This window comes from Taudactylus pleione, unplaced genomic scaffold, assembly GCF_031769625.1.
Source record: "Taudactylus pleione unplaced genomic scaffold, aTauple2 ptg000109l, whole genome shotgun sequence".
Lineage (NCBI taxonomy): Eukaryota > Metazoa > Chordata > Amphibia > Anura > Myobatrachidae > Taudactylus > Taudactylus pleione.
Genome location: NW_028284511.1, coordinates 3,242,926 through 3,531,283, shown reverse-complemented (window position 1 = coordinate 3,531,283; position 288,358 = coordinate 3,242,926). Strand labels below are relative to the sequence as shown.

The window sequence follows — 288,358 nt, the reverse complement described above, 5'->3', positions numbered from 1 at the left end:
TACATGTGGCGATATTACTATTAGCATCATGCGATTGCATCTGTGACCATCGCCGTAAGTTACGGCGATTCATCAAAAGCCCATTTCATGACATTACGTAGTTTGGGTGCTCTGGATAAAATGTATATTATTATAATTCCCCTAAAGGATATATTTCAGAAATGGCTGTACAGTATGTCAAAATTGGATTGCATTAGCTAAACAGAGCAAATGGCCACGTGACAACTAGCCTGTGTAGACAAGCTTCCTGGACATAATGTCTGCTCTCACTCCAGGTGGCCCTGCTCGAATACAGCAAGAGGGTTGTTTGTAGAACCTTACATTAGCAGGCTTCCTACAATAAAATACCTTCAAAGCCAAGAGTGTTATCTGAGGTTTGGGTCTTGTAGCTGTGCTAATTTGCATTTACACAAGAACCTGGGAGAACAAAGGACTGTACTTTTGAGCCTGGGGTGGGGGCTGCTGAGAGAGGGGGGGCATGTGGATCTATAAGGCTCAGCATTCCACACTGCTAGGTGTTCACTTAGTTTAAATGAGATTTAAGTGCACCATTTCTCATACACATATTAATACACACAATTGCGCTGTTAACTAATCGTATATTAGCGAATGCATAAGATCCTGTATGAAAATGCTGTTTATTAGCTTCATGCGCATGCATCTGCCCCAAGTTAACTAGCGTCTTTACATCACACCCAGCATACTTACACATTACATATTCACATAAAAGGTTTAATAAGCTTTAAAGTATAAGATTTAAGTTTGTTCATTCTGAGAAATAAAGATTATTTGGTAACTAAGGTTTTATACATGATAAGTAAGCCGTGATTGGTATTGTTCTGATGCGTACTCTTTCAACAGTATTCCGTTAACCATCAGTGTGGAGATCGCATAATGCATTCTCAACTTATGGACCGCAGAGACTTCAAGCAACAAAATGTACATTATATGAACAACTGTCAGGATGTTGCATGAGGCAGGAAACCAGAGACCCCCAGTTGTTAGAGGCTGGGTTGTGTCTATTTGAATCAACCTATTAAATGCCTTGTAACATATGCCCTCTCCGTTATGACCAATGGTATTAGCAACAAACTTCTCTATTGTGTTGTTTATTTCTGGGGGGTATAAATATGTGTGCTCTGACCCTTGGTTCCTAGTCTTTGTGCTGAATGCTGATTGACGAGTGGTTTCTTGCTGATGCCTAACATCTGGACCAGAGAGCGCTGCGTATGAATAATTGTACTTGGGTCTGTATAATCTCTTTGCGCTAAGATTATATGAGGATCATAGCGTGTAACTGCTGTACTTTTACTTGAATAATACTTTGTGCTTTGGAACCACATGTTCTAAGTCTGGAGTCTTTGACTGCAAATGCAAATTAGCATCATCCTTAGAGGTTTATAGGAAGGATATTAGAAGGTGTAGGCAGGGGTATATAGAGGTTCAAAGGCAGTATCCTTAGTTGGGGGTTCATAGTGATGTCACTTACCTACTCACATGGCACATACGGTTATCGATATCTCAGCTAAGGGTGGAGTGGCCACATGCAGGGTTTACCTGCAACCGCTTTCTTCTGAAAGATCGCTATCCATTTTCATGTGAGCAAAGGAAGCTGACTAGAATCCAGGGACAAGAGAGGAAAAAGTTTGTTTTCCTTTGTTGATAGAACCTAATGTTTAAAGGGGTGCCGCAGTATTGAGCACGCGGCTGAGTCACAGTTTTGCGCACAGTAAAGATGCACTTTTGCATATGCAGCTAAAAAGTTGTCATACGGTTGTGTGGTAGTCGCATTATTGTGTATGTGAATGGTCGCACAATAGCGTATATGTACTTCCGGTTGTGCTGCCATGTGTTTAAATAAAGCCGTTGAGGTTTACATTTTTCAATTGTTATCAATATCTGGGTTAACGTGTATTTTTCTGCACAGGTAAAAGTGTGTAACAGTGAGTATTTGTTGGTAGGGGTAACTTGTTCCCTACAGTTAGAGGTACCGTATGACCTTTAAGGGCTAAGTGCTAGTCGCTCGGCAAGCAGCTTACCATTCTATACACAGTAGCAGGTGTACAAGTTGTCTTTGTTGTAGATGTCTTTGTTAGTAGCCTACTTAAACTTCCATAGGTGTGGAAGTTGCCTTACTAAATATTATCCGGGTGTGGAAGGTTCCTATTTCAAATCTTATCCAGGTGTGTGGGCGCTGCCGTTTAAATCGTCCACAGGTAAGTGAAAGTATCTTGATTTGTCTTTCACCCGTTTAAATCTTTATTGAAAAGCATAGGAGTTGTCTCAGAATGGGGGCCATGCAAACAATAGAGATGTTAGAAAATGATGTGCTGCTAAAGGAAGCGCCATTTGAATCGGCCCGTTGTATTATGCATTCTATGTACGGTGCTTAAGCGATAAGGTATTGTGATGTATGGTTTAAAATGATGATGAAGACTGTTAGACCGTTTCCCAGAATAGGTAGTTTTGATAAAAATGTACTAGATAATGTCTGGGATCATATCAGTCTGATGCGCTCCCGAGAGAAAAAGGTCAAATATTATGAATGTTTAAAGTTGTGGCAGCATGAAGGGGATGCGTGGCTTAAAAATGCGCAAGAAACGCAAACTAGCGTTGCGAGCGCATAGCCAGAGAATACATCCACGACGCTGAATTGCAATATGGGCGAGCCGCAAAATGGTGCGCACGTGCAGCAAGGTAGCATTGTGGAGAGTATTGGCAGCAGTTCACGCTCACCACCCCCACCTTATGTGGTTGGAGGTGCAAGTACAGTTACCAAAAATACCCATAAAAATGTAACAAGCAATTTGTACCCTCTCTTAAGCAACTATAAAGAAAATGTTCATGATGTGGATGATGAACCTATTGTAATGTCTGCCATTTCCCATACTGTACAGATGATAGATGCTGCATCACAACAATCATGAATGGTGCCATCATCTCCATCAGTAACAGTAAGGGAAGTGCTAACACCCTCTGTACCCGTAGAGGAAGTTGTTAATACCATATGTAGCAGCAACAGATTAAACCCCCAGCCAGGTAACAAGGTCAAAGGTAGCAACGCTACCGGTCTGCATCCCATTTGGACAATAACCATTCCAAATGGAAATGCAGATGCGAATGGTGTAGTGCCCACGAGGGAAGTAGTAATGCATTGTCCCTGGACAAGAGCAGAACTAAATTCCATCATAAATGATATCCCCAATCCCAAAAAGGAACTAGCCAAATGTCAAAGATTTTTGAGAAATTTGGGTAGTTCTCATAAGCCAACTAATAAAGATTGGCGTGTGGTGTTAAGAGCCTGTCTACCATGCAATACCAACGTGACAAAATTTATCACGGATTGTGTATTGGATGGTGACGTTCCCTTAACAGACCAAGTAAACCAAGGTAACATTTCCCGCATTGTAACTCAATTCTGTATATATTTTCAGGTAGTAGTTAACTGGAACAAAATTATCACCATTAAGCAAAAGGGGAGTGAATCTGCAGAAGATTATTGTGACCGGGCTCTGCAGGCTATCACCCAGTACACTGGGTTAGAAGATATTAAAGATAGCACTCACCACAGGGAAATGATAGTCACTGTACTCATGGATGGTCTGAAAGAGAATTTAAAGACTCGGGTTCAGACCTCACAACCTGGCTGGAGGGGAGTCACAATAGATACCCTCATAGAATCTGCAATAGAACATGATAAATACATCTCAAAGAAGAGAGAGACCCAGAGTGAAAAACTAATGGCTGTCAGTATACAAGCTCTGGAGGGAATGACGGTAACATCACAGCCAACAGACACACTCGCATCTGCACACACACTTACACCTGAACAGTTATATGCCCTCACTAACCCCATGCAACAACAAACACAGCTCTATTCCACAAACCCTATACAACCACAGGTCCCATACTACTCACAAACCTCATATCCCCCAGAATACCCTTACCCTCCCTATCCTTACCCATATCCACCACCTTTACCCTCTGCTCAAGCCTCACAACAACACGTGTCTTCACCCGATCCAAGAACATGTTTTAATTCTAAACAAACAGGACACTTAAGTAGAAACTGTACAGTAAAAAGAGTAGGAACCCCAAATCAGGGAAGACCTGGACATCCCCATAAGGGATATGCACAGAGACCAGCAAATGTCCAGCAGGCACCAGCTCCAAATTTGGCCATAAATGCTTTATTGGAGAATGGTAGCCAATGCTAGGGGTCAGGTCATACCTGTAGTCTACAGATAGTCAGGTTAACGGGAAGTACTAGGGAAGAACCAGTCATGATGGTTGATGTAGCTGGTACTGAATATTTTTTCTTGTAGACACAGGGGCGACCAGGTCAGTGATAAAATCTCCCATTAATTTACAGGTGACCAACGAGACAGTAACAACAATGGGTGTAACAGGTAAAGTGGAACATTATCCTTTAACAAAGTCCACAGAGGTTACTATTGGGCCGTTGCATACCAGGCATTCTTTCCTTCTGGCTGCTGTGACTCCTAATAACCTGTTGGGTAGAGACTTGTTATGTAATATGGGATGTGTTATATATTGCACCCCTGATGGTGTATTTTTAGAGATCCCAGAGAGAGTTGCACATGAGGTGCGGGATATGTTGGACACTCCCCAAAGGATAATGTATCACTCTACAAGTTTAAATGAAAATCCATCTCAGGTAGATGAAATGTTGTCCCAAATTCCAGATTCCCTTTGGACTAAGGATGGACAGGACACTGGATTAATGGCAAATGTAAGCTCTGTAATGGTAAAATTAAAAAGCGGTAGGCAAGCTCCAAAAATTCCCCAATACCCACTAAAGCAGGAGGTAGAATTAGGGGTTTTTCCAATAGTTGAGCGATTATTGCAACAGGGAATTTTAGTTCGTACAGCTAGTGTAGCCAACAGTCCCATCTTCCCGGTGAAGAAGAGTGGTGGGAGGGGTTATAGGCTGGTCCAAGACCTTAGAGGTGTCAATAAGGTAGTAGAGAGCCAATTCCCTGTAGTGCCAAATCAAGCTGTCATCCTGATGCAGATCCCACCAAATGCAACCCATTTCACTGTCATTGACCTCTGTTCTGCTTTCTTCTCTGTGCCTCTCAACCCTGACTGTCAGTATCTATTCGCATTTACATACAGAGGTGTACATCATCTCTCGCATACAGGACACAAGGTGGCTAAGGACAAACTACAGCCATGCCAATCCAGAGTAAAATATTTGGGACACTGACTAACCCAGGGGTTACAACATCTTACAAATGATAGAATCCATGCCATACAGAACATGACACTACCACAGAATCAACAGCAAATTCGTACCTTCTTGGGAATGCGTGGATACTGTAGAATGTGGATCCCAGGTTTATCTATTTTGGCCTTGCCTTTACAGGAATTAGTCTCTTCCTCAAAGCCCGATCGAGTCATACACACAGAGGAAACAGAGCAGGCTTTTCTTAATCTTTAGGATAGTCTGACAAAAGCTCCTGCATTGGGAATACCTGATTATGAAAAACATTTTGATTTGTATTGTATGGAAGCCGATTGCTGTGCTGCAGGTGTCCTTACACAAAAAGATGGTGATGCCAGTAGGCCCGTAGCATACTACAATGCCCAATTGGACACTGTGGCAAGATCACTCCCCACTTGTTTGAGAAGTGTAGCAGCTACCGTTGTATTGGTGAGTAAAAGTGAGGACGTAGTATTGGGTCATGATATGATTGTCTACACTCCCCATGCTGTATCTGCTCTGTTGAACTCAGCTCAAACCAGACACGTCTCTTTGGCTAGGTTTACCAAATGGGAACTAGCTCTAATCGCACCCGCAAACATCACTGTTAAACGTTGCAGCACGCTGAATCCAGCAACGTATTTACCATATATACAACATGATGTACAAAGGATGGATGGAGGCGAGTTGCTGTCGGAAGGTGAGTTCAGTGGACATAATGATACGCACAATTGTATGGAATATCTGAATCAGACCTTTACTGCTAGACCTGACATACACGACACACCTTTAGAGAATGTGGATGTGACTTTTTATACGGATGGGAGTTGTCATAGACAAACAGACACAGGTGAATTATGTACATGTTATGCTGTTGTAAATGACACAGACATCATAGAAGATAAACCTCTTGGTCCTCCTCACTCAGCCCAGGTGGCAGAGTTAGTAGCACTAACTAGAGTGTGTGAACTGGCAGCAGGCAAATCTGCTAACATTTACACTGACTCGAGGTACGCGTTCGGGGTGGTGCACGATTTTGGGGCTCTATGGCGTCTGAGAAATTTTATGACAGCAGCAGGCACACCAGTTGCACATTCCAGACACATAAAACATCTTTTAGAAGCAATCCAACTGCCCAAAGCGGTGGCAGTAATTAAATGTAAAGCCCATACATGTGAGGATGATCCAGTGTCACTGGGCAACAACAGAGCCGATGAAGCTGCAAAATGGGCAGCAGGGTTAAAAATGTTTTCTCCAACTGAAAAAATTATGTCTTTCCAAATTAATTGAGATGCAAAATTTGTGTTCAATCCAGGAAAAGTCCATTTGGAAGTCTAATGGATGTGGGCAAGAGTCCTCCGGGCTCTGGAGGGACGGACAAGGTAAACCAGTAGCCCCCAAGGCATATTACCCCAGCCTGGCTGAGGCAGCACATGGTCTGACTCATCTGGGAAAACAAGGTATGTGCAAGTTGGTGAGAGCATACTGGTGCGTACCAGGTTTTCCTTCACAAGCAGAAAAGATAGCAATGTCTGTCTGACCTGCTTGAGGAAGAATATAGGGAAAGCAATCCCTACTGAACCATCCCACATTCCACCGACTGATGGACCTTTCCAGGTGATACAAATTGATTTCATCCAATTACCACCCTGCAGGAATCTTAAGTATGTATTAGTGTGCGCTGATGTATTTTCTAATTGGGTTGAGGCCTACCCAGCGGTCACTAATACTTCTGCATTTACTGCCAAGAAAATAGTTCAGGAATTTGTATGCAGGTACGGTATCCCTAAAATCATTGAGAGTGACAGGGGTACTTATTTCACAGGTGATGTTTATCAATATATGTGTAAGCTGATGGGTATTAATAGCCGACATCACAGCCCCTACCGACTGCAAGCCAGTGCCAAGGTAGAGAGGATGAACGGGACTATTAAAAATAAGTTAAGTAAAATCATAGCAGAGACTGGACTAGGATGGCCAGAAGCATTACCTTTGGTCCTACATAGCAGTAGGACCACTCCTAGACCCCCTCTAAATCTGTCCCCATTTGAAATACTGTTTGGTAGACAACCTCATTTGATTATAAGTTCACAGGAAGACTTGAAGGGTAACAACGAGGTAACTGTAAAGTATCTTATATCAATGAGTAAGCAGTTAAAGAAACAGCAGCAGAAACTGAAATTGTTGTCCCATGATATGCCTGAAACTAACTGTCATGATGTTGAACCAGGAGAATATGTTTTGATTAGAAACTTCTTGTGTTCAGGTTGTTTGACTGATCGGTGGGAAGGTCCGTACCAGGTGCTGCTGACAAGTACTACATCTTTGAAGGTGGCTGAGAGAGATACCTGGGTCCATTCCACTCACTGCAAAAAGGTCAATCAACCAGTGGAGAAACAAGTCGGAGACAAGGCTGATAGCATGGACCTGCCACTCGCGAGCTTGTTCCGGTAGGATTGAAAAGGTCGTAGTTAGATACCTGAACTAAGAGAAATTTGCAGGTCTTGTTGTGACAATGGACGGGCCTGCTGTGTTCATTTTCATATTCTCTTTTAGAGTGTTCACCATCCTGGTCGGTTCGGGAATATCCAGTTTCTGTGATGGGAGACCGATTGAGGAAATGGGAGCTGATGGCAGTGCTGATGGAGTGGAGTCAGGAGGAGTGCAATGCCAATCAGGGGAGTGTCTGACCAATCTTAGTACTGTTATTGTTAAGAGAGCTGTCATTCCGGATACCTGGGGAAGGTGTGGAGGTTTATCATCTGAAGATTCCTGTATTTGTGAGCTTTGTGGGTCCCTAGTTGATGAGAACTGTATCCAACGGTGCCAACCTAAATATAACCCGTACTGGGGTGGGTATCCTTTAGAGGATTATCATAGCATGGTAGGCAAAGTGTTAAATCAAACTGATTGCTGGGTGTGTTCACATGTACCACAGGGACAGCATAATGTAGGGTTGGTGCCATTTCTGCTGAATATCATGGAAATTTTAGAATTATAAAAATGGAAAACATTGGATGGAAAATTTCTCTCATCCAAACCACCTCATTTCAAACTATATCAATTCCAAGTAGATAGATCACTTTTGTGTTTAAACATAACCAACTCTAATAAACCTGGGAGTTGAGAAGTGACGGGGAATTATCAGACGATGACCTTCTCACAAAGAGCTGATAATGAGCCCATAAACCATGATCTGTTATGCTCAATTAAATCTAGTGGGAAAGTGGGAAACATTTTAGATATCGGTATACATTGAGTTCCACCAAAGAAATTATTGGTAAGGTGCCAGATGGTTATTGTGCTAAAATAATACAGCCAGAAACTTGCATGTACCAGATGGAAGACCCAGAAATAGGATTGTTTGCAAGGGAAATGTGCTTAATGATAATGATGCATACCATTCCTTATGTTCTCCCTGATAATGTATATTTTATATGTGGAAGAAAGCGTATAAGTGGCTCTCCCCGAGTTCCGAAGGTTTGTGTTACCTGGGAAGAGTAGTCCCAGAAGTTATGACTCTCACACATGTTGAAATGCTTGGTATGCATAAAAACACACCGTCATCATATCTTCAGACACAATATGAACACAGAGGCAAACGAAATATGATACCTGGTGATGTGCACAAAGCCACTCAGTTAATTAGTGAGACACTGGCTTTCAAGTTTTAGTCGCATTGGATCCCACAAGGATCGCTCGGGCTACATTAAACTTTAGATATATTCAGGAACTTGCTAAATTGATAGATATTATCACCGAAATGTACGATGACACATTCAGGTATACAGGGAGAGAATTGCAAGCGTACAAGAAAGAACTGGTGCAACATATGCTAGTGTTAAATTATTTAACTGCTGTTACTGGAGGGTATTAAGTAACGTTGGCCACCCAATTTGGAGTAAAATGTTGCACCTATGTCACCAATGATACCAGCGACCCCAAGGAGGTGATAGACCAGAAGATGGATGAAATTCTGCAGCTAAAATGGGAGTTTCATAAGAACCATAATGCTTCAGTGGCTGAAGTAAGGGAGAAGATAGAAGGATGTGTTTCATGGCTGAACCCAGTGAAATGGTTCTCAGGTCTAGGGGAATGGGTCCAGGAAATGATCGCCAGTTAAGGCAAATTCTTAATCCTTATACTGATTGTCATCATAATAATTGGCATATGTGTCCAGTGTGTTCCTATTGTGTTGAAGTGTGGAAAATGTAAAAATAGAGTAAAACGAAAGAACGAAATTATGATGGTGGTCAGTATGAATACCGAGGTAAATACAGAACTGCATTACAACCCTGAACTAGGAAATACCATCATTTAATGTATTATATTTAGACATGCATAGAATGTATTATTGAAATGTTATTTTTAAAAAACACCTTAGATAATGTAAAGTATCAATTCCCCTTCAAGACTGCCTTTATAGGACTGGTGTATCCTCACATGATCTTCCAAGATCCGCGGTGTGCGTATAATAGTAGTTTTATGTCCCCACTCAGAGATACATTATTGATGGATTAAGAAACACCTTGTGCCATCCCATAATAACACTAAATAGTATATAAATGTATGCCAGAATTATATTTTAAAATCAGATTGTGATAGCATGTTGTTCGCTATCAAAGGGTGGACTGTCAAAGCTGGATTATTGGCTGAGACAAGATCAGTTTAAAATTGAATCGCAGCAACACCATCTTGCGACTGGCCGCAAGATGCCATCTTGGAAATGAGATCGCAAGACGCCATTTTGTGAATGGCCGCCTAAGCACCATTTTAGATAAACACACACTTTAGTACATGTGGCAATATTACTATTAGCATCATGCAATTGCATCTGTGACCATCGCCATAAGTTACGGCGATTCATCAAAAGCCCATTTCATGACATTACGTAGTTTGGGTGCTCTCGATAAAATGTATATTATTATAATTCCCCTAAAGGATATATTTCAGAAACGGCTGTACAGTATGTCAAAATTGGATTGCATTAGCTAAACAGAGCAAATGGCCATGTGACAACTAGCCTGTGCAGACAAGCATCCTGGACATAACGTCTGCTCTCACTCCAGGTGGCCCTGCTCGAATACAGCAAGAGGGTCATTTGTAGCACCTTACATTAGCAGGCTTCCTACAATAAAATACCTTCAAAGCCAAGAGTGTTATCTGAGGTTTGGGTCTTGTAGCTGTGCTAATTTGCATTTACACAAGAACCTGGGGGAACAAAGGACTGTACTTTTGAGCCTGGGAAGGGTGGGGGCTGCTGAGAGAGGGGGGCATGTGGAACTATAAGGCTCAGCATTCCACACTGCTAGGTGTTCACTTAGTTTAAGTGAGATTTACGTGCACCATTCCTCATACACACAATAATACGCACAATTGTGCTGTTAACTAATCGCATATTAGCAAATTCATAAGATCCTGTATGAAAATGCGCATGCATCTGCCCCAAGTTAACTAGCGTCTTTACATCACACCCCGCATACTTACACACTACATATTCACATAAAAGGTTTAATAAGCTTTAAAGTATAAGATTTAAGTTTGTTCATTCTGTGAAATAAAGATTATTTGGTAACTAAGGTTTTATACATGATAAGTAAGCCATGATTGGTATTGTACTGATGCATACTCTTTCAACAGTATTCCGTTAACCATCGGTGTGGAGATTGCATCATGCATTCTCAACTTATGGACCGCAGAGACTTCAAGCAACAAAATGTACATTATATGAACAACTGTCAGGATGTTGTATGAGGCAGGAAACCAGAGACCCCCAGTAGTCAGAGGCTGGGTTGTGTCTATTTGAATCAACCTGTTAAATGCCTTGTAACATATGCCCTCTCCATTACAACCAATTGTATTAGCAACAAACTTCTCTATTGTGTTGTTTATTTCTGGGGGGTATAAATATGTGTGCTCTGACCCTGGGTTCCTAGTCTTTGTGCTGAATGCTGATTGACGAGGGGTTTCTTGCTGATGCCTAATATCTGGACCAGAGAGCGCTGTGTATGTATAACTGTTCTTGGGTCTGTATAATCTCTTTGCGCTAAGATTATATGAGGATCATAGCGTGTAACTGCTGTACATTTACTTGAATAATACTTTGTGCTTTGGAACCACATGTTCTAAGTCTGGAGACTTTATTTACTGGATGACTGCGTACGCAAATTAGCGTCATCCTTAGAGGTTTATAGGAAGGATATTAGAAGGTATAGGCAGGGGTATATAGAGGTTCAAAGGCAGTATCCTTAGGAACAAAGCACAGCACTGGAAAAAAAAGTCATAACATGTAATGCAACTTTTTGTCCAACAGGTGTCACTTTTCCTAAACTACACAGCGCATGAGTCTGATTTCAAATGCATTTTCTGTATCACCGCCTGATGAATGAATGACAGAAGCTGTGATTTGGTACACTATAGTACAGTGTTTTCCTCATGGAATCAGAGCTGTAGAAGAATGTCTAATAAAGTTTTAAAACATTACATTGAGTGTGTGAGTCCTGTACTTTTTTTATAAAAATATTTTGCATGCATGCACAGCTCTGTATTACACATTGACTGTGCATTTGAAGCTGCACACTTGCTTCAATATTGGCACTGTCGGCGCTGTCCCAGACTAGTGATTTCATGACTTTAGAAACTAGTAGTGGCTCTGTTTGAAAGAGGTGCCTCTATATTACAAACTGAGTGTCCATTTTAAGGCGCACACTTTCGGCACTGTTGGTACGTCAGCTGTGGTGGCTGCCAGCTCCGGGGATTGCAATCAGGAATTTTTTTTCTGTGGTGGGGGAAGTGCATAGCCAGCCCTAAATTGACAAGTTACATAGCCTACATTGTACATTTGAGAAGCGCTGGGGGGAGGGTGGGGAAAGGTAAAACAATTTACCTACTGTACAGTACTGTTATTTAAAAAAAAATATTTGCATCCCTTTTACACCAATGTACATTACTACAGTATACTACAGTAGACTTGTGACGCACTAATGTGAACTAATTTGCTGCTAATGTACATATCGGTTATATTGTAATATTACCAAAGCTTTTTTTAAATATTTCATTTCAGGATTAAAAAGAAATCACTTAGTGGTGTGTGAGTTTATACAGGTATCTGTGTTGATAAAAAAGATGCAATCCAGTTCAGTATTGTTATCACACCCTACTAAACTTAATACATTGTCCACAACTTCATACAGGTGCAGCTTTCGGTATGGCAGGCATCTGTGGTCTGGAGGATATGGTGAGCGCATGACAGTGTGGGCGCCCCAGATTTGAAACCTGAAAGGGGACTATTTTTTATTTATTTATTTTTTAAAGTATTCACTACAGGATTAAACAGAAATCACTTGGTGGTGTGTGAGTTCTGTTTTTTATACAAACACATACAGCTATTTGTATACACATACAGGTATCTGTGTTCACCAAAAGATGCACACACAGCACTGCATAAATACAGAGCAATTGAAGTTCAATATTCTTAAGCAAGTCTACTCAGGTATAGTAGGCTCTCCTCAACTTCCTACCACCTGCCATTTATATGCTACTCTATTCCACCAAGCTGTCTTTTACATGAAACCGCAATGCCCTAGACATTGTATTGTACACATTACAGCGACGTCCTGCGTCATGCCATCTTGATGCTTACTCATCCCTGAGAATATGATGGCTAGATACAGGCAATACAGCAAGGGCGAGCTCCTCATTTTGGTACGTTGGCAGGACATGACGCTCGCCAACAACAGGAAGAAGCAGTGGGTGTTTATGAATGCCCACCATGACATCCTTTACAAGTGTGGATGGCACCGGACATTCCTCTTCCTGCAAAGGAGATGGAGCGATCTCGTGCGCAGGGGTCCCCAGCAGCTGCAGCGTCCCAAGGCCCAGCTTGAGTGTAGTAAGTACAGTACTGTACAGTATGCACATTACTCTCATTATGTACAGTAGCCAATCCAAATCTGTATATAGAAGTAAAAATTAAAAAAAAGTATTTAAAATTAAAAAAACTCCATGCCGTCTTCCGTCCCCCCAAAAAAAGAACAACCAGTTCCAGGCTTTGGGGATGCAGTCCTGGTTGTGCTAAATTCAGAGTTAGTTCTGGTTGCCAAAATACAGGGGTTAAAAGAATTTATTTACCAGAACCATCACTGAAATTTTTCTGGGGGAGGGGGTAATGCCACAGCCAGAGGAGCCCTTTCACTATGTCCCCCAGCCAAAGCATTACCCCAAACTGCTAGTCATCCCAGGCCGGCGATCCCTGGGGACCCCCCCAATAAAGGGGTCCCCATCTCTAGGACTTTCCAGGCCTAGGCTGATAGCCCGGGGCTATTCCGTTCTGGAGCAGTGGGTGCTGGGTTTACTACTGTATGTATAGTGTGGTGCAGGGCCGGACTGGCCATCTGGCACTTCTGGCATATGCCAGAAGGGCCGATGGCCATATGGGCCGGTCTGGCAGCCGCTGTCCACAGGACCGCCCGAACAGCACCGCCTCCCTCCCTCCCGGCAGATACATACACTCACTGTCCTCTGCTGCTCTGCCTACTTCCTGATGAGCTCCTCCTCTTTCCCAACGCTGTCCTAGGGTCTCAGCGCAGCTGCCCAAGTGCCTGCTCCACTGCCTGTGTTCTGTGCATGTGACGTCATGACGCACGCGTGTATGACATCACCCGCATGGAAAGAGGAGCCGGGACGCGCACTGAGGATATGGTGTTAAGGTACATGCGTGCTTCCTCCTGCCAGTGCCTTTGTTCTTTTCATTTTATATTTCACATGATCAGTCTGCTGGGAGGGTGGGGCAAGTAGAGAGAGCATTGTTATTTAAAATTCAGTGTCAGTAACTGCCTGATTTATGGGGGGGAGGGGGGAGGGCTTGTGGGACACACTAACTGGAAAATACTGTATATATCAATATGATAATATAATCTAAAAGTGCAGGTTATGTATATGAGATGGGACCATGTCTGGGACAATCGGGGAGGGGAGGGGCACTGATATATAATGCTGGCAGAGGGGTGTAATATTAGGTATTATAAGGGATGGGGGACCTGCTAGGCTGCTACAATCAAGGAGGGGAGAGGCACTTATATATAATGCAGACACACTAACGGTTGTAATAATAAGTATTATAACAGTCCCTTCTCCTTTCTCCCTCACTGATTGTAGCAGCCCATAAGGTCCCCCATCCCTTATAATACCCATTATTACATCCCTTAGACAGTGACTATATTCATTTTAAATGTAGTGATTGCAAATTATGCGCTATAGCACGTATATACGAGGTACAGGCAGTTGGGGACCTGGTTTTGAAAACAGAACGAGTCCTGCAGGACGCACTGTGTGTGCTGTGTCCGCAGCAGCCAAACACCGCCAGCAGCATCTCCCCAACCAATCACTACCGGCAGCGATTGGTTTAGGAGATGCTGCCGGCAGTGTTTGGTTGCTGCGGACACAGCACACACACACAGTGCGTCCTGCAGACCAGCTCTTTTAGCCAATCGCCACTGGTAGCATCTCATCCATCACTGCCATCGACTGGACCACCTCCTTCCCTCCCTGCCCGCCCTCGTACTTTGGCACCACCAGTTCCTCCTTGGATTCAGCAACGCTGCCTATGCTCCATCCCAGCTTTCCTGTCCCAGCTTATAATAAAGTGCTATTACCCCTTAAAAATTTAGTTTTCTCATAGAGCACAAAATTCCTATTCAAAGAGCATCACAATTGTGTCTAGGAAGTGCCAACCAAAGCAACAGGTAATGCCCCAGCTACTATCTATCCTTACCCCCTCCCTACCACCAGCACTGCCTGTCCCTAACCTCCTCCTTGCGCCCAGTACTGTCCCAGCTGCTATTTTCCTTTGCCCCACCCTACTCCCAGCACTGCCTGCTACTAGCTCACTCCTTGCCCCCCAGTACTTTCACAACTGCTGTCTTCACTTACCTCTCTCTAACCATGGTACTGCCTGCCCTTTCTCCACTCTATCCACAGCTCTACCCCAACTACCCCATGCCTATAGCCCCAGCTCATCCTAACTGTCTATTCCAACTGCCACCTGCCCCCAGCACTGTCCCAACTGCTGCCTGCCCTCACCTCCCATAATATATGATGGGACCCTGAAACTGTGGGGTAGAACCCCAATTTTTAAAGCGAGGGGTTCTTGGGACCCACAAAGTTTTTCACTCAGCATGATCACTGTAGTGTCAGTAACATTTAAAGCTTTAAAACGAATATAAGGAAGAAAAATGACAGATAATGTAAAGTTAGGTAAACACCAGAAATATATATATGCAGATGGTGGTTGCTCATACACACTGAACAACCATCACTGCAGTCTCGCTGGCCGGGGTTCGCGTCAACACCCCATTCCCGTTGGCTTCTGCAGCAAGTGTACGGACAGTCAGCTGACCGCCCGTACATGCAGCATGATGAACAGATATATCTGCCATTGGCTATGCTGCACAGCCGACGGAATATGTTTGTGACCAACGTCGGTCACAGACATATCGTCTGTACACATTGGCCAACATACACACTATATATCTCAGCCAGTCAATTGTTCCCTCCACCTGACAAAGCCATACCTGGATGGAATGCATATACTGTATATGATACATGAGCATTCTGAAATCTTCATTTTCTTTGCATTGTGCATACAATTATGTACATTACTGCAACTACAGTAATTTCACAGAACACACTGATCTGACTATGTCCAGTTAACTGGGAAAACAAAGCTGGGGGCTAGCCATCATGTCTCTAGGTATACACACCAGACTAAATTACAGTACACTTATGTACACCCCCTCCGTGTAACATCACACGAGAACAGGGCCACACCGCCGTCAATAACAGCAATGTCCGGAGCATCCTGAGGATGCTCTGGAGAGCTGTAAGGGCACCAATGAGACCATCTGAAGCATCCAAAGGACGCTCCAGGTGGCACTGCTGCATAAATTCTGGCTGCAGGGTGCTATTCTAGGTACCCTGCTAGCCAGATGAGGCTAACAGAAAAAAGCTCTGAAGGCCACACCAAATGATTCCACTGGCCTTATACAGCCCCCCGGCCTGAGGTTTCCCATCCCTGCTGTAGTTGAACATAGATTGAAAATTGTGTGGCATAATGTGTAAGGGGCATTACTACTGTGTGTAGCATAATATGTAAGGGGCATTACTACTGTGTGTGGCATAATGTGTAAGGGGCATTACTACTGTGTGTGGCATAATGTGTAAGAGGCATTACTACTGTGTGTGGCATAATGTGTAAGGGGCATTACTACTGTGTGTGGCATATTGTGTAAGGGGCATTACTACTGTGTGTGGCATAATGTGTAAGGGGCATTACTACTGTGTGTGGCATAATGTGTAAGAGGCATTACTACTGTGTGTGGCATAATGTGTAAGAGGCATTACTACTGTGCATGGTACCATATGTAAGGGGCATTACTACCGTGTGTGTGGCATAATGTGTAAGAGGCATTACTACTGTGTGTGGCATAATGAGTAAAGGATTTTACGACTGTATGTGGCATAATGAGCAAAGGGCATTACTGTATGTGGCATAATGAATAAGGGGCATTACTGTGTGTGGCATAATGTGTTATAAGGGGCGCTACTACTGCATGGCATAATGTGTTATAAGGGGCACTACTACTGCATGGCATAGTATGTTATACGGCACTACTAATGTATGGCACAATGTGTTATAAGGCATTACTACTGCATGGCATAATGTGTAATAAGGCACTACTATGTGGTGTAACTTGAATAAGGGGCACTACTTTGTAATGGGAATTGGTATGAAATACCGATGGATGGGATGAAATCCTGACAGGGGAATGGTGAGTAATGTTCCCCTGTCCTATTTACCCCCTAACCCTCCTTTCCTGCACTTTCATACTAACCTTCCCTATCCCTCACCCTAACCCTCCTGGTAAGTGCCTAAACCTTACCCTCCCTCTTAGTGTCTAACCCTAACTTCCCCCCGGTAGTGCCTGAACCTAACCCCCCTTGACTAGAGCCTAACCATAACCTCTCCCCTCCCACAGCCTAACCCGAAGTCCCCTCCGCAGCTGATACTCACCTTTCCCCAGTCTCCTTATGATCGGGATGCCATCTGCCATGATTTTGATGTCGGCATCCCCAGTCATGTCTGGATTCCGCTGCCGGTGTTCTCTTGGCGATTGGGATTCCAGTGTCGGGGTTCGAACAGATGGCATCCTGGTTGTTGGGATCTTAACCGCATCCCTTGTAATGTGACTAAGGTTGAATTGGCAGTACCGAAGTGTGGTCACGCCTCTACCAAATAAGACTGTCTTTGGTGCACGCTTTCTCGACTTTACAATGTGTAGAGGGACACAGGGGACCAAAATGGTTGTTAAGGCTCTACTTTGGTGGCACAGATGTGTCCTCATCTGTGTTCAGTGGCCTGTCCATAAAATTTCCTACAGTGAATACTATCTAATCCTCTACAACCACTAAGCAAGGGCTTGGTCGTTTTTAAAATGCCTTCCCTTTTTTTTGTGTGTGACCTACACCAATGAAGTGCCAGCTTTACCTAACAGAACCAACCAAATACCAAATGTTTGACTGTGGCACATGTTTGAATCCCCTGCAGGATGAGCTCTATTGTGTGTATTTTAATTTAGAGAATGATGTTCACTTGTATGGTGTTCTGATATTAATTATATTTGTAAGAGCATAGACAAAGAAGTAGGAGGAGTCAGGAATAGTAAGGGGAGGAGTCTACACTTGGGGCCAGATGCTGATGCGGGGTGAGCCTGTGTGCTTTAAATGCCAGGGCCTTTTTTTTGTCCCAGTCTGGCCCTGGTGTGGTGCATATTAAAGAGTTAAAAATATTGTCTTGCTGTCGAACTACAGGTCCCAGCAAGCCTCCACTGCATGCTGGTACTTGGAGAACCACATTATGGGCCTGCTGGTACCTGTAGTTCCACAGCAAAATAAAATATTAAAATAAACACACACCATAGAAACTAAGTAAAAGTTTATTATAGCATACAGCATATGCACATACTGTGCACATGTACACACACTATCTCACATACTATACTCACCTACAGTACAATACTGTATGTATTCCTAAAGTAATCGCGTCCTCTTCTCCATGTACTGTAGAATCCATAGGGTACCTGTAAAAAAAACATACCCACCTCCTTCTACTGCATTATGAAATGCCTCCCACATGCACTGTAGCAGTACACATCTACGTTAACGCTGTGCTCATACTGTACTGTACAGTAGGTGTTGCTTTCACAATCTCTGTGAAATGCTGTTTCACACCTTAAAGTACAGTAGTGTTCATTTTGACACCCTTGGCCTTATCAGTTACTGTACAGTATGTGGACATAACTGTATTGTTTTTCTGAAAGGCAAAATGGTAGACGTGATTTATCGCTACAGCTACTGTACTGTATTTTTACTATAATTAAATTGTTTATTAAGTACACTATGCCCTCCTCAATAATTAGGTGCAATTAAAACTGCAGTACACTATAAGGGCTCTCCTCGTGTGTCTTGTGTCTAAGGACATTACAGTCATGTGTCGCATACTGTACTGTAATGTATATAAATGCACTGCTAATGTGGGGCATGTCTATAAGGGCACTAGTAAAGTGTTGCATAATGTCTGTAAGGCTACTGTAAATTACTGTACAGTACATTACAGTGTTTTGCACAGTCAGTCTGTAATCCAGGGACCCCTCTGTGACTCAGGCCATGCTATTAGTTTCTGACATGCATTCACTACAGTATCTATCTGGAACAGTGCCCCAAGTGTGCGCCTTAAAATGCACAGTCAGTTTGTAATATAGAGACACGTCTTTCTGGGTTGACTTCTAGTTCAGTGATGGTTTTATGCACCACTGTAAAGACAACACTACAAATTGCTAAAACATGCCATTGCATATTCTGCAGTGCTGCAGTGACCGACACATTCATAGTGGCACATTAGTTGTCCTACTGTAGCAGATGGGGGATGGTGCCTTGGCAATAATTACCATTCCTTGCCTTTTCAGGACACAAGGGCAGACCTTTAGCTGACTGCTTAAATGGCTAACAAGTGTCCTTTATTATGGTAATGAAAGGCTCTTGCTTGCTTTGGTGGAAGGGACCTGATGCATTGCGTGTGACTCCCGACTGGCTCAACTTGGCATGCACAGTACTATGAGACTCCATATGCCACAACATAGCGCAACAAGCAGGGCACTATATGGTGTATGGAGTGGCTCCACTGGGCATGCACTGGAGATCCCTGCCACCGACGTGCAGACGTGCTGACAGTGCCACAAGTGTGCGTCATATAACGCACAGTTAGTTTGTAATCCAGGGACCCCTTTTTGACTCACTACTAGTTTCTAATCTAAGACATGCATTCACTACAATATCTCAGCACAACGCATGTGCGGTTTAACACGCACAGTCAGTTTGAAATACAAGAGACCCCTCTTTCAAACTGTGGGCCTAATTCAGACCCGCTCGCAAGTGCATAGTGCTCGCAAGTGGGTCGATGGTGGCCCAATGTGCATGCGCAAGCCAGAGACAACTCCAACGTGCACATGCGAGAGACCTGGCTAGCGATGGGCGCTCCATCACTCCAGGTCTCGCACCAAAAGGGGGCAGTTGTCGATTTTGATCGACAGCTCACACCGTTTTGGAGGCGTGGCTGAGGGGTGGCTTCACAAACAGAGGCGTTCCCAAGCGAATGCCTGCCATTTGTGGGTGGCCCTACTGACATCACCAGTGATGTCAGTGGGAGAGCTTCCGGCTCTATTAGAGCCAGAAGCTCTCTCGGGCTTGGGCCACAAGTGTCTCATCGCAAGCCTGATGGTCACGGTGGTCTTGACCATCGTGACCATCATCCTGGATGCTCAAAATAGCTGTGGGTGGTCACCCACAGCTATGCGAGCGGCCAGGAGGCCACTCCAAAAAAAAAATGCACTGATTCAGAGCGAGTGCTCTTTCAGAGCGTCCAGCTCTGAATCAGGCCCTAAGTCCACTACTAGTTTCTAAAGTCTAGTATCTAAGTCTGGGATGCACTGTGTTTGGCTTCTGACTGACTCTCCTGGGCATGTGCAGTACTATGAGACTCCATACTCCATAGCGTGACTGGCAGGGAGCTACGTGGGTACTGTATGGAGCGCTGTACACCATTTTCTTGAGCACACAGTGCATCAGCAGTATAGTTGCATAAAGTAGCATAGAAATGCCATGTGGTATGAAGTGGTGGACAATGTATTGAGTTTAGTAGGCTTTGATAAAAATACTGAACTTCAATTGCCCTGTCTTTATGCAATGCTGCGAGTGTGTCTTTTTGGTCAACACAGACACCTGTATAAATGACAGAATTCACACAGTACCAAGTCGTGTAGTGAAGAAAGCTGTGTATTGAAAGCTGTGGGTGCATCTTAATAATGTATAGTATCAGTTATACCATCATAAGAACACGGCAATTACACTACTGTACAGCTATGTATGTGTACTGATTTGCGTCCCGAGCTTATTGGATGTTAAAAAGATTGTTTGTGCGAACATGCAGACTTTTCTCTTGGGGGTTTTTAGAACACATAGGTAAAAACCTAGGACAAATGTATCTACCACTAACCACTTTACCAGTGATCCTATCACGTAGCCCCCTCTTTTGTTTCAACCTGTGGGGCAGAACAACTGAAGCCCCCAAGCAATGAACGCGTGACAACGCGTCTGCATTGGCCAGCTGGCTTTCTACAAAAAATTTAAAGGTTTGTAGTGCCAAGAACCATCTCGTTATTCTTTTGTTACTGCCCTAGTTTTCTGACATCCATTTCAGAGGGGCATGGTCAGTAATCAGTTTGAACTTTCTTCCCACCAAATAGTACCTGAGAGTTTCTAACGCCCATTTTATGGCCAAAGCTTCCTTCAACACTGTGGCATAGTTTCTCTCATGTATATTCAATTTCCTGCTTAGGTAAAAAATAGGGTGTTCCTCACCCTCTTTGCTTTGGGACAGGACCGCTCCGATGCCTACACCGGACGCATCGGTTTGTACCACAAACTCTTTGTCAAAGTCAGGGGTTACCAGAACAGGTTGGGTACATAAGGCTATTTTTAATTCTTGGAAAGCTTTCTCCGCTTTAGAACCCCATTCCACCATGATTTTTGCTTGCCCTTGGTAAGTCAGTAAGTGGGACTGCAATAGTGGCAAAACTGGGTATGAACCTCCTGTAGTATCCAGTGATCCCTAAGAAGGCTCTCACCTGCTTCTTATTGAGGAGTCGTGGCCAGTTCTGCATTGCCTCAATCTTATTGAGCTGTGGCTTTATCAAACCTCTGCCAATGGTGTATCCCAGATATTTTACTTTCTCCATCCCTAGACAACACTTTTTCGGGTTGGCTGTCAAACCTGCCTTAAAGATGGGGTCTAACACTGCTTGTACTCTGGGTAAATGAGACTGCCAATCAGGACTATGTATGACCACATCATCTAGATAAGGTGCAGCATATCATCTATGGGGTCTTAGAATCCTATCCATCATTCTTTAAAAGGTATCAGGTACCCCATGTAGCCCAAAGGGTAACATCTTGTAATGAAACAACCCTTCTAGTGCAGAAAAAGCTGTTTTTTCTTTCGCGTTTTTGGTTAATGGCACTTGCCAATACCCTTTGGTTAGGTCCAGAGTGGTTAAATATCTTGCTGTCCCCAGCCTTTCAATTAGTTCATCAACCCTTGGCATCAGGTAGGCATCGAAATTTAAAACACTGTTCAGCTTTCGGAAGTCATTACAAAAACACACACTCCCATCGGGCTTTGGAATCAACACAATGGGACTGGACCACTCACTATGTGATTCTTCAATTACCCCCAATTCTAACATTTTTTAAAATTTCCTTTGACACAGACTCTCTTTGGGCTTCGGGCAACCTATAGGGCTTTAGGTTAACTTTAACCCCCGGGTTAGTGACTATGTCATGTTTGATGACCATGGTTTTTCCTGGCAGGTCAGAAAACAGTACCCTATTTCTGATCAAAAATTCCTTGACCTCCTGCTGTTGACTGACTGACAGGATTTTTGCCACTGTCACTATGGGTACCACAGGACCTGGGTTTACTGAAGGGGCTTAGATGGCTGACAGTGCTGCTCTATCCTTCCAGGGTTTTATCAGGTTCACATGATATATCTGTTATAGTTTTCTTTTCCCCGGATGGTAAACTTTATAGTTGACCTGTCTCACTTTTTCTAAGATCTCAAAGGGCCCTTGCCACTTAGCCAACAGTTTACTTTCTACCGTGGGAACCAGCACCAACACTCTGTCCCCAGGAGTAACCGTGCATTGCGGTTATATACCCTCTGCTGTGCTAGTTGGGCCTGTTCCAAGTGCTCCTTAACTATCGGCACTACAGCCACAATTCTCTCTTGCATCTGGGAAACATGCTCAATCACTGTTTTATAAGGACTGGACTGCCCTTCCCATGTCTCCTTGGCAACGTCTAGTAACGTCTAGTAACCCTCTTGGATGTCTCCCATATAACAAGTCAAAAGGTGAAAACCCGGTGGAAGATTGGGGAACCTATCTTATGGCCAACAGCAGATAAGGCAACAAATAATCCCAATCTTTACCATATTTATCGACTACTTTCCTTAACATATGTTTTGAGGTCTTGTTAAACCTCTCGACCAAACCATTGGTTTGGGGGTGATAAACTGAGGTCCTCAACTGGTTAACCTTAAACAGGCGGCACAACTCCTTCAGAACTTTTGACATGAACGGGGTACCCTGGTCAGTTAGTATCTCCATAGGTATTCCCAACCTGCTAAAAACATGAACCAGCTCTCTAGCAATGGTCTTGGTTGACGTATTGCATAGTGGTATCACTTCTGGGTATCTGGTAGCATAGTCCAGAATTACCAGAATATATTGATGTCCCCGGGCAGACTTCAACAAGGGTCCCACCAAGTCCTTAGCTATTCTTTCAAATGGTAAATCTATAATTGGTAGTGGGACTAGAGTACTTTTGATATGTGGTCTGGGAGCATGATACTGGCATTCAGGGCAGGAGGTGCAAAATTCAGATACGTCTTTATGGATACCAGGCCAAAAAAACCTCTGCATGATTTGCTCAGTGGTTTTCTCTAGCCCTAGGTGGCCTGCTGTCATATGACCATGGGCCAGATCTAACACCGTTCTCCTGTAAGCTTTGCACAATCTCCTCCCCTTTCTTAGTAATCTGATACAACAGATCATGACATATTACCATGTGAGGATACGTCAAGGGACTATCTTGATCTATGGGTTTACCATTGACCACCTTGACATTCTCCCTGGCTTTCACCAGAGTAGGGTCATTTAACTGCTCTATGGCAAAGACCTCTCTTCTGACCTCTAAATCTGGCAGATGATCAATGGGCTCTACAACACTTGGTGAGCCACCATCATGCTCCACATTCTCTAGTTTGCCAATCATGACTCTGCCACTACATCAGTCACCCTTTCAGACGAGGCAGGGTGATTTACCACTGTGCAAAACTGGCTTTCCCACATCTTCCAGAAGTGAGCAAAGTCTCTTCCCAATATCACATCATACATTAAGCCCGGTACCAAACCCACAGAGACTACCACGGAACCATATGGCATCTCGATGTTTACTTCAGCAGTAATATAATACCGAGTATCCTCATGTATGCATGTCACACCAACTGTTTTCCCCTTATGCTTCAAAGGGTTCACCAGCTCAGTTCTCAAAAGTGTAACCAGGCTATCAGAGTATTGCGGCTGTAGTGCCTCTACACTCTTGCCTTCCACAGTGAGTACACACAGGTGTTTATCTGTCTCAGCCTGCCGGTCAGCAGTACAGGCTGGCTGTGCAAAGGAAGACCCCCTGCAGTTGACAGAAGCAGTATCGCATTGCATGGGCTCAGAGGTAAGTGAACAATTAGCTGCTATATGGCTGAAGCCACCACATCTAGGAACCTTCCTGGCCTGTCAGGCCTGTCTCCAGGTTTCCCACTCTCAGTCTTAGGCACATTCCTTTGCCCAGCACTCTTCTCCCCAGGAACAGTCTTACCATTGTTGATGGGAGTTCACAAGTGCGCCTTCGGGGCTTGGTGGGGCAGACTCATCAGCTCCTCAGCAGTCACATACCTCTCCACCAGTTCAACCAACTGGTCTACGGACTTAGGGAAGGCATGGCTCACCCACTTGTGCAAGGATGCAGGTAGGGATCGCAGATACCGGTCCATCACAACTCATTCAATTTGTGGTCCTGTCAGCATCTCAGGCTGTAGCCACTTGATGGATAGATGGATGAGGTCATGCATCTGTGAGCGTGCAGGTCTGTCGATTTGAACTCCCAGCAGTGGACTCATTTGGCATGAACAAAGATGGTACCTCCAAAGCGAGTTAGGATCTCCCGTTTTAATTTCACATAGTCCTTAGCATCGGCCAGGCATAAATTATAATAGGCCTTTTGTGGCTCCCCAGACAAGAAAGGTGCCAGCGGACTTGCCCATTGCTTCTTGGGCCAATTCTTCAGTTCGGCTGTTCTCTCAAATGCAGTGAGATATTCCTCCACATCATTACCCGATGTCATCTTTTGTAGGAAGTGACTGGCTCGTATGGAGTGTGTGGTGGTGGGAGGACCAGTGGGAGCATCTCCAGACCTGGCTACTAGGTGTTGTACCACCTCCTTTATGGCTTGGCTGTTTTCCGCTAAGGCCTGGCGGGTTTCCTTGATGTAGACTTGTTGATGCCTCTGGGCTGTCTTCAATGCTAACAGTTGCACCTGGGTAGACTCTTGCTGAGCTCTGGTAGCTTCCTGCTGAGCAGCCGTAGCCTGAAGCAAGGCTTTTACCTCCATTTTAACTCCAGGTGCTGGATGGAAGCTGAACCTTGCCTCTCTAAGCAGTGGCTGATGCCACTTTCAGGGATTCAGGGATTCAATAATCACGTGTCTGCCCCTTTTTATATTTTAAAGGACAAATTTTCCTTGCTGCACTTTTCAGTGTGTGCCCACATTCTCCTCCAATTGTAACACGACTGGATTAGGGGTCCCTCTCCTGGGGTAGATGGACTCCCTCTTCACACACACTGCAGCTGGAAAAATAGTACACCAGTCTGGAGTCTCGTACTAGCTGGTCGTTACCAGTCTTTATTGTGCAAAAGGAAAACAAAATATAAAAGTAAATGCTAGCCCGCCTGGGCGCTAACTAGACAAGAGGTTCCCTCTCAACAGAAATAGTGGGGCCTACTGCCTCCACCATCAACACAAGCGTATGCACAAAACTTACAGGTAGTTTTCACCAAATGTCTCTGAGCCAGCCAGACTGCTTGCTCAGGTATGAGACACTAGCTTACAATCACACACAGTCTATATTAGCCAGTTCCAGGTGCAGACCCTAATGAGCCTGCTAACAGGCCAAGAAGGCCAAAACCTGGAGTGGCCTGTGGATGGAACCCTCCCTCTCCTCACATCCACACCCCCAACACCCAAACCGGCTTTTCAAAAAGCCAACACTCAAATCTGCTTCACTGCAGACTTTTCTCCTGGGGTTTTTTAGAACACATATGTCAAAAACCTAGGACAAATGTGTCTACCACTGTCCACTCTACCAGTGTCCCTATCACTATATATATATATATATATATATATATATATATATACTGTATATAAAAGCATGTATAGAGCCTGCACACACTGAACAGAAGTGACTGCACATGCCTGGGTGAACATCATCCATAGATCCAAGGATGAACCCAGTAATATAGCACAAATAGATAGGATTCACTCACCTAGGCTTTCCATATGTTGTAGTAAAAAAGTCAGGTTTTATTCCATCATAACAACAGCATCAGGTGCATGTTAAAGTCAATGTTTGGACCGCTAGAGTGCGGTCTTCTTCCAGCAACCAGAAGTGTGTCCAAATAAGGAGTAACCAGGAATCTCAGGCTGTGGAACAATAGTTCCACTTCATAATGGTATCATGCAGTAGTATGGCAGGAAACCAAGCAGAAACACAGAAGTAGTGATGCACATAAAAAAAACACCACCACAATAGAAAATATATACCAATTACTTAAACTCAAAACTGAGCTTCTGGGTCAATATAAAGAAAAACATATAAAAATATATACATATATACATATAAAAAATGAAATTAAAAATAAAAATAAAGATGTCCAAACGTTCAAAGGTGATAATTGAATCAAAAAGTAGATAACTGAATCAAAAAGTAGTGCTACAAAGTCAAAGGCATTCTGGTTGTTGATAGGCAGGTAAAACACAAGGAAATCCAACAGAGAACTCTAATGAATAATAGGCTGATAAATCATTAAAAAATCATAAAAAATTATGCAGATGGTTGTATTCATTTAAGCCACGAGGGGCTACAGTCCCCAAGGTGTGGATCCAGCAGGACTATCTCTGTAACAGCAAACGACCTCTATCACCACCTCTCTTCAACGGAGCAACCCAATCGATCATCATATATTTCAAACAGGAGACTTGGTGTCCCAGCTTCAAAAAATGTGACACAATAGGTTTATCAGTTGATTTGTGTGCAAATGTTAGCCTAATGTCTGACCTATGCTGGGTCATGCGCTGAAGGTTCTGGTGGTCTTGCCAATGTAAACCAGCACACATGGGCAAAGTAAAATATATATCAAGAAATTCATTGTTTTAAATAAATCAGTTTCCCACTATGTGGATGAGGGAATGAGTCACCCACAATAAAAGATCTACAGGTGGTGCAGCCAGTGCAACGAAAGCAACACTTCTTAGTCATAAGCCAGTTGGTAGAAGATGCTTGCTGAGTATTTAAACCTGTCCTGTAGAGAAGTTGGCACCACATTTCACATAACAGCCAACTCTACACAATGATGTGTTGGTGCTTACGAGTGTCCAAAATTTTTTAACAGATTTCTGCAGTGTTCGCAGGCCAGTGTTGCCATGTACTGTAAACATCATACTGTACTGCTGATGAGTAGATTTCCTGGTGTTCACTGACTTATCAAATACTATTCGTGCCCTGGTGAGGCTTTTTACTATCACTTGCTTACTGTAACCACATGCCTGGAACCTCTGAGCAACCTCCGGTAGGTGAACCTCAGCAAGATCCAACTTGGAATTATTCTGCATGACTCATAAGAATTGTGGCACAGGTAAGTTGTTTTTTAAAGTGTCGGGGTGATGACTAGAGGCCAACAAGGTGGTGTTCCTATCTGTGGGTTTATGATACAGTGTATAGGCCAATCTTCCATCCTTCTTGAAAATTAGCACTTCCAAGAAGTTCATCTTGTCCTTATCTATGGAAGAAGTGAATCAAATCGGACTATCAATACCATTAACGTAACTGACCATCTGCTGAAAAGAAGCCAATTCACTCTGCCATTTTTAAAAATCATTGTCGATGAATCTTTTGATAGTATAGTATTTGCCCTTTATATCTAGAAAAGATCTGATTTTGTTCATATTCATTTATATAGATTTTAGCATAAGCGGGGGCCATATTTTCCCCCATAGCAGTCCTGGATCATTGATTACAAAATTCACCATCGTAAATGAAGTGATTATGTTCCAACACAGTACACAATAGGGTTACAACAAATTAAATAGGAGGGCCATCATGATTACCAGTGAGTAGACTTCTACGAACTGGCTCTACACTGCCATGGGATGATGGTGTAGAGGGAGCTCACATCCATCGTGCCCAAAAAATAATGTTCTGGGTTAACACCCAGAGAACTAATACCCTCCAAAAAATGACTAGTGTCTCTAACATAACTGTCAGCCCTAGTAACACATCTTTGCAGATACAAATCAATTAATTCCATCACTGGTTGCAATACTGACCCCCAGGCATATATTTTAGGGCGCCCAAGGGGATCAGCCAGTGACTTGTGTACTTTAAGGAGAGTATATATTATCGGCATAATGGGGTGTTCAGTAGTCAGATAGCCTTCCAATGTCTCATCAATTCAGTTCTCCAAAAGAGCCATTTGAACCAGGACATCAACTATGGCCTTAACCCTAGGCCTAGGGTTAAAGTCTACTTTAACTTCTGATCTCAGCATCATATTTACAAATATCTTGGAGTACTACCACTCCAACTTTGTCCGTTTTGCTAACAATCAAAGAGCGGTCCTCACGAAGGGATTTTAATGCTTTTTTTAATGCTTTTCTTTCTGCTTTATTCAAGTTGTCAAATCCACCCAGTTTATGTACTTCTTCCTTCACTCCTGCATCAACCATCCTAAGGAAGGTCTGGATGCTTGAGTTATTGGAGGGGGGGTCAAAGTTACTAGATTTTTAAAAAATATTCACAGGGGTATACAGCTCAGGGGAATTCTTAGCAGAAAAATATTATTTGAGTCTCAGCTTCCTGCCCATCTTGAATTGACCTACAGACCACCGAAACTCAGCAAATTTATATGTGGGCACAAAGCTGAGACCCCTAGAAAGCAGTGCAATATCTGCTTTGTCCAGTTGTCTACTAGAGAGATTAAAGATTAACTCCTTGCTCCCCGTCTGGTGCGAGGATGACCCCTTCTGCTTACACCTCCTTGGGTGCAGTCTACAGAAACTAGCAGACAACTGAACAAAGCAGAGATTGCACTGCTTTCTAGGGGTCTCAGCTTTGTGCCCACATATACATTTGACTAAACTATTATTGTCACGATCCTGACTAATTTTTCTCATATTCTATTAGTTTGTCTTGTGACTTACCTCTGTCACCTGTCCTGTGGGTAAGCATGAGACTGTGCTTTTCCTTCCAGGCTGATTATTCACCTAAGAGTTCTTCTGTCTGTGAAGTCTGCAGATTCCTGATTAGAACAGTGATTGCAGTCCAAAGAGTAATGCTGGATTTGAACTGCAGAGATTATGAAGATGCATTTGCTTTCATAGCCTGCCATTCTCTCTACACTTCAACAGCTTAATAGTACTCAGGCTACATACCATAGTGCCCTCTAAAACTAAGTATGGGCACAGCCTTGTTGGACACAGTCACCTGACTTTCTTCCACCACTCAGAGTGCTGCTCCCAGACCAACTGACCACAGTAGACAATTCCCTACAGTCCAGGGGTGTATAGGGTAAATTTGGTGGTGCCAGTGCTTTGTTGTCTGTATCCTGCTGCAAGCTGAAACAGCATTTCTACAGATTCTTCAGCACAGTGACTACCAGTGCAGTTTCCTTCTCCAGCACTCCTGTCTACAGCTGTTCTGGTTCAATACCAGTGTCTAATATCCATCTCAATACTGGTGTCCAGCATTCCAGTTCAAACCTGGTGTCCAGCATTCTGGTTCAATCCCGGTGTCCAACATTCCGGTTCAATCCCGGTGTCTAGTATTCCAGTTCAATTCCAGTGTCAAGAATTATGGTTCAATCCCGGTGTCCAACATTCCGGTTCAATCCCGGTGTCTAGTATTCCAGTTCAATTCCAGTGTCAAGAATTCTGGTTCAATCCCAGTGTCCAACATTCTGGTTCAATCCCAGTGTCCATCATTTGGATTCAATCCTAGAGTTGACAGGCCCAGGCAAAGGCATGACTGGAAAGCATGGTAATAATGAAAGCAACCTTTGTCTTTCTCAGATGCAAAGTCTCCAGGTAATAGCTCAGACTGAATTGAGCCCCACAAGCCTTGGGATACCCATAATATTTGTCAGAGCATTTATCAACACCTATGAAGTGACAACAGTAGCTACAGAACTGAGCAAAGCAGCTGGAATGGCCTAATTGAAGTCCAGATGCTGTGAATTGCCTGAAGAGCTTGCATAACTTGGGACTGGTTTGCTTTTAATATCCTATTTCTCAAGGTGATGGAGAAGATCCCACAGCAATGTATTAGCATCCAAATCCATAACCAGAGCTTATTGTCATAATTTGAAGTCCACATCTACAGCCAACAATGCTGGTTTAGATTCCTTACCATATACAGAACACCTTCTGATTCCTTTATCTCTGAAAGTGGGTTTTTGTGAGAAATGTTGAGATACCTCAAGACCCTACATACCAAGGCCATGCATTCTCAAATTTCATCATTGTAAAATGACCTCTCTCAGGCAGCAGACCGGCTGGTTGCATTGGCGGAGTTACGTGACTCAACTGAACATATTGATCAACTTCAAGGATTGGTCTAACAGGCAATAGAGCTTGTGGACAGTCAAAGGCACCTTGCAATCTCCAAGTGAAGGGTGTATGTTCGTCCACAGGGCAAAGTGAATGCAATTACTTAATTTTTTATTAGACTGATGATATGTTTGATAGAGCACATAGAGCTTTTAAGCCTTAAAGCCTCCAATCTGAGAAATCTGGGGACATTATGAATAAGTAATAGATCTTACAGAAAGCCAGACATCTAGAGGATATCAATTTCAATTGTAATATTTTTTTGTTTAGGACTTATTATAGGATACACATCAGCAAAGATAATTACTCACTCACTGATGCACTTAAAGATCACAACATAAAATTCTGGTGGGACTTCCAAAGTCACATACAAATGCAAGTTCCTTACACTAAGAGGTCATGACAATCCTACATCTTTCAGTGAAAATAGAATATTCTAAGCTTATAGAACCCAGATTGGTGGTCCCTCTCTTCACTTCTGTCTTTGTCCATGTCGCCTAGATAAAAGGAATGGCAAACTGTTCTTGTGTTTTGTACCCATCCTTGCAGTCTGTTCTCTCTTTTTTTGTTTTTTAGTAGCTTACCTCACCCTTTTGTCCATTTCTGGGCTTTCATATGCATCTGTTATTTAGATCTTTTTGAGTGTTACCAATATATGCTAGCATTTTATTACCCAGTTTGCATTCAGGTGAGGAGGTTGTCCTTATAGTCATATACTCACTAGGAGAACAATCTTTTACAATTTGTATTACCGAGTATGTCATACAGTCCATCTATAGGTTTAAGACCTCCTATTGCATTCAAATATCTCCCCCGGGTGGCTGCTCCTCCCCACTTTTGATGGTTTTCTTTACAGACAGATGTCTCCTCGTCTACCTACCTGTAGCCTGAATATGCCATACGGTGTGAGACAGTCAGTGCAGCAGAGCCGCTCCGAGGTGTAGCAAATTTGCATATTTTTTATCATAACAGATGCAACAAAATGCAACTTAAAATGTACTATAAAAGCTGGGCTGTGAATTTAACAACACAGGAAATAGTTTCAAACAGGTAGTAAGTCACAGATGAAGCAAAATGGAAATTAGCATGGGAAAAAGCTGCAGCTTCTGCATCGCAGTCAGTAAGTCATAAGCACTTAGACACAGTGGCAGATGTCTAATTTGGAGCACATCACGAGCTCTGATCACAATCATTTTTCTCTCCTGTTGTTCTTGGATGACCTCTCCCCACCCACCTCAGACAGTGGAGATGGAAATTAAATATACAAATTAATGAGCAGATCTCCCTCACTAATAATGGAGCGCCCTCTAAAGTGACTCTTTGGGGAAGCCTACAAAAGTTTTTGCATGGAAAATGCATCAATTGAGCATACTGCTAAAAGAAGCATAGGGATGAATGTAAGGAGGCACTTCTTTGAAAACTAGAAATCTGGAGACCCAGAATAAACTCTCCATCTGCAAGATGGACTTAAACATCCTTTTTTCAAAAAGAAAAAAATTTGCCTTTTGGCATTGTAAGAACAAATTCGTAATAGGGGGAAGTAAACTGAGGAAACTTTTGACACAAGCTCTGAGTTTACAAAGGGCTTTTACATTTATAAGAAACAGTTCAGGCAAGATACACATGTAACAGCAAACAGGCAAAATCTATTACTCTAATTTAACCTAGATGTCAATTTTCTTAGGATATGGAGAGGGATACCAAGATCTTGAACCATTCCAGTGCTCCAGTTATTGCCCCATTTCCTTACTTAATTTATACATAAAATTATTTGCTAAACTTATTGATAATCGACTGAAACTTCTACTTCCAACTCTGATCCAAATTGACTAGGTGGGATATTTCCCTGAAAGGGAAGCGATAGACAACACAAAATTCTAGACTTAATCACAAAGTGAGCTCTAAAACCCATGCTATACTCCTATTCACGGACGATGAAAAGATAGGCATCACTAAGAGGCATACCACTGACAACCTCTTAGAAAAAGATATGTAATAGCATAATAGCTTTCCGAACTTGGACTCTCCTCAGGATTTGTGACTTCTGACAATTCCACCAATATTGTGAGAGCATTACAGCTTGGTGAATTCTAACACATCCCATGTTTTGCTCACACAATTAACTTGGTACAAGGTTTTTAAAAAATGACAAGGTAGAGCAGGAGATGCTGTCTGTGGCCCCCCAAAAATTGGGACATTTTTGCAGTCAGCCATAGCATGCAGGAGATTGCAGCAGCTGCAAGAAAAATTGAATTTGCCCTGCCACTAACTGAAGCAAGAAGTGGTAACAATGTGGAATTCCACCCTTTCTTCAGCAGATGAATGAACAGCAAAAAGTCATCCACAGCTATACAACAAGCCACGACAGAGAGGAGGTGGAGTGTTCTTTAGCTCAGTGTAGTGGAAAATGATTTCCATCTTGTTCAAGGTGCTCAAACCCTTCAAAATAGCCACCTGTGAAGTAAGTTCAGAGACTGCTAGCTTGAGTCAGGTGATTCCCGTAACTAGGCTTTTGGAAAATCAACACAAGAAATTGAAGGAGGAGATTAAACAAAGTGAATATGCTGTGTATGTTGGAGTTATAGACCAAGTCCTTTGTTCACCTTTCCAGGACCAAGGGTTGCCAATATATTGAAATTGTTTCACTACATTTTGGTGACAGTACTTGATCCTAGGTTTAAGTCATAACTCGTATCTTTCTTTCCAACTGACCTGGATCTTAAGAGATGCATATAGCTCTTGGTGAGCAAGGTGGCAGCTCAAGTGTTACACGCACAACAGCATCTCCTCTTTCAGATTATCTGGCAGTTGCCAGGAAAAAAATAGCTTTCCCAAAAGACCCAGTGGTGATGCAGAGGAGTCAACACAACATTGTGACATCTGGTTGGAGCTAAAAAAATTGCTGAAAATTATTGACAACTCTACTGTGACTCCATCTGATAGGGTCACCATCCAAAGACTGGTGGATGATTATTTACATGACACCATGCACATAGGCTTGTCACATTGTCCCTTTAACTACTGGAAAGAACAAAAGGAAATTTGGAGGCCCTTGTACATACTGGCTTTGCATTACTTAAGCTACCTGCCCTCCAGTGTGTACTCAGAAAGAGTTTTCAGCACAGCTGGGAACCTTATCAGTGATCAGTATAGACGATGTTCATTAAAATTAACTGGAAATTCCAAGAGGAAGACCTTCGCCTACAATTATGTCAAAAAATACAGAGGTACCTGTAATGGTGGATTCCAGCAGGGATGAATTAATATTGTGTGAGGATGATGTAACATTAATGAGGGTGAGGAATCAGATGAGGAGAATGAGCTGTTCTAACTGTAGAGATCAACAATACTGTTAGCTGCCTTAAGCCCATTGGTAGCTTGTTTTGTTGGGGCCCAAACAAATCAATCACTTCTGCCACAAGTGCCAGTCCTTGTAGCTGAAGTGATTGGTTTATTAAACTGTGCTATAATATATACAACAGAAGGGTCAGTGGGAAGGCCTAAGGACAATTCCATCTTGCACCTCTTTTCTTTGCATTATGCGCTGATTGGGGCATTGCTGACTGTCTTTTTGTGTAGACGACAAACATTTTTATAGTTTATTAAACTGCCATCCTGTTTGCTACTGCAGTGCCATTCTCTATTCTAGAAGTGCCATGTTGGAAGTTGAACTGCCACAGCCGCTAAAATCATCTATATGCAGTTGATGAATGCCAAAAAATTGCTCTCCCCTTCTACCTCATAAATTTCCTTCAGAATCAAAACAATACAAATAAATTTACAAACTAATCAGTCAATCCTTCCTTCCTTTCCCTGCCTTCAACTACATACATACTCCATCTCCCTCAGGCCTCTTGATTAATGAAAACATTTGTTTCCTGAAATACCTTGTTGGAAGTTGAACTGCCACATGTTTGTACCACCCACTTATATCACTTAGCTTAGTTAGCCCGCTAGCTTGGTGAAACCATTTGGCCTGAACTGGATAAAAACAATATTGTGAGCAGTGAGGTGGTCAAAATGGACTGGAAATTAATGTTATTGAGGTTAATAAAGAACAATTAAAGGCTCAAATTATGTGACTTTAGCTTTTTTTGTAAATTTTTTGAAAAAAATCCAAAACCACGGCAGTTTGGCAAAATGATGTATTAGAACCATAACTAAAACCAGCAAAAATGGTCCGGTGCACATTTCTACTGTGAAGAGATACAAGAAAAAGTTCCTCTTCCAGAGCAAAAATGGTGGGGATTTTGGCAACCCACTAATTTTAGAGTGGAGACAGTTGTCTCAGGGCAAGATTTATCAGTGCACATTAATATACTGCTGAACACAGATTCCCAGTGTTCGAGAATCTGCGCAGGCACATTACCCATTTTGCTCGTGTGCAGGATGGGTCTGTGAGGCCACACGTAAACTGGCATCAGACTGTCAGTGATTGACAGTCTGCTTTCGTATGGGGGCAGGTAGGAGGTGGGGCGAAGGACTCCGTTACCTGAAACAGAGGCATGTCATCACTGTTGGGGGGAAAGGGAAGAGGCCAGGATCTCCGTCGGCTAACGTAGATTTCCTTGCCTCTTTCTCTAAACTGGGTCACCTTAGCTGGCCAATGTCATACAGTTTCTCTGATGCTGTGTTGGACAATGCAGCTCGGTTAAGTAATGCAAAGGAGGCATGATGCCTCATGCTGCATTACCATATCTGCAGGGATTGCAATTGCAAAGCTGCTTGCGTGCAGCTTTCCAATTGCGGTCCTTGCTGAATTAGGCCCTCAATTCATAATTATGTGCAAATACCAGTCTGTCTGTCCCCACCTCACACAATCTCTGGAATTTACAAAAAGTTTTTAGAGGGACTCTACAAGATTGTTCCCAATTCTTGGTGGCCTGGGAGATAGATTGGGATGGGAGGATGGGCAGATTCCATGGTCTAAAATATACCAAGTGACACATGGATGCTCTTTGACCACATCTGCAGAGAAGTTTCTTTATAAGCTTCTTGCTCATTGGTATACTTGCCTGTTCACTATCAACATATACAGTATGTCCCTTTGGTCCAGCTATATGTAGAGATGTGCAAGGACCCCCAGGTTTTGGTTTTGGTTCTAGTTCAACATTGTGTTTTGGATTAGGTGTTGGCAAAACCACCCTGAAGTGTTTTGGTTCGGATACATTCTTGGATTTATAACAAATCGATAAAAATCGATAAAACAAAATAAAAAACAGCTAAAATCACATAATTTGGACATGTTAGGACATGTTTACATGCAAACCAAAACCCAAGCTTAGTTTTTAGATCCAAGTCCCGATCTGACAGCAGACTTGAGCCGGTATTTGGTTCCACTTTGAACCCCCAAGTGAGTCCGAAGTGGGACTTGATTAGACTCTGAATCCTTAAGTTCATATTCTTATTTCAGGAAAACTAAACCGCACATCTCTAGTTATAAGATATCGCCATTAAAATATTTAAATAATGCAGCCAGCACTGTAACTAATGCTCTGGCTGCACTCTGTGGCCTGTCTCTTTGCTCTTGATATCATGACATTGCACATAGGGGCAGAGCCCCATTGGCAACCGGAACTCCAGCAGTTCTGCACGGAGATTGCTCTAGACTCTCCTGGCAGCAAACAGGGCTGGGTGCCTGCCTACAGCGTTCAACTGCTGATGCACTCATGGAGCATCTTGTGGATGCTCCAGATGGGCACCCTGTACAGTGTACGTGGCCAATTGGGCATCCTAAGGATGCACTATCAGTGCTGCAGTAACTGGAGCTGACATTTTGCACTAATGGGGTGGGGCCAGCATATGGTGCAACTGTGCCCTGTTATGGCTCTGTGAAATGTATATTGGGGCCACATGTGCCTATATCTTCTCCCTCTCATGCTACATAGTTAACTACAGTCTCACCTGCTCATTACCTATATTAAGCTGAGGAAGGCTGCAACAGATCAGTCATGATGGTGTTCTATCATATTCTCATTCAGTCCTCAACTAAATGACAATAATCTGTACTTTTCCACTGATAAAATTAATATGTTAATTAATACTGTACATTTGCACAACCACAAGTGGACAGGTCACAGTCTCTCTGAAATACATTGTTCTGCAGAAGTGTGAACAATGGAGATGGGGTATGAAAAGGAAAATGGTTCTTTACTTTTTATACTTTACAAAGCATTCTGGATCTTTACTAACAAATCATTGTTAATATGCTAGTGTACAGTGCTGTAGCTAGTTCTCCCGATGCAGGCCACGCCCCCCTCCGTATGACATTACATGGAGGGGGCATGACCTGCACCTGTCGCTGGGAGCAGGTGTTTACAGCAATCCCCAGAGCATCCTCAGGATGCTGTAAGGGCAGCATTGTGACCATCTCAAGCGTCCCAAATACGCACCAGGCAGCACTGCTGCAGAGGTTCTGGCAGCAGGGTGCCATTACAAGCACCTTGGTAGCCAGATGCAGGAGCTGTGGGTGAACAGCAGTGCCACCCACAGATCTCTGTGCTCTATTTGGCCGCACCACTCGCCCTAGGTACAGCCCTGCTAGTGCTAACATTTAAACAATGGGTTTTTTTTATACTACTTGACAGTCTTCATACTACTTACTGTAATAAAATTGCTTCAAGAAGGAAATAAATGCTTACTGAAGTAAAACATTTTTTTATTAAAATAAAGTAAGTTACTTACCTGGTGAGGCAGGGATGCCAAAATCATAGCAATAACACAGGGTTGTTGATTGTGTAGTACTTGTAGACTCTATAGAAGTTGTGGACGTTGGTGATGTGGTTGTGCAGTAATTTACACAGCAATAAAATCTGATTTCATAATCATAGCATAGACCAAAATTTGTAACTTGATCCTTATTGTAGCATATTAAACCTTCAGAGACAGAACAATGAACAATTTGCCCTAATGCCTCTATTGTTCGGTTTGGGTGCATTTTTGCTCTGCACTCAATCTTTGAGGGGTTCTCGCAGATTTCAATGTCTTCATCTATTATATTTTTATAGTTTTCAAAATCTCCTCCTGTATGTCCAAAGGAAGGGTCTGTTAAATCAAACCACTCAGTCCACTCACAAACTTTTTCACAGATTCGGGGTGTTGATGTTCTTTGTGATGTTGCCGTCATTTCAGATGTACTTGTAGGCACACTTATAAGTGTTGTATTTGTTGAAGGATATGTGGTTGTGTAGGTTGAAGCAGTGGTTGTAGTTACTGTGACACAAGAAGAAATTAATATGGTCAATATCATGTGAAAGCAAAACATGCAAAACAGACCCAATGAGACTGATTCAGAGTGACATGCTGCTTCAACCACTTTAGCGACTTTTGTCTTAGTCATGCCAGTGACTTTATGCTAATATTAGTTTCAGCTCCTCCCCTGGTGTACAAGTGAGTGTCTAAATGTGCACAGACTGTTTAGTGCATCTTTAGATGCTACCATCAGATGCACTACTGAAACTTTCACCCGCCCCATGCTGGGTTCAGGTTCTCCGTCTGAGTATGGCCTTCAGTGTAACCGATTAAGCATCAGTGTGTGCAAGAAGTTATGTGACACATCTATGACACTCCCATAACATGGCCATAAGATGGTGCATCTATGCGCATCTGAATAGCCACCTTCCCAGGAAATACCCAGCACATTTCTAATACATATAATAGACGGAATCGGTATGAAATACCGGCAGTCGGAATCCTGGCGGTTACAATCCCGATGCCGGGATACCGACAGGGTTAACATTTAGACACTTTTTGGTCGGTATGCTAACCCTTCCCCTCTCCCTACCCTAACCATAACCCTCCCTCCTTGGTGCCTAACGCTAACCTCCCCCCTAGTGTTTGAACCTAAACTTCCCCTCCCGGCAACCTAACCCTCCCATCCATCCTGATACCTTCGGCATCCCAGCGGTCGGGATGCTGGTAGTGGGATTCTGACCAGTGTTGGTATTCTGGCGCCGGTAATGTAAGTGTTGGCATCCTGACCGCCATGAGGCCGAACGCATACCTATTAGACCGGTCATCTCAAATACAATTGTGACTTACTTCTCACACACCTTAGGAGGCATGCACAGAGTGACTTTTTCCTTAGCTACTAGTTGTTAGCACAATTGAAAAACATTGCCCATTTGCATGAATATCAGCATTGCATGTAACTGAGAATCAGACCCAATATAGTCTTTGCTAACAAATATTTATAAATTTTTTTGTAAACTTTAAGCATTCTGGTATACAGGTATATTGCTTTTGCTAAGCAGATGCTTATTTTATGTATATTATTAATACAGTCTATGTAAAATATAGAATTTCTTTAGGTATTACTTTTCCTAAACTTTTGCAAAACTAAACGTGATGCACAGGTGCAAAATAAATCCTAAAATACCCTTAAAAATACAATGTCAATTTACAATGAGCAAGGTGTACGAACGCTAGAGCACCTACATACTGTAGGCACAACTTTTGTAAATGCATTGTATATATGGAAACAAAGGTGTAGGAAGGGCCCTGTTCATGAGACAACTTGCAATATAATGAGAAAAGGGTACAGTTGGGACAAAACTAGTGAGAGTGGTGATTGGGACATTGGTGAATTGGGTTTTCAGAAAGTATTTAAAAATTTGAATGTGGGGAAAGCTGACTGGGTGAATTAGGAAATTTCATAACTTGGTAGTTGAAGGGGAGGCCAGAGCTACTGTAGATAAAAGAATGAGGTACAGTATTTTGAAATGAAATTTCAGATGTACTGATATTTCCTTACTTAGCTTTGCTCTTATCATGGCATTACTTAGAAAACCATGTCACATTAAAGTTACGTTAGCCAGTAGTATTTTCTAATGGGCATTATAATTATTCAAACAATAGGTGACACTTTTATTAGACTCTCCTGCACCCAGCGAAGCATGCTCTGTACACTAAAACTAAAGGGCATACATTTGCAAACCTATAGCACATAAATAAGGCACATATATTTTCAATATACTGTACCCAACTGTCTGTTGGTCACAGTTTATAGTATCCAGAACACTAACTTAAAATATCCACCAACTGACTGAACTTGCTTTGCTTTATACTATTGTCATGGAAAAATCTTTGTTCCCACTATACAAGGTCATTATGTATCACACTTTTATTTAGAATGCTCATGCTGGCTTAAACTGTATACTATAGACATGAGACAATATAGCTAAATGATGAATATGAGATATTCTAAATATGTCAGAGGAAATTATTTTGCGTACCTGGCACTCTAAAACTGCCTCTGATGAGTGAAGTAGTTTAGGGATTTGAAAGAACCTTCTTGTTAGGATTAAGAGCTACTTTACAAAAGCAAATTTTGCATATTTTGCAAACAGGATCCCATTATTGAAAAAATTAAAAGGAAAAAATTACACCTGTACAATTAGATTGTCCAAACCAATTCAATTGTTGTAATCACCCCAAAGGTTGGATGAAGTAGGGTGATTTTTTTTTTTTTTTAACACAATGAAGGGAGTGGAGGTTTAGATTATAGATACAGTAATTAAGCCATTACATAAAACAAATTGAAGAGTGTATCTAATGGAGATAAACATGAGGTTTATATTTAAAGCAGGAAACCCATGTAAGACCAGAATGATTTCTAAATTAAATTAATAAAACAACATTTTAAAAAGAGCCAACTTGAGAATGTCAAATATTTAAAGATTTTTGATATTTTTAAATCTGTGCAGACCTATTTAGGTTATCTCTTCCTTTTTCCCAACACTTTTAGAGGAACAACAGAGAAAAAAAAGTGGTTCAGAAAGAAACAAGGAGAGGGGTGGGGCACAGGAGAGAGAGGCATTCTGGATGATGACATTATAGAATATGCATGCTGCCTGCTACACCATTGGCCAGTGGTGGCAACACTGAATGATAGGTAGGTTAGCTAGGTTTTGAACCACGAAAGGACTGAATCATAAAGGTCAATGTACAAATGTGTCCTCATACACTGGGCATCTTTACACCATACTGTATAGTGCAAAACATTCTGCATGACTGAGATGCTCCGATTGAAGTTGTGTACTGTTGTCTTCTTTACATTTTGCATCTTAGTCACATTGCAGATACAGGTAAAAGCCACCCACAGTGCACTAGAGATGCTAGTCTGTGGCTTTAACCACACAGGAATTGGTTTTAGACATGTACAAAGATGCAGATAATACACTACAGAACTTGTTGTGAGGAAAAGTTGCAGCCGCTCACATCTGAGCCCTTCTTACGTGGATTTAGAATCAGTCACACAGATATGTACAGTACAATTTCCGCATGCCCCAGTGCTCATTGTGCACTAGCAATGTAGTTTTGTCACTTGCCACTGGTTTATTTATGCTAATAAGATGCATATTTTGAACAAAAAGACACCATCAGCAGCCATAGGACAGATCTGTAACTAAGATGTACAGCAGAGATCAACAGTGTTGAAGACTGCAGTGAGGTCCAGCAGGAGTTTGGATACATTTGCTGAAAGTGCATTAGATCACTGATCACTTTTTTGAGGGTAACCACAAAGGACTGTTGGAGATGGATACCTGAATTCAAATATCTGAGAAGGGAGTGAGAGGAGAACATTTGAGATGTATCTGTACACAAGTCTATCAAGTAATTTGGAGACAAAGATGAAGAGATAAATAGTTAAGTGGTTGGAAAGAGAAGCTTGATCAAAGGAAGATTTCTTAAGGATTGGTGATATAAGCATGTTCTTAAAGGAGGAATTAAACATAACCACAAAATGAAGTCTAATAAAAATGTATTTACTTTTTCAGGACTTCATCTTTTAAATCTTTCCATCAAAATACTGTCTGGACCTTTAACTATAACAGAAAAGGCGAAAAACCCTGCACCAGGGGTAGACAGACGGTGGTGTGAGATCAACTATATATATATATATATATATCCCATAGACAGATTGGTTGATGAGGGAATACAGACTAGCACAGTTGGGAGACCACACAGCAGTAGGGATTGGGGAAGCTACAACAGCATGGAAGCGTATAGGGGAAGAAAGTGTACAAGCATAGACAGAGTATGATAGTTTTAGCAATTAGGGAGTTGAATGTGTATTCTAAATGAGATAGATGTATGGAGTGAGAAGGATGTTGCTACCCAGTGGGATTGTTGTGGTGACCGAATGGGATGATTGTGGGCACTGAGTGGGATGTGTGTGCCACATACTGTAATTGCTCAGACCTCAGTTGCATAGATTGCATGTGTGTATTCCAATGAGCACAAAATTCTGTGAATTAGCAGCTCTACCATTTTGTGAGTGACAGCAATCTCACTCTGTGAGAGTACTGAATCTGCAGTTAACCACAGGGTGTGATGGCATACCATATCTGCATTGCGCAAGACTTATGTCCATTAAGGAGTCAGCCTTAATGATTGTAATTTCATTGCTTTTTTAAGTTTGAGTGTCAGAAATTCAGTAGGTTTTGTGAAATTTCAGAAGAAGCCATAATGAGGCATGTGAAACCATAAGATTTATTTTCTATAGAATTTCATTGCTTTTTAATAATTTATTAACCATCAGGGATGGGAGCAGCCACCTGCATGGGCGAAGGGCATCAAAATGGTACACTAGCGCTGGTGTTGTAGGGGACAGCACGCAGGAGGTGGTTCGAGGGTGCAGAGGGAGAGACAGCTGTGGGGGCAGGCTGCAAGCATGCAGGGCAGTGGCAACAATGGAGCTGTGCACAGGGGCAGCAGCGGGGGACAGAGGGGCTCACTGGCACTGATAGTCCCAGCCCTTAACTGCTTCTTAAGGCCCCTACACATGAAAAGATGTGCTCACGATGTGATATTGTGAACAATTTCCCTTGAATTCTCCCTGGCACTCCAGGACACAATATGGTGCTTAAACAGCACATTTTGACATGAGAACTATTGTGCAAGATCTAAATATAGCTGACTGCATGCATTGATAAGTGAGATCCGGGACACAGGCATCTGTGTAAAAAAATGATTCAAAGATGCATGCACGAATCAGTGCAATCTGTGTGGCATGCATTTGTGAAAAAAAATCAATTTGACACAGATGCATGGACGGATCAGTGAGATCTGTCCATGCATCTGTGTTAAAAAAAATATAAACAAGTGTGATTGTTTTTTTAAATGGCGTCCCCTCCTCCCTAAAGAACAACCAGCCATGGGAATTTCACAGCCGGTCCTGGTTGTAAAAGTACAGGGGACAAATGACATAGGGGTCCACTGTATTTAGCACAACCAGCACCAGGCTTTTCAGAGCCAGTCCTGGTTGCCAAAATACAGGGACAAAAGACGTAGGGGGTCCCCTGTATTCAGCGCAAGCAGCACTGGGCTCAGCTGAGCTTATCCGGGTTTTGCAAATACAGAGGAAAAAATGCACAGGGTTTCCCTGTATTAACCAGAACCAGCACCAGACTTTTTCTAGCGGGTTTGTAATGCAAAGCCAGGGGAACCCTTTCACCGGGTCCCCCAGTGAAAACATTACCCTTGACCGCTAGTGAGTGCAGGTCAGGGAACCCTGGGGAGCTGGGAACCCCCCAATAAAGGCACCCCAGGCCTAGGCTGATAGTCCAGGACTATCCCTGTCAAATCTGGCCGGTGGGTACCGGGTTGATAGTGTAATGTAGGGCAAATGAGTAGTAAAAATATTGTCTTTTGCTGTGGAACTACAGGTCCCAGCAAGCCTCCCCCACATGCTGCTACTTGGAGAACCACAAGTAACATCATGTGGGACATTACGGGCCCTTTGGTACCTGTAGTCCCACAGCAAAAGAAATATTAAAATACACACAATCCATCCGTGCTTCTTTGTTTATTTTTTTACACACAGATGCAGGCATCATGGAACTCCCTGATTCCAGCCTGCATCAGTCTACTTTCGCACATGATCTAATGAATATGCAAACCATTAGATCGTGCGCAATAGTTCTTTTGTGAATTTCAAAAGTGGCACCTGGAAATGGGCACTGCTGCCGAACTCTGCAGAATGGCTGGCAGGGACTGGATCCAGGCCTGCTGCCAACACAGCACTGCCCGCACTGTCGCCAGGTCCCACAGCCCACTACCTCCCCTGGGTCCCGAACATGGCAAACCCCTGAGGAAGGTGGTAACACACCGAAACAGCTGTAGGGCTGGGACCTGAAACTATGTTTTCCCTACTGCCTTTGTTCTGATAAGTATTGCACTTTTCTATGCGCTATTTGCACTTTAAGGTGGAGGGCAAATTTGCTGCTTTATTAAATACATTGAGAAATTAGTCTGCAAATTTGTGGAGTGCTGGCCTACTTTTTCTCATGTCTCTTGGCTGGAGCTGGGAAAGTGAATACTATGTAATATATATTACATTCAATTAATTAGTTGATATGCTTTAAAGTAAATAGAAATAAATAAGTATCAATATGTATTTCCTCGAATAAAGGTATCAGTCATGTACCATATGTTTATTATATAGTACATAACAAATATTGAGTTTTATTTATACTATCCTATAATGAAAAGTGGAGCACTCAAGTGCATCTCAGGTGTACCTCCACCACTGAAAGATTAGGTGCAACTGGGCATTCCAATGTAGGCTAAGTGGGAGCATGCTAATGGAATTTTGGTCAATGTAGACTTTTGTTAAATATGCCTGTTTCCAGAATGATCTTTTGCTCCATAGATAGGCCCAGGTGTATTGCTGGGTATGCAATCGGGAAGCCGACTGCCTAAATACCGGCAGCCGGCTTCCCGACTGTCATATCCCGGCAAGGGTGAAATGCCGGGCGTCTAGATGTAGACTGCCGCGGAGGGGGAGGGTTAGGTTTAGGGCTCCCGGGGGGGAATTAGGGTTAGGCACCCCCCCGGGAGGGTTAGGGTTAGGCTAGGGGCTGGAAGGGTTAGGGTTAGGCACCCCGGGGGGGACTTAGGGTTAGGCACCCCCCGGGGGACTTAGGTTTAGGCAGCGGGGAAGGGGGTGGTTAGGGTTAGGCACTTAGAGGGGGGATTAGGGTTAGGCACTTGGGGGGGAGGTTAGGGTTAGGGGGGTTAGGTTAGGTTAGACAATACTTACCTATCCAAAATCTGGATTTCCAGCGCTGTCGGGCTTCCGCTGCCGGAATCTCTGCTGATGTCGGGCTGCCGCTGCCGGGAATTTCATACCAATTCCTATTGCTGTGCTATATAAGAAACTGTTAATAAATAAATGAGCACTGATAATAATGATGAAGGGTATGAAACCAAGACTACTGCTAGGGGCAGAGACATGTACAAGTAATATATGTATTCTGTGCACTGAATGCAAGAGCAATTACAGTCAAGATGCGTTCATCTCTGCATAGGCACAAATGTGTCTCACTTGTGGCATGTTTGCTGCAACACGGAGCAAAACACATAAATAATTTTCCAAAAAATGTATGTGTCTGATAAATGTCATCCCATTTTCTACTTAACTTCAAATTGCAAAGAATGCATACCCACCCACCCATCTACAAACACAACTATTTCCTGTGAAACAAACATGTGCATGATTTTCTAATTTCAGAACAGTGACTATCTTGTTGCAAGCACTACATATTCACAGAATTTAATAAAGCGAACAGCCTATAAATACTGATTCATGATGCCACAATACTATTTGTATGTCTAATGTTACACAATTCACAACTGGTCTATAAATGAGTGCCAAATGCCAATAAATGCTGTAGAGTAGGAGCTGGAGATAGAAATGGCTACTTAGTACCTACTTGTTGGTAGTGAATGTTTTTGTTTTCACCAAGTTAAATGAATCAGTTCTTGATAAGATGGATTTTAGACAACTGCAGTCTTACTATCAATTTGCCTTTGGCTAAAGGCCCCCATACATCAGCAATTGATTGCAGCAATCATGTAATTTGCAATCGATTGTGTATAAAAATCTTTCCCTTTTTCAATCGATTTTCAGAATGGCCACAATCGATTGAAAAAGGGAAGGATTTTTATACACAATCGATTGCAATTGCACGATTGCTGCAATCAATCTCTGATGTATGGGGGCCTTTAGATGTAAATGTGCTTTTGGGTGCACATTGGGGTTTAATTAATAACACAGTTTGAAGAACACAAAAGCATTGTAATGCATAGAAACTAATCAGACATTAAGGGCCAAATGTAATAGGGTGAGAGTTTAGAAAATGTGAGAGTTTAGCAGTAAAACTCTCACACTAATACATTGATCAAGTTATATTTTCAAAACAGGAAACACCTGGATGAGAGTTTAAATCTTAAAAGTTTTTTGACTCTGAAAAACATGCAAGTTCTCCTGTTCTGTGACTTTATTACATTGGCTGAGTTTAAAAATGTGAGAGTTTTCTCTCACATTTTCTAAACTCTCACCCTATTACATTTGGCCCCAGATCTCATTCTAAATCATGTTACACCACATGTTACACCAGTGTATTAAATAAACCTCCTGTGTATCATCAGGTTAATGAATTATACCTAAAGGTGCACGCACACTATGTACAGTGTATGGCCTCGACTGAGCAGCAATTATTGCTCTGTTGGGCATGATAAATCTTTCAGCGTGCCTGACAGATGGGATCATTGGTGCTCACATCTGATAGTGGATATACTCACCATCAGCAGGGCCGTATTAAGGGGGGGGCGACAGGGGCGGTCGTCCCTGGGCCCCCACACACAGAGGGGCCCCCACACAGGGTCGATGTGACCCTGCCGAGAACATGTGACCAGCGGCACCTGTTCCCGGGTAGAGGCTCTGGAGCCGCACTGTTCGACAGACTGCATGCAGCAGCACAGTCAGTGCTGCTGCATCTGCTGTCTAATGGAGAGAGAGACAGGGCCAGTTTAACTGTGATTAATCCCTCCGACCTTCGCCGATGCCTCAGGTGGCCGCATTGGGGGCGGAGCCAATATGGTAAGCCCCGCCCCTATATCGCAGCAAATTGCATCATTAATCACAGGGGGCGGCACCTAACGAATTGAGGAGGTGCAGGCCGGGTCCTTTTGCAACCTGCTGCTGTACTGTTTTAGTGTGTGTATGTATGTATGTATGTGATATTGTGCATACTGTGTATGTATGTGTTAATGTGTATATATGTGTTAGTGTGTGTGTATACTGTTTATGTGTATGTGTGAGTGGTGTCTTTGTGTGGGTTTTTTTTTGGGGGGGGAGGAAAGGTAGGCTTGGCTCTGTGTAGTTTGAAGGGGGCCCCCACAGCTAAGTTGCCCTGGGGCCCCCACGAGCCTTAATCCGGCCCTGACCATCATATAGAGAGACCAGTTATCTGTATGGCTAGTGTCTTACCTGTGGTTAATGTGGTTGCTTTAGTACTGGGACACGGGTGTTCAATTTCAATGATGGTTCCATTTTCTTTACATATAAGAGTGACACAGATGCCTGACTCTTTTTTGATGTTGTCAATAGTTCCATTATATTTATAGAGCTTCCCTTCATACTCGCACATGCAATCTATAATAAAAAGAAATAAGTAAAGTTTGTTGTTACATTTACAAGTATTTATAAAAGATACTTAAAAAAAGGGTGATTTCACGCCTATTTGCATAGTTAACATAAAGCCAGATGCATCACCTATACAATCAGGAGTAACACCAACTCCAACAAAATGAACAGTAAAGCAAGATAAGTATAGTGAATGGCGTTGAGCCTTATAAAAGTTGAAAGCTCATGAACAACCTTGTGAAAGGTCTAAAACGAAGCTGATTAATATACAAATGTTTATTCCACTAGTAATAACCACAAAATATATGGGTCAGGCCAGGTGATGGTTCTAACTGCAATCAATCCTTTGCAGTCTCAACATCATTGTTTTTGTTGGGTGTCCCAAATGGTTGACTGCAGTTGGAACCGTCACCTGGCCTGAGCGATATCTTTTGCAGTGGTGCTGAGCTGGAAGGCCCGGGACCTCCTTGCTTAAAGACAAGCTAGCCCACAGCAACACATATGCATGGTGAGAAACTGTATGTATCGGTTTGGGTATGAAATCCCGGCTGGCGGGATGCCGCTGGTCAGATAACCTACAGTAGCATCCCAAAATCCAGAATCCCAACACCCATAGGAATCAATAGTAAGTGTTTTCCTAATCACTATCCTAACCCCTACCCCAACCCTAACCCTCCCTCCCCGATGCCTAAGCCGAACCTCCCCCTCCCCAAACCCTAATCCTAACACTACCTCCTCGTGCCTAACCCTAACCCTCCCCCTAGTGCCTAACCATAACCCCACACCCTAGCCTCCCCCTAACACCCCGATACTTAACTTTGGGATGCAGACAGTCGGGAATCCTGGTGCAAGGATCCCGACCTGTTGCGATTTTGGTGCCAGTATTTAGACCGTCGGCATCTGGCACACCGGCATGCCGACTACATACCATATGGATCGTATGGTGATTTTTATATGCTGCTAAAAAAAAATTATTTTTGCTAATTATACATGCTGATACACCTTTTGTCAGGACTGCGACTATTTCAGTATATAAAGATAGACTATTTTTGCCAAAGTTCCATTGTGGTCGTTGGAGGAGCTATCCTGCTTGCTGGTATGCTTCTCATTCAGGGGATAGAGTGTTAAAGTGATCATCTGTTTCCCAGGTGTCATCAGGTTGTGGATATTGAACTCATCCTAGTTACAGTTGTCAAATGTACCATTACAGTGTCATCTCTGCATCACGAGGCTCAACCCCGCTCCGAACCCTAGCCACACCACAGGGCGCAACCCTGCTACAATCTTCTCCGCATCACAGTGCTCAACCCTGCTGGAATCTACTCTGCATCATGGGGCTCAACCCTGCTACAATCTTCTCCGCATCACAGGGCTCAACCCCTCTACAATCTTCTCCGCATCACGGGGCTCAACCCCGATACAATCCTGTCTGCATCACGGGGCTCAACCCTGCTCCGAATTCTAAACTTGCCGCAGGGCTCAACCCTGTCGTGGAATCTCATAGTCTTACAGGGCTTAACCCTGCTCCGACTTCATTACCCCACAAGACTCAAATTTGCTTCATCTCTCACTGCACCACAGGGCTCGGCCCTGTCCCGGAACTATATTATTCTGCAGGGCCCGCTCTGCTCCGGATTTCCATTACTACAGGGTTCTACCCTGGCAAAGGTCCTCAGTGTCATCCTGAGGTGTTGGCCTCATTCTGGACTCGGGGTTCCCTACAACATTAGTTCTTATATGTTAAAGACTGCATATATATTTGGGGATTCTCTCCTATACTTATTATTGCATATGTGAACCTCTGTGCTGTTTGAGACTTTATTTGAGATCTTGCTGAAGATCATTCTTTTGTGAACACATTCTATTTTACTTTTATCCTGTGCTACTGAGTTTTATTTAGATCAGTGGCTGCATCTGTGGACATTTTATGAGTAAAGCAGGGAGCAGCTCCAGTTGGTCAATACTGTATGCGGCTCGTTTTCAAACTATAGCTGCAGAACTTAAGTGGAACAATGAGGCATTAAGAGCAGCATATTGGAATGGTCTCTCTGAGAGACTTAAAGATGAGTTGGTGACTCGGGATCTTCCTGAGAGTTTGGATGAGTTAATTTCATTGACTATTAAAATTGATCTGCATATGTGAGAACGAGGGGTTCAGAGGAATCGTACTGAGCCAAATTGCCTCAAGTGGAGAAGCAACATAGAAGGTGTTCTAATCTGTGCTTGTATTGTGCATCCTCAGAACATTTTTTGGCTAAATGTCCAATAAGGCCGGGAAACGGTCATCCCTAGTTGATGGAGGGGAAGTCAAACTAGGGGTACTCTCTAAAGTTTCCCTCAAAAAAGATTGTTTAATTTCTGTGAGCAGTCCTGACTTTGGTTCTTCATGTCAAGAGTTTTCTGCATTGCTAGATTCTGGAGCAGCTGGCAATTTTATTTCATTGTCTTTGGTTCAAAAGTTGAAAATTCCTATTGTCAAATTAACCCATTCTTTTTCCCTTTCTGCAGTAAATGGGACTAGAAAATCTAATGGATATGTTACACATCAAACAAAGTCTGTGAAGTTGAGGGTAGGAGCTTTGCATGAAGAAAGTTTAGGGTTTTTGGTATTACCTATTTCTATGTATGATATAGTTCTTGGTTTACAATGGTTAACTCTTCATAACCCTCATATTGATTGGACTTGTTCTCAAATTATTTCTTGGAGTCCCAAATGCAAATTAAATTGTTTGATTCCTGTGGTACATTTGGCTGAAGTGAAAGTAGATATTCCACCTTCTTTCCCACAGCCTTATCATGAATTTGCTGATGTCTTTTCTGAATAGGCGGCAGACAAACTCCATCCGCATCGTCCCTGGGATTGTCCTATTGAAGTTATCCCTGGTTAAATGCTACCTAAAGGTCAAGTATACCCTCTGTCTGGCCCTGATTCAGAGCCAGATGCTCTGACAGAGCGCTCGCTCTGAATCAGGGCCGTCCTTCCTGATTTTTAGAGTGGCCTCCTGGCCGTTCGTATAGCTGTGGGTCAAGACCATCGTGACCATCGGGCTTGCGACGAAACCCTTGTGGTAGGGTCTTGTTGCCACAAGCCCTAGAGTGCTTTCGGCTCAAACAGAGCCGAAAGCTCTCCCACTGACATCACTTGTGATGTCAGTGGGGCCGGCCCCAGATGGTAGACGTTCCCATGGGAATGCCTCCGTCTGGGCAGCCACACCTCCAGCACGCCCACCAGAGGGGGCGTGCTGTCACTCAACATCGACAGCACACCCCCTTTGGTACGAGACCTGGAGCGACAGTTTGCCCATCGTTATCTGGGTCTCGCGTATGCGCACGATGGAGCCGGCTCCATCTTGCGTATGCGCACTGGGCCAACATCGACCAGCTTGCGTGCGCTCATAGTTCGCAAGCGGGTCTGAATCAGGCCCTCTGTTCCTGATACTCAAGCCATGTTGGAGTATGTGTGAGATAACCTATGAAAGTGGTTTATCAGGCCTTCTTCATCTCCCGCTGGAGTGGGTTTCTTTTTTGTAAAGAAAAAAGATGGCGTTCTTCGTCCATGTATCGACTTTAGAGGTCTAAATGAGATTACGGTAAAAGATAAATATCCTTTACCGCTCATTACGGAATTGTTTGATAGAGTTAAGGGTTCTCAACTATTTACTAAACTTGATCTAAAAGGAGGTTATAACTTGATCAGAGTTAAAGAGAGTGATGAGTGGAAAACCATGTTTAATATGCGAGATGGCCATTATGAGAACCTCGTCATGCCTTTTGGCTTATGTAATGCTGCTGCGGTGTTCCAGGAGTTTGTGAGTGAAATTTTTCGAGATATACTTTACCAGTTTGTTATTGTTTATCTTGATGATATTTAGATTTTTTACCAGGAATCTTTCTGATCATCGTACCCATGTTAAAGAGGTATTAAGTTGTCTTCGAGCTAATAAGCTTTATGGTAAGATCTCCAAGTATGTTTTTGAAGTTCCAGTCATAAGTCCTTTTTTTGCCAATACTGGTCGACATCCTTGAGTTCCTGAGCTTCAGTCAATCCCTACTGTGGACATCCCAGCAGCTAAAGCTACCCTCCAACATTTTTCTGGAATTTGGACCCAGGTACATAAGTGTCTTAGGAAAGCCTCTCACAATTATAAAACCTTTGCTGATAGAAAATGTTCAGCTGTTCCTAATTATTCTGTTGGGGATCATGTCTGGTTGTCTACTAGAAATCTTTGACTTAAAGTACCTACCATGAAGTTTTACTCCCCGGTATATTGGTCCTTTTTGTATTATAAAAATTATCAACCCACTGGCATGTAAGTTACAGTTACCTCCAACTACGTGTGTACCTAACTCCTTTCATGTCTCCTTGCTTAGACCATTGATTCTTAATTGATTTCATGATAGCTTGCCTAAAGTACCTCCCATAACAACTGCTCGAGGTGTGGAGTTTGAGATCAATAAGATTCTGGATTCACGTAAGCATCAAAATCAATTGCAAAATCTTGTAGACTGGAAGGGTTAACACCCGGAGGAGAGATCTTGGATTAAAGACTTTGATGTCCATGCTCCTAAATTGATACGTAATTTTCATGCTAAATTCCCTTTAAAACCTTGTGGGTGTTCCTGGAACACCCAAAAGGGGGGGGGGTACTATCAGGACTGAGACTATTTCAGTATATAAAGATAGACTACTTTTGCCAAAGTTCCATTGTGGTCGTTGGAGGAGCTATCGTGCTTTCTGTCATGCTTCTCATTCAGGGGATAGAGTGTTAAAGTGATCATCTATTTCCCAGGTGTCATCAGGTTGTGGGATTCCTAGATTGCTCATTATATCAAACCTGATTCCATTTGGGTCACGTTATGAATCTTCCTATGGATCATAGACCTCTAGTTTAAAGCCTGTTACTGTGTCTCAGTGTCTGTGCAACGTTACTTTCAGATCTTTTCTTGGACTCCTGCCAGATCCCAGCTGTGCCTGTGGATTGCTGTGGACTTTGTTATATTCCAGTTGAACTTCTGATGTCAGTCACCCATTGCCCAGCATTCCTATTGCCTAAGTATTGCTTATTGCTCCATCACTGCAGTTTCACCATTTTGCTGCACCATTTACTTTGCCTGTTGTCTTTCTGTTCCTGTGGGTATTGAACTCATCCTTGTTATAGTTGTCAACTGCACCATTACAGTGTCATCTCTGCATCACAGAGTGCTCAACCCCGCTCCGAACCCTAGCCACACCACAGAGCCCAACCCTGCTACAATCTTCTCCACATCACGGAGCTCAACCCCGCTCCGAACCCTAGCCACACCACAGGGCCCAAGCCTGCTACAATCTTCTCCACATCACGGGGCTCAACCCCGCTACAATCTTCTCTGCATCACAGGACTCAACCCCGCTACAATCTTCTCTGCATCACGGGGCTCAACCCCGCTACAATCTTCTCCGCATCACAGGGCTCAACCCCGCTACAATCCTGTCTGCATCATGGGGCTCAACCCCGCTCCGAACTCTAGCCATGCCGCAGGGCTCAACCCTGTCCTGGAATCTCATCGTCTTACAGGGCTTAACCCTGCTCCGACTTCACTACCCCACAAGGCTCAAGTTTGCTTCATCTCTCACTGCACCACAGGGCTCGGCCCTGTCCCAGAACTATATTATTCTGCAGGGCCCGCTCTGCTCCAGATTTCCATTACTGCAGGGTTCTACCCTGGCAAAGGTCCTCAGTGTCATCCTGAGGTGTTGGTCTCATTCTGGACTCGGGGTTCCCTACCACGTTAGTTAAAGACTGCATATATATATTTGGGGATTCTCTCCTATACTTATTATTACATATGTGAACCTCTGTGCTGTTTGAGACTTTATTTGAGACCTTGCTGATTATTATTCTTTTGTGAATACATTGTATTTTACTTTTATCCTGTGCTACTTTTATGGAAAGGTCATTCCTAGACCACCCCAGTTTATTGTGCCTAGTAGGCCTGCCTCCCTCCAGGAGTCTCAAGTGTCGGCAGCCGTGGCACCTTTGAATGTACCCCCACTTTGTATTACTTGATCATTGTTTTATGTTTTTATTTGTCCACATGATTGTGAGTTTTTACTAGTGGAATAAACATTTGTATATTAATCAGCTTCGTTTAAGACCTTTCACAAGGTTGTTCATGAGCTTTAAACTTTTATAAGGCTCAGCACCATTCACTATACTTATCCTTTTTACTAAGAATTTATAAAAGATTGCCTCTAGACTGTGACATTGAATGTAGTGAATGTTAATAATAGGTACAAATAGCTCAGAAACCAATCTATGCATTTATCTCAAGTATTTAACTAAACATATTACATTAAGTATACAGTATATCTTCCTGGCTCAAATGAAGGGGAGAAGTAGAGCATGAAATTAAGCTGCTAAAGCTCCTTTACATAGAACATTTAATAATAATAATAATAATAATAATAATAATAATAATAATAATAATAATAATAATCTTTATTATTTCATTTAAAAAATAAAACTTTATGTAAAACAATGTCAGACAAGATATAAAAAATAAATGTATTCATCTTATCAAAATAAATCTTTTAACAAAAACATTTTTCAGTTTTTATCAGCCACTGTTTATTACTGCCCATTTTATTCTCTTTTCAAGGTATTCAAATTCCCACTAGGGTAAGGTTGGGTATACATCTAAACGATGGCCAATCTTGCCAATGGTCAAGACAAATTCCCTTAGCCCTGGACCATTCAAGATTGCCCCTACAAACTATGAGATTTAATAAATGACGGATTGATACCTCACTCCGTCCTTCATTAAACTGCACAGCCCCACATACGATATCATCTGATTGGCCATGCAGCATGACCAACCAGAAGATCTCATATGCGACCAGCGGGAGTGCACAATTGTGGGTATTCACTAAATTATATTCACAATTTGCCAGTCAAATGTACAATTGTGAAGATATCATTCTAGTCTGTACCTGGCCTAGATGTTTTGCTTTAGAACATCTTCTACAGACTTGACTTAAAAATCCATATTCCCAACTGTCCAGATTTAATAAGGAAAATCATGGTTCTAGGGCCCTGTCCCCCATCCAGCTTGCAAAACAGTAAAATACTCAAGATAGTTTAACTTTGGGGCACTGTATCAGAAAGTGGTGGTGTTCTGATTGCAAGTTCCCCTTCTATTTATGAGCATAATACAAAAATATGAAAAGTAAATTAACTATAAACTAAATGTTACATTTCACAAATATATTCTAGAAACTAACCTTCAACATGGTCTGTGCACTGTATGCCATCCATTGTGCAATTACTGTGAGGAGAAATATAAATAAATTAACACAATTCATATATAACAAACCTCTTCTAGCAACTAAAATCTTAAGAGTATTTGAATATATGAACTGTATACAGGTTCTAACAACAGTGTGATATACAGCAGGTAAAATAAGTATTGAACACATCAACATTTTTCTCAGTAAATATATTTCTAATGGTGCTATTGTAATGACATTTTCATCAAATGTAAGCAACAACCCATGCAATCCAAGCATGCAAAGAAATCAAACCATAGATGTCCATACATTAAGTTATGTGTAATAATGTGAAATAACACAGGGAAAAAGTATTGAACATGCTTACTGAAATTTATTCACTACTTCGTACAAAAACCTTTGTTGGTAATGACAGCTTGAAGATGCCTCCTGTATGGAGAAACTGGTTGCATGCATTGCTCAGGTGTGATTTTGGCCCACTCTTCCACAGTCTTCAAATCTTGAAGACTGTGAGCGCTCGCAAGCGGGTCGATGTTGGCCCAGTGCGTATGCGCACAACAGACCCAGCTCCATCGTGCCCATGCGCGAGACCTGGATAGTGACGGCCAAGCCGTCGCTATGGGTCTCGTACCAAAGGGGGTGTGCTGTCGATGGTGAGTGACAGCACGCCTCCTTTGATGGGCATGCCGGGGGCATGGCTACAAAGACAGTGGCATTCCTATGGGAACGCCTACCATCTGGGTCCCACCCCACTGACATCACAAGTGGTGATGTCAGTGGGGTGGGATAGAGCCAAAAGCAATCCAGGGCTTGCGGCAGCGAAACCCTACCACAAGGGTCTCATCACAATCCCAATGGTCGCGATGGTCTTGACCATCACAACCATCTTTTTGGCTGCTCGCTATAGCTGTGGGTGGTCACCCACAGCTATGCGAGCGGCCAGGAGACCACTCTGAAAAAAGAGAAGGACGGCCCTGATTCAGAGCGAGCGTCCGGCTCTGAATCAGGGCCTCTGATCTTTAGTTCCTTCCATAGATTTTCAATTGGTTCAAGTCAGGTGATTGGCTGGGCCATTCCAGCAGCTTTATTTTCTTTCTCTGTAATCTATTGAGAGTGTCCTTGGCTGTGTGTTTGGGATTATTGTCTTGCTGAAATGTCCACCCCTATTTCATCTTCAGCATCCTGGTAGATGGCAGCAGATTAACATCAAGAATGTCTCGGTACATTTTTCCATTCATCCATCCTTAAATCATATGAAGTATGCCAGTACTGTATGCTGAAAAACAGTCCCACACCATGATGTTTCCACCTCCAAACTTCACTTTTGTTATGTTGTTTTTGGGGTGCTGTGCAGTGCCATTTCTCATCCAAACATGGTGAGTATTATGGCATCCAAAGAGTTAAATTTTGGTCTCATCTGACCAGACTATATTCTTCCAGTATTTCACAGGCTTGTCCAAATGTTGTGCAGCAAACTTTAAATGAGCTTCAACATGATTTTTTTCAGCAATTGAGTCTTGAGAGGGGAGCGTGCATACAGGATATGGCGGTTGAGTGCATTACTTATTGTTGTATTTGAAACAATTGTACCTAATAATAGCAGGTGTTTCGGAAGCTGTCCACAAGTGGTCCTTGGCTCTTTAGACAACTCTTCTGATAATTATTTTCACTCCTCTGTCAGAAATCTTGTGTGGAGCACCTGGTCATGGCCGGTTTATGGTGAAATTATGTTCTTTCCACTTCCAAATTATGGCCCCAACAGTGCTCACTGGAACAGTCATAAGTTTAGAAATCCTTCTGTATCCAATGCCATCAGTATGTTTTGCAACAAGAAGGTTGTGAAGGTCTTGAGAGAGCTCTTTGCTTTTACCCATCATGAGATGTTTCTTTTGTGACACCTTGGTATTGAGACACCTTTTTATAGGCCATCAGTTGTGACTGAACCAGCTTATATTAATTTTCACTTACAAGGGGCATGATTGCTTTCTAATTACTGATGGATTTCAGATGGTGTCTTGGCATTCCATGCCTTTTTGCACCTCCCTTTCTTTATTTTTTTCCATCAATAGTTTTTACTGAAGTTTTGTTCCATTGTGGGCAGCACAGACTGTGTAATGGTTAGTGTTGCTACCTCACAGCACTGAGGTCATGGGTTCAATTCTCACTATGGCCCTAACTGTGTGGAGTTTGTATATTCTCCCTGTGTTTGCGTGGGTTTCCTCCGGGTACTCTGGTTTCCTCCCACACTCTGAAAATATACTGGTAAGTTAATTGGCTCCCAACAAAATTAACCCTAGTGTGTGTGTGTGCGTGTACATGTGATATGGAATATAGATTGTAAGCTCCACTAGGGCAGGGACAGATGTGAATGGTAAGATATTCTCTGTAAAGCTCTGCGGAATATGTGTGCGCTATATAAATAATAATAAATAAATAATTAACAACATGGAAAGGGAAAGATACAGAAAAAAGAAAACAGGATGGGAGGGGGGGGAGGAATCAGTGAGTACTGTCAATATAATAAACCTCTTGATTACATTGTATTGGACAAACATTTAACATATTCACAATTCCGCAAAAAAAAAATATTATAAAATAATAGAATAATAACATAGTAAGAAGGGCATCAAAGCATCAAACCCCCAATACCAACATTTTACCCAACATAGAAATAGTTATACAAAAATAAAAATAACATTCCCATAATAAAAATAGAATCTAGCGGTAAATTTCTTCCCATTGATGGGGGGTGAGTTCAACTTGTAAATCTGTTTCCCACTGTATTTGTGCAGGGGATTTAGTAAGGGTCTTGTCTTATATATATATAGGGAATACCAAAATCTTATAGCACCTCTAACATTACCTGAGGGGGGTAAAGCCAGTGAACCCGAAGTTCAAAGCACATCAGAGACCCAGTGACTAATACGCATATAAGTAAAGAATTTGCTTGAGAGTAAATTATATTGTGTCTGTAAATGCGAAAAGGGACACATAGAATTATTACATAGTATTTCGGCTATTGTGTTTATACCTCTAGAGCTCCATGCTGGTATCTGCAAATCTTGAATTAGGTGGGAAAGGGCCAAAATAGAGAAATTATGGGTAGGTAGAATTATACAACGTGAGATTCCTATAGTAGCATCCCATGCTGTAAGGGAATCTATTATTGCTCTTTGGGAGTCTATCAAAGATGGATGAGATTGTCTAGGAGTCCAAATCATTTCTTTTAAAGAGAACTGAGGAAACAAAGCTCTCTCTAAATCAACCCAAGGTTTTGAGTTGACCGGAAGAGCCCTGTCGCTAATCTGGGCTACTTAGCATGCATTATGATAGGATAAAAGATCCGGGACATCAAGGCCACCTCGATGCCTGTGACGCGTTAAGCATCTGTAAGCTATTCATAGAGTTTTACCTTTCAAAATATACTGTAGGATAAGTCTATGTATTTGAGCTATATAGCACTGTGGTACAAAGTAAGGGATCCTGCGGAACAGACACATTAACTTGGGTAGAACCATCATCTTGAACGCTGCCAATCTACCCAGCCAAGAGACTTCAAAACTCATCCAACTCTTTAAAAGATCAGCAACATGTATTATAATGGGAGAAAAATTAATCTCTGCAAATTTAGAGACTTTATTTGGAATATGGATACCAAGGTATAAAAGGGATTCTTTCTTCCATTGATATTTATACACATTTTGAAGATGAGTAAGTGTCTCTTGTGATAAATGGAAGGGTAATGCCTCTGTCTTGATGGTATTCAATTTGTAGAAAGATGCATTGCTGTATCTATCTATAATCTCATGTAAAACAGGCAAAGAAGTCTCCGGGCAGGTAACAAATATTAAAACATCGTCGGCAAATAAACATAGTTTGTGTGACATGGAGGTTGCAAGAATTCCTGGGAAACATGAAATATCTCAGATAGAAGTGGCAAAGGGCTCGATGGCTAACACATACATTAACGGGGAAAGGGGGCAACCCTGTCTTGTACCATTAAAAATAGAAAACGGAGAAGATAAGAAACCATTACTCAATACTTTGGCAGTCTTGTTACTATATAGAGCTGATATAGAAGAGAGGAGGGCTCCCTGAAATCCGAATTTCGTTAATGTAGCTATAAGAAGTTGCCTATGCAGGCGTTCAAATGCCTTCTTGGCGTCTAATGAAAGCAAAAGGGCTTCCCGTTTTCCCTTAACTAGTACAATTACACAAATTGAGCCCATGAGTATTTAGTGAATAAAATTTAGCCATTTGGAATCAGAGAAGGCCACTCATTTGCAAAAACAGATTTTGCAGCATATCTAGATTCCTAAAGATTGACAAACAAGAACAAGGAAAGGACAAAAAAACAACAAAAAAACACTAAGGAGAACATACATTAAAAATAAATAAACTGAATTAGCCCAAAAATCGGGGCTAGAATGTTTGCCGGAAAGAAAAAATAACGTTAAAACAAAAAACATCGGGGGAAAGTGGCCCAGCATGTTTAGACACTATAATGAAAAAAGTACAGAGCTGGAATGTGAGCAGAGTTTCAGTTATACCTATCACAGGAATACCAGCTTATATAACCTTACAATAGTCACTACCTCACAAAATAGAAATAAACGTCTAGTTTAGAAAAAAAATATTTCTTAAGATTGAGAATTTCCTGCTGCCTAGTAAACCATACCAGTGGGAGCCTCATATAGTTTTGTACAAAAAAAGAAAACATGTACACCAGTATCAAAAGAAAAAAAAGAATTATGAAATATAAACAGTAATTATAATATAAGATTCACCTGAACATTTTTATTAGGCAATAAAGATAACCAATAGATGAGTTCTTAAACTTACATAGTGCAAATATTAGGAGAGCTACAACAGTTCTAGAAAAGTACAAAACTCAGCAGGGAAACCTTCAAAAGAATACACATAATCTCACGTGCATACGATCAATTTGGTGCAGCGTTTTTGAAGATCTAGATATGCCTGTTGTTATAGGTATATCCCATTCTGCCAGCAGTTTAATAACAGCTTCCACTAAAGAAATAACATACAAAGAGGATTCGTAATGAACTAGCAGCTTAACCCGGGAAACCCCAGCAGTAGGGAATCTCATAGTCCCGAAGTGCTGCCGTGATAGCATGATACGAACGTCTCTAGGCCAACGTGTGGGCCGATAGATCTGGAAATATCTGTAAACCTCCCAAGGTATCAGAGCCTTCTGCTTGTCTAGCAGCTTTCAGGATCTGTTCTTTAATATGGAAAAAGTGGATTCTCATCAGCATGTCTCAAGGGAAATTATTTGTGCTTATCTTGGCTTGGGCAGATGATGAACTCGGTCTATAAGTAAATCCTGTGCAGAAGCCGAAGGCAGGAGCTTTTGGAATAGTTTGGTCACATATTCTTGTAACTCTGCAGGAGCGACTGAATCAGGGATGCCCCTACTTTGACATTGTTCCATCTTGATCTGTCCTCTAGATCGGCCACTTTTTCATGGATGTTTGATACTTCAGTTTGCAGCTCAGCATGAGCAGTAAGCCGGTCATTATGCGAGGGAACTAATTCACCCATCTTTCCCTCCAGATGGTCCATACGGCCACCGAGACTGAGAAGCTCTGTTCTGAGTGATTGCACTGAGGATTCTACTCCAGTGAGAATATCAGTGCGAAATGCTGCAAACATCTGGAACATCAAATGAGTAGTTATAGGAGCTTAGGTATCCAAGTCCAGTCCCAAGTCAGCCGGTGACGTGAGTCCCTTACAGAGTGAAGCAACAGGCGTCAGGGTGGTCTTCAGTGATGAAGGAGTAAATGATTTCTGTTTATTCGAGGATGAGTTGGGAAATTGTACAGGAGATGGTAATCACTGTATTTTAACCTCCACATTTAGGTGACATTATAATTCTGGATATACTTAATATAAAATATTAAAGACAGGGGTAGGAGATATTTGGCACTGGGTAGTGATCTGATAAACAGTCTCGTAAGGGTTAACGCATGGGTGAAGGTGTCTCATCCCTAAAAGAGAAGCATGCTAAGGGAAAACTTTATAGCTCCAAGACAAGTTCTTGCAGAACTGACACTATAGAAGCATGGTATAGTAATAGGAAATCTTCCTCATGCGGTAATAGGCACTAGGTAGATAAACAGCGTAAACTGTAATAGGTTAATTGTCAATGATCCAGAAACAAAAACATATACAGCTCATGTATAAGAGGTGGCCGACTCTGTGCAGGGAAAGAACTGTTGAACAATAATGGTTAAAGCTGTGCAAGGTCAAAGCTGGAGCTCTCATCAGCAGTGAAAGAGAGGATACCAAGGCCCCTGGAGACAATCTATGCAGGCCAAAAGCTTGTGACAGAGTACCTTAACTTTGATCCACCATGTTCCTGCAGCACTGTAGCAGCAGGGATCACTGTCTCCCATCCAAGATGGTGGCCAGCCGGGGACGCTGTGAAGACAGGACTCCCAAGCACATGGAGCTGTCCCCTGTGGTAGCAGTGGAGTCACTCTGGTAAGCAGGATCTGGGAGTGTGGCGGCTAGTGCTCCCGAGGCTCAAGTAGCTTCCGGCGGTCTCGCGGGCACCTCCATGTACAGCCATGACAGAGGTCGTGCACTTTAGCCCGTGGCTTCTGGAAGTGTTCAGGCCCGGAGTATAGGTCTCTCAACTGAGCCGTCTGTCGAAGCTGGATGATTGGCTGAGACCAGATCTTAAAATTAATATCGAGCGACACCATTTTAAGGTTGCCTCTGACGGCGCCATCTTGCGTCGTCAGCATGAAATCATGGTGTGTGATGCTAATATGCTATTATTAGCATTGTGTGATCGCATTACCACTGCATACTGTTTAAAACCCAATCATACCCCAAATGCATGGATACACATATAAATATATATATTTAAAGACTTTATATATTCAATGATGACAGACTTGTCTTGTAGACATGTTTGTGACAAATAATCAAGAATACACAAAGATACTGTGAGTGTTTCTTCAAGTATATACACAGTATGTCTGTGGCAATTGAAATATAACCCAGACACTGATATGCACAATTGAAGTGTCCTAAATGTAGATTAATAAACAATTGCCAGACATGTAGCTATTGTTAACAAATAATCAATGCTGATGTATTTAAGTTGTATTAGAGGAGCCTTTTGTTAAAATTATCAGATTGTTTGCCTAGGTTTGCTCCATCCATGAACAAGACAAAACCCCATTTTCTGGCATTCCGTTAGTCCAGACAAAAGTAAAATAAATAATGACCGGTTTGAGGATATATGCATGTGAATGTGTGTATGTATGTATATATATATATATATATATATATATGTATGTATGTATATATGTATGTATGTGTATATGTGCAAATATATACACTTAAACAATTACATGGGTATCCGCAATGCGTGCAAACATATACAGTTGCAATTATAAAAAGAAACACACAGCACACTTTTTTCCTCTGCATGAAAACACACAACGCATACTTACATATAATCATAAATATACACACACTCATAAAAGGTTCCTGCACATTATGGTTTATATTAAAGTTATTAATTATGATATAAAATGCATGTAATTAATATTTATGATATACAATATGATAAACATGGCATGTTTGGTACTAAACTGACACACTGTTTATTTCCAGATATCTGAACCTATCAGCGAGGGAGTTGCATCTTGCGTTCGATGGTTATGGAATATAGGAAATTATTGGTTAGAATGTGTACACTGTAATGTAGTGTCTATATCTAATATAAATCAATTAAAGAATGACAATGTAATCTGGAGAATTGGGACATACCAGTAGTGAACTGCCCTATGAACTAAAGCATACTACAAAGACCAAGAGCAAGAACCAATGGAATTATGTTTGCCTGTCTACAATGTTGTTATCATGATCTGTTAGGGTATATAGCATTTGTCCCGATCCCAGTTTGTAGTCATTCTCTGGGATGACCACAGACCTCTGGCTTGATGACTGTAACTGGGACCGGTACGCTTGCGTATGTATTGACTATACCTTGTGATTGTATAATTTGTTTGTGCTAATTGTATTTAGATCACAGCGTGTAACTATCTGCTTTTTGGTGAATAATATCTTTTTGTGCTTTGGAACCACAATCAAAGTCTGGAGAGCAATTATTTCTTGTGCGACTCATAGCGCTATTTAGCGACATTTAGAGTGTATAGATAGGTAGGAATCAATACGTCCTTCGTGACAGCGGCCACACGGGAGGGAAGAGCCAGGAATGCGAGAGGGAGGTGAGCACCCCTGAAGTGGAAACAGGGGGAGAAATCTCCCGAATTAACCATCTGGAGCTGCAGTTCCACGGAGCTGGGAAAAAGCACGTCTTCCCATCATGCTGTCCAGGCCACGCCCCTGCACTTCCCTTTCATTTTGTGTTCAATACTTTTTCCCAGTGTCATTTCACAATATTAAGCATAACTTAATTTATGGACATCTATGGTTTGATTTGTTTACTTGTGTGGATTGCATGGGTTGTTACTGACATTTGGTGAAAATTTAATTACAATAGCCCCATTACAAATATATTTACTGAGAAAAATGTTGACATGTTCAATACTTATTTTACCTGCTGTGTCTATATACCTATCTAACTATCTGTCTATCTATCTTATATATATATATATATATATATATATATATATATAAATATTAGGGATGTGCAGGCTCGGTTCTACTCGGTTCCGTTCGGTTCTTTTTACCGGATCTTATTGGGTTTCAGCTGTCACGAGTTTTGGATAGCCAATAAGATTCGGTAAAAAGAACCGAACGGAACCGAGTAGAACCGAGCCTGCACATCCCTAATAAATATATATATATATTGATTCCAGCTCTCTCAATAAAAAAAAAGAAATGGGACCCGGTGCCCCCACAATCTGCTTACTTACAGAACCCCAAAGGTGCAACACTCAGGTGCAAAGAATAAAGTCCACACATGTGAAGTATGTATCAACATTTCAGTTTATATGTTAAACTGTCTTCAGAAAGTAAAGATATACAAATCAACTTACCTTAATACACATGGCAATGGCATGATATATTCCCAGAAATATCAACATAATAATGGTGCCAGTGCCCAACAAGATGGTTTGACTGGCATGTAAGTAGCTGCAATAATGGGTGTGTAGTTTGGTCCCCCCTTGACATACATATATAGACCCCCAATGGTGCAGCATTCAGGCGCAAAGAATAAAGTCCAAACATGTGGAGAATGCATCAACATTTCAGTTTACAGTATATGTCAAACTGTCTTCAGGATGTAAAGAAATACAAATTATCTTATCTTATTACACCCCACCACCTATCACCATATGCAACTCAGCAAATTCTGTGTACCGGCCAGAGCGCATGGTTGTGGCAACACCGGCACTTCCCACTGACGTCCACATGTTCCTCTGGGAGGCGAGCATGACATGACATATCATTAGAATACCCATTACCAAACAACCATATACAATAATGAACAAATTGTCCGGAAATAACAATCACAAATAAATAAACATCACAGCTGATATATAATGTATAAATGTTACCAAATATATTTATGCAGAATTAAAGGTAGGTACAGTATATGATGTATTGACAGATTCAAATGATAATTAAATTAGTTTGCTGCTCAGGTTCTTATATAGTTCACTATTCAATGCTAAAATGCCTCATATATAGCAACATATAAAATATTCACCTATATCAATATATAGTCATAGCAGTGTAGATTTAATAAAGTGCAACTGGCCGAATAAAGGTAATGTATTAACAAACTGGAACATCACCCTAGAATAAATCAGCATATCATCTCTATCAATAGCAACATAATATACAGTAGCATATACATGGTCCTATAACCAAATGAAGTGCAATATGCAAAACAGAGTTTGCTTTGTTATTATATAGTATAATGTATATTGTAAGGTATTTAAAATTACTTGACCAACAGATATTATATACTAAGGTGTCCAGTAAGAAAACCTCGTAATAATATTGAAGCAGCATATTCTCTATGAATACCTATAAGTCGCTATTCAGAGCTGCAAGTCGCTAAAGAAAGAATTGCTTTCCAGTCCAATCATGTGGTTCCAAAGCACAAAAAGTTATTTATGTAAAAAGGGGTAACACGATGTGAGATTTAACAATTAGAGTTAAAAGCAATGAAAATAGTACAGCCCTATTATTACACGTGCGCCCTGGTCCCAGTATACAGTCATCAATCCAGATGTCTGCCGTCGCAAGAAGATACCTGTACACTGAGGTCAGCACAGAGCTTATATACCTTACACGTTTCAGAGTTAACAAAGAGACAAATTTACAGGTTCTTATTGGTTCTTGCTTCTGGTCAATCTGGTCATTGGTCAGTTCATACGGTGTCATCAGGTGTATGGCTCAATCTTCCAATGGTCACATTGTGTAGTTTCCCGCCGAACAACTGGTTAAAACTGGCTACAACACTGTATACAAGTTATAACATTTTATTCACTAACTCCCTATCATCCATAAATAGCGGACGCATGATGCGACTTCTTTGCCGATAGAAACGGATGTCTGCAAATAAACAGGGATTTAGTATGATACCAAACATGACATGGCCACTGTATTCTGAACCTTAGATCTCCTTTAAGTACATATTATACCATAATTATTAGCTAACAAATACCTTTAATAACTTTGGTTATTAACTATATGTGGGAACCATTTTATATGTATGTGTTCGCATATGTGTGTCTGTGTATTGAAATAGCAAATATGTGTCAGTATGTATTTGAATATGCATATGAGCGTCTATGTGTATGTATATGAATATACATACGAACATCTATGTATATATATATATATATATATATATATGTGTGTGTGTGCGCGTTATGTGCGTCAGTTTCTGTGTATTATGGATTCGCATTTGTGCGCATTGGATTGCACCAATGCAAAGTAGCATCCTAGTAACACATCATCAGACCATAGATGACTATATCATCAGATAATAATTGTACAGCGATCATACCCAATTATTTGACTTTGACAGTCCACCCTTTGATAGCAAACATAGAACTATCACCTTCTATTCTTAACCTACTTAGTCATGCATAATAAATTATTATCTAATGTTCTATATGGTATGACACAATTTGGTAATTGAAACATCAATAATGCGCTTCAAGAAAGGGTAAAACAACCCATATATGCACTCAGCGGATTTATAGGGAACCATTGGTAGGATGTAGGACCTCATCGAACCTATAAAGGAAGTTTGGGGGATTTAAGACTACATGACCAAGCCTATTCACATGTTATTATCTGATGGTACATTCAATTTCAGGATTGTAATGCAGTTCTTCATCAACCTTAGTACCTATACCACCACCACTCACCACCATCATGATCTCATCTTCACGATTTACCTTGGTGGTACATTTTCCACACTTTAATACAGTAAGAACACATCTGACACATAAACCAATTACTAAAATGACAACAAGTAAAAGAATAAGGAGCTTACCTACACTAGCAATCGTTTCCTGGGCCCACTGCCCTAGGCCGGAGAACCATTTTATAGGGTTTAACCACGAGAACCATTTCTCAAACTCTTCCTTTCTCTTATACAAGGAAGTATTATGGCCCTTCCAAAATTCCCACTTCAGTTGTAGGATTTCATCCATTCTCCGTTCAATCACCTCTTGGTGGTCATTAGTATTATTGGTGATGTATATGCAACACTTGACACCAAATTGGGTGGCAAAAGTCACACAATATCCACCAGTAATAGCTGTTAGGTAGTTTAACACTAGCCTATGTTGTTCCAATTCCTTTTTATAAGCCTGAATCTCCTTACCTGTATACCTGAAAGTGTCATCATACATCTCGGTGATGTTGTCTATTAATTTAGCCAGGTCTTGGATGTATCTAAAATTTTAAGTTCCCTGAGTGATCCTGGTGGGATCTAATGCTACCAAAATTTGGAAGCCAGCTGTTTCACTAATCAACTGTGTGGCTATATGTTCTTCACCAGGGATCATATTTCTTTTGTCACAATGTTCATACTGTGTGTGTATGTATGGGGGTGGTGCGGTTTTATGGATACTAATCATTTCATCATGTGGTAGTACCCTTCCAAGATAACATAAACCTTCAGAGCTCGGAGAGAACCACTTGTACGCTTTCCTTCCACATATGAGTTACACATCATCCGGGAGAACATAAGGAACAGAATGCATCATTATCATTGAACACATTATTCTGACAAAGAATCCTGTCCCCATTTCCCCCATTTGATTGGTACATGTTACTGGTTGTATAATATATGCACAGTACCCTAATGATACTCTGCCAACCATTACTGTATCGTATCTATGTGTGTGCCTATACCGGTAGTATCTCCCGTTTGCAATAATTCTGCATACAAGTTCAGAATCGATAGGCTCATTATCAGCTCGGTGTGAATAGGTCATTGTCTAATTGTTACAGGTAACCTGCCAATTTCCTGGTTTCCTGAAATTTGTGATATTTAAGCATATCAGGGATCTATCTATCTGGTACTGGTGGAACTTGAGACTAGGGGGTCTAGATATATTATATTTCTTGTCTTTCCCCATGTAATTCAAGTACCTCTGCTAACTTTAATGGATATGGCACTAATCCCAAATTACTCTGTCCTTGAGGTACTTGTGAGCACACCCAACATTCAGTCTTGTTTAAGACCTTACCCACTAAGGAATAGTAACCCTCTAAAGGATGTTCGCCCAAATACAAATTACTCTTGGACTGGCATCGTTGGATGCATTTCTCAGCAACTAGGGACCCACAGTACTCACAAATACAATATTACTCAGACAATAATCCCTGTTATTGTCTCCAAGTTTCATGGCTAGCAAATCTCTTAACAATCCCTGAATTGAGTTTGACCTGATTGTTCTATTGCTCTCTCCTCCGACTCCACTCTACCGAAATCACTATCGGCCACCCTCTAAGTCATCTGTCCTCCATCACAGAAATAGGAAATCCTGAAACAAATAAGAATGAGTAGAACCCTGGAAAAAGAAGAAGACACAGAAACAGATTGCCACTCCATTGCTGGAATAGTAATCTGTACATGTCTCTGGCTTAGGTGTTTTCACTGCAGTCTCTAGTTCTCTCAGAACAAGCTCGCAATCAACAGATCCACTTTGTCTGTCTCGACTTTGCCTTGTACCTCCTTCAGGTGGCTGACCTTTCTGCAGTGAGTGGAATGGACTCAGGTATCTCTTTCTGCTACTTTCAAAGATGTGGTACTTGTCATCAACATCTGGTAAGGACCTTCCCACCGGTCTGTCAAACAACCTGAGCATAAGAAATTTCGGATCATAACATATTCTCCAGGTTCAACATCATGACAGTTTGTTTCTGGCATATCAGGTAACAGCAATTTCAGTTTCTGTTGCTGTTGTTTCAGCTGTCTACTCATTTTTACAAGATATCTCACAGTAACCTCATTATTACTCTTCAAATCGTCCTGTGAATTTATAATCAAATGAGGTTGCCTTCCAAACAGTATCTCAAAGGGGACAGATTAACAGGAGATCTGGGAGTGGTTCTGATGCTATGGAGGATGAGGGGTAAGGCTTCTGGCTATCCTAATCCAGTTTCAGCCATGATCTTACTTAGTTTATTCTTAAAGGTACCGTTCACTCTCTCCACCTTCACACTGGCCTGGGGTCGGTAGGGGGTGTGATGTCTACTATTGATTCCCATAAGCTTACACATTTTCTGGAAAACATCACCAGTAGAATGAGTACCCCTATCACTTTCTATGATTCTAGGGATACCGTATCTGCATTCAAACTCCTGAACAATCTTCTTAGCAGTAAAAACATCAGTCTTACTGGCAGCTGGATATGCCTCTACCCAATTAGGAAATACATCAGTACAAACTAATACATACTTGAGATTCCTGCAAGGTGGTAATTGAATGAAGTCAATTTGTATTACCTGAAAAGGACCATCTGTCGGAGGGATATGGGATGGCTTGGTTGGTATTGTCTTGCTGATATTTTTCCTCAAACAAGTCAGACAGGACATTGCTTTCTTTCCAGAAAAGCCTGGTGCACACCAATATGCTCTGACCAACTTGCACATACCTTCTTTTCCCAGGTGAGTCGGACTCCTGACCACATACCTTTGATCTCCAGACTGCCTTTTCTGTAGGGAATACAAATCTTGCATTTCAATTAATTTCTGTGTGCCTATTGTCTGGAAGACCATCACTTTGTTAGTTGTTATGTTTATGCGTAACCTTACTGCCCATTTGGCAGCTTCATCTGCTCTGTTATTGCCCATCGACACCCGGTCTTCTTCACATGTGTGGGCTTTGCATTTAATGACAGCTACTACTTTTTGTAACTGAATTGCTGTCAGAAGTCATTTTATGTGTTATGAATGTGCTACTGGTGTGCCTGCTGCTGTCATAAAGTTCCTAAGATGCCAAAGAGCCCCAAAATCATGTACTACAGTGAAGGCGTACCTAGAATCAGTGTATATGTTAGCTGATTTACCTTCTGCCAACTCACATGCTTTCGTTAATGCCACCAGTTCAGCCACCAGGGCTGAGGGCCTGATTCAGACCCGCTCGTGAGTGCATAGCTCTCGCAAGCAGGTCGATGGTCCTGCGTGTGCATGCACGAGACCTGGCCAGCCATGGTCCCTCCATCACTACGGGTCTCGCAACAAAGCAGGGTGGCTGTCAATTTTGATTGACAGCTTGCCCCATTTTGGAGGTGGGCAGGGGGGGTGGCTGGCCAAATGGAGGTGTTCCTGAAGGAATGTCTGCCATTTGGAGGTGGCCCCACTGACATCACGAGTGATGTCAGTAGTGAGCTTCCAGCTCTATTAGAGCCGAAAGCTTAGTGGAGCTAGCAGAAATGAGACCCTACCAAAAGGGTCTCGTTGCTAGCCCCGATGGTCGTGACCATCGTGACCATCACCTGGCCGCTCACTAAAGCTGTGGGTGGTCACCCACAGCTTAGGGAGCGGCCAGGAGGCCGTCTATAAAAAAATAGGGACGTCCTGATTCAGAGCGAGCACTCTCAAAGAGCATCCGAATCAGGCCCTGAGTGAGGTGGACCAAGTGGTTGAACTTCTACAACATCCTTGTCATTTACAATAGCATAACCTGTGCATAATTCTCCTGTGTCTGTCTGTCTATGACAACTCCCATCCATGTAAAACGTCAAATCTATATCTTCTAATGGTGTGTCACGTATGTCTGGTTTTGCAGTAAAGGTCTGATTCAAATATTCCATACAATCATGTGTATCATCATACCTGCAAAACTCACCTTCAACCAGAAACTCACCTCCTTCCACCCTTTGTGCATCTTGAGGCACATATCGTAATTACGTTGCTGGATTTAATGTATTGCACCATTTAACGGTAATATTTGCAGGTGCCATTGGAGCTAGTTCCCATTTTGTGAACCTTGCTGAAGAGACATGTCTGGTTTGGGCAGAATTTAAAAAAGCAGATACTGCATGCAGTGTATAGACAGTTGTAGTTGTGTAGTTGCAGCTACACTTCTTAAACACGTAGGGAGTGATCTTGCCACAGTGTCCAATTGTGCACTGTAGTATGCTACAGGTCTACTAGCATCACCATGTTTCTGTGTTTGGACACCTGGTGTGCAGCCATCAGCTTCCGTACAATATAACTCAAAGGGTTTTTCATAATCTAGTATTCCCAAGGCAGGTGCTCTTGTCAGACTATCCTTAAGGTTAAGGAAAGCCTGCTCTGCTTCCTCAGTGTGTATGACACGGTTGGGTTTTGAGGATGAAACTAAATCCTGCAATGGTAATGCCAAAATAGAAAACCTGGGATCCATGTCCTGCAGTATCCACACATGCCCAAGAAGGTACGGATTTGCTGCTGGTTTTGCGGTAGTGTCATGGTCTGTATGGCCTGAATTCTGTTCATTGTCAAGTGTCTTAGCCCCTGGTTTAGACAGTGTCCCAAGTATTTGACCTTAGTCTGGCATGGCTGTAATTTGTCCTTTGGAACCTTGTGCCCTGTTTGCGAGAGATGAAGCAACAACAGTTTAGTATCATTTAAACATGACTTAAACAAATCAGAACACAACAACAAATCATCTACATATTGAATGAGGACAGACCCATTGCTTGGTTGACAAGATTGCAAGCAGCCATGTAAGGCCTGAGAGAAAATACTGGCACTATCTATGAAACCCTGGGGCAATCATGTCCATGTGTATTGTACCCCTCTGTAGGAAAATGCAAATATATATTGACAGTCAGAGTGAAAAGGAACAGGGAAGAAAGCTGAATATAAATCAATGACTGTAAAATAGGTAGCAGATGGTGGAATCTGCATGAGGATGACAGTTGGATTGGGCAATATGGGGAATTGGTTTTCAACAATGTTGTTAACCCCCGTAAGATCCTGTACTAATCTATAGCCCCTCCCCCCAGTCTTCTTCACTGGAAAAATGACACTGTTGGCTGGACTAGCTGTACGATTTAAAATCCCTTGTTGCAATAACCTCGCAATTATGGGATACACCCCTAGCTCCACCTCAGGCTTTAATGGGTACTGAGGGATTTTTGGAGCCTGCCTACCACTCTTCAAGTTAACCATTACAGGGGCAACATTTTCCATCAATCCAGTGTCCTGTCCATCTTTGGTCCAGAGGGAACCTGGTATTTGCAATAACATTTCTTTTACTTGAGATGGACTTTGTTCTAGAATGGCAGAGTGCAACATTAACCTTTGTGGTGTGTCCAATATATGCTATACCTCATATGCAACCTTTTTCCAGTATATCTAGGAATATACCATCAGGGGTACAGTATATGACACATCCCATTTTACACAGCAAATCCCTTCCCAGCAGGTTAGTAGGAGCCACCGCTGCCAGGAGAAAGGAATAGTAACATCTGCAGATCGGGTTACAGGGTTATGCTGTACCCTCTCCGTTACTCCCATTGCTGGTATGGTCTTGTTGATTACCTGTAAATTAAATGGAGAAGTTATCACAGATCTGGTTGCCCCTGTATCTACAAGAAAAGTGTGTTTAGTACCAGATATATCAACTGTCATTGTAGGTTCTTCCCTAGTATTCTCAGTTAACCTGACTGGCTGTAGACTACAGGTATGACCTGACCCCCTAGCACTGACTATCATCCTCCCATAGAGCGTTTGCTGTCACTATGTGAGTGGGTAACCGTTGGAAATTTCCTGAATCTTGCGAGTGCCCTCTCTGAGTGTACCTAGGTGTTCCCTTCTTAGGTGGCCCCCATTTCTCAATTTACAATCCTTTCTTATGTGTCCCTCTTTATTACAATTAAAACACCTTACTGTATGACTTTGTTGCTGGTATGTGTTGTAGATATGTGACTGTGTAGGGAATCCCTCTAAAGCCTGAATGCTCACTGCCATTAACCTCTCACTCTGTGCCTCTTTCTTCCTGGAAATGTTCTTTTCATGTTTTATGGCAGATTCTCTAAGTGCATCTACAGTATTTCCTCTCCATTAGGTAGAGAGGTTTGCACCCTGATCTTTAGATTATCTTTGAGACCATCCATTAGTACCGTAACAGCTACCTCCTTGTGGTGTACATCATCTTTAATATCTGCTATCCCTGTGTACTGGGTTATTGTTAGCAGCACTCTGGCGAAATAATCTGCTGCAGATTCACTATCTTTTTGTTTAATAGTGAACATTTTTTATCCTCATCCATTAAGGATTCATCCTCCTCCAATACACAATCCTTAATAAACTTTTGTACATCAGTATTGGAAGGGAGACAGGCCCTTAACACCACTCACCAATCTTTATTAGTTGGCTCATGAGCATTACCTAAATCTTTAACAAATTTCAGACATTTGGCTAACTCTTTCCTAGGGTCTGGGAAGTCTGACATATTTGATAGTAATTCTGCTCTCATCCATGAACAATGCATTGCTACATTCCTGATGGGAACTATACCATCTTTGTCCGGTTTCTCTTTGGGAACTGCAATTGTACAGACAGGATGAATAGCTACCACATCACTATGTTCAGGATTATCAATTGGACTTATTGTTTCGGTACAATGGATGTTACCTCTTCTATTACGGTCTCCACTAGTCTCACCACTTTCAGCTGCTGCCCCTGCTGGTTGAATTGCTGCTTTTTCCTCTCTGTGGAACATCTAATATATTAACAGCATGTGTAATGGCTGAAATTACAGTAGGTTCATCATCTTCTACAATAACATTTTCCTTGAGGGGACTTAAATCAGGATATAAGTTACTTGTTATGATTTTTTTTATTTTTGGAATCGGCTGTACTTTCACCTGCAGCCACATATGGTGGCCAAGGTGCACATGCGCTATCTTCTTTATGCGCAGTAATGCTACCTTGCAGCGTGGGTACACTACCTGGCGGCATGTTGCTTTGCAGCATGAGTACGCTGGTTCGCGGCATGCTACTTTGTCACATGTGTATGCTATTTTGAGGCGTACCATTTTGAGGCACGCTATTTTGCCACGTGTTCCCCTCATGCAGCCACAACTTTAAACAATCATTATACTTTACTCTTTTCTTCAAAGATTTGACTAAACATACAGTATGTTGTCTCTAACATTACTTAGTACCTCTGAATCGAAACTGCCAACTTTGCGAAAGAGTTTCATACATCCTTTGGTCATCTTGACCCATATGTCGCAGTACGCTGTAGCATACTCGCCATACTTCACATTCATTATATACCTTGCCTATCCAATCGGCCCATTCATAAGCAGCTCTCTCTGGACCATCCCTAGCGACTGCTTAGCACCCATCTGGGACAGCACTTTCACTTCGACGGTAGACCAATTAAACAAGATGCGTCCACTCACTTCCACCCGTTGTTCACAACTGACCGCTAAGCGTTTCTTTTATCAGTGTTACACAACAAGGAAACAGAAAATAACCTATGCAATTATTCCGCTTTCCAGACAAATTATACCAAGCTTTGTCCGACCACTTCCTACTTTGAGTTACTCTCCACTGGTACTCCCACACAACCCAAGTCACAATCACAGTTCACACAACCATGCAGTCCGATCGCATTGCCCAGAGATGCTAACCTATCAATGATTACTATTGGGTGTGTCTGCTGAAAACCCCTTAGTTTTCGCTGAAAACAGAAATCCCCTGTTTTTGCTGCCAGTATACCTGCTGTATATATCTACTTGGTAGTAGTTGTGCCTCGTCAGACATCTACCAGGTCTCTCCTGTCTCACTCCGACTGTGCCAAGAAAAACCTTTTCCTTTTTTATTTTTCCTTTTCACATCACAAGCATACGTTCACATTCATTTCCCTTTGTTTTCTGGCCAGAAAAATGCTTTCCCTCGTGACAATGCCAATTCAGAGGTTTTAACAAGCGATACAAGTCTATCTATCAAAATGATTGCTTAAACATGTGGCAGTACTACAGGGAAGATGCATACGCTATTTGTGAATCACCTATTGCAGCGCAAAAGTGACAATAAAAGAAACAGACTTTTCTCTCTTGTCCCTGGATTCTAATCAGCACTCCTTTGATCACACAAAAATGGATATTCGGTTTCACAACACAGAGTACAAAACAGGCTTTAAACACTTTGCGTTCTTACCCATATATGATGCGTCCACCCTTTGTTGATGGATCGAAATCCGTATGATATGTATGATCTCCGGTAACGTGATATCAGTCACGAGCCCACATCTATGAATACCTATATATATATATTTACCTATATACCTGCTTTCCAGTCCAATTGTGTGGTTCCAAAGCACAAAAAGTTATTTATGTATAAAGGGGTAACACAATGTGAGATTTAACAATTTGAGTAAAAAGCAATGAAAATAGTACAGCCCGATACATACACATGCGCACTGGTCCCAGTATACAGTCATCAATCCAGACGTCTGCGGTCGCAAGAAGATACCTGTACACTGAGGTTAGCACACAGCTTATATACCTTACAGGTTTCACAGTTAACAAAGAGACAAATTGATAGGTTCTTGTTGGTTCTTTCTTCTCGTCAATCTGGTCATTGGTCAGTTCATTCTGTGTCATCAGGGGTATGGCTCAATCTTCCAATGGTCACATTGTGTAGTTTCCCGCCAAACAACTGGTTAAAACTGGCTACAACACTGCATACAAGTTATAACATTTTATTCAATAACTTCCTATCATCCATAACTAGCGGATGCATGATTTGACTTCTTTGCCGATAGAAATGGATGTCTGCAAATAAACAGGGATTTAGTATGATACAATCATGACATGTCCACTGTATTCTGAACCTTAGATCTCCTTTAAGTACATATTATACCATAATTATTAGCTAATAAATACCTTTAATAACTCTGGTTATTAACTATAATGTCTGGGAACCATTTTGTATGTATAAGTTCGCATATGTGTGTCTGTGCATTGAAATAGCAAATATGTGTCAGTATGTATGTGAATACGCATATGAGCGTCTATGTGTATGTATGTGAATATACATATGAATGCCTATATATATATATATATAAATATATATATATATATATATGAATGTGTGCGTTATGTGCATCAGTGTCTGTGTATTATGGATTCGCATTGGTGCGCATTGGGTTGCACCGACGCAACGTAGCATTCTAGTAACACATCATCAAACCATAGACAACTATATCATCAGATAACAATTGTACAGCGATCATATCCAATTATTTGACTTTGACATCTCTCAATCATCAACAAATAGCAGTATAAGGTAAATAGCAGCATAATCATTGTAACCATAACCAAATAAAGTGCAATATGCAAAAGCAATGTATCAATCATAATTATATGATACAACATTTGCTAAAAAATATCAGAATCCATCAATCAACAAATGTTAGATAGTAAGTTAACCAGTAAGAAAAAAACCCACAACAATAATAGTGATTCTGCCACCTCACCATCATATGTTATGGTTTCAAGTGGGACCTCTGATATTAACAGATAAGCACATCTAGTCCTGACCAATAATTCAACAAAGATATAAGATAGATCGTTAATACGATGTGTCCGATATATGGGCATCCAAAGGGACCTCTGGTCTGTCCTGCTGTCAGATCCAATGTGACCCATCAATCTCATAGTTGGAATTTTAAACAAAACAGGATAAGGACATATTACCATTTAATCCTTGTGGGGAAATTACATCTAATTTGAGGATCCAAAATGCTTTCCATTGTAAAAGGGCCTTATTACGGTCACCCCCAAGTGTAGATGGTGGAACATAATTAATCATCCTATATCTGAATGTAATAAGTGGATGATTAAACTCCAAGAAGTGACGGGCCACTGGTTGGTTACCAGATTTATTAGTTAGAGCAAGCCTGATAGAAGACCAATGAACAGCCATCCATTCTTTGAATTTCCTATTAGTTTTCCCCATGTACAAAAGACCACAGGGACAAATGATTTGATAGTTAGCAAAATTGCTATTGCAAGTGATGGTGGATCATACTGTAAATCTTCTACCAGAGTGAGGGTAATTTAATGACTATCCCTGAATTAAAAATGTACTTCTGTTTCGAGGTCAAAAAATGTTTGGGTGCTGATAACTCTTTTGAGCTAAAATCAATTTTCACTAACATATCACGTAGATTCCTAGTCCTAGAGTAGCATGCATGAATCCTTTCAGTGTTACCCAGTCCCAATTTGGGATCAGCTGTAACTAGGGGCCATAATTTTTTTGACACTTTATTTATTTCAGGAGAAAGAGTACTGTATTTATATATCCCTGTAAATTTGTCTTCTTTTGAATCTTATCTTTTTTACATAGTAGTTGCTCTCTACTCATGCCCAAGGCCCTTTGTTTAGTAGCTTCAATATGTTGTCTATTGTAACCATGGATCACAAAATTTTTCATTCATCTCATTGATTTGAATAATTGCATTCATGTTATCACTATTGATCCTACAGACTCAAATCATTTGGGAGTAGGGATGGCCCAATTTCAAACTCCCTCGGTGGCAACTCTGATACTGAAAAAGCAAGTTTTGGTCAGTAGGTTTAGAAAATAATGTAGTGGTTAACCTATTGGCCTCCCTGCCAATCCTAATGTCTACAAAGTTAATATATTCCTGATTCATAATATACGTAATTTTTACTGAGCAATTGGTGGTATTGTGAGCGTCCATTAATTCAATACATTTCTGTTGTGGTCCTTTCCACAGAATCAATAAGTCATCTATAAATCATATGTAAATCCATATATTATGACTGAACTCCTCCTCACCAAAAGATAATAACTCCTCAATCTGAAACATATATGCATTTGCATAAGCAAGTACTGCTGAAGAGCCCATAGCACAGCCTGTCATCTGCTGGTAGTAAATACCATCAAACATAAAAAAGTTCTTAGTATGGATGAGTTGAAGCAATTGTACATAAATCTCAACAATCTAAACCACCATATCCAATAGAAGTTTTGTAACTGCAAATAATCCATCAACATGAGGGATGACAGTATATAAGTTTGATACATCGGCAGTTATAAACCAAATATCTGCAGAACCCAACCTAATGTCCTGTAGTTTATTTAAAAGTGAGGTGGTATCCATTAAGATTTGTGTTATTTTCTGAATAAGAGGTTGTAAGATTGAGCCTAATAAAATGGAGGTAGGTTGGAAGAGAGAGCCTCTCGCCGAGATGATAGGTTGGCTGGGTGGGAGATTGATACCCTTGTGAACTTTGGGTAGGGCATAGATGATTGGTACAATTGGGAGTAAAATAGCTATCATTCCAAAATCCACCAAAGAGGCATCCTTAGCCATTAGAAGTAGCTCAGAGAGTTCTTTTTTAAAAACTTGTGTTGCATCACCACTCAGCCTATGGTAAACATTTGTGTCATCAAGTTCTCATAAAATCTCTTGTACAGTCTGATGTATCCTGTAAAACAATGCTTCCGCCTTTATCGGCAGGCCAAATAGTCAGACTCTTATTGTTTGAGAGGGAGTGCCATGCTTTTCTCTGATGATTTGTATTTCTTTAAATACTGAAGACAGTTTGACATATAAACTGAAACTTTGATGCATTCTCCACATGTTCGAACATTATTCTTTGTGCCTGAAAGCTGCACCTTTGGGAGTCTGTAAGTAAGTAGATTGTAGGGACACCAGGTCCAGTTTCTATTTTTTTTTTGAGTGCCGGACTTCTGGAATCAATATTGTTGGATGTTTTCTGTTGTGGCTATAGACTCCATGTCAAGGCACCTGATGCTCTCTTTCTGGGAGTAACTATGGATTGGATATGTTTTCATCTTTGATCACTACGGAATTTTTTTTTAATCTTGTTTTTTTGCACAATATCGGGTGATCTCTCATTTTTATTAATTGAACTGGAGGATTAGTACTAATACACTTTTGCATATTTTAATTAATTGATTTATTGATTGTGGCTATATCATGGCTGAATTCCCATTAGAGGAGACTAAATTACTTTTTAACCCCTCTAATGACCTTATAGGGGATGTGTTCACCTTTTCAGAGTCAGATGATATTTTAAATAAGGATGCCCTTGATGATCAGTCCGAATCATTATCTACTGAAGTTATTGACCGTGATTTATTATGTTTGAAGAATAAAGAAGTGGATTTTAAGTTGCATGGCATTTCTCTAAATGACTACTATAAAATGAAAAAAGATACCACAGGGTTTTAGGATTAAGAACTGTTCTAATATTGGTCATCATGATCTGGCGTTCTGTAATAAATGGATCACGATCCTTAATAAGTGTTCTTATGACCTGGTTTTGCTAGTGATTGCACAATCTAAAAAGTTTATAGTGTGTGATAAGATTGATACATTTGAAGTGTCTCATTTGCCCATATTATAAGCTGATAAAGAAACAAGTTGGTTAGATAAAATATATATATCAGATAAGTATAGACAAACAAAATCTAATAAATTTAAAAAAATAAAAACTTCAAAAGGTAGAGCTGGATTATGAGGCACCAGGTGTATCATTGGCTTTCTGGCAGTCAACCTAAGTTTAGGAGAAGGAAACCATTTTCTAGAAGAAATATCCAAACCAGAAATTATGGGAATACTGACTCTTCTTAGGGTGTTTACAGTACGAGTGACACTGATGCTCCTAAATCCATCTCGAGGAGACAACCATCTGGCCCTTTAGGGGTAACTACTCGTACCCAAAACCCCACTGCACCAGCCCCTAAACCAGATGGGGTGGACAGATTAAAAGAGGGAAAAAGTGGCAGAAAACCACCTCTGCCCCAGAAGAAGTAATATTCAATTTAGCGTCACATATCCTCACTAAAAATGAAATTAGCCTATTGAATAAGGGGCTTTCATTTTATACCCTCTAACACATTTGAAGACTTTTGATGGCAAATGAGAAATTGAATTTACACAGATGCTTAAAATTAAAAGAACATTTCAATAAGAATAAATAAAACTTTTGAATTTAAGGATACAATTCCAGAAAAAAATAAAAAAATGATGGGCTAAGTCTACTTTTGACGCCCCCTTCATCCAATGCCACCATTGAAACCTTTCCTTGCACACTGGAATTTGAAGGGCTAAGGAGAATGTGTCAACACACCGAAATCTGTTTTGGAGAGACAAGCACTACACTTCCTCTCAAACAATAAGAGTCTGACATTTTGGTCTGCTGATAAAGGTGGTAGCAGTGTTTTACATGATACATCAGACTATGTATAAGAGATTTTTCGACAACTCGGTGATCCAACACAAGTCTTTAAAAAAGACTTATCTGAGCTACTTCTAATGGCTAAGGATGCCTCTTTGGTGGGTGATGAGATGATAGCTATTTTACTCCCAGATTTTCCAATTGTGCCAATCATCTGCACCCTACCCAAAGATCATAAGGTTATCAATCTCCCACCCAGCTGACCTATAATCTCGGTGAGAGGCTCTCTCTTCCAACCTACCTCTATTTTATTAGGCTCAATCTTAAAACCTCTTATTCAGAAAAAAACACAATTCTTATTGGATACCACCTCACTTTTAAATAAGCTACAGGACATTAAGTTGGATTCTGCTTATATTTGGTTTATAACTGCTGATGTATCAAGTTTAAAAACTGTCATCCCTCATGTTGATGGATTATTTGCAGTTAGACAACTTTTATTGGAGGATAGTGGTTTAGAACTTTTTTTTAAGTTTGATGGTATTTACTACCAGCAGATGACAGGCTGTGCTATGGGCTCTTCAGTAGCTCCAGCTTATGCAAATGCGTATATGTTTCAGATCGAGGAGTTATTATCTTTTAATGAGGAGGCGTTCAGTCGTAATATATTGTTTTACGTACGATTTATAGATGACTTATTGATTCTGTGGAAAGGACCACAACAGAAATGTATAGAATTCTTGAAAGCTCACAATGCCATCAATTGCCCAGTGAAATTTACGTATATATTATGAATCAGGAATATATTGACTTTCTAGACGTTAGGATTGGCAGGGAGGACAATAGGTTAATAATACATTATTTTCTAAACCTACTGACCAAAACTCACTTTTACCATATCAGAGTTACCACTGAAGTAGTTTCAAATTGGGCTTTCCCTACTGCCAAATAATTTGAATCCGTAGGATCAATAGTGATAACATGACTGCTATTATTCAAATCAATGAGATGAATGAAAAATTTGTTATCTGTGGTTTCAATAGACAACATCTTGAAGCTACTAAACAAAGGGCATGAGCAAAGAGCAACTACTATGTAAAAAAGATGATTCAAAAGAAAGAAAAATTTACAGGGATATCTCAATACAGTACTTTCTCCTGCCATAAATAAAGTGTCAAAAAAATTATGGCCCCTAGTTACATCTGATTGGGACTGGGTAACACTGAATTGATGCATGCTACTCTAGGGCTAGGAATCTACGTGATATGTTTGTGAAAACTAATTTTAGCTCAAAAGAGTTATCAGTGCCCAAACATTTTTGACCTCGAAACAGAAGGAATGCTATAGTTGTGGTTGCGTAACAAGTAAATTTTTAATTCAGGGATACTCATTAAATCACCCTCACACTGGTAGAAGATCTACAGTATGATCCACCATCACTTACCTTGCAATAGCAATTTTGTTATCTATCAAATCATTTGTCCCTGCTTTTTTTGTATGTAAGAAAAACTAAAATGAAATTCAGAGAAAGGATGGCTGTTCATTGGTCTTCTATCAGGCTTGCTCTAACTAATAAATCTAGTAGCCAACTGGTAGCCCATCACTTCTTGGAGTTTAATCATCCACATAAGCCGTTTAGATATTGGATGATTATTTATGTTCCACCATCCACACGTGGGGGTGACTGTAATAAGGCCCTTTTACAAATGGAAGCATGTTGGATCCACAAATTAGATGTGATTTCCCCACAAGGATTAAATGATAATATACCCCTATCCTGTTTCCTTTAAAGTTCCAACTATTAGATTGATGGTTCACATTGGATCCGACAGCAGGACAGACCAGAGGTCCCTTTGGATGCCCATATATATCGGATACATTGTATTAATGATATACCTAATAACTTTGTTGAATTATTGGTGAGGATGAGATGTGGATTTGGACAATGATTTATGATCGATGGGCATAGCATCTTTGGGTGGTTTGTGCCCTCGGATTTGTCACTTTCAATATGAAGACATATTTATTATTATTACTATATTTGATCTAATGACTCTTGTGTTAATTTGTTAATATTCGACATCCTATTTGTACCCATAACGTATGATGGTGAGGTGGCAGAATCACTATTATTGTTGTGAGGTTTTTACTTACTGGATAACTTACTATCTAACATTTGTTGATCGATGGATTCTGATATTTTTTAGCAGACATTGTATCATATAATTATGATTGATACATTGTTTTTGCATATTGCACTTTATTCGGTTATGTTTACCATGATTATGCTGCTATTTACCTTATACTGCTATTTGTTGATAATTGAGAGAATATGCTGCTTCATTATTATTACAATGTTTTCTTACTGGACATCTTAGTATATAATATCTGTTGGTCAAGTAATTTGAATACCTTACAATAGACGTTGTATCATATAATAATGACGCAAACTCTGTTTTGCATATTGCACTTCATTTGGTTATAGAGCCATGTATATGCTGCTGTATACATTATGCTGCTATTGATGGAGATGATATGCTGATTTATTCTAGGGTGATGTTCCAGTTTCGTTAATACATTACCTTAATTAGGCTAGTTGCAGTTTATTAAATCTATGCTGCTATGACTATATATTGTTATAGATGAATCTTTTATATGTTGCTATATATGAGACATTTTTAGCATTGAAATGTGGACTATATAAGAACCTGAGCAGCAAATGGATTTAATTATCATTTGTATCTCTCGATGCATTATATAACTACCTTTAGTTCTGCATAACAATATTTGGTAACTTTTATACATTATATATCAGCTGTTATGTTTATTTATTTGTGATTGTTATTTCCCGATAGTTCGTCCATTATTGTATATAGTTGTTTGGTGATGGGTATTCTAATGATATGCTATGTGGTGCTCGCTGTCTGAAAGAACATGTGGATGTCAGCGGGAAGTGGCGATGATATCACAACCATGCGCTCTGGCCGGGACGCAGAATTTGCTGAGCTGCATATGGTGATAGGTGGTGGGGTGTAATAAGATAAGATAATTTGTATTTCTTTACATCCTGAAGACAGTTTGACATATACTGTAAACTGAAATGTTGATGCATTCTCCACATGTTTGGACTTTATTCTTTGCGCCTGAATGCCGCACCATTGGGGGTCTATATATGTATGTCAAGGGGGGACCAAACTACACACCCATTATTGCAGCTACTTACCTGCCAGTCAAACCATCTTGTTGGGCACTGGCACCATTATTATGTTGATATTTCTGGGAATATATCATGCCTTTGCCATATATTTGAAGCAATGACCAGAAATATAGTGCTGGAATGTAAGACATGTGCAGAAGACTCTAGCACAGTGCAAATGTCATTAAGACAAAAAAGTGTGTTATAGAAGGTACTTTTCTCCACTTTTGAAAATAAATTATAGTAAAACAATATGTTAATATATATAAAAAGGTTGTGTTTGGAAGGAAAAGGTTTTGCCGGGCGCTGTGGTATGAAGATGAAACCTATATGCAGCTCATCTAAGGGGTGGCTAGCCCCTATTGAACTAAAGAGAAAAATAGGAAAAGGGAGTGCAATAATTGCTGCTGTTCCTATATCATTTGGGCTTGATTTCCATTACTGAAAATGTTTTTATTGTAATTGTTTTATTAGTGTACACTTATGGTCATTTAATAGGTTTTTTATAATTTTTTATTATCAACCAATCATTATTATCATATTAAATATTGTTGAACTCTTATTGCACTCCCTTTTCCTATTTTTGTATATAAAAAGGGACATATTCAATATCCCGACAGAAGAGATTCTGGATCCTGAATGCCGGCATCCCGTACCTAACCCATTTAAAAATTACTTATACAGGTAGATACTCTTAAACTGTGAAATAATGTTAAAAAGTCATATTGAAATTAGAAAAGTAAGAAATTGGTGATTAAAAGGGGAGTGCAGCAGAAGGTTTTTAAATCTCTGTGTGGATGAATTAGTTCTTATACATATTAATAATGGTTATGTTGTCAATTGCTTACAGTAAAAGAGATGATTTGTTCCAAATTGTGTTTAATACATATGGAATTCCTGGGGAAAAAGGGTTCAATAGGTACATAATACATTCTACATATATATGTAAAGGTTTTACTGACGTGGTATTATACTGAAATACTTATTCTAGGTCACAGGTTCTCAAACTCGGTCCTCAGGACCCCAAACAGTGCATGTTTCGCAGGTCTCCTCACAGAATCACAAATTAAATAATTAACTCCACCTGTGGATCTTTTAAAATGTGTCAGAGGTTAATGACTACACCTGTGCACCTGCTGGGTGACCTGGAAAATGTGAACTGTGGCCCTGATTCAGAGCCGGACACTCTGACAGAGCACTCGCTCTGAATCAGGGCCGTCCTTCTGTGTTTTTAGAGCTGCCTCCAGGCCGCTCGCATAGCTGTGGGTGACTACCCACAGCTATAGTGAGCGGCCAGGATGATGGTCAAGACCATCACGACCATCGGGCTTGCGACGAGACTATTGTGGTAGGGTCTCATTGCCGCAAGCCCTAGAGAGCTTTTGGCTCTAACATCACTTGTGATGTCAGTGGGGCCGGCCCCAGACGGTAGGTGTTCCCATGGGAACGCCTCCATCTGGGCAGCCACGCCCCCAGCCCGCCCACCAAAGGGGGCGTGCTGTCACTCAACATCAACAGCACGCCCCCTTTGGTACGAGACCCGGAGCGACGGATTGCCCATCGATATCCGGGTCTCACGCATGTGCACGACGGAGCCGGCTCCGTTGTGCACATGCGCACTGGGCCACCATCGACCCGCTTGCAAGCACATAGCACTCACAAGCAGGTCTGAATCAGGCCCTGTGTGAGGTCCTGAGGAACGAGTTTGAGAACCACTGTTCTAGGTGATTCGACTATTAAATATTTGATTACTTTAAAATGACAATATATGTGCTTATCCATGCGGAATCATAGCACACCTCCAGTGTAGTGATACATTTTAATAGTGTAATGTCTTCCAGATCTGAGCAGTGAATAGGATAACTACTAATTCCAATTGTATATGTATCACTTGCACATTAAGGGGGGTATCCAATTAGCCGTGAATGGTGAAAAATAGAGATTTTTCGCTGATTGTTCCTGTTTTTTGACAATGTATTTTCCCCCTTATCCTATTGTGAACAAGCCTATCGGTGAAACACGCATCAACCACTTCCCTCCCATCATCCGCCCGGTCAGCTGACCAGCAGACATGCTGAGAAAACTTCCAGCTATATGTTGACTGCACGCTGTCTCCTTACCCGGCGCTGACTTCCAGCCGCACTCTCACGCAGTGTGTCACATGGACCTGGCAGAGAGAAGCAGCACTGCTATTCTTACTGCACTCAGGGGAGATGAATGCTCAGCAAAGCTGATGTGGGAATCGATAACCCGGCACAGTCTGGACATATGAGCAGGACTTCTAACAGGTTACAATACTTTCTGTTTATTTCTTCAAGTGGTGGTTTTGACAGGTCTCAGTGAATTTAACCCCTGCAATACCAATTGACATCAGGGATTATCTAACTCCCTCTACTAAAAGACCTTTAATGAACCACCACTGTACTATTATTTCTTTAGACACAAGCTTTTACACACTCTCATCACAGGTTCAATACATAGGAATTGGATAACAGGTGAAAGCAGAAGTGGGGAACACTCTAAGAGTCTTACTTATACTCATTCATGCTATAAATGTAAATGTATGTGACTTACCTGCTATCACATTAAAAGAGGAGATAATTATATGATGATTTACATGTTATAATTGGTAGGATTGTTTTTTCTTTTGTGAACAGTCCTATCTTCAATCACAAGATACCATTTCTGTATCTCCCATTGTGAATATTAGACACTACTAAAACATTTGGTTCTTAATGTGATACTTACTGCAAACCAGAATTGAGTAGCAAAATCTCACTAAGGAATGAGTATTAACACTGCCACATAGATTGATATTGCACACCCATATATATATTGTGCTACTATTGGGGACAAGTACAATATTGAGGACACATGTTAATTTGCCCTCTACTGCAGCCAAAAAGGATATGTGCAATATACATTGACTCTTTTCAGCAGGGATATGTGCAATATTGATTACCAAATATATGCAAATAGGGTTTGGGACAATATTTAGTACAAACATTTTCTTTACAGTCTATAGATTTGTGATTAGCGAACAGTGCAATATAGAAGATTGATATCTTGTGCAATTGATTAAACTCCACACTGCTGTTATATAGGAGATGTGCAATTAAACTGAATGCAGTGATGGTTACCTCTGCTTCTAAGGAAATGGTGCAATATTAAGTACATACGTTCATTCCAGTCTGCAGATCTATAATTAAGGAAACCGTGCAATTTAGGAGATGAATGTCTTGTGCAATTGATTAACCCTACACTGCTGTCATATAGTGTATGTTAAATTAAATTGAATGCAGTGATGATTACCTCTGCTTCTAAGGGATTGGTGCAATATTAAGTACAAACGATTTTTCCAGTCTACAGATCTATGAATAAGGGAATTGTGCAAAATAGATGATTGATATCTTGTGCAATTGATAAACCCTATTGTCACTATTTATGCTGCTACCAGATGGAATGTGGACAATTGACCATAAGCAGGGGCACTGAGAGGGGGGAGCGGGTACAAATTACCCAGGCCTGCGTTTGCTGGAGGGGCCCGGGTCCAGCACCACCCCCCCATACAACAAAGCAGCCCAGTACATGCTGCTGTGCGTTGGGCTGCACTGGGAGACTGCTCGCGGCTGCTAAGTAGCATCCACAGTAGTCTCCTATGCCTGTTGGGGGAGCGATCACACTGATCGTGCCCCCCACTGGCTATGAGCCAGGCTGAGGGGCTCAAAGCACCCTCTCCCCAGCGAGAGCATGACCACACCTCCCGTGATTAGGCCACACCCCCTTCTTCCCCCGGGCCCGTGGGACGTGGGAGTGAATATGTGAATTCTTCATTCCTTGTACCAATAATACAAACTATTTCATGGGAGATGTGCAATTGTTGAAATCTTTGATTACAGTACAGTATATGCCGCTACCTATTGGGATATGTGGAATCATTCATATGCTGTTACCATAGGGAATAATGCAATAATTTGAATAACTGTGATGTTGCTAAACAAATAAATATTATGGGGAAGCAGATATTTACACCCTTCATACTTTGTGTAATTACACAACACTACTACCGCATGGGAAGTGTACAATAATTCTTATCCTGTTTGAATACTGCATACTATTGAATGACCCCGTGCTATTGAATTACAATACTCACCATATACAATCCCTATTCGCACTGCATTCTATGTACAAGATTCTGTAAAACCATGATAGATTCCTTTTGCAGTTAAAAACCATAAAATAACCTGTATCATATCAGATTGAGTTATTACATTGGTTGTGACCGGATTTCTTGGATACATTGTATGATACATGATCTAAGAATATTGTATGTATAAATTTTTATATTTTTCACCAATATTGTCCTCTTTATTCCTTCTTTTTCAATAATATTTATTTTAGATAAGTAGGTAGAATTAAAAGTTAAGTTTTACACATTACCATTATACACTAGTTACATAAGAGTGCCCCAAAAAAGGAATTTCTATCTTTTTGCCCTTGCAGAATACCGCATTTGGTATGCAATACCGCCGGCCGCATGGCCAGCAGTTCGAATCTCGGCAGGGTGAGGCTGACAGAGGAATAGATCCCGGCAGCAGCAGGCTGACAGAGATGGAAATCCTGATCGTCCCCAGGTAAGTACTAACTAACCTAATTCTACCCCCGAACCCTAACCCTCCCTTAGGGGTGCCTAACCCTAACCTACCCCCCCAAGTGCCTAACCCTAATCCCCCCTCCAAGTGCCTAAACCTATCCCCCCCTTCCCCACTGCCTACACCTAAGTCCCCCGAGGGGGTGGCTAACCCTAACCTCCCCATGGGGGTGCCTAACCCTAACCCTCCCTCCTCCCAGCCTAACCCTAACCCTCCCAGGGGGGTGCCTAACTCTAAGTCCCACCCGGAAGCCCTAAACCTAACCCTCCCCCACCGCGGATGTCCGCTTGCGGCGCCCAGCATCCCTTTGATCGGGATGCCGGGTGCCGGTCTCCCGGCGTAGGGGTAATGACAGGTGTCTAGATTTTAAACGCCTGTCCTTTAACCCTAGCCAGGCTTGTGGAGTCCACCGACCGCCGGCTTCCTATACGTATACCGCAGAATACCATTCAAACATTTTAATAGTGTAATACCTTACAGATCTGAGCAGTGTATAGGGTAACTACTAATGCAAATTGTATAGTGTATCAATTGCACATTAAGGGGGGTATCCAATTAGCTGCGAATGGTGAAAAATGGGGATTTTTCGCTGATTGTCCCTATTTTTTGACAATGTATTTTCCCCCCTATCCTATTATTTTGGACAAAATAATAGGATATTTCTCTTGAAAACCGATGGGATAAGCTCATGGACCTATGTGTTTTCACCATTCCAGGGGTGAAAAAACTGCACTTCTCATGGATTATTTTTCGGGACACATCCAAAAAAAAAGCCCGATAAGTGCCGGCATTAGGCGGACTTTGGGTTTAATTGGATACCTACCGTTAGAAAGCTAAAGACACACATCCACTAGATGATTGAATTGAGCGATTGAACGATAACTATATCATTATCGTTCAATAATCTTTTGCAAATCGTTTGCACATCATTTAATAAAATTTCTAAAATGACCAGCGATAGGCGCTACCGCTGGTCATTTAGACATCTATCATCGGGCAAATATGTTGTACAACTTGAAGATAACATCAGGTTCATCATGTTTGCAGATGATTGATGTGCCTACACTGAACGACTGCTCGTTCAGTGTAGGCACATCACAGACTGACAAACAACTGCACGATTACAATGTCATAATTATGCAGGCGTTTTCATGTCTTTAAGTCGATGTGTGAGTTAACTCTTGTACTGTATATGTGTTGAAATCATTCGGCTATTGTATCATGTTGGATTTCACTGATTTGCCGATCGCAATCAAAATATGACCATGATTTGCAAATCTGTGAAATTTAACATGAAGAATTTAACTGATCCTCTGGCGGATTGCGGAACATTGATAGCCACCATTCGTATAGATTCCGATCCCATCACAGGATCCGGCAATCCGTCGGATAGTGTATGGGGGGCTGTGGTCATTAAAAGTTCACTGGCAGCATGGATGGTGTAATGGGTAGCATTACTGCCTCACAACACTAACCACACCATCACAGCCCAAATTGTGTGTAGTTTGTATATTCTCCCTGTGCTTGCTTGGGTTTTCTTCAGATTCACTGGTTCCTCCCACAAACCAAAAATATACTGGAGGGTTAATTGACTTCCCAAAAAATGAACCCTAGTGTGTATGTGTAGGGAATATAGGGGTCATTTCAGACCCGGACACTAAGCTGTGCTCTGTTGCAGCCAAAAGGGGTCAGTATGCAAATTCCACAATTACACTGTCTGGTTTAAGGACGCCCTCTATGACTTAGAGAGTGACGGCAGAGTGAACGCGTGCCGGTATAAAGATGCACACTTTTCTTCCTTAACACACATCATCTCCAGGAAGTGTATGAATAATCAGAACCATCGAGAGCCATCGGAGCTGCACACAGCGCTTGATGTAGACCCTAGCTTGCCGCAAGCACTGCGATCACTGCAGGCTGAAATACAACCAAGTGATGTGTACAATGACGCATCTTTGCTAAATATGCACACCCATAAAACTCAGTTTTGACACCCTGAGACGCCTGCATTCGCAGCACCACTGCCCCGTTCACAAGCACCTTCCCGTTACCACCCACAAACGGCACATTCTGTCACTCAAAGTAGCGTCCAGTCTGTGTACTATGACTGCATGATTCCTGGACGCAGTGACTGGCTCACGCATGCGTATGCATGTGCAGATGGGCAATAATCACCCATAGCGTGCGTCCACAGCTTACTGACCGGGTCTGAATTGGACCTATAGTTTTAAGCCTTACTGGGCTAGGGACTGATGTAAATTACTAAATATTCTCTGTAAATCGGTGTGGAATATGTATGCGCTATATAAATAACTGGTAATATAATAAGATTGCTTGGCTATTTTATGAATGCAGTATTTTCCTTTGTTATTAACCCAGTTGGCTATAATCAAATAGACCCTTAATGTAAATTTCTTCATAACTAAATGATTATATGATTTTTATGTTAGGTACTAACTGCAGTGGAGATTAGCCCATAGTCACATTTAGTTAAATTAACCTTTAAACTACCTATTTAGCCATTTGTATTATTTGTGGCAATGTGCTTGTTTATGCAGGGTTGTAGCACACCTCATAAATATCGCTGGTTACACACTTGCCGATGTGTGCCCGAATGATATATCGGCCTGACGGACTGACCTATCATACTGCGGGTACACATTGAGCGATGTAATGAATGACGGAACAATCCCTCATTCTGTTCTTCATTATCTGCAATGGCGCTGCATGTGATATCATGCAGTCGGCCTAGCAACATAGCCAACAAGACGATATCGCATGTGACCGCACAGATAGTCTGTTCACACTATGCGATCTGCACAATCTGTCATTCTGATCTGTGTTGGAGCGTTAGATTGTTCAATGGATTGCATAGTGTGTACCCAGATTAATGGTTAGTTTGATAATAACTTGCTGCTCTGGTTAACTTAACATAGGGCAAATGTATCATATAAGTCTATTCAGGTGACTGCTACTGTATTTCCCTATTCCTGCAGTTGCAGAGACATTAATTTAGACTAATTCAATATGGTTCCTCAAGTTAATTAAATCTTCAGTGATTCTGTGACTAATTCTTACATGGTTAATTAGCCACTATTACTGTACTTAGCAAAGTATCATGTTCTATTCAAATGTATCCATAACAACAGGCTCAGAGACTATAATGATCATGGGCAGATTTTTTTTTATATTTAATTGATATAACACTGGCATATTACATGTGTTTCTTAATATTAAACAGCTACCATACAGATATACAGTAGTTTCCTTAATTTTGATGCCTACCGACATACCAACATTAACAATAATCTTAAAGAAGAGAACTGTGAGTGGCAACTTTCAGAAGTTCCTTCTCTCTCTCTCTCTCTCTCTCTCTCTCTCTCTCTCTCTCTCTCTCTCTCTCCTGATTGTTGCACAGGTTAACTTATTTGTGACAATGTTCTGAAATTTGAATGACATCAGGTAATTCATCATTATTAACCACCATATTTCTGCTTCATACCGATATCTTCTTGCAAATTTCCTTCCTTGGGATGAGCTTCAATAGAGTTTGTCAACTGAAGCTCTTGATTTGAAAAACAAGCTACTGTATCATGATTTCAAGAGACAGCTTACATGGTCAATCTTGATACTGTTAGTAAGCTGCTGTTTAGCTAGCTTCCTTGTTGCTTTTGGCTCATCCCAGAAGGGTGGTGTCCAGTAAATCCAATGGTGGCTGTGGCACCAATTACATAATTGTCAGTCTGTCACTGGCCAACCATCTCTGTTGCTCCAGTCCACCTTGTGGCATGCCTCTCTTCTCTTATTTGGGTGACTGCTGCATGCCTATGACATGTGTAACTAAAGGACTGCTCCAGCTAGATTAGTGGCTTGCATGTCCTTCTTTTCTGGGTCACAGGATAGCCCAAAAAATTGTTATGTGTGGGACCAGCAGAGCAAAGGGGGAACTCCTGCAGGGTCGGTATCAGTAACTGCTAGTATACTAAATGGGTCCAGGTGTGGTTTGGGATTCTCCTCCTCTTCTCTATCCATGGTGTCGAATGAGTGGGATAGAGAATCTGCTTTGGTGTTCCGAGAGCCCAGCCAAAAGGTGATAGTGGGTTAAAACATGGAAAAGAACAGTGACCAGCATGCTTGTCTTGGGTTCAATCTGCTGGTACTGTATGCCAGGTTGTTGTGATCTGTAAATACAGTCACTGGATGTAAGGCAGGACTAGAAACGAGATCAGTTTAGAGTCAGTAGATCCTTTTTGCATGTGAGTAGCAGAAGATCCCTGTGTTATGAGATATGTGAGATCTTACCCCCATCCACAGAAATAAGAGTTTGGGAGGGATAGTTTGTAAAGTTGGAGACCCCTGTCTTTGGCAATGTCCACAGATATGAAGTTACCGACTGCCTGGAATCGATAAATCCTTGTACCTCAGGTTTGCCCTTGGGAGCACTGCGGGTGATGGGTATTAATAACAGTTTTTGATCAGGTAATGTTTTTTCTGCATTATAACCTAGTCCAGGATTCCTGGCCTTGACTAGGCATAGCCTTCTCCTGACTTATTGGGGTATATTTCCACCAGGGTCTGGGGTGGCACAGAATAAACATTGTATGTGCTTAAGTTGGTCCTTTCATTGCTGTTGGGTAAGGCATGCTCTAACCAGCTGCATTGGCTCCTCATATTGGTCACAAGGTGGTTGGTACTGGGTTGCCAGTTTGGGTGACAGGTCTTTGAACCCTCCTTTCTCAGCTGCCCTTTCATTCAGCCAGATGTCAAACTTGATGCAAGCAGCAATTATGTTGTCTAGTGACTGCAGAAGGTCTCTGGATGCTAAGGAATTCATGATGTGGTTTGCAAATTCCTTCCAGAAGATGGTTATGATGGCTTCTTCATTCCATGTCAGTTCAGAGGACAGAGACTGGAATTGGACCACATACTCTCCTACTGTGGAAGAAAACATTAGTGGAGAAGAATTATAGAGGTTGCTATTGATGTGACACTTACCGGTTCATCAAGAACCTCTGGAAAGCATTGATGAATGCTGTAGACTCCTGGTCTGTAGACATTCCTGCTCCTAAATGGGAGAAGCCCATGCCAGGGCCTGGCCAGATAGTAGCGAAAAAAAAAATTGTTACCCTGGTCCTCTCAGAAAAAAAAATCACTGGAGAATACTTCAAAGTGAATTGATACTTGATTGAGAAATCCTTGGCAACTGCTGGGGTTCCCTTATATACTTTTGGATTGGGGATCTGGAAGTGCCTGGACTCTGCCCTGGACAATGGAGGCATAGGGTTGGCAGGTGGAACTGTTGAATTCCCAGAGGGTGTGATAAGGAGCTGGTGGAATTCATTTAGGAAATGTGACAGCTCCTGCAGCATTATCTGCATTTGGTTGTTTGCTTGGTTGTCCACCCTTGCAGTGAGGGCTTCCAGGAAATCGATTGTGGATGGAGTTGCAGCTGTAATAATGGCCTGAGTATACTATGGCGCCTTGGAAATGTGTTTCTATGGGAGAAAACACTGAAAGGAGTATAGCTGTCATACTCAGACAGGTGGTAGTTTGATAGCATGCAATACAGTACACAGATACGTTGGCACTGTTTGTACAGCACAGGGCATGCAATAAGGTACACAGAGGTGTTGTCACTGTGAAAAAAGTGCATAGCCTTCAATGAGAGGCACAGATGTTTTGGCACTGTGGGAGTAGTGTGTAGCATGCAATGAGATGCACTAATACGTTGGCACTGTGGGAACAGCACATAACATGCAATGAGAGGCACAGATGTGTTGGCACTTTGGGAACAGCATATAGTGTCAAATGTGATGCACGTAAATGTTTGCACTCTGGAAACAGTGCATAGCATGCAATTAGGTACACAGAGTAAATACAATAACCCTGGAGTTGAAAACCAGGCAGTCAGTGCATCAGAGTACACACATTCACATAGGGCCATAGGGCCTTATTCACGGTGCACACTAGTGCACTGCTGAACGCAGATTCCTGATGATCAGGAATCTGCACAGGCATATGACCCATTCTGCGCATATGCAGAATGAGTCTCCGAACCCCACGTAAACTGGCAGCAGACTGTCAGTGATTGACAGTCTGCTGCCCTTTGTGGATTGTGTGGGGGCAGCGATGGCTTCCATTTCCCGAAATGGAGGCATATCACCGCCATTGGGGGTAGGGAAAAAGCCAGGCTCTCCAATGGCTGACAAAGATTTCCTGGCTTCTTCCTCTCATCTGAGGCAGCTGGCTGCATGACCCCTTGGGGCACCTTAGCAGGCTGATGTTCTGCAGAGTATCCAATGCTGCATTGGAATACACAGCTTGGATACATAATGCAGCATGAGGCGTGATTCCTCCTGCTGCATTACCATATCTGCACAGATGGATTTGCAAAGCTGCTTGCAAGCAGCTATGCAATACCATCCGTAGCTGAATAAGACCCATAAATTAGAATTGAAAACATTTGAAATTGGCACAACCAAATACACTGGTGCAGAATCTAAGACACTCACTGGACTTCAAAAGGAATACCCGCAAGAGAATATGGGCTACTCAATGGTGACACAGGTCATGGCCCAGCGTAGTTGGTTCTCATCATGAAAGCAACTTAGCTGGTATGAGGACTCTGCCTGGAAACACCACTGATGAAAATGTGGGTATGGATGTGCTGCTGTTGAAGAGACTGAACACCAGAGTTGAAACACTGGGAGCAAACTATACTGAAATGTATAGTTCTAAAGCAGGATCATCGATGAAAACACTTGATACTCAGGCACTGAAGAAATGCACTGAGCAGGTTTGTACAGTGGTTGGCTGATAGGTGAGTCCCTGCATGAATCATCAGTGCTGGAGGTTAGTGGTAACACCTGAGGGAGTTGTTATGTGATCCCTATCTTGTGGCTGAGTCCAGCTTGTTTCTGATGATGATTCTGATTGGGAAGGCCAGCAATTAGTGACCTGCTGAGTGTTTGGAAGCAGGCCAATCATGTCCATGACTTCTGTTACTGACAGATTATTGGGTTTGTAAACTGGACTTCTACTAGTCCACTGCTACTCATCTCTAAGGTAGACTTACCATATTACAGCTCCTTATAATATGTGGAAGTTCTACCATCTCTGCAGTACTGCACACACTGAAGGGTTCTAAGATGGTCTAATTCACAGTCATCAAATCATATTGCTTTCTGATTTCTTGACATTGTTTAGTTGATTTAATTCCTGGTTGCAGTAAACTGTGACCTTTCTATTTTTAGAATATGTGTTCCAGTATTGTCTGCCTATTGTAATTATTGCTTTCACCATTTTTGCCAGGATCTCAAAAGCTATTCACTAAGTATATTAATAGAAATCTCTTTTGCCAGCATTTACCTTCAGTCTTAAGCTATAATGAGCTATTGTGTTTACCCCAGCAATTATCAATTATTGGGCCTGATTTAGAGTTCTACAATCTGCTAATCACAGCTACAATTGTGCACACTTAGGATGGGCCAAATTATACTAAAAACATAAGCCTCCAAGAACAGCATAGAGACGCACATCAGCATGATCGCAAAGGCACAGCAACTGAGTACACATTTGCAACCAATACGCAGATCTTTTTATAATCTGCTGCTCAAGTAACACTATGGCCATGCAGCATTTCAACCTGAAATGAAACACCAGCGACATCCTTCAGAAAACGTCCGCAACATGCCTATTTTTTTGCCACCACTCCCCTTTCAACTAATGGTGCCTTACTGTCACTCACTCTGCGTGAAGGTAGGTGCTGCAAATGGCATTGCTAGTGGAGCTTGGCTCATGCGCAGTATGAGGCATATGCATACGCAGTTTACTGTTAATTGCTCAATTAAAAAAAAATCGCCATATCTCTGAATCAGGCCCATTGTCTGTTGTTCATGCCTGCTATTATATTTACAACCAGCTGGGATACCCGGCATTGCCCAGGTTGAAGACTAGAGCCTGAAGTAAACCTGCAGCCTTAATTTGTTCACATTCTCCTCACCTATGACCTAATTTCGTTGATCCTTAAAAAGGACCCCACTGTTTGCTAATTACTTCATTTCATTGATCCTTAAAAAAGACACCACTATTTGCAAACACGCATGCAAAACAGTGGTGCCACTATTGTGGGTGCAAGGGGTGTGGCTGCTATGGTGCCCGAGCTGCCTCTGTGGCACACCACTCCACCTGTACCCAGTCATGCACACAATGTGGGCAGATCCAGTCAGGGCTGTCAAGAGGGGCTGGGTGTCAGTGATGTTGGTTTGGTGCTGGCCCTTACAAACAGTGATGGAGAGATAGAGCTGCCGGTCATGAGGCACAGTGGCTCCTGATTGGCTGCCTGTCCACGAACTCCGATTGGCTCACAAAAGGTGCCAGATTCATATTGTGTCGGTGCTGTCTATCCATGTCTGCCACTGCCTACCGGTGCACAAGCTGTAATTAGCTTGTGGTCTGGCCCCAAATCCACACCTGCTGGCTGCTTATGGCACATAGGGGAAGGCAAGAGGCTGCCGGAGGGACATGGGGAGGTGAGTTGCTGGGAGGGTAATAATGTGTAACGGGCAATACTATTGTGTGGAATAATGTGTTATATGGGGCATTACTACTATGTGGCACAATCTGTAAAGGTTATAAAGTGTAAGGGGCATTACTGTGTAGTGTTAGGGGCATTACTGTGTAGCATAATGTATAAGGGGCACAACAATTGCATGGCATAATGTGTAAAAGGGATACTACTGTGTGGCATAACCTGAATGGGATCTGTGTGGCATAACCTGAATGGGATCTGGGTGGCATAACCTGAATGGGATCTGGGTGGCATAACATGAATGGTCTCTGTGTGTTAGCATGTATGTGGATTTTTTACCTCTGGGGGGGCTTTTAAGATCTTGCTATGTGGTCCACAAAGTTCTAGTTACTACACTGAATGCAAACACAGAGGCTCTGGATTTAATATGAACTTGCATGATTCATCAAGTTTTCTCAAACTGGAGTTAAAAGGATACTTTTGCAGTTTTCTAACAGGTTTTTGGCAGACTGCCAATTTCCACTGGAGTCACCCCTGGAAACTGTGTCATTTAAGAGTATGCCAATTTTTATAGATTGTGTGACAGTGTGTGGCCCTGCAAAAGTTCAAACCTAGCCAAAAACCTAATCCTGGTTAAACTACACCACCATGCCAATTTTGGTAGAGCTAGGTCCAAAACTCTGGCTATGCATAAAGGACAAACAGATGGACAGACAGACACACTTTCTTGCTTATTATATAGATGATTACTCAGCTTGATTCTTGTTCTTCCTATATGTGTGAAATACTATCACTGTGGGACTGATTCAGAGGTGGATGTAGTGGAGCAATGTTTTGCCACTGTGCACATGAAGCAATTGATTAGAGATGCCGGATGCAGTGAGTATTTATTCACAAGGTGAGTGACAGGTAATGACCATTTGAGGGAGGTAACGGGGGTAAATACAAAAATGCTGAAGCATCGCATCCATTTTTTGGATGTGCTCTAGTAAGCCACTGTAAATCTAGCTGCAGTTGGAATGCCCCTGGTGTCTTAGACACCATATGGTTGCTCATAATCTTGATGGTGCTTCCAATGTCTGACCAATGTTTTCAATGTAGCGTCATTTGTATATAAGCGACAGATCTGAGACGCCAGTGATGTATACTTATTTTTTTGTGGGCTACTTAGCCCCCAATGATTAATAGACCCCTTGTGGACTGGGACACACATTAAGAAATTAGTGTAGTGAAGGCTTTTGAAAGGACTATTATAGTGGATGTCATGAAGATAGTCAGTTACAAAAATACATGCAACAATTTTTTAAGCACATCCAACAAATGTGGATATACAAAGCAAGTACTCATATTATGTTTTATATTAGACATAGTCTATGGAGTGACACAGCCACTGTGGAGGTAATTTCTGAATCTGAGAATGCTGAGATACCATACACTCTGTAGAAGGTGTAAGCTTCAGCCAGGAGTTGGAGAGCCTTTTGTATGACATTATGCTGAATATTCCTGAGAACCTCCAAAGATAGTGGATTGCTTCCTGTTGTAGATGTTGGGTGAATTCAAGCCTTCTGTGTGATTTATCTATGAGGATCAGGTGTGTAATTAATTCCTGCAAATACACTTGAAAGTTATTCAGAACCACGTTCAACACACATATTGTATTCTTTAGTTTTTGTGTAGACTTCTTTTGTAAGGTTTTCTTACTCATCTTCAGGTTCACAAGTTCCTTCTCCATAATGCGCATGCTATTTAATGAACCTCTCACCATGCTGCATGTTCCTTCTTTTAGCCTGGACACTCTAGTGCCAATTTGATTTGTGTGATATCAACCCAGATTTCCCTTTTAAAATCTTTTAAATCAGGATAATAATAATCAGGATAATATGCTATGGATATCTTGAATTCTAGCTTAATTAATTTAAGTTTTCTTTTGAGTGTTCCAGGTGGAGGAATAAATGAGTGTCCAGGCTACTGTATCATGACCATTGGGCCTTAAGCAACAGTGTTTGTGCTGAAGTGATGGCTAGTATGAGGTGTGGGATAGTGGTAAAACTGGGGTATATTGAGAGTCATTTTAATATTCTGCATTCTAAGTTGGAACACTGTCTCAGGTCTGCCCCAGGTTATAATGTATACATACAATTATAATCTGCAGAGAGGCATTGTCACTAATTTTACCTATTAGCGCTGGAAAATTAGTGTAAATTCCATATCATAATATGCAGATTGTATTCTGCCGGACATCGTAAATATATCTTGTGGGACACTGCAACTCACAAGGTATATAAGGCCATCATCTTGTACCAAGGGGATACTGCTACTGAAGAAGGTGTGTGTGATTCCATATTGAAACACATTTGGCGTTCCCCAACATTGACTGTCCTACATTTGGATATATTTTGATCCTTTCTCCGGATGGCAACTATATCTCCACTCCAGCAGATCTCTTCCTTTGGAACCACACTGACTGCATTTCTGCTAAAACCATCCAAGGACGTGACCATCCATTGGAGGCTGGTAAACACATTATTAGCTGGACATTATTCCGAGTTATCACTTTATCAGTGACTTTTACTCCACAAACAGTCATCTAATTATTTACCAAAGAATCTATGTTCTATTATGAGACATTGATGGAACCAACCTTATATCTACCATTTACCATCATTGATACCATTCATATGCAGCTTCCCTATATGGGACTTATTTATTGTTGATCTTATTCTATTGATTTTTAATATGTATTTTTATTTTAAGATATAATTAAAATTGTCTTTGATTACTACAACCAAGCCGTATATTAAGTAATGTATTGAGTAATATATTGTGTTACACTTTTACATGTTGATATCCATGCTATATTTACACCCTATCTGATTCCAATTGGATAAGCCAACTCTCACCAATATATATATAGATATTTAGCACAGTTCATCATTTGTTTTCTATATCTTGTGGCACATGCTGTAGCAGAGAGTTGACTCACCCCCTTTGTGGATGAATAGAGTAAAAAGTGGACTTTGCTATTCGGGATGTCACACAAACAAACCTGTATTCTATGTTACATAATGTTTTCTAGCATTGAGATCAACTGCGCACTTAAATACCGAAACAAACATGAACGTTTTAATGTGAAGTCCTGGTTGTGCAAATATATATAGCTGGAGCACAATTGTTTTATACAACCAAGATATCAAGTGGCAGTTGCACAGTGTGTAGAGAAAAAAAATCATCTGTCTGACCATGCACGTTTTAGTAGATGCAAACATTAATTGTACAGAAATGCTGTAATAAAAGTTATTTTACCAAACTCTGCAATTTTGATGACTGGGAACATTTGCCCCCAACTGGTAGTGCTTTCTGTCCTTATCATAGCAGCCACATATTGCGACACACTTCATTTCATCCTCATCAAAATAAGGCTTCTGCTTTGGACAGTTGGGGTAACATCCTGTTTAAAGGATAATAATAGATTGTTTTAGCTTTAGGAGCAAAGAGATGAAGATAATAAGCATGTAAATTATAGTTAAATACAATCAGTAATATATTGTATTTACCTTCTAAGCCTCTTATCTCATACTGGCATTTCCCAAGGGGATTTCTGCAGGTCTTTATGCATGGAACACCGCAAGCTCTGTAGTGCCATTCACAAGTTTCATTGTCATTGTAGTAATCACAGAAGAGAGCTAGTGGCAAAGAAAAAAACACCACTCATTTATTTAAAATGAACCAAATATAAAGAAAGATTGGTGCAATCTATATGGCGTGTGCTAGAAAATAGCTGTTTTTGTGTATAATTAGGACTCATTAAGATAAATGGATACATAGGGCCATATTCAATTTGAGGCGAAAACGGGCTGATGACATAATTTTCGCCTGTTTCAATTATCCCATATTCAATTTCAAAGACTTTTTGCCGGTGCGAAAAGTCTTTGTTAAAAAACGAGGGTAAGTTTTCACCATGTTATACATGGCGAAAAAAAGTGCATAATTGGGGTTTAGGGGTGCAGGCTTAAAAAAATAGCATGCAGCCTTTGTAATGTCCACTTAAAGTATTCTGTATCAATTTTTTTTTTCAAGTTTCTTAGGACACCCCAAATAATGTACTTTAATTTTGGGGGACAAACTTCTCAACTAGTTAAATCGATCCTGGGGGGGTTCCCAGGTATGCGGCAGGTGTTTTCTAGAATGCAGCTGCTAGCGGCAGGTGCATTTTTGAAGAATTTTTCAAAATGGCTTTAGGGACTTAAAAATATGCTTACACCCATTTTCATGTACCCCAAATTTGATGGGCATAGTTTAAAAAAAAAAAAAGATAAGTGCTATTCTTCACCCTTTCTTCACAGGCACATTTATGCACCTGCCGCGGCTATTAAAAAACCCTGATTACCTTCAGCAGGCAAACTTGGGGGTACCCATCAGGCCGCCAACAGGGGGGACTGTTGGGACTCGAGTCCCAGGCCTGAACACTCAGGAGGCCCACCTGGCATCTGCTGCTGCCCGAGCGCCCGCCTGCCACTAGCCCCCCTGCAGAGAAAGGCCCGGTGTAGGGGTCCCGGCCGCTCCTACCAGTATGCTGCAGGCCTGCAGCTGCCTGCGCAAGAGCCCACCTCTATCCCTCCGGCTGGGCCTCCCCCCCATCTGCACAATACAGCAAGTGAGTAAGTGCTTCACTGTGAATCACTTCTCACCCAGCCCCAGCCGTGCCGCCATGCAGCCTACCTTGCCCCCAATAAAGTTTTTTTTTTAAACTGAAGCAAGCACGGCGTGATGTCATGACGTCACGCTGCGCTGCTAAATGAGAGGAGCCATGATGGGCGGGTAGTGTGATGAGTCGGTATCCGGAGCATAAAGGCTGAGACAGAAGGAGCGAGATAGGTAAGTTAAGTGTGTGTGTCTGTGTGTTTGTCTGTGTCTGTGCCTCTCTCTCTTTTCTCCCAGACCCTGGCCGGGCCATTTTGATGGATGTGTTGTCCATTTCAGACAATGGAAACAGTTGATGGGACTGAGGGAGAAGGGGTGGGGGCCCTGCCTTTTTTGATGGCAGCCCTGGTACCCATACTGATACCCCATATCAGGACATCTTTAGCGGGGTTCTAGGATGAATTCCCAAAAATTTACAGGACTTTTTGCCACTTACCTTTCCGCCAGGTCCTGATTCTGAATTGAATTCGGGGATAAGCGGGCACGCGCCGATACTTTATCCCCTGTCAAACCTCCGATGTGGCGCGAAAAGTCCAGCATGCGAAAAGCCCACACTTTTCGCACCTACTTGAATATGGCCCATAACATTTATCATACTGCATTGATTTTCACTATAAAAAATTGTGTTTCTGCATGTTTGAGGGCAGAATTGAGTAACCCTACAATGTAATAAGATAGAATACAGGAGAGATCAGAGACCGTGCAATTCAGATTAATACATTTCAATAAAAAAGAGAATACTTATTGTCACGATATACACACTGCAAATTATAAGAATTGTATCCCTTCCAGTTGAACACCAGTCCATTTTGTGGACTGATCTTAACGATTTTTAGCAACTGCTTATGCTTAGAAGCCAGGCCCACTCACACGTACACATCTCAGCCACACATCTCACCCACACTTCACTTACAGCTAAACGGGTGTAACTCAGAGTCAATCAGGGTGTTTGCATGAAGGCTAAGAATGAATTGCAATGTATTCAGAGTTTAGTGTGTGTAAAAAAAAAAACTAGAGATGTTCGGATTGGTTCTCCAGAGACCCGAATTCACCTGTAAATCTGGGTATATCTGAGTCACGTTTCTGATCTCCTGAAGAGATCTGGGTAAATCCGAGTCGCTGTTCAGATCTTTTTGTGGTTTGGAATTCAGATTTTAAATCTGAATTTTGGGTTTTGGGATTGCATAAATTACATGATTTTAGCTGTTTTTGAAAACTTATTTATTTTAAAAAAAAATACAGATCCAAAACCAAAACACGAGGGTGGTTTTGCAAAACCAAAACACTAAGATGAATCCAGATCCAAAACCAAATCCAAAACACAGGAGTCATCTCTAACAAAACGAATTTGATTTCAGACAGATTTCCTACATCATGTATAAGATATGCAAGTCTGATCTGAACATCTGAACATGATGATGAATGCAATAATTTCATAAAAAGATTAAGAGGGGCAGTGCGGATGCATAGATATGTTCAACTGTTAATAAAGGTCTATTTCCCAGCACGCAATGTGGCAGCATATTGTAAGTGGCTGACTTACACATTATGGGGCAACTCTGAATCAGTGGACTATGGTGTGTCAGTGCAGGAGACACAAGTTTCAGAAGCCCGTGCTTGGCTGCATTGCCTTGTCTGATTTCTACATGCAGCTAAAGCCTGTTTGTATTCTTGGTGCTGGCATCATCACCGGCACTAGATATGCCTTAGACACTATATTATTTACATACCTCCAAACCATTCCACTTTTGGTGAGATAGATAAGATTTGAAGGGACTGATCACCACTTTTGTCCTTGGAAAGTATTGTCATGAAATAGATAGGAAGTAAATATTAACCCTGCCCACTGTGCACCAAATATTGAGTTTATTGTGACCTGTTGTATATGCAAATTACATTACATTTTACAGGGAAATATTAATCCGATTTTAGGTGCAAATTTCCTAACACTAACTTCATTCTGGGCAATTATAATTAACAGTTACTAAAATTCAATATTATCAACCTTTCTGGGTTGCTGCACTACCACTTACTGTAACTTACTTTCTAGCTACAAGCTTCAAGACCCAATGTAACTGGGGGAATTTGGTTGTCAAACTGACTAGGGGAAATAGTTCCATAGGCCTACTGTAACTAATATGATGTTGTTTTCTGCTTTGTACAGGGAAATAAACTCTTTCTAACCCTGCATTAAAGGTAACCAGCCCAGATTGTAAGAACTGGTCTGGTTCCAATTTAGTTCTAAATCAGTGTGTTAGGAGATCATTTATAACATATAGAACAGCAGGTGCAAACTCCTGTTTGGTCACATCACATTGTTTTAAATGCAATTTGGGTAAATTATGGGTATTTAATGCTAGATGTAGTATGTGTCTGGGTTTGTGGACCAAGAATAGGTTTGCAGAATGAGATTGTTATTATTTTTAATAAAAAGGAGAAGTTATATGGGTTGAAAGACATTTCTGGGCCTTACTCGTTGTGTATGATAACGGTACTCCAGCCAATCAGCTCCTAACTATCATCTGTTTGAAAAATGACAGTTGGGAACTGATTGGCTGGAGCACTAATTATCATATGCAACAAGATTTATCACTCATTGTGAATTATAAAACATGTTGATAAATTAGGCCCTCAGTTTGAAAAAATGTTGGGAACTGAAAACTGTGAAAAGGCGAATTGTTAAAAATGGAATATCTGGATTCCAATTATCTCTAATTATTAGAATAATTCATTGGTTATACTGGCTGTCATAGACAGACAAGCTGAAATCCAAGTAAAATTTTGCTTTTGTCTTTCTATGTTTTGGGCACAAACAACACTGCATTGCCTCACAGTAACATCCATCTAGCTTTTGGTGAAAAACATTTGAGGTGTGTATGACTCAGAAACATTCGCTGTAGGGCATGGACAGTTTGCTAAAAATTGTGAGATGTGACATCATTGGGAATAGCATGCCACACAGAACATTATCTCTCTCCACTTTATCTCTCTCCAAGCTTTGATGGAGGAGCGCAGAGAGCTCGGCCGGCACAGGGTGCTATTAGCCCTGGAGCTGGCCCTGGAAGTGATACTGCTAGTGGTGGAGGGGCTGAGGAAGGGGGTATTTGCAAGAGATGTCAAAGAGAACAGGGGACTTGGGGTGAATGTGTTTAGAGCATCAGAAACAAAATGAAAAAAAATTCTAATTACAAGTGTAACAGGTCTACCGCGTAATGCACACAGAATACCATTAATGTATTGTTGTTGTCTATTGCAAAAATGCAGAAGACCACTTTAATTCAACCATACAAATATAAAATAATATAATCCAGCAATGTTTATTTTGACAAACCCTGTGTTTTTTGCAGGCTGTTAACTACTCCACTACAATTGGCTAATGTTGCATCTATCTAATGCAGTACATTCTTTTTACTAGAGATGTGTGCAGACTAGAGATGTGCACCAACCCTCGTGTTTTGGTTTTGGATCTGGATCTCCCCTGGTTTTGGATCTGAATCTGGTTTTGGATTTTTTTCCTTGGTGTTTTGTTTTCATGTTTTGGTTTTGGAACTGGATTTTTTTCTTAAAAAACCATAAAAAAAGCTAAAGTCACATAAAATGGGCCTGTTTTTGTTCCTACAGTATAACTAACCTCAATAACATTTATTTCCAGTAATTTCCAATCAATTTTGACCACCTCACAATATTATTTGCTTCATCTAGTTAAGGACACAAGGTTGCATCCAGCTAGCTGGCTGACTAAGATAAGTGACACAGTGGGCGGCACTAACATGTGGCAGTTCAGTTTCTAATTTCCAACATGGATACAGTGTGTTATACAGTGTGGGTTGGATACACCAATAGTGCACTTACTGTGAGAGCAGTGTCGGCAGAGCGGGGTTGCTGATGGTGTCCTCAGTACATGGAATGGCAGTGCTGCGGTGCTGGCAGTGTCTTCAGTTAATGGTACTGGTGATGTCGGCAGTGCGAGGTGCCAGCAGTGCATTTAGTGCAGGTTTGCTGGCTGTGTCGGCAGTGCGGGGGTGCCAGCGGTGTCTTTAGTGCAGGTTTGCTTGTTGTGTCGGCAGTGCCGGGGTGCCAATGGTGTCTTTAGTGCAGGTTTGCTGGCTGTGTCGGCAGTGCGGGGGTTGCTGGTGGTGTCCTTAGTACATGGAATGGTAGTGCGGGGGTGCCAGCGTTGTCTTTAGTGCAGGTTTACTGGCTTTGTCGGCAGAGCGGGGGTGCCAGCGGTGTCCTCAGTGCAGGTTTGCTGGCAGTGCAAGGGTGTTGCCAATGCAGGGTGCCGGTGGTGTCGGCAGAGCGAGGGTGCCAGCGGTGTCCTCAGTGCATGTCTGCTGACAGTGTGGGGCAGGCAGGGATGCTCAGTGTCGGCAGTGTGGGGGTCGCTGACGGTGTCCTCAGTACATGGGGCAGCAGTTCAGGAGTGTCGGCAGCTGTGGTGTTGGCAGCGGGGGATGCTGCCAGTGGGGATACTGGTGATGTCGGCAGTGCAGGGTGCAAGTGGTGCCTTTAGTGCAGGTTTGCAGGCTGTGTCGGCAGTGCGCGGGTGCCAGTGGTGTCTTTAGTGGTGTCTTTAGTGCAGGTTTGCTGGACCTGTCGGCAGTGCGGGGGTGCAGCAGTGTCTTCAGTGCAGGTCTGCTGTCTGTGTCGGCAGTGTGGGGGTTGTTGGTGGTGTCCTTAGTACATGGAATGGCAGTGCGGGGGTGTCTTTAGTGCAGGTTTACTGGCTGTGTCGGCAGAGCAGGGGTGCCAGCGGTGTACTCAGTGCAGGTTTGCTGGCAGTGCAAGAGTGTTGCCAATGCAGGGTGCTGGTGGTGTCGGCAGAGCGGGGGTGCCAGCGGTGCCCTCAGTGCATGTCTGCTGACAGTGCAGGGCTGCTGGTGGTGTTCTCAGTGTCGGCAGTGTGGGGGTCGCTGACGGTGTCCTCAGTACATGTGGCAGCAGTGCAGGAGTGTTGGCAGCTATGGTGTTAGCAGCGGGGGATGCTGCCAGTGGGGGTGCCGGTGGTGTCCACAGCGGGGGGTGCCGGTGGTGGCAGGCAGCGGGGGATGGCAGGCGCCGTCTTTTTCTCTCTCCTAGGACATTTTCAATGGGATTAACGCTGATTGGCTGAGAGCCGTGACAGATGGGTCTCTCAGCCAATCAGCATTAAGCCCGGTCAAAACAAAATCTCATGACCCAACAGCGGGGTCACAAGGTGTGGGATCTGGGGCAGGCAGGGAGATCCGAGCATCGCTCAGATCGCCCTGGATCCCAGAAATTCGGGTGGGTTCAGATCTCTGAGTTCTGAACACGCTCATCTCTAGTGCAGACACCCATGTTTTGGTTTTGGTTCTAAATCATAATTGTGTTTTGGTTTTGGCAAAACCATCCTCAAGTGTTTTTTTTTCAGATTTGGTTTTGGATTTGTTTGAAAATTTATAAAAACAGCTATAATCATTTAATTTGTACCTGTTTTTGTTCCTTTAGAATTATTAGCAACAATAACATTCATTTCCAGTCAATTTGACCACCTCATGGCACCTGAAATCACTACAGTGAGACTTATACGCAAGATCTCTTTTTTTAAATTCGAGGTCCAAATTGCGAGAAGACCCGAGTTAGGACACTGTTTTGGAACCCCAAAGTGATTCTGAATTGGGACTTAATTCGATTCTAATCCCCTCCAGGGAAACTGAACCTCTCATCTGTACTCTATGTATTGTAATTGTATTATAAGTTTTTTTACTTACGACAAATATCTGGACCTCTCCAGTGGATGCAGACTCTGTATTCTCCACAAGCCTGGGCATAGGCAGCAACGGCTGTACAGAAACATTCACAGTCCCCTCCGGAGTTACAAGCACATGCATCAGAAACACAAGCTTCATAGTACATGCATGGATCAACCTGCAGGTGAAGTGTAATTTTATTAGACCTGTTTAATGCATTTCTTGCAGTATATTCATGCTTTTTTTCTGTGTACTGTATATACAAAACCTGAATGATTAATGAACATGTACTGTACTGGATGCGGTCAATATCCTAGCAAATGGGATGCTGGTGCTTACAATACCGGTTCTGGAATCCCGACACTTGTCAGAATCCCAAAGGTAAGTAGCGGAGTTAGGGGGAGGCTTAGAGTTAGGGTTAGGGGTTATGATTAGGCACTAGGGGGAGGGGTAAGGTTAGGCAGTAAGGGGGAAGGGTTGGTTTAGGGTGCAAGGAGGTTAAATTTAGGCACTAGGGGAGGAGTTTAGGTTTAGGCACGGGGAGGGAGGGTTATGGTAATGGGGAGGCTTAGGATACCTACCACCAGGTGTCAGTATCCTAACTTTGTTGGGATGCCGACATTGGGATTTTGACTCCCGGGATCCTAAGTGTGGGATCCCGTACCCAACCCGTACTGTACAGTGTATCATTCTCCTCCTGATCCAATGTTCCAGCCTCCCTGCTTCATCTTTTTTGTCCCTGTCTACGTATTGCTCAGCATCTACTGTCAATTAGTGCAGATACGTAAGTGGCATGTGACAATAGCAAAAGATGGAGCAGAAGATGTTAATAGGACATTTTCATACTACAGCACAGCATCGAAAAGCAGAACTCACAAATGGAGACAACAGAAAACAGAGCAATGACGGCATATATTGCATATACTGAGAAGACTGGAATTGTAGTAAATGTAGTAAATTGTGGTACTGTACAATCATTAAGGTTACACCAATAAATAGCATTATATCTTGTATATAACCTGTAGATGTACAGTACCATTCAATTGCTCAGTACTAACTTATCCTATTGTGACTAATGAGAAAAGCATCACTTTTCACTTGAACAATTGTGTAATGAGCAGCATACTCATCAAATACAATATACTAATTTATCAGCCTATTTATGTATATGCAGTGATAAGGATGATTTTCTATACTCACTTATCACAGCCATAGATAGACTGTTTATCAATGCAACTCATGAATAAAATATCTCCAAGACAACTGAGTGATAAAATTATTAGAGGGGTGATCATTGGAAATACAAAAGATAAGTAGAAAGTGCAGGTGAAATTTGGGTGGATAAATGTGGAAAATGTCTGTGAATAGGTGCAAGATGGAGGAGCAAGAAGGGATAACAGTGGAATAAGGGTTGGAATATAGGTATAACTGTATCAGTGTGTGTATTACAATAATGATGGCAAGAGTATTTAATAGCATTCAGGGCACTCTTTTAAGAACAGCATAAGATCATCTGATGAAATTGCTTGCATTGCAAATAAATGCATCAGTTTAAACAGGGATGGCTATTATCATTAGTCGCAATGGACCATGATAATTGTCAGCTGTGAATATCCTATTACACCATCCTGGGACACCCCAATCAATGGGAAACTTGTGTGTACTGTACACTGAACTCAGAAGCCAACTGGATTTTTTAGCTATAATCTGTACAAATGTGTGAGACTTTCTTATACAAGGGCTCCATTAGTTATTTTTCTCATGACAATCCCTTATATTCACTTTCAAGATTTTTTATTGGACTTATACTATTCCTAAAAGAGTACAAAGAAAATAGTGTGCAGAGATACATTATATCTCCAAAGCAGGTCTGAATAATTTATTGTCGATTGTGAATTATATATGTGTATATATATATATATATATATATAAATATATATATATATATATATACAGTCAGGTGCATAAATATTGGGACTTTGACAGCATTTTCATATTTTGGCCTCTATTCACCACCACAATGGTTTTGAAATGAAACAAACAAGATGTGCTTTAACTGCAGACTTTCAGATTTAATTTGAGGGTAATTACATCCAAGTCGGATGAACGGTGTGGGAATTACAACAGTTTCAATATGTGCCTCCCACTTTTTAAGGGGCCAAAAGTAATGGGACTATCAACTCAAAAGCTATTTAATGGACAGATGTGGGCTATTACCTCGTTATTTCATTATCAATTAAGCAGGTAAAAGGTCTGGAGTTGATTCTAGGTGTGACATTTGCATTTGGAATCAGTTGCTGTCAACTCTCAATATGAGATCCAAAGAGCTGTCACTATCAGTGAAGCAAGCCATCATTAGGCTGAAAAATGAAAACAAACCCATCAGAGAGATTGCAAAAACATTAGGTGTGGCCAATTCAACTGTTTGGAACATTCTTAAAAAGAAAGAACTTACCGGAGAGCTCAGCAACACCAAAAGACCCGGAAGACCACGAAAAACAACTGTGGTGGATGACAAAATAATTATTTACCTGGTGAAGAAAAACCCCTTCACAACAGTTGGCCAAATCAAGAACACTCTCCAGGAGGTAGATGTATATGTGTCAAAGTCAACAATCAAGAGAAGACTTCACAAGAGTGAATATAGAGGGTTCACCACAAGATGCAAACCATTGGTGATCCACAAAAACAGGAAGACCAGATTAGAGTTTGCCAAACAACATCTAAAAAAGCCATTACAGTTCTGGAACAACATCCTATTGACAGATGAGACAAAGATCAACTTGTACCAGAGTGATAGGAAGAGAAGAGTATGGAGAAGGAAAGGAACTGCTCATGATCCAAAACATACCACCTCATCAGTGAAGCATGGTGGTGGTAGTGTCATGGTGTGGGCATGTATGGCTGCCAATGGAACTTGTTCCCTTGTATTTATTGATGATGTGACTGCTGACAAAAGCAGCAGAATGAATTCTGAAGTGTTGTGGCCAATATTATATGCTCATATTCAGTCAAATGCTTCAGAACTCATTGGACAGCGCTTCACAGTGCAGATGGACAATGACCCAAAGCATACTGTAAAAGCAACCCAAGAGTTTTTTAAGGCTAAAAAGTGGAATGTTATGCAATGGCCAAGTCAATCCCCTGACCTGAATCCGATTGAGCATGCATTTCACTTGATGAAGACAAAACTGAAGGGAAAATGCCCCAAGAACAAGCAGGAACTGAAGACATTTGCAGTAGAGGCCTGGCAGAGCAGCACCAGGGATGAAACCCAGCGTCTGGTGATGTCTATGCGTTCCAGACTTCAGGCTGTAATTGCCTGCAAAGGATTTGCAACAAAGTATTAAAAAGTGAAAGTTAGATTTAGGATTGTTTAGTTTGTCCCATTACTTTTGCCCCTTTAAAAAGTGGGAGGCACATATAGAAACCGTTGTAATTCCTACACCGTTCACCTGATTTGGATGTAATTACCCTCAAATTAAATCTGAAAGTCTACAGTTAAAGCACATCTTGTTTGTTTCATTTCAAAGCCATTGTGGTGGTGAATAGAGGACAAAATATGAAAATTCTGTCAACGTCCCAATATTTATGGACCTGACTGTATATGATTTTATTACACAAGATGATCACTTTTCCTGTGCTTTGATTATAATATTTAAATATTATCAGCCAAAAGTATTCTTATAACTTGAATCTTAGCTGCAACTCTTGAAAAAAATCCACCATGAAGAGTACTGTCTAACAATGTAAAAACCTAATTTGAATCAAAGGGGCGCTTTGGTAGACACAGTGTGATGGCTACCACTTAGTGTGTAGCATATGTGATCTAATTTACAATGTACTAGTGATGTTTTAGTCTCATGAATGTTGATATATCATTAATTCAAATGTACCCAATAGGGACATATTTTGACATATAATAAAAATATTACAAAGTGAATCAAAACAATGTTTTCATAGAAAAACATTTGACAATACAAATCGCCAATGTGGCTGTACAGTATTGCGGACACAAATTTCGAACACCCAACATGTTTCGTCATTGTCAACATCATCAGGGTTGGTACAAGATAGGAAATTATGATAACATCCAAGATGGAGAAATATGCCAACTTCAGGACAGGACAGAGCAGTAAAATAAAAAAGATATTTTGAGTCAGCACTCAGAAATACAGTTGCAGCAAATAGTTAACAGGAACCAGTATATTACCAGAGGTAATTGAGGGTCTGATTCAGAGCCGGACGCTATTTGCGCTCGCTCGTTCAGAAAAAGGGGGTGGCTATTTAAATTAACCATTCGCTCTTTGCGGTCTGTTCACGCCTCTATGTCTGAACGAGCTAACAAAACATGCGGACGTAATTTTGAAAAAAACGCCCCCTGCCCGCTCACATCATACGTCATGTCCGCTATTTATTAGATTAATCGAGTACATCGAATGGCGTATGAGCTGCTCGCTATTTTTGTGGTTGGTTTTTCCTACCACAATCATGTGAGCAGTTCTCACTATGAAACAACCAAGTGACGTGGTCGATGACGCTGCTTTATTAATTATGCACACCCTTAAAATGCTCGTTTTGACCTTTAGGCACGCCTGCGTTCAGATCTCCACCACCCGTTTTCAAGCACCTTCCCCTGTTACCACCCACATACGCCTCCTCCTGTCACTCAAAATAGCAGGCATTCGCTATTTAGCGAGCACATTATTTTCGGCCGCACTGACTGGTTCGCGCATGCGTATTACAATCCGTATGCATGCGCAGATGTGCGAACATCACTCGGAACGAACGAGCAGCCGCTTACGAGCGGCTCTGAATGAAGCCCTGAATCCACAGGATATAATAGAATGTGGTCTGGAGATCCAATGCTTTCCTTATGACAAGTAATTGCACTTGGGAAGAGAGGCTGTCCAGGTGATTGAGAAAACACTGGGCCTGATTCAGAGCTGGACGCTATTTGCGGTCGTTCGTCCAGAAAATAGGGGTGGCTATTCAAATGAACCGTTCGCTCTTTGCTGTCTGTTCACGCCTCTATGTCTGAATGAGCGAACAAAACTTGCGGTCATTTTTTGAAAAGATACGCCCCCTGGCCGCTCGCATCCTATGTCATGTCCGCTATTTATTAGATTAATCGAGTACATCGACCAGCATATGAACTGCTCGCTATTCCTGTGGTTGGTTTTTGCTACCACAATCTTGCGAGCAGTTCTGGCTATAAAATAACCCAGTGACGTGGTCAATGACGCTGCTGTATTAATTATGCACACCCTTAAAATGCCCGTTTTTACCTTTAAGCACGCCTGCTTTCAGATCTCCACTCCCCGTTTTCAAGCACCTTCCCCTGTTACCACCCACATACGCCTCATTCTGTCACTCAAAATAGCAGGCATTCGCTATTTAACGAACAAACGATTTTCGGCCGCACTGACTGGTTCGCGTATGCGAATTATGATCCGTACGCATGCGCAGTTGGGCAAACATCGCTCGGAGCGAACGAGCGGCCGCTTACGAGCGGCTCTGAATCAGGCCCACTGTCCACTGTTTGTATGGTGATTGTTCCTGAAGCCAGAAGAGCTGTGATGGCAGTGTGCAGTGAAAGATTGCTGCAATGGTGATAACTGCTGCTTCTACCATTACTCAATCCTCTTAAAAAGGGAAAGGGAAAGAGGATGAAAGTGGGCCAAGCAAATTAAAAAGAACTTCTGCAGGGGCTTGGTTTTGAGCTGCCTAAACAGGAAAGATAAGTTCCAAGTAAGTCCTGCCATATTTTTATTACACAGAATAAGTAGACTATGAAGAGGAAGATCAGGATGGCTTTTGTAAGACTGGCATCTGCTTTAAGATTTTTAGACATTTTTAGACATTGTCCTAAAGGTTACCACTAAGCTTCTTTCAGATTTAGGGCTTGATTCTGTTGTGGATGCAGTGTTCATGCTGCCGCAGTTGGCCAATGTAAGTCTGCTCATGCATTCTGATAGTTACCACATGGAGACACAGAACAATTTTGGACACAATAGCTGGAGATTTTAATGGTTGTTCTTGGGAGGTAACATGGGGGTGGCTAGCCAGATGCAGTCATATCACAGGCATGTCGCAGAGGATGACTGTATCTAAAGATGCAGTAGTGCAAAAGATGCAGCCGCATCTGCGTCCACATCAGAATCATCCCCTTAGTGCAGGGATGGGGAAGCTCAGGCCCGGGGGCCATATAAGGCCCCTGGAATAATTTGATCTGGCCTTCATAGCTTTTTTCTGCTAGTCTCAACTGGCTATCAGTGTACCTAGTATGGCTCCCTGCAGCCAGAATCTATGCAGCAGTGCCACCTGGAATGTGTTTAGGATGCTTCAGACGGTCACACCACTGCCCTTACAGCTCCCCAGAGCATCCTGGTATTGCAATAATCACTGGTGATTGTGGCCCCGCCCCATGTGACATCAAACGGAGGGGGTGTGGCCTGCACCAGGCCCTCAAATAATGTTATATATATATCAAAATGGCTCTCTGCAGAAAATTGGTTCTCCACCCCTGCCTTAGTGTATTTTTGAACCTTTGCAGTCTCAATGTACAGAATATTAATGTGGTCAGTGAAAAACTCTACACTTTGCTTCCTTCAGCCAGTTTCTCCATTCCTCAAAGGACCACCTAATAGCTAAAGGTTCTTTGTGTCCCACATTATAGTCCATCCCTGCATAGAAGAACTTTAGTGAAAAAAAGGCACAGAAATGTAATTCATTTTCATCAGATTCTCTTTTCTACAGAGTAGCTATCAGAGGTGTCACTTCAATCACAAAGAGCAGATCTAAGTAAGCATGACAGAGGACTGGTGCCTCTTCAGACAAATTAGGTGGATGCCTCTTTTCTAGTTAAATCTGAGAGCAGAGAAGCAATTATACTGAATGAGCAGATACTCACAGATTTTAAATGTTGAAGCTGATTAAACTTTGAAGGGCTTACAAATTAATGGGTGTTACCCGGTTTGAAATAACTTGAACCTTGAAAGCATCCGTTGCACAGCCTTGAACAGATATAACTTGTCCCATGGAAGGAAACTTACTACCTGTATAAGAAACCTCAAACTCACATTTTTCAACAGTTAATTTTCCTGCAATTTCTGCAGAATTTAACAGTCTTGATTTTAATGCCATGTCAGAAACAAAGGATAAATAATGATATCCAGATATACAACAACACATTTCCCAATAAATACCTAAGAACATAATTTAATAGGTCTTGAAGTATGTCAGGTGCATTAGTCAAGCCAAAAGTCAAGACAAGGTATTAATACAGTAACTGTCTGTATGAGCACTGAATGTGGTCTTTTATTCATTGCTCTCACATATTTAGATCAGGTTGTCCTGTAGGATCCCCTTAGATCAATCTTGGTGAAGAAGGTAGCCCCCCTTAGTTGATCAAACAATTCAGGAATTATAAAAAGTGGTATAGTTTTTTGTCATAATTTTATTTAGAGCCAGATAGTTTAATAAATTCTTTATTCAGATTTTCCATGATGTAATCTTCCACAACTTTTAATTTAGGACCGGACTCCATGCACCATATCAATAGCACAATTGTAAGGCCAATGACGTGGCAAGGATTCTGCTGCATGCCCTGTGTCTACAACTCCAAATTTTAAAGGCTTATTACTTCAGTGTATTGCCAGTGGATTAGAAATTGATGGAGAATTGAAGGAGGTCAACATGCTGTTAGAATGGATTCACCTGGTGCCGTACTAGTGGGATAAGCACAGCAGGACAGCATCAAATTCAGGTAACAGGCTTAAGTTAGGGTTGGCAGCAGACAAGATTAGGTCAGGAGAGAATCCCAGGTCAGGGCAGCCAGAATACAAGGGAAATGAAGAAACATGCCAATGTCAGGGCAGCAGTCTAATCTAAAAGACATTCCAGGTCAGCAAAAAAAGAGCAGTACTAAGAAATGCTGGTTAATTAAGTGAATAAGCAGGAACTACCCCCAGTACAAAAGAAACAGACTAGAAGTAATTTAAATACACAGCAGCCAATAGAATAAGGTCAGGAGAGCCTACCCCTTCCTAACAAGCAAGTAGCTGCACATGAAAAGAAAGAGACAGCCCAGGGAATATTTCAGAGCCCTGATAATCTTGGACTGGACCCCCAGCTTTTGAGCCTTTTAAGAGTCTGAAAATAATGTATGGGCTTTCTAATAAGTTTTAACCTCTTCAAAACAACTGCTGCCCAAAGAGGTCGGTGTCTAATAAGTTGAAGAAATCTAAAGACTTGACCTGATGTCTGCAAGACCAGCCTTGGATAACTGCCAAAACACCTGGTCATGGCATATAATGAAATATATGGCCTTTGGACATATCTACTCTGTAGATAGCATTAAGGAGGGCAAATCGAGAGACTCACAAAAATTCCAGGGAGCAGACTAAATTACCTTCCTTCACAGCTGTACAGAAAAATTAGCAATGGTACAGTTGTGTCTGCTGTTTTATATTGTGCTTTTCTCTGAGTCCAGTCAGTGGGTTCATCTTGCATTTTCATCTACAAGAGAGGCTAAGACAGAATCAATCTGGGTCCAAGCAAAGCTGGCACAACTGGAAACCTGTACAAATTTAGCATCTTCGAAATATGTTTTATGGCACAATGTGTGGGATATAATTTCATTGGCAGTGTCTTTCCAATCAAATTAATATCATTTTATTCACCTCATTTAGATGAAGCAGATGTTTACCCCTCTAACTGCAATACAACCATGGAAAAACTTGATGGGCATTCTTTTCCTGAGGGAAAACATTGTGATTCATTGTGTTGTGATCCTTTGTACTGGCTACGTGTTGCTTCATGCTGCCAGCTTGGGCAGAACTGTCGTACTTGTTGTAGATACTAGAAGGTTGCCATTTAATGGCAAATGCCAGATAAGGATTTGAAGTCCTGAACAGGCCTTACTATTGCAAAGTTTCTTAAAAAAATATATATATTTGGACAGTGGGCCTGCAAATTTGTAGGCAGCAGATTCCAAAAATATACCAATGTCTCAGCCGCTGTCTTGTGCACTGAAATGTCTACCTCCAGTGTCTGATATCTATCGCTCGCATACAAAAGTGAGAACATTTAACCTCCGAGTAAGCCTATGCTGTCTCAGACAAAGAGGTACTCCTACAACACCAGGGCCTCCATAGCTGCAAACAAATTTACAGAGCCTCACTAGAGCATGCCGAGAAAATGATCCAGACACCCCAGCATTTTAACCCCTTCTTTATGTCCCCCAAATTCTGACTACCTGACACTCAATTTGCAAATAAATCCTCTCTGCTCCGCCATTGCTAATCCAAAGCCATACTCGCACTGTGCAGCTCTAATGCATGTGCAGTGGCAAATAATCAATCCATTGAATCCACCATCAACAATGCATCCATCTCTGAATCAGTCCCAGTAACTTTTACTTAAAACTACTGTACAGAGATAGTTTTTTACCTCCTGCAGAATTGTGCAGGCAGAGCACTGACATATCCTTCAATTTCCCCTGCTTTCAGTGCTTTCCATGAGGCTTCATGTCTAACCTTCTGATGAACAAATACAGCTCTCTACCAACAGGACATTGAGAAACTACACTAAGCACTCCATGGTGATGAACATATACAGTATGTGTCATTATGTCTAGATTTTCTAGGTGGAAGTACCCTTTATTGATAGTGCACTCCTAGGGTGGAACTACTGTCTGTGCAGCCATTGCGATGCACTAGGGTCCCTGGGCACCAAGGGGCTCACGGCTGCTGTCTGCAAAAACAAGCAATGAGTTTTCCTCTAGACCAGTTTGATGTTTCTCAAAATAGCCGGGCTCATGGAAAAACTCATTGCTGGTTTGGGCAGTAGCAGAGATTGGTCAGCTCCACTGCTGTGGGTACAAAGTGTACAGTATTTAACAATCATATAATGGTTGCTAGCCACATTAAAAAAATGGTTTAAAATGTTTAAATAAGATATTTTTTTTTCTAAACCTGTGTTTATAAAACTTCCTTGTGCTCCTGAATTTACCTTCTTCTTGTGGTTTTGATTTTTGATAGTTTATTTACTTTATCCTATAGTATGAAAGAAGGTGAGGTGCAATTTATATTCGAATTTGACAGTAGCCTTACATGACTATTTTACTGTTGGAAGACCATGTTTCTTTCATTTCAAATATGAAATGTACCTGCTTGTCTTATTTACATATGTATCTGGTTTATTAATATGTGTATATGTTCTTTGTAAATTTTGGGTAAACTGGTTTCTCCAGTTAAAGTGAGCGGGTGTTGAAGCAGGGGTATTTGGAATCAGTAGTCCCTCAATCTCCCCTCATCTCTGCTCACTTGACAGTACCGCCCAGCTAAAATAACAATGCCGATGCCTCTCTGCAGTAATGCCACGGAGAACAAATAGTGGCTGCAAACAAACCAGCTGGCGGTTCCACTGGAGATTGTCCACAAATAGGAAATGCTGTGTAGTAAGGGGGAATCCGCTGATGTGTTTCACCCCTTTCAATGGGGACTTTTTCACACTCTTTGAAAAAGCCCCCATTGAAAGGGGCAAAACGCGTCAGCGGATTCCCCCTTACTACACAGCATTTCCTACTTGTGGACAATCTCCAGTGGAACCGCCAGCTGGTTTGTTTGCAGCCGCTATTTGTTCTCCGTGGCATCACTGCAGAGAGGCATCGCCATTGTTATTTTAGCTGGGCGGTACTGTCAAGTGAGCAGAGATGAGGGAAGATTGAGGGGCTACTGATTCCAAATACCCCTGCTTCAACACCCGCTCACTTTAACTGGAGAAACCAGCTCCCATTAAATACAGCGGTGCTGCACCACTTGGTCTGTATTAAGGACAGCTGAGTATAACATATCAGCACAGCAGGAGCCAAGGGAGACGGTATGATTGTTTGTGCCTAGCCATACTTGCTGTAGCATTAACCTATTTTACTGGAGAAATTGGCATCTTATTTTGCTCACTGCAACGCTATATTACCTGACCTGTACAACGGATAGGTACAGCGTTTTTTCAATATTCGGCTGGCAAGTCAGTACATGACATTTAACTGTTGTATGGTGGACACATGATCAATATTCTAATTGGACAGCTCTGGGCATTTCACCTTCTGTATTGATTTCAAATATTCATGCCATATCATGCACAAGTAGCAAAGTGGTTTTTAGTGTAGATATATATGCTCAATAGAGGTTTATTGTTTTGTGTATTGTATATATTGACTAATGTGAGTTGTATTTGTCTGTAGATTATGTGTAGGTTTTGGTATCTACTGTATAAGTTTTGTCCATGTCTGAAAAGTGAGGGTGGAATGCCTGGAAATAAATTTCATTAAGCTCTGTGAAGCTTTTATATGGTATTAAGTCTAATTATTTACCTCACTATCCTTTCATCTTTGGCAACATATTATATTATTGTGTTTTATTTGTTTTATTTGGAGGAATTTATACTTCTATAAGAACAAGAAATTCATCACTTTGAAATAAAAAATACACTAATCTACAGATAAACGCGTTATCAATTTTCTGTGGTATGCAGACACACAAATGTAGTTGTATTAATATTTGATGTATCATTTGTAATGCACTAGGTATAGCACCCCTTGTTTTTATTTTTGCACATATCCTAATCTCTTGTAAAATTCTTACTATGGAATTTTTGAATAGCTACTGTTCGCGGCAAATCAAGAAACTCCATCACTCCACTATTATGCTTTAAGGAGGAGGGTATTTACATGTGGGGAGGGAGTGACTGTTATTGCTGACTTGGCAAGGAGATGTGTGGTTAGGTTATGCTCTCTAGGTTAGCTACAAGACAGGGACAGTGTACAAATTATACTTCGAATACTTGTTGTAAATGTTCTAGAATCATTAGGAAGAACATCGCTCTGCTTTTTGATGCATAATACGATACCTATTATACATACATGTGGGTGGCATTCAGAGAAGACATCACTGTTTATGATACTGCACTGCTTTTGTGCCCAGGATAGTCTGTATGGATTTAAAGAACAAGGATTCCTGTTAATTGTGGCATCTGGACAATTGGAGGATAACTTCCAGCTATTTCCAAATTCCTCAGTGTTTCCGACAATTGCATTGCTTCGGGTAGTGAAATCATTATTCCTATTTCCATCATAATTTCCACACAATCCACAAAGCTTCCCCTGTGAAAAAATGTAAATAAGAAAGAATATTGAACTTTCGTATGCAGACAGTATTTTACTACTCATAGCCATATCTAGTGCAGATAAAGTATTTCTATTCAGGTAAAACTATTATAATGGGTAAGCAGCCTAGTACATCAGCAATGAGGTCTCAGAATCCGGTTTCTTCAAGATTATGTACAGTACTTATATGATTTAAATGTAAAAAGATAAGCTGTCTGTAACAATATTCTTCACCTTAAATGTGTCAGTAACTTTTATGAAGATGCTGGTCTTCTTATCCCATAAAAGTAACAAGCCATGATTAGTCTCAAAGACCAAGTATATGCCCATCAATCGCACTCTGTATGGAACTTTTTTGCTAGAACCTCTTTGTGCTACATTGAGATGATCATCAACAAGTATAAGTTCAAAGTCCTGCAAAAAGAATGTATTAACTATCAAACAAGATAGAAGCTTAATTGTCAGTTTAGCAGCATATGCAGTTTTTTTCTGGTATAGCATTTATATTAAATGTCTGTATGTTTTTAGTTTTGCTCACCTCCAGAAAAACTTTGATAGATTTTAAGCAGGTTGTTCCCGTGGTACCACAAGGAATATTTTCTGTAATGATGCTGAAGGTGCTGTTTTTATCATTCAGCGAGCACTGATCCTAAGAAAAGTACAAAAAAAGAATAATAAAACATGTATTTTTTATAACCTTGAATTAGGCGGTTTATGCATTGATAATGAATAAAATTAAATTACTCAATGAATAAAAATAATATAATTATAGAAAATTCATAATACTCAGTGGCACCATCCTCATAAAACAGTATAGACGGGGGAAAAAAAATTCATAACTACAAAAAAGATTTTGTAAAAAAGTGTTTGGAAGTACGCATATGAAAGCATTGTTGGTTAAACCATGTTTTTAACAAGTCACAACAAAAAGGTTAGCATCTGGTAAGGTGTTAAACTATTCTATATAGGAACTTAACTGTACTGTATAAACTACTTGATTGCACACCTAATTAAACATATATGATGAGCAAGAGAATGTCTATGTCCAGAGTACAATTTTAATATACCTGTACAAGAGCATATTGGCATTCTCCACTAAATGTATAGCGTTTTCCATCAAAGGTGGTATAATGTCCATCACCATAAATAGTACAAGTTGCCATACAAGTATTGGAAGTACAATCCCACTTTCTGTCCTTGCAAACACTGTAAAAAGATATGAACAATTCATCATTTTTTTAAATTGAGTAATTTATTATTATTAAGATTATACAGACTATACCAAACAATACAATAAAACAAATCAAAGAAATTAAAAATGGCAGACATGAGAAAACTAATGTGACATACACTGGGTATTGACATAGGATAGTGTACAATAATGATGAACAATTCATAATTATTTAGACTTCATTGTGAAATTCCTGAAAGATACTATAGAAATACATACCAAGTGTTGCATCGGATTTGGATCACCTCTCCTGGTTCATATGTGGCTTCATTGTGTATACAAGGGCATTTTGATTCAGGTATGCATCCCCCTTTGTCATCAGACAAAAGTCCATGTGGACATATACATCCAGGGATACATCTTTTGGAATACTGGAGGAACCAAAGTAAGAAATCTTTATTTGACATGAAAATTAAATGACTATATTCATTTGATGTAAAGGATAAAATTATGGTACCTAACCTAGGGTCTCTGCTCAATACAATATATATTATACTTCTAAACAATAATAAGCAATAGCTTTAATAAGCAGTATTGCAAAAACGGTGAAACTTGAAATTCACTGCAAACACTCTCTCTAGTTTGTAAGGTGTCTGCTCATTCCTACTGTAGTTCACCAAGTGGTAATTCCAGTTAGAAAATGTGTAGACGATATATTTAAAAAGAACATCTACAGGTGTATTATGTAGAGTATGATTGATACTAGTATAAAGTGCTAAACATGTGCAGCTTATCTGATTTATGTACTTTCTCCAGCTTGATTTTTGTCTGTTGCTTAGATATGTTGATGGTCAAATTCTTCCTAGAAATGTGTATAATATGTGGGTGCTCTATTATAAACCAATGTCACCAATTTTTGTGGTAATAAAGTGCTGATCTACCTATCACTTTAAAATGTATTACATGCTTATCTGCTATATTTCTTTTGATCCATTTGGTTTTTCATGGTACTTCTCTTTATCCTGGCTAATATAATGACAGTGAGAGCATACACATAGTGTATTAATTCAAATGATGTTTGAATTCATAATCATTTAAAAAAAACATAATAAAAATAATGGTATATAGCTTATATGGGAAGTGCTGAATACACGTTCCAAGATAGTACTTAAAGGATCACCGGAAGACATTTTAAACTTAGATGATACGATTGGAACTTTTCACTTGTTCCTTTTGGATTGGACCTCCTGTGACCACTTGGAAAAGTATTCCTTGCATTATGCCTTATATTTATTTTGTTTTGGACATTTATGAACTATCAAGGATAGTGCATTCAGCACTACTCTGACATACTTAAAAGCTAAGGGGTAAATCACTAAGATTTGTGTCTGATCAAGTTTTGCTCATTAGAAACTCGATTTGCATTGCTGAAAATCTGATGGTTTTAGGCTTCTGAAACACTCAGATTTAACAAGAAATGTGTTTAGCTAAAATCATGTTTTCTGATGGTGTGCCTGTTTGAGATTTCTCCCCCTAGTTACATGTGTCTGACCACAGCCAAACACTCTCGGGCAAGAAGCCTGAATATATCAGTGAAATATGTGAAGGCTGCTTGTGTGTTTTTAAAATGAAAAAAAAAAGGTTAAATGTGAAAAAAATAACGTAGGGTCCCCCCCTAAGAAAAAGCATAACCAGCCCCAGCCACCTCAGCCAGTCATGGTTCCAAAAAATATGGGGAGAAAATGTATAGGGTTCCCCTGTATTTTAGGAACTAGCACTGGGCTGCTGTGCCAGTCCTGGTTTTAAAATAAGGTGGAAAAAAATTATGTAGGGCTCCCCCTATATTAAACACAAGCACTGGGCTCAAATCCAGCCAGTGTGTAATGCCACAGCCAGGGGACCCTTTGACCGGGTCACATCAGCCAAAGCATTATCACGCCAAGCTGATCAGCCCAAGCGGGGGATCTCAGGGGAGGTGAAGACTCTCCATATATATGAGTCCCCCCTCTCCCGAGCACCCATGCTTAAGTTGAAGCCTGGGGCTCTTACCCTCACCCCTGGTCATTGGGTGTAGGGGTAATAGTGTGGAAAATATAATGAAACTATTGTCTTTTACAGTAGAACTACAGGTGCCAGCATGCCTGCCCTTAGGCACTTGGGGAATTACAAGTGGCAGCAGGCGGCTGGCACCCGTACCCCCACTGTAAAAAAATTGTTAAAAAACCACAAGACACACACCGTAGTAAGTAAAATTTTATTACAAACCTACCACACTCCAAATACTTACCTACTGACAGGTAGAATTCCAATGGTTTACCTGTTAAAAAATGATCCGATACTCACCTAAGTCCTAGTGCTGGTCTCTGTAGCATCCACAGGTCTTGGCAAAATAACAAGCCCACACCCGGACCAGTTCATACTGTAGTGATGTATGTGTGGCCACATACACTGCTACCCACTGCTACCCTGTGGATATTGTCAGTACCCTGAGCCACCAGCAAATCAGCAGCATCTAACTGTAGAGTGGCCACTTATTGGTTGGCAGATCCGGCTCCTGACAGTTTCCATGTAGGATGTGCAGTCAGTAGCCATGTAGCGATGTATGTGGTCATCACAGATTCCTAGCTTCTCAGTTCCTGGAGGCTATTCAACTTTCATAAATTTCAGGCTGTGAATACTGTATTACATTTTGGTGACTCCTGGCTCTGTCTATTGGTTTTGGATATTGGTGACTTCTGGCTCTGACTACTCTTTTTGATTTTGAGGACTTCTGACTCCTAATTGATTGGCTTCTATATTATGCTTCTATTCCTCCACTGCTTCTTCCCTACAAGGTAGAGTTACCATATTGCAGCAGCATTTTACTTCTTGCTTGAGATACAATATTTGGATATGTTATGCATTGTGTTCATAATTGCAGTAGGCTGTCACCTTTCTACTTTCAAATAGAATCACACTGCATTGTTGTCTGTTGACTTATTGCATACATCGTTCAAGCCATTTACCAGATGGATCGTCAGATTTAATCTATTAATTCTAGCAACATATTAAAAACTATTCTTTTGTTTATACCAGCAAGTATAAAAATACTGCATTTTGTTTATGTCTGCTATTATGTGAAAAACTGTTACTCTGCCTGTTTTATGTGCTTGTTATGTATCTGAAATACTATTAATTTAATAGTAATTTTTTAACAAACCAACTGTTAAAGTAAATCACAAATTCATCTGTATAAACTCCTTCATTACCTAATAGAGGGACAAGGTCACAGAGATTTAACTTAAAGATGCGCCCAAGTTCATTGTGGCTGATAGGGTCACAAACGTGCGCGATCACCACGCTATGAGTCATGATACGCAATTGCGCACCCCCGATCGCGGGAGTGTATCTCCATTCAGTCCTATGGAGACGTGAATGCGCATCTCCGGTCGAGGGAGACTGTCTCGCACCACGTATGGCGCAATTCGCTGTGCTACAGGCAAGGATGTAGCTGGGCATATCTGTAGTTAACTGGCAAAAATAAAACTAAAAGTATTTAAGTAATTAACTTTTCACCGCAAAGTGAGTAATATGTAGCTAGTTGTCTGTCTGCTCATTCTTCCAAATTAAGTTCAACCTGATAAAATAGAAGGTTTCCCCTTACTGGTAAACAGGAAATACAAACATTTTGAAACTTGTGAAGAGTCAACAATTGTCTTCTCAACTGTTAGAATATTCTGATACTTTGTGATCCAGTCATTTTATATAACTTATAAATGACTTGCTCTATGCAATTTGTTATTCCTAATGTTTACTGTAGTTTTTTGCACATTAAGAAACACAAAACACAACTATGTCAGATGCTTAAGGGAAATTCAATTAGCCACGTTAAGGTGACAACTTTTTGCACGCTAAGTTTTTCGCACTGTTCATGTGTGAATTGCATTTATCGCTTCTGTGCGCGCTCCTATATTTTGCTCGTTCCAAATTGAAAAGTCACGTTGCAGCATTCATGCAATAATACTTCCTGGTTTTACCCGCTTTAAGTATAGGTGAAAATAAGGTAATCTGTCTGTATCCCAAAAAAAGGCAAAGTGATATAGAATAACAAGATAGAAGCATATTAGTGGCCTTCATAAGAGTATATGGGGTTATTAAATTGTGTCAAATGGCTGTTTTATACATATTTGTAAAACTGTCAAATAATAATAGAGAGCAAGTGTTCTTCTGCAAAATAAATTATCTTTTAACTTGGAGGTGCATAAAAATGCCTATACAGTAAGTATATATTTGTGTCATATAAAGACACTTTAAAAAAACCTTCAAAATACTGTACACTTCTTACACCCACCTGCAATCTTAAAAACACCTGTCCCATTCATATAGCACCGCCATAAACCTGTCCCACATCAATTAACCCATTTTCCTCCACTTTGCATTCACTCTAAAAATGACATGTCAATATTGGTCAAATTAAGCTAATTAAAAAATTCCTTTTGCCTAATTAGTCATTAATTAGTCATTAAGTGGTTTTGAACCAAGTCCTGACATTTTTACCTTGCAATATGGATTTTTCCCATCTTTTCACCTGCTCAGGAGGTGGAGAAAACTAATTAGCGAAAACTGCATGTCAAAATTCACACCTGCAAAAACCGCTGCTAATAGGATTGCACAATATGATAAGCAGTTTTACTTGAGAAAGCGGCTTATCGCACCTAACTGAATTCCACCAACCCTAAAGCTGCATACACACACAACGATTTTGTTACCAACGATTTTCTGAACGATTTTCTGAATGATTTTGTCAGATTATCTGTCAGATTTTTTAAAGTGTAATGAAGATTTTTTGAACTACAAACGATTTATGTAACTTCCCTTAATGAAAATCGTTCAGTTGGTCAGTCAGAATGAACTACAAACTGCAAACTACAAATGGGAACGCGCATGAACGATAGTTGTTCATCGTTATAACTCAGAAACTGAACGATTTTTTCAACGATTGAACGATAACGACGCTGTTATAGTTAAATCGTCCAAAAAAACGTTACGTGTATATGGACCTTAAGTGTTAAAGTCCAAACAAAATCTTTGGTAAACACCTAATAACAGATGTTTTGTGAAAAAAGTAATTTGCTATATCCATCCAATAAATGGTGGGATGTAATAGGGTTTGAGTATTTTTGTGGGATCAAACTTGCACCTTTTTGCTCATTTGTCCCTAAACTCGCAAATGTAAAAGGGTGCGAGTTTAAGGGTTTGAGTTTGGCTGGTATGCACGTACACGTGAGGTAACCTGCACGATAAACTCGCACCTTGTAATGCGACTTTCATTACAAGATGCGAGTTACACAGAAGCCTTCACAGATCAGAGATCCATGAAGGCTTTTGTGTGAAAAAAGATAGTAAAATGTTACATTTTGACAATATTATTTAATAGATAATTAGATATTAGAACCTCAGCATCATCTTAATTCTATACTCTTCTAATAAGATCTGCATCAGACAGTAGGGAAGGTTACTACTGCAATCCTATAACATTATGAAAATGTTTTTCATCATAAATACTCACACAATTCATATCCAGAGTTCTACAACTTTTTGCACACTCCGCTCCAGTGGTTATTCCCTTAAATTTATTACAATCAGCATATCTCATTGGTAATTTACAATCTACAAATAGAGATAATACACATTTGTTATTTTATTATAAGGCTAGCAGAAGGAAATATAGATAAGTTAAGTGGTCAAGAAATCCAACAAGACTTTCTGTGTCATAATAATGTAGAAAAACAACAACAAAACTTACATTTTTAAATGCATGAACTGAGGTAAATTCAGTAAATGTTAATGGGTTACAGTATTACAAGCAACAAGAGAAATTAACACACAGTGACACATCACAAATGAAAATATTAATGTTGTGTTGCAAATAGAGGGCAAACAGATGGTGTGATTTGTGTGTACATTTGGAAAGTGTACCTGCAGTTTCTTACTAAACAAGTATTGTTCACGTGTATATATATATATATATATATATATATATATATAGTGGATATAGGGCCTGATTCAGACCTGGTCACAAGCGCTGAGCGATAGCAACCGGGTCGATGTTTGCCCACTGGGCATGCGCACGACAGAGCCGGCTCTGTTGTGCGCATGTGCGAGACCCGGCTAGCAACGGGCGCTCCGTCACTCCGGGTCTCGCACCAAAGGGGGCGAGCTGTCAATGGTGATTGCCAGCTCACCCCGTTTGGTAGGCGTTGCCGGGGGGTGGCTTAACAAATGGAGGCGTTCCCAAACAAACGCCTACCATTTGTGGGTGGCCCCACTGACATCACCAGTGATATCAGTGGGAGAGCTTCTGGCTCTATTAGAGCCAGAAGCTCTCTGGGGCTTGCGGCCACGAGACCCTACCACAAGGGTCTCGTCGCAAGCCCAAAGGTCGCGATGGTCACCCACAGCTATGCGAGCGGCCAGGAGGCCGCACAAAAAAAATAAAATAATGCCCAGATTCAGAGCGAGCGCTCTTTCAGAGTGTCTGGCTCTGAATCAGGGCCAAAGTTAGTTTGGGTTGGTGTCAGCGCTGCACCTAGGATAGTGTGTGATGTGTGAACAAAAGAGAGAATGTACACATGTGTAGTAAGATGAAACAGATATTTTGTTAATATTCCTATGGGTCTCAATGCTCTGGTATTGATGTAGTCGCCCACTTTCATGTGACACACCGGCCTGACCTCCACCAGACTCTGCTAATTCGATTGCCAGCAGCATCCCCGTCTTGGAAAATCATGCTGCACACTCACCAGTCATGCAACACCACATGGGGTGTGTGTCCCACAACTAAACTCGCAGCACTGTAGAGTAAAGTGAGCATATCCCTCTGCAGGACATCTCAGCACTAAGGGCCTAATTCAGACCCACTCGCTAGCGCTGAGCACTCACACGCGGGTCGATGTTGCCCAAGTGCGCATGTGCACGACGGAGGTGGCTCCGTCATGTGAATGCGCGAGACCCGAATACCGATGGCCAAGCCGAAGTTATGGGCTTCGCACCAAAGGGGGCGTGCTGTCGATGGTGATTGTCAGCATGCCCCCTTTGGTGGGTGTGCCAGGGGCGTGGCTGCCCAGATGGAGGCGTTCCCATGGGAACGCCTACCGTCTGGGGCCGGCCCCACTGACATCACTAGTGATGTCGGTGGGAGTGCTGTTGGCTCTGATAGAGCCAAAAGCACTCCAGGGCTTGCGGCAGTGAGACCCTACTGCAAGGGTCTCGTTGCAAGCCCGATGGTCGCGATGGTCTTGACCATCGTGACCATCATTTTGGCCGCTTGCTATAGCTGTGGGTGGTCACCCACAGCTATGCGAGTGGCCTGGAGGCCACTCCAAAAAGGAGCAGGGACAGCCATGATTCAGAGCGAGCGCTCTGTCAGAGCGTTCGGCTCTGAATCATGGCCTAAGTTCAAGTACAGAAGAAGAGCTCCAGTCTTCAGACTTACCAGAAAGATCTGTTGATTGAGGTGTACTCTGGTGCTCCCTCAATTCATAGGCAAGCAGGCAGGATGATCTAGTGGTCTCTAAGACCTTCCAAAGGGCATCCAGCAATCCCAACCTATGACCTGTGCTATTGGTTACCACATTGGTATACCGAGTGTCATGGGAGGATTAGGACTTGGACCCAGAGGGGAGCTAGGAGAGGTCTTTAGGGTAGATTGCTGGTACTGGAAGGATGCAGGTTTCAGAGGGGTATGATTCATGAGTGGCCCGCTGGCAGGTGGTAGACCAGATGGAGGTAACCCAACAGATATGCTGAGTATTGCCAACTGGTAACTGGCTGACTGGGGAGAAGCGCAGACTGTTCGGATGTCAGCAGGAGTCCCCCTAGGGGTGGTAGCCTGGAGAAGCACTGCTGTCTCACAGAGATCTGACAAGAGTAGCTGGAGTCTGGAGCAAACAGGGTCTGTGGATAGTAGCTAGGAACAGGTAACAGCAAGGGAGCACAGAGAACTAGTACCCAGCTTGCAATGGGATTAACGTTGCACTGGCAAAGAAAGGACTGCTCAGCAGCCCTTAAATACCAAAGGAAGTGCATGGTTGCTAGGATTCCTGATAATGTTCTGGCTGGATTGGCTGAAATGAGTCATCTGATGAAATCCAAGATGCCAATGCCCATGTCGCACTGTAGCACTGCATAACGTGACCCAAAATGACACCTGCATTAAGAACTCTGTGTCTGTGTGACCCCAAAGTATGCAGTGCGGACCTCCAGATGCCCGCACCCCCACCAGAGGGACCCCGCCATAGCGTCCGAACAGGTAAGGCTCACTGGCCCTGGACACACACCGCCCTGGTCATGACACTGAGCGATCTGGGAAAAGCAACTATCCACCATTGTTTGATGCACACTTTGCTACACATTACATTGAAACTACTCTATTCACACACTCTGCTATTAGGTTATGGGTCCAGTGCCCAGACCACCAGCATCAGGAAATTTCTATACTCTTCTAATAAGATCTGTATCAGACAGTAGGGGGTGCTGCTACTGCAATCCCATAAGTGCTCCACTTACACACAAGTTCATCTGGACAAGCAAATGATACTGTAAGGCAAAGGTGCACCCTAAAGGTGTATTCTGACCTCTCTACACTGCACTATAATATACAAGTGGGAGTAAGGAAGTCTTCTACTGCTAAACAGCAAAGCGTGCTCCCTACAGGATTAAACCTGATAAAATTGTATTCTACAATACCAGAGTATTGTGATTCATTGGTATGCATCCAAAAATTAGGTTTGCTTAATTCTGAAGAGCGATGGTTGAATCACAAAAATGATGAACAATATGATTTTTAGCTTCGATAAATGACAAGGTGAAAATGGGAAACTGTAGGCTGCAGAATATGCAGTATAGAGAATAGATTCAGTATATACTGTAAATGATTAAGTAAATCTTCCGGTGCAATATAAAGTGAGAACATAGGGCATGATTCACTACTGTTCACAACTGCGATCACACACACAATTGGCCGATTGTTAGCTTCTGCGCATGCGTATGCATTGCAGTGCATGCGCGCAAACCGGCCACTACGCAGGCCCATTACAGAGTAATTGACAGGAAGTGCCATTTGTGGGAGGTGACGGGGGGGTGGTCTGCGATACTCAGGCATGCCAGTGCATTCAAATCCTGTTGCAGGGGCGCACATAAATTATCCACTGCAATGCCATACGCAGCTCGAGTACACAGTGCATGCGATGAAGTTAGCAATTCCTGAGTAAGGCCAGAGCTTGTGCAAGTGTGCATGAGGCTCTGATTGTACTCGATGTTACTGATGGTTTAGCAGTCTTTCTAAAAATGAAGGATGTGTGTAAGGTAAGGTGGTCGTTGCTATGTAGTGCTGCGATGGCATAGCGATCGCAATGGATTGGTATATAATCACAGCCAGACTGCGTGCGTAATCGCAGCTGCGATCTGTAGTGAATCAGGACCATAGACCTTTGTGCTTTAGAAAAATCCCTGCCAAACACTGTACATCAACTACTCTCCAGTATAAAGGCCCATATGCACTTTTGTACATACAGTAGCACCGTGTCAACCATGCCTTTGCTCACCCAAGTTCAGGCAGGTGCATCGAGTTGTTGTTAAACAGTTATTAACATGAGTTTCTGTCACTGATTACATTGATGTACTGCAGATCTTAATCTTTCAGTGAAGTCAAGTGAGAACTCAAGCAGCCACAAACTTACACTAAGGGGTAAATTTACTTAGAAGTGAGATTTAGAAGAGATGTTGCCCATAGAAACCAATCAGATTCTACTTATCATTTAACTAGCACCTTCTAGAAAATGATAGCTAGAATCTGATTGGTTACTATGGGCAACATCTCTTTTAAAACTCACTTCTAAAAACTCTCACTTTAGTAAACTGTCGAAGCTGGATAATTGGCTGAGACAAGATCAGCTTAAAATTAGATCGTAAAAAGACGCCATCTTGCGACTGCCCCAAGACGCCATTTTAGAAAATGAGATCGCAAGATGCCATTTTGCGAATGGCTGCCCAAGCGCCATTTTAGGTGAACTCACACTTAAGCACATATGGCGATATTACTATTAGCATCATGCGATTGCATCTTTCACCATTTCCCATAAACACATTTATTCGCACAATTACGCTGTTAACTAGTCACATATTAGCGAATGCGTAAGATCCTGTATGAAAACGCTGTTTATTAGCTTCATGCGCACGCATCTGCCCCAAGTTAACTAGCGTCTTTATATCAAACCCCAAATACTTACACAGTACATATTCACATAAAAGGTCCCATAAGCTTTAAAGTATAAGATTCAAATTTGTTCATTTATTATAATTGCGAAGAAATAAAGGTTATTTGGTAGCTAAGGTTTAATACATGATAAGTAAGTCATGTTTGATATTATACTGAAATGCACAGCATTTTGATATCACCAGTGTGAAGATCGCAACATGCATTCTCAACTTATAGACCGCAGAGACTTAAAGCACCGAAATGTACATTATATGACCAACTGTTAGGATGTGCATGAACAGGAAACCAGAGACAACCAGTTGTTAGAGGCTGGACTATGCCTATTTGAATCAACCTGTTAAATGCTCTGAAACAGATGCATCCTCCTGGGAACCAATGGCATCAGCGACAAGCCTCTCTCTTGTGTTGTCTGTTTCTGTGAGAGTATAAACATGTGTGTTGTGACCCCAGTCTGAGTCTTCTTGCTGAATGCTGATAGACGGGGGTTTCTTGCTGAAGCCTAAATCTGGTCCAGAAGCGCTGTGTATGTATAACTGTACTTGGGTCTGTATAATTCTTTGCGCTAAATTGTACTTAGATCATAGCGTGTAACTGACTGTACTTTTACTTGAAATATCACTTTGTGCTTTGGAACCACAGGTAAAAGGTCTGGAGTCTTTATTTACTATATGACTGCGTACGCAAAATAGCGTCATCCTTAGAGGTTTATAGGCAGGATATTAGAAGGTATAGGCAGGATATTAGAAGGTATAGGCAGGAGTGTATAGAGGTTCTAATTCAATATCCTTAGTTGGGGGCTCATAGTGAAGTCACGTACTTACTTACACGGCACATATGGTTATCGATATCTCACCAAAGGGCGGAGTGGCCACATGCAGGGTTTACCTGCAACCGCTACCCATTTTCGGCTGAGCTAGGGGCCTGATTCAAAGCCGGACGCAATAACGCTTGCTCGTCCAGAAAATAGGGGTGGCTATTCAAATGAACCGTTCGCTCTTTGCGGTCTGTTCACGCCTCTAGGTCTGAATGAGCGAACAAAACTTGCGGTAGTTTTTTGGATAAATACGCCCTCTGGCTGCTCGCATCCTACGTCATGTCCGCTATTTATTAGATTAATCGAGTACATCGACCAGCGTATGAACTGCTCACTATTCTTGTGGTTGGTTTTTGCTACCACAATCTTGCGAGCAGTTCTGGCTATAAAATAACCCAGTGACGTGGTCAATGACGCTGCTGTTTTAATTATGCACACCCATAAAACGCCCATTTTGACCTTTAAGCCTGCGTTCGGATCTCCACTCCCCGTTTTCAAGCACCTTCCCCTGTTACCACCCACATACGCCTCATTCTGTCACTCAAATTATCAGGCATTCGCTATTTTGCGAGCACATGAATTTCGACCGCACTGACTGGTTCGCGCATGCGTATAAAAATCCGTACGCATGCGCAGTTGGGCAAACATCGCTCGGAGCGAACGAGTGGCCGCTTACGAGCGGCTCTGAATCAGGCCCTAGGGACGCTGACTAGAATCCAGGGACAAGAGTGGAAAAATTTTGTATTCCTTTGTTGATAGAACCTTATGTTTAGAGGTGTGCAGCAGTATTGAGCACGCGGCTGAGTCGCAGTTTTGCACACAGTAAAGACGCACTTTTGTGTACGCACTAAAGGTTGTCATACGGTTGTGTGGTAGTCGCATTATTGTGTATGCGACTGGTCGCACAATAGTGTATATGTACTTCCGGTTGTGCTGCCACGTGTTAAAACAAAGCCGTTGAGGTTTACATTCTTTTCAATTGTTGTCAATATCTGGGTTAACGTGTATTTTTCTGCGCAGGAAAAAAAGTGTGTAACAGTGAGTATTTGTTGGTAGGGGTAACTTGTTCCCTAAAGTTAGAGGTACCGTATGACCTTTAAGGGCTAAGTGCTAGCTGCTTGGTAAGCAGCTTACCGTTCTATACACAGTAGCAGGTGTACATGTTGTCTTTGTTGTAGAGAGGTGCGTGGAAGTAGCCGACTTAAACTTCCATATGTGTGGAAGTTGCCTTCTTAAATCTTATCCTGGTGTGTGGAGTAGCCTTCTTCAAATCTTCACAGGTGTGTGGACACTGCCATTTAAATCGTCCACAGGTAAGTGAAAGTATCTTGACTGTGTTTCACCAGTTTAAATCTTTATTGAAAAACGTAGGAGTTGTCTCAGAATGGGAGCCATGCAAACAATAGAGATGTTAGACAATGATGTGCTGCTAATGGAAGCGCCGCTTGGATCGACCCGTCGTATTATGCATACTAAGTACGGTACTTATGCAATAAGGTATTATGATGTATTGTTTAAAATAATGATGAACAGTGTTAGACCTTTCCCAGAATTGGTAGTTTTGATAAGGATGTATTAGATAATGTCCGGGATCACATCAGTCTGATGCGCTCCCGAGAGAAAAAGGTCAAATATTATGAATGTTTAAAGTTGTGGCAGCATGAAGGGGATGCATGGCATAAAAATGCGCAAGCGACGCGAACTGGTGTTGCGAGCGCATTGCCAGAGAATACATCCGCGACGCTAAATTGCAATGCGGGCGAGCTGCAAAATGGACCGCACGTGCAGCAAGGTAGCATTGTGCAAAGTATTGCCAGCAGTTCACGCGCACCACCTCCACCTTATGTGGATGGAGGTGCAAGTACAGTTATCAAAAATACCCATAAAAATGTAACAAGCAATTTGAACCCTCTCTTAAGCAACCATAAAGAAAATGTTCATGATGTGGATGATGAGCCTATTGTAATGTATGCCATTTCCCATGCTGTGCAGATGACAGATGCTGCACCACAACAATCACGAGTGGTGCCGCCATCTCCATCGGTAACAGTAAGGGAAGTGCTAGCCCCCTCTGCACCTGTCGTTAATAACATACGTAGCAGCAGCAGATTAAACCCCCAGCCAGGTAACAAGGTCAAAGGTAGCAGCGCTACCGGTCTGCATCCCATTCGGACAATAACTGTTCCGAATGGAAATGCAGAAGCGAACGGTATAGTGCCCACGAGGGAAGTGGTAATGCATTGTTCTTGGACAAGAGCAGAACTGAATTCCATCAGGAACTAGCCAAATGTCAAAGATTTTTGAGGAATTTGGGTAGTTCTCATGAGCCAACTAATAAAGATTGGTGTGTGGTGTTAAGGGCCTGTCTACCACGCAATACCGATGTGACAAAATTTATCACAGATTGTGTATTGGATGGTGACATTCCCTTAACAGACCAAGTAAACCAAGGTAACATTTCCAGCATTGAAACTCAATTGGGTATATATTTTCCAGTAGTAGTTAACTGGAACAAAATTTTCACTATAAAGCAAAAGGAGAGTGAATCTGCAGAAGATTATTGCAACTGGGCTCTGCAGGCTATCACCCAGTACACTGGGATAGAAGATATTAAAGATAGCACTCACCACAGGGGAATGATAGTCATGGTACTCATGGATGGTCTTAAAGAAGACTCGGGTTCAGACCTCCCAACCTGGCTGGAGGGGAGTCACAATAGATACCCTCATAGAATCTGCCATAGAACATGATAAGAACATCTCAAAGAAGAGAGAGACCCAGAGTGAAAAACTAATGGCTGTCTGTATCCAGGCTCTGGAAGGAATGATGGTAACATCACAGCCAGCAGACACACTTGCATCTACACACACACTTACACCTGAACAGTTATATGCCCTCACTAATCCCACGCAACAGCAAACACAGCTCTATTCTACTAATCCTACAAATCCACAGGTCCCATACTACTCACAAACTTCATAACCACCACAATACCCTTATCCTCCATATCCCTACCCATATAAATCACCTTTTCCCCCTGCTCAAACCTCACAACAACCCGTGTCTTCATCCAATCCAAGAACAAGTTTTAATTGTAACCAGCAAGGACATTTAATTAGAAACTGCAGAGAAAAAAGGGTAGGACTCTCAAATCAGGGAAAACCTGCATATCCCCATAAGGGATATGTACAGAGGCCAGCAAATATCCAGCAAGCACCAGCTCCAATTGTGGCCATTAATGCTTTACTGGAAAATGGAAGCCAACGCTAGGGGTCAGGTCATAGCTGTAGTCTACAGATAGTCAGGTTAACGGGAAGTACTAGGGAAGAACCGGTCATGATGGTTGATGTAGCTGGTACTGAATATCCTTTTCTTGTAGACACAGGGGCGACCAGGTCAGTGATAAAATCTCCCTTTAATTTACAGGTGACCAACGAGACAGTACCAACAATGGGTGTAACAGGTAAAGTGCAACATTATCCTTTAACAAAGTCCACAGAGGTTACTATTGGGCCGTTGCATACCAGGCATTCTTTCCTTCTGGCTGCTGCGGCACCTACTAACTTGCTGGGTAGAGATTTGTTATGTAAGATGGGATGTGTCATATATTGCACCCCTGATGGTGTATTTCTAGAAATCCCAGAAAGAGTTGCGCACGAGGTGCGGGATATGTTAGACACTCCCCAAAGGATAATGTATCACTCTACCAGTTTGAATGAAAATCCATGTCAGGTAGATCAAATGTTGTCCCAAATTCCAGATTCCCTTTGGACTAAGGATGGACAGGACACTGGATTAACGGCAAACGTAAGCCCCATAATGGTAAATTTAAAAGGCAGTAGGCAAGCTCCAAATATTCCCCAGTACCCACTAAAACAGGAGGTAGAATTAGGGTTTTTTCCAATAATTGAGCGATTATTACAACAGGGAATTTTAATTCGTACAGCTAGTGTAGCCAACAGACCCATCTTCCCGGTGAAGAAGAGTGGTGGGAGGGGTTATAGGCTGGTACAAGACCTTAGAGGTGTTAATAAAGTAGTAGAGAGCCAATTCACTGTAGTGCCAAATCCAGCTGTCATTCTTATGCAGATCCCTCCAAACACAACCCATTTCACTGTCATTGTCCTCTTTTCTGCTTTCTTCTCTGTGCCTCTCCACCCTGACTGTCAGTATTTATTCACATTTACCTACAGAGGTGTACAATATTCTTGGACACGGTTGCCCCAAGGTTTCATAGACAGCCCCAGTATCTTCTCCCAGGCCTTGCATGACTGTTTACAATCTTTTCAACCTGCCAATGGATCTGTTCTAATTCAATATGTGGATGATTTATTGCTATGTTCTGATTCGTTTATGTCATGTTTGAATGATACTTAACTTTTTTTGCTTCATCTCTCGCATACAGGACACAAGGTTGCTAAGGACAAACTACAGCCGTTCCAATCATAAGTAAAATATCTGGGACACTGTCTAACCCAGGGGTTACGACATCTCACAAATGATAAAATCCAGGCCATACAGAACATGACACTGCCGCAGAATCAACAGCAAATTTATACCTTCTTGGGAATGTGTGGATACTGTTGAATGTGGATCCCAGGTTTTTCTATTTTGGCCATGCCTTTGCAGGACTTAGGGGGTCATTCAGACCCGGTCGTTAGCGCCGATGCGCTCGGACCGGGTCGATGGCCCCCACAAAGCATGAGCACGACGGCATTTGGGGGCGGCCCCACTGACATCACTCAGACAGAGCCGAAAGCTCTCCCGGGCTTACGACAAGGGAGACCCTACCCTAGGGTCTTGTCGTAAGCCCTGATGGTCGAAATGGTCTTGACCATCGCGACCATCACCTTAGGCGGTTGTAAGGCTGTGGGTGTTAACCCACAGCCTTACCACTGCAAAGGAGGACGTCTTGAAAATTCAAGAGGTCCTCCCCTCATTCAGACCGACCACACGCTCTGTGCGACCGGCTCTGAATGAGGTCCTTAGTCTCTTCCTCAAAGCCCGACCGTGTCATACACACAGAGGAATCAGAGCAGGCTTTCCTTAATCTTAAGGATAGTCTGACTAAAGCACCTGCATTGGGAATACCTGATTATGAAAAACCTTTTGATTTGTATTGTACAGAAGCTGATGGTTGTGCTGCAGGTGTCCTCACACAAAAACATGATGATGCCAGTAAGCCTGTAGCATACTACAGTGCCCAATTGGACACTGTGGCAAGATCACTCCCCACCTGTTTGAGAAGTGTAGCAGCTACCGCTCTATTGGTGAGTAAAAGTGAGGACATAGTATTGGGTTATGATATGATTGTCTATACTCCCCACGCTGTATCTGCTCTGCTGAACTCTGCTCAAACCAGACACGTCTCTTCAGCCAGGTTTACCAAATGGGAACTAGCTCTAATCGCACCTGCAAACATCACTGTTAAACATTGCAGCACGCTTAACCCAGCAACGTATTAACCATATGTACAACATGATGTACAAAGGGTGGAAGGAGATGAGTTGCTGGCGGGAGGTGAGTTCAGTGGACATAATGATGCACATGATTGTATGGAATATCTGAATCAGACCTTTACTGCTAGACCTGACATACATGACACACCTTTAGAGAATGTAGATGTAACTTTTTACACAGATGGGAGTTGTCATAGACAAACAGACACAGGTGAATTATGTACAGGTTATGCTGTTGTAAATGACACAGACATCATAGAAGCTAAACCTCTTGGTCCTCCTCACTCAGCCAAGGTGGCAGAGTTAGTAGCACTAACTAGAGTGTGTGAACTGGCAGCAGGCAAGCCTGCTAACATTTACACTGACTCGAGGTACGTGTTCGGGGTGGTGCACGAATTCGGGGCTCTATGGCGTCTGAGAAATTTTATGACAGCAGCAGGCACACCAGTTGCACATTCCCAACACATAAAACATATTTTAGAAGCAATCCATCTGCCCAAAGCGGTGGCAGTAATTAAGTGTAAAGCCCATATATGTGAGGATGATCCGGTGTCACTGGGCAACAACAGAGCCGATGAAGCTGCAAAATGGGCAGCAGGGTTAAAAATGTTTTCTCCAACTGAACAAATTATGTCTTTCCAAACAATTGATATGCTGAAATGAATTGAGATTCAAAATTTGTGTTCAATCCAGGAAAGGTCCATCTGGAAGTCTAAGGGATGTGGGCAAGAGTGCTCCGGGCTCTGGAGGGACGGATAAGGTAAACCAGTAGCCCCCAAGGCATATTACCCCAGCCTGGCTGAGGCAGCACATGGTCTGACTCATCTGGGAAAGCAATGTATGTGCAAATTGGTAAGAGCATACTGGTGTGCACCAAATTTTTCTTCACAAGCAGAAAAGAGAGCAATGTCCTGTCTTTCCTGCTTGAGGAAAAACAAAGGGAAAGTGATCCCTACCGAACCATCCCACATTCCACTGACTGATGGACCTTTCCAGGTGATACAAATTGATTCCATCCAATTACCACCCTGCAGGAATCTCAAGTATGTATTGGTGTGCACTGACATATTTTCTAATTGGGTTGAGGTCTACCCAGCAGCCACTAATACTGCTGCATTGATTGCCAAGAAAATAGTTCAGGAATTTTTATGCAGATACAGTATCCCTAAAATCATCGAGAGTGACAGGGGTACTCATTTCACAGGTGATGTTTTCCAAAATATGTGTAATCTGATGGGTATTAATAGCCGACTTCACACCTCCTACCGACCGCAAGCCACTGCCAAGGTAGAGAGGATGAACGGGACTATTAAAAATAAGTTAAGTAAAATCATGGCAGAGACTGGACTAGGATGGCCAGAAGCATTACCGTTGGTCCTGCATAGCATAAGGATCACTCCTAGACCCCCTCTAAATCTGTCCCCATTTGAAATACTGTTCGGTAGACAACCTCATTTGATTATAAGTCACAGGAAGACTTGAAGGGTAACAACGAGGTAACTGTAAAGTATCTTATATCAATGAGTAAGCAGTTAAAACAACAGCAGCAGAAACTGAAATTGTTGTCCCATGATATGCCTGAAACTAACTGTCATGATGTTGAACCAGGAGAATATGTTATGATCAGAAATTTCTTGTGTTCAGGTTGTTTGACTGATCGGAGGGAAGGTCCATACCAGGTGCTGCTGACAAGTATTACATCTTTGAAGGTGGCAGAGAGAGATACCTGGGTCCATTCCACTCACTGCAAAATGGTCAATCAACCGGTGGAGAAACAAGTCGGAGACAAGGCTGATAGCGTGGACCTGTTGATCGCGAACTTGTTCCGGGAGGATTGAAAAGGTCATAGTGAGGTACCTGAACTAAAAGAAATTTGAAGGTCTTGTTGTGGCAATGGATGGGCCTGCTGTGTTCATTTTCAAATTCTCTTTTAGAGTGTTCACCATTCTGGTTGGTTCTGGGATATCCGATTTCTGTGATGGGGGACCGATTGAGGAGATGGGAGCTGATGGCAGTGCTGATGGAGTGGAATCAGGAGGAGTGCAATGCCAATCAGAGGAGTGTCTGACCAATCATAGTACTGTTATTGTTAAGAGAGCTGTTATTCCAGATACTCGGGGACGGTGTGGAAGTTTATCATCTGAAGATTCCTGTATTTGTGAGCTTTGTGGGTCCCTAGTTGATGAGAACTGTATTCAACGGTACCAGCCTAAATATAACCCATACTGGGGTGGGTATCCTTTAGAGGATTATCATAGCATGGTAGGCAAAATATTAAATCAAACTGATTGCTGGGTGTTTTCACATGTGCCACAGGGACAGCATAATGTAGGGTTGGTGCCATTTCCACTGAATATCACGGAAATTTTAGAATTGCAAAAAGGGAAAACATTGGATGGAAAATTCCTCTCATCCAAACCACCTCATTTTAAACTCTATCAATTCCAAGTAGATAGATCACTTTTGTGTTTGAACATAACCAACCCCAATAAAACTGGAAGTGACGGAATAATCAGACGATGATCTTTTCACAGAGAGCTGATAATGAGTCCTTAAATCATGATCTGTTACGTTCAATGAAATCTAGTGAGAAACATTTTAGGTACCGGTATACATTGAGTTCCACCAAAGAAATTATTGGTAAGTTACCAGATGCTTATTGTGCTAAAATAATACAACCAGAAACTTGCATATACCAGATGGAAGAGCCTGAGATAGGATTGTTTGCAAGGGAAATGTGTTTAATGATAATGATGCATACCATCCCTTATCTTCTCCCCGATAATGTGTATTTTATATGTGGAAGAAAGGCATATAAGAGGCTCTCCCCAAGTTCCAAAGGTTTGTGTTACCTGGGAAGGGTAGTCCCAGAAGTTATGACTCTCACACATGTTGAAATGCTTGGTATCCATAAAAACACACCATCACCATACCTTCACAGGCAATATGAACACAGAGACAAACAAAATATGATACCTGGTGACGTGCATAAAGCCACACGGTTAATTAGTGAGACAACTGGCTTCCAAGTTTTAGTCGCACTGGATCCCACCAGGATTGCTCGGGGTACATTAAATTTTAGATCTATTCAGGAACTTGCTAAATTGATAGATAATATCACTGAGATGTATGATGACACATTCAGGTATACAGGGAGAGAATTGCAAGCGTACAAGAAGGAACTGGTGCAACACAGGCTAGTGTTAAATTATTTAACTGCTGTTACTGGAGGGTACTGCGTAACTTTGGCCTCCCAATTTGGAGTAAAATGTTGCACCTATGTCACCAATGATACCAGCGACCCCAAGGAGGTGATAGATAGGAAGATGGATGAAATTCTGCAGCTAAAATGGGAGTTTCGTAAGAACCATAATGCTTCAGTGGCTGAAGTAGGGGAGAAGATAGAAGGATGGGTTTCATGGCTGAACCCAGTGAAATGGTTCAAAGGTCAAGGGGAATGGGTCCAGGAAGTAATCGCCAGCATAGGCAAATTCTTGATCCTTATACTGATTGTCATCATAATAATTGGAATATGTGTCCGGTGTGTTCCTATTGTGTTGAAGTGTGGAAAATGTAAAAATAAAGTAAAACGAAAGAACGAAATAATGATGGTGGTCAGTTATGACAATATGAATACCGAGGTAAATATAGAACTGCATTACAACCCTGAACTAGGAAATACCATAATTTAATGTATTATATTTAGACCTGCATAGAATGTATTATTGAAATGTTATTTTTAAAACACCTCAGATAATGTAAAGTCTCAAATTCCTTTTCAAGACTGCCTTTATAGGACTGGTGTATCCCCACACCTTTCACATGATCTTCCAAGATCCGCGGTGTGCGTATAATAGTAGTTTTATGTCCCCACTCAGAGACACATTATTGATGGATTAAGAACTACTTTGTGCAATCCCATAATAATACTAAATAATATATAAATGTAAGCCTAAATTAATTTTTAAAATCAGATTGTGATAACATGTTGTTCGCTATCAATGGGTGGACTGCCGAAGCTGGATAATTGGCTGAGACAAGATCAGCTTAAAATTAGATCGTAAAGACGCCATCTTGCGACTGGCCGCAAGACGCCATTTTAGAAAATGAGATCGCAAGACGCCATTTTGCGAATGGCCGCCCAAGCGCCATTTTAGGTAAACTCACACTTAAGTACATATGGCGATATTACTATTAGCATCATGCGATTGCATCTTTCACCATTTCTCATACACACATTAATATGCACAATTGCACTGTTAACTAGTCGCATATTTGCAAATGCATAAGATCCTGTATGGAAACGCTGTTTATTAGCTTCATGCGCACGCATCTGCCCCAAGTTAACTAGCATCTTTATATCAAACCCCAAATACTTACACAGTACATATTCACATAAAAGGTCTCATAAGCTTTAAAGTATAAGATTCAAGTTTGTTCATTTATTATAATTGCTGAGAAATAAAGGTTATTTGCTAGTTAAGGTTTAATACATGACAAGTAAGTCATGTTTGATATTATACTGATCTGCACTCTTTCAACAGCATTTTGATATTGTCAGTGTGAAGATCGCAACATGCATTCTCAACTTATGGACCGCAGAAACTCAAAGCACCGAAATGTACATTATATGACCAACTGTTAGGATGTGCATGAACAGGAAACCAGAGACAACCAGTTGTTAGAGGCTGGACTGTGTCTATTTGAATCAACCTGTTAAATGCTCTGCAACAGATGCATCCTCCTGGGAACCAATGGCATCAGCGACAAGCCTCTCTCTTGTGTTGTCTGTTTCAGTGAGAGTATAAACATTTGTGTTGTGACCCCAGTCTGAGTCTTCTTGCTGAATACTGATAGTCGGGGGTTTCTTGCTGAAGCCTACATCTGGTCCAGAAGCGCTGTGTATGTATAACTGTACTTGGGTCTGTATAATTCTTTGCGCTAAATTGTACTTAGATCATAGCGTGTAACTGACTGTACTTTTACTTGAAATATCACTTTGTGCTTTGGAACCACAGGTAAAAGGTCTGGAGTCTTTATTTACTATATGACTGCGTACGCAAAATAGCGTCATCCTTAGAGGTTTATAGGCAGGATATTAGAAGGTATAGGCAGGAGTGTATAGAGGTTCTAATTCAATATCCTTAAAACTTACCCCTAACAATCTAGGATATTGTTTGCAGCAGCCGTGACTAGGGAGCTACAGTATACAAGTAGTAAGGATGAATAGTTTGCCCTTTAAGACTAAGCAGTCTATTTACTAAGCCTTGATGGTCATAAAGTGAACAGAGGTAAGGTACCAGCCAATCATCTCCTGTCATTTTACAAACATAGCCTGTGACATGGCAATTAGGTGCTGATTGGCTGGTACCTTATCTCCGTTAACATTATCTCAAGCCAAGGCTTAGTAAATAGACCCCTAGAAGCGCATGCAGGTTTTAGCTCAATGCACTGCTTGCTGCTTAAAGGAACACAGCCTAAATATAATAATAAATACAAGGGATTTGTAAGTGTACACCCAGATCCAGATAGGTTACATGCAAACTAACATAGAGTCTTGATAGTGTAAACACTGTTTATCACACATCCCCTGTGATTCATAAAACATCTCCAGTAATTCATCTTACAGCCTTGACACATAGGGGTCCATTTACTAAGCCTTGGATGGAGATAAAGTGAACGGAGATAAAGTACCAGCCAATCAGCTCCTAACTGCCATATTACAGGCTGTGTTTGAAAAATGACAGTTAAGAGATGATTGGCTGGTACCTTATTTCCGTTCACTTTATCACCATCCAAGGCTTAGTAAATAGACCCCGTAGTCACTGATGTACTCATCAGTGTGCTGGAGTGCAGTGACCATTTTCCTATAGCACACATCCTCCTTAGTACTCTCCCCACTATTTCCTTTATGGTGGGCAGAAAGAATTGATGCTGTCACTGTGTTGTGCACAGACATCCCAGCATCTTAGAGATTACTAGACTGTTCAGGGAGTTTGGGGGTCTATGTGTTAAACCTTGGAGAAAGATAAAGTGGATGGTGTACCAACCAATCAACTCCTAACTGTCACTTTACTGGGTGTGTTTAAAAAATGACAGTTAGGAGCTGATTGGTTGGTACTTTATTGCCATCCTCTTTATCTCTCTCCAAGGCTTAGTACACAGATCCCTTAGAGAGATCATGGTTATTTCAGGGAGATTTGGCAAGTACTGTATGAAAAAGATTAATGACTAGACTCAGCATTCATTCACATTTATACTATCTTAATCTTTGTGTGCACTTACAAATCCCTTGTAGTGTATTTATTGCCAGTCATTAACTGTGGTTGTGAATGAATGCGTGCTATTTATTTCCTAAAATGTAACAAAGTCAGAGAAAAAGCTCTAAAATGTAATTAGTTGATTAAAACTCAAACAAAGAAGGTAGCTTAACAGTTATTGAAAAAGTATAACATTGACATTTGTCACTAAATTTGTGCTGTTGAACAAGGTCTAAAATGTACATAATTTTGACTGTTATTATATTTAATACAATGTCACTAGCAGTATAGCAAAAATAGTTAAGTGGTGAAAATTCAGCAAAAAACATGTTACCTTGTTTATTTGGACCCAGACAGCTTAATTTTCCTTTCTTACAGGTGCTGTGGATTTTAAAGATAATTGTCATTATTAGTTTCCTTTTAAAATAAATGTTCACTCATTTTAGTTTATGTATAAGTCCAGGTGATAGCCAAATAATTGGCAAATACAATAAATACATTTTTTTCTGATGTCATATAACTGAAAAATCAAAATGTAGTTTCCACAGGGACCCATGTGCACTGCCCACCCTGCACCCATTATAGATACAACCATATACTGTAGTTGGCTACCAATTTCTACAGCTATGAATAGAGATAGTAGTGTACCAGAGTTTAGACTGTTATATTCTTAAACTGAATTGAAACCGTGCAGATGTGTTTACATACACCTATTGTATTCTCAAATCACGCCATAGACTTTGTAACTAAGAAGCGCCATGTATCCATCCACAAAGCTTTGTGCTTGATTTTGAGTCTTATTTGCATCACTAATCTGATAAAACTACAATGCACGAGTAATCTGAATATTGGTGATGGCATTGTATACAGCAACTGTGTGCAACTCGGGCACTATCCTTGGTAAGAGTGAGCTGTGTAATGCATCATTGTGCTTTATTTGCAATTTTATACCAACTCCGCTTATCCTAAGTGCCCAGGACCCCAGAAGCAATTTGGCTAAGAGTAGACAAAAAGGACTAATAGAGGGTTAAACACTAATGTAGAGCCCAGGTTTGCTAGGCATGAGAAAAAATGACAAGCCTGCACTCAGTGGAATACTGAGAAAAATTAATACATACAGTATACTTTTGGCTTTTGTGTTTTTATATTTAATACAATATTAAATGAAAAATATACATATATAAAATAACACAAAACACAATTATAGTTGAATGTGCAAATAATTAAATCTCTTATATAGAGCTGCTGCTCACACCTACATCCTCATACCCAGTCCATCGATAAAAAAAATTTCCTGTGTGTACTTTGCTAGAAAATCCTTCACTGAATAGTATAGTTTTCGCAGAATAGTTATATTATTCCTAGGAAGGTATTAGTGCTTAGAACTCCAATTTACCAGCTCTACTAAATAGTCAATACAAACTATGTAGGTATATTTTGTTTCAATGGGGTGTAATGTACACTGTTATAATGCTTATTTGCATTATAACACAGTTTTAATGAAATAAGAAGTAACAATGCTATTTTCATGTTACTCGAGGCTCATATCCAGGAAATCTACATTATTCCTGCTATAGGTAAAAGTGTATGCTTAATTAAAATAATTTGTGTTTAAAGAAGTGTCAGAAGAAAGATCTCCATCCCAAATAATAAATAGATCATCAATATAACGGCGATTAAAGATCAGTCTCGCATCCCAGCTGCTTCCCCACACATGTACTGTATGTCCTCAAAATCACCCATGTAAAGGATGGCATATCTTGGCGAGAACCTGGTCCCCATGGCCGTCCCCATCACCTTGAAGTAGTAAATGTCCAGAAAGAGAAAATAATTATGTGAAAGAATAAAGGAAATACACTGTAAGCTGAAAGACCTGTGTTCCACTCAGAAGTCACCATCTTTGGTAAGATGTGTGGGATGTTTAGAAATTATTACTATTATTTTTATGAACTATTGTATACTGCTATTTAGAATTGTGATGATAATAATGTAAAAATCTTTCTAGTAGTGTTTTGTTAAATTGTAAGTGGGTTTAATATGACTGTGGTATAGGAACTATCATTATTTTTTATTTCTGCTGTATCTATATTTTCTATCTTTGTTTGATTTGGTCACACAAGACTGTGAATTATATGTGACCCTGCATAATCAAAGTTTTTCATACCTTTGATGAAAGAGACAACTGTTTGTCCATTAGTTAATTTTGTTTTTAGTCAATCACGGTGACAAGGTTCACCCAACCATGTGATCTATATGAATGAATAGTGGGCGTCCATCGATACTCTGCTTGATAGGTTAGTCCTGTTCCATGTGATGTATATATCACATGATTGGGAAGCCCAGCAGGCTACTTGATCACTACTGATCACGTGATCGGGATGCCGGACACTGGAGTTTTCTAGATACATACTCTCAAGGTAGTATTACTTGTTTATATCCTCATAAATCAATTCGTATGTAGGAGACTAAGTAGGATTGACTAAATGATAGCTTTTTACAGTTATGATGGATGAATTATATGTTTTAAACAAATTAAGCACAGGTGATTTAGATCCAGTGATAACTAACTAGATATTTATAGGACACTCTGAGCCACTTCCACTAACAGTATGCTCCTGGATGGATGCTGGATGCCTTTAACCCAGCGAAACACGCTAAGTGATGCCAGCATGTTCTGCATCTTATTTTACTAGACTGAAACTTTCTCTCTATTGCATTTGGAAAACCTCCTGGACACAATCTGCAGCTATAGAGGCTGGATCTACATCAGGTGAATTCTCTACAAAACATTGATTGGTAAAGGGACTGTTTGGACTCTAGGATTCACACACTGGTAATACCCTGCTTCTTGTATTGGAGTATTTGGACAATGATGAGAGAGTCATAATACTGTATAAAAAAAATCTGTATTGAAAAGAGTTTTTATTGTTTACCGACTTTTAACTGCATAATAATATTGTGGCCCTATTAGTCATTTGTATTGCTATGATGAAGATTATTATCATTCACCTATATTTGGAATGCTAATGTTTAGCTTTTTGTGCTGGATTTCAGTTGGCTATAACCATAAATCCTTCTCTGCCATTCCCTGCTGCCAGTACAGGCATGTGTGTCACCTCTGTGGAGATTTCCCACCTGGCCAAGATATGTGTATGACCTGCGGGTGACTCTGCTCCTGGCAGAGCTGTTGGGTCTGCTGCCCTCACTACTGATAAGTAGGACTTTCCTGCTGGTTTGGTATGAGTCCTTTGTCTCCTTGGCTAGCCTTGTAACAAGATTGTTCTATTGCTGCATTTCTGCACAAGGGGTTTTCCATCGGCTGCCATTTGTCCATTTCTGGGTCTGTCCATATGACTCAGCCTCACAACCTCCTCTCAGAATTTGACCTGTGGTCTTAAAATAATGGGTAGGTTTACCTGTGATGCATGGCCGATCCTTTCTCCCATTTAGGGATCTGGTTTTGTCTCAGGTGGTGGTGGTTCCCAAGAAGGTTCCCAGCAAACATGCAGGAGATTCAGCATCTCTCTTACCCAACAGGCTTTACGGGCAATTATGCCATCGATGGTGAGCTGTATCAAATGGGTTATTAAACCCTTGACTTGGCATTGGGTCTGATTAAAAAGCTGGGCCCTAGCACCTTGTTGGCCAAGATTATTGTTGGCAGCTTTCATTTCCTCCTGGTAGAGTGGAGTGGCTCATTGCCTTGATAACTTTCCATCTCATAGGGCGGGTGTGCTCTCCCCGCTGTGCAGGTTCCTGGAGAACTTCAATGGCTCACACCTGTCGGTAGAATCTCCAGTGTCTAATGTGCAATTGCATTTGTACACAGATGCGGCGGGGGACAGTGGGTGTTGGGACCTTCTTTGAGGGCACCTGGTGCCCCTCCCCTTTGCCTGTAAACTGGGTTGCTGAAACTGGCTTTTCATGGTTTTGGAGTGCTACATCGTGGAATTGTCTATGTCAGTGGGTATTTAGATACCTATCATTAGTCCCATACCGGGATTTTACTGTCAGGAAGCCGGCGGCCGGCATTTCGACTTACGGCTTCCTGACTACATACCGTGCAATCATCAATAATCCTATAACTACATAAACAATGGCATTGCATCATCTATTAATCAGGCGAGCTACATCCACACATGTAAGGACCTAAGGCTGCTTCCACTCATTGCCAGTTAGCATGAGCTTCTGGCAAGAGTATTGAGGAATTTTTTGCCCTATGAGGGGCCGCATTGGATTTTCAAGAGTTTTTAATCTCAGAGCAGGCCCCTGCCCCCTTCTTCACTTTTTTCTCCCTTGTTCCCCTCTCCCTCACTGACCATTTCAGTTGTTTTGTTGTAGTTTGGTTAGTTGTTGTTCCTTATTAAAGTTTGACTTGTTCCTCCATTACATTTTTGTTTGGTGTTTTGGGCTGCTAGGTCTCTTATTGCCTCAGACACTACCCAATTCCCAGTTGCTGTTAAGGTTTCTTGGTTAGGTTTCCATGATTTGTGTTCAGAGTCTTACCGTGACAAATTGCTGGAAGTGGCTGAGCAGTTTGAGTTCCCTGGCATCCTTATAGTCCATCTGGGGGTAATTAGTCTTATGAGGTGCCGTCATCTGGGACTTGTCCTGGTTGCTTGAATTATAGCCCTGGGTGTGGATTGTGTGGTCTAAAATAGGGCCTGATCCAGTAATGTATGCAATAGTAATTACGTACGCACATCAGTCAATTGTTTACTACTGTGCATGCACATAAGCCGCACTGCACATGTGCTGCGATCACACTGCAATTTTGCACTCACAGAGGAAGCCATCGCAGAGTGACTGTCAGGCTGTGAGCATTAGGTGGTGGTGATGGGGAAGTGGTTGTGGAAATGAGGGAGTATCTGTGCATTGGATTGCCATTGTATGGCTACACATAAATTAGCCACTGCAATTGCATATGCAGCTTGAGTACTCACTGTGAGCCACAAGACATGCAGTTTCGGCAGCTGGTCAGAACTGATGCAAATTGTGCATGATGGATGATGTCCGTCGATGGTACCAATGTGTACGCAGGAGTGCAAGGTAGTAAAGATGTGAAAAAGCAGCAGTGGGTGTGTCTATACTGGCTGAGATATGGAAAGCATTAGCATACATTCACAGCTGCAAATGCAATAGCGATCATTACTTAATCAGGCCCATAGTCCCTTAGTGCTTCTAGCACTGAAAATTGGGGTGGGTAATGTGCTTCTACTGACTTGGCTTTTCATATTGTAAATCATAACATTGGCTATTTTCTGCTGTCTGGGGAAAGGGTTGTCATGCATCATCCTCTATTTCAGTTACATGATGTGCATATTTACCATCCTGATAGGGGCCATTTGACTAATGATTTTCTCTCTCTTTTTGTGGGTGATTTCTTCTGGTTTCTGGATAGCTTGTTGGATTTGGGTTAGGTTGTTTAGTGGCGCGGTTGCGGCTCGTAAAACAAGCCTTACTGTGGTGGAAGGTGTTTAGCAGATCAAACTATTTGGCAAGCAGCAGGTACACTCTTCTTCTCAGAGATAGCCTCTAGTCCAGAGTCCAGTGACTCCATCTTACCAGATGTATCCTACTATATAGGCATGGTTTGGGAGGAGATCTGGCTGTTCAATGTATACTTTTGGGGATGGTTGTTACACCCCTGTTTATATGTTTTGAGACTCCTGCAGTTGCAGAGTCTTTTATTTCACCTATTAGCATACAGTATTGAGCTGCCTGCCCCAAAACATTTTTCTGATTTATTTTATTAACTACTGTAGCTGGGATACCCGGCATTGCCCGGGTTGAAGACTGGACCTTGAAGTACACCTGCAGCCTTTATTTGTTTACATTGTCCTCTCCTATAACCCCATTCCATTGATCCTGAAAAGGATGCTTGCAAACAGTGGCATAACTACTGTGGATGCAAGGGATGTTGCTGCTATGGTGACCAAGCTGTCTCTGTGACCCACTGCTCCCCCTCTGTCATGTACACAAGGTAAGCCATTCCTGTCAAGGCTGCTGAGGGGGGCCTTGGTGTTAGCAATATTGAGTTGGTGCAGGCCCACCTGCTAATTACTACTTGCAGGTAGTCATTGAGAGTAGAGATGAGCGGGTCCGGTTCCCTGAGAACCGGACCTACCCGAATTTAGGGGATGCTGGGGCTCGGATCTCCCTCCCTGCCCCGGATCCCTGACCTGAGGCAAAACCTCGCGACCCCTCTGTCGAATCGTGAGGTTTTGTTTTCAGTGGGCTTAACGCTGATTGGCTGAGAGAGCTGTCTGTCACTGCTCTCAGCCAATCAGTGTTAAGCCCATTGAAAACACTACAAAGAAAGAAAAAAAGAAGGCGCCCGCCATCCCCCGCTGCCTGACACTGCCGGCACCCCCGCTGCCGACACTGCCGGCACCCCCACTGGCAGCATCCCCCGCTGCCGACACCACTGCTGCTGACACTCCTGCACTGCTACCCAATGTACTGAGGACACCGTCAGCGACCCCCACACTGCTGACACTCCCACAGTGAGGACACCATCAGCACCCCTGCACTGCCGACACAGTAAGCAAACCTGCATGGCACCCCCGCTCAGCCGACACCACCAGCACCCTGCATTGAGAACACCCCTGCACTGCTGACACAGTCAGCAAACCTGCGATGAGGACACCACTGGCACACCTGCTCTGCCGACTCAGTAAGCAAACCTGCACGGAGGACACTGGACACTGCTGGCACCCCCGCTCTGCCGACACCACCAGCACCCTGCATTGAGAACACCCCTGCAATGCTGACGCAGTCAGCAAACCTGCGATGAGGACACCGCTGGCACCCCTGCTCTGCTGACACCACCAGTACCCTTCACTGAGAACACTGCCAGCACTGCCATTCCACGTACTGAGGACACCACCAGCAACCCCTGCACTGCCGACACAGTCAGCAAACCTGCAATGAGGACACCGCTGGCACCCCCGCACTGCCAACACATCCAGCAAACCTGCACTAAGACACCATTGGCACCCCCGCACTGCCGACACAGCCAGCAAACCTGCATTAACACACCGCTGCACCCCCGCACTGCCGATACAGCCAGATAACCTGCACTAAAGACACTGCTGGCACCCCTGCACTGCCAGCATCACCGGTACCCTTCACTGAGGACACTGCTAGTACCACAGCACTGCCATTCCATGTACTGAGGACACCGTCAGCAACCCCGCTCTGCCGACACTGCTGTCACAGTAAGTATCCGTTTTGGAAATTAGAAACTGCACTGCCACATGTTAGTGCCACCCACTGTGTCACTTACTGTAGCTTAGTCAGCCAGCTAGCTGGATACAACATTTTGGCCTTAACTAGATTAAGCAAATAATATTGTGAGGTGGTCAAAATTGATTGGAAATTACCGGAAATAAATGTTATTGAGGTTAGTTATACTGTAGGAACAAAAACAGGCCCATTTTATGAGATTTTAGCTGTTTTTATGATTTTTTTAAGAAAAGATCCAGATCCAAAACCAAAACACGAAAAGAAAACATGGAGGTGAGGTTTTGGCAAAACCAATCCAGATCCAAAACCAGGGTAGATCCAGATCCAAAACCAAAACATGGGGGTTGGCGCACATCTCTAATTGAGAGACAGTGCCACTGGTCACAAGGTAATCAGAGCTCGCGGACTTGCAGCCAATTAGCAGTGGTGACTGCTAATTGACTGCCAGTCTGCAAGCTGTGATTGGCTCATCATCGGCACCAGATTCAAATTGTGCCAGTGCTATCTGTGTTATATGGGGCACTACTGCTATATGGCATAATCTGTAAAGGGCATTACTGTGTGTTATAATGTGTAAGGGGCATTACTTAGTGTAATGGGCATAACTGTGCATAATGTATAATGGGCACTATTACTGTATGGCATAATGTGCATGAGGGATACTACTGTGTGGCATAACCTGAGTAAGCACTGTGTGACATAAATTAATGAGGTTTGTGTGGCATTTCTTGAATGGGCTCTGTGTGGAGGCAGATGTTTGTGGTGGGGTTTTACCTCTGGGGGGCCTTTTAAGATCTTGCTATATGGCCCACAAAGTTCTAGTTACACCCTTGAAAGAAAACACATAGGCTCTGGATTTAATATGAACTTGCATGAGTCATCACATTTGCTCAGACTGAGGTTAAAGGGATACTTTTGTAAGTCTTTCACAGGTTTTTGGCAGTCTGTCAATTTGAAAACCCTAATCTTGGTCAAACTACACCACCATGCCGACTTTGGTGGAGCTGGTTCCAAAACTCTGTGTCACGCCCGGCTCCGAGGAATCCCCTACTGAGGGGCTGAAAGCTGAGGTCCTGGGTTGAGGGAGGAAATGGAGGTGAGGGGCCTGAATGTAAGTTCTCTTCATCCACAAGTATGGGATGTTGATGAGACCTGACCAAAGGCACGGAATCTAACCTGCCGGAAGGTGTTCACCAGTGACCCCTCCAAACGGGATATGGGTTTAGCTGCTCCCGGCAAGCAAGTCATGGCCCTTTGGTCAGGTATCCAATATGAGTGGGAAATTGAGAGAGATACACCGCTATGGCCCAGAGGAAGTACTTTCAAGAAGTACTAATACATATTATATACCTATTGGTACAGATTTGGCACAATGGGGATTGCTTCTGGAAGTAATACAAGAATGACAAGATCTACTACACCTCAGATGTACTACTGAGGTGTAGGATACTCTGCTGGCACTGGAGGAGGGTGGTGGTTGCGCTGACTGGGAGGGCGCTGACTACACAGAGTGTGGATACTGGTGCACCGTTGGTACAGAAGGTGATTTAGTGATTGTACTTGGTTGGTGTGTACAGAGTAGACATTGTGCAAATCCAGATGCATCGGAGGATGGTGCGGCAATTGTACTCAGTTGTATGTACTGAGTACACAACGTGCAAATCCAGATGCTCCCTAGGATGGTTCAGTAGTTATACTCAGTTATGTGTACTGAGCACACAACATGCGAATCCAGATACAGTGGAGGGTGGTATCGAGATGATATTTGGAAATAACATGAGAATGAGGAGCAGGAACCTTAAACAGAATGACAACAAGCATACACCAGTAGTGACAACATTGCACAGGCAACTTCCTGGTGTCCAGAGCCCAGTTATATACCCTAAGGTAGCAGTTCATTGTAGATCAGCGTCAACTGACCGAGATTACACTACCATTGGCTGAAGGAACAGTCAGGTGAGAAAGTGTCACCCATGATGGCAACATGGTGGCGCTCATGACGGCAACCTCAGAAACCAAGACACAGAGCCACACATGGAAGTCCAAGAGCACCTAAAGCAAAGTCTTCAGCGCATCACCCGCCACTGCACCTGACGTCTGACCACATGAGAAGTCAGGGGAAGCCGGTGCTGGGGCGAGTAACGGCCAATCCTAGGCCGAACCCTGACACTCTGGCTTTGCATAAAGGACAAACAATAAAGGACAAACAGACATGTTTTCTCCCTTATTATATAGATAAATTGATGATTTCATTTATGGCCAATTACAGTTGTTTGTGTGTGATTATTTGTAAAGTTAAGTAAGTATTTCTATAGATCATTATGTTTAAGGTGTTGTTTTTTTGGCAAATCGTACAAGTTGGCTTCTGCCATAAATAAGTTGCAGCTATGATGCAACAAATATGCATAATTCAGAAATAATTATAAAAGTCTGGGAATCACTAACTGTGGTGGAGTATCTAAGTTGCATGTACAGTACTGTATTTGTAACATATTTTGTAAAAAGGATAGATGTATGAGGACACATTTGTAAATGTCAGCTGACATTTCCTGGAAATACAGCCATGACCAAAAGTTTTGAGAATGACACAAGTATTGGTTATCACAAAGTTTGCTGCTTCAGTGTTTTTAGAATTTTTTTTCCAGATGTTAATATGGTAAACTGAAGTAAAATTACAAGCATTTCATAAGTGTCAAAGGCTTTTATTGACAATTACATTAGGTTTATGCAAAGAGTTAATATTTGCAGACTGATTTTCTTCAAAAGGTACAGGGATTGGACTGGAGTAAAGTTATTTTCTCTGATGAATCTCCTTTCAGATTGTTTGGGGCATCTGGAAAAACATTTGTGCGGAGAAGGAAAGGTAAGCTCTACCATCAATCCTGTGTCATGCCAACAGTAAAGCATCCCATTAGAGGTGGTAGAGGCTAAGACAGTAGAGCAATTTAAACATGCATGGGATAGTCATAAGGATATCCTTCAGAAGAAGTAAGGATCAATAAGGGTTGAGGTAACAATATGTTTAAAAATGGGACAGACTAGATGGACCAAGTGGTTCTTATATGCAATCAAATTCTATGTTTCTATGTTTCTTTCCTGAGACCATTCATGTGTGGGGTTGCTTCTTAGCCCAGGGAGAGGGCTCACTCCTGATTTTGCCTAAGAACACAGCCATGAATAAAGAATGGTACCAAAACATCCTCCAAAAGCAACTTCTCCCAACCATCCAAGAACAGTTTGGTGATGAACAATGCCTTTTCCAGCATGATGGAGCACCTTGCCATAAGGCAAACGTGATAACTACCATAAGTGGCTCGGGGAACAAAACATCAACATTTTGGGTCCATGGCCAGGTAACTCCCCAGACCTTAATCCCATTGAAAACTTGTGGTCAATCCTCAAGAGGTGGGTAGACAAACAAAACCCCACAAATTCTGACAAACTCCAAGCATTGATTAACCAGGAATGGGAGGCCATCAGTCAGTATGTGGCCCAGAAGTTGATTGACAGCATGCCAGGGCGAATTGCAGAGGTCTTGAAAAAGAAGGGTCAACACTGCAAATAGTGACTCTTTGCATAAACTTAATATAATTGTCAATAAAAGCCTTTGACACTTATGAAATGCTTGTAATTTTATTTCAGGATACCATATTAACATCTGACAAAAAGGTCTAAAATCACTGAAGCAGCAAACTTTGTGAAAACCAATACTTGTGTCATTCTCAAAACTTTTGGACATGGATGTAGGTAATTTATGAACTACTTTTATATATAGAAACATATATTTTGTATCAAAAGGCAGCAACAAGTTTATACAGTAGCAGATGTTTACTGCATTTAAATATTGAATTCTTTAACTGACTCGTAGCTTATTCTGAACTTGAAAACTTTTAAGTGCTTGGAATAGGTTGATTAAAACATTGCATTTTAGCTGCTGGCTCAAATAAAGTTTATTAACATTTATATTTGGTGGAAATTCTGCTATTCAACATACTCTATATGAGATGATGTACCTCTTACTTTAAATTACAAGGATATTACAAGTTACTAAGGTGTTCCATGATCATGTGTAAATGCCTTGAAGACAGGTTGACTAGATTGTCTTTCCCAAATAATTGAAATGTTCTTTTGCACATGATAAAATTATCATTCATCTTTAAAACTAAAGCACTTGCTTTTGCCATGTATTCAAATAAGTCTGGGAATATGGCCATAATTCTTAATTGGTTTCTTATAAACATTACAGTGTAATAAATATGTTTTATGCTTTAAAGACATTCTTATCTTGGTTACACATGACTGAACAGCAGGGACGTGCAGTCAGTGTAGATAGATGTCCTACTCCCTGTCATGCTCCAGAGTTTTAATATAAAAACTGTGTTTGTATACATGTGTGCCTCCCCAGCCATTGACCTAACTGCACATCACTGCTAAACAGTGCAAAAATGACTGTTAATAGTTCTATTGATGTTCAATAGTATGAGGCTGCAAGCGTTTTATGCAGGTCATTATGAGGTGACTTCTAAGTTAAATTAGAATTTTTTTAGATAGCATAGCAGGGTTAGCATTAGTTTTTGCAAGTTGGGGTAGGCACCACTTTTGGGGGTTTGGTTTAGGCACAAAGGGGGTAGACTTAAGTGTAGGCACTAATGGGAAGGGTTAGTGTTAGGGTGTAGGGTGGGTAGGGTTAGGCTACAAGAAGGGACGGTTAGGGTTAGGGGGAGAAAGGGGAGAGTATGTATACTTACCCAACCCCTGTTGGGATACCAACCATCGGATGCCACTGTCAGTATTTTGACAGGAGGCATCTTGACACCCAGCATTACATACCGATTCCTTAGACAGGTAATGTCAGTACTTATGGGGTTAATGTGTTACAATTGTCTGCTATGGTTACAGAGCTTTGTTATTGGTTAGGTAGTAAAAGGTAGTTTGGGGTGTGTTTTAGTTAGAGGTACTGTATTCCATGTGGAATCTACTATCTCATCTTGCCTGCTGGACATCTGACAGGGAAGTGCTATTTGCCTATACACTGTGATATTTAGATATTTTAGTGTTCTGAATTTGTATTGTACCTCATGATATTCTTAGCCCTCTACTCTTTATTGATCTCTTTTACTTTTCTTTTGTTTGTATCTGTTTCTTTTCACCTGATTCCTTATTTTCCTTATGGTTTTAGTTTTCCTTCCCCCCTTTTCTTCCCTTTTTCTAACTCTTTTTTATTCCTAATTTAACTAATTCATATGTCCCGCTCAGCCTACCAGGCTGGTCTCCCATCCAGGTATTTGTGGGATGTGTATCTCAGTCCTGCCAGCTTGGCCATGGACTGGCATGGCCACAGTCACCCAGTGACAAGGGCTACTGTTATAAATCCCAAAGTCTGCTCTATGTGAACTCCCTAGAACCCAGGCTAGCGAGGTCTTCCACCAATAACAACCGCCCATTGTTCCCTTAGAACTAGGGTACGTTCACCGGTACTTTGGTGGCTGTCTGGGCTTATTACTCAGGGTAGCAGTGATTCACTCAAAAGTACAATGGGATTCAGTGGTGAGAGGAACAACAGGAACAGAAACAGCTTTAGGTAGACTTGGAAAGTACAATTTAGTGTAACAATGGTGTGGCTTTGCAGCCAATGGTTCGACTTGGAGCTAGAAGCAGAAGAAAGAACACAAATGATGTTGCCTTGAGAGCTGATTGTGTGGCTTGGAGCTGGCTGCAGAAGAGAATAACAGTTGATGTGGCTTTGAGAGCTGATGGTGTGGCTTAGAGCCGATTACAGAAGATAGTTCACAATAGATGCGGCTTTGAAAGTCAATGGTGCGACTTGGAGCCACTAACAGAAGATAATACACAATTGATGCGGCTTTGAGAGCCGATGGTGTGGCTTGGAGCTGGTTACAGAAGATAGTACACAATTGATGTGGCTTTGAGAGTCAATGGTGCAGCTTGAAACCGGTTACAGAAGTTAGTACACAATTGATGCGGCTTTGAGAGCCAATAATGTGGCTTGGAGATGGTTGCAGAAGAGAGTAACAACTGATGCAGCTTTGAGAGCTGATAGTGCGGCTTGGAGCCGGTTAAGGAAGATAGTACACAATTGATACGGCTTTGAGAGTCAATGGTGTGGCCTGGAGCCAGTACAAGGAGTAAAGTAAACAATTGATGCTGCTTTGAGAGCCAGTACACAAGTTTGAGTACTAGTTTGTGAACTAATTAGTGCACTGCAGCTTTGGTAGCCGGTACACAAGTTTGTGTTCTATGGTACTGCTTTGAGAGCCGGTGGCAGCACGGAAGCTGCTGATGTGGCTAGGGAGCCATTGGAGAGGCTGGAGAGCTGGTGGCAGCACATAAGCTGCTGATTTGGCTAGGGAGCTGTTGGAGAGGCTGGAGAGCCAGGAGCAAGGTAATACCGCTGGAGTACCTTTCTACGAGGTGATACAGAATGCTGATGGTGCGGCTGAGCTGAGAGGAACTACAGGAATGATATAGTCAGCGAGGTGGAAAAAGGCCATTGTGTACAAATAGGAAGACAAACCAATCACGCTGTGCTATGGATAACATGTGACCTCATGAGGCATGCAGATCGCCTAGCAACTGAGGGAACCAGAACAACAGCGTCATGAGAAAGGAAACTGCTAGAGAGAGACAAGTTGTGACCGCTACTTGTAACAGCTACTTTCCATTGCCTTTGCAGATCACTTGCTAGGTGGTCCATGCCATTGGCCATAGACTGTTATTCTTACCACCTAACTACTGCAGCCTATGGCAGTGGAGGAAGGCAGAATGCACATGCCAACCTTCGTGTCCAGCCACCCACTGCTTGGGTCATGCTGATTACATTGCCAGTCTGGCTAGCAGGAGACAGTCTGTGCGGCCTGCGAACTGGTTTTCTGAGTCGCAGACAGCCGCAGTTCTTTCTCAATGCTCCATTCTCCTTCTAGATAGGCCACCAGCATCAAAAGTGGGTGGTGTGCACGCCGTTGGACAGAGGCATTGCTTGACATCATGGTGCATGGACCTGACAGTAATATCACCATTAGATTAGTTAGTAGGTTGGTGGCACATGATAAGGGGGTGCAATTTCAGACAAGCCAGTCTGCGGAGTTGCAATTGCCCACCATTTTGTCATGGGCACTATCATCTGGCAGAGACAGTCTCACTGAGTTTAATAGTTTAGTAGAAACTTCTCTCCTTCCTTCTGCTCAGGGTCCCCCTGCTTTCTCAACTGCACATGGCAGAAGTACAGACAACTGTTCTGCCAGTGCTGCAATTGAACATTGCAAAAGTGACCCTTGGGGGGGGTGAGGGGATGGATTCCATTGTTTCTACACTGGTCACTGCATTTATCTCCCTTGTTCAACATTGTACAAAGTGGGCAGGGTTTGCATGGAGGGTTCAGTGTCACATGGGTCAGTCCTTTAGATTTGCAGACTGTTCAGGACTGCTTGTTGGCTAGAACAATGCAATCTGCACAGGCTTTGGGGCAAGCTTTGCAGGAGCATGATGACGCAGTGGATGATTTCTATGCGGTTACATCAGCGGATCCTGTGATGCCAGTTGTGTCCAGTTAGGTTGTGCATTTTTATGTTAATGGTGCTCCTCTAATTTATTATTTTCTAAATGGTGTCCCTAGTTCCACCTTGATGGATGCAGAGTCTACAAATGTGGGTGTAGATTCTAGCTTGGATGGAGAGTCAGCTGTTAATCTGATTCATGCGCAAGTGGGGCCTATGAGGTCAGGAGCACTGTCTCAAGGTAGTGATCTCAGGGCCTGATTCAGCTTTGGGAATAGAGTAAGATACAGCAAGTAACTGTGAACCAGGACAAACCATGTTGCAATGCAAAGGGTGCAAATACATACATTTTATTTTGCACGTAGGGTACATACTGACAGCTTTTGTATGTAGCCCACAAATACTACACAGCTTTATTTTTACACTGCAATTTAGATGTCAATTTGGACACCACCCTCCCAAATCTAAATCTCTGCACATTTTAAATCTGCCCCCCCTGCAATGCAGCATGGTTTCACCAAGATGATCAGTTATGTGCTATATCGTACACTATTCCCAAAGCTGAATCATGCCATCAGACTGTGGTTCGCATTGCTGCACGGCGTTGGGCCTCCTCAGTCTCTCGTAAATGATAAGCTTCAGTCTACATGTACTGACTCAGAGTTATCTTTTGGTTCATTATCTATTATTGGTTACAGTGGTACATCTGTGTGGATGGACAAACAATGACATTCAAGGCATTTCTCGCATAGTAGCACTTTGTCACTTATTACGGCTTGTGGTGATATATTGCATTACACCACCACTTTAATGCTAGTGTTAAGGATCAGATTCAGAAAAAGAAATATGTGAAAATATTTGTCATAACAAATAAGGATATAAAAGCTTTAGAAAGAAAGGAGGTATGGGTGAAGCCAATTAGCATGTTATTCAGACTGCTTTTTGGAGACACGTCCAGAAGAGCACACAAACATAATTAGGTATCTCTGTCTAAATCATAGTTTGTTATGTTCTGCAAAAGATGCTCTCTGGTGAGCATGCATTGAAGGGTTCCGGAGTTGTTACTCATCTTCAAGCTACGATGGGTGATCAGTCATTTTTCACAGCACCTGCAGCTGGTTTCAGGGCGGTCCCTTGCCCAACTGTCAGTGAAGGATAAGTGCTTTGCTTTTAACAAAAGGATGCACTAGTGGGGCTTGGTGTTGTTTTCAACATCTCTGCATCTGCTATAATGGATCACACCAAATAAAAGATTGCGAACGTTTGTTGGGAGGAAGTGGTGCTGGTTCAGAAGAAAGGCCAATGTCTCCCAGTAGCTCTAAATAGAGCACCAACACCAGTTCAGCTGGATGCCTTGGATGCTTGGTTGTCCAGGTATCCTGATTGGAGGGCTGCAGAAATAGTTTTTGCCTACTGATTCATGGAGTAGGGAATATCTATAGGCACAAGAATTTGCAATCTGTGGTGGATCTACCAGAAATCGTACAGGACAAGGTGCAAAAGGCGGTGCTTTTGGGGTGCATGATTGTGCCTTTCAAGGTGCCACCATTGTCTAACTTAACTATTACCCCAGTAGACGTAGCCCTGAAATTGGTGTTGGGTAAATATCGTCTCATTGAGCATTTGTTTTATGCAGGGGGCTCTTCCTTTAATGCTGCTATTCTGTCTGACTGCTGTCATATTGGATACTAGTTGTTTGATGACATTTTGGATATGGTATGGTTGAATTGTACTTCTGGTTATTGCTCTGATGGTTTTTATGTGGACAGGTGTTTTCCCATGGGTTCCTCTGTATCTTGCGCATAGTTTGAGAAGTTTGGTTCCTGTTTCCATTGTTATATATGTGTGCACACAAATTAATCTGGAGTAGCCCACTACATTGATGATTTCTTGTTGGTGGGACCTGCAGGTTTCTTGCATTGCACCGGTTTCTTGCATTACACAAAGCTGGTACAAACATTGGGCCTGATTCAGACCCACTCGCGAGCGGCTGTCCGCTCGCAAGTGGGTCGATGGTCTGCACTGCGCATGCGCACAACGGAGGGGGCTCCGTCATGCGCATGCACGAGATGCGACGAGCGAAGGACTTCCTTCACTCGTAGAGTCTGATCAAAGGGGGCGTGCTGTCGATGTTGATTGACAGCATGCCCCCTTTGGTGGGCGTGCCGGGGGCGTGCCTGCCAGATGGAGGCGTTCCCAAGGGAACGCCTACCGTCAGAAGCCGGCCCCACTGACATCACTAGTGATGTCAGTGGGAGTAATTTTGGCTCTGATAGAGCCAAAATCACTCCTGGCCTTGCAGTTGAGAAACTCAACCGCAGGCTTCTGCTCGCAGTGGCGATGGTCGCGATGGTCAAGACCATCGCGACCATCATCCTGCACGCTCGTATATGCTGTGGGTGGTGACCCACAGCTATACGAGCGTCCAGGAGGACGCTCCATATTTATGGAGGTGGGCCCTGATTCAGAGCGAGCGCTCTGGTCAGAGCGTCCGGCTCTGAATCAGGGCCATTGTTTGCAAAATTCAGTGTTTCCACTGCTCGCACTAAAATGTAGGAGTTGTCTCCTAGGCTAACTTATCTGGGCATTGAAATCAATACTGCAGATGGAAATTGTCAGCTTCTTTGTGATAAAGTGGCAAAGTTACAGGACACTATTGTTCTGGCTTTGCCATCTGGTAAGTACACTTTTGCACATGGCTCAGTTCTTATTAACGCTTTTGAACTTCACTTCACAGGGTTATTTTCAAGTGCAGATCTTTTTGTTTTATGCTGGAATGAGCTACAGCTGGTGTTCACATGCCACTCCATTTTATAAAAATCAGGCATGGTACATGTAATCAATCAACAGAGTATGTCTTTCCTTTTGATTTGGCACAAATTGTTCCTCAGTGCTTGCATTGCAATATTTAATTTAGGGTGAGGCACATTCCTTGCATTGAGAATAGTATTGTTGAGGTTTGACTGGCATAATTTTGGGCAAATTAGCTCCACATGAACATCCATTTGGTGAGCTGTGCCCTTCTTATGTCTATACTTTAAATAAGGGAACGGGAAGAGGGGGAAAGGGAGAAACTCACCACACAAGTAGAACTACCAATTAGATATCAAAGAAAGAAAAAAAATTGTAAATAGAATATGCAATCTTCACATATAGCCTCTATTCATTCAACAATTAGGTACATATGGGAGTTATGGTGGTGCTACTCAGAGTAAAAGACAGTAGTTTCAAAGAGAGGAAAGGTCTGTTTGACCTACAAAGACTCTGGGCCTGATTCAGACCCAGTCGCAAGCGCTGAGCACTCGCCACCAGGTCGATGGTTGCCCAGAGCGCATACGCACAACGGAGCCGGCTCCGTCGTGCGCATGCGCGAGACCCGGATAGTGACAGGCACTCCGTCGCTCCGGGTCTTGCAACAAAGGGGGCGAGCTGTTGATGTTGAGTGACAGCTCGCCCTCTTTGGTGGGCGGGCCGGGGGGGTGGCTGCCCAAATGGAGGCGTTCCCATGAGAACGCCTGTCATTTGGGGGCGGCCCCACTGACATAACAAGTGATGTAGTGGAGAGCTCCCGGCTCTGTTAGAGCCAAAAGCTCTCTGGAGCTTGCGGCCTCGAGACCCTACCACAAGGGTCTCATCGCAAGCCCGATGGTCGCGATGGTCTTGACCATCACGACCATCATCATGGCCGCTCGCTATGCGAGCAGCCAGGAGGCCGTTCTAAAAAAAAAACCCGGCCCTGATTCATAGCGAGCACTCTGTCAGAGCGAGCGTGTCTGAATCACGGCCTCTATTATGGAGCACTCTTATAGCTAATAAGTAAATGATACGTAAAAGGGGTATGAGGGGTCATCCCTCGTGGGGCGGCAAAATATGACAGACATTTATTAAAACATATATACAATTACTGACAGAAATACATATAACATCAAACTCTTTCTTAAAATACACCCAGGATGAGAATATCAGAGTATCACAAATTAGTTATCACTATATCAAGAGATACTGTTGCTTTGTTTTGCTAACACTCCATGTAGTTGAAAAAATATAAATTGCAACATGTATTACCATGTAGTATAGAAGGATGAAAGTCATGGTATTAAAAACCTGTGTGACACTAATTTCTGCTGCTCCCCATCTTACCTGGAGCATAGGGTGGGGTGAGAGACCAGTGTGAACACAAAATAATGCTTGATTCAATATTGGGTCATTCTGTTTTGTTTTGTTGGTATTTTGCTATTCCAAAATTAGAAGATACCGTTATAGATATCTATTTTATATACTAATTTATATAGTTAATAACATAGCAAACATCTATAGTTGGCAAAGTGCAAAGAATATATAAATTATAGCAACAGGCAACAGTCTGCAAGGAGCAATATTCAATCATTAGCAGCAATAGTTTATAAAGTGCCACCATATTATGAGTTGACCTCAGTGATGACACACACATCATGATAGTGATAAACATTTGAAAACAAGGGACGGCTTTCATGAGTATGGATTTTAGATATATACAAAGCTATAAACAACTAATTATTTTGTCGGACAGAGAAAGTGAAAAGGTCAGTAATAGCCTTCTAGATATACTGTAATTAATCTCAAGTGAGTCCTTGCAAAACACATTCTGTTATTGAAACCGACCAGGATAACTTTAGATTCCTTTGTTTAAGATGAGAAAATGCTGCACATAGCACTAAATCGATGTTATAAAAGCTTTCACATCATTTAACAAATAGCTCCTAAGATGTGTAATTCATTTCTTACATTGTATTGAATCAATGTTATTTCATAGTGACAGATTACATTAAAATGCCTCTCGTTTGCCTTTTTTTATAAGAAAAATTTACTGTATGTTAAAATTATTTTTCATCACTCCATGATGAGCAGAACGATCTGAAGTAAACATTACTTGTTTGTTAGGTTTTTCAATACTCACCAAATAAATCCGTCTTCGTTAGTAACGTGATTTGCAGGTATCTCAATGCCTCCAAAGTAACATGGGCAGGCAGAAGCCAGAACACAATAGCCACCATCATTCAAATAATATCCTTGATTACATATGCAGCCAGGCAAGGGATCAAAATGGACACTGCATGAGATGTCAGGTTCGCTAAGTGAGCGACAAGTGGGGTGACATGAACTTAATGTGTAGCTAAAGATCTGTGTTTTGGGACAGATTATTGAATACTTTTCTGTAACAACAAAAAGAGAACAAACAAAAATTAGGTTGCCATTATGTAAATGACCAATGTTATAATGCAGTGTCTAATTTTTTTTACTAATATTTTGGCTCATATGTCATAGGCTATGATTTGCAACATCGTATATTTAAAGCAGCAATTCGTTTTAAGGCAAAAACAAATCTCAAACTGATTTCCGCCTTAATTCCAGCAGCTATAATGCCATATTCACCTCGGGACCACAAAATAAAATGTGTGCATTTATTTATTATTTTCCTGCTTTACAGGTGCAAGTTTGAGATAAAAAAATATTATTTTTCTTTACCTATTTATGGGGCTTCTTTTTATTTTCCTTTTTATGGCGCCTATTCAATATCACTAATGGACCCATTACACATGCATGTATTAAGTAACGGGCCGTTTCATTACTTAAGGGCCCTAAAAGGCCGCCTAATTCAACAAACTCCAAAAATGTTCAGTTTTTGGAGTTTGCTTGTGAGAATCCCACTCCATCTTCAGATGCCATTGGTTCCCAGAACCCCACTTCTTCCTATGGTCTCTGATAATGAATGGTCCTCTATATGTGTTATCTTATAAAACCGACAGCGATTTTTTGCAATGCATCAGTAACACCATGAGCATTTTCAAGTCAAGTTTTTTCTTTATATACAATTTATGCATTTTCTATATGTACTGTAGTTCTTTGCTTTCTAGCAAATTTGAGAGAGAACTTTTATTTTGTGGGCATCACAGAAGAAAATAGACTAGCATAAATAAATACTCTGTTGTATAGTTGTTATATTTTTTGCTGTGATTGTGGCAACTGCAGAAATAAACCACAAATATTTTTAGTTAGTTCAATTCTCATACATGGGCATTCAAAATCAGTGTGCTTAAAAAAATAGTTTAATGCACTTTTAGCGAATGGGCCTGTACACGCACAAGTTTGAGGAAGCTTCTGGTTTGCTTGCAGGTTTTAGTGGAGTTCAATTATACTCAATAACTCTTTAGGACATGTTTGACCTGATGCCAGGATGAAAACCCATGTCATTGCCATTGAGTGCTATTGTGATAATGAGTGTTGATACAGGAGCAACAGGCAAATTCTACCAAATTGTTATGTTCAGGGCCAGTGCTACCATTAGGCAAGCAAGACACCTAAAATCACTGCATGATTGTCATACTGTGGATAATGCTGGATATGTAAGAGAGCTGCACACATCTTTATTTGAGCAATACATACACCTGACATAGGGGGAGATTTATCAACACTTAAAATGGAGAGATATGTAGTACATAGCAATCAGTTCTTAACTGTCACTCTACAGGCTGTGTTTGTGTTATGTGTGCAAGTAAGTATTGTTGTGTGAGTAATAGTGTGCCATAGAAAACAACAATAAAATAGTCACACAGAATAAATGTTTTTATCAGTTAACAAAGTCCTGGAACTTGGAATTGGGCCTTGAGACCCTGCCAAATCTTATAGTATAGAATTGGGCTAATGGAGAAGATTCCTCTGGGAATTATCTTCACTAGATAAACAGTTCAGTAGGTGGGTGATTATGAGAGACCATGGAGTGGTCGTTGCATACAGAATCCCTGAATGGTGGAGCATGGTCTCTTTTATAATGTGGACCTACTATAGGAAGAGCCTCTGAGACATTGAGTAACTGATGCCTGTTGCACTCATACAGGTCACCACCAGTTTCAATGTTGTAGCTGTTGGGACTATGGGCCAGCCCTTGAACCTTGTAAAATCTAACTGGGGTTTTCATCTGCAAAGGTTGACCAGATTGCAAGTGACTCAAATGGTGTGGCAATCTGTCATAGCTGGACTTGGCTTGCTGTCTGGAGTTAGAGTAAAGTGAACATCTTGTTTCATATGAGGCTTTAGATTACCTTAAGCCATGGGACTCACCATGTGCATATGTCTGGAAAATAAATTCTGTGCAGATAAAGGAGGCCCATCTCTGGGAGTATTCCTCAGATTGAGAAGTGCCAAATAAATATCAGACTTGTCTCTCAAACACTTTTCCAGAAGATGCTTTGCTGACCAGACTGTCCTCTCACTCCAACCATTAGATTGCAGATACCTTGGGCTGCTGGATCTCATTGGTAATGTCTCATCGAGACACAAATACCTTGAACTTTGCACTCAAGAAATGCATGGCATTGTCCATGAACAACTGCTGAGAAATGCCGTGCACAGAGAAATGCATTTTCATTTTAGTGATTGATTATCACATCACTGGCAATTAGGCAGATAGTCTAACTCAAACCACCCAGGTGTTACTTTTCCCCCAATCAAAGATATCTGCACCCTCAATCAACCAAGGAAGATCACAGACCTTATACAGCATGAGAAGAATCCTAGCTTGATGGGGATGGAGTGCATTGAATGTGACATAAGAAGCATCTACACTCTCAGAGGGTAATTCAGAGGTGGACACTATTAACCACTTGCCTGGAATGGTCGCATCAGATGTGACCACACCAGGCTGGGCTTTCCCTGACATGGTCACATCTGATGCGACTAGTCAGAAACGCCCTATGTATGGCTGTTGGAAGAGAATCTTCCTGCAGCTGCCAGTCTCAGAGGGACCTCCCGGCCCCTCTGCACCTGAGGATCCTCCCCCTGTCTCTGCTGATCACTGCTGGGCACAGTGATCAGCCATCCTGGCAAAGCATCCCCTCCTCCCTACCCGGTGCTGCTCCTTGCAGCCTCAGGGTTAGTGTAGTAAATAAAGCCACAGTCCCCTGTGATTTCCCAGCACCTGCAGAGAGAATCAGCCACTGGGAACAGTCAGCACCCGGTACCCCCTCCTGTAATTAACCGCCAGCTGCAGAGAGAAGCAGCTGCCAGGGACAGTCAGCACCAAGCCCCTCTTCTTTTGATTACCCGCAGTCAGCCCCTCTCCCCTGATTACTCATTAGTAGGGATGGAGCCCAGCTATGAGTCCATTCATGTCCACTGCAATTCCAACTTCCACATAGGGATAGCCATCATGGAATGGCCATCGATGGTTACCATTGTTTGGGGCCATCGGTGATTACCATTGGTGATTACTATCAATGGCACAAAAACCATCTATGTTGAACCATCAAAGAGTTGCACCCTTTGATGGTTCAACTGTTGGGGACACGTCAGGCCAAATAAAATAATGAGGGCGGGGCGTAGTGGTCACCGGGGGAGTGGGGCTAAGCTCCGGCCCATCAAGAAAAAAAAATTGTCTCCCCACTCAGCCATTGATGGCTTTCACTACAGTATACCATAATGATTTTTATGGTATACTGTGTGTAAAAAAAAATATTTTATAAAATCGTGTATGATAAGTTTTAAATAGATCTCCTTAACCTAAATTAATCATTAAAAAATGACAATTTCTGAACGGTTTTTGAAAAAAATATTAGCTAGTTAAGTAGTTAAAGCATCAGGCATTTCACCTATGTGTTATAAACAATCAAAGGAATATTTCTTGCGCACACAATTAACGGACTGGCAGCTTGTCCCCCATTGATAAACACCGGATCATAAACAAAACATGTACAGAAAGAACAAATGGATCCAAGCGCTCAGTCCTCAAGAATATAGGTTCAACCTGATTTTATCAGGAAAAACACAATGTAAATGAATAAATAGATGTTTTCATATAATCACGTTCATAGTCCCCTTCTTAATCCAGGAAAAATTGTCATTGAGAGGAAAATATCCCAATTCACATCTTCAACACCATGAATCCAATAGCAATGTGTATTTCCTCACAGATATATGAAAAATAGAGGAAAAAACACATGCATAGTGTAAAATCATCAAAACAATTTATTTCAACACATACATAAAAAATGGCTGCGTACCATAAATGTCCTTTTTCTGAAAAGGCACAGTTAAGGGCATATATGGGTCATTTAAGATAAGCTCCCCCTATTAAGCTGTACCTCCTTTTCTGTAGGTGGAGTTCTCAGGCAGCATTACCTTTGTTCTACAGAAAAGGAGGTACAGCTTGTGTTTTTTTCTCTATTTTTCATATATCTGTGAGGAAATACACCTTGTTATTGAATTCATGGTGTTGAAGATCTAGGCAAGTTGACTGAATCAGAATTGGGATATCTTCCTCTCAATGACAATTTTTCCTGGATTAAGAAGGGGACTGGACTATGAACGAGATTATATGAAAACATTTATTTATTTATTTACATTGTGTTTTCCCTGGTAAAATCAGGTTGAACCTATATTCTTGAGGACTGAGTGCTTGGGTCCATTTGTTCTTTCTGTACAAATTTTACCTATGTGCATGCATCCAAAATGCACTGCACATGCATCCTGATGGTTACGCAGATTGAAATTTCATGGAGATGCATGCAATTTTGATGGCCATTTCTGGGTGGTAATGGGGGCATCAGTCAGGGGCATGTTGGTGTCAGCAACCTGCTTCTAAAGATGCAGTTATACAGACACTGGTGGCCATGGTCCCTCAGACACTCTGCTCCTGCCATAGGCAGATGCAATAAACGATGGAGTGATCAATGGTCCACCAATAATGTGTCTTTGTATGTACATCAACAGATTTGCACTGCAGCCAGTGAGCATCTCAATAGGATGCCCATTAGCCATGGCATTAACATAAAGAGGAAGTAGCAGCCTGGGCCATCTCTTCCATTGGGCTTGTTGGGCAGTTGCCCAAGGGCCCGAAGCTTGTAGGGGCCCACCAACCCGCCTCGCTGCAGCCGCGGCCAGTAGGTAAATTTGTTACATCTTTATAAGCAGTTCGCCAATGCACTGTATTCTGATATAAATCTCCTCCACCCCATCCCCCCCCGGTGACGAGTACTCACGTCAATCCCAGTTTCACTTCATCCGCCGGCTTCTTACCAGTCAGACAGAGTATCTCTGCATTTGTGGAAGGTCTGATGGGCATGGAGGAGGGTTTAATTTTATTGACCATTTACATTTTTTTCCCGTGAATGGGTAGGTAGGGGCCCCAGTGCATTGCTTTGCCCAGGGCCCACACTGCTGTTAAGACAGCCCTGGTAGCAGCTGTGCCTTGCTTTTGCCAATGATTCTACCTTTTAATCACCATCTCAATAGACATACTAAGCCAGAAAAGAGCATTTATTGCCTTCTGTCACCATGGATTTAAATGGTAAATATTGATTTCTGCAGAACTAGCAGATACATTGTACAAGTCTCAATGTACAGCAGGAGTTTTCACATCTCTGTACACATGCTTACACAAGCTAAACATTAATGTACAGTAATACCAGCTCTGCAATATCTACTGTATATAATATATATATATATATATATATATATATATGTATATATATATATATATATATAATATATATATAAATATATATAATTATATATATATATATATATGTATATATATCCAGATAACGGCGGCACTCACAGGACTAGAATTCATTGGTACACTAGGTCAGTATAACTCCAACATTTCAATCATTATAATCAAGATTTTCCTCAGGGACCAAACAAATACAGAACCAAAGTACATTTATAGGTAACAAGACACTCACCCATGTGCTGCAAGATGTGTTGCAGTGTGGGGAATGAGGACATCATCCAGCCGTGACTCAAAGAATCACGTGACTCCCGACATGGTGCACACACCGTAACTATGGTGACATACCCAAACACCTAAACAAAGCAAACTAGAGGAGGAGTAATGGCACTGCAAATATGGGTGCATGTAAACTGTCATGAAAAATACTTTTAAAGTAGACATAAGCGCACAGTCTGTGCCCGATGTGTGTGAATATAACACCAATAATGTAGACAATATCTTAACAAGATTATAATCTGCAGGAATGACCTGCAGAAAAACAAATGTATACAGCCAAAAAAAAAGCAGCAGTAATGAGGTACAGACCCAAGCATGAGGTACCCATAGCTACATAAATAGCCACTGGATGGGCGATAAATGCTGAATGTTAATCTAGTCTAATTGTCCAAGAACAACCAATATAAAGAATATATTTAAAAAAAAATAGTAAATGAAAAAAATGAGAGAAATAAAAATATCAAAATATCTAAACATTAAAAAAAACAGGACAAGGATCAATGTTCGTTTAGATCATAAAGTGCAACACAGTTCATCCAGATGATCCATTTAGCTTTGCACTGTAATAAAAGTTTCTCCCTATTGCCTCCTCTCGTTAGAGGGAGTATATGGTCCAGTATCTTGTAGCTAACAGTGGCTAAAGTATGTTTTGTCTCACAAAAGTGACAAGCCATCGGTTGGTCACTTTCTCTCCCATTGAGCGCCAGCCTAATGGCCAAGCGATACTGGGTCATGTATTCACGGAACTGGCACATGGTCTTCCTGATATACATCAATCCACAGGGGCAACGTAGAGCATAAACAACAAAAGTGCTCATGCAGTTAAGTAGATATATAATAAAATATTGTTTGCCCGAGTGTGATTGAGTAATATAGTTCCCAGCTTCCAAATAGCGACAAGTTGTACAACCCAAGCATTTGTAACAGCCAGGCTTTTTAGCCAAAAAAAGGGTTTATTTAATCCAGTGAGGTCATTTATGACTAGATGGTCTCCAAGATTAGGACCCTTATGGAAGCATGGCATAACTCTTGGGATCCGTACTAATCGTGGACCAGTGTTTTTTAACAATGTCATTAATTTTACTGGCTTACAGTGGAGAAAGTATTGACAAAAATCATATTGTTGCTCATTTGAGAGAGAGTGGGTGAAAGAGGGGGAGAGAATGTGGGGAGAGGGGGAATATAGATAGAATTACATAATGGTGAAAAGAGGGGCAGAGAGAATGGGGACAAGGGGGAATATAACAGGAGAAATAGCTGGAGAGAGTTAGAGAACAGAAAGAAAAAAAAAATATAGAGAGATATCAGAGGGAAAAGGGGGGAAATAGAAAATCAATGGGGAGAAGAATAGCAGCGAAAAGAACAGGGGGAAAGAGTGAGAGAAATAACCCAGGCATCGCCAGGTGGCACAATAGCTGTTTGAAAAGTAAAGAGACTGATTTTTTTATTCAGAAAGAGATGACTCCACAGGATCTGAACATTTATTTTTTTTCAAAGTAGGGTCCTCTACATTTAGTACATTTTTTGCAGTGTTTCAACAAAGTTTGAAAGACATGTAGTAGATTTTTTTGTGACATCACTTTTAGTGTTTCAGCTGTGGTATTTGTCACTTCATCATCTATTGAGAACTTCTTTCCATGCAGTTGTTTTTTTTCCAATGCTGTCCATTAATTTCAGTCAGTGCTGCCAATGCAACAGCAGCAACATGTGGTTGGGCATTGTCATGGGGCAAAAACCACTGTTTCTTCAGCAAATGTGACCTTTTCTTCCTCATGGCTCCATACAAATAGGTTTTCAGGACATTTGCATAGTAGTCACCATTAATTGTCTATACACATATAAACACATACATGCGGCGCTCATCTGGACTCTGAATTATATACAGTATATAAATAATATAAAAATGTCTATAAATATATGGTCGAAAAAATTAATAATTAATAATTAAATGATCAGTCCTATAGAATTCTGAAGTGTAATTCCGGCACATGCACCAATGGGATCAATTGACTCTAATCCTGTAGTGAGTCCCGCAGTATTCCAATTAGCAAAAAGTCTTGTATATAATTGAATCTCCAACAATCACTGTGGCTATTTAATGTCTTTATGCAAATCCAAAAGATATAAAAAATGTAGTTGCCATGCCACACTGTTCCTTCAAAGTATTATCCACACGGTCCACCTTATATACTCCTCCACAGATCCACTCCAAAATACAGCACCTTTAGTAACAAGGATGGGGACAGTATCACTTTCTTGTAGACACTATGTGTGCAGAGAGGTGATAAGAATAAACTTACCCATGATGTCCTTTTCTGCTGGTCTTTTTCTGTCCAAATCAGCTGGTGGGTGAATGGGGGTGTATGGACCTCTGTGTGTGAATGCGTTGTATTGAATGTGCCAATAGAACTATTACTGGCTCAATAAAACAATTTAATATTAAAGAATTAAATGAAAATACATCAGTTCAAAATCAAAAGAAAATTCAAACAAAAACAAAAAACCACAATGCTAAACATGGAATGTCCAATGTTCCCAACGCGTTTCATCCCATTTACGGGACTTTTTCAAGACCCCCATTCACCCACCAGCTGATTTGGACAGAAAAAGACCAGCAGAAAAGGACATCATGGGTAAGTTTATTCTTATCACCTCTCTGCACACATAGTGTCTACAAGAAAGTGATACTGTCCCCATCCTTGTTACTAAAGGTGCTGTATTTTGGAGTGGATCTGTGGAGGAGTATATAAGGTGGACCGTGTGGATAATACTTTGAAGGAACAGTGTGGCATGGCAACTACATTTTTTATATCTTTTGGATTTGCATAAAGACATTAAATAGCCACAGTGATTGTTAGAGATTCAATTATATACTAGACTTTTTGCTAATTGGAATACTGCGGGACTCACTACAGGATTAGAGTCAATTGATCCCATTGGTGCATGTGCCGGAATTACACTACAGAATTCTATAGGACTGATCATTTAATTATTAATTATTAATTTTTTCGACCATATATTTATAGACATTTTTATATTATTTATATACTGTATATAATTCAGAGTCCAGATGAGCGCCGCATGTATGTGTTTATATGTGTATTGATCAATTATAAGGTTTTTGGGATACCTTTATTTCATGCAGGCAGCTGTCTGTTGATTCAAACATATCTGCTTCTAGTTAGGACTGAGCGCTGATATTGTATTGTGTCCATAACCATTAATTGTCTGTCCACGGGGAACCCAGTGCTGAAGGATTATACCGTGCACAACAAAGAACAGCAAAATCATGACTTTAAATGCCAAAGGCATCACACAGAATTTTCTGGGCGGAGGCAAATTTGTGTGTTTCTGGACTGTTGTTTGGATCCTGGATCATAAGGTCGAATCTACGATTCATGAGACATCACAATCAATGTCAGGAAATCCAGTATCCTCTCCGACATTCAAATGGTGTTCTTGCACGATTGAACTCGTTGTCACATCTGCTCTTCTGTGAGATTTCTAGGTACCCACCTGGCACACACACAATGCATTTTCCGCTCCTTTGTCACAATATGCTGAACCCATTCAAATGAGCTGCCAAGTGAAGCTGAAAGTTTGCATAAAGTTAACCTTCTGTCATTTTGCAACACATCCACAACTTTGGTATTGTTGACATCTGTAACCGCAATCGATGGTCTCCCAGAATGCGCTTCGTCAGTCACACGTGTATTACCCTCTTTGAAGTGCTTCCACAACTGAAAGATTGCAGCTCAACTAATTGTTTCTCCACCATATGCTTGCCATAACATTTCATGAGTTTAATTTCTCCTTTTTCCAAGTATAACACACAATTCAATCACACATCTCTGACGTAATCTCACAGACACATCTTCCTCATCTGCCATGATGAAATCTTCCACTCGCTGTGAACAAACAAAGAAGACTCTGGCAGTACAAACACAGGTTCAAACACATTTATGTATGAGCTTCACAATAACCAACATAACATTGCCACATCTACCTATGGGACAGTAAAACAGAGGCAGTCTCATTACTTTTGAATCAGCCCTCTTATATAATAAACAGTCAGTGCGCTAATCCCGGTTCTTACTACAATGTCCAGGGAAACAACGCTCCCATCGGTGATTGCTAAGTAATATGAATCGTGTCCCGCTTTTTTGGCAAGTGCAGTCCAGTGCATTGGCCAGAGAATAATAAGGCTGGTGTCTTCCCCAATATAATACCTAAATCTAATCAGGAATAATTCTGAAATCAAAGCACAAAAAGGGGGTGCCACATCATTCATCAAAACATAACAATTTATTGCAGTCTTAAAAACACTCAACGTCAATATGCGTACCAAATAATCCGGTCAAGACCACCACAAGCATAACAAATAATGAAAAGTTCACCCTGGCTGTTCAGCAGAACGTATTCAGGTTTCTCCCGATAGCTGGATCACCAAGTAGTCATAACGCCAAGCCATGCCCCAAGTCATCGGACTTTGTCAGAGCGTTGGCTGGCATTATCCAAAGGTTATTTAAATAACAATGTAAACCAATACAATGCTTAATTCCTACATTGCAACAATTATTGCAACCAATGAATAAATTATTAAAAAGTAAAACATTTAACAGTATGTCAGTTCTTTTAACGATTAACAATTACACCATCTCCTAATTACTTAGTATAACAGTATGTTAATTTACTTTATACTGCTTGGTATTAGGCAATATATATAAATTCTTATCATAATTACAATTTGTTCACCAATTCTAATACAACATATACAACAAATAAAATACTATTGCATGCCAATATTTCGACAATTTAAAGCTGTAGTGATTGTATTAACATAAAAATAGACATATAAACATAAAAATTGCAAATAACACATATGCACATGTATAAATAACAATTTTAAATACCCCGATGTCTATTTCCGAGTGGATCTTGATATAAAAATCAATATCTACAGGCTCATACTATATACATATATACACACCACAAAAATTACATTCTAAAGAGAAGTGCATTAAAAAAGAACATTTACAGTTACATTTGATTCAATGATTAATACCTAAAGGATCATACTATATCCATATATACATCATAAAAAATCACCATCTAAACAGATGTACATTAAAAAAACATTTACAGTAATCCAATTTGGAATATCATCAGGAGTCCGTTTTGTCGCTGTTATTTCAGGTTAAACATCCTGAACTCACAGGAGACATAAACAATAACTGAATTAAACATGTTATCATGTGATTTCTCTATCAAACTTAAATTTAGAACTAAACAAGACTTCATTAATAATTCCATATAGTTACATTCAATTAGCGGCGGTTAATACTGTATGTACTTATCCAACTGATAAGCTATAGAAGAAAGTATACAAGATCAAAAATCTTACCACCTTAAAATAGGGGTAATTTTAAAACTCTCATTTAACCCATTTGGGTAAAATATTTAAACAGATGATACAAGAAGTTTCACATTTCATCAGTTAGTTTTCTCTATCTCCTCCCTTTTTATCAACTATTAAATCTAAACCATTAAACTTACAGGATAACTCCCTTAACATTGTTTAAAATGTCTAGGTACACTATGATTTTCTACTAGATTCTTAATATTCCTAAGATGTTCAATGATTCCTATTTTCAAAGCCCTTCTTGTTTTTCCTCTGTTTCCGCTGCCATATACCAACAGATAAATTACAAATGTGCTATTGCAATTAATCATTCATTTTACTTTAAACTCCTTCCCCATTTCACTTGTGAAATATTTTTTTTTTCCTTTTAAACCATATATACAAAATTTGCAGTTACTACAAGTGAAGAACCCTTCAGTTTTATTTAAAAATGAGTTTATTTTATCAATCTCAATCACTGCAGGTAACAGGCTTGGACACAGATAAGATTTTAATGTCCTTTAAAGGTAAATATTACCTCCAGCCTATCAAGCACATGGGGAGATAGTACACGTTCCATACAAATAATGTGCCAGTTATTCCCAAGAATCTTTTTAATTGTATTACTAGAATTATTAAATTGTATTTTTATTAAATTTGTTACATTTAATTATAAAGGCATATTTTATATTTTCAGAATTTTCTACCTTATTTAAATCCGATTTCAGTTAAGAAATCAAATTTTCTTTCACTAAAGCTTTGGCCCTATCAATGGCTGTATTGATGAATGAAACAGACTCCTCTCTCTGTATATTTCGGATAATTCATCAAATTTCTCCATAGTGCTACAATTTTTTCTCAATCTTACTAAAAGGTAAATTATTTCTCCATTTAGTATGATGACAGCTTCAACAATCCAAATAACGTTTGCTGTCTACCTTTTTAAAATGTGTATATACAGTACGTTTGCACTGTCTTACAACCATTCTTACACTGATCAGCACTAAGGACTAAGTCAAGGAACTAATTTTCTTTATCTTGGAAATTTGATGTGAAACTCAAGTTACTATCATTGATATTCAGATATTCAACACATTCTTCAAATTCACTTTTAGTACCTCACCACACTGCTTAAATAATGTTGATGTAGCATTTAAATAATATAATGTTAGAAGAAAAAGGATTATTAGCCAGAATATATTGCTTTTCCCACTCTCCCATATATAAATTTGTGAGGCTGGGTGCGCAAATTGTCCCCACTGGCCTTCTGCAGATTTGGAGATAATATTCATCCAGAAAAGTTAAATAATTGTGTATCAACACAAATTCAAGACAATATATTAATAAGACAATATTATATGGATTCATATTAGGATCATTATTTAATACTTTCTGTATGCTAGCTAATCCTTTAGAATGAGGTATTGATGTATATAAAGATTGAACATCGATTGTACCTCAACAGTATCCTTATTCTCATTGGAAGATATCTAAATGTTGTAATACATGTGACAAGTTAGAAATGTTTGTGTGACCCCCAGGTGGTGCTAAAACCTTTTATAAATTAGAAAGAAAATATATTACTTCACTTGTAGAATGGTATTTCAATGAAGTTCCATACATGTGGCGGGATTCAAAAGGTACAATATAAATAGTGTAATATTGTAACAGATAGCAACATAATTATTATATCATTAGGCCAATAATCAGCCAACATGTCGAAACATAGAAACATAAACAGTGAATTAGGCTCCAACTAGCCAATATATATAAAAATACATATAAATTAATGTAATCAGGGATGTCCCAAAGCCTGCATTCCGGCATCAGGATGTATAGTCAGCATTGTATATGCACTGTTGGCAATCTGGATAATGCAGAACATTGTCTAAAACACAAAATTCCGGTCACCAAGCATCAGAGTCCCTTCTTGTTAAATCAATTCTGCAGTCCTTGACGTGTTTCGAGCTTAAGGGATCTTCTTCAGAAGGATGCAGGATGAACAAACAGATGGCCTTAAATTCCCCTATACAGGAAATATATTTCTGTCTCCACTGACCAGGGAATGATATAGGTATAAAGATGATGTTCTTTTCTTCTGGAAGGGATCCTTAGATGATTTAAATTTTTTCTGCTCTGGTCTCAACTCCAACTTATTGAATGTAAAGTTTACATTCCATATTGACAAAAACATCTGTAATTTTCATGATTTGAATCTATATATAGAGAACAACCTCCTCCACACAAAGTGTTATCAAAAACCTACCGACACAAACAGTTTTATCAATAGAAACATTGAACATCTGAGTAAAGTAAGTGGTTAAACAGAGTTCCGAAAAGCCATTGTATCCAAAAAAAAGGAATTGTAGCAATCTAATGGTTTGTGAAGAACAAATGAATACAATGAAAACAACTATTTAGCACAAGGATATGAGAAGAATCAAATAAACCAAATAAAATATGAGGTGCAGATTATGGATAGAGACCAATTTCTGAAACTCAAAGAAACCATGCATCTGAAGAAAGGTAATGTATGGTCTTTTATCACCAAGTATGGGAGCCATTACAAAGACATGGAATGAGTTTTTAAATGCCATTGGCATGCTTTAAAAAAGACCCAGTTTTAAAGAATATCCTTCCGGAGAACCCGTGTTTTATTTACAGCAGTGCAGACAACTTACAGAGAAAACTAGTGCAGGGTGCTTTAGATTTTTCCACCAACAATCCAATATACACCGAAGGCTTTCACATTGCAGTTTCTGCAGTATATGTATCAAAGTCCCCAAATCCTGTTCTAAAATCACACAGTTCTCAATTAAAGGGAAAGTCTTTGAAATATCCGATTTCATCCCCTGCCACACCACCAATGTTATTTATATTATTGAATGTTCATGTAGTCTTCATTATGTTGGATGCACATCAAGAGCTCTGAAGACATGGATAAGTGAAAATATATGTAACATAAAAAAGTAACAGAGATTCACTCCTTATCAGAACATTTTAGGAAAGTTCATAACTGTGTGTATGGAACTTCATTGAAATAAGATTCTACAAGAGTAGTAATATGTTTTATTCCTAATATAAATGGTTTTAATGTCACCTGGTGTCACACAAACATTTCTTACTTTTCACGTATTGTATCAGGGGCATAAGGTAAGTGTTTCCTCTTAGGGCTGCTTTACTGTTTGTGCTAGAGGTTTGTATTGTGAAACCATGTAATTCATGTGTTGAATCATTAAAATATGATCCTAACATTGGTACATAGGGTTGCAGAAAAATATCCACTAATTCAGATATTCTTGAAACAATTCCTGATACAATCGGGTGACCAGGAGGTGTGTCCTGATTTTTATGTATCTTGGGTAAATAATACATAGTTGCTATACATGGAAATGTATTATACATACATCTATACTCATCATCAGTTAGGAATTTAAATTTTTTTCCTCCAACCAACAATTTTTTTAAGTCTTTAAGATATTCATTTGTTGGATTCCCTCTCAATTTAATATATGATATCTCATCCAATAGCAATATAAACATTTCCTTTTCATAACACTAGTCTACAAAAATAAACTTTTTTCTTTCACAAGAACTATATAAACTGAATCGAAATGTATTTTTTGTGCTGAATTGGAATATGCATTCAGATTTTTTTCCATCGGGGCAGGGTTTTTTTGTGACATAGTTTAAAGTTTTATTAAATTACTACTTACATTAGTCTAAATAATAAATATACACCTCATTATGGCTGACCTATAAAGTTTTGGATGATGATTTACAGGCATGTTTTGCCTTAGGGATGTCTTTGTCCATGGTCCAGCATTAGTCATCCAGCATACTGGAACTCCTTTGGACTTGATACCTCTTTTCCATCATAGAAATCTGCAGATGGAAACACTTGCCATGCTCATCATTGATAGCCCCAAGATTTTTTGGGAAGAAGTTTAAGTGGGAATCCAAGAAGCTAAATTTTAAAGACATGTTGTAGCCCATAGCTTTGTATGAATTCACTAGATCACTCACTATATCACGATAGTTTTCTGCTTTGTGATTTCCAAGAAAACAAGAACAGATATTTTTGAATGACAACCCTGCTGCTTTTTTCAGTAGATTTAACAGTCCCTGACATTTTTTATCATTCATTACTGATCTTATTTGTGGCTCAATAAAATTTTTTTTTTTTTCAGTTTTGCATCACTTACTTTTGGAAATTTAGATTTCAAATGCATAAAGGCAGCAGAGTTTTTATCTAATGCTTTTACAAATTGTTTCATTAGTCCTAGTTAAATATGCATTAGAGGTAAATAAAATTTTTCAGGATCCACTAAAGGGGTATTTAACACCTTTTTCTGCCCAGGATTAAGAGATTCACTTTTAGGCCATTGTTTTCTAATTTAGTGAGACTCCTATCCCTGCTGTCTCATTCACACAAGAAACAGCAGAATTTAGTGTACCCAAGTTGCAAAGCAAACATTAAAGCACCAGATATTCCAGTTATATTTTGCATACTGGAGTTTTGCTAACCGCAAATTCATAATTTCATATGTAGCTTTCATATCAGCGGAATGCGCTACAGGTATTGATGGGAATTTAATGCCAATATGTAGAAGCATAGCTTTCAAATTTACTTTTGATGAGTCTATGACCAATCGCCACTCATCTGGCCGGTGTTGATGTTCAAGAGCCTCCATAACAGAACAAACATTCTTACAAAAAACTACACCTTTGTCTTCAGAGTAGTCATTTTTTAAATCACTATGGTGTGTAGGTTTACTGCATATTTTTTCATCGTTGAGGAGTCGATTCCATCCTTTGAGCCTAGAACTTAAAAGTTCAGATTGTTGTTTAGACAAGTTTAAATCCCGAATAAGATCATTAAGATCTCCTTGAGATAACAAGTGAGATGCTGATGAACAACTTGTTTCAAATGTAGGATCACTTATCAGATTGCTGTTTCTTCTTCGGTATGAGTTAGATCAGAGTTATCACTTGAGGTCACAAAATCTGGACACTTTGGTACAGGAAACTCTTCACTATGTAAGACAGGCCTCATTACAGTCAGTTGAATGGTTATTTGGTTCCCTCCAAATCATAGGAATTGCAAATGGCATATGATATCAATAATTTTTCCAGCCAGTGAGATGCCTAACACCTGATACACAGCATACTGTATATGCGGGACCCAGTTCTTAGCCAGATCACCAACTTTACACCCAAAGTAAAGTTCATAACACTTTTTTACAAGTGGCATGAAATTTCACCTCTGAAATTTGATTACTTCACCTGAAAGGTTACTTCACCACACACATAACGGACATTGTCTGGATGATTTAAAATTGTATTGGCATTATTGAAAATATTCTAAAAACTAATACAACAAATACTTATGCTAACAGGCTACTCTATGGTGTTACCCTGGGGTAACAGGACAATGTGCTGAGCCCTGAATGGAGGAGCTCAGCACACATGCTCCTCTGACCTGACCAGGGGGTTGGGGCTAAACTGGCAGGTCAGGCTGCATGGAGGAAGAGGAGGAAGCTGCTTGAGGCTTCACATAAAGGTGAAAGGGGAGAGTGGGGAGGGACTACAGGGAGACATGTTATTTGTATTCCCCTATATGTCTGTGTGTATGACAGGCCATAAAGAACACTAAAATCTAAAAAAAAGTGACTGTCACAAACACACTATGCCTGATGGAAAAATTCAAATCACATATTTGAATTCAGAATTTAAGACTGCACTAAAGTCATTATTCAGTTTTCTTGTAAAAAAATCATGATGACCAGTGTAATCTGAGCTATCTAATAACACAATCACCCAACCTTTATCTTCTAGTTTTATTATATTTTTATTCTCCATAATTGTTTTCAATTATTTAATTTCTGCTATTGTCAGTTTTCTATTTAATACAGAGGGCATTTTGTTTATATTTTTCACTAATTGTGCACACCGATCCATATATGAACCCTTAGATTCTACTGGGTAGAACGGGGACTGCCTCTTTAGTCTTGAAGAAGACTGGGATTTGTCCCATTTATAATTTTTTAAAGGGGCAAGGGATTTATTATTCTGCCTAATAAAGTGACTTTTAAAGTAATTTTCATAAATACAAACTTAGGTCTAATGGGAGATGCTCTGTTGGAGCAAAAGATAACCCTTTTCGTAAGAGGCTTTCATCAAATGCTGATAAAGAAATTTTTGACAAATTAAATATTCATTTCTTGTCTACTTTCCGGAACCCTAGAACATGGATTTCTTTTTGTAAGGAGTTTTTTGCAGCTCTTTTGCCTCTTCTTCTCTGTGCATTTTTCTAAAACTCACAGTGGAAATTTTCCTTTGACCATTGTCCACTTTCAAAAAGCTGGGCCTGTGTCCTCCCCATAAAACATGATGTTATTAGATTACTCAGATTATGAAAAGGAAATGTTTAGATTGCTATTGGATGAGATATCATATATTAAATTGAGAGGGGATCCAAAAAGGAGTATCTTAAAGACTTAAAACAATTGTCGGATGGAGGAAAACAATCTAAAGTCCTAACTGATGATGAGTATAGATATATGTACAATGAATTTCCACATATAGTGATTATGTATTATTTATCCAAGATACATAAAAATTGGGACACACCTCTCTTGTCACCCGATTGTATCGGGGATTGATTCCTTAATGGCTAGAATATCTAAATACATGGATATTTTTCAGAAACCCTATGTACCAATATTAGAAACATATATTAAGATTGAACACATGTATTACAACTTTTAGATATCTTCCAATGGGAAGAAGGATACTGTTGGGGCACAAATGATTTTCAATCTTTGTATACATCGATATCTATTCGATAGGATTAGCTAGCATAGATAAAGTATTAAATACTGATCCTAATATGAATCAATCTAAGGTTGTCTTTTTAATTAATTGTCTTGAATTTGTGTTGAAACACAATTATTTAACTTTCTGGATGAATACTATCTCCAAATCTGTGAAAGTGCTATGGGGACGTTTTGCGCACCCAGCCTCGCAAATTATATATTAGGGGGAGTGGGAAAAGAAATATGTTCTGGCTAGTAATCCCTTTTCTATTAAAATTATATTATTTAAATGCTACATCAACAATATTTTAGTGGTGTGGTGAGGTACTAAAAGTGAGTTTGAAGAATTTGTTGAATATCTGAATATCAATGATTGTAACTTGAGTTTCACATCAAATATCCAAGAGAAAGAAATTGAGTTCCTTGACTTAGTCCCTAGTGCTGATCAGTATACGAATGTACAGTAAGGTGGTACAACCATGTATTCACTGTCGCAAATCTGGGTCTTAGCATATCTGACAAGCTCAAGCACTCCTTCTTTGCTATAGCCAGGCCTGTGCAGAGACATTTCTTGGCAATTACCTGATGCACCTGTGTGCTCACCTGGTCAGCCAGACATCACCACACCCATTGCCTGAACAATGTGTTTGTACCACGGATAGTTCAAGGCTCCAGGCTTACACTATATCCTGTGTTCATGTCCTGTGACTTCGTTGCTACTTCATGGTTTCTGCCTATTCACCATCTGCCACTGTGTTCCATTATCTGTCAGCGCCACAGCATCCACACTGCTTACCGACCTGAGTTCCATTTACCACTGGGTTCCATCACCTGTCAGCACTGCAGTGTCCATGCTGCTTACCGACCTGAGTTCCACCTGCCGCTGTGTTCTGATATCTGTCCGAGCCGCAGTGTCCACATTGCTTACCACCCTGAGTTACATCTGCTGCTGTATTCCGTTACCTGTTAGTGCCACAGTACCGATACTGCATACAAGTCTGCAGTACCATCTCATCTCAGCATGCAAGTATATCACTTTGTTTTTCTGTGTACTATCAGCACTGAGCTGGTGTGCTCAGCTGCGGTCTCATTCCATCATACCGCTGGGACTTATGCTGTTATACTCTAAGCTCAGTGATTGTCCAGGTCATACAATTATACTCTTATTTGTATTGGCTTCCCTTCTCTGGTTCAGAGAAGGGTGCTTGTTCGAGCTAGAGTTCAGTGTGCAGTATACAGTATGTACACTGAGGTGTCCAGTAGCTGTATTACCTATCCTGATTCTCAGTTTCTGAGTTCCTGACAGATTTCAGTTCCAGGTCTTGCATCATAGCTGTACCAGGGTCGCAACTTCCTCAAGTTGTAATCTGAATACATAAGACTCCGTTTCCTGGCCTGAGGTCTTAGTTCCAGTCTAGTATCCTTGCATATCACAAGTCTGTGGTTCCTACACTGTCACTAGTGTACCTATAATCCTGGTTAAACTAATGAGCAAGAGTTACAAAAAGCCTCCTCATTTTGTCTGCACATCCATTCATTCCAAGGATCCCGAACCGGATCTACAGATTATTCCAGCCGTGACATACACATTTTAAAAAGGTAGACAGCAATAGTTATTTTGATTTTTGAAGCTGTCATCATACTAAATGGAAAAATTATTTACTGTTTTCTCAATTAGTAAAATTGAGACGAAATTGTAGCATAATTGAGAAATTTGATGAATTATCCGAGATATACAGAGAGAGGTTTTTGGAGAAAGGGTCTGTTTCACTCATCAATGCAGCCATTAATTGGGCCTGAGCTTTAGAGAGAATTTTTTTTTTTTATCAGAAATCGGATTTAAAATAAGGTAAAAGATTCTGAATATCTAAAATGTGGCCTTTATCACCCATTTTAATAACTCCATTATTCGTATGGACTTTGTACTATCTCCCCTTTTGCCTAATAGGCCAGAAGTAATCTTTAGAAGGGCAAGGACATTCAAATCTTATCTGTTCCCTAGCCTATTAACTGCAGTGTTTGAAACTGATAAAAGAAACTCATTTTCAAATAATGCTGGGTACCCACTGGCCGATATATTGGTCGATCGATTGATCGACCAATATATCTTCTGCCCATCGGCCAGTGTGTACAGATGATATGTCTTTGAACCGCATCATTCACAGACATATCGTATTGGCTGTGCTGCACAGCCGATGGACAGATATGTCTGCAGACATATTTGTCCATTGGCAAGTGTGTATGGTCCATCTGCAGACCGCCCGTACACACACAGCAGCAGCTGCAGGGAAAGGGACGGTCCCACCCAAGCCCCGCCTCCCTGCCAGCGGGACCCGCGGCTGCCGGATAGATGATGGCCATTCAGTGTGTATGAACAACCATCATTTACAGATATATCTGCAGATCACTCCATCTGCAGATATATCTGTCAGGTGTGTACCCACCTTAATACTGAAGGATCCTTAACTTGTGGTAACTGCAAAGTTTGTATATATGATTTAAAAGGAAAACAAAAATTCACAAGTGAAACGGGGAAGGATTTTTAAGTAAAAGGAATGATTAATAGCAATACCACATTTGTAATTTATCTGTTGGTATGTGGCAGCAGAAAGAGATAGGTAGGAAAAATGAAAAGGGCTTTGAAAATAAGAATCCTTGAACATTTTAGGAATATTATGAATCTGGTAGAAAAATCTTAGTGTACCTAGACATTTTAGACAATGTCAAGGGAGTAATCCTGTAACTTTAAAATGTATGGGTATAGAACTTGTAATGGTTGATAAAAAGGGAGTAGATAGAGAAAATTTGTTGGCAAAATGTGGAACTTTTTTTTTTGGATTATTCTTTAAATAAATACTTTGTCCCATAATTGGTTAAATGAGGGGTTTGAAATTATCAAATTTTTAAAGTGTTAAGATTTTTTATTTTGTTTACTTTCTACTATAGCTTATCAGTTGGATAAGTACATATTAACCTCTAATTGAATGTAACTATATTATTAATGAAGTCTGGTTTAGATTTAAATTTAAGTTTGAGCAAGAGATCATATGATAATATGTTTAACTCAGTTATTGTTTATTTCTTCTGTGAGTTCAGGATGTTTAACCTGAAAGAACAGCAAAAACACGGACTCCGGTGATATTCTACATTGGGTTACTGTAAAAAAAAATTTTAATGTAATGTTATCTGTTTAGTAGGTGTTTTATACGGTGTGTAAATATCTATAAAATATAGTATAATATAGTATAGGATATAAAATATGGATATTGTCAGGTTGCAGCCTACAATCGGCCGTTACTCACCACAGCGCCGGCTTCCCCTGATCCCTCGGGTGGTCAGCTGTCAGGTGCGGCAGCGAGTGACACGCTGAACATTATACTTAGAGTCATGTGGACACCCATGAGCTGCACTGTGCCTTGGTTGCTGTGGTTGCCATCATGGGTGCAGGTATGCAGTCGGGAAGCCGGCAAACCTTATCCCGACAGCCGGCTTCCCGACTGCTTAATCCCGGCGAGGTTAAATGGCAGGCATCTAAATCTAGACGCCTATCATTTTACCGATGCCGGGAGACCGGTGATCAAAGTGATGCCGGGCGACGAGCGCGGACAGCTGCGCGGGGGGGGGAGAGTTAGGTTAGGGGCTCCCGGGGGGGACTTAGGGTGGTTAGACACCCCCCCGGGAGGTTAGGGTTAGGCTAGGGGGAGGGAAGGTTAGGATTAGGCACCCCCGGGGGAGGTTAAAGTTAGGCACCCCCCCCAGGGGACTTAGGTCTAGGCGACGTGGAAGAGGGGGTTAGGTTTAGGCACTTAGAGGAGGATTAGGGTTAGGCACTGGGGGGATGGTTAGGGTTAGGCACCCCTAAGGGAGGGTTAGGGTTAGGGTGTAGAAATAGGTTAGACAATACTTACCTTGGACAATCGGGATTTCCTCCTCTGCCAGGCTCACGCTGTTGGGATTCCAACCGCAGGGCATGGGTCCAGTGGTAAATCATACTGATTCCTGGATGCAGCCATGACTGTTCACATCACATTATTACCTTTTACCCAATGGTAGCATGGTGGTGGTCAGCTGACGCTGTCCACCAATGAAGGATATAAAGCCAGTCTCCGGACAGAAGGAAGTTGCCTGTGCAATGTTGTCGCTACCTTATGTGTTCTTGCCATTACCTTGTTCCAGGTTCCCTCATCATGATACCTTTGAGTCTACAAGTGTCATCTCCTTGTGCAACAGTGTGTCCAATCAACTTGTCTGTGTGCTATACAAGAGCCAACTCCTTGTGCAACAGTGCATTTGAACATATTGCATGTGTGCTATACAAGTGTCATCTCATTGTGCAACAGTGCATCTGCACATCTTGCCTGTGTGCCTTACAAGTACCATCTTCCTTGTGCAGCAGTGCATCAGAACACCTCACCTGCATGCAGTTATAAGTGCCACCTCTTGGTGCAGCAGTGTGCCAAAGCACCTAGCCGATGTACTATTACAAGTGCCACCTCTTGGTGCAATTGTGCATCTAAAAAGCCTTACTTGTGTACAAATTCAAGTACTAACTCTTGGTACAGCTGTACTTCTTCCTGAAGTACTTCCCTTGGGCCATTGCAGTATTTTGTATTCCCGTGGGTTTTGGATACATGTCCAAAGGACATCTAGGTGCAGCTCAAACCCATATCCTATTTGGAGGGGTCACTGGTGAACACCTCCCAGCAGGTTAGACTACACACCTTTGGGCAGGTCTCGCCAACTTGGTATTCGTGGATGAGGAGATCTTATACACAGGTCCCACGCCTTCAATTCCTCCCTCAACCTGGGACCTCAGCTTTCACCCCCTCAATAGGGGATTTCCTTAAGTCAAACGTGACAGATATTTTATGATCATTTAGGTATTAATCTTTGGATCACTGTAAATGCTCTTTTATTTAATGCACTTATGTTTAGAAGTTTTTTATGGTGTATATTTGAATATACTATGATCCTGTACATATTAATTATAATATCAAAATCCACTTGGAAATAGACATTGGGTGTCTTTTAAATTGTTATTTATACATCTTATATGAAGGATGTAGACAGCGCCACAGTACAACAGTCTTTATCACACAATTTAGCAGAACTCAGTCATATTTGACACTCCCAATGGATATATTGGGCATCAGCTCAACGCTAAGTAAGATAGCCGATGGTAAGCAGCCTATATAATCAATTATCAGGACAAAAAATAGGGTGACAGCGACCTCTAGTGTCCCAAGCCCATAAAATTATGACTGAGAAGTGTGTTAAAAATATAACATCAGTTTTATTTAATAAAAACAAATCAGGCATAAAATATATTCCATAAAATATCATTGTAAAAGTTGGCTAGAAATAGGTGGAATAATAAAAGATAATTCCAGGCAGCCCTCTGACGAAGTCTGATGATAAAATGCATTGGGGCATGGCTTTGCATTACAACTACTTGGTGATCCAGCCACCGGTAGAAACTTGAAGATGTTCTGGTTATCAGTCGGGCTGATCTTTGCATTAATTTTTATACTTGCAGTGGTCTTGACCGCATGATTTGGTATACATATTGATGTTGAGTGTTTGTAAGATTGCAATAAATTGTTATGTTTTGATGCACAATGTGGTTCCCTTTTTTTGCTTTGATTTCAGACTTATATATATATATATATATACATATCCACCCAACTGTTTTGATTTTGGAAGACTTTACTTGGCAGTGGCATAGGTAACTCTTTCTCCATGTTCTTCATGCTCCTCTCCACTTGTAACCACGTAACACAGGGGCACACAGAGTGTCTGAACAATGTATTGGTAGAAAGCAGTCCTCATTAGAATATCACCCACCCCACCCCGTGAAGACGCGCAGAGTGCAACTCCACTTAGGGAAACTAGTATCCTTGCACAGTGTCAGTATTGTTTTAATGTACTGTAGCATTATTTATCAAGTCTGTGAAGGAGAATCCAGATAACCAACATCTGGCTACAATGAATGATATTGAAGGAGGCATGTTCCTAGTGCACAAAGAACCCACTGCAAATTGAGTCCCTAAAAGTCCAATATCCAGTGTTTTCATTGGATGCAATATAAAAAATGCAGTATGTATGGAACATTACAGTATGAGCAGAGATAATTATACATATGCACAGGGCTGGCGATTCCATTAGGCAGCTTTAGGCAGCTGCCTATGGGCGCTGGGACCCGAGGGGCGGCAAGCTGAGGTTGCATTGGAGAAGGCCAGGTCTTGTCTCTCCTAGAAGCCACTCCTGCGTGCCATGTGAAATCAGTCTACTTTACCCCAGTGGTGGGCTCCCACCCAGCATGACACCATGTACACTCAGGCAGCTTCCCGGCAGGCACCCTCCCCTGCCGGCCTGGTCGATTATCACTCCACCCCAGGGTTGCTACAGCTGCGTTTTGATCCTGGAGGCCTTCCTGCGGCCGCACCCATGGGCTGCGCTGTGTGGAAACTTCTTTCACACCTTGACACTGACAGCCGTATGCCGCCGATGGCTGTGCAGGCTCCAGTACTGGTGCTCCCCCTTGGCATTAGCTGCACTCCTGCTGTCAGTCAGCTTTGCCACCCAAAGCCTGGAGGCACTGGGTGGAATGGTCTCCCACAGACTGCATGTCCTGGTGCACGTGCTTGTCGGAGCACCGCTCGTATACTTGCTGGACTGCGCCTGAAGCTCCTTGGTACATGTAAAAAACAGCTTGATACATAGGCCCCTGCATCTCTCTTTGAGCCTGATATAGAGGTAGACAGTAATGCAATAGTGTGAATTTACAGTACACCCAGCTGAGGGGCTAAATGAGTACTGGGGGAAAGGGAGGGGGGCGGCGCAGGCAGAAGTTTTGCCTAGGGTGCCAAGAAGCCTAGCACCAGCCCTGCATATACATATGGTTTAATATTGCTCCACACTTTTTGGAATTCTCTCATTGGACAGGCATGCTAAAAAAAGGACCCAGCAACATTACTGGAGGTTCTTTCATGTGTTTTTGGTGTATTATTCTTTATATCTATTGGTTACTTGTTTCATTTCTGAATTTACAGTATATTACATGTTAACACAGTTTTTTAGCTGGTTTCTTAATCATTAAATATTAGATTTTATATGATAACTGTCATATTTTAAGGATTTAAACCATAATAGGCATTAATACTTATTTATTTTGTTTACTACTTATAGTTCTTTAGATTTGATTCTGGAGAAAGTTTTATCTAGGCGGAGTTTGCATGTTCTTACATTGTTTGGGTGGGTTTTCTCCGGTTAACTTAAACATCTCAAAAATATACTATTAGGTTAGTGTGTGTGGGTGTGTATTTGTGTGGCAAAGAATGTCAACTGTAGTTATCACTGTGGCAGAGACTTGTGTGTATAAAATTTATCAATAAAGAGATACTATTTTAGCATCATATTATTCTATAAATAAAACCTAATCATAGTACACTACAAACCAGTGTATTGTTAACTCCACAGAGTCTTAACGGGAACCGGGTTGGATGACCCAGGTCACCTGTTCACACTGCTGGGTTACACGGGTCGTTCCCATGTTAAACTTTACTAACAACCCAGCTTGTATTGCCAGGTCACTCGACCTGGGAATTCAACCCTGGCTCATTTTACACTGTGCCGCGACCTGGGTTAACATGGTAATAACCCGGGTTATTTGGCCAGTGTAAGAGGGGTACTATGGTAAAATAATTCAATATTTTGTTATAACACAATGGGGTAGATTTACTAAAGCTTCTAAAACAGAGAAGCCCTGACAGTTCAGTCAGTTTATTCCATATTTAAAGCAGCATCTGTGCATTGGGTTATAACAGCATAGCAGCGGTAACAGCGGCAATGTTTCAGTCACATCCAGACCTTTATCAAGCCAGCAGCATGTCATAATAACCTTCTGAAGTACAGCTAATACAATCTCAGCCCAAAAGACTGACTTACCTTACCAGCGGGAGCCCTTAAGTACCAGCACAGTCTGTGATAGTGCGCGCTCTGCTCCGGCGTGCGTTCCAGCCCATGGAACACAACCACCGGAAGTCACATCACTTCTTGGTGGTCGCATTGTCAGGGCTTCTTGCGTTCCAACACATGGAGCGCATAGTGAACAAAGTCACATCACACTCACACTCCCTTAAAGTTATTGGTACAATATTAGACATGCAATTACTGCCAACCCATAATAGGGAGATATAACTTGATTTAATAATATAAATAATTAAATAAATGGGGAGGTCACATGGTATTTTAGTGTATGTTGATACCCAGTATCCCGCTGATTTACAAGCCTATATAATAATAGTAATTTTATGGATACCAACTTTATTTTAACTCAATTGTTATTACAATAACCTATAAAGTTAAATACATTTTTAATAAACACATTTTTACTTTATATATAAACTGACTGAACTGCCATGTCTCCCTGGTGAGTGCCTCTTTTCTTGGAATTTTATGCAATTGCCTGCCGTCTATGGAGAAGGACTGGATTGGCGGGAGTGCACCCCAATATTGAATCTAATTGGATGTGAGTGTGGGACAAATTGGATATTGTATGTTCTGTGATTAAAATCATAGCCTTCCAAGCACCCATCGAATAATTGCTCTTATTTCCTTATTAAGAGAGCCCAATTTCATGACTGTATTTTTCCTATTACAAGCAAAGGACATCGCTATTTTTAATTATGAACTACGGAGGAGGTACTTTGGTATATGTATAAACATCTTCTTATATTAGCATTTTTTATGTGTCATCCCAGATTATATTGTGATCAGTGTCTGCAATCTTTGATTATGTGTTTTTGAATGTATGCGCATTGAATAGCACCAGTGTTTCCAGGTTGAGAATATTGATCATATTTTGATTATTCTTTAGTGGTAGTCATTTGTTGAAATGTCACAATTTAATGCTTTAGCACTTGACGAGGATCTATTGTCAGAATTAGAGAATGCAGTTTGCTCTCTGACAGATGATGATGCAGAAAAGATACTCTTCGATAGGACTGAGCTTACCTGCTGAAAAAGCAATAGATCTGTATCTCAAATTGCTTAGATTGAAGCGACGTGAAATAGATTTAATCCTTCATGGACAATTTTTATCTGAATGTTTTAGATCTAAAAAGATACCCAGGGGGTGCAGGATGAATAACATCCCCACTATAGGGCATAATAGTCCCAAATTCTGCACAAAATGGTGCGGTGTATTAAATAAGTGCGCATTTGACTTGATACTACTTGTAATTGAAGAACTAGGGGTGGAACTTAAACAGATCATAGAGGATATATTAAAATTTGAACACCTGAACCTACCAGTGATTTTAGGTGATAAAAGTGAAAACTGGTGTGACAAATTGCAGACTAAAATTGACACATATAAGGGTGAACTCATTGCATTCATGTGCAAAAAGCTAAGCACAGTAAACAACGATTATAAAAATCACCAAGTATACAGGTGGCTCACAGGGGACACCACAAGGAGACGATTGATTTATTTATACTCGAGCGCCGCTGCCACTTTATTTATATTTTTATATATATTAGAATCAAAGTCACTTTGCATTATATTTTCATTGTGGTGACTTCTGTGTGGTATTCATTTGTATGCTGTCTGTACTGTATGGCGGACATTAGGATTCTGTGTGGTATTCATTTGTATACTGTTTGTACTGTATGGCGGACATTAGGATTCTGTGTGGCAGTCACTGAGATATTGTCTGTACTGTATAGTATTGCAAATATCAGTATGTTACATGTGGTAATTGTATGAGGGGCCTAAGGGATTCTTTTTTCTTGGCAACAATTGTGTTTTATCTCTTTTGATACAATACCATTATAGGCTAGAAGCCCTTGTGAAATGAAGGTAGCAATAGGTATTTGCAGCAGGAAGGCATTATCAGCTTTTGTGTTTTGGATTATTACAACTTTCACTGAGCAATGCAACCGTCCACCAAGGACCTATACCTACCTTCAGTTTTGTGCCTCCTCATTGGAAGCACAGCAGCTCTATTGCCGTTACTTTCTACCATTTATATTTTCACAATGGGAAACTGTGGTGGATCCAGACTTTACTTTTAGGGAGAGGGGGCGGTTTAAGAATTAATACTAACCCCTCCCCTCTCCATTTGTTACTCCTCCCACTTACAGCTCTGTCCCTCCCATTTTCAACAAATTTTGAAGAAAAAAAAAACAGACAAAATATTCATTAACAGGAAAAATATTATTTATTGCTAATAATATTATGAACCCTAATAAAAACATGGTACAGACCCCCCAAAAATATGCTCCACACACCCTTTCCCCATAAAATAATATGCTCCAGACCTCCCTTGTAATATGTTACACACACACACCAACCCCCCCACAGTAATAATATGCTCCAGCCCACCTAATAATTTGCTCCAGACCCCCTCCCCACAAAACTATCACTACTTGTAATCATCATAAGGAGACATAATTTAAAACAGATAGGGCATATCAACAAGGCCCTTACCTGCTGTACATGCTGCTCCGCAGGCCTCCTCCACTCTGTGGCACATTTGGTAAGCAGCATGGAGCCCCAGGGCCGGCTTATGCTGCAAAATGTTCTGCTGCTCAGAATAGATGGGACCTCTGAGCATGTGACCTGCAAAGTGCGGTTACAGTGCACAGGGGGGAAGAGGAGGTAACCGGCAACTCGATGAGGTAAGTGTGGGGAGGAGACAGGGGAGGGGGGCCCGCGGGACACTGCACTGGGCCGGCAGCCCAGCAACAGCAGCTGTGCAGATTTGCCGGAAGCAGCAATGTGTGAGCCATTGCTACCGCTGCAGGCTTGCAGGGCTGCACTTTTAGACACTGAAAGTGTGAATTAGCGGACAGTACTTTGGGCTTTCTGTACGGGGGTGATTGCCTTTATGGCCCCCCTCTGGATCCGCCACTTATGGGAACGTAGCCATAGCCCCCTCACAGACTTGGCCACACCCCCTCAGTCCAACCTGCCCCTAACACACACCCAATTATGCTGCTCTTCTTTAATTTTTTACTAGTTCCGTCACTAGGTTTTTAGGCTATGCATTTATAGCATACTGAAGGCCCTATTTACCAATGATACATAATCCCTTTAGCACTCGCTAAAGGGGTTATGGCATCCTTTCAGTATTTAACAAACAGCGGTAATCTAAGACTGCCGCTGTTTGTCACTGCCAGCAATGGGGACCCAGCAGTATAATATCTGACTTCAGTGAAGCCTTCCAGGAACTGCCGGGATCCCGTAGGGTCAAACAGCGCAGACTGACCATTGCACATGACATAGAAGTCTGTCCCTGGCAGTTACAGGATGTCAGCAGCTGAGCGTAGGACCTCGCAGACAAGGAGGATGTCGCTGGATATCGCCAGCGAGATGGTTAATGATGAATACCAGTGGCACATCATTGCAATACTAAATGAAATATGCTGCTGGTATTTAGGAGTGTTAATAAATGGGGCCCTGATTTTTCTAAAATGACACCATTATCCATGTGATATGTTATGTATTAAACACATTGAAGAATCTGAACACTTGGCTCTAATTTATATGAAACTGTCTTTTAAGATGATTTAGTCATTGCTATTCACATGATATATTGTATATTATTCATACTGACTTTGTGAAAATTCTGTTATTTAAGATAACTGCTGATTAATTTTTTATTATTTGAAAATGTTCTTTATATCTCATAAATTATTAGACTTTTTTACATTGTAGGGTTATTTATATCTGAAAGTCTCCACAGTACGTAGCAGTGCCACTTATTGCTGAAGCCATGACACATGTTGTTTATAATATTACATTTTAATAATTATAAATATGTACTCACGGCAAGCTTCGTTTATCCAGTTCTCTAATATAATTCCTTTAGCAGCACATATTTTAACATAAGAGAAAATGGCAGCACACATACAAGCTTCACTTTCCTCACAGCTACAGCTGTCCACCAAGCAGTTCTGAAAGTAAATGACACACTTAGTAAATCTTGTTTCCTGTTGATGTGCGACTATACAGTACTGTATCATGTCTTTTTAGCTCACCATTCATTCCAGCATGTTGTTTATTTAATTGCTAAATGACCACCCACACTATGGGCCAAATGTAATAGAGTATGAGTTTCTAGTGCAGGGCAAACTCACACCTTCTCAAACAGAAGTTTGAGTTTGTCCCTCAACAACAAACAATTATGCGAGTGGGAATTTAAGGGTCCCATTTTGCGTGTGCATGCAAGTTAAAGCTGTGACTTTCATTACAAGGTACTAGTCACACAGGGGCATGCACAGATCAGTGAGATCTGTGCATGCTTCTGTGTTAAAAAACGAACAACGTTGGGTCCCCTATAAAAGCACAACTAGCACTGGGTCTTTCCCTGTATTTTCATCAACCAGCATCAGGCTCAGTCTTGGTTGTGGAAATATTGAGGACAAAATGAGTAGGAGTCCCCTGTATTATCCACAACCAGCACTCGACTCTTTCTAGCGGGGGTGTAATGCCACAGCCATGGAACCCGCTTTCCCAGCACCCCTGGGCGTTAGGTGCCTGGTTGATTGTGTCAAAAAAAGAATAACTAAAATTGACTTTTACAGGAGAATTAAAGGTCCCAGCAAGTGCACTTTAGTAACTAGCGGTTACCACCATTGAAGTCAATGGTTGAGCAGTCATTCACAAAGTACCGTATTTTTTGGGTTGTTATTTTAAGAAGACCTAGGATACCTACATGGACAAAAGAGGACCAGAACCAAGTGATTGGTGAGTATTTTTTGCAGGTCCCGATCACATGATTCTACTGGAGAAGGGGACAGACCTGTGCTAGGGACAAGGTAAGTATGTAGTATGAATGCAGGTGAGTGAATGAGTGAGTGCATGTCAAATAAAATCATAAAACCTTGAGTGTCTGTGTCCTGTAGTTTTTTTAATAATTTATTTTGCAAGTGAACTAGAGGTACTAGCGGGTCCTTAATGCCCCGCATGCTGGTACTTGTGTTTCTCCAAGTACCAGCATGCGGGGGAGGCTTGCTGGGACCTCTAGTTCTCCTGTAAAATATTGGAAAATATAGGTAGAGCGCTTGCCTGAATAACCGCACAAATATTTAAAAAATATTATAATTTAATATAACTGTTGCGAATACAGTACATAATAACAATAAAAAATATAAAAAATATGTATTTGTACAAAAAAGTGCAATAATATGTTAAAGCTATATATAGTAGATAAATTTAATTCACAAGACCCTTTCCATATGCAAGTGTGATGGATCAGTCCAGCATAGTCGATCCATGAAAGATGTTAAACTTATATGGTTTATCCAAAAAGGGTTAAATTGATTTGTATGTTCCAACCAATCTTCTTATATGCCGGTCCCTATTATTTCACTGTTATTTTTAATTGACATTTTTGCCTATATGTCCTTTTTCAACATTTTCAAAGTCTGTAGAAACCAGTACACAGACTATATCACTACAAATATTGTACTTTTGTTATATTGGAGGTTTATAATGTATTTTTTAAACAAATATAGAGGTTTTACTACTCTTCCTACAGTACAGTACATAAACACTGGTCTTACTCAAACTTGTCTTTATGTTGTTAAGTGTGTAAAGTTTACTCAAAATTTGTGCTAAGAAATGATTGAAGTGACATTAAAACATTTGATAGATTATTTGTATACTAATTTTTTTAGACATAATAAACTACATGTCATTTAGCTCTTACCTTTTGGAGCTAAGCATAACATGATTTTTTTTTAAATCAAAGTGTTTTATATGTGGTTTTTATGAAAATAAAGAATGCAAAATTTGAATAAACACACAAGTTTCATGAAATCAAAACAGAATACACAAATAAAATGTTTTTTATTATTTGAATGTGCCTCAACATCTCAGCTTCTTGACATGCCATGCGTCTCCTCCCTGGGTCCTTACACTTTGTCTTGGTGGTCAAGTTGGAGCAGACGTTGATGGTGTCTCTGTATTTCTGCAGACATACAGGTACTTGGTTGTCATGTTGTTTTGACCTTGTTACACACTTGCATTTGTAGCACAAATTTGTTTACTAATTAATTGATGATTTGTTATTTGCTTACAAATATCCCATATGAGGTCAAACATACATCCGTCTAATATTTCTAAAGTATTGGTCAGACTTGTTCTGGTGTACTGTGATGCTGTAGTGGTTCATGCCAGTTTATGTATATGAGCAGTAATACACAAATTGTATTTTTTTCTACAGTTTACAAAAGACATCCAATGTCCCGAACATACTGAGGAATAGACTGCTGTGTCTCTGTGGTCTAATTACTTTTCTCCTGTGCTCTCCTCTATTGGTCCTTCTTCCAAAAAAGTGAGGAATAACTCCTCCTGTTCTCCCTCTTGTTTTAAAAGTTGTGGCTGTGTTGGTATGGCATCTGATGGACCTGACAAGACAAGAAAATGTGTAACTATTACATTGCCTACTGTAAAATGTTAGTGTACAATTCCATAATGCTGAACATGGTTTCCATTTTTACTGGTATGACATTCTTCTTTGGTTTGTCATCATAAACAACCAAGGTTTTGTTAAAATATAAAAATGTTTAGCACAGTTTTGAGTTACATTTCAAAAATTTTGGAGAATAACAATGGCTAGACCACAAATTACATTGTATTAGACAATATTGTGGTGTGATATCTTAAAAAAAAATAATGGAATCAACAACACTTGTCCTAAAGTATATATTATTAAGAAAATAAATATTAAAAAAACTGATTATCCATGATCAATTTATATGGCTTTAATTTTTTTATATTTAAATTTTAGTTTGTTGAATTGCATGAGTTTCTTAAATTTTGATAATTAATCTTTAAACAGCTATATAACATATGTTTTGTACCTTTCATTTTAGGTCTACTCACCAGCACATTTTACCATCAGCCGGTGGAGGTTGTGGAAGTCTATATAAGGACTTGCTGCTTCTTGCTGTGACAAATATCATTAAAAGACAAAATTAGAAATGTTCCTACCACTTTTTTTAATTGTCTTAAAAATATACAAGGGGCAGGACAGTAGAATAACAAAACACACTGTCATTAATGTTTGGAGATCAGATTGAATGTTCTTTATTTATGTAATTCATCTTACTAAAAAAACAAGCTCAATAAAGATGATTTGTGTTTGATTTTTTTTAAATGTATATATTAATTTAAGTTGTGTACACGAGAGACTGAGGTGTAAATTTACTAAAGTTTGTTATTGGAATTGTATTTTGGAAGTATTTCCATTGGTTTGGCTAACCGTTCATTTACTAAAGACAAAACCGCAGGTAACATGACCAAAATACTGACTTCTGAACACTTTAGAACACAACCATATATTGATTTACTGTAGTAAGCATTGGCTTTCAAAATTACCAAATTACATTTTTAATTGTTTTTTTTATCTTATTTTCCAAAACTAGGCTAGGCTCAGAAGCCCATGCTAATTAAGGATTTGGGGAAGGATTTCTAATTTTACCTATTTCTATACATATTATGCAAATGAAGCCAGCACAGATCCTAGTTATCTGTGCAGTGCTTCACCACCACAGCAGATTCACAGAGTTTGCTATCAGATCTGCTGCATAATAGGGAGAAGAAATCAGGCAGGTATTGACGTCAGCTTTTATATGGCAGTTAAAACCGATGTAAAGAAAATGCTGGGTGTTTTTGTACTGCAAACCAACATCAATACCCATCTTTGTCCCATCTTTGTTTTTCGGAAACAAGCTAAAACCAATTCTTAGTAAATTTAACTCCTGTATATTTTTTGGAAAAATATACTCAATGCATTAATAATTGTCCTTTGCAAAATACAAACTTAAAAAGCTGTTGAATGTGTTTTTTACTCACCAGGCTGTGGTGTCCTGCACATGAAGGCCAGGGAGGATCTCTGGTTGGAAGATCAGTCCCAGCTCCTCCTCATACGAACATAACTATTGTGAGTGCTCTGTGATTCTCTTCCAGCTTCTCCTTTAATTAGTCACCAGAAACTTGCCGTGGGCATAATTTCAAAATGTACACAAATGTGCAATCTCTTATATTCCCCACAATTTCAAAAATTGGCATTGATGATTTGGCAAAAATATTGCTTTTGCTAAATATTGAGGCATGATCAAAAGATTTATGATTTTACTACAGGAAATTCCTTTATTGCTGCCAGTTTATAAATGATCATCAAAGTGTTACAAATAGATACAAAGGGGCTTATGTAATAGGGTGAAATCTGGTGCTGCTGCGGGAACTCCTCCTAGTCTTTCCGTATTTTTAAAGCTGCAATCATTTTAAAGGCAAAACCAAACTGCTTTTGCCTTTAAAATTATTGCCAATTTGAAAATACGGAAAGACTAGCAGGAGTAATTCCTGTGCAGTTAAAGTTGCAGCCCATCGTCTGTAGTACACTTTAGGGTAAATTTAATAAGAATCATGTTTGGCCATGTTTTAACAGATCAGTACATTTGTGTGTACAGTGTAAAGAAACTGTTACAAAATAGAAAGAAAATTGGTGGGGGGTCCCCACCACAAAATAACCAACCCCAGACCTCTGAGCCTGGTAAAAAGGTGTGGGGTTCCCCCATATTTCCAGTGACTAGCACCTAGCTAAACCATCTTGGGGGAGGTAATGATATAGCAAGGGGGAACACATCACAGGGTCCCCCTTGCCAAAGAATTATCCATTCCAAAACTGGTCACCCATGCCCTGGGCTTCCTCAAAAAGTGTTCACACCCCAAAGAAAGGGGTATCTCCTCCCAAGGATACCCCAGGGCTGGGTAAAAGTCTGAGCTATTCCCTCCACCTCTTGTGGTGGCGGGGGCAAGATTGATGTGTGATAAATAGTAAAAAATATTGCTCTTTATGATGGGATTACAGGTCCCAGCAAGTCTGTCCTGGCAATGCGGCACTTGGAGAACCACAAGCGCCACCATGCCCAGAGAATAAGGGCTCTGTGGCAGTTTTACCCCCACTGTAAATATTTTTTTATAAAATAGACGGTACGTGGACACCGAATATGTCCACCCATGTGCTCTCACTACTCCATGGCACTGATCAGTCCCTTTCTCCAGGTAGACATCCAGGGAGCATGGCAAAAAAACAAAATGAAATCCGGAACCGCGGACACAGAAGCACTGTATGCACATACTGTACATTACAGTGGTTCCCAGAGAATGACAGTTCCCCCACACGGGATTCTGCACCTTAGTGCTGATTGGCTAAAAGTCAGACCTCTCTCAGTCCATCAGCGGCTGGTTTCTATGGCAGTGGACCCCACGCCAATTTCAAAACCAAATCAAAAATTGTCTGTTAGTAAATGTGTGATTTAGTCCCAGAAAATCAAGATCGATGTTGATTGATTTTCAGCAACTTTATCAATTTTAAATCAATTTAAATCAACCTTTAGTAAATATATCTCCTAGTCTTTTTATATATTTACTACAATGTATGGACTTTTAATGCTGCACCCTTCATATTTTGATTATATGGCAGATTTGTTTACTTATTTGTGTCTACATGTGCACCCCTGTTTTTTTTATTTTGTACTTAGTGTACATGTATTTAGTTTTTTTATTCTTGTAAGTTATTGCCACCTCCTTACTGCAGTTGTAGTATCCTCCCCTGGTGCTTCACTATCAATACATTTAGTAAAATGTAATAAATGTCAAATACAAAGCCAACTGTTCAAATGAAAACAGTCTAAATTCAGTCCAAACTGTCCAATGTGTAAACATTTTCTCTTTTTATTTTATTGCTTGAACCAGATAATCAGATAATATAGAAACAAACAGACAAAATAACAAAAAATGATAATCCTAAAGGGGCCCATACATAAGGGATCAATTTGGGGCAATTCTGCACTTTGCAGATGATTGTGTAAAATAAAAGTTCAATGTATGGGGTTCACCATTCACCAATTTTGACCCAAAAGTGATCGGAATCAATGAATCAGGTTGTCCAATGACTAATTGGGGCTGTAGATTGCCAGTGTATGGTACAAATCAGCCATTTGGTTGACTGTTACTAGTAAAATTATGAGCTTTTCAAGATTGGCAGTTCTGTTCTGTGGTGAAAATGATCTGCAAATCACTGATGTATGGGCGCATATTGGTGAATTGGAGAATAATTTAATCAGGAGATAAAATTCAGAATCAGTGAAACCTTTTTTTGTGATTGCGATGTATTGGCCCTTTTAGATATCCTAACCACTACTAAGATCTCGCTATGAGGGAATAAAAATTATGTGTTAACCTCCTTATGGTGTAAACTGGTTTAGATATAGCTCAGATAACTTGTATACAAATTCTATTTAAAAGATGCTTCAAATGGCAGGTGATAAATTTCCATCTTTTCTTGAATACTCAATTCAGAATGGAGTAGGCAAAAGGGAAAAAAAACCTTGATAGTGCACTTATATGAGGTTTTTATTTAAGAAAACAATTATAAAGATTAGCAAAAAAAACAATGTATATAGTAACAAGATCATTCTTTGACCAAAATTGTCTTCTACAAAATGAAGATAAAAAACTGGTTTATATGCATCAATACTCACGACTGATAAGTTTGAATGGGACTGTAACACAGCAGGGACATTTTAGAACACATGTATAAAAATTTTTAAAAGGTAGCAAGAACAATGGGCTGGATACAATCCAGTGTGATGATGAATAGCCGCGGGTGGGAGCTCCTCCAGCTATTGGATACACCGCGCTGTTTGGGCGGCTAAAGGATTTCTTCTCACCCCCCCCGGGGATGCGAGGAGAGATCTGACAAAATGCCTGTTACTGCGCCTTAACATCCAGGTTAAGTCATGAGAACCGGCATTCTCTGACTTAACCAACTCCTGACAAGGGAAACAACGCAGTGTATTAAATAGCTGTGGGAGCTCCCTACCACGGCTATTCATCATTGCACTGAAATGAATTCGGCCCAATGATTGTTTTTCAAAAGGGCTATTTAATCCTTTCACTGCTAAGGATGAGTGGGATAGAGGACTTACCAACATATCCCCCATAGTTGGTCTAACTCAGGAAGGGAGGTGGCAGTGCTTTAAGGCATCATCTCTTAGAGAGGAGATGATGCCATTATGCCTTCCTCATAAAGATAAAACACTGCAGGTATTTTTAAAAAAAGGAGAGAGAGCATCCAAAGTATTCTATTTTCCCAATCCATGCCCCCACAATCCCAAGAGTGCTCTCTAGTTCAAATGATGTAAACCATGAAATGTTATTCTCTGCTGATCATGTGTGGTGACATACACACTCAAGACACTCTCAATTTAAAAAGCAGAGTCCTTTGCAGAAATCAGTGATAAGTTGAACTGTGCTACCAGTAATGGACTGTGAAAGAAATCTGCCAATTAAATATAACAAATCTGGTGATAAAAGGCCTGATGTGAGTTGCATGCAATGCTGAAATGTGTGCAAATGGTCAATATTTTTCAACTGCGCATGCATCTGAGGCTGGATTCAGAGACAGTTGCTAATGCAGCCACAGTCACAGTCGCTCTTGTAATAGTGGTTGCGTGAATATGCAAACACTAATCTGAGCTTTCACTTTGTGCTCCACAGTGCGACGGAGTGTACGAGTGGAGAGATGCCCTCTTTTAAGCTGTGTGGTCTGTGCATTTGTGATGGAGTTTGAAAATACACCAACATCGATGTAACGTTGGTTGCACCATCAACATTTGTGGTAGCCTACTAGGGTCCACTCTTGCTACAGTATTCTCCTCTAATCTAACTACAATCTGGTCTCTGATATATTGTATGTGATCGGGAATGCAGCAGCGCTGCCAGATACTTCTGTGACACTCCCATAACACGCCCATGAAACAGCTCCTTTTTGTGATCACTTTTGGTCACCTCCCAGTCTTCACCTTCATACCCCAGGGATCGCAAATCCCTTCTCAAGCATTAGTGATAACATACAGTATGCAATTGCAAATGATATCGCACACACTGATTCTCACATGCGCATGAAGGGTATTCTAGAGTTTTTGTGCATGCACAGTAGCAAAACATTGCTCAACTGCAGAATTTTTGACACTGCGTCCATCTCTGAACCAGGCCCTAAGTAGCTAAAAAGTTGCACAGCACATGTGTCCCACAATGCTCACAGAAGTTCAGCAGTGATTGATATGCATTGTAAATGTATTGGGCATTCCTGGGCAGAGACTGGGAGGTAGCTATTTAGATGCACAGAGATGAACTGTCTGATGGGCAAGTTTTTATTGTGCATTCAATGGTACAGTAGTGTCGAAAGATGCACCAAGCTGAATTGTTGTGTGTAAATACATGCACAAAGAGGGCATACCAGTCTGTCCACATGCATTGCTTGTACACAAGGGGAAGGGCTTTTATTAACACTATGGCAAAAGACAATTAAGTGGTCGCAGTAGCATGCAACTCAATCAGCCCCAAAAGGCTGAAGAGTGAAAACACTATTGAGACATGATGTTAAATAGCGGTGGGAGGGAGCTCACGAAGCTATTCAATTCAACGTGGTGTTTGGGCAGGTGATGAATCCGGCAAGAGGAGAAATCCGACAAAAGTTCCGGGCATGCACCTGATGTACTGCTTAGCATGACAGTGCCCGGCACTTTAGTCAGAGAATGCCAGTTCTCATGCCTAAACACCTAGGGGTAAATTTACTAAGAATCGAGTTTGGGATAGTTTGCAATCTTTGGCGAGTTTGGGCATTTTTTTCACCTCGCAAATTTACTAATGTTAAACTCGGGAGAGAGATCTCCTTTGCTACAGGAAAATACAGGAAAGTTAGTAAACTCTCTTCAATTCACCATCGGCTAAACTCGATAACCTTTTCAATAGTCAAGATAAGATTCGGGAATTTACCAAGCAGAGAGTTTCTAAACTCTCATAAGATGGGACAACTCTCCAGTAAAAATTCAGGAAATAAATTCACCTGCCTGTGATCTGCACTTTTGGCAGAAACATACTATGATCCATGTATGTTTCTGCCTGTAAATATAAAAAAAGTTTTTTTTGTTTTTTTTTAATGATGTGAGGTCCCCCCAAAAGTCTAACCAGTCCCAGACTTGTCAGCCTGTCCTAGTACCTAAAATTACAGGGAACAAAACGAGTAGGGTTCCACTGTAATTTAGGTACCAGCACCAGGCTTCAGGGCCAGCCCTGGTTTTAATTATAGGGGAAAAAAATTGCGTAGGGGTCACCCTATAATTAAAACCAGCATCGGACCCAAAACTGGTGGGCTGTAATGGAGACCCTATTACCGGGGCTCCGTGGCCAAAGCATTATCAGCCCCAGCTGCTCAGGCCAAGCTGGGGATCCCCCCCAAGAAGGGATTTCCCCCCCTGAAGCCCGGGGCTTTTCCCCGCACCCCTGTGCTGTGTGTGGGTAGATGGGTAATACAGTGATAAATATAAGTAAACTATTGTAATTTACAGTGGAACTACAGGTGCCAGCATGCCTGCCCTTTTGCACTTGTGGAACTGTAAAATAAATAGTTAAATAAAGACACCACACACACACCGTGCCTAGTAAAACTTTATTCCCTAAACATACCCACTCACACATACTTACCTGCTTCCAGATGTTTCTTTCCCCTTCTCCAAGTAGAATCCATGGCAGGAGCTGAAAAAAGTGTCTATACTCACCTAGATCCAGGCGCTTGTCTCCGCATGCAATGCTGAAATGTGTGCATATGGTCAATATTTTTCAACTGCGCATGCATCTGAGGCTGGATTCAGAGACAGTTGCTAATGCAGCCACAGTCACAGTTGCTCTCGTAATAGTGGTTGCGTGAATATGCAAAACTAATCTGAGCTTTCACTTTGTGCTCCACAGTGCAACGGAGTGTACAAGTGGTGAGATGCCCTCTTTTAAGCTGTGTGGTCTGTGCATTTGTGATGGAGTTTGAAAATACACCAACATCGATGTAACATTGATGCATCCAGGGTTTTGTTAAACCAATAAAACTACTTACCCAAACCAGGTTGGACATGTCTAAGTATATGCTGTTGCATATACTTACACATCACGAAATGACAGATGACCGAAGTCAGCTGTAATTTCTCACAGGGCATGAGCCGCTCATTGGCTGGGAGCTTTACAGACAATCATTTGTTATTCACATCAGTCCCTCTTTCATATACAATCTATATTCCCTGCCACATGTATACACACACATAAATTATGGCATTTTTTTGTCAAAGTTTATTTAACCTGCCAGAATGTTTTTGGATTGTGCTGGGAAATTGGAGCACCCAGAGGAATTCATTGCTGGGAGAACATACAAAAGCTCTGCGGAATATGTGTTTGCTGTATAAAAACTGTGGTGTATCACTTAGCTGGCGCTCAGCTGACAATGTCGCATCCCAAAAATGTAAATCCTTTTTGAAATCCCCCAGGAAGTGGTGTAGCACTATTTGGCTGGTCTCTGATCAGTCATCCCTGACATGTGCTCCACTGCACTCAGCTTGAGGGAAAAAGTGTAATGCCAATGGGTGTTGGGGATAATGTACTCGGGGGAGGGAGGTCCCTACTTGCACAGAATCTGAATGTGGGGCGTGGGACTTTGGGGATTGGAAGGAGGGGGCAAAATAGTAAAAAAAATACACCAATCACAGGGGATGTATGTACAAACTGGGACCATTTACACTGGGGGTGGAGAGGTTATAAAACAGGGAATTTTTTACCACTAAGCTGGTGGGGGTATATTAGTAGATATTAAATGCCACAGGGGTATCTATAACAAATGAGGGTTGGGAGGTAATTTTACAAAGGGGGCCTGTGAATCAACAATTTTCGAGTAACTTTTGTTAAAAAAAAGTTAGTTAAGTGGATAATAATAATAATAATAATAATAATAATTCATCACTTGTACTATACTATATTATTAATCATACCAGAGGTGTCTGAACTACTATTGACAGAATAGACAAATCTATCCAAATGGGAATCTATTGGCATTTCACCACAGGATAAATGTAAATAAATGACAAATGCAGGATTTATTTAAGCTCATACATTCTAACAGAAGCAGTATGAATCATTGCCGAACCTAAGCCCGGCAGATGAAATACCGATGCCGGAAGGCCGGCAGCTGAAGATCCTGACTAAGGTAAGTAACACCCCTAACCCTCCCCTTTCCCCCCTTACCCTAACCCTCCCTTAGGGGTGCCTAACCCTAAACTCCCCCCAGGGGTGCCTAAACCTAACCCCCCCCCCCGTGGCTAAGCTCTCTTGATGTCCAGCTTACCTACGATCGGTGTCCTGGTTGTCAGGATTTCGGCGTGGGGCTGATGATAGGCATCGGTTTTTAGACATCTATCATTAGTCCCATGCCAGGATTTCACAGTCGGGAAGCCGGTGGTTGGAATTTTGGCCACTGGCTTCCTGACTACATCCCATTCTAACTATAGAGAAACACATTACTGGCTGGACAATAAAATTACTTATTGGTAACAGAAAGAAATCAATTAGAACTAAGGAGATACTAATGGTAGTGAAAAACATTCTCTTTTTTTCTAATTTACATTTTCCACTTTACATTACAATCATTATTATTATTTGTTTTTAATAGATGAATGAAATATTTTATTGTTTTTGTACAAACACAAACGTCTTGACAATGAAATTCATTTTTGAAACACCCACTGCCCCGAAACAGCAGAGTATAAACATTATATTAGACCTATATATAATTGTTCAAGTTAATATTAAAAACAGTTTTCGATATTCGAGATATAATACACCTGAACCGTCTTTTTGAAGGCAATAAAGAGAAGACATGGTGGTTTGGATGATTACAATTTTTAGCAATGCTTTCCTTTTCTTTATCAAATGTTAACATAAATTTCCTCAATTGAAGGCAGATTAGTACAGTACCAATAACAAACTCAGGCAATCTTACAACCCTCTCCAAAGCTCATGGTCTGCTTTAGTGATACACTTTTAAAAACACAGCAATAAAACTTCACTAGGCTACTTGTTGATAGGTTTAGCAACCGCAATTTCCAAGCGAAATATAGGTGCTGTTCTCCTATTTTAAATGATAGCTACAATATTTGAGATCCATGACATGTCCCCATATATTAGCAAGAACAAAGAAAAAGAAAATATTTGCGTCTGGTGCACTTGAGGGATCCCAGTAGTTCAAATCATTATCGCTGACTTCCTAATAAAATATAACTTTTATTATTATTATTATTATTATTATTATTATTATTATTATTAAAAAGATAATCTTAGTTCCTAAAGAATAAAAAGTGAAATAATTAAAATAATAGAATTAGATATGTGTGATATGTATATACATATATATATATATATATATATATATATATATATATACAAATAGGAAGAAAAAGTGATACTAAAATAACACCTGTCATTGGTCTATTATACGCATAGATAATATTAATCAGGATACATATAGTGTACTGATCGTCTTTTATTTCCTTTATTTAATTCTTTCAGTACAGTAAATATCATGGGGAATGTGCTCCCAGGTACTGTCTGTGTCAATATTAGGTTTTCCAATAGCGCTTTGCACTGCTTTGATAAAGCCATTCACTGGCGAAACGCTCGTCAGCACCTCACGCTGCCGCCGGTCTCAATAGCACAAGTGTATGCTATGAAATGCTGAATATATGTTTATGATTTAGATCGGGTGTATGAGTACTGTTTGTGGCTGTACGTGTTTATATATGTATATATATATATATGTATATACATATCACACATATCTAATTCTATTATTTTAATTATTTTGCCTTTTATTCTTTACGACCTAAGATTATCTTTTTATTAATAATAATAATAATAATAATAATAATAATAATAATAAAAGTTATATTTTATTAGGAAATCAGCGATAATGATTTGAACTACTGGGATCCCTCAAGTGCACCAGACGCAAATCTTTTCTTTTTCTTTGTTCTTGCTAATTTACTCTAAGATTGTCAGGTAGCACCTTCATATATAAATATAACATTGGTTGTAAAAAATGTATGAAGTGTTAGGGTATGGGAGAATAACCTAAATTTTATTTCGGTAGTAAAAAGATTAATAGATATGGTTGGTGCGAGATCTCATTTTGTATGTCCCCAGATATGTTGACACCTAACAATTTGATATTAGTCTCTCTACCTTCAAATTAAATGAGCAACTTCATCCTAATACACCTTCTCATCACCAGTTGGTAAGGAGACCCACTACAGTCATATCATCAGCGAACTTGACAATAGAATAAGATGTGAACAGTGGAACACAGTCTTAAGTAAAAAGAGCAAATACAATTGTACTTAAAACAAACCCCAGTGGGGCACCAGTACCAATCCTATTTACAGCGGACAAGTTTCCCAATCTAACTTGCTGAAGACTGTTAATTAGAAATCCAAGAACTAATTACACATAGACACGTTAAATCCCAGCTTACGTAGTTTGACTACCAATGATGCTTGGTAAATTGTATTACAAACTGAATTTAGTTAAATGCTACAAGCTGTCTCTTACAGTATCTGTGTATGACTCATCTGACTCAACAACATCACATGTCTGTGTTATTGACTGGCCATTTAAAACAACAGGTTCAAGACTTGTTTACTTGGGACTATAAAAGGGTCTGCATGTGCCCAAGCCTATCACTGTGTTATTTGTGCATCACAGTACTGTACAGTACTTAGCCCAAGAGAGATTGATACCTTATCATATTAACTGCTATTTTTCTTCTATCACCTGTATCCTGTAACCTTAATAATAAAATATTAATAAAACTTACTCTATTTTGGAATCAACATGTGGACTACCCTCCTTTTTTATATCCGCTATGCACCTACCAACTTGTAGGCATCTGCTTATAGCACTGTAGTACATAAAGAGTAATCTCACACAGATGTGACCTCATACAACTAGCCTCAATATGACACGCAGCGCGACTTGCCTGGCATGAGCTAGCCACCAGGTCCCGTGCAACACTGCCAGTGTTGGGCATCTTTATTTGCAGAAAATGCATCTAAATCGACTGTGCAGATTAATTTGATATGTGACACTTTTATATCTGTGTGCATTGTAGCACTTCGTGTACAGATTCAGAGTCTTAGTCGTACACAGATATACAAGTGTCACATATCAAATTAAAATATGTAAAAATGACACCCGGCATTAGGAAAGTCTCACGAAACCTGGCGTGCAGAGAGGGGCAGTTTAGCATGACTGCAGCAAAGATGTATAAGGGTACATCTGTAGGTATTAGGCAGTTCTAAGTAACTGAGGGAAGAATGAACTACCGTGAGCAAAACATCCTCAGTAGAACTATTCTCTCTATAGGCAAACTGATGTCTATCAAAATCAGGTGGCAGACCACTGTTAATGTCAGCTAAGATATGTTTTTCAAAAGATTACATAATAAGTGAAGAAAGTGCAACTGGTGAGTAGTCATTTAGACCCATGTATTTACAATTTTTTTGGGACTGGAACAATCAAAGTAGACTTTGTATAAAAATATTCAGTACAACTTTAGTGTTTGCCTTAGGTGGGATGTAAACTGCAGTCACTAGTACCACAGAGGACTACCATGGCAAATAAAATGGCCTACATTTCACCATTACAAATTCCAACTCTGGAGAACAATCGTTTTCCAGGATTACAGCATTAGTGCACCAATTGTTGTTAATATAGATACACAGACCACCACATTTGGTCTTACCGGAATCCGCTGATCTATCCGTTCTATATCAGAGATGAGCAGTTTGATTTTGTCTTTTCGCCAAACTAGCAATTTTCACCAAGTTCGGCTTTATCTTATGAGCTATCCAATACACACTGGGCCTGATTCAGAGATGTATGCTAAACCGATGGATAAGCTATGCACATGCACAGTACCTATTCTGCTTGTGTGTAGGACCTATTCTACGCATGTGAAGAATGGGTTCTACAATCTCAATCGCAGATGCCCCCAAGCTGCAGCAAGATGGACATGCTTCGGCATTTGGGGGATGGAGCGAAGGAATGGCTGGCCCAAACTCCTGAAAATGGGGACATGTAGGCTTACAGTTTTTTTTTACGTTATGTGCATAATACAAATATTTTAAACAATGGCATGTTTACGATGTGCAAGCTGTGAATTTTCAGCAATTTTGCATTAGGATAAGGAGTTTGAAACTTAAGGAGGTCAACATAAGATTCTTTTTAGAAGCTGGAACCTATTTAATGAATGCTGGATTTGATCTCAAAATCCCATTGGTTTCACAACAAAAGCAAACCTGCTGCTTAGTAAATCTCTTTTATAGAGACATAGGGGTATATTTACTAAAGTTTTTAGAAATAGAGATGTTGTCCATAGCAGCCAATTAGATTTTACTTAACATTTACCTAGCACCTTCTAGAAGATAATAGCAAGAGTCTGATTGGTTGCAATGGGCAACATCTCCACTTATAAAAACCCTCCCTTTAGTAAATATACCCCATATAGTACAATACTATTATAAAATTTAGGTAAGTCAAAGTCTTTGGTTATAGGTACCCATTGTTTTTTATCTTTCACAATTGCAAGCAATACATTTCCCTTTAAGGTGTCCATACACGGTGCGATATTGTACCATGTGTAGGCATGATATTGGCCATTGCGTGCTCCTGTGGGGTTGTACATCACACCTCCAGATCTTACTGCATGTTCACTTGATCTGGAGATGCAATGTATGATCCCATGCAGCGCTATATGGGTGGGGGAGGGGGATGCCATTATATCGGGCGGCCGGGCAGCGGATAGCTCCTTGTGTGGGTGCCACCCGATATGTTAGCTGTTGGATCAGCCATCGCAACGCAAGGTGCCTATCACACTGTGTATGGGCACCTTTAGTCTTCACTGATGAAAAAAAAACACTCAGAATAGGTTACAAAAGATACTTCAATTTTATGGGCAAAAGTACACCCAAACAAGCAAACTTTTCATCCATATTACAAAACTTTTGAATTGAAAAAATATATGATTTCATGAGTTAGCTGATGGCAAACAAAAGAGTTCTTGTCTAGAATCAGCGCATAAGAAAGAAAAGGAGGGAAAAAAAATGATCCAGTCAGGACAGAGTCATGTATGATTATTACAAGATTCAACTGCATAACATTCAGTACATACAATTACAACCATTAAGAAAAATAGCACGAACAAATACAATACCTTCTGTATCATCAGAAACATAATACATTTTAAAAAATATTCAAAAAAACTCATAATTTTCCATAAACAAAACAAACAAAGAAGTGGCCTCTTAATATAAATAACCTGCAGCCAGGAGGGGATCTGGTCGCATGACCATGTCATCCTCCCAACATGGTTCAATATGTCTAGAAAAAAAGAAAAAAATGTTCCCCCAGCTCACTGCAAAAAATCAGCAATAAAATTAGAATACTACATGATAATAGAAATCCAGAGATCTTTGTTGCATATATTATTATTTACAAATATAAGTTTAAGCACTTTTGCTGGATGTTTGGTTGCAGTAATCGGCATTCTCCAACTAAAGTGCAGGCTAAAAGGCTGTTAGCACTGTGCTGAGCCGGAAAACAGCATTGCAGCCGGCACTAAAGTCGGATTTCTGCTCGCACCTCAGGAAGGTGCGAGCAGAAATCCTCTAGTTGGTAGCTTCTGACATGTTTCTTCCGACTAGAGCGGATTTTCTTAAAGGTATTCAGTGAAATGATTTCACTGATTTCCTTTTAGAATATCCATGAAGTTATCCATTAGGGAGTGTCATTTCTTCAGCAGCTAGTGAGGGCTCACGTCTGTTTGCAGCAGTTTGTGCTATCATCACGGCGAGTTGCAAGCCAGCTCCATTAGCCCTTACAAACATCGGAAGTATCACATTATCTCCACTCAGGACAGCGACGGAGACTAATGGCTACACCTTTAAAACTCACAACCTCAGCAGTCTATTGGGAGGCGAGGTCCGCTACAGTAATAAACTGTGCAGAGGTACTGTATATGGACTTAAAGGTGCTGATCGATAATTTATCTGGTTATTAATTACGCTGTTCAACATTTCTATAAAACGATTTCAGAATAAATTGGACATTGGAGAATCACCCTATTTAGGGATATTCAATGAAGGACACCAATAGTTTTTACAGTATACAAGTTTTTGACATATGATACATATTTTGAGTGGTGGTGTTTTTTATATCTTTGGAATTATCAGTATATTTACTTTGTGATTTTAAGATAGCAGTATGAGATTAATAATTAAAAGTTTTAAGATGTGTACAATACATATTTGAATGTATATATTTTTATTAATTTGTTGAGCCTTTTTGTTACACCCTATCAGTGCTGTGATTTTCTTGTTGATTTTTACTGAGTTTTTCTAGTCTGTGTGTGCTTTAAATATATATACTGTTTATGTGTATAATGGCGTATTTTTTAGTATTGTAGTTTGTGGTTTAGGGTGTGATGTGATGTGCTGCACAAACAATAGTATAAATTAAGTAGAAAAAGTAATTGTAGATTAATATATTGATTAAAGTTTTATACGTATGAACTGGTGTGTTCCCTGTTTTATTAGTAGAAATGTGATGTTGTGTATGTTCCTATATTAACTAAGCTTGTCATAGAATAAGGCTGTTTTTTTAGCACCTTGCCTATAGAGCATATTAATTGTATCTGCTGTGATTGACATTTGTTGTTTTAGGGACAATTGTGGCTATGCTCTGCATTTATGTAACTGAGTATGCTAAGAGGTGTAGTTTAGATATGAGTTTGATATACTTGTGGGTAACAGTGGTATTTGGTATGTTTACAGTATATTTGTAGAAAAAAAATAGTTTTAGAAAATAAAAATGGAAGTGGCTATGCTTACAGATATAGTACATCTAATCAGGGGAGTAGCGAGGGTGGTTCCAGTGGAGCATGAGCTTCGGGCACCAAAATGGACAGAGGGCACCATCTAGGTTTCCCAAATTCGTGGGGCGCTGCACAGTATGACAGGGGCCTGTTAGTTTTATCTCAGTTTGTTTGCTCTATATTTTAAATAAGTTACGGATCTGAGATCCATTTCTACATTTCATGCTCCCTCAAGCTGCCCAGATTGCCTCCCCTCCGGCCCTCCCTCCTCTATGATCATCTTCTGTCACTTCCCCTTTCCTGTTAGATTGATTACATTCACTTCTCACCCCTTTAATTATCTCCACTCTCTACCCTGTGATCGGCTCTTTACTCCTGTCCACTCCTTTCTTATTGGCTTCTGTCACCACTCATCTCCTCTCTTTTTCTTATTGGCTTCTGCCACCTCCCCTTTCTGATCAGCAATTTCCTCTCACCTCTCCTCTTTGATCCCTTCTTCTCTCCTCATTCATTCATTGTGCTTCAAAGGACTTAAAAGTTACACATCTGAGGTAAAGTCCACTTCAATTATAAGAGAAAAGAGTGAAGACGTGTGCCAGAGGAGAAGTTATCCATAGCAACCAATCAGCTTCTACCTATTATTTTATAGTCTGTACTTGTAAATACAACCTCAAAGCTGATTGGTTACCATGGGCAACTTCTCCACTGGCACACTTCTCTACTTTTTTTTCACTGCTTCATTCATCTACCCCAATATCCATTCCCTCAATGGGACCTCCATGCCCCAGCGTGATACTGTCACTGTTTGCTGTTTTTCTCTTCAGTATTCTTTTTGCAGGCTGGCCATACCCCACTGGCACCATTCAGTACAGGGAGGGGGCCGCTATAACATGCACTTTCTCTGGGGGCTGTGGTTCCACGCTACTCCTCTGCATCTAATACATCCTCCTAGCAACACAGTGTGCATACAACAGAAAAGGCAGAGTTGGATTAACACCCCAAACACAAGAGAAACAAAAACAACAAAGCACCCATGTGTTGGGCCAGGCCTCTAAAAGTGGTACCGGGTCAGTGGCGCATCCAACCCTTCCCCTTCCAGCTTGCAAGTGTGGCTGGCACAGGGTGCTCAAAACAAAGTGGCCACTCCGCTATCATTAACTCAGCCAGCATCCCCCTCTCTTAGGCCCCAGTGCCCATGTTATGCCCTACCTCCATAACTGAAGCTGCCATTTTAGGTTTCCCCAGTGCTTCATGAGCATGGTTATGTCCTCTTGTTTGCTGCAGCACCCTGCAGCTAGCAGTTCACAGGGCACAAGGGACATTGTGTGTTCCTCTGCACCACCTGTGCAGCAGTAAGTTAGCTCCCTACAAGTGGCAGGGCTGTGCTACATTTGGTAATGCCAGGTTTGTCTTCACCCCCAGTGGCTTCTAATATGCATAGTTTGCTGGCACCTGCCCCTGCCTTGCTTCCCCTATGGCCAGCTCAGCCAAGCTTTGGCTGGTCACCAAATTTCCAAAATATGCAGCAGCAGGTGTGCCCCCCTTTTATGGGTTTGCCTAGGCATAACCCTTTATTAAAGTAGCCACCTGCACAGTATATGCAACAGGCATTTTACTATTCATTCATGTACCTTCTCAATTTGAGCAGCCTGTGTTTTCCTTGCTGGTCAGGCTGCAGCAATCCTTACAACCCCCTCTCCTACTGGTACCTCCTGCAGATTTCATTGCAGGTGGCCCCTTTTCACTGTGATGGCTTTGCCGACTCAGAATATGCTAGTCTCTATTGTTAGTTTTCCAAGTTTGCAGGAAGAGGTACAGTATCCAGGCCAGTGACATCAGTGTCTGTGGTAGCCATTGCCAACAAGGAGATCCTGGATCAGCGAGTCAAGCTACGGTGGGCACACTGTGCAGTGAGGGACAAGATGCAGCATCAAAAGAACCTTTGGCAGCCCTTTCCACATCTGGAGCAGGTGAGATACAAGTTTCAGTCCCCAGCAGCGCTACGCAACATACATTATCGGATGACTCTACTGCTTCATCCAGCTCTTCAGAGAAATCATGTATGCTCAGGTGTTATTTCGCCCAACATTTGAAAGGGAAGTGTAAAAGTACAAAAAAGTTTCATAGTGTGATGGGCAGCTTGGTTGGGAATGCATCAAGGGATATGGTCCACTGCGCAAATACTGCTATTTTAAGACGGGTCAGATCCAAGATCAGGGAGCGTATTAAGCCTGCAGGTCAAGTAGCAGTTGAAGCCAGACTAAGTTATGCTAATTGTGGCTGTCTGGCATGTATATATTTGCGGCCTGTTATTTAGAAACATGCCCTGGGAAATATTTGAATGTTTTAAAATACATGCATATGGTTCATGGCTTGTATTTAACAGCAAGGAAAAATGTTTGGTGGCAGTATGACAAAGTATTTTGCAAAAAGCAGGATGTGAAAAAAAATTTAAGTTTAGGCTTCAATGATGTGGAAGTATGGCTTGAAGTCATTCAGCAGGTAAGGGTCTCTGCAGAATTCTCAGTGGGCCGTAAGCAGCCCTCTCTGGCCAAACCAGGTCTTAATTCAGTAGGAAAAGGTAAAAGTTATGCCTTCAACAATGCGCAGTTGTAGCCAAAGTTGATATTGAGAGTGTTTTTTGGCTGCTTCCCCTTCACCCTGATTCCTTTAAATACATATGGTTTAGCGTTGACGACCAAAATTACACATACAAATATCTACAAATGGGTTGTTTAATATCATGTTCCCTTTTTGAATGTTTCAGCTCTTTCCTACAGTGGTGCGTTCAAGCAGGTATGGGGCAATCAGGTATTGCTCACTACTTGGATGGCTTTCTGTTTGTGGGGCCAGTTGTTTTGGCAGTTTGTAGCGAGCTTCTTTTCTCAGTTAGGGCGGTTTTCTCAGTTATAGGAGTACCCATAGCAAGGGAAAAAACTGAAGGGCCAGTTCCCAGGTTATCCTACCTAGGTATTGAGATATATTCAGTTTTAGGTCTGTGTAGGTTGCCCTGTGACAAAAAACATAAGTTGAAGGTTTTGTTTTTTTTTGTTTCAGCTACAAAAGTTTTGCTGAAACAGATGCATTAAGTTTGTTAAATGTTTAATGCCGTGCCATCCCAATGGGAAGAGTTTTTTGCCATAGGTTAGAGAGGGCAACTGCAGAGGTCAGGACGGCTCACCATCTAATCCTCATCTTTTTAGATTTGAAGGAAGAATTGTGGGTGTGATTGGCTTTCTTGAAGGATTTCAGTGGAGTTTACATTTGGCTGCCACAGCCAGGGGCTAATTGCGAGCTTCACTTGTAAACTGATGCTTCTGACTCAGTAGGCTTTGGTACATACTTACCTGGGCGCTGGAGCTTGGCCTGAGGCTTGGAGGTTGGAGGGTTTGATAGCTAATATGTTACTTTTGGAGATTTTTCCAATTGTGGTGCCTGTCAAACGTTGCAATTCGGAGCTTAGCAATCATCAAATAGTGTTCTGTTGTGATAATTTAGGCATTGTGCAGGCCATCAATATTCAGAGGACAGTATTTCATCAGGCTTTAAGGTTGCTGAGGCATTTGGTTTTGCTTTACATGAGACAGAGAGAGATCACAGCTCGCAGTACCCCAGGCGGTGAAAACAAAATTGTGGTTGCGCTATCTCGTTCAGTGGAGTAGATTTAGGTCACTTGAGCCATTAGCCGGCATTGAGGGACTCGCTTTGAAGGCCTTGGCTCCAGCTACGATGAGGTCTTATTCTGCAGTTTGGAGTGATTGGACAGGTTTCTTTGGAATTTGTTGGGATTGGCATGAGATGTTGGGATTGGCATGTTCTAAGGCAGCAATGTTGGCGGTTTTATCAAGAATTTCTTATTTCTCATAAATTTAAAGTTTGGTGGACCCGACTAAATCATTTATTCTGTCTAAGGTATTGAAAGGTTGGGCAAGGGAGCAGGTTCAGGCTGAGGATTTGCGCAGGCCAATTGATACCAAAAGATTTAATTGTGGCAGTGTCAGGTGTTGCTTTAGGACAATATGAGGTTGATTTATTTAGTCTAGTTTTCTCTTTAGTGTACAGTATAACAAAGAAAAAGAAAAAAATAAGTCTAAGAAGCTTGGAAGGGATCTCAATTAATATAAATTAATGCAACATTACTTTTAAAAGGTTAGAAATAATTATATTCGAAAGTTATATATGAGAAAATCTAACAATTGTACAGTGATATATGTTGTTTTTTATTACCTAGCTGCGGTTAAAAGAATGGCTGCAAACCAGTAACATAAAAGAAAAAATCAAGAGAGAAAATAACCGTGGTACAGGTATATTCAAATTAATTTAGATTATAAAATTAAAATTGCACCATATGACAATTAGACATTTCTAATACATAAAATGTATTCACTCCATATCAATGCTTATAAAAATAGGATGATAAACAATAAAATGCAGAAACCTGACAAATGGTTATGAATTAATACAATGTATCAGCTGATTCCAACAAATCTTTAGAAGGTTCCAAGTGGACCTCTATCTATTGACACAAATCATTGTTGCATAGCATTGGGTGTAGTATGTACTACCGCCGGCCACACGGTTCAAATACTGACAGTGGAAGCCCGGCAGGGGTGAAGATCCCGATAACTATCACTAACCCTCCTTTAGGGGTGCCTAACCCTAACCTCCCCCAAGTGCATAACCCCTTTCTGAGTGCCTAAACCTAACCCCCCCATCCCCGCAACCTAAACCTAAGTGTCCCAGGGAGCTGCCTAACCCTAACCTCCCCCGGGGGTGTCAAACCCTACCCCCCCTAGCCTAAACCTTACCCTCCCAGGGGGGTGACTAACCCTAAGTCCCCCCCGGGAGCCCTAAAACCTAACCCACCCCAACATGGCTGTCCACGCCTGGCATCCAGCTTACCTTCGTTTGGTGTGCCGGGCGTCAGGCTCCCGGCGTAAGTCTAATGACAGGTGTCGGGTTTTTGACGCCTGTCATTAGTACCTTGCCGGAAATTGACAGTCGGGAAGCCGGCAGTCGGCATTTAGACTGTCGGCATCCTGACTACATCCTGTAGCAGGAGAAAACATACATTCATGAGTCCATAATAATATAAAGATCCACTTGGAATCCAAGCTTTTAACAAATGGCCCTGTCCGGCTATTGTAAATTGTTAATCACTTACTCCTTGTAACAGAGTATCACTTATTCATGCACCATTTTTATCCATTATTTGTACTTCCCCAGTTTTCATACAATTTTTATCTTAATTTCAGAGATAGATATATATCTCTATCCACTGCTTTGTTTTGGTGTGCCAAAAGTGCTTATTTATTGGTGTGACAAAAAGTGCTTGTTATTAAGTCCAATAAATAACCTATACCACATTTTATGTGAAGTAATTATCATATGTGATATGCTACAATACACATAGCGATGTGCTCACAATCCCACGATGTGTACGATTTTCCCCTGAACTCTCCTCGGGAGCTCCCCGGCAGTCATGGGCACGATTTGGTCCAAATAAGCTGCTAATTTCACAAACGATCTATCATGCCTCCTAAACTATCCAGTACATCATGACTTGAGATTGTCAGATCTGCCCTACAGCACGGCAAATCTGAAGATGCGATGTGCGACCTGTGGGGACGCGCATCACATCGTGATCGTGAGTGGGGACTCACGATTTGGGGAAATTTTACACAATCTGTTGTTCCGATGCGTTGGAATCGGCCAGATCGGGTAAAATATTGCCATGTGTGTAGGCACCTAGTTGTCTACACACATAGTGATATTCTCACAATCCCCTGAACTCTCCCTGGGAGCTCCCCAGCAGTCGTGGGCACGATTTGGTCTGAAAAAGCTGCCAATTTGACACACAATCTATCGTGCCTCGTAAACTATCCAGTACATCGTGACTTGAGATTATCAGATCTGCTCTAAAACACATCATGAAAATATATGATCTCCATTTTTTTGTTTAATTTTTTTATTTCATTTTATTACCGCTGCATGCACGACTAGATTCAATGTATATACATGTGTGCAGCAACTGTAGCAAGCTATACATATTGATGACAACAATTCACTGTCATTTGTATAAATTTCAGTTTCTTCCACTATATGCAGAATAATATTTTGGTTTCTGAATACATATGGGCAGCATTGTTAGCGCAGCTTGCAAAATGTTTAGATCCTGTATATATATGTGTGGCAATTACAGCATGGTACCATATCTAAAACATATACATTATATCCATTACTGCTTAGATCTAACCATAATCATAACAGTGGATACAGACTACATACATCTGTGTTCTACTTATTGCTTAGGGATACATGACAACAGTGTCTGAGATTATACACATAACTATCCTGTGTTACTATTGTTATTTTACGTAAATTTTTATTATATATATTTTTTTGTCTGTGTGTGATATTAGTGCTTTGATTATTCATTTATCTTTGTAATATGGTCATAGATAGTTATTCTAGTGATTTTTTCTTTTTCTCTTTTTATTGAGTATTTAATAAAAGGTATGTATTAACTACTATTCTATTTCTTGTAATTATGAAATTGTGGGGTGTGCCTTACAAATTAGTCTTTTTTTTTACCCTCTCTTGCTGCTCTACAGCACGGCAGATCTGAAGATGCGATGTGCGACCTGCGGGGACGTGCATCGCATCGTGATCGTGAGTGAGGACTCACAATTTGAGCATATTTTACATGATCTGTCATTGCAATGCATCGGAATCGGCCAGATTGGATAAAATATTGGCATGTGTGTAGGCACCTTAAGGGTGTCAATTACAACATACATGTTGGGACTAGGAGCATAACACTTGAAAATTATGTATCAAGGTCAGAGTGGCAATAGATAGATAGCAAGGTGCTATATATATATATATATATATATATATATATATATATATTTAACATAGCTTTAGTTGGCACAAATCACATATTACTTGCCCAGGTGCCCTCCATGTCCAAAGACCTCACATATTCACCATTCTGGCGGCATTCTCTGCTTTGCAAAGAATGACACAGACACCAAGGGCATGATTCAGACCCGGACGCTATGCTGCACTCGCTTACATTGAGCAATTTTTTGCAATCTGCGCATGCGTATGAGTCGCAATGCGCATGCGCGAACCAGTCATTGTGATGGGAAAGTGCTTGCCCATAGCCCGCAGTCGGGCCGCTATTTTGAGTGACAGATAGTGCCGTTTATGGGTGGTAACAGGGGAAGGTGCTTGAAAACGGGGGTGTGGATGTGTGAATGCAGGCGTGCCCGACCGTCAGAACGGCATTTAATGGGTGTGCATAATTAGCAAAGTAGCGTCATTACACACATGACTAGGTTGCATTTTAGCATGAACTGCTCGCAATGTTGTGGTGAGAAAAGGCTACCACAAGCACTGCGAGCAGCTCCGATGGCTCTCAATGTTTCTGATTAATCCTACAACTGCCAGAGATGACGTGTCTTGCGAGTGGCAAAGGAGCGTCTTTATACAGGTGCGAGCACATAGTGCGGCCAATCGCTATTACTTAGTGGGTGGCTTTACGCGACGCAGTGCGAGCGCATGATTTAAATAGCCAGCCCCTTTTAGCCAGCGAGTGGATGCAAATAGCGTCCGGGTCTGAAGCAGGCCCCAAGTGTATAGTTTCAGGCCAACAACTTTTTTCAAGAACATAGGGCCTGATTCAGAGCCGCTCGTAAGCGGCGACTCGTTCGTTCCGAGCGATGTTCGCACATCTGCGCATGCATATGGGTTTTAGAACGCACGCGCGAACCAGTCAGTGCGGTCGAAAATCGTGTGCTCGCAATATAGCGAATGCCTGCTAATTTGAGTGACAGAGTGAGGCGTTTGTGGGTGGTAACAGGGGAAGGTGCTTGAAAACGGGGAATGGAGATCCGATTGCAGGCATGCCAAATGGTCAAAACGGGCGTTTAATGGGTGTGCATAATTAACAAAGCAGCGTTGGGTGTCTTTTAGCCAGAACTGCTCGCATGATTGTGGTAGGAAAATGCTGCCACAAGAATAGGGAGCAGTTCATTCGCCTTTCGATGTACTCGATTAATCTAATAAATAGCGGAGATGACGTAGCCAGGGGGCGTTTTTTACAAAAAAAGTCTGCATGTTTTGTTCGCTCGTTCAGACATAGAGGCGTCAACAGACTGCAAAGAGCAAACGGTCAATTTAAATAGCCTGCCCCTTTTTCTGGACGAGCGAGCGCAAATAGCGTCCGGCTCTGAATCAGGCCCATAGTGCAATAAAAAAAGTACATACCTTATATACCATTAACCCCCCAATCAACACAGTGTGCATATTCGTTTATCAATAAATAACTTTTTAAACTAAGAACTAAAATACCTTGTAATAAATGTTTGGGTCCACTGTATTGTGACACTGACTCATGACCCCAGTAGAATTGATAATTTGTGCACACCAGTGTTTAGCATACTCCTCTGAATGAAGAAAGAAAGATATGATTTAATTGACGTATTATGCAATACATTACATTCTTATGCACATATGAAATATCTCTGAAGCATCCCAAAAAAATATCACCCATATATTGTGTTGTAATCTAGAGGTGAGTAAATTGGTGCAAATAATAATGCGTTATCAATGTTCTCATTACTAATATCATAAGAAGAACACCTACAACCTGTTCAATTAAAAATGGGGTAAGACCTTAGATGATTAAGTCATAGCAGTTAAATCACTTTTTTGACGTGTGACTGAAACATATAATTTCACTTTTTTGACGTGTGACAGAAACATATAATTTCACTTTTTTGACGTGTGACGGAAACATATAATTTCACTTTTTTGACGTGTGACGGAAACATATAATTTCACTTTTTTGACGTGTGACTGAAACATATTTTGATGGATTACATGAGCATAGCATATGATATATTTTTTTACCTACTGTATTAGGTGATTATTGTAGGTTAGTGTATCTGCAATCTCTTCTTACCTATTTCGTGTAGTTTTAAATGGATGTGTAATGTTAAAAGGAATTAGCAAATCTAAAGCAATTTTGTTTTACAGAAAAATTAGCAATATTGGATAATAGTTCTGCTTTTAGGTTATGAATTCACAAATCTTTCAGATAATAAGGCAATTTAAACATAATGCACATTTGATCACTGTTTCTTTCTGACTAAGGGGCATAAGTATCAAAGCTTGATGCAAGATAAAATTGTGAGATTTATATCACCAACCAATCAGCTTCTAACTTACATTTTGCAGGCTGTGTTTAAAAAATTATAGGAACTGATTGGTTGGTGATATATATCTCACAATTGTATCTCACATCAAGCTTTGATACATATGCCCCTAAATGTTTTGTTTAATTATGTAGACAATTAATGCAAATTTTATGCTAGCTGTTGTAGGATTAGTATGAACCATGATAGTATCAAAATAACATTATTTAGAATGAACAATCTTCTGAGGAGCCAAATAGGAAAGTAAGAACTGTATAGATCAGATCTAATCTGCACCTATTACCATTCAATCTAATGTAACATGTCTCTAATAGCAGCTTGCATGAAACCTTCTATTAAATATGAATAACACTTGACAGATTTTGTTTTAATGTATATGTACTAAGGATGTAGTAAGAATTTTTGCACATTGTGAATCTTTGAGAATGTGAAGATACCGGGCTAATGTTTAGCTCTTTTCAACATGCCAGGTGACTGGTCTGCCTGTAACTCAGCCTTATAAGTTGGCCCAGGCTTTACTGGTACCTTTATGCGTTAAGTAAATCCAATACAGTAGGTAACTAGTGGGTGACAGAGTCACTATTTTATTGTTAAGTGTACAAAACACAAATATACAGCACATTTGAAGACAAATGCCAGTATCTCTGCCCCAGCTACTTTGATGTGCAATCCTGGCTTCTGAGTTATGGTCCTCACTCTTTCCATGTGGTAGGGACTAAGCTGCAAAGTTTTACTAATTTTGGCTAATACTGTATTACCATAATATGTAAGGGTTAGTGATCCTCTAATGATTGAGCCTTTCCCACTCTGCGACCAGCCCAACTAGACATAAAACCAAATCATAATCGTCCAGAAGGAACTTTGTTAACATCATGTCTCTGTATTTTTAAGCTATACTCACTGTCAGGACTGCAACTATTTCAGTACATAAAAATAGACTACTTTTGCCAAAGTTCCATTGTAGTCATTGGAGGAGCTATCCTGCTTGCTGGCATGCTTCTCATTCAGCGGATAGAGTGTTAAAGTGATCATCTGTTTCCCAGGAGTCGTCATGTTGTGGGATTCCTAGATTGCTCATTATTTCAAACCTGATTCCATTTGGGTCACATGTTCTGTTCTAAAACTTCCTATGGATCACAGACCTCTAGTATAAAGTCTGTTACTAACTGTGTCTCAGTGTCTGTGCAACATTGCTTTCAGGTCTTTTCTTGGACTCCTGCCAACTGTGGATTGCTGTGGACTTTGTTATATTCCAGAAGAACTTCCGATGCCAGTTGTCTGCAGCACTACAGAGCCCAGCATTCCTATTATCTAAGTATTGCTTTTGCTCCATCATTGTGCTTTCATCATTTTGCTGTACTTTGCCTGTTGTCTTTTCATTCCTGTGAATATTGAACTCATCCTTGTTACAGTTGTCAACTGCACTGTTACAGTGTCATCTCTGCATCACAGGGCTCAACCCCGCTCTGAACCCTAGCTACACCACAGGGCTCTACCCTGCTACAATCTTCTCTGCATCGCGGGGCTCAACCCCACTCTGAACCCTAGCTTCACCACAGGGCTCAACCCTGCTCCAATCTTCTCCGCATCACGGGGCTCAACCCCGCTCCGAACCCTAGCCACACCACAGGGCTCAACCCTGCTACAATCTTCTCCGCATCACGGGGCTCAACCCCACTCCAAACCTTAGCCGCACCACAGGGCTCAACCCTGCTACAATCTTCACTGCATCATGGGGCTCAACCTCACTCCAAACCATAGCTACATAACGGGACTCAACCCCGCTAAAATCTTCTCTGCATCACGGTGCTCAACCCCGCTTCGAACTCTAGCTACATTACGGGGCTCAACCCCGCTATAATCTTCTCTGCATCATGGGGCTCAACCCCGCTTCGAACCCTAGCTACATTATGGGGCTCAACCCCGCTATTATCTTCTCTGCATCACAGGAACTCAACCCCGCTCTGTACGCTAGCTACGTTACAGGGTTTAACCTTGCTCCATCTTCATTATACCCCAAGGCTCAAGTTTGCTTCATCTCTCACTGCATCGCAGGTCTCAGCCCTTTCCCGGAACTATATTATTCTGCAGGCCTCACTCTGCTCTGGATTTCCATTACTACAGGGTTCTACCCTGTCCAAGGTCCTCAATGACATCCAGAGATGTTAGTCTCATACTGGACTCTGGGTTCCCTACCACATTAGTTCTTATATATTAAAGACTGCATATATATTTGGAGATTCTCTCCTATACTTATTATTTGCATATATGAATCTCTGTGCTGTTTGAGACTTTATATGAGACCTTACTGATTGTGAATAAATTCTATTTTACTTTTATCCTGTGCTACTGAGTTTCATGGAAAGGTAATTCCTAATACCACCCCAGTTTATTGTGCCTAGTAGGCCTGCCTCCCTCGAGGAGTCTCCAGTGTCGGCAGCCGTGACAGTTTGCACAGACCTAAAAATGAATCCGGATCTGGAACAGGCTACTAGGGTACAGGTGCTTCAGGGTTTGACCGCCCGTTTGGAAGTACAGGAAATTACTCAAGTTCAAGTTTTGCAATGTCTACAGGATCTTTCCACATGTCTTGATAAACTTAAAATTCCTGTTACAAGTACATCAGGGGTTTCTGCTTCTCATTTACGCCTACCGACTCCCACCTCTTATGGTGGTAATCCAATAACATGATAACATGTAGAGGATTTCTAAACCAATGTGAGATTCATTTTGAATTGTTACCTCAGAGTTTTACCACCCCTCATGTCAAAGTGGCTTACATTATGTCATTATTGTCTGGTACTGCTGTTGAGTGGGCCTCTCCTTTATGGGAGAGAAATGATGCCTTAATGTCTAATTATCAAGCATTTGTCTCTAATTTTAAATTTTAAAAGGATATTTGACAAACCTGGAAGATCAGTGGCTGCATCTGTGGACATTTTACGAGTAAAGCATGGAGCAGCTCCAGTTGGTCAGTATGTGGTTCGTTTTCAAACTATAGCCACAGAACTTAAGTGGAACAATGAGGCATTAAGAGCAACATATTGGAATGGTCTCTAAGAGACTTAAAGATGAGTTGGTGACTCGGGATCTTCCTGAGAGTTTGGATGACTTAATTTCATTGACTATTAAAATTGCTCTGCGTACGCGAGAAAGAGGGGTTCAGAGGAATTGCACTGAGTGTTCTAAAAATTCTCTTCCCCAGTCTCGCTCTGTTCATGGTACATCTGATGAGCCTATGCAAATTAATAAAGCCAAATTGTCTGAAGTGGAGAAGCAATATAGGCGTTCTAATCTGTGCTTATATTGTGCATCCTCAGAACATTTTTTGGCTAAATGTCCAATAAGGCCGGGAAATGGTTATCCTTAGTTGATGGAGGGGAAGTCAGACTAGGGGTGCTCTAAAGTTTCCCCCAAAAAAGATTGTTTAATTTCTGTGAGCATTCCTGTCTTTGGTTCTTCATGTCAAGAGTTTTCTGCATTGCTAGATTCTGGAGCAGCTGGCAATTTTATTTCATTGTCTTTGGTTCTTATGTTACACATCAAACAAAGACTATGAAGTTGAGGGTAGGAGCTTTGCATGAAGAAAGTTTAGAGTTTTTGGTATTACCTATTTCTATGTATGATATAGTTCTTGGTTTACAATGGTTAACTCTTCATAACCCTCATATTGATTGAATTAAATTGTTTGATTCCTGTGGTATGATTGGCTGAAGTGAAAGTAGATGTTCCACCTTCTCTCCAACAGCCTTATCATGAATTTGCTGATGTCTTTTCTGAGCAGGCGGCAGATGAACTTCCACCACATCGTACCTGGGATTGTCCTATTGAACTTATCCCTGGTAAAATGCCACCTAAAGGTCGAGTATACCCTCTCTCTGTTCCTGAGACTCAAGCCATATCAGAGTATGTGTGAGATAACCTATGAAGGGGGTTTATCAGGCCTTCTTCATCTCCTGCTGAAGCGGGCTTCTTTTTTGTAAACAAAACAGATGGCGGTCTTTGTCCATGTAACGACTTTAGAGGTCTAAATGAGATTACGGTGAAAAATAAATATCCTTTGCCTCTCATTACGGAATTGTTTGATAGAGTTAAGGGTTCTCAACTATTTACTAAACTTGATCTAAATGGAGCTTATAACTTGATCAGAGTTAAAGAGGGTGATGAGTGGAAAACCGTGTTTAATACGTGAGATGGACATTATGAGAACCTCGTCATGCCTTTTGGTTTATGTAATGCTCCTGTGGTGTTCCAGGAGTTTGTGAATTAAATTTTCTGAGATATACTTTACCAGTTTGTTATTGTTTATCTTGATGATATTTTGATTTTTTTCCAGGAATCTTTCTGATCATCGTACCCATGTTAAAGAGGTATTAAGTCGTCTTCAAGCTAGTAAGCTTTATGGTAAGATCTCCAAGTGTGTTTTTGAAGTTCCAGTCATACCCTTTTTGGGGTATATCATCTCCGGTTCTGAGCTTCAGATGGACCCTGAAAAGTTAAAGGCTATCCAAGATTGGGTTTTGCCCACTTTGTTAAAGTCTATTCAGAGATTTTTAGGCTTTGCCAATTATTACAGAAAGTTTATCAAAGCATTTTCAACAATTGTAGCCCCAATTACTGCTATGACATAAAAGGAACTATTCCCAAAGTATGGTCCCCAGAGGCAATGAATGCCTTTCAGACTCTTAAAGCTGCATTTATTTTCTGCGGCCCCCATTCTAGTTCAACCTGACGTTGAGAAACCATTTATGCTAGAAGTGGATGCTTCCACTTATGGACTTGGGGCTATTTTGTCTCAAGTGGCTGCAGATGGGAGAACAGTGTCTTGTGGATTCTTTTCAAGAAAGTTTTCTAGTGCTGAGAGTAATTACTCCATCGGGGAACAAGAACTGTTAACTATTAAGTTAGCTTTGGAGGAGTGGAGATATTTATTAGAAGGCGCAAAACATCCTGTTACTATTTTTGCAGACCATAAAAATTTGTTGTATTTGAAGACTGCCCATTGTCTGAACCCACGACAAGCTCGTTGGGCACTCTTCTTTTCTCGTTTTTATTTTGTCCTCAGGTATTGTCCAGGTTCTTTGAATAAAAAGGCAGATGCTCTCTCATGCTCAATGTTGGAAGAGAAAGAACAAAATGAGGATCAAAGGTACCCTATAATAAACCCTCTGGCCTTTTCTTCAATTTCCATCTCTCCTGATCCTCCTCCTGGGAAGATATTTGTGGTACCTGAGTTACGAGGTAAACTTCTTTCCTGGGCTCATAATTCTCATTTCTCTGGACATCCAGGGGTTCATAAAATGTATTCTTTTTTGCAACGTTCCTATTGGTGGTCTTCCATGAAATTAGATGCCCGAGAGTTTATACGTTCTTGTTCTAAGTGTGTACAACATAAGTCCTCCCGGCAGTCTCCAGTTGTCCACTCCGTCCACTACCCATTCCCACCCAACCATGGACCCATATTTCCATGGATTTTATTACTGATCTTCCTGAGTCTAGAAGGTGTACAGTTAGTTGGGTAGTGGTGGATCGTTTTACCAAAATGGCTCATTTTGTACTTTGGCTCGAATTCCATCAGCCCCCAAATTAGCACAAATATTTATCAAAGAGATATTTTGATTTCATGGACTTCCTTCTGAGATAGTGTCTGATCGGAGTGTCCAGTTTGTTGCTCAGTTTTGGAGAGCTTTATGTTCATCATTGCAAATTAAATTACTGTTTTCTCTTGCATATCATCCTCAGTCAAATGGACAAACTGAAAGAGTGAACCAGGAGTTGGAGACCTTCTTAAGAATGTATATTTCTTACTCCCAAGATGATTGGATGGATTTTTTGCCTTGGGCTGAGTTTGCTCTTAACTTTCATTATTCATCTGCTACAGGTGTAAGTACTTTTTTTGCCAATACTGGTCGACATCCTCGAGTTCCTGAGCTTCAGTCAATTCCTACTGTGGACGTCCCAGCAGCTAAAGCTACCCTCCAACATTTTTTGGGAATTTGAACCCAGGTACATAAGTGTCTTAGGAAAGCCTCTCATAATTATAAAACCTTTGCTGATAGAAAATGTTTGGCTATTCCTAATTATTCTATTGGGGATCGTGTCTGGTTGTCTATTAGAAATCTGCGACTTAAGGTACCTACCATGAAGTTTGCTCCCTGGTATATTGGTCTTTTTCATATTATAAAAATTATCAACCCAGTGGCATGTAAATTACAGTTACCACCAACCATGCGTGTACCTGACTTCTTTCATGTCTCCTTGCTTAGACCATTGATTCTTAATCGATTTCATGACAGCTTGCCTAAGGTACCTCCCATAACAGCTGCTCGAGATGTGGAGTTTGTGATCGATAAGATTCTGCAGTCACGTAAGCATCAAAATCAACTGCAATATCTTGTAGACTGGAAGGGTTATGGCCTGGAGGAGAGGTCTTGGATTAAAGACTCTGATGTCCATGTTCCTAAGTTGATATGTAATTTTCATGCAAAATTCCCTTTAAAACGTGGTGGGTGTTCAGAGACCACCCAAAAAGGGGGAGTACTGTCAGGACTGCGACTATTTCAGTACATAAAGATAGACTACTATTGCCAAAGTTCCATTGTGGTCATTGGAGGAACTATCCTGCTTGCTGGCATGCTTCTCATTCAAGGGATAGAGTGTTAAAGTGATCATATGTTTTCCAGGTGTCGTCATGTTGTGGGATTCCTAAATTGCTCATTATTTCAAACCTGATTCCATTTGAGTCACATGTTCTGAAACTTCCTTTGGATCACAGACCTCTAGTATAAAGCCTGTTACTAACTGTGTCCCAGTGTCTGTGCAACATTGCTTTCAGGTCTTTTCTTGGACTCCTGCCAGATCCCCAGAGTGCCTGTGGATTGCTGGGAACTTTGTTATATTCAAGATGAACTTCTGATGCCAGTTATACACTGCAATACAGAGCCCAGTATTCCTATTGTCTAAGTATTGCTTTTGCTCCATCATTATGCTTTCATAATTTTGCTGCACTTTACCTGTTGTCTTTTTGTTCCTGTGGATATTGAACTCAACCTTGTTACAGTTGTCAACTGCACCATTACAGTGTCATCTCTACATCATGGGGCTCAATCCCGCTCCAAGTCCTAGCCACACCACAGGGCTCAACCCTGCTACAATCTTCTCCACATCATGGGGCTCAACCCTGCTCCGAACTCTAGCCACACCACATGGCTCAACCCTGCTACAATCTCCTCCACATCACGGGGCTCAACCCCGCTCCGAACCCTAGCTGCACCACAGGGCTCAACCCTGCTACAATCTTCTCTGCATCACGGGGCTCAACCTGCTCTGAACCCTAGCTAAATTACAGGGCTCAACCCTGCTATAATCTTCTCTGCATCACGGGGCTCAACCTCGCTCCGTACTCTAGCTACGTTACAGGGTTTAACCTTGCTCCGTCTTCATTATACAGCAAGGCTCAAGTTTGCTTCATCTCTCACTGCACCGTGGGTCTAGGCCCTGTCCTGGAACTATATTATTCTGCAGGCCTCGCTCTGCTCCGGATTTCCATTACTACAGGGTTCTACCCTGCCCAAGGTACTCAATGTCATCCTGCGGTGTTAGCCTCATACTGGACTCTGAGTTCCCTACCATGTTAGTTCTTATATGTTAAAGACTGCATATATAATTGTGGATTCTCTCCTATACTTATTATTTGCATATATGAATCTTTGTGCTGTTTGAGACTTTATATGAGACCTTACTGATTGTGAATAAATTCTATTTTACTTTTATCCTGTGCTACTGATTTTCATGGAAAGGTAATTCCTAAGACCACCCCAGTTTATTGTGCCTAGTAGGCCTGCCTCCCTCCAGGAGTCTCAAGTGTCGGCAGCCGTGACACTCACATTCTAATTTTAGTAGGGGCTGCCTACGGACCTTGAACAGTCTTACACTCAAGTTCAGGCACCCCTTTGGTGTATGGTTGCAGCATGTCTGCTAAACCAAGATATAACTCAGAGGAATGATTTCTCTTGGTATAGAGAGTCTATGACCAGGAACCATATTACACAAGTAACATTACACAAACAAATGTTTTATGTTTTACAATAATAGCAATATGTGCAATGGACATAAAATACATACATACATGGCTAGCACATTACAATACAAGCAATGTTAAACACAGTTTGGATGAAAAGGCTAAACCTTTAAATTTTTGAGTTAAAAATAAAAAAATATATAATTTATACAGCCTCAGGGCTGTAACTAGGGTGGTGCAACCTGTGCCATGGCACAGGGCACTGCAGGGCAGGGAGCGCTGTTCGGGCCGCTCAATTTTCCTGTTTATTATCATTCTCACTTGTACTGTAGCTTCCTCTTCTTTTATCCCCAACATCTCTTGGCCTCCCCTATCTCTTCTCTGGCCCTTCTCCATGAGGTCATGGCCCTTTTTCAGGAGCACTGTCTTCTTTCCCTATTTAAAAAATTAGGAAGGGGGGTGCCAATGCCCTATTTAGCACAGGGCACCAAAAAGTCTAGTCACAGCTCTGAACAGGCTTACCTCAATTCAACTTTTACTAGCCAGACTGGGCTATGTATACTTAGTAGTAGAATTTGCAAACTAGCAATGCAGTTTCCCCCAATTATACAATGACAACCAGTTTCAGGTTAGTTATTGCAGGGCTTGATGTTGTGGAGGAGAAATGAAAATGGTGTGCCCTTAGAGGCTGGTGCCTTAAATTGGAATCAGAAATAGTTTTCCAAAATAAAACACACATTTTCATTTGAACAAAACACAGTCTGGACCCCTTTAATAATTCACATTTATTAAAAATTCACTGAATGGAAATAAATTGTCTGAGCCCTCAGGCCAAATGTAATACAGGTTGAGTCTCCCATATCCAAAATACTTGGGACCAGGGGTATTTTGGATATCAGAATATTCCGTATTTTGGAATAATTGTATACCATATTGAAATGTCTTAGGAACAGGGCCCAAATCTAAACACAGAAAGCATTTATGATTCATATACACCTTATACACACAGCATGAAAGTAATTTTATACAATACTTTCAATAATTTTGTGCATCAACCAAAATTTGTGTACATACATGAAATTCATTTATGTTTCATATACACATTATACACTCAGCCTACAAGTCATTTTATACTTTATTTTTAATAATTTGTGCCTTAAACAAAGTTTGTGTGCATTGAACCATCAAAAATCAAAGATTTCACTATCTAAGTTATGCTAAAAATATTCTGTCTTTGGGAATATTCTGTATTTCAGAATATTTGGATATTGGAGACTCAACCTGTAGCCTATTCGGCTGTGAGTTGCGGCAAATGCTGATATTTTGGTGATTTAGGGGCCTATGTATCAAAGCTTGATGAGAGATAAAATTGTGAGAGAAAAAGTATTATCCAATCAGCTCCTAAATGTCATTTTTCAACACAGCCTATAAAATGTAAGTTAGAAGCTGATTGATTGGTGATTTATATCTCACAATTTTATCTCTCATCAAGCTTTGATACATAGGCCCCTAAATCATGAAATTTACAATACCAGCTTGCTTTTAAAAATGTGCTGCTTTAAATCGCTAGGCAAAATTACAGACTTCTTGGAACATGCCACAAAGTTAGGAACATCTGGGATGCCCTTTCATCATCATTTCACTGAGTATTCTTAAATGTGCAGTGTTGCATTACTGAATGTATTTTGTATGTGTTAACAGTGTTGTTAAAGTTCCGCATGTATTCTTAAAAGACCTATAGCCATGTGGGGCACTGGTACCCTCAAGTGCTGCATAATGACCCTTTTTTTCCTACCACAATAAACCCAAACTATCAGGGAGCTTGGAGCTTTGAATTACCCTTACTAAATATCTTCTATTAGGGTGCTGAGGACTACTATATTACACCCTTCCCTTACAGTATAAGATGATCTAGGATTTGAAATTAAAAATATAAAAATAAAGATAATGCATAAATAAGGACACTTCCTCCTTAAAATTGTAATTTTAAAATAAAATCTTATTTCAGCTTTTTGACTAGAACATAGATGATACTTGTAAGATTTTTATTTGGTCTTTGTATTCCCTATTAACATGTGGCACTATGGAACTGGATGTAACTAATTACTGTAGTGCTGTAAAAATATTGAGCTGTGGGTAGAGGTTGAGTAGAAAGATTCACTGTATAGAACATTTATGAGCATTGTAGATACCTACCATTCTCCACACTAAGACTGCAAGGGTTATCAAAGATGTTTTGAACATTTGGACAAACAGCTGATGATTTCCACGTGTTAACAAAAGCAGCAGCAGTTCCCTCAATCACACCACTCATGGACTTGAAATCATCCGTCTGTATGTTGTTGAAATTTCCGCAAAGTCCTGGAAAAGTTAGTCACATAGTTAATGTAACTACAAATTATTTCTGCAGAAGCATGTTAGGAAGTGTGTCTTGATCCATAATTTCCTTGATACATAGACATTTTTAACAGAGGGCTGAGCTGTTTTTTTGTGTGTTTTTGGCCAAAGAATATTTGAAGCACCAGGCTATAAGATTGTTCATTTGCATTTACATGTTAGGAAGTGGTACACAGGAATACATGCTACTACAGTAGTTCCTTTATCTTGTTCTGCAGACAGGTCTTCTAGTTTTTAGCAAATGAGCATGTGTCAGTGCCTCATACGTAACTTTAAGCAGCTATGGACAATTTAGAGTCTTATGTATCTTACTTGAATTTCCACTTGTGCCTGAGTGGGTGTAACTGGGTGGCAAAAAGTGTTCCCACATATGATAAGTATGTTAATGGTGTGTAGATGGAATTGTGGGCTAAAAAAGGGTAACAGTTGTATACTGTTTCAATAATTGCTATAATATCTTAACACAGACCCAGTAATACATTTCCTAAAATCAAATAACTTAATCAAAAATTGTTAGTGTAGCCATGTGAAAACAACCTATTATTTGTGGAGTAACAAATTATCCTAGGTATTTAGGGTAATAGTTTAATACAGACAGAAGTTCATGGTTTCTAATATTTGCTGTTTGTCATATGACACTTGACATCAAATGAGAGTGCCTGATTACACAATTCAATGAGTATAATAGATAGAAGTATAGTTAACAATTGTAAAAATGTATAGTAAATTATGCCAAGCATCAGATATCTTCAAAAATAGACATCAATAATGGAAATAATGATCCAAAGTAAAGTGTTAAAAATACTTAAAACATGATCTAGATATCTGCTTTTCACTGTGTGCTGTAAAGAAGTGAACAATGAATGAAATTATAATTTTTTCACATAAGTTTAAGTATAGCAGTGATGTCTATATCTGATTTTGGCTTGACTATTCTCTGTCTCCTGAATTACAGTGGTCCAGCCGATGAGAGTACAGAAAAGGGAAAGAAAGAGTACTTGTGGTGGTCAGATTGTCAGTAAGTGAAGACTGTTTTGAAATAGTGTACCACTGCGTGTTGAAATATATTGCCTGCCTGACATGCATTTTGCCTTGTCCCTACACCAGATAGTGCATCTGCAGGAGTCAAATATTGACTTGATTATGTATTCCCAATGCCCTATATCTTTAATGTGGGAGGATGAACCATCTTTTATTTTGGAAAGAAGCCTGTCACCAACAGTTTCAGAGGTGATTTTGCTAGTGGAGAGCCACCCATTTTTGCACACTGAATGTACAGACCCTCCCATCTCCTCTGAGCTGTAAACATTTTTTTGTTAGCTATCACAGTCTGCAACCATTCCTTCAGTATCTTTTATAGGATCTAGCGATGCTGACATGCTTGTCTGTAGAAAAATCTGCAGAGGTGTCATAGTATGATCAAATGTCTATAACCATAGTTAAGGTATAATGGGGATAAGCACCAGGTTGTTTTTTGTGAGCTCTGCAAATAAAGACACTTGGGAAAAGTCATCCTGGGCAACTGAGACAAAGGATCATATAAACCGTTCAAAGGATGTTTTAGCATCTGTTCATTCATTTGTTGGTGGAAAGTCTGCTTGGACAAAATTGGTAAGAACACTGACCTGGTAAGAAAAAGGTCAGCATCCTTAAAAGTCAATGCAGGGCCTTAGGGAACCATCTTTCTTGCCATGACTCAATGTTGAACTCTTGACTCAATGTTGAAGGCCTTGGGGTATATTTACTAAGGTGCAGGTTTTTAGAAGTGGTTTTATTGCCCATAGCAACCAATCAGATTATAGCTATTACCTTCTAGAAGGTGCTAGATAAATGTTAAGTAGAATCTGATTGGATCTGGAAGACCTCAAACTCTATGCCCATTTCAGTCTGGACACGGGGAGAAGCAGGCAGGACTCTGTGGTACTTGTTTAGCACCAGAGGTTTCAACAGGGAGACATGAAAGGAATTGGGGATTTTCAGATAAGGGGGTAGCTGAAGACAATAAGCCATGGGGTTAATGACCTCTATGATGGAGAAGGGCCCGATGAAGCATGGAGCAAATTTCATGAATGGCACTTGAAGTCGTAGGTTCCGGGTGGACAACCAGACCCGGTCTCCAACTCGCAGATGTGGTACTTTCTTACGCCTCTTATCAGCTTAAAATTTGTAACTGGAGGATGCCTTCTCCAGGTCAGAATGATCTTGAGACCAGATTGAAGCAAATCTCCGTACAGTGGCCTTGATTCAGAGCCAGACGCTCTGACAGAGCGCTCGCTCTGAATCAGGGTCACTCTTTTTTTTTTTTGAACGGCCTCCTGGCCGCTCGCATAGCTGTGGGTGACCACCCACAGCTATAGTGAGTGGCCAGGAAGATGGTCGTAATGGTCAAGACCATCATGACCATTGGACTTGCGATGAGACCCTTGTGGTAGGGTCTCATTGCCGCAAGCCACTGAGAGATTTTCCACTTGTGATGTCAGTGGGGCCGGCCCCAAATGGTAGGCATTCATATGTGAATGCCTCCGTTTGGGCAGCAATCCCCCAGCCCGACCACCAAAGGGGGCGTGCTGTCACTCAACATTGACAGCACGCCCCCTTTGTTGCGAGACACGGAGCAATGGTTTGCCCGTCGCTATCCGGGTTTCGCGCATGCGCACGACGGAGCCGGCTCCGTCGTGCACATGCGCTCTGGGCCACCATCATCCTGGATGCGAGCACTCAGCGCTTGCAACCGGGTCTGAATCAGGCCCAGTGTCTTCTACAGCTGGGACATCAAAGACGGGCAAACTCTGAAATTCAGGGACCCGTGGATGTAGGCCGTAGACCACTTGGAATGGTGTTTGGTTTGTGGAAGAGTGGTAGGAGACGTTATGCACAAATTCAGCCCATTGCAGCAATATAGACCAATTGTCTTGGGAAGATGTCATAAAAATCCTCAGGAAGGTCACCAGATCTTGATTAACCCTCTCAGTGGAACAATTGCTTTGTGGGTGATAAGCCATAGAAAAATTTAGCTTTACTTGCAATACAGAAAATAAGGTTCTCCAAAATTTTGCTGTGAACTGAATACCATGGTCAGAGACTATCTCAGCAGGAAGATGATATAGACAAAAAATATATTGAATGAACAAGTGAGCCAAGTCAGGATCAGAAGATAATTTCTTTAGTGGTATGTAATGAACCATTTTAGAGAATCAGTCTACTATGACCCAGATGGTAGTGAACCCTTGAGAATTCGGCAGATCCGTGATGAAGTCCATGGAGAGATGCAACCATGGACGCGATGGAATAGGCAGTGGCAATAACTCACCAGCCGGTGCCTGACGTGAAGATTTATGCTGGGCACATGAAGAACATGAAGAAATAAACTCCAGCACGTCTGCTTTCATGGATGGCCACCAATAGCCTCTCTTTATAAACTCCAAGGTCTTCCGAGTACCTGAGTGACCTGCAAAGTGAGAGGATTGAGCCCAGGTGAGGAGCTGCTTCCTTAACTCTGGGTCCACAAAGGACTTCCCTGTAGGAGGCTGTAACTGTACGGTGGCAAAGACTCTTGACTCCAAAACAGGGGCATCTTGTTGATTCTCTGACTTGTTATCGCAGAGGAAAGATCTGAACAGGGCATCTGCCTTTTGATTAAGGGCTCCAGACCGGAAGGTCAGGGTGAACTGGAACTGAGCAAAAAATATTGCCCATCAGGCAAAACGAGGACTCATGCACTGAAGATTCTTGAGGAAGAGAAGATTTCTATGGTCTGTGAAGACAGTGAAGGAAAACTTGGCCCCTTCCAGCAGGTATCTCCATTCTTTTAATGATAATTTTACTGCTAGAAATTCTTGTTCACCAATGGCATAATTTCTCTCGGCAGGAGAAAACTTCTTAGAGAAGAACCCACAGGGATGAACTCGATTATAGTCATAATGCTGGGAGAGAACTGGATGTACTCTGACATGGCTTGAGTCTCAGGCACGGATAGAGGATAGGTGCGATCACGGGGTGGCATCTTGTCAGGCAGCAACTCAATAGGACAGTCCCATTCTCTGTGGGGAGGTAAGATGTTCGCCTGTTGCTTGGAAAAAACCATCAGAGAACATTTGGTACTCCACGGGTTGAGCTGGAGATGGTAACAAAGCTGTCTTTCTTACAGGTCGTATTTTGGGAAGACAGGATTTCTGACAGTCAGTTCCCCATGAAAGAATCTGCATTGAACACCAGTCTATCCTGGGATTATGTTGGCGTAACCAGGGTAGTCCTAACATTAATGCTTGAGAAGCCTCTGGTATCACTAAGAACTTTAAAGACTCGGAGTGGAGTGCCCCAACATGAACTAATACTGGTTGAGTCTCCTTGGTGACCACTCCTTTAACTAGAGTTCATCCATCTACGGAAGTCAGGGAGATAGCGTGCTTGAGAGATGAACAAGGAATCTGTAGTTTATCAACTAGGCTGGAAGTCATGAAGTTTCCGGCTGCTCCAGAGTCTAATAGAGCAGAGACAAAGACAGGGTTGGTCTTGAGATAAAAATCTAAGGAAATCTTGAAATATTTAGTTTTTGTGGACGGCCAAATAACTCCTAACTTGATGTCCCCAAGGTCAGTTAGGAACGGGCGTTTCCCAACTTGCGGGAGCAGGAGGCCACCAGGTGACCCGAATCTCTGCAGTACAGACAGAGGTTCTTTAGTACACTTCTCTGACATTCCTCTTTGGAGAGATGGGTTTGGTTCACCTGTATGGGCTCCTCTTCTATAGGAGGATGGGGTGGACGGTTAGGTACGGGAGATGTAAATGACCTTTGCTGGTCAGTTCTGTACTTTTCAGCCTGATGTTCTCTGAAGGTTAGGTCAATTTTGTTGTAGAGTGAGATCATATAATTTCATTTGGTAGGAAGCTCACGGGTAATCAGATCATCTTTTAATCAGTCGGACAGACCATGCCAAAAGGCTGAGGTGAGGGCCCATTCCACTTATGCTCTGATGCCAAAATTTGAAACTGTACAGCATATTGGCTGACAGGACGAGTTCCTTGTCTCAGGGTCTTGATGCTGGACGATGCTGACACTGTGCATCCAGGTTCATCGAAAATCCTCTGGAATGAAGATACAAAGTCTGTATAATTATCCAGCAGCGAGTCTGAACGCTCCCAGAGTGGGGAGGCCCAATCCAGAGCTGAGCCGGTCAGCAAGGACACGATGTATGCCACTTTGGTTCTAGCGGTGGGGAAGTTATCAGGCTGTAACGTAAAGTGTATATCACACTGATTTAAAAAACCACGACAGAGTTAAGGATTGCTATCAAATTTGCTTGGCATGGGTAGATGTAGATGAGGGGATACCCTGGTCCCTGTAATACCAGGCACAGGAGGAGGTGAAGTTTCTGATAGTGATTAACGAGGTTTGCAGAGTATCTTGGCATTTAGACATCTACTGTAGGAACTGGGCCATTTGATGTTGCATAGCTTCCAGGTTTTCTAAACGACCAGCAATACAGCAAAATAAATCCACTCCAGACTCCTGTTCCGTGGCCGGATCCAATGCAAACTATGAGGTTATGAATTTGTTGTGGACCCGGAGTGGTGATAGAAGCAGACACAGGAGCAGACTTAAATGAAAAAGTGGGGTTTTTAATAAGTGACTGAGAATACATGGGAATGGCAAACAAAAAGTCCAGGTATAGAACTAAAGTGCACTTCATAACTGTAGTGAGGATTAATGAACAAATGTCCAGATAGTGACAGGCAGGAACAGTCCAGTATAAGTATGGTGAGCTAAAACAGAATGCAGGTATGATTTGTTGTAACAAAATGCAGGCTTGATGAGCTGTAACTGAATGCAGGTTTGGTGAGCTGTAACTGATGCAGACAAAGGTAGTGAAGTCCTGCTGGGAGTAAAATGAAGAAAGGTGCAGGAAAACAGCAGGTTCAGGTATTCAGGAAGGTAAGAACATATATGGAGGGTGCAGAGTAAGTCCAGCAGGTTCAGGCTAGTAGCGTAAACAAGCAGGCAGATAAGGCACAGGTACTCTCTCTCATCTGCAGCTGAGAAATACATTGCACTGGCAAAGGAAGGAAGGCTCTGGACCTTCCTAAATACTCAGTGCCGTGCTGTGACTGGCTGGAATGAGCACATGACCTACCAGGATTGGACAGCTGGGATCACATGGCCGCAGGCAAGATGGCGGCGCCAATGCCAATGAAACGGAAAAACCGCCAGACCTCACTAGGCCTAGTGACAATGTGCCCTCACAGGACCACGTGCAGCCATTGCCCCTCGCCAAACACCAGCACCGCTGCCAGAGACCCCCCGCCACAACGACCTCACAGGTAATACCCAGCGGGTACCATGCCGAGAAACCCTGGCCATGACACCGGGAGCAAACACCCATACTATGTTATATAATACAAGAGCCAGGGAAAGCCCTTCAGCTCGTGTATGGATCTAAAACTAAAGTAGGGTGTCCAGTGATCGCACTGAGCAAAAAAAAATGTTGATCTTGGGGATCTCTCACTCTAAAAAATGTGGGTCATTCTCCACTGTTTTGCGGTCCCATCAAAAATTATGGAGATTGTGGGCAGGAAGCGAGAGCTGGGGTTAAGTAATAATTGGGGTAGAGGAGGATAAGGACAAGCAGCAGTTGGAATAGAGCTGGGGAGAAGGGCAGGGAGAAGGGCAGGCAGAGCTGGGGCTAGGTAGGGGTAAGTGCATACAGCTGTTGTGACAGTGCTGGGGGCAAAGGATGGGCAGTACTGGGGATAGGGAGGTGGCAATGGCAGAAAGCAGCTGGCACAGCACTGGGGACATGATGGGGGTTAGGGACAGACAGACCTTGGGGTAAAAAGGGGGAAAGGGAAGATAGCAGTTGGTGCACTACTGGGGGGCAAGGAGGGGATTAGGGCAGGCAGTACTTGGGGTCGGGAGGGGGCAAGGGTAGATAGCAGCTGGGGAAGCACTGCCGGCAAGGAGGAGGCTATGGACAGGCAGTGCTTGGTGTAGGAAGGCGGCAAGGGTAGATAGCAGCTAGGGTAGTACTGGCGGGCAAATAGGGGGTAAGGGGCAGTGCTGGGGTCAGGATAGCAGCTGGGGCACTACTGGGGGTAGAGAGGGGGCAAGTGTAGATAGTAGCTGAGGTAGTATGGGTAGCAGGGAAGAGGCAAGGGTTGATTATTGCAGTTCGGGCAGTACTGGGGGCAAGAAAGAAGTTAGGGACAGGCATTACTGGGGGCAAAAAAGAAGGGTGGGCAATAAGCGGCCCCCAACTGTTGTGGAACTACACTTCCCAGCATGCCCTGCAACAGTTTTACTATTTGGCCTTAATAAAACTGTTGCAAGGCATGCTGGGATTTGTAGCCTAACAACAGCTGGAGGGTCACTTATTGTTCATCCCTGGTAGGTGCAGGCAGTACTGGGGGCAGGGAGGGGGTAAGGGTAGATATTAGCTATGGCAGTATGGGGGGACAAGGAGGGGTTTAGGGACAGGCAATACTGGGGTCAGTCCTGGGGTAAGGATGTGATCAGGATAGCTGCTGGGGCAGAACTGAGGATAGGTAGGGGGTAAGGGTAGACAGCATTTGGGGTAGTGGTTACTTGCTTTTGCTGGGAGCCCCAGCTGGGTCACTGTTGCAGCTCTCGTGCAGTGTCCACCTCCCCACCTCCTGCGTGCAGGTAGCTCAGCTGGCTGAAGGAGCGCAGACTGCTATAGGGATCCGCCACCACTGACAATGCTGCTACAGCCAAAGAAGAGATGCCCGATACAGTGCAGACAGTGACAGACTCGGGGACAGCATGCTGGAGGTCAGGGAGGGAAAGAGGAGGTATCAGGACTCAGGGGCACTATTGGCTGGGGACACGCTGCCAGGCCACAATTGACTTGGGACACGCTGCCGGGTCGCGATTGGCTGGTAACACACTGCCGGGTGCCATTCGGCTGCTGCGGCTCACACAGCGGAGTGCGCCCTGCATGACCCGTTCATTTTAAAAAACCGAGTCCACAAATGCCTGCAGCGTGTAAAAACGCACTATAGTGCATATTTTGCAATTACTGGTGCCTACAATGTAAATTGAAAGACATGGTTATTGTGAAATGAGGGCTCCCCAGATGATGTACGTCTTATGAAGATGATGAATCACCGGTGTTGTCTGAATGCATAGACAAAAGTTGAGTATATACTCTGTATGTTATTTGTAAATTGTTTGGTTGTTACTTGTAATAAAGTGTGTTAATTTGTACTCACTCAATTGGTTATGTGTATAACTATTCACTTTGATCAGAATAAACCCATCGTTATACAGCGGGTTTGGCGCTAATTTTATGGCAGTTTTCAAAACCCCTGCTTGATAAATACCAGATTTTTATTTGATACTTTCTGTGGTCTAAAATATTGATAGTGCTTTGATATTCAATTCTATTCTATTTTATGCCAAAGTATATTTTCTCTGTGGGAGTGTGAATGTTTTGGGCTTAGTAGTGTAAATTGGCAGATGCAAAACCACAGCACAAGTGCCGGATTTATAACCCACTGCTTAGTAAATTTTGCCCATTGAACAAGCAGCTGGATATGTTTAGAGTATAGACAGTGACTCTTGGATTTCTCTGTAAGTAAATTGTTGATCACTTTTGAGAAGACAGTATCAGTGAAATTTTGGGGATGTAACAGTGAAATTTTGGGGATGTAAGTCAAGTTTCAGTGAGTCAAGAAGAAATTGAATTCGCTTGGAAACAAAGGAGAGGAAAAAAATAAAGTGGCAGTTAGAGGGTAATGTGAATGTACCAGTGAGAAAGACAGGTTGAAGTGGTGAGCAAGAAGTGGGCATGTAGCGAGGGAGAAAAGGAGACCAGTCGGGAGGGAATAGCTTCAATGTTGTAAGGTGAGATGTTTGAATTAATTCATGGTATCTGATGTTAATTAACTAAGTGGGGCATTGAGTACATGTGAAGGTGGGTGGAATCTGCAATGAGGATATTTATTGTTAAAATGTCTAATTTTTAATGCAAAGTATGTAGCAGTCATGTACTGTGAGGAAGAATGGGGAATGTGGTGCAAGTCATCAGAGAAAATAATCAATGGTGAAAATGAGGCATCAGGATTTAAAATACTGAGAGCATATTAAGGAAGTAAATCATGTTCTCTTGGCTATATGATAGATGGATTAATAATGAAGTAAGTCAGCTGGAGCCAGGTATTCTATAGTGCAGGGGTTCTCAAACTCGGTCCACAGGACCCCACACAGGTCACATTTTCCAGGTCACCCAGCAGGTGCACAGGTGTATTTATTACTCACTGACACATTTTAGAAAATCCACAGGTGGAGCTAATTATTTGACTTGTGATTGTGAGGAGACCTGGAAACCATGCACTGTGTGGGGTACTGAGGACCGAGTTTGAGAACCTGTGCAATAGTGGCATTCAGCAAAGGAGAGCACATTTGTGGGAATCTGGTCTGATTGGTGTGCCATGACAGGTTTAATATCCATGCAAAGAATTTTTCACATTGTCCCCTGCTTAATGTATTCTACTGACATACAGAATCATTCTTACCACAAGTCATAGTTTTAAATGATGGTTTCACAACCAGATAGAGTTGCATAATAGGTTTGATTTGAATCACTGCTTGAAGTTGTTGTTGGATTGTGTAGACAATAATGTAGGAAGATGAAAGTTTAAAGATGACATAGTTTTCTGGAAAAAAAAAACATATAGAGGGAAACATAATTAGTGAATTGGATCTATTATTATATTTCAATAAACATGTATTGTTTCCTTAAAACAACATCTTAAATTGTAAAGGATATAAATAGAGATTTAAATTTTCATTGTATATACTGTAGGCACAGTCGAATTATCCTCAAGGCGGTAGAGGCGGGCACCTAGGACTAGAGATGAGAAGGTTCGGTTTTCTGAGATCCAAACCCACCTGAATTTTGTAGATCCGAGTCAGATCCAAGCCCGCTCGGATATTCCCGCCTTACTCGGATCTCTCAAATCAAGGCAAAACTATAGAGACAAAATCTCGTGGCCCGCAATCTTTTGTCTCTATATATAAGGGGCACGGCTGGTGCCATTTTACTCCGGCTGTGGAGACTGAACAGGGAGGGTGGGTAGTGTAGGGCTAGGGAGAGGTGATGTGCTGTTCTGTCTGCTGTATCCTGGGCTGGTGCTGATCCATTCTGGGCTGGTGTTGTTGTGCTGTCTGCTGTATCCATCTGGGCTGTTGCTGATCCTTCTGGATACATATTGTCTTTTTTTTTCAAATAATTGTCTATGTGTCTGTGCGTGTTAGCCTCAAGGTGGCCATACATGGTGAGATTCAAAAGTTGGTCAGATCAGTTGTACGATTTCCCTTGAAAATTATTCCCTTCAGATACAGGAAGATTTGTATTTAAAATGCAACTATTTCACATAAGAGCATACGATCAATCACATCACATAATGTGTGTCAATTCCTACACTATCAGTTGAGATCTCTCTGCAAAACCATCTGATTTGCGATCCAACTAGGCGACGGCAGGGCACGCATCGGAGTTGCAGAAGACTCAAAATACAACTATTTTCAAATGATTGGTCTGTCCAACCTGTAGAAACTGCCCAAATCATGTGATCAATCACCCCGTGTATGGCCAGCATTAGTAGCACAAGATCTAGCAAGTCGGCAATGCAACCTAGTGCTGCCCGACTCCAGTTATCAATCTGCGCCTCTAGGCCCAAGTTCTGGAGCTGGAAAAAAAATAAAAACATATTGGGTCAAATGTAATAGGGTGTCAGTTTTGGTAAATTGCGAGTTTGGTGCTAAACTCAGAATTTTTCACAACTTAATAGGGTGTCAGTTCACTAAAACTCTCATTTTTCAGAGTTACTAAAAGTCCCCATTCTCAAACTCGCATCCAGATGTTTTCACATTGAAAACAATCAACTCGCCCAATGTAATAGGGTGTCATAACCAAAAGTCCCCAAATAATAAACCTGCTTCAGGCTAGTGAGTATATCCCGAGCAGGTCAGATTAACACAGAAACATGCACATATCCATGAGATACGTGTATGTTTCTGTGTGTACTTATGTAAAAGGTTTTAAATTAATTTTAAAAATATTATGTGCACCCCCTCCCCAAAAGCATAACCAGCCACAGGCTTTATAAAGCCTGTCCTGGTTCTAAAAATACTGGGGCAAAAATGCGTAGGGGGCCCCTGTATATTAAGAACCAGCACAGGGCTTTGTTGAGCTGGTTCTGGTTCTGGAAAATCAGGGGACAAAATGAGTAGGGGTCCCCTGAAAATTCCAAAACCAGCACCGAACTCTTTCTAGTGGGGGGATAATGCCACAGCCAGAGAAAACCTTTCACCATTTTCCCCGGCCAATGCATTACCCCTGACCACTAGTCAGCCAAGGCTGGAGATCCATGGGGAGTTGGGGACCCCCCAAATAAAGGGGTCCCCCTCTCCTGGGCACCACAGGCCTAGACTGATAGCCTGGTATATCCATGACACCCTAGGGCGGTGGGTGCCAGGTTGATTGTGTTAAATATTGTTAAGCCATATGTGCCCATTGCCAAGCAAGAGTGAGTAGAGGAAGGGACCTAAACCACCTAGGAACCTCCTCCTTTTTACTTCACTTGGAGCACATTCATCAAATATCAAAGTGTTTGGCACCAAGTTCCAAAACTCAAAAATTAACAAGTCCTGTATCACCTACCTGCTCGCTCTCTGTAAGATCCAAGCGCCTTCGATCTCCAACACCAACACCTGCATCATCAACATGCTCATTCATCATCGGGAGTAGTCCTGTTGCATCCAATGTTGGTATTCAAAGCATGATTGACTCCTCTCCCATGATTCCTTAGAAGGATCCTTGTTGACTATGCCTGTTGCTGCTGCTGTTTCTGTGACTGGATCTTCATTCCAGAAGGGGACCAGGAGGAAGACTACTTGTAGTGTATCCTCCAAAAAACAATTAACTGCCAAACAATCATTTGCAAGGTCAAACAAGTTTGACGCAACCACCCAGTTGCACAGCGGATTACTGATGCCATAACAACTATGCTGGTATTAGATGTGTGTCCAGTATCCACCATTACTGCAGTGGGTTTGCAACAGTTAATTAAGGTCCTGCATCCTCGCTACCAGCTCCCTTCTAAATTCCATTTCGCTAAAACAGCAATTCCACGTCTGTACAAGGACATTAAAAAAAACCTTACTAATGTCCTCAGAAATGCCATTGTACATACTGTCCACTTGAACACTGATATGTGGACAAGTGGGACAGGGCAAACTAAGGATTACATGACTGTGACAGCCCACTGGGTAGGTGTATTGCCTACAACAGCAACAGCAGCAGCAACATGTAACAAAAGACAGCTGATACAGATCCAGGCTACTCTATGTATAACTGGTTTAACTAACAGGCATACCACTGAGAACCTCTTGGAAAAACTCAGGGAAATCATTGATAAATGGCTTACCCCACTTTGACTCTCCTCGGGAATTTGTGATTTTGGACAATGCCAGCAATATTGTGAGAGCATTACATGTGGACTAATTCAAACATGTCCCATGTTTTGCTCACACAATTAATTTGGTGGTGCAACATTTTTTAAAATCTGACACGCTCATGTAGGAGATGCTCTCGGTGACCCGCAAAATATCCGGACATTTTAGACATTCGGCGACCACTTGTTGAAGATTGCATGACCAATAACTCAGTGGAATTCTACCCTCTATATGCTTCAGCAGATGGAGGAACAGCTAAAGGCCATCCAGGGCTATACAACGGACTATGACATAGGCCGTGGAGGGAGAATGCACCTTACTCAAGTGCAGTGAAGAATAATTTCCATGTTGTACAAGGTTCTCAAACCCTTTGAACTTGCCTCATGTGAAGTTAGTTCAGACACTGCCAGCTTGAGTCAGGTCATTCCCCTCATCAGACTTTTGCAAAAACAGCTGGAGAAACTGAAGGAGGAGGTGAAATGGAGTGATTGTGCAAAGTATATCAGACTGGTGGATCAAGCCCTTGATTCACTTAACCAGGATCCACTAGTCGCCAAACTATTGAAATCTGAAACATATATTTTGGCGACCATTGTGGATCCTAGGTTTAAGTTCTACCTTGTGAGTTTTTTTTCCAACAGACCGAAAACTAAAACTGTGCAAAGAGCTGTTGGTAAAAAAATTGGCAGCTGCAGCAGCATGTGAAATGCCATCATCTCCTCCATCAGTTTCTGCAGCTGCCAGGAAAAAACTAAATTTTCTTCACAGCATGCCTGCTGGTCATGCAGATTGTTCACCAACAATTTACATCTGGTCGGGCCTGAGAGAACTGCCTACTAGTGACATGTCTTCTACCATGACTAAGTATGATACAGTCTCCATTCACAGAATGGAGGAGGACTATTTCAGAGATAACATCCTAATAGGCATGTCAGACGGTCCCTTTCAGTACTGGCAGGAAAAAGAGACAATTTGGAGTCCCATACATGAACTGGCTTTGCTTTACTTAAGTTGCCCACCCTCCAGTGTGTACTCCGAAAGAGTTTTCAGTGCAGCTGGCAACCTTGTCAGTGATTGGCATAGGTGGTTACTTCCTCAAAATGTGGAAAAGATGGTGTTCATTAAAATTAATTACAAATTCCAAGGGGAAGACCTCTACCAACAATTACATCCAAAAATTACAGAGGCACCTATGGTGGATTCCAGTGGGGATGAATTTATATTGTGTGAAGAAGACAATGTACACACTGAAGGGGATGATGAGGACGAGGATGACAACGACATCTGATGTTATAATGTAAAGCCATTTTGTGTATGGGATCATTTCCATGCCCAATGCAGTTTGTTTTAAGGGGGTCCAAACAAACCAATCATTTCAGCCACAATTGGCAGTCCTTGTCACTGAAATGATTGGTTTGTTAAACTGTGAATGTCCTGTTTCATATACAACATAAGGGTGGGTGGGAGGGCCAAAGGACTATTCCATCTTGCACTTTTTTCCTTTCCATTATGTGCTGGTTGGGGCATTGCCGTCTGACATTTTAAATTAAAGTTATCAAGGGGCTGCACCAATTAATTTATTTTTATTATTAATTACTCAACATGGGGCTATACCAATAAATAGTTTTTTAATAAATTTATTATCAATATTACAGCCAGGGGCTGCACCAATTAATTTATTTTTATTAATTATTCAGCCTGGGGCTGCACCTAATGAATTGTTTTTTAATTAATTTATTATCAAATTTACAGCAAGGGGCTGCACCAATGAATTGTTTTTTAATTAATTTATTATCAATTTTACAGCCAAAGGCTGCACCAACTATCAATTATCAATTCTTCAATCCTAAATGGTATCCCAACCATAATTTTGCACAGTCCTCAACTCTATTAATAATTATATCAATCAGTTTTGAGCCAGCAAGCAGGATGCAACCTTTTAACCCTTTAACAATCAATATTGTGAGCTGTGAGGTGGTCAAAATTGACTAGAAATGAGTAGAAATAAATGCTATTGAAGAAATTAAAACTGTAGGAACAAAAAAGGCCAATTTTATGTGATTTTAGCTTTTTTTTATTTTTTAAGAAAAAATCCAGATCCAAAACCAAAGCCAAAACACGAAAACAAAACACGGAGGTGAAGTTTTGGCAAAACCAATCCAGATCCAAAACCAGGGGAGATCCAAAACCAAAACACGGGGGTCGGCGCACATCTCGGACCCGATGGCCCCCAGGGGACATGACTCCCAATCACCTGAGGTATGTGCTGACAATGTGAAGGGAAGGGAGAATGGGAAAAAGAGGCTGTACAGGAACTAAATTAAATAGTCAATAATATGTATATTGGATTTTGGGATTAGATTTTACTCAAACTATTCTTCTAACAAACAGAGCATGTGACGAGGTGTACTCAAGATTAAAAATTTTAGATCAATATAGAGTAAAGGAAACAGTACTCTGGAATAGGGGCACACTATAAATATATCTTTACAAATCAGATATTATATAACTTTTAAGGAGCAATTATAATTCTACTAGCACTATAACGACATACAACACAAAAATTCATAATATGCAGGATGAATAATTGATATGGAGTACTTTAAAAAGTTTTTCTGTCTGCATAAGAGAAAATCACAATAAACATGAAGGGCAAAATTTACTAAGCGGTGGGTTGGTGGCGGTTTGACGGTGGATTCTAAACCCCGGGGGTTTGGTGGCAGTTTCTAAATGACAGCTCTGCAGCTCTGTTCTATTCTATTCTAGAATTAGTTTTGATGGCAGTTTTGCAGCAGTTTTTGCCTTAGTAAATCTGTGGATAGCAAAACCGCAGCCAAAGTACCATCAAATTGCCAGGGTTTAGAACCCGCCGCTTAGTAAATTTTGCCGAAAGTGTGTGTGGGTGAGCCAAAACTGAATACCTTTCAAAGAGGAAAGAGAAAGATGTGATTGTTCTGAGGCAAAAATTTTTAAAAATAGAATAAACAAAAAAGTGTTTTTTTTTATTGTGGCACCACTAGCCAAGCAATTCCTAGAGGTTAATGCATAAATGCTACCGTAATAGTGGTAGTCACTCTTCTGGAACAATGTGTCACAAATGTATAATCACATTAACACAGTATAGATTGTACCTCACAAATACAAAAAAAACTCTCTGTATACAGAAAGTAAATACTGTATATATAATATTACTCAAGATACCCACAATAATTATATCACATGTATGAGGGCTGAATGAAAAGTAATGAGACTGCCTCGGTTTTTTTGTCCCATAGGTAGATGGACTGTAGCAATGCCATGCTGGTTATTGTAAAGCTCATACATCGATGTGTCTGAACCAGAGGTTGGACTACAGTAGTCTTCTTTGTTTGGTCACAGCAAATGGAAGATCTTCGTACATTTCATCATGGCGGATGAGGAAGATGTGTCTGTGAGATTACAGTACATCAGAGATGTGTAATTACATTTTGTGTTAAACTTGGAAAAAGCAGAAATGAAACTCATGAAATGTTATGGCAAGCATCTGGTGGAGAAACAATTAGCCTTGCTGCAGTATTTCGGTGGTGGAAGCACTTCAAAAAGGGTAAAATGAGAGTGACTAATTAAGTTTGTTCTTGGAGAACATTCTGGGAGATGTTGCAAAACGACAGAAGGTTAACTTTATGCATACTTTTGGCTTCACTTGGCATTTCATTCAAACAGGTTCAGCATATTCTGAGAAAGGAACTAAAAATGCATCACGTGTGAGCTAGGTGGGCACCCAGAAATCTCACAGAGCAGATGTGATGATGAGTTGAATCATGCAAATACACTGCTCGAATGTTGGAGAGAATACCTGATTTCCTGACATCGATTGTGACGTGTGATGAATCGTGGATTTTTCTTTAGTATCCAGATTGCAAACAACAGTCCAGTGTATGGAAACATGCAAATTTGCCTCTACCCAAAAAATTCTGTGTGATTCCTTTGGGGTGTAAAGTCATGCTTCTGCTGTTCTTTGATGCACACGATATGATCCTACAGCACTGGGTTCCATGTGGATGAACAATTAATGGAGACTACTATGCAAACATCCTGAAAACTCATTTGCGTGGAGCCATGACCACATTTGCTGAAGAAACATGTTGCTGCTGTTGCACTGGCAGCACTGACTGAAATTAATGGGAAAGCACTGGACTTAGCACCCTTTGATTTCTGGGCATTCCCAATCCTGAAAAAACAACTGTGCGGAAAAATGTTCTCAAAAGATGATGAAGTGAAAAATGCCACAGCTGCAAAACTAAAAGTGATGTAAAGAAACAGTCTACTGCACGTTTTTGAATTGTTGTTGGAGTGTTAAAACAGTGAAGTATAAAAATATTATTGTGTTAATAGAGAAAATAGTGAATATTAAAATTATTATTCCGACTGCTTAGAGCTCCTCTTATGACCTAACTTAATGTGTGTTGTAAGTGAAATGATATCTATAATGTCTTACAGGAATAAATATACATATATGTTTCTTCAATTAATTACGTCTGAGTATTATATCTTCTCAAGAATTGATTGTACGAGTATTATCTGCACACAACTAAAGAATCAGTGTTTTCTGGGAATACATACTGCCTACTCCAGAATATCTTGTGTTTGCTTGCAACTAAAGCATCTATTACAAAGAGAACTAACACTTTGGGCCAGATTCAATTATCCTCAAAAAGCAGAGATTGGCGAAAAGCGCAATGTTTTCGCCTCATTTGCCTGTTCTGAAGCAAAGTTTTTGTCAGGATGCAGCCTGGGACCAGCCTTTACCACTGAACTGGAGTATTTAGGCTCTGAGGCGTGCAGGCACCAGTTGTAGTGATGAGTTATGCCTGAGTATTCTCCCCGGGGTCAGCTAGTGCTTCCATGTGTGCGTCCTGGTTCCTGTGCTAGCAGGCATGGGCGCAGCCAAGTTAATTTGTCTCACCTGATCAATGTACTCCAATGGCAGTCCTGCGGTATGTCAGCTGATCTCATGATCGAATGACCAACTGCATAGGGATATTTAGGTCTTACTCCTGCAACAGAAAGTTGCCTGATCAACTTCGCTGTTCCAGTGATTACTATGCTCTCTGGTGTTTCCCCAGAAGGATCTACAGTTTGTTGTTGCAGCCCTCACGCTGACCACCAAAGCTACTTATATTAGCTTCTATGCTAATTCCCTGTGTGTTACTTCAGCTTTCACAGAACTCCAGTGTTTCTTGTAATCCCTGTGTTGTCTTTTAGTGTGCTGCTGAGCTCTCTAATCACCTCCCTGTGGTCATGTGGTGTCAGCTTTCATGCTAATTGCTAGTTAGCTTCCAGCTGGACCTCTAGCTATTCCCAGTACATACCTGTGTCCATTTCCTCTGTGTTTTTCTGTACAAATAAGCACCTGGACCTCTAGCAATTCCCAGTACATTTTGTAGAATTCAAGCATTCTCAAGTTCATCTCCAGTGTTCAAGTAATCCGTTCATCACCAGTGTTCAAGTATTCCATTCATCACCAGTGTTCAAGTATTTAGTTAATTACCAGTGTTCAAGTATTTAGTTCATCACCAGTGTTTTAGTATTTAGTTCATCACCAGTGTTCCAGTATTCTGTTCATCCCTAGTGTTCAAGCATTCTCAAGTTCATCTCCAGTGTTCAAGTATTATGTTCATCACCAGTGTTCAAGTATTCCATTCTTCACCAGTGTTCAAGTATTGTGTTCATCACCAGTGTTCCAGTAACCCATTCATCACTAGTGTTCAAGCATTCTCATGTTCATCTCCAGTGTTCAACTATTCCATTCATCACCAGTATTCAAGTATTCCATTCATCACCAGTGTTCAAGTATATAGTTCATCACCAGTGTTCCTGTATTCATTTAATATAGATCCGGTCTTCGGTTACTCCCAGGTACCTGTACAGAGGGCTGCAACCTGCTCACTTGGTGCAGCAAAACCCAAATCCCGATTGGAGGGGTCACTGGAGAAAACCACCAAGTGAGTCAAGGTGCGTACACACTGGGTGACTAAAGTGGACGACTGAACGAATACGATATCATTATCATTCAGTCATTCACTTTATCATCCATTTTTTCACCTAAACGATGAACGATAACGACAAACAATTAACAATGCGCGTTCCTGCAGGTAGTTCGTCTTTATCGTTCATCTGACAAACATGCAGGCCAACCTGATGATATTGTCAGGTTGCTGCATGTTGGGGAATGGGGAAGAGAGCCTGTCACTGAACGATATCATTAATGATATCGTTGAGCGGGTGTGCTCATGAATGACATTGATGATGATATCACTAGATGATATCGCTCTGGGAGTATATTGTCTAGTGTTTATGTTCCTTTAGTCTCTGTGCTCTGGATAGGTCTAGCCAAACCTGGGTTTGGCTGCAATTAGAAGACTTTGTCATTGTCTTCAAACATTTGCCTCACAGGTTATCCTAACCCCCTGATTTTCAACCTCAACAGAGGTCTTCCTAGTGCTGTGTGTGACAGTTTTCCTGTAATTTCACAATGCGCATCCCCGCTTTTTGCCCTATTCAATTGCAAGACAGGCAAAAACTCATATGTGTGAATAGCAAAACTAGCAAAAAGGACAGCTTTTTGGGGGGAAATCAGTCTGTACCCCCTAAAAAGCATAACTGACATGGGGACTCAATATAGAAATGTATTAATAGCCCTAATAAAAGTAATTAGTATACTTAAATTGAGTCAAAGAGCTGTTATATGCATATTTGCATAAGTGTATAAAAATTATGGAAAGCAATTTCTTTAGGGAAAAATAATTGCTATAGTTAAAATGGGGGTACAATAAAATGCTTACTATTATATTTTTGTGTCTATAAAGTGCAGAATTAAAAAAAATTTGTAAAAATGCACTTGCTGCAGCCACCTACAATCCTAATAACACCTGCCCCATCCATACAGCACCCCTAAATACCTGTCCCAGTACTTTAGACCCATTTTCCAATTTTTATTTTTATTTTCACCCCAAAAATGACATATCTTTTTTGGGGTGAATTAAGATCATTTTTTACATTTTTGCCTAATTCGTCATTAGTGGGGTTCTGAACCAAGACCTCTCACATATATGTGTATAATTACCTCCCTTTAATTCATTAATTCACACAAACCCCATTACTAACTATATTAGTCAACACCCTATATATTGGGGCAGCATGTGTCTTGTCTTTTCATTTACAATCCTCCTATAGATAGTACAGCAACTGTATTACATAAGAAATATCCATATAAAGATGTTCCTCACTTAACGACCTACCTGTTTAGCGACTAATCAGACTTACAACCGGCGCTCCGACCAGCTAACTGTGGCTTGCAGGAAACAAGTGACATAAGAATATAGACCCTGCCGCTAGAGGGGGGCATGACTGTGATGCGGGACACAAAGAAGACCTTGGTTCCCATGAGGGAAAGGACAGGCGGGAATGTGGCATGCTCTGGGAGGAGGTAGGGCATACACAGGCACGTGTCACCCTCTGCAGGGTTCTGCTGCTTCCTGACTGCTATATGTCCTCACTTAATGACCAATTCGTTTACCGACCGAGTTGTAGGAACGGAACTCGGTTGTTAAGTGAGTTATGTCTGTGTCTTCTGTTTTCATGAATTGTGCCTATTGATATGTCTTAATATGACAGGATATCCATCCTGATTATGGACCATTTTGATTAACACTATTCCAGGTTCTGTTTACATATAGTCAATCCAAGCCACTGGCTTGTTGAAAAAACAAACCATATGTAATCTATATCAACTTGTTTAGTGAAATAAAGTGCAAAACTGTGCAATATATATACATGCTATATTAATCAATAAATATATAGTGAAATAAAGTACATAAAATAATTAGGTTTAGCTTCCAGAAATAGCTCTAAAACAATTTATTCACATGTATAAAAAAGAAGGGCCAAACTATATCAACAAAATCAAAACTAATAAATCCACACAGATTAATTATAGCAACAGCTAGTTAATCAACAATTGTGCAAACAGTGCTGAAAAGTGCTATGCTCTGTGCAACATATATAAACAATCCTTATGTTGTTTCATACAGCTTTCAGATAATTAATGTACTTAATAAAAACCATAAAAAGCTTTCACAGAACTATAGGTCAGTCATAAAAATACACAGAGGAAAAGAAATGACATATTTAAAAGTAATAAGAATTATTTTTAAAAAATTGCTTATCTGATAAAACAGTTCAAAGTTCAAAAGGCAGGAGGAGGCAGCTTCCCAACATGTTTCATCCATTTAGGCCTTCATCAAAAATTGAAACAAAGTTTGGATGGTTACATCATTTTGCCAGTAGAAACTTATCCCCGTTTTCAATTGTGGCTAATTTTTTTTTAAAGAACACCCCAAAAAATGACTTTGAAAAAGGGGGCGAAAAAGTACAAAGTTGGGGTACAAACTTAAAAACTAGCGAAATAGACTTTGGGGGATCTGCAAATATGGGGGAGGTGTTTTTTATTGCAGGTGCTTGCTGAAGGTGCGTTTTTTAAGTTTTTTAGAACCACACTTTTTCGATTTTTAACCATGCTGGCACCCATTTTCATGTACCTCAAATATGCTGGGACTAGTTATTTTCTCCATAAAAACCTGCTAAATGTTATTCTTCACCACTTGTGCATATACGCTAATTAACAGCTAATGAGAGCATTTAAGTACCCCAAATACCTTCAGCAGGGCTATTTGGTGGCATCTACCATGATCCCCAATGTCAGTGTATCTTTTAGGGGGTGTCAGGCTGATTTCCCCAAATCTGCCAGCAATTTTCACCTGTTTGCGTTTCACTTGGTTCTGTTTTCGCGTCCTTTGAAATTGAATACTGGGATAAGCGGTGACGCGTGCAAAACTTTTCCACAGCTAAAACCAGCAATGACAGCGAAAAGTCCGGCAAGTGAAAAGCTGCCAATTTTAAGCACCTACTTGAATATGCCCCTAAGTTTATTGCGTTGGTGCCAAGGTGCTACACCCGGGACCTGCATTGCTTGCGCATACGACCACTGCAATTACATCAGAGGGTGAGAGACTTTATCATTTAGGCATATGTTTTAGGAAAGTATCTTATTGTATTTCTATTATGTTTGTTTGATGCTATAAATTGTAAGTACGTTTTTACATATTATTCTCTGCATTTAACATCTGTTTGGGACCGTGGTACCTTTATATGCAAATGTTTTTCCTTTAACTTTAGTATACATCATGAGGGGTAAGGTGTCTCCTTATTCATATGCTATAGCCAGCCTGATACCTAATTTGTTGTGCACCAAGAGGAATACTATAACCTTTTTTCAATAGTCAGAAAAGCATACAGTAGACTAGAAGAAGTAGAATCCTATTTATTATCATCGGCAACTGCACTTTTTATGCTCAGTTACCAATCTGCACCATTTCTCAAAATTTCTCCAACCTATATAAAAATTCCATACCTGTTGATATAGGCAAGTCTTTAAGTTTCCCTTTCTCATACACATAGCCACTTGGTTCAAACACCAGAGTCTAATAAAACAATGAAAGGATAATAAACAAAAAATGAAAGCATAATAAACAGAATAATGTAAAATATAGCATATACCTGTATGATGTCACAAAATGTCTTTACATAAAAATATAAATTAAAACTTATTTAATTGTGTTACTTGGCAGAAGTCTGAATGTAAAATATAAAATTGTTTAATTTTTATATAAAGTAAACATGTTTTTCCTATGTTGACTTGGTTAAAGTTTGAAATCAAGCCAGTAGTATAATCTGGTTTCAACTTTTCAATGTTTTATATCAATGAAAGAGATGATGATGTTTTTGTCCAAACCTAAAACTCTTAGGTGAACAAATTCTTTACTCACTTTATTAAAAGTGCTATATACATATACAAATATCTATCCAATATACATTTCATTCCAATTATTATTTATTTGGTTTCATAATACAGAAATTATTATCCTGGAGTAGGCATCTCCAAACAAAGATATTTTTTTATAAAGTGCTTTTCCTGGAGTGTAGATTTCTGAAAACAGACAATATTATTGATTCTTAATGACTTCTTCATAGTATCAGATAAAATATGTAAATAGCAAGAAAAAAAATAAGGGAATACTTAAAGAAAACCAAAATCAAACATAAAAGTAAATGAAGAACAAATTGTCTCAGTTTAATTCCATTGCTATGCGTTTCGTAGACCCTTTATTCTTATTTGCAATAGTAAGAAGAAGTAGATGCATAATTTGAGAAAAAATTTATTCCAGGTACCATTTAAGCTTAAAGCAGTAAATTGAATCATAACATGCACAATACCAACTTATAGATGTAAACCTCAAAGAATGTTTACAAAATGTATATATATATATATATATATATATATATATATATACTATATGGACAAAAGTATTTAGCCACACCTGTTAATTATGGAATTGAGATGTTTCAATCAGATCTGTTGCCACATGTGTACAGATGTGTCTGGCTACATCTTTGATCATAGTGCGCCATACAAGCTACTAAGTTGCGGCATGAGAATAGTGTGGCATGGCGCGGTAAGGTGCATTGAGACTTCACAACATCCATGGTATGCAATACACAGCTTTACCACTGGGTGGCCTGTGCTACACTACAGTGGTGAATAATACAGTAGTGGATGGATACAGTATGGCACTACAAAATGCAATAGAACAGTAATCCCTGACAGGCAGGCCAAGCACATACTGTAGAATATTGCATAGAATCTAGTAGTGGGGTCTGGGTAGCAGTGCATAAAACCATCACTGAACTACAAGTCTCAACCCAGAAAGAGGTGTCTCCGAATTACAAACTGATTATGCATTCTATGCCATACATTTGTGGCAATGTTGGTACTGCTGTGCCACAAGGAGCTTGTACAACATGATGCAACTTAACACATAGCAATAAGTCCCGGTTGCTGCGGCACTGTAGAAAGTGGTGTGTGGTGCTCACATACTGTAGTGATTTCATGTCTTAGAAACTAGTAATGGGGTCTGAGTGAAAGGTGTGTCTGGGTTACAAACTGACTGTGCATTTTATGCTGCAAACTTGCAGCACTGTCGGCACTGTCATTACTGTCCCTGCTGCGGCGACTGCCAACTTTGGGGGCTGCACATGGGATCTCATGATGCTTGCGAGATTCCGCACATTCCCAGTGGAGCTGGCTTGGAGTGAGACACAATGCATCAGGTCCCTTCCCCCAAAGCAAGTAAGAGCCTATCTTTAACATAATAAAGTCATTTCAGCAGTTAGCTCAAGGTCTGCCCTTGCAATTATAGTACTTGTGTCCTGTATTACAAATCTCAACCCAGAATGATGGGTCTCTGGATTACAAACTGACTGTGCATTTTATGCTGCATACTTGCAGCACTGTCGGCACTGTCAATGCTGTCCCTGCTGCAGTGGCTGCTGGCTCTGGGTGCTGCGTGATGCTTGTGGAATCCCGCTCATGCCCAGTGGAGCTGCATTAGCCCTAGGCTGAGGCGCTGTGTGCTCAGCCAGGGATCACCAGAGGGCACACTCATTTTGTAATTTAATGATACCTCTTTCTGGGCTGAGACTTGTAGTTCAGTGATGGTTTTATACTGTACCCTTAAAACCCAACTGTTCATTTCTAAGACATGTTATCACTGCATAAGTGCTGCACATCCCTGCAAAACAATGTAGCATGTCTCATGGACTGGTGTATTAATGATGGCATGACATATGTATAATTTGTTTTTCAAAAGTGTACTTAGGACACACACACCAAAATATTTAATCCTTTATTACACACTCAATTACAGCTCTTGAGCAATGACAACTACAGCATACCAAATGACAGGTTCAGTCAGCCAATGAGTGGGCAGTAATGCAGACATTGCATTGTCTTTTTTTATACATGTGCAGTGCAGTTTAAGAAAAGCGACATCTGGTGGACAGAAACCTGTACTACGCTCTCCAGCTTTTTCAGTGTTTCAATATTTTATGATGTGACTCCATACGCCACAGCATAGCACGACTAACAGGGCGTGCTATGGAGGGTATGGAGCACAGATGTAGCAGGACACATCCTTATAAAATCAAGCACCTATTATGCTGCTTTCTTTTGCAAATATTTGTGATACAAAATGAGTCATTCTGAAGAATTCAGTGACATCGAGTGTGGTACTGTGGTAAGATGCCACTTTTGCAATAAGATGGTTTGTGAAATTTCATCCCTGCTAGATATTCCACGGTCAAGTGTAAGTGACATTATAAGAAAATGGAAGCATTTAGGAATAACAGCAACTCAGCCACAAAGCTGAAGACCAAATAAAATCACAGAGTGGGGTCAATGACTGCTAAGATGCATGGTGTGTAAAAATCATCAACACTCTGCTGATTCTATAGCTGAAGAGTTCCAAACTTCCACTGGTTTATAATGTAAGCACAAAAACTGTGTAGTGGGAGCTTATTGGAATGGGTTTCCATGGCCAAGCAGCTGCATGCAAGCCTCACATCACCAAGTACAATGCCAAGAGTCAGATGGAGTGATGTAAAGCAGACCAACAATGGATTGTGGAGCTGTGGAAATGTGTTCTGTTGAGTGAAGAATTATGATTCTCTGTTTGGCAGACAGATGGGCTAGTCTGTTTGATTGATGTCAGGAGAATGTTTTGTGCATTGTGCCAACTGTGAAGTTTGGTGGAGGATGGATAAAGGTATGGGGCTGTTTTTGAGGGTTTGGGCTAGGCCCATTATTTCCAGTGAAAGGCAAACTCAATGCTTTAGCATACCAAGACATTTTGGACAATGCTATGCTTCCAACTTTGTGTCCACAGTTCAGGGAAGGCCCTTTTCTAATTCAACATGACTGTGTGCCAGTGCACAAAGCAAGGACTATAAAGACATGGTTTGATGAGGAATAACTTGACTGGCCCACACAGAGCCCTGACCTAAACCCCAATCGAGCACCTTTGGGATGAGCTGGAATGGAGATTGCGAGACAGGCTAGCTCATCCAACATCAGTGCCTGACCTTATAAATGCTCTACAGAATGAATGGGCACAAATTCCCACAGAAACACTCCAAAGTCTTGTAGAAAGCCTTCCAAGAAAAATTTCAAGATAAACTTAGGAAAATCAGCACATAGCTGGTATCACTAGGAAAGAGAGGCTCACAAAATAATGTGTCCTTGCCCCATAAGAACATTGAGCAGACAAATGGAGTGGTGTTTCCACCACCATAATACTGTATCAACCAACCCTTGAATGATCAGCACATAGCTGAATTTCTAGGAAAGTGAAGCCACAAAAAAGTGGCCTTACCCGCTAGGGATAACAAGCAGACTCTCGGAGTGTTGTCCTCCCACCATAATATCAACCAAAATTGGGCCAAACAGCTCATACATGTAGCTGGAATCCCTAAAAAGTGAGGCCAACAAAAAAATATGGCCTTAACTCATAATGAGCACACACTTGGAATGGTGTTCCTCCCGTCATAATAAGCACATAGTTGGAATTCCTAGGAAAATGAGGTTCACAAAAAATGTGACTTGGAGAACCAAAATTGCTAGCATGCCCTGGCAGACATGGCATAAATGGTACTTGTATTGAAGATATTTCAATAAACATAGGACACACACCAAATTGTAAAATCCTTTCATAAATTAAAAATACAATGAGACTCCTTGTTCATAAATTTATTACTTACAAATTAATTTAAAAAGTTCATGTATAAAAAGTTATTTTTAAGTACAAAGTAGGAATTCTAGAATGTCATGTAATGGAACACACCAAAGAGAGCCTGTTGCAAGTGACATATCCCTAATGGACACTGTCATTGAAATGAATGGGAAGCTCTAATTGGCCAGACCATGGTAGCTTCCATGATCTGACCAATCAGAGTGCTGCCGTTTATTTAAATTTTAATTATTTTAATAACCAACCTCATTTTTGTTTTAAATTATTGCTACTTTAAATCTAGTGGCTACATCACTACAATAACAAGAATACCTATTACTGTATATTACTGTATATTTACCCCATAAAAAGAGTAAAATAAAATAGACACACATAAAGAGGATACAGAGATACAATCATGAGATAGAGACATACAAACTGAGATGGAGAAGAGCACACAGCAAAGAGGTTAGTGAGCATCCTCTGTAAGAGGAACAGAGGTCAAGAGTAGGAGAAGTGGTCCAGGGATGCACCAGGTGTTCAAGAACAGCTGTTCATTATCCTATAGAAATAAAGTTGTGCGGTCTGAGTGGAGGCACTTCAGCTAACACCTCCATGTTTTCTGTGCTTTTCCGCTGGGGACTGAGGGATAATCCAAAAAGTCTTATATCTTTAAATGAAAATATCAGTCAGTCTGCCCCTGACGGGACCCCATGCTAATGTCTGCAGTATCAGCTCAACCATTGTTATGGCAATAAGTACAAACCAAAAGTCTTGGTGAGCAGCAGACATGATCAAAAACACAAGTCAAAGTTCACGTAAGGCAGCACATATGGAAGGTCTACTAAAACAACCCAATGGTTATGACAGGCAACAAATAAATATAACATCAGAATATACTTTGCACTGAACATGTAGGAGCAAAGCAACAATGTGACTCAGAAAAAAAAATCAAAGGCCAGAACAGGCAACAAAAACAGAAGGCCCAGTAACATAAGTCATAGGTCAGCAGAGGCAGCAAGCAGGGAGAGTCAAGTGGCAAAGCCAATGATCAGATAACTTCAGAGTAAATCTTACACACGACATGCAGCAGTAGGATAGCAGAAACACTATCATTGGCAATTAAAAAAACCTACCCTGTGATTAAACTAGTGAGAACAAATCATATTGCTTCCTAGGAATGAGCCCCTGAGCAAAATTTGAAGTGATATGTCCACCTGTACCAAAAAGCTGCATCACAGCTACTAAGCAACATAAACCTTATCCCTACCTTAAAAATGTACAGTTCTGCAGTGTTTGTCTACAAAAATGTTTACTTGAAAAGAGCAAATTAAAAAAACAAATGAATTCCAGTGGGATCTCATGTTGATATTTGTCTGCTATTTGGTGATAGCATGCAGAAATATTAGCAATACTAGTGGAATTGCAGACACATCAAACAGTCCAGGTACTTACCTGGGTGTGAGGTTTATTTAAAGTGTAGTAGTTACTGGTACAATTGTACTCAGTTATACACTGGTTGATATGAATGGAGCGAAGCTTGAGCAGAGCATATACATCACCTACTGGCGGGGCTTGTATATGCTGATTGTGCTGTACAAATAGGCCAGTATGCAGGATATTCTGGCAGGGTCTCTGGAGCTTAGTGGAACATGTTCATGCTCCGCTGTGGTGTTTGTACACAGTGACAAGATGGCATCAAGCATGTGCAGCCATCTTGGTAAAGGAGAATGCTTCAGTTTTTGAGCATTCATGGAGGCAGCACAGTAACACACTTCATATTTCAACATCTCAAATGTAATGATAGAAGACCATAAAAAGAGTTGGCTCTAGAATGGAGATCATAAATGCTGAAGAATAATTGTATTTATTGTAGCCTAAGATTCAGGCTGTTACATCTAGCCTTATTGTTTAGTCCTCCCCACCACCCAATTTTTCTACTTATCCAATATCTTCTATTGTCTCCCCCTTTTTCCACTCCTACCTTATTCATCTCTTAACTTTCTAATCTCCTTCTGAAGTAACTGTCCTGCTGGCTGCCAATCAAAAGTGGCATGAATATTCTTGAGGTAAGCACAGTCTGCTTATTTTAATAATTGTGCCCTATAATCCTACTATTGTTGGCAATAACCCTGACTGCAGTAAGATTTTCAGAACATCCACAGTAAAGATTTCCCCATGTGAATAATGAAAATATTGTGGTGGTACTTTTACCACAATAGTACCTTTTCTGTTACAAGACTAAAAGCATTTTATCATATAAACAAAACTACTCATGGAATAAATGTTTCTAACATTTTAAAGGATATATATATATATATATATATATATATATATATCCATCATCATATCTTGGTGGGATATGATTAGAGGTATAATGAGGCGGAACATATTATGTTACTTTATTAAATATTTGTGTTGTTTTTTTAAATTAAACTGGATATATGATAGATTGTAGTTTCTTGTCTTGTATGTACTGTTATGGTAACACTGTCCTCTAGGCTTCCATATAGAACATTTAATACTAAACTAAGGGGAATGTCACCTTGGAATGGTTCATCACATAAACATGCTATGCTTATGAATTTAGTATTATGTGGTTCTGATAGTGTAGAGGTAAGAATGAGGACTATGAAGGATCACGAAGAAGAAAATTGAGGGCTCGTGTCCCTTTCAAGATAAAAGAGATGGAATTTATATTACTGCAATTATTATTGTTTCATTTTTATATATTTTTAAGTACGCAATATCTAAACTTAATGTAAGTGAATATATTGTGAGTTGATCCCTATAAGGATTACTAAGTATCATTCAATTCTGATCCTACTATATATATATATATATATATATATATATATGATACTGTATGATATCCTCATGAGCTATAAATTTAAAACTGTGGTGCAGCTAGTGTAGAGGTAAGGATGAGGACTATGAATGAGTACGAAGGGGATAGTTGTCCCGTTCAGGACAAAGGGATGGATAATTTTATAAAAAATGTTTGCATGCATTAGTATTTTTTCTGTATAACTATATAAATCTAAATGTAAGCGAATATATTGTTACATTATGTTCCATTTACTCAAAACACCATTGATATCTTTTTTGCGTATATAGCATATATAGAACTTTTTGACCATTGTTTAAAGTGGTATAATTAATTCTTTATATACTTCTGACAACTTATGGAATGAGTTAGTAATTCATCAGTTTGAATTTAAGATGAAAACATCAGGTGTCATTGATTTAAATTTCGTGAAAAAAGTATTTTCTTTTTCTCTTAATTGAAGCAGGTATTTAAGAGCTATGTGCCTGACAATAGACACTCTTTGATAAAGCTTCTGGGCGGAGCGAAATGCGTCAGGGTTACCTGGTTCATCTGTAACTATTACACTAATGTCGGCTTTCTGACACTCTCACTCTGGAGATGGTATTTCCAGCTGATATTTGGCAACTTGCTTTGAATCCTTACCTACTGATGTGCAGAGGCAGACTAAGAGGGTGACATCCAGTCAAAACTCCTACAGTGCCGCTGAACTGGGATGATTGACCTCTTAAGCACATAGCAGTAAAAGGTGGGGCTCTCACTTAGGCAAGGACTGTGAGTATAACCTGGTTGGAAAGACTACTTTTGGGATCTTATACAGGAGGCACAGCCAGCGGAGTGTGTTCCAAGTCCCTGATAACATTCAGAGCAAAGAGACCTTTCTCACAGTAGGTGCCCCAAAAGTGTTACACATCCTTAGTCATGTGTACATACAGTGACTTTGATACAATTTGTTGCAAGTCCTTTAATATATTGAGTTGGTACCACCAATTAAGTGAATATATTAAGGATTGTCACACTGCAAACGGAACTAACCTTACTCTGGGATTCATATGTCATAGTGCACATTGATTTTTAATAATAGTACTTGTGTCAACACAATTTAGCAAGTCTGACTATTCATAATTGATGTAAATGGAGAAAGGGGTGACAGCTGCACAGGATTGGGCTAATGGGTAGTGGTATATCATAAACCAACTTAGAAAAATTGAGTTCATATTACAAATGATAATTGGTATATTCGTTGGTGGTGCTCCCCAGAGTCAAATAATTGTAATGTACATCAATAGAGCAAAGAAAAAGAGAAAAAGAAGACTCTTGTTTGGGGGCACTTATTTATTGTGAAATCTGTTAACATTAAAACTTAGCATTTATTCTGATCATTCTAAAATAAGACAGGACATACAACAAACAAACATATGATAACAAGGATGGATCATGGGCAAGACCCTCCTTAAGTGCGATTAGATGCCCAATTGCGATATTATTTAAGTGTTAATAACAGGTTTGTCATATTCAACAATACTCAGGCAATTAAATTTTGCCAAATTGCATGCCACTATAATTATTACAAGTGTCAGAGCCGATGTCTATCTAAAGATACATTATTGCTACATAGAAGACCAGTAAGTACTATGCTAATCACCGTATCTAGTTTTCCAACCACAGTCGATACACAGAGACACAAAAGGAGAAATATGAGTACATGTATCAGTGTCAATTTTAAAAAAATGTAAAAAATATAGGAACCAACTGTATTGATCAAGTGACACTGTACCCTTGTTCTGTTAAATCATGTACTTAAGTATATTTTCATAAATCATACCTCCTTGGATGAGCTGGTGAGAAAGTATAAACCTTATTATTTACCTCCCAAAAGTACAATAATATGCATGCAACAGAGTAAACCGAATAAGCATGATGCTGATTACTGTGCCTATTACTGCATCCTCAGTATAACACATAGGAACAAAGGAGGAGAGAAATGTAATATATACATCAGTTTCAATTATTGAAATTGCAAAATTATATATGAACCAATCACATTAGAAAAATGACACTGTACATTTAGATGTTATATTATGTACATAAGTATATTCCATTAATCCATCCTCCTTAAATTAGCTGGTAAACAAGTATTCAATTCTAATTTAATTTCAAAGCACTGCTTTAACATAAGATTATGAATCCTTAATTACACATGCATGAAAACAGCCTTTATAATAAAAAGTATTCACTCATTTCTCCTCCAAAGGTCCTGTTTAGGAGCACAATTATCTCACAATTCCATGTTCCTAATATACATACAAAGTTCACATTTAATGATTCAGGATATATGCCAATTATTTCATCAAAATGGAATAGAGAGAAATCTCACATTATATATACTGCATAGGACAAAGTGTATGTAACTAAAAATGGAGGGAAGTGGAAAGAAACAAGATGATACAATGTTTCAATGTTGGTTTAACTTCTACCTCCGTGTAACATAACATTAGCTCTGCACATTGTATTAGAAGAGAGATTTATGAAAGAGAAAATCAGTGATACATAGTTAATTGATGTTCCCCGCAGTAATTACATGTTGCTTTTGTAGATGATAGTATAGTGGAAGGTTCCCTTCTATGTTCAGCCTGGAGAGTAGTCTGGTCTTCCGTGTCCTATCTGAAAAGCTCTGTAGGTAGGGGCATGCAAATAAACTGTATCATGCAGCTATGACAGTGGGAATTCCTTCTCAGCGCTGTTCTCAGGAAGGTGCCCGGCTGCTGATGACCCATAGGCAGAAAGACATTCACAGCTCCGGCAGCGGGGTTTAATTCCCCAAGCTACTCACAGGAAAGTTATCCAGCCGTCAGGTTAACTGCCTATGAAAGTGGAAGCAGCGGCTCGTGGCAGCGGGGATTGCTTCTCCACGCTACTCACAGGATAATACCCAGCCGTTAGTTGCTAGTTGCATCTAATCAAGCCCAACAATCAAATTCAGGAAATATGACTGAAATGGAATTGGATGCATTAAGGACTTTGGATGAACTATAGGAGGAATCTGAAGGGTTGGGCAGTACATCATATCGTAGGCCGCAATGTAAGAAAAAATTGTCTTTTTTTCCATCTGAATCTATCTGTCCGGAGGTTAGAATCTTTACTAACCTAGAATCAAAGGATCTAGATGAATTGCATAACAACAGACAATGCTATTATAAAAAAGATAATTTGACCAGGATGGAAAGAGAAGCTCTGAAAAATATTGGAGGATGGCAAGATGTAGTCATCAAGCCCTCAGACAAAGGGGGCAACATTGTTATCTGGCCCAAAGATGCATATACCCAAGAAGCTTATAGGCAATTGCTAGATGAAAACTGCTGCCAGCAGATTCTCCTAAACCCTTTGGAAATATTTAAGGGCATCTATAAAAAAGTAATTGATAAAGCTAAAAAGGAAAATATGATTACTAGTAGGGAATATGACTAAATCAGCAACTTTTTATTTATTGCCCAAAATACATAAAAACCCTACTAAGTACTAACCTGCCGGGTTGTCCAATTGTATGCGGCATTGGTAGCCTATCAGAAGGGGCCAGCAGATTTATTGACCTACATTTAAGACAATTTCCCTACTACACAAGAGATACGTCTGATATACTAAAGAAGTTACATGATGTGAAATTGGATGAAGGCCAGCTCCTAGTGAGCCTGGATGTGGAGGCATTATACATGTGGATGTGGAGTATTGACCACACTCTGGGTATACGGTCAGTACAGTATTTTTTGAATATGGAAGGTCACAGCAAATTCCATGACTTTATGCTACAACTTCTACACTTTGTTCTTAATTACAATTTTTTACCTTTGATAATAAATTATTTGTCCAAACACGCGGTACGGCACTGGGATCGGCCTGCGTTCCGACCTATGCTAATTTATATCTAGGCTGGTGGGAGCGCGAGTGTGTGTTTCATGATGGGAACGATAAGTTTACCAAACATGTGAACATGTGGTACAGGTATATAGATGACATCCTGATGATCAGGGATGGGACAATTGATCTCCTAATGGAATTTATCCAAGACTTGAATAATAACGAGCTCAACTTGAAACTAACAGATAACATCAGTGACTATGCAATATCCTTTTTGGATTTGAAAATGTATAAAAATCCCATGGGACAACTAGAAACTGACTTATATCGGAAGATTACTGCTACCAACAGTTTACTCCATCAAACAAGCTCCCGCTTCCCCCCAACAGTGGAGAACATTCCAAAAGGCGAATTCTTGTGTCTACGACGCAATTGTTCTAATCCGGATACCTTTAAAGATCAATGTATGGCATTAACTACAAGACTAAGACAAAGAGGATACAGCCACAAATGTATCAAGAGAGCTAAAACATCGATTTTAAAAACTGACATCGAATCTCTCATCTTTGACACATCTTATAATAAACATGACGATGAGGAAGAAACTATCAGATTTGTAGGAAACTTCTGCCATGAATGGAAGCATATTAAGGATATCATCCAGAGACACTGGCATATCCTACATCTGGACAAAGACCTTATGAAATGTGTAGGTGACAGAGTTTCCTTAAGTTGGAGAAGATCCCCAAATTTAAGAGACCAGTTAACCCAAAGTCATTATAGACGTATTCCTCCAAGTCCTCCGACATTGATGGGTTCATTCTCATGTTTCTCATGTAAGGCCTGTCTGTACATGATTAAGAAAAAGGAAGTTCTGGACAAGTATGGAAAAACTATGAAAATAAACAACTACATCAGTTGCAGGACTAGGGGGGTCATCTATTGTATCACCTGCCACTGTGATACTAAATATGTGGGTATGACGACTCGAATGCTCAAGGAATGCATATTGGAACACGTGGGAAATGTGAGAACCGCTTCCTCGGACCTTGCGAAATATAAACAACTGACTGTAGTTGCAAAACACTTTTTCTGTAAACACAAAGGGGATCTAAAAAGTTTGAAAGCTTTTGGCTTGGAAGAAATCCATCTTGGGATTAGAGGAGGTGATCTTACCAAAGAGCTATTAAAACGAGAGAGCTTCTGGACTTTTAGATTAGAAGCACTAGCACCAGGTGGACTGAATGAATTTATCAACTACAGTCCTTTCTTATGAACCAACATATCCTAACCACCTTCGATCCTCTCCCCTTATATATTCCAATTAGGTAACAATATGCATAGACTATCATAATTGACCACCGTATGTTACTATCTTTTTAATGTTTTAAATATAACACTCAAATTTACCTCAATTTTCTATATTTGATGCACCTAGTTACGGTTTAATTATGGATATATGGTCAATTTGAGATTTTTTTTTTTTTGTGCAATGATGAACATATATAGATTTTTTGTGCAATGATGAACATATATATTAGTTCTATGTGTTTTTATAATGGTACTACAGTCTCTATCTTTGATATGAATATCTATTCACATGCTCGTGTGTAAGGCAATATTATTTGATTTATTAATAATACTGATCAGTTTTTTGGATATTTCTTTCTAATATATTTTTTCTATATATTGTTTCTAATCTTTTACATCTGCAATGAATGCTTTACCACACATATATATATATATATATATATATATATATATATATTAGGCATGATAATTAATTTTATTTATAACCTCTAACTAATAGGACAGAGTGATGCTTGCTATAAACGTATACACCTTTAAATATAGCACGCTATATACTTTACATTGATAGCAATAGCTGTCCTTGGAATGTAGATTTTAGGATCTATGACACTCTCTCCTTTAGCTATATCCCCGGACTGTTTTTCTAATATACATAATTTATATTTTTATCTTCATCTGTGTAATGCGTTTAGGCAATTATCTATCCTCACTATTTGTTATATTAAGTTTTTTATAAATTATCTCTCTATATATATTTCTTAGTTAACTTAAGAGCTTACATTTTTTTTGTCTCTTTAATAACAATAAATCCCCAGCAGTAGTCAATTGGATTTAATGATTTAGAATGAAGGGATTCCCCCTTCTCTCTATTTTACCATTACTGATTGGCTGAGGCTCCTTTAAAATAGGGATTTCCCAGCCACACTTTGTGTGAACAAGCCCAACCTACGGCGAAACGTACATCACCCAGAAGGAAGCAACTAACGGCTGGGTATTATCCTGTGAGTAGTGTGGAGAAGCAATCCCTTTGTCCTATGCAGTAAATATAATGTGAGATTTCTCTCTATTCCATTTTGATGAAATAATTGGCATATATCCTGAATCATTAAATGTGAACTTTGTATGTATATTAGGAACATGGAATTGTGAGATAATTGTGCTCCTAAACAGGACCTTTGGAGGAGAAATGAGTGAATACTTTTTATTATAAAGGCTGTTTTCATGCATGTGTAATTAAGGATTCATAATCTTATGTTAAAGCAGTGTTTTGAAATTAAATTAGAATTGAATACTTGTTTACCAGCTAACTTAAGGAGGATGGATTAATGGAATATACTTATGTACATGATATAACATCTAAATGTACAGTGTCATTTTTCTAATGTGATTGGTTCCTAAATTATTGTCAATTTCAATAATTGAAACTGATGTATATATTATATTCTCTCCTCCTTTGTTCCTATGTGTTATACTGTGGATGCAGTAATAGGCACAGTAATCAGCATCATGCTTATTCGGTTTACTCTGTTGCATGCATATTATTGTGGTTTTGGGAGGTAAATAATGTTTATACTTTCTCTCCAGCTCATCCAAGGAGGTATGATTTATGAAAATATACTTAAGTACATGATTTAACAGAACAAGGGTACAGTGTCACTTGATCAATACAGTTGGTTCCTATATTGTTAAAATTGACACTGATACATGTACTCATATTTCTCCTTTTGTGTCTCTGTGTATCGACTGTGGTTGGAAAACTAGAAACGGTGATTAGCATAGTACTTACTGGTCTTCTATGTAGCAATAATGTATCTTTAGATAGACATCGGCTCTGACACTTGTAATAATTATAGTGGCATGCAATTTTGCAAAATTTAATTGCCTGAGTATTGCTGAATATGACAAACCTGTTATTAAGACTTACATAATATCGCAATTGGGCATCTAGTCACACTTAAGGAGGGTCTTGCCCATGATCCATCCTTGTTATCATATGTTTGTTTGTTGTATGTCCTGTCTTATTTTAGAATGATCAGAATAAATGCTAAGTTTTAATGTTAACAGATTTCACAATAAATAAGTGCCCCCAAACAAGAGTCTTCTTTTTCTCTTTTTTTTGCTCTATTGATAATGATATACATAATTGATGTCAGTAATTATTATACTGCTTTTTATTGTTTTTTATATCTATATGTGTAAATGCTTTAACATTTGTTTGGCTATTGTGATATCTTGGGGTAATTAGCTCAGTAGAGGGTGGATTGGGGCAGTGTTTAGGTGCTTAATGAGGGTCCACACACAGCTTTCAAGTAATAAATGATGCTTTTCTTTCCAGCATGGAAAACCAGGAAACAAACAGAAAAAAATAAACAACCTAGCTCCTATTTATGTCTCTTTAAGCCAGGACCCACATTCATGTTTAAAATGTATGCAAGCTTGAGCCAAAGGTGGCAGACAAGATCATTTATCTGAGAATCAGTATAGGGATTGGCCAGATGGGAATGACCGTGAAGCGGTGGCCAGCTTAACAAATTATTGCAATATTTTGGAACCAACATTCCCTGTATTCAAAGGAGTTGCAGTTTGAAAAGCACGTGAGTGCCAAGTTTGTATGATATTTTTTATATATATATGTATATATATTTATATATATTAGCACCCACTTTCTCGTAAGACCCGAAAAGAAATCCCTGTTAACTGGGGCTAATTGAATAGCCCACGGCAACTACTTAGCCTGTGGTAAATTGCCACGACTAATTGAATCTCCCCCTTAGAGCCTTATAATATCAGATTTGTGATTACATAACATTTTTCCTTTTAGCTGCTATGATCATGACAACTTGTTATAGGTGAAGACCTCTATACATTTTGTTCTAGGGACTCATCTTGTGCTCTACTGTAGGTGTAACCAATACTTACATGCCTTACAAACAATTCTACAAATAAAGTACAACTAAACAGATGTTTTGCACACTGGGACATACACTTGTATTTACAAAGATTGTGCACAAAGAGGACCAGTTAAAGTCCTTTACATAATTCTTAATTATTTTTAATTAATAACACTACTTACATAATTGACTGTGAGCTATGAATACAACTGCTCAGGTAACTTCAAAGCATGTTATCTTATATTAGATTGTTTACCCACCGTATTGTCATTATTTAGGATTATGGTGACTCCTGTAAGACATGTGTCAGTTTGTCTATTCCCACACCGTTTTAGATCACCTAAGACAGCAAAGCTGTTATTCTGACAGTCCTGAAATTTAAGTAATCTGATTAGAATAAATGTAGTAGACATTTAAGACTTGTACATATACAAGAGGCAAAATAAAAAGAAAATTAGAACATACTTAGGTTTCTCCTAAAAATCTAATGACCTATTTTTGAAAGACATTTTTCGTAAAATTTTTGAAAACTGCCATTTTCTGAGAATTTTTTGCATTTTTTACTATCTCTCTGATGTATTAATAGGGTCCCTTTATTTTTTAGTCTATGGGACCTGCAACAATATCAAGATCATCAAGTTACAAAAGCTTAGTTTTTTGGAGTTTGCCTCCTGATAGAAAATGCCATCATTTTATAATGTTAGCCATTGTAATTACAGTTGGGTCAAGAAGAAAACTTTACATAAACAATATGCTGAAAGTACCCTAGAATGGTGGCTAATATCATATAATATTACAATATAGACAAAGAAAAAGTGTTCCAATAGGGGCACTCACGGACTATCAGTTATAGAAACATATTGTTATGACTTCTCATAACTGGTGACCCAATGCAATGAACCTAAAAATTAACTTTTATTGAATTTATTAAAATTGTAGCGAAATATAAAGTGCCAAGTGTTAAAGTGCTTATAATGTGAAACAAACCTAACATATATATAAAAATAAAATGTTGTGTCCACTCTTAGTCTAATTAGTATTCCTAATGGATAGTTTAATAACTTCACAAATTACTGATAATTATAATACCCCAATTATTTTACTACACATTGGGGTTTGAGCATTCACATTGTGACGGAGTCTTGATTTGTGAAGTTATTAAACTATCCATTAGGAATACTAATTAGACTGAGAGTGGACACGACATTTTATTTTTATATATATGTTAGGTTTGTTTCACATTATAAGCACTTTAACACTTGGCACTTTATATTTCGCTACAATTTTAATAAATTCAATAAAAGTTCATTTTTAGGTTCATTGCATTGGGTCACCAGTTATGAGAAGTCATAACAATATGTTTCTATAACTGATAGTCCGTGAGTGCCCCTATTGGAACACTTTTTCTTTGTCTATATTGTATGTATCTTTTTGTTCCTGGGTGCACCCCCCTTCATACTATAATTAACTGTACTCATATAAATATGATATAGGGGAAGGACATCATAATATTAAATAGGTCAGTGCGGACAACCCCTTAGCTTTGCAATCATATAATATTACCCTGCTATAAGCACTGAATAAACATGTATTATAAAATGAAGAAAAAATGTATTTAACCTAACATATGGGGACATAAGAACTACTCTTAAGATCAAGGGAATACCTTTCTAAGAGCAATGGGAGCAAAAACATAATTTGTTACGTTTTTACACCCATTGCTATTCTAAAGGTATTCTAATCCCTTATGTTTTACATAAGGGATTAGCAAAAAAATTACAAATGCAAATTAAAATACATTACTCATACTGAAAGCACAAGCATCGGGACCCCTATACCACCCATACCCTGTATATCTGGATATCTTCAAGGGATTGGATAATTGAGTATTTCGCTTGCTTTGAGTTTTTAAGTGATTTAATTAGGTAAATAATACCTATTTAAAAGTAAATAGAATAATATTTTTGCTAAAATTGCTCCAAATGGGCGTCTGTCTAGAATACCTTATTAGATAATCCCACCAAATCCTTTAGCATTTTTTATTCATTTTTACAGAATACCCCACAACAATTGACCCCATTACAGCATCCCCTTTCCCTGTAATGGCGATGGCCCCTGAAATTCTCCCTCAGTTTTGTGGCCTATTCCAGTGTGATTTTGCCCCTAGTAGTATAACTCGACCAGGGGCATATCAAGAGAGGAAGGGGCTGTGTGCAGTCTCCACCTGGGGCCCACTCCTCTCTCTCCAGTGGACAGTAGCACACTGAGCACAGCGCCGCAGCGGTAGACTCTGGGCGCTAGGTGTTTTTCACAATGCTGACAATGATGCCGATGTAGGACTCTGGAGTGGTATTAAAAATATTGGTGCAGGGTGTGGTGTGAGCCCCCCTGGACCCAGGGGCCCATGTGCACTGCACACCCTGCACCCATCATAAATACACCCCTGAACTCAAGCACCACCCAGTGACACTAACCCACTCTGTACCCTTTTATTATAGATTCCCCTATCCTTTATTTGCCCACCCCCTCACATGTTTCCCTTCCCATATACAGTATGCAAAGTAGAGCACAGCAGTGCATGTGACAAGCAGCTCAGAGGGTATGATATGTCTCCTCTAAGCAGAAACCAGCACTTGGAGGGGCTGAAGATCATACATCAGCCTGCTCTGCGTGTGCCCTGCAGAGATCAATGATCCAGTACTGACAGAGGGGAACTTCAAGCACTTTTGCTGCACTCAGAACTCAACCTCCAGAATGCAGATTGCAAGGCATTCTGGGGAGCAGAAACCACACATGATGCAGGCGGTCAGAGGCCACGGACATCACAGCCTGGCTGGTTACTCAAGAGGAAAGGATTTCCTCTAGTACACAGGATGGAGTCCTGGCAAGCCAGGCTCATTTATGCCAGGAGAGCATCAGGGAAGCCCAGCTGCCTGTGGTCACATATCACGTGGCTGTGCGAGGCAAGTGGTTAACTGTATTTAAGTTTGGCCTTTTATTTCTTAGACCCTGAGCCAAAATATGTGTAAATTATGGATTATTCCCTTATGTGATTTAAACTATTTTTGAATATACGTAGAATTGGCTTAAGATAACTAAGTAGACTAGTTAAGATGTATGGTACATACTAATCAGCATTTGATATGTATTTAACTTTTTTTTCTTTTTCTAATAAATACTGGTAAATCATATCTTGGCACTGGAACTGTTGCAGAAGAAATTGTGCATTTACATCTTATTTTTATGTAAAAATTTAAAACAAAAAATAAATTCTCCGAGACATTTTAAAAAGTAAATAGCAACATACATTAATGGCTATACTTACCATATACATAAGATACAGGGATATGAGATGTTTTTTTTTACAAAAACAAATTTTATATACATATATATATATTCTCCCAAAAAAATGAGGGTGCACTCACCAGACTTCATAGAATGTTCATATAAAATATAGTTTTATTTACATCATCATAAAAGTACAGCCATCAACGTTTTGGTCCAGTCCAAGGACCTTTGTCAAGATGCCATCTTGACAAAGGTCCTTGGACTGGACCGAAACGTCAATGGCTATACTTTTATGATGACGTAAATAAAACTATATTTTATATGAACATTCTATGAAGTCTGGTGAGTGCACCCTCATTTTTTTTGGAGATTGTCTTTGGCAAGGTGTTTACATTGCCTGGGTCAGCTACCCCAGCATTTGGATCCTACTTAACGTGAGTGTGGACACTATGTGGTTTATATATATATATATATATATATATATATATATACATACAGTAAATATATATGTATGTATATATTAGGGTGGGCTGGTAGATGCTGTACTTTGATTAGAACCCTAAATGGTAAGAGTCACCACTTACCACTTATCACTGTACTGAACCAGCCACTAGATGCATGTACTGTACATGGATGAGATGGACAAAGACATCTTATAATATTATTAACTATATTCAATGATAACAGAAAATGTATAATAGTGCTACTCCAGTGTTCACAGGCAATAGGGCTTTGGCATGTTTACATAAAAATGCCTCTTAACCAATGACTGATTTGAGGAAGACAAATGCCAAGGTTTTTTAATTACTGTATTTATTTTTTATAGATCAGCAAAAACAGAGCTGAAATGCATGCCTAAATGCACTGATAACATGTAAACTAATATATCCTTACCATATTATCTAAATGTGAATAAAGACCCTTTTTATGTTAATTACAGTATATTACCTAATTGATTATTTATACCCAAATACATAAAATTGTGTATTATTTTATAACAGATAAAATTATAGACTAATGAAAATTAAAGCTGGTAGTACAATTACCTTGCTAGTAGTCTTACCTTGCTAATGACATAAGAACAGTCTCCATAAACATCATAATGTAACTGATCAAAGGTGGTAATGTGTGTTCCTCCCTCTATGGCACAGGTCTTTGAACAAGGAATGGGTAGGCACTTCCATCTTCCTTTTAAACATAAGCTGTAAACAGAGATTAGTTTTAAGATCTAACTCTCCTTCATGAACCATACCATAAACACTCATCGTCAGATTCATTATTAGACAAAATATGAAGGAAGGACCTGAGAGATGCTTGTTCGTCAGCATAGAAAATTTCAAAAATGTCAAGTCAATTAGACTAATCAACTGCTTTGAGTTCTTGAGCTGGATTAATATGTTTGAATAGTTTACACTAGGGATGTGCTTCGACCCCCGTGTTTTGGTTTTGGCTTTGGATCTGTATCTCCTTCAAGGTTTTGGATCTTGATTTGTTTTTTTCAAACCACCCTCAAGTATTTTGGTTTTGGATCTGGAATTTTTAAATAAAAAATAGATAAAAAGTTTTAAAAACAGCTAAAATCATGTAATTTATGCAATCCAAAACACGAAATTCGGATTTAAAATCCAAATTCCATTTTCACCTTACATTTTGAAAATGTAAGGTGAATATTTATGTTGTTTAATATGCTATGGATATGACCTAAATGTATTGATGTTCTTTATATCTTTAACAAATTGTTCTTGATGTATTGTATGATCCTTTCCTCTGAATAAAAACTATGGTTAAAAAAAAAATCCGAATTCCGAACCGCAAAATGATTAGAACCACGACCCGGATCTCCTCAGGAGATTAGAACCGCGACTCGGATTTACCCAGATTCATGAAACTCGGGTGGATTCAGATTTCTGGAGAACTGAACCGCACATCTCTAGTTTACACGAGGAGCATGATTTCTGTGAGAATTATGTGCAGGTGAACCAAGAAACATAATGGGCCCTGGTATTTAGGGGAGCTTGGTTGTGGTGAGTGGGGGCATGGTCATGCCCTGCTGTGAATATGAAGATTATGTACTGCTGGAGGAAAAAAAAAGTTGAGGATCTACAGGCTCCTATGAAACTGCAGTAGCTCGAGAAATGTAAGAAATGCCAGTGTTTTTACTTACCATCTCCTACATGAAGTTGTATATGTATCTCCAGGAGCATAGGTATTACCATTGAAGCTACAGGGACATTCCATAATCGGTATACAATCATTTGTGCTGATGTCATCAAGTATTAAGTCTTTAAAACATAATGTAATATAAATATTAAAATGTTTGTTTTTAATACATTTTCAATGTTAAAATGCAAATGTTCTACAATTATTTAGTCGCTACAGTATATTTCCATGTTTGTAAAGGTAGGTATTACTTCAACTGTATATGAAAACATATTTGTTTGTTGCTTTGAATTAAAGAAAATATGCTTTTTATTCTTTATCCTTTTATTTATATTCTATGTCATAAAACATTTTATTTTAATATGTTAATCTAATTATATTTTTTTTACATTTATATTGATTTGAGTCAGGGAGGGCCTATGGTCCACTAGCACACTATGAGCACATTTTTCTGGAGTCCCCCAACCCCCTTTGGCAGAGTACTCATAGCACTTTTCTTATATAAATGTACATGCAGCCAAAAGACACATGTAATTAAGAGCCCACAGCAGTGTTGCAATTCTATGTAACGCAATATACTGTATAGAAGGGCTTTGAATGTATGGATGCAAAGCCCTATCACTGTGAATGTGTTGAGGCCTAAGAATTATCTTTACAGTTGGTAAATGTCATGACTGTAGACTACCCAATTAAATAAAATAAGTTGGTTAGAACTCGATATGGAAGATCAGTTTGTATCTTTAAACTAATGTTATTTTGTTTTATGACTTTTAAAGTTAATCAAAATTATGTTTTAAACTCTGAACTACATACTGGAAACGTGAATGTTGCAAACAATAATCTGCCATAACCAAAAGGTTGATTTACTTAAAGATAATCTTGACAAAAATAATTATGATACAGAACTACCTTTCACTCAAGCTGTGTGCTCTATACATTACAGCACATTTTACGAATTCTACTCTAATTGCCCTTTATTAAATTTAGGTGAAACTAAAATAATGTGAAAAGGGTGTGAAAACACACCTTTTCACTTTATTTTAGTAAACATAATGTTAATAAATAGAGCCCTTAGTGAGGATCCACTAACCTTCAGTACAGAAGCAACCTTCCACACAATGCACATCACACAAATGTTCTCCTATAGGGTTAGAACAGCTGTTAATACAGGGTGAGCTGCACTCTCTGTATTCCATGTTGGGTGGACAGGTTTTGGCTAAAAGGGACAAAAAGAATAATCAAAGCTTACATTGTGATTGTAAATGACTCATTCAAAACTGAACACCAAACTACCAAACACAGCAAAAAGTCACAAAAACATTTGCTAAAGCTGATTTACCTGGGAGTTCATTAAGATTCAGAATTCGACAGACAAAATGCATGTTTGTTGCCCAAGCAGGATGAAAAAACATTGCAATGGTGACATACTGTTGGCTCTTTTGAGTTGCAGGATCCGGTGCGATTCTGGCAATATAGCCTGTACAGTTAAGGTGGCAATAATTTAATAGCAAAACCAGGTTGATTTTGCATTTTAAATTATTGACAATTTAAATCTAGGGGCCACATTGCTGGAATCATGCCATTTAGTACAGGTTGCAGGTTATTGCATAAGAGCTAAAGTGTATTTAAGAATATAAAATATGATATAAGGATTGATATTCTTATGCATAGCTCCATTTCTATTTTGATATCTAATATCCCAGTAACAAATGGTGGTCCCAATTGTACAGTCATGCTGGGTACACACTGACGGATACATTGGCCGATCAATTGATTGGCCAATATATCTGCTGCACGTCGGCCAGTGTGTACCCGCGATATGTCGGTGAACATCGTCATTCACCAGCATATCGCATGGGCTGTGCTGCACAGCCGATGGACAGATATGTCTGCAGACATATCTGTCTATTGGCAGGTGTGTACACACAGTGGTAGCCACGCAGAGGGGGGTGGGACACGCCCCTGACCGGCCCACCGGCTGCCGGGACCTGAGGACACAAGCAGATGATGGCCGTTCAGTGTGTATGAACAATCATCACCTGCAGATATATCTGCAGATATATCTGTCAGGTGTGTACCCACAACAGTCTTGCCTACCCTCCCGATTTGGTCAGGAGCCTCCCGAATATCGGGTGCCACTCCCGACTCCCGGAAAGGCAGGCAAGCCTCCCGGCTGCTGCCTGCCCCCCCCGACCACAGCTAGAAACCCCCGCAGTGGGGGGGCACAATGACGCGATTCGCGCTACAGCGCGTCATTGTGGCTCCGCCCCCCTGCTTCACAATATCTTTTTTTCTGGAAGTGTGAAGAGGAGGTGGGACCACGATGATGTGATCACGCGGTTACGCCCTGGCCCCGCCCCCCATGTGGAGTCAGTGCCCGGCCATGCCCCCCACTGTGTGCAGGCATAGCTCCCTCCCGGAAGGAGGGAGCTGAATGTCAGCAACTATGACCCACCATAAGATGCAATTGATGTCCAATTGTCTGGTTAGAAAGTTGTTTTGGATCTTTCTTATCTGCCCATTCTTTGGGTACACCTATTGATATTTTCTTTGCCTTGTGATTTTGCACTGTTTGTGCTGCTTTGTCTTGGCCTAACTACTTTACCCTATTGGTCATTCTCAGGTGATTGAAATTTATAGCATTGTGTTGTCCCTTGTGTAGTATCTTATCAATATATACAGTTTTTGTGCATTATCAAGTAGCAGTAATATGAGGTAGTGTATCTTAATGAATCCATCAGCCCAGAAGGACATGTGACCAGGAAGTAGAGAGAGGGAAAAGATTAGATGATGGTGTCTTTGTTTTTCTGTAATAATACATGTATTACCACAAGAAAAAATATACATAATCAACATATTTGGTGCCTCATTGCTATAAGGAAAGATAACATCAGAACATAACACCTTATATTCCATTTCACAGTTGTGCTACCAAGGGAAAATCATATGTAACTTTTTGCAATGGAAATATATTTCACTACAGGCATAGTACCTGACCGACTAACATCCTCTTTAGCTAGAAGATTGTGATGATTGCAGCAGCAATGATTCTTTCAAGATCCTTCATTATGTGGAGGTCATTTATAAAGCAGTGAGAGTTGGCTTGGATAAAACATTTTATTTAAAGTTACTTACTGTTGGGTTTATTGGGGCATAATAAAGTATTGTTTATATAAAGGCATTGGTGTATCTCTAATACAGGTTGTGTGGCGCACACATGGGCCCCTGGATCCAGCAAGGACCCCACCACAAATCCCTGTCCCCACTGAATATATTTACTTTGGAACCACTGCTGAAGAAATCTCTTGGAAAATGTTATGTTACAGTATGTGCATATCCCTGTTGAGATATAGCAATGGTGTGTTACATGCACATTTGGCTCTGGCACAGTAAAATAGTCTATCCCTTGCACTACTGTAAGGGTTGGGGTCCACTCAAGAATGCATATGGGCCCCCTCATCTTTTAAGACACCCCTATGTAAAGAAGTCCAACGTATCCTAAGTCAGAAAAGCATTTGTAAACTTACGGCAAATTATCTGAGTTCTCCAATCTTTAGGCACTCCTCTATGTAGAATGCACTGGTGGGAGTATTCAGCGACAGTTGAACAAATACAGGAAATCTGGTCAGGCTCCTTACATAGACATAGGTCTTGTATGCAAGCATCAATATATGGCTCAACTGCAGTAATTTCATTGCAGCTTGAAAAGCTTTGGCTTTTTAACATGGACTCACATAGTGCCTACAAATAAAAATAAGATGACAAAGCACAATTATTTCCTTTTAGCGATTAAGTATAATTTAAAAACTTCACATAGAATTAATTAAAGGGAACACCATTTACAAAAGGTAAAAAGAAAAACCCCAATATAGTTGAGTTTTATTTTTTAAATAGCTAAATTTGCAAAATAGACCTCTATCCTATCTGCCAAACTGTATCTATATAGACTATATAGCACTAAGGGCCTGATTCAGAGCCACTCGTAAGCGGCAGCTCGTTCACTCCGAGCGATGTTTGCCCAACTGCGCATGCGTACGGATCGTAATACGCATGTGCGAACCAGTCAGTGCGGCCGAAAATCGTGTGCTCGCAAAATAGCGAATGCCTGCTATTTTGAGTGTCAGAATGAGGCGTATGTGGGTGGTAACAGGGGAAGGTGCTTGAAAACGGGGAGTGGAGATCCGATCGCAGGCGTGCTTAAAGGTCAAAATGGGCGTTTTATGGGTGTGCATAATTAAAACATCAGCGTCATTGACCACGACACTGGGTTTTTTTTAAGCCAGAACTGCTTGTAAAATTGAGATAGCAAAAACCAACCACAAGAATAGCGAGCAGCTCATACCCTGTTCGATGTACTCGATTAATCTAATAAATAGGGGACATGATGTAGGATTTGAGCGGCCAGGGGGCATAGTTTCCCAAAAAACGACCGCAAGTTTTGTTCGCTCGTTCAGACCTAGAGGCGTGAACAGACCGCAAACAGCGAACGGTTCATTTGAATAGCCACCCCTATTTTCTTGACGAGCGAGCGCATATAGCGTCCGGCTCTGAATCAGGCCCTATATTAGAAACTTGTTGTAAACTTTTGTAAATCTCCTGCCATCTTCTGTGGTTGGACAGATGTAATCTTTTGTCTAATGTTAACCTTGTCTGCCAGATCACAAACCAGCTCATTTATACAGTATTTAAGGTGTAAGTAGAAAAAAATTATTATTGCATTTCCCTGTTTCTGCCTAAGCATTCTCACCCACACTAATCTGCCCAGGCCAGGATTCCATGGGAGGTGGGGACCCCAATAAAGGGGAGCCCAAACTCCTGAGTATGCCAGGCCTGGCCTGAAGCCTGGAGCTATGCTCCATAGCCTTGGCCAGTGGGTGAGGAGTTGATAGAGTTAATAATAATTGTATATACTAATATTGTCTTTAACAGGGGGACTAAAGGTCTCAGCAAGCATCCCCCACATGCTGGTACTTGTGAAACTACAGGTACCAGCTTGCAGGACATTAAGGGCCCACTTGTGCCTTTAGTGCTGCAGTAAAATAAATATTAAAATAAATACAGTACACACACACTGTTGAAAGTAAAATTTTATTACATACACTCACACTAACACTGTACTCATCTTGTCCCCAGAGTTTGGTCCTCTTGTCCAGTAGAATCCTGCTGTTTGGAAAATAAATACTCATCTAACCCTGACTCAGGTCAGTCCTCTTCTCCAGTAGCATCCCAGTCAATAAAAATAACAAACCAAAAAATCCTGAGCCATACCGGACACTGAAGAGCTGTATGTGTATACACATATAGGGGCACTACTGGGGGCACTGTATAAGGGGCACTAATGGGAGCATTATATATTGGGCTATATATTGAGCAATACAGGGGGAGCTGCATAAGGAGCACTATTGGGGAGACAATGGGGTGTACTATATATTGAGGACTACCGTGGGCACTGCATAAGGAGCACTATGGGGGCACTGTATATCGGGCACTATATAAGGGGCACAGTATAAAGGGCACTACTGCAGTCACTGTATAATGGGCACTACTGGGGGCACTACATTTTGTGCACTAAAGGGGGCACTGCATAACAGGCACTGTGTAAGGGGCTCTACTGGGGGCACTATATATTGGGCACTATTGGGGCACTGTATAAGTGGCACAACTTGGGACACTACAACAAGGGTCTTTGCATAATGGGCACTACTACTGGAACATTGCATAACAGGCACTACTACAGTGGGCATTGCATGAGGGGCACTGCTACTAGGGGCATTGCATAATAGGCACTACAACAGAGGGCACTACTACTGGGGGGATATTAAGGTGCATATGGAATGGAAAGAAATGCTCCCAGAGGGATGAGAAATGGTGGTGTGTCATGTTGACACCCCCCCCATTTTTCAGTGGCCACACCCCTCATGGCATGTGGCCACACCCTCTTTTCAACGTGCGCTACCTGGGCTCCAAATATCCTAGTTATGCTACTGTGTCAGAGGTAGGTGTTTTATTGGGTTTGATAAATCTGGAGTTTCTATACTTTTAATTGGGTAAAATTGGGTTAAAAATTGTTTTGTTAGTTGTTTTGTAACCTGAGAATAGTAAATCTGTGGGATGCAATCCTGTTGGGAAACCAAAGCAAACCCACCAGTTAGCTGTGTTCCCTCTTAGACAGGAATATATAAAAGTGTGGCTTTGCATGTGGTCTTAAAACTGCCTACAGCCAGAAGCAGTTTTAAAATACAATCCACATTATTTATTAATGTAAATAGTATCAAACCACACTATGTAGATAAGAGGATGTGAAAACCTACTTCTTGGATTAGTGCTGTTGAGATATGAGGTGTCAGCCTCTACTGATGCAAACACACAGAAAATGGTTTCATCCAGTGCTTTCTTTGGATGTGCTCCTATTTGTTAATTGTGAGTATAAAGGTTGCATGGTATCATCTTGATAGGATGAAGAATGTATTTAATTCTAATAGGTGTATGTATAATGTGCGGGATCAAATATGTCAATGAAATGTAATGGTAGTGTAAATCTACAGTTGTCAGATTAAACCCTCAATGACTTCATATGTTCTGTTTGGGCATCCATATAAGTAAAGGTAGAGCAAGTTTCCAGACTTATTTTTGCTACTGCTTTTGGAAACAATGACTGAGTGCCTGATTCAGCAAGGAACGCAGTTGCTAATATGCATGCAATCGGTCGATTAATTCTAACCTAGCATGCGTATGCATTGCAGCACGCACAAGCCATATGCTGTGTTCAGAACTGCGTATGCAGAAGCTACGCAGACTCATGATAGAGTGATTGACAGGAAGTGTCATTTGTGGGTATAAATTAGCCACTCGATATTAGACGCAGAAGTTAGAAATTCCCGAGTGAGGTCTGCCCTGCCTCAACTGTGCGTCTGGGTCCGATGTTACTTGATGTTACCGATTGTTTTGCTATGTTGGCCAAGTATACGGATAAGGGGAAGTGGGCATCCTTATGTCAGACTTCGATCACTCCGTCGCTCCGGGTCTCGCACCAAAGGGGCGAGCTGTCGATGTTGAGTGACAGCTCGCCCCCTTTGGTGGACGGGCCAGGGGTGTGGCTGCCCAAATGGAGGCGTTCCCATGAGAACGCCTGTCATTTGGGGGTGGCCCCACTGACATCACGATTGTTGTAAGTGGAGAGATTCCGGCTCTGTTAGAGACGAAATCTCTCTGGGGCTTGCGGCCACAAGACCCTACCACAAGGGTCTCGTCACAAGCCCGATGGTCACGATGGTCTTGATCATCGCGACCATCATCATGGCTGCTCGTTGTAGCTGTGTGTGGTCACTCACAGCAATGCGAGCGGCCAGGAGGCCGTTCTAAAAGAAATAAAAACCCTGCCCTGATTCAGAGCGAGCGCTCTGTCAGAGCGTCCAGCTCTGAATCAGGGCCTGAGTTCCCAAGCTCAGATAGTGCTGGAATCTTCCAGTGTACCTGACCATTGCATACTAGGCTAATACACTTATAATATAGTACATTCAATTGTGGAACTACAAATGCCAGCATGCAATGACCTCAGTGCATACTAGTAATTGTAGCATACTTGCCAACGCACCCTGATTGTCAGGGAGACTCCCTGAAATAGTAGTAATCTCCCTGACTCACTGAAGAGTCTAATAATCTCCCTGATTGCACTTTACCACCATTACATAGCTATTATATAGAAAAAAAACAGAGATTTATACATTAAAATGGGATTATTAGTACAATTTCCCTGCATTCTGTGTAAGGCCAAAGATCCCTAAGACTAAATGCATTTTCTGAGTAGTATCAGTGTGTTTTTTTTAACAACAAGTAGATCTTACTAACTGCTTTGGGGCACTTTTACATTTGGATGTAAATCAATTTTATGACATGCCTCTAAAATGTATCAGTACACTCCGACTTTACCGCCGCGCTCATAGTTGTTGTTAACACAATCTCCCTGAAATGCTTTTTCAAAATCAGGCAAGTATGAATTGGGAATCAGTATGATTTACCGCCGGCCGCAGCGGCAGCTTTACAGAGAAGGAAATCCCAATCATCAAAAGGTAAGTACTAACTAACCTAATTCTACCCCCTATCCCTAACCCTCCCTTAGGGGTGCCTAACCCTAACCTCCCCCAAGTGCCTAACTCTAACCCCCGTCTAAGTGCCAAAACCTAACCCCCCTTTCCCGCAGCCTAAACCTAATTCCCCTGGGGGGGATGCCTAACCCTAACCAACCCCTGGGGGTGCCTAACCCCCTAGCCAAAACCTAACCTCCCAAGGGGGTGCCTAACCCTAAGTCCCCCCCGAGAGCCCATACCCTAACCCTCCCCCCCGTGGTTGTCCGCGCCCGGCTTACCTTCGATCGTTAAGCCGGGTGTCAAGCTTCCGGCGTAAGTCTAATGACAGGCATTTCAACGCCTGACAATAGTGCCTTGCCGGGATTAGACAGTCGGGAAGCTGGCGGTCGGGATTACGTCCGTTGGCTTCCCAACTGCTTCCCATGAATTGTAGTGCTACAAAAACTTGTCCAACATATAAGTATCGTGATTGAGTAAAGTTTCCTTAATTTTAGATTTTTCCTGTTTATAAGTTTAACTCTGTCGCTTTGCCATATGAGGGAGGTGTGTGTGTCTGCAGCAGTCAGCAGTCAGGAGTCAGGAAGTTTAAGGGCTATTTCTCACACACCAGTTTTGTACGGCCGACAAAAAAACGTCCAAAGCTGGCCATTTCTTTGCCGCCGATCAGTGCCTTTCACATGCAGCTGCTTTGAGCCATTTTTAATGTTGTGGTTTGTTTTGTTAATGTAGTAGGCAAGCGCAGCAGCTCTTTTTAAAGATAATACTAGTTTATACACAATAATTGAAAACAGTACTACAAATAAAAGTACTAACCATATATATCTTTATCCTTGTCTCCCAACACATTGAAATTTTCTATAAGTTCAAAGCAAACCTCTTGCCACACTTTTCCAGTGGTATTTTTATCTTTATAAATATCTTGTGTTTTGTCCCATAAAACTGGTCTGGCTTCTACTAATGATATCAGCCTCTCAGTATCTATGTCACAGTTGTCACTCATGTTGACACTCAGGTACCACAACACTTGGAAAAGATGGAGTTGTGGGCGGGTACAAGCTCAGAAATCCCGGTGTGTGTGAAGGCAAACATAGCAACATGCAGTAACAGCACAGACACGACACGGCAGCCGTCCTTGTCAGTGGATATTCTCGACAGTAACACGGCGACCGTGCCATGTACGTGCTGTCTGAAAGGACCTATCTATTTTACATAGTTCACTATTTCACAACCGGTGTGTGTGAATAGCCCTCAGAATATATGTCTATCTGCTGTGGATTGAGGGTGGGCTTTGTGGTCAGCTGCAGTTGTCTCTGCCTTACTGAAAAATGTTTTCCAAATGGGGGAAAAATAAACAGCAATACCTACATCAGCTAGATCCGGACTTTGGCATGATTACATAAGAAAAGCATTGAAATATGTGTCACTGATACTCCTAGAATCCCACCAAACAGTCGGCCTGATTGAGTAAGGACCAATATTGTGATTGCAATAGCAATTACGCACGTGTTCAACTGCAATGGTTTGCTAATTCATTGCAACTGCAATACCATTGCAGCACTACATAAGGACACTCCCTTTACCTTACACATGTAAAGTTTAGCAAGACTGTAAAAGCATCGGTAGAATCGAGTACCATCACAGTCTCACGCACACTTGCACAAGGTCAGACCTTACTCAGAAATTGCTAACTTCTGCGCACACTATCAGGCCTCAGGCTGCATAGGGCATCGCAGTGGATGATTTATGCATGCCCCTGCAACCGCATACAAACGCACTGGGTTTCACCGATCACCCCCCATCATCATCCACAAATGTCACTCCTGTCAATCACTCTATGATGGGTCTGCATAGTCACTGCAATCGCAGTCCCGATCGCAGTGGTCGGTTAGCGCACATGACTGCGATGCATACGCATGCACAGAAAGCAACACTCAACCAATTGTGTGCGTATTAGCAACTGCGATCCAAATTGAATCAGGCCCAGTGTTGGATATTGTTTTGAATAGTTATAAACACAAGCTGACAGCCACAACGGTATTAACTATTTGCATTCATGCCTTGGCTAGAAAAAGAGATTGAAATAGAATCTTTATGTACTGAAAAGATTAAGTTGGAGTCTCACATGTCTGAAGTCCAAAAATGTGTGCATGAATATGACAAATCTCAGCAAAAGATTATTTGTTTTTCTTTCAAGGGGTTGTGTCCACAACTCCCGCAGTTAGGCCACGCCCCCTCTTTACTGGGGTCCGGTGACGCTCTCTACGTCCATGCTTGCACCCATTATAGATACAGTCCTGTCCTGTTCACTGCATAGGAAGAGCTGGCACTTGGAGATGAGATCATGCCTTGACAGTAGTGCATGTTGGCATATGTAGTCCCGCAATTGAGTATAAAATCTTATAACTTTATAGAATGCAATGGTCAGGTGCAGCAGCAGCTCCTTACATGTCTGGCCTGGGGGCCTGCTCAGAGCACCCCAACTGCTGGTGCTCTGATAAGTATTGTACATTTTATGCACAGTTTGCACTTTATGGCTAACTGGATGGCTAATTTGCTGAATTATTATTACATGCATTGAGAAAACGTTTTCTATTTTTTGGAGTGCTTGTCTTTCTCATGCTTCTGAAATGGAGCTGGGAAAGTGATTACTATTGAATTTGTTGAGACCAAGCACCCAGGCCTACTGATGGCAGTGTGTGCAATTTCACTATGTTGATATATTTATAATTCTCTGCCAGTAATTTTACCCATCATAGTCAGGCCCGTCAAGAGCCGCGCCGGGCCCTGGTAAAAAAAGGGGCATGGCCTAATCACGGGAGGTGTCGTCACGCCCCCTTAGGTAAAACAAAAAAGTTTTGCAGGCCCACGCGGTGAGCTCCCTCAGCCTGGCACATATCCAGCTGATCAGCTTGATCGCTCCCCCCACAGGCATAGGAGACTGCTGTGGCTGATTCTTAGCAGCTGCGAGCAGTCTCCCAGTGAAGCCCAGCACACAGCAGTGTGTGCTGGTGTGCTGTGATGTAAGAGGGGGGGAGCGGTGGCGGACCCGGGCCCCCGCCGGGCCCCTCCAGCAAGCCCGAGCCCGGGTAATTTGTACCCACTACCCACCCTCTTGGCACCTCTGATCAAAGTTAAAGGTGATGTTTTCTTTAAGATTATGAAATACTGTTTAGCCTTGAGGTGCCCTTTCTTAAACCTTATGTCCCCTTGCTTGACTGCTTTAGTAGATGTTAAAGAAGTACTATGAGTGCCCACACTAGTACTAGAGTTGCTTCTGCTCTTCTATCGACTGATTCTTGATTTATTTATTTTTTTTACACCAGGACAGGAGTAAAGCTAATTTAGTTGAACGTAACTGCCACCACACCAAGTGAACGCACAATGAATTAGTGCAATGAGTGACTATTACGTTTACCATGCTGTTTTATTAAAATATTGTAGATTTTTGTTAGCACTAGAAAAAGTTAAATTTTTTCCCACTTATTATTTTGGAGTGCAGCTGACAGGAACACATCTACACACCCACTAAGTACAATAATAATATGCGCTGCCTGCATGAAACAAACACTCTTGCAAAAACAAGTTAACTTTTTCCACTTATGTTTTTTTGGGTACAGCTAACAGGAAAACGTCTACATGCCCAATAAGTACAGTAATAATATATGCTGCCTCTACGAAACACAAACTTTTGCAAAAATACCATTTTAATTGAAGTACAATAAAAGACTTGTATCATTTTTTTTAGCACCAGGAAAAAACTATCTTATTATTTTTTGCAATTATTATTTTTTTATAACAGGAAAAGCTGCTTGCTCAGGGACCGCACAATCATTTTTGGACAAATCATCTTGTAATTGAAATTGCACTGTGTCTGCCCTCATACATAGATGATCTACAATATAATCTATATACTGCACTGCAGAGATACTGATACTGTATATCTTTGTAAAAAAAGTGCAAGCTCATTTTAACACACATACACAAACACAGCAGCCTGTTTGCAGCACTAGATTACAGGTACTACTATCTCTGACAAACACACAGTAGCCTGTTTGCATAGCAGTGAATTGGATTGCAGTTGTTGCTAGTTATTGTGTCGGAAAAACACACATACACATATTGGCGTAAGTTCATCCCAGATGCCCGGAGGCAAGTTATAATTTGGTGCCCCCCCATCACAACCGCTGACAGCGTAATGTAGCATTTCGCAAGCAGATAGACCCCCAGTTGCATACAGAATATAGGCATGATATGGAGGAGTGAGACAGAGAGTTGTGGGTGAGGGGGGCACCGGACGTGTCACACTGACATAAGAAGCTGCTGAGAAGAGACACCAATGAGTAGGGATGGGCTATAGATAGACGGAGGCAGCAGCTGATGGTCTGACATGGAGCTCTCCACTAGTGTATGGTGGTTTCTCAGGTGCAAGGAAGAGGTGACATGTATTGGGCGGTTAAAATAGTACACACCGGGTATATAGTTACAGCCCTAAGTAGGGTGAATATATTGTGGGCAATGGAGGAGGTGCCCCTTCAGTGCTGGAAGCCAGCGGCAGGCGCCTCCATTGTCTCCAATAGTTCTGCCCCTGCATACACAGCATACTGTACTTGCCTACTTTCAGATTCCTCCTTCAGGGAGTAATCAAACTTGGTACATATGTACTTTGACTCCTACGCATGCACAGTAAAAATGCTCACCTCTGCAAATATCAGCAATGCGTCAAACTCTCATTCAGGTATCTATACCCAGGTTTTTCACAGTTCAGTATGTATACAGAATTACTCCAGATAATGTATTTCCTCTGTAGCAGAAATGTTTATTTTTATAGATAACACGCTACAATTGCATGTGATTTCAGCAGTCTGACCTATCAGAGCCAAATCTAAAGCTGCATACATACGTAAAGATTTTCTGTTCACCCATCCAACTAGTTGATTGGTTGGAATGAAACTCTGGTAAGGTATGAAAGCAAATGACAATCTGCAATTTGCTCCCAAATGCCGGAAAATGGACAAAAACTATTGTTTGAACAAATTGTTTAGCTCAAACATTTAAAAAACTTTTCTGACAACCATTTTTATGTTTTCTGGCATTTAGGAGTAAAATTGTTGATCATAATTTACTCCCATACGTTACCAGATTTTCATTTGAACTAATCAACTAGTTGGATTGTTGGACAGAAAATCTCTATGTATGTAACCAGCCGAAGATTGCCTTTGTCATCAATTTGACATGCAGTTTTGCATATAAAAGCTTGATTCATTGCAGGATTTGCTTCTTTCCATGTGTAAAAATAGGAATATAAATTTTAGATCTGGCAGTTTGAAATAATGACGTTGGAGCATACACTGTGTGCGTGTTACATTTTATACCCAGGGCTGCCATCAGAAATTTTGGGGCCCAGTACTGACAAAATAGGCAGGGCCCCCAGGGGTATAGGGAAGATTTGGGTGGAGTTGTGTATAATGTAGGTGGAGCTACTTCGGGGGTGGTGCATCAATTGGTGTGTAAATCAGTGATGGCTAGACATGGTGGAGGGAGGGTACAGGGTAGAGGACACTGGATGTTAATGGGGGGACACAGGGCAGGGAAGGCTAAAAAAGCAAGGGAACTTGGCTGGGAAGAGTGGATTGGGGTGGCAAAGCGCAGGGAAGGCTGATTTGGTCTGGGGGGGGCAAAGGGCAGGTAAGGTCGGCTGGACTAAGGGAGAGGCAGGGCAGAGAAGGCTGGCTAGACATAGGGGTGCCGAAGGGAAGACTGGCTGGACTATGACAGGGAAGACAGGCTGGTTGGCTGGACTAGAAGGGGGAGGCAGTACAGAGAAGGCTGGCTTGCTGGACTGGAGGGGTGGGCAGGGAAGGATGGCTTGCTGGACTGGGGGGGTGGGCAGGGAATGATGGCTTGCTGGACTGGGGGGTAGGCAGGGAAGGAATGCTGCTGGACTGGGGGGTGGGCAGGGAAGGTAGGCTGGCTGTACTGGGGGGGTGGGCAGGGAAGGAATGATTGCTGGACTGGGGGGGTGGGCAGAGAAGAAAGGATGGCTGGGAAAGAGGGTGCTTAGGGAAGGCTGGCTGTACTCAAGTGGGGGCACAAGACAGGGTCAACATGAATATAAAGGTACCTGAGTAGGGGCCAGGGTGGCAGCGGCTAGTAATGCACCGGGCGGCAGGCAGACGAAAAGAGCTTCTGCGTTGCTGCATTAGAACTATGGAACCGGCCGGAAGCCAATCACAGCTCGTGTAACGGCAGCCAATTAGGAGCAGCCGATTCTGATTGGCTGCTGTTCCGTGAGCTGTGATTGGCTGAATACTATTGAGCTGTCCACGAGCCAATCACCGCTCGCGGAACAGCAAGCCAATCAGGAGTGACTTCTCCTGTTTGACTGCCGTTCCGTGAGTCTCCATAAAAGTTCAAATGCCTATGTACTTTTCCTTGCTGTTGCCAGTGCCACCCGGGCCCCCTCTCTCTCCGGGCACGGGACAGGATGCCCGGCAGTCCCCCCCTGCTGGTGGCTCTGCTTATACCCCTAAGCTAGGGACAAAAAGAGCTGACAATGCAGGGGTTTTAAAAGGTAGCATTGTCTTAATTGACTGCAGCCAATAGTGAGTGGTATGGGTGGGTCTAAGGGTGGGTTTAGGTAGGGATTTGCAACTTTTTGGTATTTCCTCTTCCTCCCACCCTTCCTCCCTGTTTTTCTTTGTTGCTGATCAACCTTCTTTTTTTCTTTTGAAGTGAAGCCTGGATACAATGGCAGCCTAGGGACTAGTGAGATTATTTTAATATGTTTGCTTCCCTGTAATATACAGATACATCCAGTTGCATATTTGCAGCTTGTGCGGCAAATCGCACCATGCATAGCGTGAGTTGCATGCCTGTGAACAGGTACACCCACTGTGTTCACACCCGCGACCCCATACCTGTAGGCTGATTGCCTTACCAGGGTTTCCTAACCAGGCATTGGGGAATTGGTTTGGGTTTTGGTGACCTATGTACTTGCCTTTGGCCCTGCAAGTATTTTGTTGTCATCTGATTGTAGATATTGGCCCTGATGGCTGCAGATCTCTTTCGGTCGCTAATACAGTATATATAATTTATTATAGATACTTTAAATAAAAAGGCTGACCAGTTTTAATGTCACACCTTTGTCCTTTATTTATTTTAGATAAGATAATTTAATTGGGCGTTTATGTGTTTTGGCTTTTATCAAATCACTTGGGCTGTGCTGGATTACAAATACCACCAGAAAATTAAAAAATGCTATATGATTTTCTACTTTCATTTATGTAATAATAACTTTTAATGCTTTTGAAAAACACAGAATTTAAATTGTATAGTTACATTATTATCAGTGCACGTATTCCACACTGGAGGTAATACATCAGCATAATTTTCACCTATGTCCTCTATTTTCTGAAAATTTCCAAACTCTGTCTCTGTAACTGGATTTCCTGGGGAAGGAAAATATATTTTTGGTTTAGATTCTTTACAATCAACACAAACCGGTTTATCTACTGCTCTGAAAGTTAGTAATTTAAAAGCCCTCTATAATGAAACGTATAGAGCTAATATATAAAGTATAATCCGGAATTTTGCATTAAGTGGGTATAACCACTAATAACCAAACCTTGGTTTACTGTAGTACATCAAGAAAGAAAGAATAGAAGTTGTCATAGTTTGGGGCAATATTTATAATGTAACCTTTTAAATCACCCATAAAATAATTAATTAAGAAGAAATAAAAACTCAGCAAAATTAGAATGTGTACAGAAATTGAAAGCAATGTGAATAAAACTATAGGTGTGCACCATTCTAATTTGTCCAATATCAATTGCAGTAATAGGGGTATATTTACTAAAGTGCAGGTTTTTAGAAGTGGATATGTTGCCCATAGCAACCAATTTTCTGGCTCTTTTTGTGGACGCTAGAACAAGTCTTCTATACATATGTGGCATATTGCTACAAAATTAATTCCATATATATTTATGTATGCATATGAATGTTTATTATTTATTTTAAAGCACATGTCTTAGACCTTAAATATACACCATTGAACGCTTATCTCACATGGTTCTTTTACCTTTTCTTTTTTGTATCCCTTTTGTACAATATTGTGCTGTTACCTGTTGCTACATATTGCTTTTTTCTGTTGTCATTTGGGTGACTACCCTGTTTTTAACAGCAGCTGAAGTGTGCAAATTAATTATAATTTTTACATTTGTAATTGTGCCCATCCTAAGTGACTCGTGACAGCGCCTAGCATTTCCACTTTTTTCTTATATAGTAACAGCGCCGCTGACAACAAAGAAGCAGCAGCAATGCTAAAAGCCTAAACTTCAAATCAGTCCCATAGTTCTATTAGTGAAGTCTTACATTCTAGGTTATATAAGAGTTAACTGGAGTATAATAGCAGTTACCTTGAAAATTAGATTTAGTTATCCATTTTTAAACTAGTACAATTAGAGAGATCTTGTTAGGTTCTGCGGTTAGCAGATCATTTTATTCGCAGTTTCCAGTCTAAAGCTGGGTACACACTGACCGATACATTGGCCGATGTATCTGCTGCACTTCGGGCAGTGAGCTCCCGCAATATGTTGGTGAACGTCGGCATTCACCGACATTTAAGTGTTTAGCCTAGCCTGTCATTCCTGTCTGACTGTATGCAGTATCAGCTGCACACTAGTTAATTGTCTTCTCTGTGTGCACAGGCCAGGTGAACACTAGTCTGTCATTAGGGAGACTTGCAGGGCTTGCTCTGATTGGACCCTGTATCTGTTAAATTGCAGCCAGCCCTTCATTCCTTGATAAAAGAAAAATAATAGGATCACTAGCGCTTAAATAAACAATATAAGGGCAGCAATACATTGCTGAAGTAGTCTCCAATACTTCTCCACAATATATATAAACAAATAAGCAAGTGTCTGCTCCCTCTTGCAAGATATAGAAACTTTTTTGACTTGGTATATATAATAACAATCAA

At 40.8% G+C, this 288,358-nt stretch overlaps 1 protein-coding gene across 1 annotated transcript; it reads right to left on the bottom strand.

The window, feature by feature from the left end:
• Window positions 1–46,567: 46,567 nt before the first annotated feature.
• On the bottom strand, window positions 46,568–285,580 carry LOC148525217 (mucin-5B-like). The gene is made up of 24 exons (XM_088471027.1): window positions 285,503–285,580; window positions 274,822–275,035; window positions 272,385–272,510; window positions 271,299–271,416; window positions 270,198–270,336; window positions 266,107–266,217; window positions 250,753–250,822; window positions 238,358–238,498; window positions 228,626–228,790; window positions 217,544–217,638; window positions 191,195–191,321; window positions 161,316–161,571; window positions 141,952–141,998; window positions 124,375–124,475; window positions 119,106–119,257; window positions 118,723–118,861; window positions 118,194–118,304; window positions 117,890–118,069; window positions 117,413–117,652; window positions 105,508–105,664; window positions 98,629–98,757; window positions 98,378–98,522; window positions 54,026–54,069; window positions 46,568–46,773 (listed from the first exon to the last, which is right to left on the bottom strand). Exons 2-24 carry the CDS (start codon window positions 275,018–275,020, stop codon window positions 46,568–46,570), a joined length of 3,198 nt encoding a protein of 1,065 aa, XP_088327153.1. The 5' UTR covers window positions 275,021–275,035; window positions 285,503–285,580.
• Window positions 285,581–288,358: the final 2,778 nt, after the last annotated feature.

Excerpts from the sequence above, each read along its gene's own strand:
- LOC148525217 (XM_088471027.1), bottom strand. The coding sequence starts at position 275,020 with ATGTTAAAAAGCCAAAGCTTTTCAAGCTGCAATGAAATTACTGCAGTT. Across the intron at positions 270,337-271,298 it reads ACAACTTCATGTAGGAGATG|CTTATGTTTAAAAGGAAGAT; the intron begins GTAAGTAAAAAC and ends CTCTGTTTACAG. Across the intron at positions 98,523-98,628 it reads TGAGATAAGAGGCTTAGAAG|GATGTTACCCCAACTGTCCA; the intron begins GTAAATACAATA and ends TCCTTTAAACAG.